The sequence below is a fragment of the Theobroma cacao genome, chromosome 10 (genome assembly GCF_053813885.1).
Source record: "Theobroma cacao isolate CCN51 chromosome 10, ASM5381388v1, whole genome shotgun sequence".
Classification (NCBI taxonomy): domain Eukaryota; kingdom Viridiplantae; phylum Streptophyta; class Magnoliopsida; order Malvales; family Malvaceae; genus Theobroma; species Theobroma cacao.
In genome coordinates, this window is record NC_142648.1 from 345,551 (window position 1) to 618,567 (window position 273,017).

Here is a 273,017-nt window from a genome sequence, read left to right on the forward strand (position 1 = left end):
AATATGTACCAACCAATGAGTTAAATGTTCGGGTGTAAAGAATGCTTATTGGTTGAGGTTATGCACTTAGAAAAGTTGTAATTAAAGCTAGGAAGATTTTGCGAAAGGATGAATGTTAACCCAACTCTTAAATGATTACACATGAAAGATGAAATAAATGAAAACAGAAATCTTTGGAATGAGCTATAGCTTGTGCATGAGCTTGTTTCAAATTATGTGACCATCAATTGTTAGCGTATCAATGACTATATTCCCTCTAATTGGAGACAAATCTGACCTAAACTTGTAGATATTATACCACTTCCATAATCTTGATTTAAGTTTGATATAATCTGACTGATGTTGAAGTAATCTTTGCTTTAAGCAAATCCAAAGCATTTTCTGTGAACCATCTATACTTTCATATCACCTATTAACCTTAGCTTGAACAGTCAGCCATGTTACTCTGCATGTACATTCATCAGCTAAGATGCTAGCAATGATCCTCCCTAAATCTTCATTACGAATTTCTGACTTGTATTCCAATGTACAAGTCTTGCGATCGTTTTGAAGTAAATAACAAAACAAATACTTTATACAAAAAGAAACAATGATTGGTGCTATACATTTATACTAGCAAGAGGAGCTCCTAGTCATCAAGAGATTGTTATGCTTAGGTTTTTTTGTTCTAACTGCCGGAAACCGAATGAAAGCTCCGCAAAATTTCCGCGATGTATCAGCATTGCAAGCAGTTAGTACCCACATGTGTTGACACTTCCGGTTGACAGCCATAAATCCCCTTGGGGTATAGGCTGGTCCGATTGTTAAATTTATGGCCCAAGAAAGCCCACATTGATTAAGCCCCAAAAGGAAGGGAAAGGTGAAACTTTTTAGTTTTAAAAAGAAAAATCAGAACTTTCTTTCATTTAGGAAAATTACCGGCAAATTCTAAATGTTTCTGTACTCTTTCAGTTCAGTTGGGATTCTGGAGCTCTGCAACTAGAAGGAACAGAAGAACGAGGAGGTAATTTATGAGGTCAGCTTCAGAGATTCTTTTTTTTTATATAAAGAAATTTTATGTTGGAATTTGAAGGCTCCTGTGAGACGATTCTTGTTTTAGCTTTGGATTAGCAAAAAGAAGAGATTTTTATTTTTAGCTTTTACTATTTGGACTCAAAGATCAAAACTTTGAACAAAATCCATTGGCTGCTTGCAACTTGGAAGGTGTTTGATGTATTTCCAAGGTATTTGTTTCTTCCTTTTTCCTTTTACAGAGACATGGATAATAGTTTAGCTGAGGAGCTCTATTCAGAAAGTTTGCAGCTATCCAAGTTACACTTAGGCCATTCTTCAACTGCCAATGGTAATTAGTGAATACTTGCAATTCCTCAGGGGATTCGAAAGTTGCAATTTTTAGCACTGATACTTCTCTTTCTTTTTTTTTTTTCAGGTTTCAGTGAGGCTAACGATCAGGCAGGAGATGGATCTTTATGGGGTGATTCTGATGAGGAATTGGATAAATTATCTGATTTAGACCGGGAATGGCAGAGGAGGCATGACCAATTCCACACGGTATTTGACAATTTAGATTTCCTTGTCATTGTATGTAAAGATATGGTGGTTGTTTAGTTTTTTTATATCAGTTTCAATGTTGGGAATTTTCAGATTGGATATCGTGATGGCCTGATAGCGGGGAAAGAAGCTTCTGCACAAGAAGGTTTTAATATTGGCTTTAAGCAATCAGTTTTTGCCGGGTGCAACTGGGGCCTTGCTAGAGGTGTTACCAGGTGAGATTGAAAAGTGGAGGAAATTTCTTATTAGTTGTTGATGTCTAGATTGCTTATGTATTTGATGCACGGCATTGCTCTAAATCTTGGTTTCAAATTGTGTGAAAGTGCGCTCGCTTGTCTTCCGGATACGTTGAGGGAGAAGTTGATTGAAACACAAGAAAAGAGAGATAAATTCCGGGGGTTATGTGATTCCGTGAATTCTCTGTCGACTATAGATGCACTTAAGTTGTTTCATGATGATATTATGTCAAAGAAAGTTGTGGAACAGAGTGAGCCTGTCGAGGCTGGTGTTAGTGCAGGTGGCTTGCGAGAACAAAGCTCAACTTCTGGTAGTTTGGGGAAATATACTGCAGAGCTTCAATCACTTCTTCATGAATCACCCAAAATCAAAATACAATTCTTCCATCAGGAAGTTTCAACTCCTGATGTTTGTTGAAAACTTAATGCACATTCTTGTTTCTGTCCATGAAGCACAAACATAGAACTAGTCATGGCATCTTAATTTGTTAATAAGTGTTTAGCACTTTGTTATTTATACATGAATATACTTGTGAGGTTGACAGTGTTTACCACATGCAGTTACTAATCAACTTGTACAAATATAAGGAATTTTCTTTCTGAGATAAATGTACTAACCAAACTCAGTTTTTCCCCCCTAAAATATCTGATTCTGATGAACAATAGTTTGTCTAAATTCTGTTGCCTATTCATTTTATATGGGCATATTTTAACAGTCGATAATGCTTGACAGTCACGAGTTGTGTATAGCCTTTTGCAATGCTATTCTGCACTTAGATTTATCAGAATCAGAATGATCTACTCTTCCTCATTATCAATATTTTACCTCAACTTTGTACTAATTAGTATCTTTTAATATGTTGATAATGCTGGAACTCAGGAGAATGATATAGTTGACAATGATTATATTAGGGAACTCTCCTGGTTCCTGCAAGACTGAATACCAATGTTCCTACTCTGATACGTGAATGCGAGTAATAGTTAAATTCTTGTTTGACAATCGTAGCTCAACGTGGTTAGAAACAATGCATGAAAAGCAGTTGATGATTGATGTATCACTGGAGATGATAATAGTAGTAATTATTTGAACATAAACTTAGTGCCATTATTATCAGTACATAACATTAGACATAATAGACCTCCAAACGGTAGATATGATCCAGTTGAAAACACTTCACAAATTCTATTAGTTTGAACTTGAATTAGGTGTTCTTCACTCGCACTTCACCCACATAATTCAGGAGAATCTGCATCTGCATCCTTGCACAGATCAACTCACTCCATGTTTCAAGTTGCTGCGTCTACAGTTCTCAACAGTTGACAACTTGGTCGTTGCTCTATTGGAACTGTGGTTTAAAAGCATTTGCCTTCGCTTGCAATGATGATGATGCTTTCTACCCTTGGACTGATTGCAGCTATAATTTGTCGAAGTTACTTTCATTTGATCATATCCTGGGAAGTGATAAGAAGGAGCAGCTTGTCTGTTAGATGTTCATGAATTTATATTTTGTTATTCAAATGAAGTATTTTACTACTAAAACCAAGATAATTAGATAAACTAAGCAATAACAAGGAATGAACTTGGAATAGAGAGAATTAATTACCTTGGTAAACACTATCAGTTACAAGCCTGAATGGGTCGTCCATGGCCAAAGCCTGTCGAAGTATGCCTCAAACGAGATTCACATTTTGTTATCGGCAGGACTGTTTCAAAGGCTTCAACAAGTAATGCCACCTTCCTCTTTCTAGCAGGAGCAAGTTTGGTGACAGCTTGTTGGAGTGCATGATCGAGCATCCATTCCTCTGCATTTTTCCTTTCATCCATCATCTGATGCCTGAGATCAACCTTTTCTGCATCTGGTTCTGGAACAACAGGCAGGAAGTTTGGTTCTCGTGGGTTGAACTTCCTTGATTCCTCATAATCCTCTTCATGTCTTTTGCGTCCAACTGTCCATTTTCTGTTGTTATGGTTGTCCGGTTCTTCTTCCTTAGCATTGCTTCTAGTGAAGGAGAACCTGTTCCTTGGATTGTGGCCATTTTTATCACTTGTTGTGGGGAACGTTTCTGCCTCCAACCCAGTACTAGCACTGTCCAAATCTGTTTTACCAACTTCACTGCCCTCGGCTAAACTAGTTTTGTGCATCCTTGAACTGTTCTGCTCCTCTGAGTCCATGGAAGTAGGGACTTTGAACTTAGCTTCATCTTGATCTTCCTCTAGGATGCTCTTACCGTCTACAACATTTGTGTTCTCATGTTGGCTATCTGACGGATGATCTTGACTCTCAGCAAAAAGGCTTTCATCAACAGTATCTTGAGTTGAGAAACTCTCATCAATAGCATTGTTGACTTCACAAAGTTGGTTGTTTTGGATGTCTCCTATCTCCTCATCATCTTCATCAGCCCCAGATAAAACATGAGATGAATCAGAGATTTGAATTCCAATCAACAATTCAGCATCAGCTATTTTCCCTGCTTCCATTCCATCTCCAGCTTCGCCACTTGGAAGTTCCTTCTCTGGACTGAAATCACTGACGGTGACTGTCTGATTTGCTTCTGAATCCCCTGTCTCCTGGGTTACGTTGTAATCTTCACTTGCTTCGTCCTGCTCTAACTTATCAAATGAGCGAAGCTGAAATTGCTCTGTTGATTCCAAAGCTTCTTCTTTCACATCAATGGTGCAGCTGTTTTCAGGAACTTCTAGCCGAGGATCTGCTTCAGAAACCTCATTAACTGTTCCAGGAAATCCATTCTCCAGAATTTTCTCCTTGCCTCCCTCATGTAGCTCCTCTGTTGCAGATGGAGTTGCAACAATGCCTGTCAAATCTACTTCAGCGTTTTCTTTTTTCTCTTCTTCTTCCATGGTTACTAATACCTCAAACATCTCCTCAGCGGAGGAAACTTGGTCGTAACATAAGGTTTCAGATACTTGGCTACATGTATCAATGCGTGCGGTATCTTCTTCAAAGACTTGCTGTTCTGCTCCATCAGCCAGAATTTCTTCGGTGATGTTGCTGTCTTTTTCATCTAAACTGATCACAAGTTCGTCATGCAAATTATTCCTATCTCTTTCTGACGAATCCCCAGTGTTTGGATCAGATTTATAATCAGTTTCCATTGAACAAAGGGCTTCATCATCAGGCTCTGAAGCAGAAAATAGGCACTCTTCCCACTCCATATCAATAACTTCAAACATAGTATGGTCTATATCAATAGTTGCAAGGCATTCCTGTTCATCACCATCATTAAAGTTCCATGGTAATGATTTTTCTTTAACCAAAATTCCTCTGAAATCTTCATCCACGTCATCGTGTTTTAGCTCTTCATAGAGGGTTTCTTTGGTATTTACTTCGGAAAAAGTTTCACTGCAACGTTCAAGATTTTCATCAAAGTCAATCTCAGCGTGTGGTGAACCTTCATATAAACTCTCCGAAACTGGCTTCTCCGTGTTATGCTCTGGGGCTGTTTCATTGCCACATCCAGAATCATCCATTCTCTTGGCGTTCATTTGTGTGCTTCCTACGTCTGCTTCAGCATCATTCCCTTTGCTTTTTGCATAGATTTCAATGAAAAAATCCATGCCCCCTTCTTGCATCAATGGAGACCTAGGGGAGTTATCCAAATCCACTCCATTGTTTGCAGGGTCGTTACCAAAAACCACCTGCGCTGCATTGAATTCTTCTGTTCCATCAGCAGAAGGCTTGAGTCTACGAGGGCTCAATGCTTCCATCTTCATGCTTCTCTGGGTTTTCATTGAACGTCTCCTTGCTTTTAAGAAACATTTCAATGGAGGCAAAGGAGTGTGGTGATGACCGTTAAGAGAACAGTAAGTATACGGGCAGACCTTTATAATTGAAGTTCCTTCAGACTCAGTACCCCCAGGATTAAGAATAAGATAAGCGGGAAACTTTGAGTCCTTCAAAGTTGAAGAACAGGTAGCTCTCTGCATATCCATATCTGCACATAGAGCAACCCTGGAACATTTTTTTGATGAAGCTCTAACCGGTTTGAAACTAGGAGATTTTGTTAAAGTCCTCACCATCTTCAAACTAGATGTCCTTGTTAAAGTTCTAGCAGGTTTATTACAAGAACCAGAGCTACTTTTTGAACCAGTTGAACTTCTTCTACGCAGATTCTTGCTATCAGAACCAGTTTGAGTATTCCGGGAACTCACCTGAGAAACCTCCTTTTTGGCCTCTGAACTGCTGGTGGACTTCATGTAGTTTGGTGATCCATCCACAGCTTTGATCACAGACTTCTTCTGTGGGGTTGCTGCAGCAGCTGCTGGAACATTGAGAGGAGGTGGTTTTCCAGGTTGAGCAATCGTTTTCCTCACAGGTGATGATCTTAGGCCCTCAATATCCGAGAGCTTAATTGATCTTGACTTCTTCATTTTTTTCTTCAAGTCAGTTCCTTTGTTCTTGCCATCCTGGTGCTGACAAGATGATGGTTTGAGGCTCCCCAACCGCTTCTCTGGTTTAGTATGATCAGCTTGGATACCAAGCTTGTTGGGTACCTTTCTTTGAACCATCCTTCAAAGGAAAACCTGAAGCATGGCTAAGAGATGAGAAACAAAGGTGGGTTTTCCTTCCCGTGGATATTGGGGGAGTTGAGCCCTGGAAGAAAAGTAGTTTTCTTGAGCTGTGCCGGGTTTGGGATGGAAAATCACATCAGAAGGAAAAAGGCAAATTCCTGAAAGCCAAACAATATAAGATTCCTTTTTGGGTCTAGCTTATTCTGGTTTCCTGTGGGTGACCCTTTGTTTAAACAGGATTTGGCAGATCAAATTTGAATAAAAGGCTGAGATAAGAGTTTGATGCTGACTTGCACTATAACAGGTTTTGTGTTTTGGGTCCTTTTTGTTTGATTCCATTTCCTAAACTGAATTATTGCCTATAAAAAAAAATAAAAAATATTGCATATACCACCAATTTATTATCATTTTACTATTAAATAAAATAACTCTATCAGGGTTTTAGATAAGGATTTAGGCAAGCAAAAAATGATGGAAATTTAAACGGACAAAGAGTAGGAAACAAGTGATTGACTAGGAACCCTCCGCCCTGGCCTCCGGTGGGAAAAAGGCTTGGGCGGTGGCACTTCAGAAAAGACTAAAAGCAATGGTCGGCGGAAATGGGCTGCTTGTGGGGCCAAACTAAGGGCTTGCGGCACAGACGCTCCTCCGCACTGCAGCGGCTCCACGTCCAATAAAAAAAGAACAAATGGGCCCACCTTGGACCTCATAAATCAGACTCCTTCAGTTAATTTTCCCACCCCCCACCGGCCCATGCCTCTTTGAATTGGCCTAATCAAACTCATTGCACCACAGCATAAATAGAATTTTAATTTAAATCAAAATGAAAAATTGCCAAAATTTATTGTATTTATTGCAAAAATACATATTTGTTTGTCTGATCATTTGCTCTTGACACAGGTTTTTTTTAAAAAAATTTTTGGCTCATGTCACGAGAAAGAAATTTTAGATATCTCCGTCACACACATCATCAAACTAAAGTTATTTATTAATAATTTTATTAAATAGAGTTTATACTTTTTTTAATTGAGTGATGAGAAATGGTTTTGGATTACATAAATATGGTTTGAAAAAGATAGCACCCTGTTTGAATTTGTAGGCATATTCTATTTGGACATGGCAGGTTTAAAATAATCAGTTTGACTCTATGTATGTTACCATTCAATATGTACAAATTAAGTCTGCCCTTTAGGTGCATTCGACCCAATTAAAATAGCAAGAAGGTATAACTGAAATTCATGGAATAAGTGTTAGATAAATTTTGAAAATTCAGTCTTACCTAACTAAAAATCATGGTCCCTTTTGGTCATAAAGTCTGATTAAGTACTTTTCTTTTCATCTGTGTATATAAATTCCCATGGCAATTATCAACATTTCATTTATCTCTAGGTAATGGAGACCCTGTAGATTCTTTTTGATGTTTCCAAAGCTTAATGACTAGGAAAACCAAAATCATTTTAGACATTAACTCTGGCAATTCAGAGCTTTATTTCTATGATTGAGAGATAATGGGAGATGTAGTTTCCCTATGGTTTCAACTCAGGAAGACAGGAAAGATGTCCAAACTTAAAAGCAGCCGACCTTTACCGGTCATGTTTATCAAAGGCTAAGAATGAAATTGCCCATTGTTGAATATCTTGGTCTTACCCGAGCAAACGTTTTTGCTTATGAATGAATTAGTGTATGTTTCTATCAACATTTTCTGCAACCTGATTCTCCATTTTTTTTTTTGATATATTATGGTAATGATCTTAATTCTGCTTCTGTCAAAAGAGAAAAGAAAAGAGAGGTCGTCCTTTTCTCCCATGGGGGGAAGCCTTAGTGGGTACCATCAGGACCAAATAATACTGAGTCACAACAATTTTCCATTACGGAGAGAGAAAATCCAGGATTGTGGAGCAACATCCCATGCAGGGTTTGAAGACAGTGATGGAAATGAATCTGTCTGTCTGCTTTAGTTATCCTGACCCAACTTGAGTAACACAGAACAAGACAGATCCCCCCCATTCCTCCTGTCTGCTACAAAACACACATTTTGTGCTGCCCAATTCTCCCCTGGGAGAATCCCATGTTTTCTTGTTTCCTCTCTCCTTTTCAATTTCAATGCTCAATAGCCAAAATTATCAGATAAGAAATGTGTCTCATAATTTTACATTAAATTAAAGCATAGAACGAACAATTTAAAATTTTCTTGCTAGTTGTATATATAGTTGCAACCCTATATCTATATGTAGCTTGGACTTACTCTGGTTACTTGATCTACCATTGATTTGTAAATGTATCTGATCAGTCCCACAGTTTAATCTTTTAAGCAAGAAGTATCTGAAGTTAAATTATGAACCCATAATTAGAAAATAATGGCTGGTTAGCTGTTCTAAATCATACTATAATATATGGTCCTAATTAAGATGGCACCTAATTAGTGATCAATCATCTGTGATGATCAAGATCCTAATCGTTGACAGATGGATTGTATAATTATGATGATCATATAGAGATTAGTGTCATGAAACCATCTTTATTATAAAGTAAAAGTAGATGTACCCAAAACAAAAACAATATAAAGTCAAGGGACAGGATGAAGAGCTTTTAGTGGCACAAAATCCATAGTGGGCAGGAAACTTTTTTTACCCAAAATAATACTCTTACCAAGCATACCTAACTAAGCATGGGTGTTTTCTTTGGAGGAAATTGTAACTTGCAAGCACCATCAAGTTACCAAACAAATAAACAAAGAAGAAAAGAGTTTCCCTTTGTATAATTGGATCAAGTTCCAGATATATATCAGTTTACTCCATATGGCCGGATGGAGTAGGAGTATTTGGTTTGTGCTGAGACTTCCACTTAAAGAAAAGATTGAGGGTTGCACCAACCTGGAAAATCTCTGTAATATGGCCAAAAACCATGATGACAAGAGATTAACTGACCAATAAGATTAAAGAAAAATTAGAGCCATACATCCAAGTTGCTTTACCTGAAAGAAAAGAAGGGCGGTGAGTAGCTTTCAGAAATACAGTGTGCCATCTTTAATTTGGTACAGTTGTCTCACATTGAGGCTATTCGAAAGGTTATTGGGTATCTGCTTTTTGTTTCATGCATAAGAAATCCAGGATGACCAAAGAAACTTTTTCAATGTGAACAGTGATACGTGGTAAGCATGGGATACTTTTGAGAAATTTAATCAGCACTGTAGAGTAAGCATCCGGAAAAGATCACAGGTTGCTTTCTGGAATACCAATACACCAGAGAAGCAAACGAAAATGGGAATGGTTGACTACTTTATTGAATTATAATTAAGGTTAGTGGTTTATTTCTATAAGAATTTCTGGAAAAGAAATCATAGAACTTGAATTTTTTCTGTCAGAAATGTTTGATCTCAAGGGATGGTGATATAATTTTGATATTCTACTCATGAAAAGTATACTAATTCCTTCCTTGAGTCACCGACAGTGCAAAAGGAGCTTTAAATTAAGCTTTAAAAATGTCAACACCATTGCTTTATTTTATAACATATCCAAAGGGCAAATGTGGCCAAGACTATGACCCCAAAACCACATTCACAGCACAAAAAAAAAAAAAAACCCTAAAAATGAAAAAGAAATCAGGAGATCAACTGCTTTTGTTCTCTATTGCATCCCAAATCCCCAAAAATCTTAATTCCTACTTCTGTGATTTACTATTATTAATAGTTTAATGCAGGCAGAACCTAAAAGTAATTGAACCATTTTCTATATTGTTTTTATATTACACATAGTGTTGAATCAATCAATCTACTCAATGTACTCAGAAATTTTGAAATAGAAAGGTTAACAACTCGTGAAGTTGAAGACACTAAAGTCATTGAAGATCAGAGCCATTTTCCACTTGTCAAAATACTGGCTGAAGCATCAGAGATCCTGTGGGAAGTGCACACGACCATTGCTTTTCTTTATAACTTGCTGTTTGTCTTAGAGAAGCATGCCCTCTTACTGGTTTCACACCTCTTTCTTTTCAGGTTGAAATGGTGAGGAGTACTTTAGGAGGGGGAAAAGATAGAGAAAGATATGAAGCAGATCATAGAAACATTTCGGTTTGGTAATCACACCTTAACATGACATTCTTGGTTCCCTTCCCAAACTTGGGCCTAAGCCTAAACTGCAAGAGAGCACCCTTGTCTATGCACATAACCTCCAATCGTTTATTAATCAACCAATAACCATTATTTGTTGCCATGATTAAGCACTCATGACATAATATTCATACTGCAGTTATCAGAAAGATCCCAGTTTATGCATCATATAGACGAAAAATCTATATATTCACGAAATCTTTGAATATAGTTTTGAAAGATATGATGAAACATGTACAGTGTGAGTTCTACCTTGCATACTAATTTGCATACCCTTTCTGTACAGCAATGAATAATACAGCAATAATGGGAGAAAGAAGGAATATCACATATGGGAGGGCTTGGTTCAGTGCACCTTCTGTGACTTCGGCCCCTTCCAGAGAGTTGTAGGCTTTATCTTCAATAAATGCCTCAAAATAATTCTGGTAGCCTGTGTTCTTTAGCGAGGGGTTTGAGCCTGTGACCTTCATCATTTCCATGGCCTACCATACGTGAAAATTGTTATTATTTGTAAAGATGTACAAATACGAAGCAGACAAGAATATGAGATAATGATTTTCTGATTACACATCAAGCTTACTCTGCCTAAAGCTGACCAGCAACACTTGACTTCATCACAAGAGATCCCAATATAGTGTTTCTACCTCATTTTGTTCCCAGACTATCAATCATTTAGATGATATCTAGTATACTCAAATGTCAACTAATGATGGAGAAGCACATATTCAGTTTATCTTTCATATTTTGGATATGTAACGAACAACATGAAGTTCTTTCGCTAAATGTACATCCAGCATTGGAATGTGTAGCAACCGATCAGTTCACTATCAAATACCTTGAAACTGAATGTAAACTGCCTTGCTTTCTTGCTTACTTTGGCATTTGGATGAGACTGGAGCTTCTCATACATAATCCGAGCCTCACTTGGTCTGTGAACAATTGCAACTAGCTATAATCCATCTTGTAAGCAAATTAGATGTAATATAGTAACTCTTCACATATGGTTACGAGCAGAAGAATGACAATTGCTATAAAAGATTCCAACAGTATTTCAGATGACATTTTAGATCCATATATTGTTATAAAAAACCATCAGTGTTCCAACAGATTAAAATAATTGATAATGTACCTACGAAGTGAATCTTGACAGATAGACCATTGCAAAGCAGCAAATCCATGAAGTTCACTCTGCACAATCAGTAAAGAGAAATAACTACATGGAAAAGAACACCATATTACAGTTTACTGCTTTGCTGTAATGAATTTAGATTGTATTGGCATAAGTTTGATTTTCGACAACAAAAAGGCTTGATCTGGATCTAATTACAGTAAACAATAGCGACTTATGTTGTCTATCAAATCCTTGTTCATCATCGATCAAAAGAGGCAGAACAGAAAATCAAATTTCGTTGAGAAAAGGTTGTGAGCAACTCTAAGAAAAACTTTCCAACATGTTTAAATTTTTGTTCAAAATTTAGGAAGATGCCCTATTGTATGCATGCAAGTCAAATTATTCAAGCTGTGGTTCATTCAGAAGAATTACCTGATAAGGCATCTTCTCCATTACTCTTTCATAGCAGGATAAAGCTTCCTTAAGCTTCCCAGAATCCATTAATGAGTCACCATCTTTCAATGCCTGTAGTTACAAACACCGATTCAGGAGAAGGATGGCTTGATTCAGAAATTGTGAATGAAAATTTAGAATTATTGTTCTCAATTTCCTTTGATGCATTTTCTTTTACTTTGAACAGACCATTAACAGTAGCAAGAATTTTAATTTAAGTACCTTCTCACACTCGGATCTTAGCTTTGGGTCAACATTCAATCCAATTTTCTTCTTGTAAGCAGTAAGCAACTGCCTTGTGCGCTCATTTTTAGCAGCTTTATCTTCTTCTGATTCAAGCACTTCCCCAGGTCGAATAGTCCTTCCACCACCAAACTAACACCAAGAACCATGTCAGGTATAGTTGGATTTTAAAAAGTTTGAGGGAACATGATAGGGGCATCTTGTAATTGTACAGTCATGAGAACTGAAGCTTATTGCAATTCTGAACATTTTTATTGGTTCTTTTTCCATATACATTATTACTTGAAAAATAAATATGCACTCCCCAGCTGCTAAGCAGCTACAGTCAAACCATTTGTTATCCAACCAAATAAACGGATTTCCTTCAGCCACACAAGAGACCATTGAAAGGCACAAGATTATCAACAAAGACACATTATTGGCTCTTCTATAAAACCCGTAACATGACAATATCATACCGTCTTGGAGATGTTGCCAGGCCTAGGAAAGACTCCCCATGTTGAGACCTTCGGCTTATAAATTTCTGAGCTATCTTCTGTAGTTTGCTTTTCCTCTGATGTTGTTGCCTCCCCAAACTTGCTGGTGTCCCCAACAATAATCTCCACATCAGGCAAATCGCCTTCTGGAAACGGGTCTGAAACTGGAGCCAGGCCAGCTGGTAGTCCTCTGCTCTTTTTCTTATCAGCAAACTCAAGCCCTACGAAATCAATGCTTGAGATTAACAATTTTTCCTCCTTCTGAACCTTCTTCTCCGCAGTCTTGCCTAGCTGGGAGGTACCCCCACTCTCAGTGTTCTTGCCTAAAACATCAATTCCTACCAATTAGCAATTTATAACAAGACCATTTAGATTCCAGAAGATGTTCATTGGAATTTAAAATGGGAAAGCATTCCAAAATTGTTGGATTTCACAGCAATCAGTTTGGGAGAATCAGAAACGACAGATAAGGCATGCAATCACATTCTTAAAACAATTTTGGCTTCCCTCCCAGGCTATTTCTTAGACACAAATAGTACTGTGACTATATAGTGCGAATCCTCATTCTATTTTGAAATCTACCTTCTCCTAATTCTAATCAGGGAGGGAAAAAAGAAAATATAGAATTCATGTTCTCACCTTTTCTTTTTTAAATTCTTAGTTTTCTTGGCAACCAGAGAACAATTGTCAACAAAATCGAGGAAAATAAAAAACTATATACTCTCTCATTAAACACAAGAATTCCAGAACATTACCTGAAGCAATTCTGCTCTCACTGGCATTGTCCACACCACCAAGAACCCCTGTATTCTCCTTGTACTCTCTTGCTTTTCGCAATGCAACCTTAACTGAAGCAGAAATTTCCTTACTTCCGTCAGTCTTTTTCCTATCTCTGCCAGAATCCTCTCCTGGGTTCGGCTCAGTTTTTGAATCTGGGTTCACTTTCATTTTCTTATACGCTTTAGCCCTCTCAAAAGGAAGCTTAACAGGGTCCACAGGACCCTCTGCGGATTCAGGACTTGTTTCTTCCGAGTTTGGTTTTTGAGAGAAGGATAGTTTGAAAGGAGAGTTCTTCTGACGGTTAGAGGAAGAGAAGAAAGCAGTAGTGTTGAGAGTAGACAGCCATGAATGTTGAGATGAATTTGCTTAGTGGTCGTTGAAGAGTGAGTGAGCTTTTTGTCAACCGATAATTCATATATACTTTTAACTAACTTTTAAACCGAGGTAACTTCATGCAAAAGCAGTATAAGGATATTTTATTATTTTAACATTAATATTTGTTTGAAACAATAACAAATATATATAATTAAAAATTTTATTAAAAAATCTATTCATTGTTATAAAAAAAAAAATTAGAGCCATATGTAATAATATATAGACAACATTTACTAAAATTTAAACTCTAAAGAGATAGAGTTACCGAAGGAATGGAGGCCTTGGCTTGGGTATATATCTTGTTCACTTGAAGGAATGGAGGCCTGTTACCGAATGGGGCTGAAATAATAAATACATTGCATTATAAAGACATTCATGATAAAAATAAAAAATCAAAGATCTCGGTGAGAAGAATTGAGGTCTTTACGCAAGCGTCTCATCTCTAAGAGCCTGTTTAGTCTAATTTTTTTTAATTTAAAAGTTATTATAAAATTTTTATAAAAAATTATAATTTTTAAAATTAGACTAAATCTGTTTGGTAAATTTACTTTTATAAGTTTTTTTTATAAATAAGTTGTTTGGTAAAATAATTTATATAAGTTTTAATTTTGATTAACATTACCATAAGAGTATTTAATAAATAATTTTCTATTAATCACAAATTCTTTTGTTCATAATAAAAAAAAGTTAATTTTATTTTTTCATGTATAAAAGTATAAAAAGTATTTTTATATAACATAAAATTTATAATTAATAATAAATCATATAAAATTAAAAATAAATAATGTTGAAATTATTTTAATAGATAAAGACATTTTTAAAATAAAAAGAAAAATTTTCTTAAAAAAGAGACATGTTTTAAAAAAAGAAAAGGGTAAGGCTCTCCTCTAAAACTTTTTTTAAATTTTATTTTTTAAAAAAACTATTGATTTTTTTTAAAAAAATGTTCTAAATTTTCATTTGACTTTGACTTTTACTTTTACGAGTGCCAGCCGCAAAAATGAATGCCATCAACTAGGGCGCTATTGGCCACTAATCACTCGCTCGCCAGCTGCTCAAGCTCCGCGTTTCAAGTTCGTTATCCTAACCGTCCCGATCCCTTTTTCTATCTTATCTACTGCTCCTTGGCTCCCTACAGCTCCAGCCCTCTCTAGAATAGCTCGCACCTCGGGTGGTGCTTTAAACGACAAATTTTTCCGGGCGCACTCTGGCTCCAGCCCTCTCTAGAATAGCCAGCCCACTCTGGCTCAGTAGTCGGCCTATGTTTCCGGGCGCACGCTTAAAGGCATGATTAGTTCCACAAATTTCACTGCACTGGCCATAGTCAACTCCTTCTCGTTGTATGGAAATAGAGATCTGATTTAAACGACCAAGTACAACATCACATTTGAGACTTGAGATGTTAATAATAAATAGATGAGTTTTGGCTAGTACAACCACTCTGTTGTCCATTTCTAATAAACGTGATTGATCCAATTCTATATCATCTTCTGAAATTTTATAACACGAGTGATTGTCCATCGGAACTTTAATAGTCTGAATGTCCGATACCATTAATGTCCAATAGTTTTGATAGTAATGGTTGGATCTACTACTGCCTCGTCCATTGAGTATAAGAGAGCAAATGATGGTATAGCAATGAACATCGGGATGATACTAGAAAATATGGTCTGAAGAATCTCGATAGTAATTCCATGAACAATCTTTTGCGCAGTTGGATTTTTGTGATAGTGGAAATGCCATAAAGCACGAACCAAGATTCGTAACACAAAAACCAAAATCAGAATGAGGAAGAAAAAGATATCGTGATGTAAATCTATTATTCCTTGCATCATAAGTGTTGTTGCGTCTTGAAATCCTAATTGCCATGGTTCTGCTGCATCACAAGGAGTAATTGTGAGGAATAACCATTCTAGAACAATCATTTGCTTTGTTTCAGGAATCAATGGAAGAACGGAAAATTGCTTAAGTGGATGATCGGGCATGGGAGCGGGCATTGGTAAGATCTCCAAGTTAGGAGCCGGTTGAGGCGGAGTAACAATTGGCACGAAAAGCGGCACCACACTATTAAATGTATAAAGTGCAAGAACAAATGATCTTACAATTGTGAAACCTAGACTTAGACCATGAAAAACTGTTTCCATAATTCCCTTCATTCTTTAACTGCTCTGCTCCCACCAAAAAAAAGAGAGACTGATTCTGACTATCCCAATTCATGAAATCACTGGTTGAGTTGGTCTAACCAAGAAAGACATGGGAAGTTTTGGGCGTAAAAGTTACTGTCTTCTCTTATGAGATTTCTAGTTGGGTGGAAACTACGCTCCGAAATGAAGCCCCCCTTACAATTCAAAAGTTTAGAAAGGCCCTTCTTTTTTTTTAGAATATAGGAGGGGGATCTGACTTCTTAGAAGGGGAAGGGCCTACCTAGATCGGGTCTTGATAATTGAAGAGAGAATAGAAGAAAGAGACATAAGAGTACACAAAAGAAAAAAGGGAGAGTCTTGACAGACATGGTTCAAGGTGACAGGATAAAGCTAATCTAAACGATGAGAATAAAATCATTTGAGCTTTTGTCCCTGTACATTGAGAGCAAAGAAGATTTGGCGTGTGAAAGGATTGATGAAAACTTTTACCGCTTCGCTAGTGAGCTACCCACCAAGCCTTTAGTCCTAGACGAGAATAAAGCTAATCTAAACGATGAGGCTCTAGGAGCCCATCGGAGCAGGAAGAAAAGAGGCAACACGTGATGGAGAAAGGAGCTTCTTCGCTTGACCCTTAACTACCGCTAACACCCCTTGTGCTATACCTGACTGACTAAGATATAAGAAGGATGGAACCTAGAAAATGTACATTGATATTCGAACCATCAAGAAAATAAAAAGAAAGATTGCCGCTTGGACAACATGGAGAAAATCTTGGCTGATGTTAGTCTCTTTTCGTTTATTGAATTGGGAAGGGCTTACCACCAGATCCCGAGACAGGAGATGATTTACTGCTTCAAAGATGCGAGAGGGCTTATGGGAATGGCTCGAGATGACTTTATGGTTGGCAAAACCCACAAAGAAAAGAGGATGATGAAGAGGACAGGACCTAGAGCATCCTCCTTCTGTGCATGAGATTATTATAAGAATTCCCGTATTATTTTTCTAATAGAAGTGAGCATACCAAGAACCTCTCTTCCTCATCCATTATAGGTTAATGACCAGTCAACAGATTTCATATTTATCAATTAGAGTAAGCTCCTATTGACTTACAAAAGTAGATAGGGAGAGAAAGCCCAAAATAGATTTGGATTCCACTTAAGATTGTGAAATCACCCTTATTGGCATCGATTTACTTTCTTTGTGAGCAATTAGCAGGGAAACTTTAGGCAACTTTCCTTGATATTATTATGGTTTTAAATTTAAGTGCAGCCATAAAAAGAAGAAGAGAAGATATAAAAGAAACTAGGCTCTTAGCAGCCAATGAATTGGCATCTGGCTTGACTGTTGGAATTTCCTTGGCTGCCATTGTTTATTAATTTAATTAAAGTAGCTTTCTCCCATGAACTAAAGCACTTAAAAAAAAAAAAGAGAAAAATCGATAGTTTAAATAATATCCCAACTAGAAGAGGATGTAGGAGCTACTAGGGAATTAGGGAGTAGGTTGTTATAGAATCCAATCTAGTCTTTGACTTTGGGCATTAGGAGTAAGGCCTGGCCTAGGGAAAGGCTTCTTTCTCGCTACTATAGAACGATTGATTGCTTGCAGTAAAAGGAGAATATCCCATGCAATTAGCTTTCCAGGGGGGAGTGATTCCCATGAGTTTGGTGTTTCTTCTTTCCTTACTGATTTTTGTGCTAGCGTAATTAAATAAGCAGTTGAACTATTGAATCAAAAATCAACGATCTTGTTGAATTATTGAATTACTATATCAAAAATAAAAAATCATCTATTCATGAATCAAAAGCTTTCACCATGGTTTGTAAATGAATCAAAAAGAAGAAAAAAAAACTAGCCGTGCAACTTTCACCAAGAACTGCCCTGCTAACCCAAATGAATCAAAAAGAAGAAAAAAAAACTGACCACACTCCTTAAAGAGGAATCAAGTTTTCACCAAGAATTGTCTTGTGAATCCTGCTAATTAAGAAGTGTGGGAATCATGTGAATCCTGCTAACCTGAGAAGTGCGGGAATCATAGTCTAGAAAGAAAGAATGGCCTGAGAATCCTGCTAACTTGAGAAGCACGGGAAGAAAAGCTACCAAGAATTGGCTCTAGAAAGAAAGAAGAAGAAGGCAAAGAAAGAAGAAGAAGGCATAAGAGAAGAAAGCATAGGAATGAAGGAAAAAAAAAAAGAGTAAGGAGAGGAGAAGAAAGCATAGGAATGAAGGAAAAAGAAAGAGTAAGTAGAGGAGAAGAAGGCTTAGGAATAAGAGAGGCGCACTCAGAAAGTACCTTTAACCCCATAACCTCCTAAGAGAGATTTTAGAATGAGATAAACAATTATGTAAAATAACATTCTCACAATCTCTTTTGGGATCCAGCTCGCCTAGTCGACTCTGTGGAAGTGATTCACGGGCCTAAGCCCGATTTCGCTGGCATCCTCTTCCGGAAGATTATTACTACCAACACTGCTTTCTATTGGAGCAGAACCGAACCATGAAAGCAAGGAGAACAAAGAAAGCGAGAAATAACCAAGAAAGGTGCCTTGCCAAGGTTGAGAAACCGTGAAAAAAGGGTGTGGTGGTGGTGGAATCAGGAAAGGATGTTGGAAATCAAATGGCACAGAAGAAGAACAATTGGATGGGAAGCAGAACCAGGAAAGCAAGGAGAACCAAGAAAGGTGCCTTGCCAAGGTTGAGAAATCGTGAAGAAAGGGTGTTGGGGTAGTGGAATCAAAAAAGGATGTTGGAATTCAAATGGTACAGAAGAAGAACAGTTGGATGGGAAGCGAGGGTAATATTTATAGTATTTGTTGTTGGCGGGAAAGTAAGTCTTAAACAAGCTAGAAAACAGCTTCCTAGACTTATTTAAATACCTTCTCACACTCAGATCTTAGCTTTGGGTCAATATTCAATCCAATTTTCTTTCTGTAAGCAGCAAGCAATTGACTTATGCGCTATTTTTAGCAACTTTACCTTGTTTCGTTTCAAGCACTCGAATAGTCCTTCCACCACCAAACTAACACCAAGAAACCATGTCAGGTATATCTATAGAGCAGTTTGAACATGAAAGAGGCATCCTGTAATTCTACAATCATGAGAACTGAAGCTTATTGCAGTTTTGAACATTTTCCTTGGTTCTTTTCCCAGTTACTTCATTACTTGAAAATTGAAAATGCATTTCCGAGCTGCTAGATAGGGTCTCAAACAATTGTTAAAGTGGGTCACCTTGGCTCACTCATTGCATACATAGAAGCAGGTAAATCTCTGCTGTTCTGAGTACAGTATGGAAATCAGTGACTAGTATGCAGTACAAAACATGTTTCAGGCTTTCAGATGCATTATGAATCCCAGAGCCAATCTTGGAAAGGAATTTTATAGATTTAGGTACTTGCCAAGTCATTAACTTAACTTAGTCTACTGCAGCAATGGTTGAAGGATAAGAAAGAAATACTCTACTGCAGCAATGGTTGAAGGATAAGAAAGAAATACAATCTCCAAGAAATTTAAATGAAAATGAAGATAAAATAAGGACAGAAATAAAGTTGCTGTACGAAGCAACTATTAACAAACGAGACAAGGAATTTAAAGAAGAACAAAAATTGTTCTGATGAAAGGCACATTTTATTCACATGAGACACCCTTATTTATACACAAAAAAAGTAGTTACACGCATAACACTTGTCAAGACATGGATTCAAGTGTTAAGACATGGATTATAAGTGTTAAAGGAAGTTTAAAAACAGTTTACATGTAATAACTACAAGTAACTGCATGTCTTAATTCAAATAATCAGCAAGGCACACATACACAAACAGCAAGCTATGCAAGCATTATTCTCAACAGAAAAAGCTAAGGCCTAGGCCAGCTAAACTAATGAAACTGTAGAATTCATATTTGAATTTCAGTATTGTTCATCGAAAGACACGCATTGAGTGGTTCACACATGTAAAGCCACCATCTACCATCAGATTGTCTCCACTTATGTATCCAGCTTCATCACTAGCTAAGAAGAGAACAGCATTCGCCACATGGTCAGCAGTCAAGTCCACCCCATTCAAGTTAGCAGATTTGGCAACAAAAGCACGAAAACCGACTAGGGCATCTTCGGTTCTTTCATCCTCAGGCAAGTGACGTAAAGACAAGCCCGTTGGAACTCCATACGGTGAAACGCAATTCACACGTATCCCATATTTTCCTAGCTCAGCTGCAACATTCCTGTTAAGGCCTAAAACAGCATGTTTGGACCCTGTATATGCATGTGGTCCTAGACCCCCAATCACACCAGCAACACTACAGACAGAAACGATGGAACCCTTTTCATGAGGGATCATAATCCTAGCAGCATGCTTCATTCCCAGGAAAACACCCTTCACATTCACATCCATCACCTTCTGGAAATCTGATAAATCATAGTTACGGATATCATGATATGGTGGACCTGATAATCCAGCGTTGTTGACCATAATATCGAGCGTCCCAAACTTTTCGACTGCAAAGTCAACTGCAGAGCGAACTTCTTCTTCTATTGTCACATCACAATGGAAAAAGCAAACATTTGGGGCATCACCAAGGGATTCACAGACTTTCTGGCCAAGATTGTCTTGCACATCGACTATACAGACTTTGGCACCATGCTTGTGAAATAGTCGCACAATGCTCTCACCAATGCCAGATGCTCCACCAGTAACCAACGCCACTTTCCCTACTAATCTGTCAAAGGGAATGAAAACATATGCTTAACTAATTAACCAAGCATATGCATATGCAAGCATAAAACGGATGCAGAATGTATTAATACAAATGGAGTCACCGTTTTATGCTTGAACTCCACTCGATTCAGCAATTAGGCAAACTAGCTACCAATTCAGCAAGAAATCTCAACAAACTGATATATACTTTGAAATTAAAGCGATCAAATCACAACAGGCCAGATCAGATAATCAGATATATGTGGACATCATAAAACAGTTCACCACCTGATTTATTGTCTTTCATATGAACCCAGCTATAATTGAACACCAAAAGCCATGATTGCATGAATGAATTGCCACCACGGAATTCATTACCTAATCATCCTCAAACTTACCCAAAGACCCACAAAAACAAACACCAATCCAAGAGAGACAAAAGGAGAAAACAATTCATAGCAGGAAAACCAAATCACACAATCAGTGAGGCATGCATGTTAAAAGGAACAAAAAAAACATCAATAAGAACTGAATCTGTAAAAGAAGTGCAAAAAAAGAAAAAAAAAAGAAAGTAAAAGGTTTGCCTTTGGCTGGGCAGTGATGAATCACTGGAGTCAAGGGTGCTGCTAGTAGCCATGGCAGGAGCTTCACTGCTTGATGCTTTCTCCCTCACCTTATCTCCCAAGACTTCTAACTATACTATTGAAGCACTGTCTTTCTTCCTCTCTACTTTCCTAGGTTTGCTTTTGAAATTTTGGAACATATGTTTGAGATTAGCAGAAAATAATGAATTTACGTTACTGAGGCTTAACTAGCTAACAAACAAAATGTGGAAAACGAAAACTGAAGTACCATTTTTATTAGTAATTGGTAAGAATGACCCAATGAGAGAATGAGAGAGAGCCCGAACAAACTGGTTTACTTGTGTTAGTGAAGGGGAAAATGACAGGGCGGGCAAGGTGGTCGACATGTTGCCAAAACTCCAAGGAAAACGTTATCAACAACTTTATCTTTTTTGCGGTATTTCACTCATTGCCATGCATGCCAAAGTTTGGAATCATAACTGAGTGGAATCTGCATTGTACCGAAATTAGAAACAACCTTTCCAGCCAATCGAGTAAATGGCAATTATTACTTTAAGGAAGATGGAAACATAGCTTTTGCAAACATATGGTAGCATTGTCCTTACTTTAATGGTGATATTCCTTAAAAAAATTGTACACTTTCTAAAGTGCCATGATAATGTACTTGAAAAGAAAACTTAGCATTTGAAAATGGTAGCATGAGAAAATGACAGATGACCATGGTTATATTCTTGGTGCACTTATAGCAATAGCTTCATTATTTCCTCTTTATCAGCATCCCTCCCATAAACTTCAGATTCATATACTAAAGAAGTTGTGGGCAATCTTATTGATGATTGCCTTCCAACACTGGTTCTTAAGCCTATGACATCTTTTTGTTCTGCTATATATTCTAGCCTATCGATGATCTTTTCCAATTTTGATTCTATCTCTTTCTCAAATAGCCCAAGAGAAGTTGAGATCAACTGCTGTACCTGACTTATGCTGCTTGTTGACTTTGCTTCAACTCTGCATTTGAGTGCTTGAGTAGCTATCTCATCCATCACATCTTCTGTATCATAAACTGCATCTTTAAGCTCATCAACCCACTTCTTCACTGTCAAACCGGTAATTTGCTTCTCCTCAGCATCATTGAGAACTGTATCAACAGAAATCAAAAGTATCTTCAACTTCTTCAATAAGTCATCAGTGAGTTTCTTTCCCCGGATGAAGTCAATAACCTCACGGGAAGCCATCCTATCAAACAACACCTGGAGGAAAGCAGAAAGAAAAGCCCCACCCACAAACCCATCCATCTTGTTTTCTTCTTAGTAGAGAAGGAAAATGAAGTGAAACTTAGCTATGTTTCTTCTGTTGATATTGGTAGATAGCTTTTCTGATTTTGATTAAGGGCATGAACACGTTTTGTATGTCATTCCGGAACCTGTTGACAAAACTTGCTTACATTGCTTTTAATCCTATAAAATATCAAAATAAAATACTTCAGTTCTGTTGAAAAAATTACATAGGTTAAGCTTACACAAATATATTTTATTTGCAGATAGATGTTCAACTTAACAAATTCTTACAAGTGTCAGGTCAATCAATACTAAACTATTCAGAATAGCAGCTGAGTACCCCCAAAAACAATCATGACAGCAGATGAGATAGGAAGAAATCTTAATATTTGGTAAACCAACAAGACAAATTATAACATCATTCACCGTTTTGTTCTTTTCCTTTTCTTTCTCTTTTTTCTCATTTTCTGGCATAAATTAACAGATCAGAGAAAGGGTAACTGAGCAAGGATTTGACAGCTTCTTTACTTCTTTGCAATCAAGAAATCAAATGGGTTGATTCATTTATACATTTTGGCAGTTGGCATCAGTATGTTGACTTGATACACAATTTAAGAAGATAAAAATGGGAAATAGCTTTGCAATACAATCATTTTACACAAGAGAATAAAGAATTTAAAAAAAATTAAGACCAAGTGAGAATCTCAAACTACAATATGAAACTGCAAAGTTGAGATTTGCATCATGAGTCAGTGGTTTTACAAAAAAGGCATAGTTCATTACTGGGGTACATCCTGAGAGCTAGATGGCTGCCAAATTTGTACATAAAATAATAATCACCAAAGGTGCCTTGTTTGAGGATGAAATCATGCAGCAACCATGAACTAAAGATGACAAAAGAACATGGTTGGGGCTTGAATGGAATTCTATGATCAACACTAAGGCCAGACTAGGTCAACAGAGACCCTTAGCTCTTGCGGATCTTCCTTTACAATCTCTGACTCATACTTGTTGGCATCATTTCTCAACCGTTTCTTGGCAGCAAAAGACATCGAAGCACCACAAGAAGCAGGAGGAGGTGGAGAAGAAAAGCAAGAGGAGGAAGGAGGTGGTGTTTCAAAAGCAAAGTTTGGTTCATGGTGGCGAAGAAGTTCAGACAATAAAAGTACAAGAGAAGCCATGGAAAGAGAAAACCAAGATTTATCTTATCAATCAACTGATCTTTTTTCTCTGAAAGAAAACTGGATTGCTGAACCACTATTTATACTGCAAACATGAAAAGAAAACGGTTAGAGACATGAAGTTGCAATAGCTCATTGTTTCTATCGCTAACTGTTTGGGTTGGCTGCATTTATTAGGCTACCAGGAAGAGGAAAAACCAGGGCCAGAGTCATGCAAGCCCCTTGATTTCCTGAGGGTGAAAATGATTCTGCTGGTTTTTGGTGGCTTTAATGGGCCTTTTTCAGGCTCTTGGATTTGCCGCCATTGTATTTTATGGCTTCAAAAGTAAGTCAGCTTCCGCTTTTTATGGTTCTTGCGTAGTTGTCCACTTTCTACCCCACATGTTCCGTCTACAAAACCATGAGTCGCGCCAGTTGGCCTGCTGATGCTTGTAAATATGGCGGTTTGTCGGTAAACTACGTGGACATTTGTGCTACCAATATTTCATTTTTTAATTAAAAAACTTATGCTATTCATAACTTAAAGAGGACAAGTCATTGTTGTCGTTTTCTTCATTCCAATTTTATCAACTTTGATTCAAGTTTTGCAATCTGACTTTTTCTTTTACCAAATATGAATATGCATTGGTGGTCCATAGGAAACTATACCAGGAAGAACTGACTAAAGGGGAGTTGTGAACATGATTTATCAGATAAAAAGTAGGCTGTGGACTTGGGATTGAATCCGTTTGCATTAAAATTAGAATGCATAGTTATGTTCAAAGCATCCTTTTGACTACAAAGATGTTTCAGTCTCCAACTAAGCAAATTGTTGCTTTAATCCTTCACAATGTCACTATTTCAGTAAATAAATTCTGGTATGAAATGTTGATAATTCAAACGACTTTTCTTTGTAAGAAAAAAGAAAGGTCTAAATAGAACAACATGATCATTCTTGGACTAAAATCCTAAGAATATGATAGAAACAAAAGGAACAAAGCTCAATGTTTTCTTTGATCATCCTTTTGGTCAACTCCAATGAAGTTGCGTTTCTTGGTTGTATTCATGTAAGGCCTAATAACCCATTCGATCTGAGCCTCACTCTGGTCCATTGTTCCTAATTTTATCTGCAACACATGCAAAGCAAAAAGAAACAAATATAGTCAGTTGAATTTGCACTTCAATATAGAGCACCTCCAATAATAGCTACGACTAGAAGTTTATTGAAATGGCATGATAGCTACCTGATAAAGCCGCAATTCGAACCTAGGACCAATCTCCTTCAGCTCAACTGATTTAGGACCTCCATGCTTCTCATAAATGTGATGCCTGTATGTTTACATGCTATCAATGAGTGAGAGTGAACTTTTGACAACATTGAAACTTGAGACAAAGCAATCTAAAGGGTGTGTATCTACATCTAAAACACTAATTTATATGTAAGTAGAATGTGATCCAGTTGCATTTAACGACTAAGCTTCACTTAAGCAGTCCATAGTCCAATGAAGTGGATCGTCATTAGTAGATGGCCACTGTAAAAGACCATGATGTCAAAGAACCCACGACTGACAAGTTGACTCCTTCCAACCTTTTAACGAGCAATTGACCATAAGTTCTCAAGTCTTAGCTATGCATGACAAAATTCAGTGGTTCCTTACTTTACATCCAACATTGACATAAAGTATCCCCTTCAATGCCAAAGAATCCATCAAAATCTATAGAAGAGAACCAACCTGAATGAAATATAGTCAGACTGATTAGCAAAAGTCACAATACGTTTTGTATCAGGCTTTGGGACAGGGAACAGATGCTTTAGAATATTTGCTGTCCTCTCACCCAGCTGCCAAAATAAATTAAAAAAGACTGTCAGCAACACAAAAGATAACTCCTGTAAAAGGATTATTATTAAACACTAAAATGGGGAAACATACAACACATACATGAAACTCCTTTAAGGAAATTTCAGTAAACAGTCTTTACCATACCATCTATTAGACAAACAAGGCATTTATGTAAAACCATGAAAAACACAACATAAAAAGTTTCAAGAATGCACATATATAAATTGGACCTAGCTGCATTGTATGCTTCAGAAAAATATACAATTAATAGGCAATAAGAATACCTTGGTTCCAAAATTGTCAAGAATCAAATGTGGATAGGCCTCAGGCATTTTTCCAATGGCTTTCTTGTCCTTAATGTCATGTCTTGTAACCTAAAGGTAAACATCAGATTAAGAAGACAAGCATGGAGAAGGAGGATAAAATAAAGCTCTGTGCAGACTAGAGGACTCATCAAATACTTGCCACATTGAGCAATCCAAAGTATGCTGTGGGACCGAAAGGAAGATGACTTATAATCAAACCATCTGGCACACCACGATGTTCATGAACTAAAATAACATCTGTAAAATCGTGTGCCCTGCAACTTTCAATAATTTCAGATATAACCTGCAAATAAGAAAAAAGGACTCAAAAATCAATTTCTAGTGTTCGCTAGAAAACCAATTTGATGCCAAATGAATCATTTAAGAAATAAGGTTGTGGGCCTTCATTATAATGATCATAACTAGCAGAACCGAGGAAAGAGGCTTAGCAGATGGCATCTTATTAGCCATTTAGGAGAGCTCACATGCATCAGAACAAAAAAACAACTAATAGCAACTTAAGTAAGATTGCATAAGGGTAAACAATGGACCAACCTGGTTACCACGATTCATTCGCTCTGCATTAGGAAAGACAAACTTCAATTCCTGCAAGCAACATGCCATATGAATTAGAATTGGTGATCAAATTGACATGCATAATAATGGGGAAAAAGAATGTTATTTATCACCAAAATGGACAAACCAACCTTAACAAACTGTACAAGAGGAGCACTTGGATCCCGAGACGTCGTCAGCAAAATCTTAGGATCTCGTTCCGTTGCATTTGCATACTCATCATCAATATGACTTTTGGGAACTAAACAAAGCAGCAATTTAAGCAGTCATACATATATTAGCACCAATTCCCAATAATGCAAAACAAATAAAAATGTTTTCTTAGACTCAGAACATAACCAAAAAAACCAAATTTCAACAAAATAAAAAAACAAACATACTGGCAGTGTAGTCATCTTCAAGGTCAATTTCTTGGCGAAGCGTGGCCTCCTCATTTCGAAGCTCAGTTGGAATTGGTTTTCCCTCTACACCCAAACAGAATCAATAACAAAAAAATTGAAAATTGAAATTAAATGATCATAAAAAGGAAGATTTGATAGTACCCTCAAGAGCTTCTCTGATCTTCCGTTTCTTCTCATAAAGCAACCGCTCTTTGCCTTCCAAGCTCTTCCTGTACAAATACTCTCTTCTCAATCTTATGTTTCTTCTCAACATCTTTATCTAATTTAATTTCTAAGATGGTAAAAAGAGCAACCACCACCCAGATTTTGCAGGGGTTTTTCCTTTTCTAGGGTTTAAGGTTTAGGAAGATTGTTGAAGAACAGAAATACACAAAAACGACGACGTCTGGTGCTTGTAGCTGCATTTTGGGCTGAGCCATGTTTATTGGGCTAAATGTGGGCCAAGAGAGATCCAACGTTGATACGAACCCGACGTCGTTTTAAGAGAAAAAAACACATTACAAAACCCTTCTGTTTTTTCTGTTTCCCCTTCCTTCGACACTCGACAGCCGCGAAGCAGCAAAAAAGAGGAGAAGCACAGGAAAAAAGAGATGGGAAAGAAAGCGAAGACATCAAGGAAAGGGAAAAAAGCATGGAGAGCCAACATAAGCACGGAAGACATAGATGATTACTTCGAGAAATCCACGAAGGATGCTCTGTCTGGGGGATCTCTTACTTCTGCACCTACTGAATCTCTCTTCTTCATCGACAAGTCCAAAGGTCTTCTTTTGCACCGCCACTTCTTTGTATCTCTCTTGTTTTTTAATCTGAAATTGGTTTTGTGAAGTGGGGTTTTCGTCTTTTTTAAAATTTTGATATGCTTTTACCAGATCTTTCTGTGAAGAGGAAGATTGAGAAAAAAAGAGAAAAGGTGTTGCGAGTCGATAGTGTGTTGCAGAAGAACCCTTTTGTTCAAGCAGTGCTATCTTCAAAGCAGAAGGATTCTAAGAAGAAAAAGAAGGAGGCTTTGAAAGCTAAAGATGTTGTACTTCAAGATGTTACCAGGGTGAGAAGGTGTTGAAGTGAAGCTAAACTTTGTTAATTTGTTAGTTAAAGGGACTGCTTTTTGTTTTAACTTGATTTTCATTTGTTTTGGTATAGGATAATTCTGCCCCTGATTCTAGCATGGTTCCCATATGGGGAAATGAAGGTATTTTAAGTTTAATGTTTTGATTTTTCTTTTTCATGGGGCTTTTACATTTGGATTACATATGAAATGTGATTTTCTGTATGCTCTTTCAGGTCAACATAGTGGTAAAGCTAGACAGGTGTCCAAAAATTCGATTATTCCTGCTGTAGAAGTTGAGCCTCCAGGGTGTTCATACAATCCCTCATTTGAAAGTCATCAGGTGAATTTTGAAACACATAACTGTATATTGTCTGTTTCATTCTTTACTCTACTCTTTATGAGGTGACATGTTGTACTTTTCTGTAATCTCAAACCAGGATTCTCTGGCTGAAGCTGTTGCAGAAGAAATGCAAAAAGCCTACAAGATTGAGTTGGGACCTCAACCAGTTCCATTAACTGTTGTGGGGGAAGTGATTGATGAAGACAACGTGAGTTTCTATTGTTCTATTCATCTATAATTTATTCTTCTTACTTGCAACGTTTGACACAAATAAATGATGGTTATGAATTCTTATTACATTTAGTTTAAACTTCATTAGTAGAAATATTGACAAAACCATCTTTTTTTATTTTTGGTTAGAAATACTTTATTGAGGCAGATGATGGAAGTGACGAGGAAATGAATGAGGAGAATTTGAGTGAGAATAAGGATCCTGCAACTGAGAAAAGGTTAGTTAACTTTAATATATTGTTGCTTTTCAAAAAAAAAAAAAAACTTTAATATGTTGTCCATTGCCATTATTGAATTGCTTATCTATTTGTTATATTATTTTGCCTTCCGGGGAAAATATTTGGTTTTTGAGGGTTATGTGGGGAACTGGTAAATTTGAATGTCTGTGTGTAGAAAAATTGAACTTGAATCTGTAGGTTCATAATTAAGTTTAGATTTGTTCTTTTGTTTTATAATGAGAACCAAAATGCTATAACCTCAAACCAGCTTTGCTGTATGTGGATGGCCAACTTCTATGGAATGAAACTTCCTTTTTTTTTCTGTTATCATGAACTCTTGATCTATTTGTTAATTCTGCTTCTATCATGCTGCAGGCCTTCCAAAACAAAGAGGGTGACTCGAGTTGAGTTGAATAAGAGAGCTAGAAGGAAAGAACTGCAAAGAAAAGAAGCAGAAGCTAAAAAGGCAGAGGAATTTTCCAAGGACATTGACAGGTATATTAACATTGTTCTCTACTATCTTTTATTTTAGTAACGAGTATATTCTTATTATCTGTTGGTCCTTCTGGATGCAGCTTGCCAGATATATTACAAGAAATAGCCAAAGAGGATGAGGAGAAGCAAAAGAAACATCTTCGAAAGGTCATAGCTAAGCAAGAAAGACTAAAGGCTTGTCCGCCACGCTTGGGAAAATACAAGTATGCAAGTGCTTTAAGAAGATGTTCTCATTGTCATCTATTTTCCAATTGGTTATGGGCATAATTAATAGTATCTGTATAGATTCTTATCTTAATGGCAATGACCAAATTTCACAATTTATGTGTGTATCTAAAAGAAAATTTTTATAATGTCTTCGAAATATATGCCATCTTAATGTTCTGTTTCACTTCTTGCATTGAGTGATCTGACAGATGATGCTATGCTTGCAAACATTTAAAGGAATTAGAAATAGACATCTGATTGATCTGAATTCTTCATAACCTAGATTCCAGCCTGCTCCTCCTCAAGTCCTGTTATCTGAAGAACTTACTGGATCTCTCCGCAAGCTTAAGGTTCATATTTTTCAATATCCTGTTTAATTTTAAAATTTACTTTTAGATAATAGTATAAATTAACTGTCTCCCTGTTATTTTGGATATTGTGTGAAGGGTTGTTCAACACTTGCAAGAGATAGATTTAAAAGCTTAGAAAAGAGAGGCCTGATTCCCCCATCAGCGAAGAGTGGAAGGTCAGTTGAATTTGATGATCTCTAGTTTGTGGTTGACAGAGACATGAAACCAATGTGTCATGGTTTTTATTAGAAGCTCTTTTATACTGTTTCTCAACTGCTCATAAATTTATCATTTGCCTTGGTAGCGTCAACCTTTTGTTTTTGCAAATATCCGGACATGGTGATCATGTTCAACTGCACCATTGACAGTGACTTGTTTTGCCTGTGGACAGGAAATAGAGGTTCTACTTCCAAGGGTCGTGACAGTTCAATTAATTTGGTGAGGGAAATCGGAAGACTTTTCACCTGATGCCCCTAAAGTTTGAGGAAATTGCCATTAAAGGGGACCAAGCCAGACCCGACTGCAATCTCGGAATGCTTTCCTATGTTGCATGATAGTTAAATTCACACATGGTTGTTTTGTGACCAAAGAAAGTGTTATGTGATGTAATAAACCCGGAGGATAATTTGATGATGAATCTAAAGTCAGATTTTTGAAACACTACTGTCGTGTATATGCTGATTTCTGTTAGTTTGAATGAGCTAAATTGTCAGAAAAAGATATTTTTGGATTCTATGCCTCGGGTGAAATCCACCATCTCTGGTGTTTAGCATGGTCTCTGCTTCCCAAGAAAACTCCATGACCCAATTCTTATTCGTTTCGTTTCATTGAATGCCCAAAGAGCTGGCAAAACATTCAAAAACCATCCAATCAGGAGTAAGCGTAATTGCCCGAAAAGGAAAGAGAAGAAGATTAATAAAACCAGGGTGAAATCCATTCTAAAGCCCCCTTTAGCCCATTAACAAAATGCTCCCCTCCCCTGCTCTTTTTCCCCAATAGGACAAGGGAAAAGTTCTAAGCAAAAAACACTGCCTAGTTTTTTAGCAGCAGCGTGTCATCTTTCATTGAAAGCAACGCACTTTCACACTGTGAAACGGCGGAACACCTGATCATTGCTCTCGAACACCGAACATCCCAACAAAAGAAAGTACGCGACTTTCTGTTTGAGGCTTCAGCAGTTGAGTTCGAAAGATGCGCGCCTTAGCAGCTCAGCTCAACACTGTAAACTGCTCGATTTCGTGATCCCTTTTTTGTTCAGTTTCCAAATCCAATTTTCATTTTCACCCTTTTTTTTTTTTTATTTCTTATGCTCTGTAGTTCTTGTTCAAAAGAAAGCCTTGGAATGTGCAGTCTCGAAATTTCTCATCATATAACGGAAAAGGTTACTCTTTTCTCTTCATATCTTTTGAAAAGGTTTTGCTTTCAATGCTTGGTCAATTAAACACTTTAATTCTTCTGGCTACAGATGAGGCCTATCTTGAACAGGAAGCTGAGAGGAAGATAGGATGGTTGCTGAAACTGATTTTTGCTGGCACTGCAAGTTTTGTTGCTTATCAATTCTTTCCCTACATGGGTAACTTCTTTTATTTTTGAAAAAAATCTTAAGTTTTTCAAAGTTGCTGCTTTACTGGGTATGAAGCCTACATCGTATCTCAATTCTGGTTTATGAATGAATCATTCTTTCTGTATTAAGCTTTTGTGGGTTTTTTTGGATATGTAAAATTCGGTTTATGAAGCAATATATGTTATGAAATAAACTGCCTACTGTGATTATTTGTTTGACAAATAGAAAATGCTTATACTTTTGCTTCTACAGGAGATAATTTGATGCACCAATCTGTGTCACTTTTGCATGTTAAGGATCCCTTGTTTAAGAGAATGGGAGCATCTAGATTAGCCCGTTTTGCAATTGATGGTATATTTTTTCCCCTCATTAATTTTGTGACAAGTTTGGCAAATGTATATTGTACTTTTTTTATGTGAGTTATGCCCTTAAAGTTTCATGCATTAAGCCTAAACAACAAAGCAGTTATCAAATGAAAGTTATTCTTTCTCTTATTTGGTATGCTAGCTGATCCCATTTCTTTTCTCAAATGAAACATGTTTGTTAAATTGTGTCTGATGAAACCAATCTAGGATGAGATTTGGAGGGAATACTAGTGGTTTGGAGAGCATGAAGATTCCATGCATAATCAGATGATTGTTTTGCTGAGTTATTGACTTATCATGGCTTTCTGTTAGATGTTACTCTGATATTTTCCTCCTCAAGTCTTATCTTGTTCTATCACATTTAGTTTCTGTTGTTTTGATGGGATTGTAGTTTTTACTGTGTTTTCGCTGTCCTGGTGGTAGTGCACCTATCTGGCTTTAGCTGATATGCTTGCAACTGCCTGTCAAAGTTTGAAACCTTACCACTTTTCTTGCAGATAAAACTTTTAGTAGTCATTAATTTAGAGATTTACATAAGTAATTGTGATGAGAGTTTGCAGTTCCCTGTTTTACTCCTACGTTAAAGTGGAACCTACCTTCAAAATTGCAGTAGTTGGAAGTAATCCTATAATTTTTCTTATTAACTCTAAATTAGAGTAGTTAATGTTAATGGTGCATGACCCTGCAGCAAGGCTGCTAAGTAAAGATGGTTTGCTGACATCATTAATGCTATTAACTCTTTGCTTCCGTATTTTATAATAGATGAAAGAAGGATGAAAATAGTGGAGATTGGTGGGGCTCAAGAGCTCTTAAATATGCTGGGATCTGCTAAAGATGAACGTACACTGAAAGAGGCTCTGAAAGCTCTTAGTGCACTGTCAAAGTCAGGTAAAAGTATATCTGCATTGTTATACTTATGAATACTATACTGGTTCTATTCTAATCGTATTTTCGTTTGAAGCATGTTTGCAAGCATCAAATCTATTTATTAACAGAGCTCAAGTAGAACTGCCTATTTGTTGTGGCTTGTCCTATTAATGACATTAGAAATGCAAGATGCTTGAGGTGATGTCAAGAAGTTTGATGAGGTCATTGGCCGTTTACTATATCCTAAAAGTACAATGTGAATAACACAAAAAGGAGAAAGACAGAAAAAAGCTTGTAATTGAAAAAAATGTATATGATTTGTGTATGCAAAACTTGTTCTCTGACTGATGGTCAATCATTAATAATTTGTCTATGTTGAATTTTACTTTCTGTTGTTGCAGATCAAGCAGTCGGAGCTTTACACCATGCAGGGGCAATCTCAGTTATAAAGTCTACCCGAGACACCTTTGAAGATATCGAAATTGGGATATATAAATCAAACTTACTGAAGAGATTTCAAGATCTGAGATACGATATTTCGTCTTGAGAGAAGTTTTAGCTCTATGAATTTGGGGTTGAAGAACAGTTAGATTGAATTCATAGGAGCAAATGAAAATTTGAGTGTATCCTTTTGCTGATTGTAGAGTTGAAGAATTCACAGTTTGTGCCTTTGGCTTTGCTCCCCATGTGCCAGTTTTTACATTTACTTCACTGTAGACTGTGTAGTGTGGTCTTTTTCTCTTAATCCCAGAATTCAGAGGTTTAACCTAAGGAAATAAAGAAATTTATTCCTGCCTTACAAACTTGGTTCATTACCTTAATTACTTGCCATGTGGTTGATCACCTGTTCTGGTCCTGCATTTGCCTGAGTGCCATTATTCATGTAAATATTGAAGTTGATCACCTGGAGCAAGTGAATAGTTTGTTTTTTCTTCTTTTTCCTGCATGATTGAAGCTGTAACCTTCTTACTTAGAATACAGTTAATTTATCTCCCTTTGTCCAATCAATCAATCACTCATTAGAAATCTCGACTCTGACCAGTTGATATCTTTATTACCAATACTATGTAACTTGAACAACTAGATTATTCTGGTAAGACTAACAATGATATTAAATATGAGATGAGAATTTATTAGGACAGATTCAATTATAAAGAGCTGGTAGTATAGTACGTATAAGGTTTGAGTATCTCTGCTAATATAATTAAACTAACTAGAATTATTGTTTTCTTCTGTCCGTCCTTGGCACTGAGGTTGATTCAAAAAATAGTTTTATGAATTGTCTGACCTTGCCGAGGAGCTCTCTTTCCAGGAAATGTTGCAAGAGCCCTAGTTTTTAATTTAGGATACATATATTAGCCTGTAAAAGGGAATTATCAAAGACTTCAAGCTTGCTGAAATAAAAGTGATCATTGTCATCTGATATTGTACAAAAATCAAGCGTTCAATTCCTGTTTTCCAGGAGGCATTAATGACAGCTTCGCAAATGGCATGTGGGGTTCCTATGATCAGTTTTGCAGGGGATGGATTCCGTGTGCCTAACTCTGTGGAGTTCATTCTCGAGAAGAAGCAACATGGTTTCTCTGATGTACACTATGAAGTGTCAGATGTCAATAAAATAATTTTCCTCCAAGCAGACAGCTCCTACATGACCCTTTACAGGAAAATTGTCATGCGTAACTCCGCTGGCTTTCCCATCCTCACAATTCGTGAAAAGGTATAAGTCCTCTCTTCCTCTACCTGATATTAAAGAATGACTCTACTCTATAACTCTCTTTAGTCTCTTGTGCTGCTGTGTATATGTGTGTCTTTTCACTTCTGCATTAATGAATGATTGATCAGACTGTTAAAGAACACATGAAACCTGTGAACATCAATATTTAGGTGAAACTACTTTGATTTCTGATTTCTCTCTTATCCATGCTGAAACTTGACAAGGCGATCACTGGTCAAAAATGGTTAGTTCTTGGAGGTGAAAGTTCAGAGAAAAGTCAACCTCTTTGCACCGTGCAGCGATCACGCTTTGCCCCAATGAAAACAAGGCTTGATGTGTTCTTAGCAGGCAAAATCGATGAAGATATCAGTGAGTTCCAGGTTGTTGGTTCTAATCACCCATCCCAGTCTTATAGAGTCTATAAAGGAGATACCATTATTGCAGAGGTAACAGGCCTTATTTTCCTTCTGCTCCTGTTCTATGAATTAAACAGAAACTTAAGGAAGATTTAAAATCCGAATACCAAATTCAGTTACTGGTAATAGTATGTTTATACAGGTTATTTTCTTGCACTTCTATCTGTGCAGGTGAATCACAACTCAACAAGGAGAAGCTTCTGTCAGGGTAGAAAAGAGAACTTCGGGGTCAAAGTTCGTTCAGGAGTGGATTATGCATTCATTCTAGCATTGATCATTACCGTTTTGGAGTGTGAGTGACTTGATGTTATCATTTCTTTAAGCAGTTTCTGCTATCCTTGAAGCAGTATCAGATTTGTTACCATTACCTAAAATTAAGTACTTTTGATTGGATCAGTCTTGGGTTTGAATTCTGCTGAGTTCGGATCATTTTGAACTCAGGTTTCTCCAAATTCAGGTCTTTGAGTTCTTGATCAATTCGGGGCTGGTTGGTTTTGAATTCGGATTCTTTTGGCAGGTTTTTGTGCTCGGGTTCATTTTGCCACCTCTAAGCAAGAGCGTAAATCCATAAAACATAATGTTCAGCATGAGCTTAAATAGATAAAAACATAATGCTCACTTTGTTCTTTTACTCAATTGTAAAGTGTATATATCTCATGCTCAAAGAGTTTTGAGCTAACCCCAAAAATCATATCTTATCACAAAAAATAAAGCATAGATAAATCCATATAACATAGAGCAGTCCTCCACTATACATGAACTACAGACATGTGAAGCAACAGCAGCAAGAGGTTTGCTTGCAGGGACCCAATAGTTGATCAAAAGCTATCTGCAAAAGAGATGCATTAGATGATTAGGAAGTTCATCAACAGCTGCATTAGATGATAGGGGAAAAAAATGCTATCAGACTTAAATATGCCTCAGGGAATGGAACAATGCCTGAGAAAAAGAAAGAACTGGATTTGTTTATCAACATGTGAGATGTTTATTGCTGACAAAATGAGGGAGAAAAAACAATTGCTGGTTTGAGGGGGACTTGATTTGAAGCTGCTATATTCTAATCAATGAAACAAAAGCGAAAAGAAAGGGTTATACTAGAATACAAGCACCTCTACAAAGGATCAGGAAGTAAGTCATTGCCTGTTTCAGGTGAAAAAGCTGTATATGTTGGTGGAAATGGCTATAATACTTGTTGCAGCAGCCAAAATGATCATTACTGCAGACATAATCCTATCTCTTGATGTCGATATGCCATGAACATCCCTGTAATTGAAAAGGAAAAAGAGACAGACTTTTTAGCTGGAATGTCTTTAAGCTATATAGACAAGATGCTTCCAAGTTATTTCCAATAGAGAGGATACCTAAGAGCAATAGCACCGGGGAAGATGAAGGCAAGGCTGACTGCAGAGGTTGATCCCATGAACTGAAAGAAGTACCATATGTTAGGGATGGTTATTGCTGCCAAGTAACAGATGGCTAGCAGGATAAGAGTGAGGGACATGTATCTTGTGTTATCTTTTGCCAGAATAGGCCTATTTGGGAAAAGGAATTCATCAATGTTTGCCCTTAATGAGAAGTTTAAGAGAGGAAACACCAATATGAGGTGAAGGGCATAGCTTAAGCGAACTATGTCATTGAGCGCAGAACCAAGTGCTGGACCAGAATTTTGGTCAAAATTAACAAGTATATCAGGCATTATGGAATCGCCAAAAAGAAGGTATCCAAAGATCCCAACTGTGAAGTAGATCGCACCACATAGTATAAGTGAGATTCGGACTGCAGACATCATATCAGAAGGTTTGTCCATCTCAAAACCTATTGGATGAACTGCATTCATTCATGAAACACAATTATGAGAATGTTTGGGACAAGAGCTACGTACTTTAGATAATATGTCATGAATGAACATCATGGAACCATGCACTTATAGGAATGCCACAGCGCCCTTACCATTGAAATGAAATGTGAAAGCTGTTACAATGACTGGGACAGCAGTAAAGAGATCAAAAAAGGAGGTTTTGTTGTCCAAGTGGGGCAGCAGTCTTGGGCTTTCTGTTTTCCCTTGGAAGAGTGCTGAAATTGCCATCACCGAACTGATGGCAACAAACAGCACAGCTAGAAAAACCGCTATTGCTGAGCTGAACCTTAATGATTCTGCACATTCAGGCCAATTTGACAGAGAAGATTCTTCAGATCATGCTTGATATCATAACATAAACAGTTACTTGGTTCTCTATATATTATTAAAAATCATATTCCTATGGATTATCAAAGTTAAAGGAAACCTTGTACTTGATCATTACCGGAACTGATTAGCAAGAAAAACAATAACACAAATAAGTTTCAGGTTTTATCTTTTTATGCTTTATTTTGCTGTTGAGAAAAATATAGAAACAAGGAATGTCTTTGGAGAAAAACTGACCTACACGCCTAAACAAAACCAACGGAAGCATGATGACAACAACAATGAAGAGGAGTGCAAAAGCTCGGGTATTCCACCAGTGAATGCCAAACCATTCTTGTAAAACGCCCAAGTGCACTGATCCTTCAGGTTGATTTCCTGAAAGAACATCCCCTGAAAAGACAGTTCTAAAAGATCAGAACATCTATAATGACAGCCAAGATATCACAGAAAGGATGAAGTCTCCATCTGAAGCTTTGACCAATCACAATCTAAATTCAGGAAATTCCAGATTTGTAGTTGAATGCCCTTTTCAGTCAAGGTAAAATCTAGCTATCATATTTAAGTTTCAACAACCCATATCAGGAATTTGGTCTGCCAGTTAAGGTAAAGAAGGAATTGAAAAATATTTTGGCGACTTGAACCATCAAATAGTTTTAGACACTTATCCATAATCTGCAGAGCTAACTTGGACCATTCAAATAGCTTATGACACTTAATCCAGAATCTCTAGAGCTTACTAGCTGCAAAATCTGATGGCGGTGCGATGATGCAAAAGAATTCTACAGGTGAAAACAATCCATTCTCAGAATTCACAGCTATTCCTCAATAAAATTAGCTTAAGCTCACACATGCTTCGACACCATGAACCATCCATTTTCTGCCTACAAAAACATAATTTATTGATGAAGTTCTCTCAAACTGAACTTACCTATAATAATCAAATAAATGATCAAGCAACCAAGATTATTCATCAGAACACATATTTGCACCAGGACTGATCCCACCCGCCCAAACGACTCCTTCATGACACCAGCATAAGTGGTTGATTTCCCAGCATGTGTGTATCTCATCAGGAATTCAACCGAGACATCTGCAAGCCAAGCTATAACCACTATCATAAAAAAAGCTGGGACTACACCTAGTACCTTGAGAGTTGCCGGAATTGACATAATTCCAGCACCAATAATGCTAGTGGACACATTGAACACAGCACCGGATACCGATGTATGCTTTGCTGTTGATCTGTTCTCCTGAAGCAGTGGTGAATTTACTCCGGTGGTGGCTGAAGACATATCCGATGATGGGTTTTCCCGGCTAGAGGAATTATTAGAGTTTGTTGTCTTGCTATGCATAATTACACATTTAATGGGAGAAGAGCTTAGATGGTAGGGTAGTGTGATGACCAAACTGTCATGAGAAGAAAGGACATGACATCTGATAAAGGATAACGCAATGAAGGGTAAGATGGAATTAGATTTACGATCAGTGAGAATCATAGATGACTAGAGGACAGGTTGGCTGTGGGTTTTGTTGCCTTGTCCTATTCCATGAATATGTAGCGAACCGAATTTCAAGCTAGCTCGAGATAGAAATTTCTTCTGACTATAGTGGGAAAGAGGTCTTTCTGTTTCGCATGGGACAATAACTAGTAAAGTACATAGAGGTTATACAATGAGTTTTGCCCCTGCACGAGTAAAACGAGAGAATTTTTTATATTTTCTTCAGCAATGATCCCATCTAATAATTTATTCCATTCTGATAGTCATCATTTTCATGGTAGTGGTTAACGTCACTTTCTCCTTTTTGTTTTCAATGAAAAGAATTCGAAGCCACCTTGGTCCTACAGCTGCAGTTATGTATGAACTAAAATTGGTTCAGCAAAGTGTTATGATATGAATATGGAATTAGATGAGTATCAATGATCTAAGACAAATTATACATGTATTAATTTTGTATACCCTTTTTGGCTAGGTGAACCTGCATTTTTTTTCAACTTGGAAGGAGATAATATTGTTTATTCAATGAAATCAATAATTCAGAGCAACAAGAGTTTGCCTAATAAGTATAAAGATACACAAGGATGGCAGCAAACCGAAAAACAAAGACTTTGGCTGGAAAAAGATGTGTAGGCATCATGATCTGATCAAAGAGGTTGATGATTTTGTTTACAGGTTCCAAATCAAAGCAGGAAAAGATTACGGTATTTGCTGGCCAAGTACTATATATATGCAGAAAGATAATCAACTTCTCTGACCTTTACATGCCTTTGAATTTGGAACAGTACATAAGCTGATGATTAAACCAACATCTAGGTGAATTGTCTGATCGGCCACTGACATAGCCATAACCTTATCTTTTCTTGTCCATAATGTATTCATGGCTATCCTTACATATTTTGTTTAATTTGTCATCATCAATCTTCCCATAAGTAATATGTTGTATGTTACTTCAAAGACTAGATCATTCTGCTATACTGTTAATTACTTTGACAACTATCATGCAAACACCCTTAAGCACATGCTTAGTTATTAATTAATCAGATACTGAACGTAAGACTTGACCATTAGTGCAAATATAAACATAGTTAATTGTATTCCATCCTGACCATGGCACTAATCTAGATTCAAACAATGTTTATACTTGACAAGGTAAAAGTAACTTGTCTGACCATGCAACCGTGTTTCTTTGATGCTTGTTGATTCCAGGAGCTTGTCCTTCCAGGAAATGTTGCAAGACTCCTAACTGTGCTTATATATAAGGCACACACCAAACTGCAAACAATAAAGACATCAAGATTTCTGACATAAAACAAACTACCATACTTAATCAGAATTCAAATTATATTGTGAACTTTTATGTTGTGCCTTATCCAGTGAAGTTAGTGTAATGACCCAAGTCCAATCACTGACCCAACAGTTTCTTGAGCCTAAACCACATAGCCTGCAAAAGTATAAACTCAAATTGCTAGTAGTGGTGGATTTGAACTGTTATATAGGTCTTAACAATCACATTCACATTAGATGTAGCATGTTGGATATCACAGTTAGTTGCCAAGAAGAAGCATCATGGCCTTTTTGATGTGCACCACGAAGTGTTAGATGTCAATGGAAATTTGTTCCTCCAAGTTGATGGCTCCTACAAGGCACTCCATAGGAAACGGATCATGCGTGATCCTGCTGGTTTTCCTATCCTCACAATGCGAGAAAAGGTACAAGTTTTCTCTTCCTCCCTGAAGAATAAACCGAAGCGACAAGAGCCCTAATCTAGTTCTATATACAGGTAAATCTTGACCTGGTGTAAGGGCGTAACTTTTATTTCTTTTCTTATTCTTATGATGTTTTATAAGGCAATCATCCGTCAACAATGAACTGTTCATAGAGGTGAAAGTTCAGACAAAAGTCAGCTTCTCTTAAATGTGCGGCGATCACACTCTATCCATATGAAAACAAGGCTTGATGTGTTCTTGCCAAGTAACATCAATGAAGATATCAGCAATTTCCTGGTTGTTGATTCTTACCCCTCTCAGTCCTCCAGAGTTTACAAAGGGGATACTGTTATTACTGAGGTAACTTGTTTAACAGTTCCATCCTGTTTTTCATTTTCTTTCCAAAAAATCCCAACAGTAAAATTAATCCAGGGTATTAATATGTTTGCGCAGGTGAATTACAACTTATCATGGAAAAGCTTCTGCCAGGGTACAAAAGAGGATTTCAGGATTAAGGTTTGTCCTGGTGTGGATTATGCCTTCATTGTTGCATTGGTTATGATCCTTGTGGAGAGTAACATGATGTTACGTGCTATCTGAAGTTTCTTCTTTCTTTTCTACCAAAATTCCTGGTTGTTTTTTTACTTTGTCCAATATGTTGTGCTTGTTAATGCAGACCTTATTATATATAATTGCATTGTATTTTAAGTTAATCTCTTAATTTAAGATATTATCGTATATTTATGGAAACATCTTCCCTCCCTTTAATCCTTATTTTCAAAGATCAAAAGTAAACAAGTCTTAATAACTTAATCTTCCCCTGAACTTTCAATATAAAAGGCTATACAGTGCAGCTAATTGATACTTATCTGTCAAACAAATCCAAAACAGTATCTGTATCAGAAAGCAAAAGACTGAACTCTTGCAAGACTGATTTCGCTGAGATTCTTATCTGAAATTCATTCATCAACAAATAAATATAATGTAATTGACTGTTTTGGGGACACCAAGAGTTTAAGCTGCTCAATTTTTAATGAAACAAACAACAAAACAAATGACACACTACAATACAAGTACCTCTGCCAAAAAAGAATCGGGAAAGAAGTCATGACTCATTTTCTGCAAAAAAGCTGTATATGTTGGCAGAAATGGCGATTGTGCTTGTTATTACAGCCAGAGTTATCATGACTGCTGCCAAAATCCTATCCCTCGTCGTTGATATGCCATGAGCATCCCTGTAAAGGAAAAGAAACAAAAAACAGACTATGAAGAGAACTGTATGTGTAACTATAGATTGGATGATTTCAAGTGCTCAGATAGCAAGAATACCTGAGAACAATAGCGCCAGGGAAGATGAAGGCGAGGCAGATTACAGAGGTTGATCCCACGAATTGGAAGAAGTACCATATGTTAGGGATGGCTATTGCTGCCAAGTAACTGAAGGCTAGCAGGACAAGAGTGAGGGACACAAATCTGGTGTTATCTTTGGCCAGAAGAGTTTTATTTGGAAAAAGGAATTCATCAATGTTGGACCTCAATGAGAAGTTCAAAAGGGGAAACACCAGCATGAGGTGAAATGCATAGCTCAATCGAACTATGTCATTGAGTAAATAGCCGACTGCTGAACCAGAATTTTGATCAAAATTGACAAGTATGTCCGGCATGATTGAATCACCAAATAGAAGGTATCCAAAGACCCCAGTGGTGAAGTATATGGCAGCACATAGAACCAATGAAATTCGGACTGCTGATATCATATCAGAAGGTTTGTCCATCTCAAAGCCAATTGGATGAACTGCGAACATTCATTAAAAGAATGAATGAGAATGTTTGGAACAAGAATTGACTTAGTTTTTAGCAAATGTGTCACAATATTAACTCCCATAAAAGTATACAACTACTTATAAGAAGGCCAAAGTGCACTCACCATTGAAATGGAATGTGAAAGCTGTTACAATTACTGGGACAGCAGTGAAGAGGTCAAAGAAGGAAGTTTTGTTGTCCAATTCGGGCAGCAGTCTCGGGCTCTTCGTTTTCCCTTCCAAGAGTGCCAAAATTGCCATCACTGAACTTATGGCAACAAACAGCACAGCAAGAAAAACTGATATTGCAGAACTGTACCTCAATGATTCTGCAAATTAAGTCCAATTTGTCAAGGTATGCTTTATTTGGCTGGTAGAAAGAGTACAAGAGATAATATGTCTTTTGGAGCATACTGACCTACGCGCCTGAACAAAACCAATGGAAGCAGAATGAAGACAAGGGTGACGAGGAGAGCGAAAGCACGCGAGTTCCACCAGTGAATGCCAAACCATTGTTGCAAAACACCCAAGTGAACTGATCCTTCTGGTTGGTTTCCCGATAGAACATCCCCTGACAGAAAAATGTTGTCAAGATCAGAAAAATGAGGAAAGCCAAGCATCATGCGGAAAGCATGGAGCTAGTCTCTATCAAGGAGAGGGGATCTTCCAGTGTTCCTGCTAACGATGATGAGAGTTCATAGTTCATTGGAAACCTAATCATATAAGTTACAACTGTTCTATATCAGTCAAGATTATCACCAAAACAAAATCCAGGACGTACCTATAATAATCAAATAAATGATCAAGCATCCAAGATTGGTCATCATGACACATATTTGCACCAGGACCGATCCCACCCTCCCAAATGACTCCCTCATGACACCAGCATACGTAGTCGAGTCCCCGGCATGTGTGTACCTCATCAAAAATTCAACTGAGATATCTGCCAGCCAAGCTATAACCACAATCAATAGAAATGCTGGAACCACACCTAACACCTTGAGTGTTGCCGGGATTGACATAATTCCGGCACCAATAATGCTGGTGGACACGTTAAACACAGCACCAGGCACAGATGCATGCTTTGCTGGCTGCTTACTCTCCGGAAGCAGCGGTACATTTACTCCGGACACGGGCGACATATTAGACGATGAGACTTTTCCGGATAGAGGAAGTATTATAATCTGTTGTCTTGTTGTTAATAATTACACATCGGATTTGTCTATATACATATGATGGGGTCCGTGGTAGGTTAGTCCAAATGACAAAAATGTCATCAGGTGACAGTCCATGTGATTAATTCAGGACAATCTAATGAAGGGTAAGTATGGAATTAGATTACTCATCAGATTATGGAGAATTCTGCTGAGATTAGAGGACAGGTTGGAGTGGGGTGAAGCTGTCGTGCGAAACTGATGAATGTACATAGACAGAAGATGCGTTGAACGTACAGGAAAATGTATGTGGACGCAAAAGCAGGAGATGGGATGTGATGTGGTCCCCTGGGAAGCCAAAATGCTACTGGTTGAGGACCAAGGTCTTATCTGGCTGGCTATGTGGCTCCGCCAATCAACAGGCTTGTTAATTCTAAAAAACTCAGCAAAATTGTCTGAAACATGTCAATTCATCTGATTAATTCACCTTAACTACTCCAAGCTCATCAACATAACATTAAGTTAGTGTGGCATATTATATGGATTTGTGGACACTGACAATTTTTCAAGCAAGCTGAAACTGATATTACTTTTGACTAAAATAGAAATCTGTGCAGAAAGATACATTTATTGTCACATGGAGATGAAATGCAAGTGGGTGGGATTTCTAATGGTTTGGCTTTTGCATGAGTAAAATGTGCCGTTTCATAGAGGTTGAAGATCGGAACATCTAGCAGCCCACTAGGAAAAGGGTTTTCATCTTTAATTCTTTGGAGTCATTCAAGCAATCATCACTCTAAACAACAACAAAAAGTACAGATTGTTCATCTGGTTTTTTTCTTGTTATTTATACTTTTTTTTAACTTCTTTTATTGATCTAGGGCAACCTTTATGAATTTCAGTAATATTGGTTTTTGTAAATTAGTGGGAAACCTACTTTCAATAGGAAAATAAACTTATAAAGTTCTCCTTTAGGGATATATAATTAGAAATAGTAACAGTCAATTCAATTATGGGGGTTGTGATTAATCATGAGTTCATCATCTTTTTCCCTATTCCCCTCCTTTGTAACTGCATTTTTAGCCTTAAGAGAAAGGAAAAACATTCAGTAAATCTGTGGTGGGTGAGCCTGTGTTTTATTCAGAAGGAAGAAGGAATATCTAAATGTCCAAAGATGTATAATTGGCATCATCAACTGATCAAAGACATTGATATCTTTTCTTATTTTATGCTGCAATCAAATCAGGAAGAGATCATGGTGTGAGCTGGCCAAGTATGATATCCATTTCCCCAAAAGATATTCTGCTTCTCTGGCCTTTACTTCCCCTTCAATTCTGTAACATTGCAGATCTGCTCTCAATGCAACAACTATTTATGATTTTGTTTTCTGTTTTAACTACTCCACAAGTTGGTCGTAATGGCTATCATGCTTGTCACAATAGCCAGGATGATCACCAAAATTGCCATGATCTTATCTTTTCTTGTCGATATGCCATGAACATCCCTGTCAAGATATTGATTTTTTTTAGTTTAGTGTTGACTTTATTGAAGAAGCTAGTAATTTGCAGTTATTCAAAATGATTTGAAAATGATACCTGAGAACTATGGCTCCTGGAAAAATGAATGAGAGGGAAACAACGGTTGTTGATCCTAAGAACTGAAAGAAGTACCAAATATTTGGTATGGCTATGGCGAATATGTATGTAACAGCAAGCAATGCACAGGTGAGAATTGCGAATCTAGGGGTGTCTCTGGCCAGAACAGGCTTCTTTGCAAAGAGGAGCTCATCTATGTTAGCTCTCAGGGAGAAATTCATTACAGGAAAGACGAGCTAGGTGCATTGCATAGCTTAATCGAACAATATCATTCACTACCTGACCAACTGCAGAATCAGAATTTTGATCAAAGTTCACTAGCATATCCGCCATGATGGAGTCCCCAAAGAGCAGGTACCCAAAGAAACCGATTGAGAAGTAAATAGCTATGCAGACTGCTAAAGAAATCCTGACAGCAGAGCTCATATCAGAAGGTCTACCAAGTTCTCCTCTTATTGGATGAACTGCATTCATTCATCCAAAGTCTTTCCATCAGGACACAAGGCAATTCAACTAATTCTCAAATGTATCTAGCATTTTATTTTAATTCTTAGCCAAAACTCTTAACATTTTCAAGATTTTAAGTTCCAACTTCCAGGATTTTGATTCCATGCTACATAGCATATCAGTGCATAGTAAAATAGAGTTGCAATGCTGGTTGCTGAAGCTAGCCAGTTAGCAAATGAGCATGCTTTTGTGAAAAGAAAATTGAGAATTGCAGTTCTAAGAGAGAGTGTATTTACTGTTGACATGGAATCCGAACCCGGTTACAAGGACTGGAACAGTTGTGAACAGATCAAAGATGGACACTTGATTGGCAAAGTCCGGTAGCAATCTCAATTTTTGAGTTTTTCCTTTCCACAGCGCGTAAATTGCCATCGCTGAGCTTATAGCTATAAACAGTACAGCAAGGAGAATGGATATCGCTGAAGTGTGCCTCAATGATTCTGTCATAAAAGTGAAAAAAATGAAGGGAAAAGAGAAAGGAAATGGATGCCAATTGTATAAAAAATCCAGGAAAATCTGCTGACTGACTCATATGTGGCAACAAGACCAATGGAAGCACAACAAAGAGCACAACAAACAGTATCACATAAGCTCGGGAGTTCCACCATTGGATGCCAAACCATTCCTGTAAAAGGCCCAGGTGCAAGGTTCCTCCAGTCTGAATGCCACAGAGGACATCCCCTAGGAGAAAAGTACAGCATCTGATTGCATCAGTTTTCAATTTTCATTGCTTTATCAGCCATTGAATAGATTCATCATAATGAAAAAAATTGAATAACAGGTGAAAATTTGCTTCAAATAACTGAAGAAAACAAATAACCAGATGCCCAGAAAAGGGAAAAGAAGAAGCTACCAGAATCTAGAAAACCAGGAAAACTAGAGGCCAAGAAAATCCCAACAAAATAAAAGGCTTACCAATGATAATCAGATAGATGATGAGACAACCAAGGTTAGTGACCATAACACAGATTTGCACTGAAAGGGATCCGAATGACCCAAAGGACTCTGCCATTAAGCCAGCATAGGTAGTCGCTTTGCCAGATTGAGTATACCTCAGCAAGAACTCGACTGTGACCTCAACCAAGAATGCAATCATGAAGATAACAACAAAGCCCGGAATGATTCCTAGGACCTTAACAGAGGCTGGAATCGACATGATTCCAGCTCCGACCATGGTTGTGCAGATGTTAAAAACTGCACCAGAAACTGATGCACCCCTTGAAGATTGACATTCCAAAGAATCGACATCTGGTAGAAGTGGAATGAGCTCACTGGCTCCAGTTTCAGTTTGCTTCATGCTGTATTTTGGAGGGCTAGTTAGTTTTCTGAATAGTTTCTTTGTTCCTTGCAGAACTGCTATAGGTGAAATTGCATTTGAATCATGCACTTCATGTTTTCATTATTTCATAAACATTAGAAGGAAAATAGGAATACTGAATAATTCTCGGAAGCAATAAAATAATGAATAAATCTGGTTCGTCAGGTTCTGAAAGGATAAGATTTGCTGACCAGAAATCAGCTAGTGCCATTTTCCATTTCAAGTGCTTTTTTAGAGCTAATATTTTTTATTCATGAAGTAGGAGGAAAAAGGAAATTATGTTTCCACTATGGACATCTCCAAGATTTTTTTTCTTTCTACTGTGAATTGTTGATTTTGTGGACTTTATTACATATCTTGTTCATCTCCTGCAATGGCTTGAACCTGTTCAATATCCAAAATAACATTGCTGGCTTTGTTATCTGCTGATTGTAATCAGTTATCTCCCACTTGAATGATCTTTACTTCTTAATTTATTTGGACAAGTAAATGAAGTTGGCAACACCCTTTGCCTTGCCAACCACCGTTGAATCTTCCTTTCCCCAAATTTCAAGGGGTTGTTCGAAATTTGTCCACCTGACAAGGTCTACCACAGCCACAGGACAACTTGACTCTAAAATTTAATGTCGATTAGATTAGTCAATTAACTGGTTCCAAGAAGGAAAAAAGGTGATGTGTAAACAATTTTACTAACAATCTAACATCTAAATTTATGTTAATTGCAACTTGATTTGAACTATAATGGTTAGAACCCAAATCTGATATAAGCAAATAAATGCAAACAAGTTTGTTCTTTGGTACAAAATGAAAGCAAATTTGATTCAATCAACCTGAATTTCAACTTTTTTCCATCCATTTTTCATAAAGAGGACTAATACCTAAACCAAATGTACATGAAAGTGGAAATGATTATGGTAAGATTTGACTAAGCTCTACCCAAAGTACTAAATTGTTCAAAGCTCTCCCCTTTGAAACGGTAAAAATCACGGTGCAATGTAAATGGAAAGTTCTTACCCTACATGATCCAACACTCTAAACGACTTCGTTTCAACTTTTATTAACTTTTCTCCTCCCAATTCAAGGCCACTTGTTCACAAAGCAAGGGATACGGAATGACTTTTGGATTGATGCAGAAGCTGTTCACTGTAAGTTGTGTCATGTTTGAAAGTACATCTGTACATCATGTTGCTGCTGCTAAAGCAAAAGGGAATGTTTTGACCTTTTTAAGGGCGATTTCAAAAAATATCAGAAACAAACAGGGTGTCTCATGAATTCCTTTTTCAGTTTTCCATATGCAAGCCTAAGTATCAGCTTGTAGTTTTCTTCTGGATCAGGTCAGTTTCCAGATACGTTAACGTTTGACTTCATGTTTTCTGTTTCCCTTTCTTTTGGTTGGGTAATTTTTGTTCTTTTTTTTTTCTGTTTATTTATGCTATTTTCCCATTAAATGAAAGAAACTGTACAAATTCCTGGGTGTTTTTCTTTCACCTGGTAACCCTTCTGATGATAAAGAACAAATTTTGATGCAAAAATAGATACTGTGCAAGTTAAAGATCTGAGATTTAGGTTGTAGGGTAGATTTTATGATTTGGGTCAATTCCGTTTATCAAAATATTTTTACTTTTGGTGATTTTTGATCTTTGCATAACTTCCTGGTACTCATAGAAGTCTTTTGTTTTAGTTGCTTTAGCTTTGCAGATTCCTTGCTTCCCTCCTTTTTTGCTACAATATTGGTAGTGACTGCAAAATCTTAGATCGTCTGTCATCTGGTTTTCTGTTTTAGAATTACACTGTAAGAGTTCGTGCATAGGAGCTTCTCTCTGTGAAGCACAGTGCTGGGATTGATTGAGAGTTCAAATTGGATATTAGAATGGCTTCAAGTGATAATGGGAATCAAAAAGAGCAAGGTGAGGAATCCTATGTCACTAATACAAATGGACAAGTTCCTCTTCACATTTCAACATCACAAAGGATGCTTCTAAACGATGAAAACACTCAAAGAAGGTCCCTTAGAAGCTTTATGTCTCCAGCAAATAGAATAAAGTTTTTCAAATTTGGTTCTGCATCTGCCAAATTCAAGCGTATAGCTGAAGAGAGAGATGAGGTTTCTCGGTTGGTGGCTTCCTCAAGTGGTCATCGTTTTCGAGAACGCCTGACCGGGGTTTTTGCAAAAAAAATTGATTGGGTTTCTCTCATGAAAATGTCTAAGCAATGGATTAAGGATCCAATGAATATGGCCCTCTTTGTATGGATTATGTGTGTTGCTATCTCGGGTGCTATTCTGTTCCTTGTCATGACTGGAATGTTGAATGCAGTGCTTCCTAAGAAGTCCCAGAGAGATGCATGGTTTGAAGTCAACAATCAAATTCTCAATGCGCTATTTACTCTTATGTGTCTATACCAACACCCTAAACGATTTTACCATCTTGTACTTCTTTGTAGATGGAAACCAGAAGACATTTCCCGACTCAGAAAGATATACTGTAAGAATGGGACCTATAAGCCCCATGAGTGGGCACACATGATGGTGGTTATTGTGCTACTCCATATTAACTGTTTTGCTCAGTATGCCCTTTGTGGTCTGAACTTAGGATACAGAAGATCTGAGCGACCTGCCATTGGAGTTGGAATATGTGTATCAGTTGCAATAGCTGCACCAGCAATGGCTGGTGTTTACACCATTGTTAGCCCTCTTGGGAAGGATTATGATTCTGAAATTGATGAGGAAGCACAGAGGCAGATTGACACCGGTGAAAGTGAGAGGCCAGAGCAGTTAAGGCGACAATCATTGGAGAAGAGATATTCATTTGCATCTGGAGGTGAAGAGAGAATTGTTGAGAGTAGACCACTCTGGAGTGGAGGGATATTTGACTTTTGGGATGATATTTCTCTGGCATATCTTTCTCTTTTTTGTAGCTTTTGTGTCTTTGGGTGGAACATGGAGAGACTTGGGTTTGGGAACATGTATGTACATATTGCAACTTTTCTCCTGTTTTGTATGGCTCCATTCTGGATTTTCAACCTGGCTGCTGTGAATATTGATAATGAGACTGTCAGAGAGGCTCTTAGTGTTACCGGAATTGTTCTTTGTATGTTTGGTTTGCTATATGGTGGCTTCTGGAGGATTCAAATGAGAAAGAGATTCAATTTGCCAGCTTATGACTTCTGTTGTGGTCAACCAGCAGTTAGTGATTGCACACTGTGGCTATTCTGTTGTTGGTGTGCTCTTGCTCAGGAAGCACGCACTGGGAATTCTTATGATATTGTAGAAGATAAGTTTATGAAAAAGCAAATGGACAATGGTAACCAGCAGCTGATATCACCTTTACCTCGTGAAGATGGGATCGGGCAATTTAGTCCATGGCCTAGTTCTTCACCTGGATACAATTCTAGCCCATCCACGAGATTTGCAGCCAATTCTTCAAGTTCTAGAATAGTTTCAAAGGAATATTATAGTCCAGACCGGCAGCTCTCTGTGGTGAAAGAAGAGTCGTCTTTAAGTGGTAAAGATGAAACTATGATTCCACCCACTCCATCATTGGTACAAAGAGAGGCAACATAATTGGCAAAAATTTTCAAGCACCATTGTCGTTGTATGATGAATTGAACACAGATGTTTTTGAGAGCATTGAAAATGTATTATATAATTTCACAGTTTCTCGTACCTTCTCATTTCTTTTCCTCTTTGTATGAACATAATTTACGATCGGGAGAATGACACTGTTATTCTGGAGCTATCTCTTTCTTCGCAGCACTAGTTTTCAAATGATATTGCAATTTCTGTTCATAATTCAGATTGTAACTTAATCTCTATCCTGAGCCTTAGCTTTATGAAGCAATCTATCTTAAAGGACAGTGTTCAAATTCTATGAAACTTTATATAGATCTGTGCATCTTACTGTTCTTTTTCTTTTTAATTATTCGTCATCATATTGTTCTGTTCAGTACCACCCTTTTAGTTGGTAAAAATTGTCCATGATGAGTTCCCAAATGAAACTCAAGTTGAGTGGCCTAGAGAAATGTCTGATGATTTTGATGATCCTTTGCTATCTTCAGACACAGAATATGCAAAACATTTTCTTTGAAGTATTAACACACAACAGGAAGAAGTTAGGAATATGACTGAAAAAGCTATCTAGTCTTAATTTTCATTATCTGAACCTGATTGTTGTTAGGAGGAAAAGATGGTTGAATGTGATGCCCATGGAAACATGGTAGGACTTTGCTGTTTCTGTGGTTTAGTTCCATATTGTATGCTAATTGTTCTTTGCATTTGATCTGACCAAATGACCCTACATGAAGCTAAACAGAAAAGGATTTGAGTAGCTGACTTCAAATTCTTGGGACAAACACCTTGACCTTACAGATTAATTGATTTTAACAGGGAAAAATAGGAAATTTGTGCAAACCTGCTACTTGAGTTCCACCTCAATATTCTGTCCAAAAATGAAAGAACCTTCTGCAATACAATATTAAATATGAAGGGGTGTTGAATTGATATCGAAAATAAATATTGCAGGCTTTGTTCTATGGTGATTGTCACGAGTCATCTCCCAATCGGACAAGTAGTTGAAGTTGGCAGCAACCTTTGCCCTGCCATCCGCCATTAAATCTTCCTTTCCCCAAATTTGAAGGCGTTGTTGGAAAAACATTGCAGCTACTATCCAAGGCCTCCATGGTCTAACAGGGCAGAATGCACCTTTTTTGTTTTTTTGGTAGAAATCTGACATTTAAAAAGAATTACAAACTCCCCCACTTAAAAAGAATTTGATCCCAAAATTCGAATTCCATTAGCTTCAAGTATTGCCCAACTTTTAAGCAAAGATTACATACGTTCCTCGTCTAATAGAATTTGCATCCGTAATCTAAAAATATTCCATCAAAACTTCACATGATCTTACATCCAGTAACCAATTCAACATAATTATAAAATATATAGCCAACTAATTAGACATTCCAAAACTTGAAATCTTAATTCTTGTCCAAAGCAAGATGCAATTACAAAAGTACAAAACTTTTTTAAAACTCCTTAAACTCCAAATATGCAAATTCGAAAATCTCAATCTTGTCTTGACAACATAACTTTAATGCAATTCCACTTTATACAATCAATCTTCCTTACTAACGGGATCAGCACAACAAAACGCCATAATTTTCATAACTTATTTTCGTTCTCCAAATAACTTTAGTATCAAAATCAATAATCATACACCATTAATACACCAATTACCCAATCAATATCCATTTGTTTTATAGACCCATCACTTGCTAAGTTATTAATAATCCTTGTCTTAACCAAATCATACTTTCATTGCGCACTTTGATATTTCATTCAATAAAACCTTAGAATAGCATATACACCTTCATAACATTATCTTACACAACTATAGTCACAAGTCCAAGAACCTCTTCATAAAGGAATTCTCAATTCACATCAAGTACTTAGAACCACATACTACCTCAAATTTGAATAATAACATTAAGAAATCCTCTAATAACCTCAAATATATCACATACTAATTTTAATTTTTTTTAATTAGCGGTCATAGTACTTTTCAACTATATTACCATCATTAAATTGTGATAAAATCATGCCAACGTAATACATAACATCCATAATTTTTTTTTCATCAGAATACTCCTCGTTATGAAATTACAACAAAATCAAACTAATGCAATAGATCATATCAATATGTTTACACCATAAATTTCAAATATTAATCCTTCACTATCCAAATCATCTCCAAAATTCAAATATTATTTTTTTCCAATTTCATAGACTGACTATCATATAACTACTGAACACTCCACAAAGCTTACAAGTATCAAACTATCCAAACTTTTCTTATATCAAATATACCATTATCAACTCCCAAAATCAAAATCCAAAAGTCTATGTACTCAATTTATGTATCATAAGAAAAATTCTTATATATAGATTTTTAACCACTATTAACTCCAACTAACTAAATTCATGTCAAAAGCAAACTTAGCCACCAATCAAAAGCATCACCTAATCTCACAAGTTTTCTTATATTCTTTAAAATTGAGATCATATTCAAGATTTCAATATAAAATATATATAATTATTAATTGGTCTTACCACAATACGAAATCATATTCAATGCATTTATAACACATCAGGCTTTCTTAACAACACATATTTCAGTAGTTCAAAACACCCAATCAAAAATCAACTTCTATAATACAAACTGTCCATGATCATGATAAATGATGTTCTCCAATAAACATAATTTACATGAATCTCATATTGTACTTCAAGTTGCACTACAATCACAATTCACAAATTAATCACATTAACCACTAACAAATTCTAGTACTCCAAAAGAGATCTAATGATCGAACCCCAAATTTTACACCATATCGATTCTTAATATCAAGCTTATATACTTTTCAATTGAACAAATCATGACATAGAGCAAATATCCTCTTTTAATCATCACAATTTCACTTCTTTACAAGTACAAGATTGGAAACAAAATTCACTAAGGCAATTCACGACATTGATACCAATAAATATCTCAAGATTTTAAAATATTGTCACATCAGCTTGATATTTCATATTTAAAATCCAATGAAGTACACATTAAATCATGATCAAAGATTCACTTAACATCCATCAGAATACTCCAAAAATCTCAATAGGTCAAAAATCTAATTTCTATTCTATAATGCCTCCAAACATCAATTTTTTTTTCTTCACAATAACCTTGAGCTTAAAATATCTAACGATTCACACTAAAATCACTTCAAATTATAGACATTGCATAACTGTTTATCGATTTAACCAATCTTTTTCCTCACCACCGATTTCTTTATCCTCACCATAGATTTCCAAAATCATTTATCTTATCAAAGTTCATACTAAAATCACTTCAACCTATACATTTAGCATTACTGTTCAACAATCAATCAATCTTTTCTTTACCACTAATCTCTTTTTCCTCACTACTTATTTCTAAAGCCATTGTCTACGCATCAATTAAACTAAAGACTCCAAATCCATAGAATCATTAACCTGACTTTGTTACCGCTAAATCTGTCTGCCTTGAACCCAAGGTTTTGAGACCTAACAAACGCCACATACTTATGAGACAAATTCCATAAGCATGTAAGGCAATAATATCATAGTAACCTAAATGTAATAACTTTAAAGCCTCTGCAAATTTTACACTTTACAAAATCTTAAATCTCCAAATAATACAATATATATAATCCTTCGAAAGATACAATTTTCTCATCTAGCTATCATCTCTTTATAAACTAAAATCCAAATACTTACATCAAAACTTATAAATGTCAAAGGACATGTACTCATCCTGCTAACAAAAGCTATTCCCTAACAAGTCTAATCCCCAAACATGAAAATGTGTTGAAATCTGTAAAAATGATAAAGATTATAGGGATAAGTACAATCACTCAGTTAATAATTGACATCTCTTCAGCTGGGTTAAGCCTACTCAAAATATTTAGACCAAACTTACTAATACACATATAGGTATCAAAAAAGAATTTTGGGTAATCACATTCAAGAACATATGTTTCAAATTTTCATTTTCAAATTACAGAAGTCAATATAATTTCGCTTCAGAAAATAAAGTTAACAAATTTTGAAACTTTCAAATAACAGAACAATATATAATTTCACGTTGATTTCAAAATTTTAATTGTCTCATGTAACATGCTATGACCATACTTAACCCCAGTAGCATAGATTAGAAATGAAACTACAATTAACCTCGATGATATGGGTAAGAATCAAAATCACAATTGATCCCAATGACAAGGGTCAGAAGTATATTAGAAGCAACCATTAGTTGCACTAAACATATATTACAAATACTACTATTCTGTAATCGATGGTGCGGTTGAGAGATCGATCTCTAATCATATAATACATGTCGACATAGTCAACATTTAACCTCCATTTGCAGAGTCAAAGCACAACCATACTAAGATGCAAAACAAAACATATTTTTATATTACCCAATTTTCATGAAACAATATATCCACTTTCTCAAAACAAATCTCATGCATATCAAAAGCATGTTCATTTTAGACTAAATATTTTATGTTTGTATTCACAAAAACATAAAAATCACAGTCTAAAAACAAAATTGAAATGATATTTCAAAAATCAACATGGAGACCATATTTATTTATATATATTAACATGCTCACCCGATTTAACAAACCATAAGACAAAATATCAAAATTTGTTATCTATCGATGGGGGGAGTCTGATCTTCAATCGCGGTAACTCTACATTCTGCTAATGTTTTGAGTCGTTTCTTTTAAGGCTTTTGTAGTATGAAATGTGCAGTTTAATTTGGTGTCAATGACTCGGTTAGGGGCATTCTGTGTTAAGAGAATCGAAGTCTCAAAGTCTGCTCATTGTATATGAAAATCCAGAAATCTAGGTATTTTAGTGATGATTTTGTAATTTTTGGCTTCTGAACATTGCGTTTCCAACAATATTTATTTCTAAAACGAATTTGGGTTTTAAAATATGTTATGTAAGGTTCAATTTAATACTTATTACACCTTGCGTTTCAACTTAGGTTGTAAGCTGTAAGTGCTTGAAATAAACCAAATGGTCATGAAAATATGTAGTTTCAGAATTTATGAAAATTTATTTTTAATTATTTTGAAATAATTCTTGACCTATATTCAACTTATTTTGATAGAAACTTAAAAAATTTAAGCTATTTGAATTTTAGTTAATTTTTTTATGAATAAATATTTATTTGAAAATTATTTTTAAATTGATAGATTTCGAAAAATTCGTTAACAATATTCAAGAGTCAAATTTTAATTGCCATTTGAAGTTTTTCCATCAAACTTTATATTTGTTACTGATTTTGTATTTTAAGCTATGAGTTTCTAAGTTTTGAATGTTTTATATATTTATAGATTATTAAAGAAAATCGAATTTAATTTTGAATCAAAATTAGTTTGGTTAGCTAAAGAAGTGCTACACCATAATTGCCTTAGAATGACCAACCGGAAGTCATGATTCGTTTTGATAAGTTAGAAGTATTGGTTTCTAATTTTGAGTATTTTGAATTAATAGGCTTCAAAAGGATTCGAATTCTTTGTGCTTTGGTTTTGGTTTTAGGGAATCAGGTAAGTGACTGATATTCTTTCGATGTTTTCATACCCTAAAATTAGCCTCAATATGATTTTTGTACTTGTATATGATATTTTGTCATATTGTTTGTGTTAGTTAAAATTCTACTACCCAAGTATATGTATCAAATTGATAATATATAAGCAAGTAGAGTATCAATCCCACAGAAAATTGATCTAAAATTTTACTAAGTAAAAAAAATTAGAAACAATTTAGTTTTATTTAAATAATTAAAATTCGAATTCTAATTAAACTAAAAATTACTCAACCAAAACTAATTTAATTAAAAATTAAAGCAACAAGATAATTGGGTAAACAACAAATCAAACAAGCCTAGGATTACGATATCATTCACACTTCATCTAAATCTTACCTCTCTTTCTTAACTTATTTCAATAGGTTAAATTGCTAACTTAAAGTCCTCAATTATTTATAAGGGTCTCTTGACTCGTCTTATAAAAATATTTATTTTAATCAAAACACTATATCCTTATGTAAATTGAAATTAAAACAAACTCATTAAGTTCAAGCTCTAATTCTAACTACATATGATCTATAGGTATATCCCTATCCTATACGCAAATCAATTATTATGATCATATGTTATCCCAATTTTAGTTTACACTAAACTCCCTTTCTGAAGTTTTTTAGATTCTTAAATCAATTTAATTGGTGATCAGGCAATTAAAAGTATTAAGAACAAATTGAAATAAACAATTCAAATCCCATTAAAGATAAGTAAGAAATAAATTAAAAATTTAGATTATATATGAGTTCAATTACAATCCTGAAATATAAAATTAGCTATCCATAATTGCCAAGACAAATAATATTATATAAAATTCAATCATTGAAAGTAACAAGAAAAATAAAAGCTAAGAAATAAAACAAAACGATTGATTATAGCTTATTCCCCAAGTTTCTGCCTCAACTTTCAACCTTTTGAATCTTCAATAGCTCCCTCTCCTAATTTCTCTTAAAAATATCCTATTTATACTAACAATCTTAACCTAAAATCTTCTAAGTTAACCTACTGATTCTAATTGGGTTTAAAAGTGTAATAAGAGGCTTAAAAATCAAATATCATCTTTCAAAATTTCTATTCCCATAACAGTATGCCTTATCATTTTCTAATGCGATTTTCTTTATCCTCAAAGCAGAAATGGGCAAAGTAATCTGCATGAAAGTTGTAGTTCTATCTCTTAGCTTTCCTATGATATAAGAATTGCATCATTTGGAATTTTGTAGCGAGAGTTATGGATAAAATACCAAAACATATGCAAGGAGAATTTTGGGTCCTTCAAACATCTTACTTTCCAAAATTAAGTCTAATTTCCTTAAAACCTAAAAAAGCATAAAAACTAATAAATCATGGCCAATTTAAAATAAATAAACATAAAATTAAAATAACTCACTAAAATTAAACTAATTATAAAAGCAACTAAAAATAACTAAATTATAATTAAAAATGAAGGACTTAGCTAATATTTAATAACAAAATTAGACTAAAATAATTCTATAAAATAGAATTATCAGTTTGTTATATTGGGTAAGCATGCTAATATATATATAAGTAAATATGATCCCTATGTTGATTTTTGAAATATGATTTCAATTTTGTTTTTAGAATGTGATTTTTGATCAATGCATATATGTTTTCATGAATACAAATATAAAATATTTAGTTTGAAATGAATATGTTTTTGACGTGCATAAGATATGTTTTGAGAAAGTGGATATAGCGTTTTGTAAAAATTGAGTTATCTATAAATATGTTTTGTCCTGTCTCCTAGTATAGCTATGCTCTGACCCTACTAATAAGGGTTAAATATTGGCCATGTTGACATGCATTTTATTATTAGAGATCAATCTCCTAACCACATCACTAGTTATAGAATAGTGGTATTTGTGATATATGTTCAATGTAACTAATTATTGTTTCTGATATACTTCTGATTCATGCCACTAAGGTTAATTGTGGTTTTGATTTTGACTCATGCCACCAAGGTTAATTGTGGTTTCATTTTTGACTTATGCCACAGGGGTTAAGTGTGGCTGTAACATGTTATAGGAGACAATTAAAAATTTGAAATCAGTGTGAAATTATATATTGTTCTGTTTTCTGAAAGTTTCAAAATTTTGTTAGTTTTGTTTTCTGAAACGAAATTATATTGACTTTTGTAATTTGAAAATGAAATTTTGAAATATATGTTTTTAAATGAGATTACTCAAAATTCTATTTTGATACCTATCTATGTATTAGTAATTTTGATCTAAATGTTTTCAGCATACTTAACCCGACTAAAAAGATATCAGTTACTTATTGGGCGATTATACTCATCTCTATAATCTTTATCATTTTTACAGATTTTAATACGTTTGCATATTTAGGAATTAGACTTATTCGATAAGAGCTTTTGTTAGCAAGATTAGCATATGTCCTCTGACATTTATAAGTTTTGATATAAATATTTAGATTTTAGTTTGCAAAGAGATGATAACTAAATGAGAAAATTGTATTTTTTAAAAGATTATATATATATATATATATATTGTATCATTTAGATATTTAAGGTTTTGTAAAGTATAAAATTTGTAAAGGTTTTAAAATTATTACATATAATTTAATATGATATTATCGTGGGATTAGTCTCGTTAAATATGTGGTATGTATTAAATCCCGAAACCCTAGGTTTGGGAGGTGACATCATGCGCTCCGACGGAAGCAAAAGTCAATAACGACTTCGTTAAAGATCATAGACAAAGACTGTGTCATGAATTTCATTTTCAGTTGTCCATAGGTAAGCCTAAGTTTCAGCTTATAGTTTTCTTCTATGTCAGGTCAGTCTCATATACGTTAACAGTTTTTTTTGCTCAATGGTATAAATTAACATTTGACTTCGTTTTTTCTGTTTCCCTTTCTTTCCATTGGGTGAATTTTTGTTTTTTTTTTCAGTGTATTTATGCTAGTTTTCCCTTCAAATAAAAGAAATTGTAATAATTTCAGGGTGTCTTTTTCATCATCTGGTAACCCTTCTAATGATGATAAAGAACAAATTTTGATACAAAAATAGATACTGTGCAAGTCAAAGGTCAGAGATATAGATTGTAGGATAGATATTATGCTCCGGGGTCAACTTCTATATGTCAAAATATTTATAGCTTCGGTGATCTCTGATCTTTGCATAGCTTCGTGGTACTCATAAAAGTGTCTTTTGTTTTAGTTGTTTTAGCTTTGCAGATTCCTTGCTTTCCCCTTTGTGTACCTACAATTTTAGTGGTGGTAACTGCAGAATCATAGATCGTGTGTCATCTTGTTTTCTATGTTAGAATTATACTTGGAGTTTCACAGGAGCTTCTTACTGTGCAGCACAGTTCTGGGATTGATTGGGAGTTCAACTTTGATATTAGAATGGCTTCAAGTGATAATGGGTGTCAAAAAGAGCAAGTTGAGGAATCCAATGTCACTGAAACAAAGGGACAAGTTCCTCTTCACATTCCAACATCGCAAGGGGTGCTTCTAAACGATGAAAACCCTCTAAGAAAGTCCCCTAGCAGCTCTATGTCTCCCCCAAATAGAATAAAGTTTTTAAAATTTGGTTCTGCATCTGCCAAATTCAAGCGTATAGCTGAAGAGAGAGATGAGGTTTCTCGGTTGGTGGCTTCCTCAAGTGGTGATCGTCTTCGAGAACGCCTGACTGGGGTTTTTGCAAAAAAAATTGATTGGGTTTCTCTCATGAAAATGTCTAAGCAATGGATTAATAGGGACCCAATGAATATGGCCCTCATTGTATGGATCATAGGTGTTGCTATCTCGGGTAGTATCCTGTTCCTTGTCATGACTGGAATGTTGAATGCAGTGCTTCCTAAGAAGTCCCAGAGAAATGCATGGGCTGAAGTCAACAGTCAAATACTCAATGCGCTGTCTACTCTTATGTCTCTGTACCAACTCCCTCTGCGATTTTACCATCTTGTACTTCTGTGTAGATGGAAACCAGAAGACATTTGCCGACTCAGAAAGAAATACTGTGAGGGCGGGACCTATAAGCCCCATGAGTGGAAACACATGATGGTAATTGTTGTGCTACTCCACATTAACTGTTTTGCTCAGTATGCCCTTTGTGGTCTCAACGTGGGATATAGGAGATCTGAGCGACCTGCCATTGGAGTTGGAATATGTAATGCAATTTCAATAGCTGCAGCGATAATGGCTATGGTTTACTCCAATGTTAGCCCTCTTGGGAGGAATTATGATATTGAATTGGATGAAGAAGCAGAGTGCTGGACTGACGCTGGTGAAAGTAAGAGGCCAGAGCAGTCAAGGCTACAATCATTGGAGAAGAGATATTCATTTGCATTTCGAGATGAAGAGAGAATTGTTGAGAGCAGGCCACTCTGGTCTGGAAGGATACATGACTTTTGGCGTGATATTTCTCTAGCATTTCTTTCACTTTTTTGTAGCATTTGTGTGTTTGGGTGGAACATGGAGAGGTTCGGGTTTGGGAACATGTATGTACATATTGCAACTTTTCTCCTGTTATGTACGGCTCCTCTCTTGATTTTCAGCTTGGCTGCTGTGAATATTGATAATGAGATTGTCAGAGACGCTCTTGGTGTTACTGGAATTGCTCTTTGCTGGTTTGGTTTGCTATATGGTGGCTTCTGGAGGAATAAAATGAGAAAGAGATTCAATTTGCCAACTTATAACTTCTGTTTCGGTCAACCAGCAGCTAGTGATTGCACACTGTGGCTATGCTGTTGTTGTTGTTCTCTTGCTCAGGAAGTACGCACTGGGAATTCTTATGATATTATAGAAGATAGGTTTATAAAAAAGCAAATGGACAATGGTAACCAGCAGCTGATATCACCTTTACCTCGTGAAGATGGGATCGGGCAATTTAGTCCGGGGCCTAGTTCTTCACCTGGATACAATTCTAGCCCATCCACGAGATTTACAGCCAATTCTTCAAGTCCTAGAATAGTTTCAAAGGAATATTATAGTCCAGACCGGCAGCTCTCTGTGGTGACAGAAGAGTCGTCCATAAGTGGTAAAGATGAAACTATGATTCCACCCACTCCGTCATTGATACACAGAGATGAAGCAACGTAATTGGCAAAAATTTTCAAGCATCATTGTGGTTATGTTATGAATTTGTTGAAATTAGTAGTTTAAGATGATTTGTCTTTTGGTTTTTTTTTAAGTTAATTGTGAGCAGGTACGTACTTTGCATATGTTTCCCTACATATTTTGAATTAGTATACTTCACGTATGTCTTATTAATTATAAGTCATGTAACTAGACTTGAAGAGTCGATTATTGTACCTATAAGTACACTTTGCACTTGGCAATTTGGATGTGAGTGAAACAAGTTCTTATCGAGGATTACCTCTTCCTCCGACAAAGTAGTATTAGAGCCAATAACCTTAATTTGAGAGATGGCAGGCAAGGAACTATATTGTTGACACAAATAAGAAAAAAGGATCAACAAGCGATCGTCCTCACCCACCAAAGCTGAGTCCGGATGACTCTGTGTTTGAAGGTGGTCAATGCAACCTCTACGAACGAAGCTTGGGAGGTTTTGCAAAATTCTTCCCAAGGAGTTGACAAAGTGAAGAAGATGTGAATGGCAGAGGAAGAGGACATGGTCGTGGCCAAAAAGAAAGAGAAAGAGGTTATTCTTTTGTTCTCAGTCAAGATAAGAATTTTATTAATCATCCACATGGGAAAATATGGAATAGTCCAAAGAGAACAAAGGAGCAATCCAGAATTTGTCTGCTTGCGCAGGACATAAGACATCTTGACAGCATATACAAAAAACTTACTGGCAGTACAAGACTTGAGTCGAAAACATAGAGAGCATAAACTTAAGGGCAGCAAATCTAAACTTGCAGTTCAGACAACCTATGACAATTTTTTTTTTTTTTTTGAAGATTAAGATGGATTTATTCAAGAAGGAAAAATCCTTTAAAATTACAAAAGAAAGGCAGAACTCAACTGCACGGGGAGCAGCCGAGTTACTGCTTAGCATGGCTTACAAAAAGGTAGCCAACAGCAGAACCTAAGAAGAAACCAGGATTCATAACAACCTGCAGCCTCAAAATCTATACAATTGTAAGTTACCAAGTGACACCGTAATCATGCACTAAGCTATTCACACGATCATTTCACATCAAGAAAATCAAGAAAGACAAAAGCCCAAGTTCCAGAGTGCAATGATTTGAAATATCAAATGTCGAAGTCTCCAAGGGGCAGCCTCCGGTTTGTTGATCCAAGTGATGGCGTTTCTAGAGTCGCTCTCAATGATAAGGTTCAATGAATTTGCTCATAAGGAAGCTGCAAAGATGGTCGCGGCCTCCCTTATCGCCAAAACTTCCACAAGATTGGCATCCCCCACCCAGCTTTCTTGGAAAACATCAATTTAACCTCCCCTGATCGTTACGAAACAGAATTTAAAGGGCAGCAAGGAAAATTCAATCACACTTGCTTCAGTCTTCCAAGTTTGAATGGAAAATCAACTCACAATAATAGTTTGGTTGTAAGATTAGGAAAGGCTTAAAAGATGCAGAGATTGAATTCATCTAACACCATAACCAAGCATGCTGCATCCTTTCCTTTCTTCACCGTTCCTGACAACAAATGAGAGAATGTATGATAAATCTAATTTTAAGTGCTATAATTGTCAACAATTTGCTATTATTCTTGGGAGTGTCGTATCACTGGTAATGAGGTCGCAGACAGCTAATTTTGTTGGAGACAAAGACAAATTAATAGAGCTAAGCTTATTGCTATACTCAAGGATGATGAGAGAGATGACCATTTACACTACCTAGACAATTGTTCAGTACCACCTTTTTAGTTTGTAAAGATTTGTCCATGATGAGTTTCCAAATGAAACTCAAGCTGAGTGGCTTAGAGAAATATCAGATAATTTTGATGACCCTTTGCTATCTTCAGACAGAGAATATGGAAAAGATTTTCTTTGAAGTATTAACACACTACGGGGAGAAGTTAAAAATTTGATTGAGAAAGCTATCTAGACTAACTTTTCATCATCTGAACCTGATTGTCATTAGGAGGATGTAATACCCAACCCAAAAATACGATTACATTAGTATGTTTGCAAAATCCTATGTTTGAAAAATATATTTTATTGAAATTACTTATAAAATATTTAAGTTTATAATAAAATAGTTGTATATTAAGGACTTTTTAGAAAATAGAGTAGTTTTATTTTAATTGGAGTCAAATTACTTTATCACGTTAAAAAAAAAAAACTTATATCTTATTAAATTTTAATATGGAGTGCTACTCCATATTAACTGTTTTGCTCAGTATGCCCTTTGTGGTCTGAACTTAGGATTCAGGAGATCTGAGCGACCTGCCATTGGAGTTGGAATATGTGTATCAGTTGCAATAGCTGCACGGGCGATGGCTGGTGTTTACACCATTGTTAGCCCTCTTGGGAAGGATTATGGTTCTGAAATGAATGAGGAAGCAAAGAAGCAGATTGATACTGGTGAAATTAGGAGGCCAGAGCAGTAAAGGCGACAATCATTGGAGAAGAGATATTCATTTGCGTCTGGAGGTGAAGAAAGAATTGTTTAGAGTAGACCACTCTGGAATGGAGGGATACTTGACTTTTGGGATGATATTTCTCTAGCTTATCTTTCTTCTTTTTGTAGCTTTTGTGTCTTTGGGTGGAATATGGAGAGACTTGGGATTGGGAACATGTATGTACAAATTGCAACTTTTCTCCTGTTTTGTATGGCTCCTTTCTGGGTTTTCAACTTGGCTGCTGTGAATATTGATAATGAGACTGTCAGAGAGGCTCTTAGTGTTACTGGAATTGTTCTTTGTATGTTTGGTTTGCTATATGGTGGCTTCTGGAGGATTCAAATGAGAAAGAGATTAAATTTGCCAGCTTGTAGCTTCTGCTTTGGTCAACCAGCAGTTAATGATTGCACACTCTGGCTATTCTGTTGTTGGTGTGCTCTTGCTTAGGCAGCACGCACTTGGAATTCTTATGATATTGTAGAAGATTAGTTTATAGAAAAGCAAATGGACAATGGTAGCCAGCAGCTGATATCACCTTCACCTCGTGAAGATGGGATTGGGCAATTTAGTCCTAGCCCTAGTTCTTCACCTGGATACAATTCTAGCCCATCCAGGAGATTTTCAGCCAGTTCTTCAAGTTCTAGAATAGTTTCAAAGGAATATTATAGTCCAGAACGGCAGCTTTCTATGGTGAAAGAAGAGTCGTTTGTAAGTGGTAAAGATGAAACTATGATTCCACCCGGTCTATCATTGATACAGAGAGAGGCAACATAATTTGCAGAAGTTTTCATGCATCATTGTCATTGTATGATGAATTGATGTTCATGTAGACGGATGTTTTTGAGAGCATTGAAAATGGATTATATAATTTCACATTTTCTCATACTTTCTCATTTCTTTTCCTTTTTGGATGAACCTATGTAAAATTTACATTCAGGAGTACAACACCGTTATTCTGGAGTTATCTCTTTCTCAGCAGCATTAGTTTTCAGATGATATTGCAATTTTTGTTCACAATTCAGACTGCAACTTAATGTCTACCCTCAGCATTAGCTTTTTGAAGCAATCTATCTTAAAGGGCAATGTTCAAATTCTATGAAACTTTATACAGATCTGTGCATCTTATTGTTCTTTTGTTTTATTCATCCTCATATTGATCTGTTCAGTACCACCTTTTTAGTGTGTGAAGATTTTGTGCATGATGAGTTCCCAAACGAAACTCAAGCTGAGTAGCCTAGAGAAATATCAGATAATTTTGATGATCCTTTGCTATCTTCAGACACAGAATATTCAATAGATTTTCTCTGAAGCACTAACACACAACAGGAAGAAGTTGGGATTTGACTGAAAGCTATCTAGGCCTACTTTTCATTATCTGAACCTGATTGTTACTAGGTGGAAAAGATGGTTGAATGTGAAGGCCATGGAAATATAGTATGGTTTACTGTTTCTGTGGTTTAGTTCCATCATATCTGCTGATTGTTCTTTACTGTCGATCTGTCCAAAACGACCCTATATGAAGCTAAGCAGATAAGGATTTGAGTAGGCGACTTCAAATTCTTAGGGACATACCTGCTCCTTCGTTGTTTTGGCCGGAACAAACCTGCTACTTCCAACAATGAAAATATACTCAAGAATACAAAATTAACTACGAGGTTTTGTGTGTGTGTCTTGTGTCAGCAAAAGCAATTGTTATTGTCTAGTGAAGCACCATGCCGCTGACATATAAACATTTCCATTTTCATATTAAACAATTGCTTCGTTTGATTAGTTTAATGCCTTAATCATTAATTAGATATTATAAGGAGACATTTCACATCAAATTTATATTGGTTTACGCGTAGAGAAACCGGCACCCACACGCACATATGCATCAGTGCGGTCATGGAAACACATGATACTGTGCTGAGAGAGAAAGAGAGAACGATCAATTTTCTTCTGGCGATGGAGTGGTTAGCTGGTCAGATGGTGACAAGGGCGCCATTAGCAGAGGCGTAGGGGAGGGGTGGGGGGAGGGGGGGCAGTGGGCCCCCCTCAATAATTTTTAAATTTTTATAATTTATTTGTAATTTTAAAGAATTTAATAAATTCACCCCTCTAATAATTTTTAAATTTTTATAACTTGTCTTTGTCTTCTGTAAATTTTATAATTTCGTCTCTACAAAAAGTTTAAATTTTTTATATATATATATATTTTTATGAAGTGTATAATTTTACTCCCGTATTAATTTTTTGTTTAGTGAAATATCACATAATAATTAATCAATAATTAATTTTAAATAGGGCTAAAATAAAATTAATTATATTTTTTTAAAAAAATAATAATAAAACCAAGTACAATAGAATTATTTTCAAAATCTGTTTATCCAAAACCTCACAACCATTACTTGCTCTTAGAAGTGAGCAAAACCAATCTAGATCAATTTTCCACCCAAATTAAATGTGATTTGAGTAAAACAATTAGGTTTAATTGGTCCATTGAATCAATTGGTCCAAAATGTTAGGTCTAATTTGTTTTTTTGTCGGTTCTCAATTTTAAAATTTTTTAACCAATTCACCTAAAAAATCAATTAGTTTTTTTATATATTTATACATTTATATATATATATTTTTTAATATATGTAATATTTTTTATATATATTAAGAAGAATTGATAGTAAACTTAATTAATAATATACTTAAAATATATTAAAATATTATATGTACATATACAAATCATAATCATAACAATTTAATATTAGTTATATATATTTATTTACAAATCTATATTAATATGAAATTATGAGTTATATATTTTAAATAATATAACTTATGCTAATATTATAATATATGATAGTAAACATCTTACATATTAATATGTTATAATTATTTTATTTTAGTTATGTTTCGTAATATAAAATTTTATAAATATATATCTATAATATATATAAAAGTAGGATGTTTCAATTTTTTTCAATTGAGTCTTCAATTGAATGACAAGTGTTATTCAATTAGAACTCCTTTTTATTTTTTTGACCTTTAGGTTTCTATTGAATTAATTTTTTTACACATTATGTCAAAGATAAGTTGTTTTTGACATTTGAAGGGTTTTTTTTATGTTTTTTATTTTTATTTATTTTAATAAAAAATACTTAAAAATAATAATTTTTAACTTTTAATTCTTAGAATATAGATTTATTTAATATTTCTTAATTATAATTTAATATTATTTTTATCTATATTCTCTTATTCTTCATGAACCTGAATTTATAGTATATAGATATCTCTTTTATACTTAAATGTTTAAATTTTAATAAATATCCATCCAATTCATTATATAAAAGTAGGATAATTGATTGGATCAATTGATTGACATTTGTCATTTTGAATTAAATTAATTTTTTTTACACCTTATGTCAAAACTACATTGTTTTTTACATTTGAAGGTTTTTTTTCTTTTTTATTTTTATTTATTTTAGTAAAAAATATTTGAAAACAATAATTTCTAACTTTTAATGCTTATAAGATATATTCATTTAATATTTATCAATTGCAATTTAATATTATTTTTCGTCTATATTCTCTTATTCTACATCAACCTGAATCTATAATATATAGATATCTCTTTTGTACATAAATGTTTAAATTCTAATAAACATCCATCCAATTCATTTAACAAAATAAAAGAGTTAAAAAAGTCTACTCATTTCGCAATATACATGGCATACAATCATCATTGAATAAATAAATCAATTGAATTTAATAACCCTTAGTAATTCATTTTATATATAAAAAACATATAATATTAGAAATTACTAACTATTTTATATTGATAGAATCTTTATATTATACTATTGCCTTATATTCTACAATTGTTTATTTTAATCTGCTAATAGTATAGATTATATGCTTTCTCATTTCTTAATAGTTTATTATACATCTAATAATCTTTGATAGGATTATCGTATTTTTTGGATAAATTTTATTTTAAATAGAATAACTAATTGAGTCAATTGGTTGTCATTTTCAATTGAATTAATTTTTTTTACGTCTTATGTCTAATCTGCGTTGTTTTTTTTACATTTGAAGGGTTTTTTTTATTTCAGTAAAAAAATACTTGAAAACAATAATTTTTAATTTTTAATGTTTAGAATATAGATTCATTTAATATTTATTAATTACAATTTAATATTATTTTCTGTTTATATCCTCTTATTCTGCATGAACCTGAATCCATAATATTTACACATCTCTTTTGTATACGAATGTTTAAATTCTAATAAATATTCATCAAAATCATTGAACAAAATAAAAAACTTAAGAAGATTTATTCATTTCTTAATGTACATAGCACATAGTCATCATTAAACAAATAAATCAACTAAATTTGACAACCTTTAGTCATTCATTTTACATATAAAAGATATATTATTAAAAATTAGTAACTATTTTATATTGATAGGATCTTTATATTATACGGTTACCTTATATTGTACAAGTGTTTATCTTAATCTGTCAATAGTACATGTTATATACTCTCTCATTTCTTAATATTTTACTGTTTTATAATTATATGTTCGATCCATTGGTCCAAAACCGAACCAACCAAATTAATTTTATGTTTGATCAGTTTGGTCTTCTTTTATATTTTGTTGGTTTTAGTTGATTTTTTTAAAAATAATTGGTCCATTTGATCCTTAGGTATAGTGGACCAAATTACTCAATCCACCCATTGCTCACCCCTACTTTCTCTCTTTTCTATTTACCAAATATTGTAGAAACAAAAAAAAAAAAAAATTTACACTTTTTTGCTTGTCAGCGTTTTTTGCGTAGAAAACTTTTAGTTAATAGCTTAATTTTCATGTCATGATAATTGATAATTGGTAAGATTGGTTTATTTACTTATTCTATTTTTAACATTTTCAACTTTAAATTTTTTTATTTAATAATTTTTACTTGATGATTTTGATTTAGGATTTACCGTCTTAGCTATATTTTGTTAAAAGCAATTCGATTAAACTCCTAAGGTTAGTTATTTCTTATTTATTTAAGGATTATTTGATTGTTTTCCAACAAATTAGTTATGCATTTTTTTTGCTTATATTATTGTGAACAATTAAGTTTTTCATTCAGGAATTGCTTCCTCATTGAATTGTTTATTAATATTGTATTTAATTTTTGTGATTAATTTTAAAGAATTGCTTCTTAATTGAATTATTTATTGATAGTTTTTAATATTTTTTAAGGGATTGCTTCCCATTGAGATTTTTTTTATTATATTTGTTAATATTTGCTTGTTGTCAAGTTTATTTAGAAACTGAAATTATTGTCATTATTAAATTATTTATGATTGCACTAGTTAATTCTTTTAAGTAAATTACTAAGATTGATTCCTTTGAATAATTTCAAGATTTATTTATATAATTTTCATATGAATTTTTTTTTGTCTAAGCTATATTATATTATTATCAAACATTGAGTTTCTAATATGATTATTTAATTTATAAACATTGTTTTCAATTTTTCATTTCCCCTAAATGTAAAATCTTGATCCCGTCACTGGTCATAAAGTGTTCATGACAGTAGTTCTGTTTATATCAAATGCTTACGAGGTAGGTCTTCTTGTCATTTTGGTACTGATAGATTAGTTTCTCGGACAGGTCATAGTCATGGCCAGCATATTAAAGCTGTCTATATGCCAAGCAAAGCAGTGCCAGCTTGTTGCACCACCAGTTTTTGTTCCACCACCATGTTCTCTTGGCCAGAAAAAGAATTTATATTCTGAAATATAGTACCGAATGAGGCAGAGGTTACAATCGAAAGCGCATACTTATTCTGCACTCAAAACTTTATAAAAAAGTCTGCTTCCTGATTCAATAAAAGAAAGAATTGATCTAATGATCTAACCGTGACATGATGCAACTTTCTCCTTCGGGAAAGATTTTGGTTTTATCTTGAGTTTGGGCACCATGGTGGGGTGGTTGAAAAGATAAAAAAAAAAGGATGCAATTTTACTTACGTAATGCATCCAGGGAACTGAGTGGGAGGAAGGAAAAGGGAAAAGGGAAAAAGAAAAATCAGCTCCAAAAGAATTCTTGTAGCTGACACAACTCAGTTGTATTCTACCAGACCTGTTTATCAAAGAATTCAAGACTGAAGTCACAAACAGTTTCATATTGGAAATCAGCGCCATGTCGTGTAGGAGGCCCCATTCTTTATGAAACAACCATATCTTTTCTCGTCAGTGACCTTAGTGGGACAATATTATGATTACATCATATATTATATTAACCCTGTTCCTTGATCACTGACAGACAATTTAGGTTGAGTCATTTGCATTTGCCTTTCGGTTTCTTTCTGCTCTGTCTTTCCAAAGGAAAGCGACATTCTACAAAGGTTTGTGTAAGAAACGGACGGTGGAAAAGGAGAAGTTGGTTTGCTATGTGGCACAATTTGGCAAGACAGACTGATGAAGATTATATCAGCCGAGTTAAAAGATTTATGAGTTGGTAATGGCAGATGCAGAAAGATGGCCTCAGGCCCCAAAGCATCCCCGAAAAGCCATTACCCCTAAGGCTTTTTTGCCCTTTTAAGGAAAGAAAGATGGCCTCGGACTTGCATACGATTGTCAAATCTGGGGATTCAACATAAATTCCTTTTCTGGCCATGACTTAGTAGCCTCTGCAAAGGGTTTGTGGGGACTATTTTATTAAGATCATTTCAAAAAGCTTAGGTTGATGCAATAGTTTATCAATGTCAATGTTCATTGGTTTGAATGGTAGGACGGTTGGAAGCTGATAAAAAGGGTTTAACTGATCTATTGATGATACTTAGTGCTTAACCATCATTAATGGTTGGAAGCAGGTCCAGTTTCCTAAGTGGGAAGTGGGGAAACTTTATCACGACAAGGGGATCAGCTTATCCAAAAAGCTTTCAATGCAGATTGAATTTCAAAATCATTTACTTGTGTGCAAGCATTGTTTTTGCCAATATGTAAAGTAGAATCCTATGTGTAAATCATTTTTGATGAGTGAATAAAACTATGGACAAAGCGATTCAACTATTCAGATTGAAATTGACTTCTGTTCTGGAAAGTTGGTTTGATAGATTTCTGCCTAACTTTTACATCATAGGATGGGATTAATTGAGTGGTTGAAATCTTTATGAGTTGACAATTTTTTCTCACTAGCTGGGTACTGAACTACTGATACAATAAATGGGGCAGCAGCAGTCTATGGTACCTACCTGATTTAGGTAGTTCAGGGTACTACTGAAACTTGAGTTAATACCATAGCATCCTCATGGCTCTCCATCAAAATCAAGGGAAAAAGAATGAAAAAGCTGTTGAGGGTACTGGATTGGATTTTATCCAAAATTAACCCTTTGCCAGCTCAAAAACACACATCTTTTCCCTTAGCTGACACCAATTCTGTAAACATGATTCGTTACAGGCAAGAGCCCACTGATTTGATTTCCATGGGAAGTGTAGCTCCTTGAAATTGAAGTATCTATATCCAGCTAGCCCTCCGTGATCCTGACATAACATGGTAACTTAATTGTGGCATACTGATCACTTCCTTTAATGTTCTATCTTTTTCTCCAACAACAGCTAGCTATAAGGGAAATTGACAAAATTGGTATCCTGATCCACTTCCACTGCTCAACTTGGAAGCCCGTCATTTCAATTTTTTAACTTCCAAAAACATTACCATCGTTTCCACTCTAGCTAGTGTTTTTCTGCAAAGCTGTTGGAGCCTGGCCTGCACTTTTTCCAAGTTTTCAACCTTAATCCTGTTCCTGCGGATGTGATTGGCGTAAGGGACAACTTAGGACCATGTCGAACTTGACAACTTGTGGACTGTGAGAGGCGTTTGATCTTTGATCAAATGGCCAAAGGAGAGGGGACCCTTTTTAGTACAATGATGATAGATGAGGATGGCCTGTCTCCAAACCAGCACCAACTATTATTTACCAAGGGCCTGGTTTACCCTCCATTGTTCTTTTATTGTACAAGACAAAACTCACTTTGTCCTGGTCTTCGTAGGACTGGGGCCTAATGTTTGATTTCTAGATGTGACATTCAAATGTGACCTGCACTGTAAACAGCCATTGAATAGTAACTGATGGTCTTCAATTTCTATTCTTCCCCGGTTGCTAATAAATGAAAAGAAATTGTTTCAGATAAGATGACCACCATGAACAAAAAATCTTTTCACCTGTTACAAATGGTTTAAGAGAAGAGGTAGGATGATGAAGTGAGAAAAGAAAAGAAAAAAGGACTGGTTGAATCCTGATGGAAAACCAGTTGATGTGAAATGAAAGGAACTTCCCTATGTTATAAGTTATTTCACTGATCCTTTAGATGCAAGAAAAACAAAGCAATGCTTTCAAGTGAAACAATGGAATCATTCTTTGCCATTGTTCTCTCTCATCTGCTGTAAAGTTCAACCACCGCCCCCCCACCCCCCCCCCCCCTTTTCACTTTCAACTTTGATCTACAAAAGCACAGCATATGAATATCTTCACTAGGAGGCATATGACTAATTTTCTGTGTCATAAGATCAAAGGAAGGAAAATCCAATTGGGTTTGTAAGAGTTTTCCAAAAGTAGACATAACATTAATGAAAAGAACAAACCAATAAATTCCATTGAGTTTGAGCATGGCAGCTGCTTATCACCCCAACGTTGATAACTTAAGAGATTAGAACAAACTTTCACCCTTTTGTTAGCCCAAATCCATAACTTAACAAAGGGTAATTAGGAAATTAAAAGTTCTTTAATCGAGCAATTAACTACTATTTAACTGGGGTCAAAAGAGTTGGCTTGACCAGAATTCCTGACTGCTCACCTGTCCTCACCCCCACCTAGCCTGGTAGGAAAGAAACTGATATGCATCCTCAATTGGGCCCCACTCATCCATATGGGCACTGAAATCCTGCCACGTAGCCCAACACCTACACTTCATCTACTTTCTCACTTCCAAATACCCCTAAAATTTTATCAGAACGACTGAAAAGCCCATACCTTCATCAACAGGATTGGCTTAAAGTTGACACTGAGAGATAGAATTGGATGTAGAGAATCAAAGCCAGGTTGATGACTTCCTCTATAAAGCCGCGTCTCATCCTCACATAAGGCCTTCACCAGTTCCTTCTGGTTTTTCCCTCTCCAATTTCTGCCTCAAGAAACCTCTCTCTCAGAAACCATCGTTTCTTGTTCTTTCCTTGCTTTCTTTGCTTTCTAGCTTTCCAGGCGTTCTCTTTCAAGAACTGGCTAACACACAGGAAAAAATTCTGGAGGAAACCAACAAGAACCAAGAGGTGGTTCTTGCCTTCTATGAGGCCTTAAAGACTCGAGACGTCGAGACTGTTCACCAAATCCTTGCTCCTGACCTTGAGTGGTGGTTCCATGGCCCTCCCACCCACCAGTTTATGATGCGCCTTCTCACTGGAGCTTCATCAGACGACTCTTTCCATTTCGAGGTTGATCCTCTTTCTGTCACCACCTTTGGGTCCACCGTCATCGTTGAAGGCTGTGATCACAGCCGCTCAATCTCCTGGGTTCACGCCTGGACTGTTACTGATGGGATAATCACCCAAGTGAGGGAGTACTTCAACACTTCTCTCACTGTCACCCGCCTTGGAAACTCACACCAATCTCCACCGTCACCATCATCACCATCCTCTCCTTCTGCTCCTTCATCAACGGCCGAGATAACCCCTGTGCATTGCCCTTCCGTCTGGGAGAGCAGCTTTTCCAACCGGGTTGGAAAGTCTGTGCCGGGTCTCGTCCTGGCAATTTAGTCATTTCCAATACCCTCCCTCTGTGATCAGGCGCAGCCCTGAGTAGGGCACATACAATTATACAATAAATAAAAGAAACAGGAGGGTGCGTGCGTGTCAGGTCCTTACTGGTGTCCTACTTGCGGATGGGCTGAAGTACTGTTCAGACACAGAGATGTGAGTTCCTTAAGGTGTCCCGTCTGTTTCCACATTCCACCAAGTTTTACTTTAGTCGTGTTATCTGTTCCTTTATTTGTTTTGTTGTTGGAGAGTGTGAATTTGTATTTTGTTCTCTCTTTTTTTTTTTTCCGAATGTATTTGCCAGAGTGTTTGGAGATCTGTGGATCCCACATGGGAAGACCTAGTTGTTCCCATCCTACTCTCTTTGTTGTAAGGTGTACCAGTTGTGGAATAAAAGTGTGCTACTCTCATTTTCTTACTTTTCCCCTTACTTACTTGCATACTTTGAGGAAAAAGAAAATTCAACAATGGTGACTGTTAAAGCACATGATTTGCATGATATCAAAATTAAGTTTGACCTATTCATAAATTAGGTTAATCACATCACTTAACATGCAGTCAGGATTAAATTTGGTAACGGTTAATTTATTGATGTATAAATCAACAACAGTAACTATTTAAAAGCATGGATAGACTTTAAATGTAATAAGATCATAGTCTTATTAGTAATTTATGACAAAATTAAACTTGACCCTACTTGACTGAACTCAGAGTTTTCCAACAAGAAGCAACAAATTCAACGAATTCATAAGGGATAAGGTGGGACTTGGAGTTCTAGACTCTTCTGTTGCTGGCCTATTTTGCATAGGGTTTTGGCCTTTTAAGAGGCTATTATTGTAAACAAGCTGTAAAAAAGTCTAAATCTTTGACTCTACATTTCCTACCTACCAGATAAACCTCTACATTTCCTCTCTAGCAGAATCCAATTTGCTCATATTGTTGACAAAAACCAGTTAACTATTTGATGTGAAAGACCAATTTGGCAGCAATAACTACCTACTATAGTGCAAGCAATAAATACGGCCTAGTGATATCAACATGGGTAAAGAAAAGAGTTCTTGCTTATTAATTACATGTAGTAACCATTTTCATCTGATCAATCAAAGGGGCATGTTATCAGATATTGAAATGAGATTGCTTATTTGCATGTAATTATGCATTGACAAAAGTGTTTTTTGCTATAAAGGTCATCACTGCATTTCAACCATAGGCTTTTCCATCTTGTAGTTAAGTTTTGACTTCCGAGCCACCCCAACCCCCACCGCCCACCGCACTCCCCGGCCTCAGCTACCTCCCCTCCCACAAAGAAAAGGGTTTCCAGTGAGGAAAACCCAAAGCAAAACGCACGTGGGAAAGAGAGAGAATTTACTTTACTTCGAGATAGATGGATCATTCTCCCCAAGGAAACAGGGGGCAGAGAGCAGTCGGCACTTTTGTCTGTCTTGGCATTTTCTAATCATGTGGTGCTGGTGGAGATGATGTAAAGACACGTGTACGATGATGCATATCTCTAACAGCTCATCGTTGCATGCATTGGCTTTGATGGCAAAGGAGCTGAACCTTGCGATCTAATCATGCAACTTTGGACTGTTGTCTGAATTTTTTTTCAGACTAATTTGTGATAACATGAAAATGAGTGGCCATGGTGACATATAGCAGCTCGATACTCTGCTCTCTGTCTGATTGCATGAACCTCAGAGAATCTCTTGAAACAATTGCAGAATGTCTCCCACGAATTCAACATTTCTTTACTTATATAAATCAATTTTTAATGACTTATAATTAAAACCCAACATTTCTTGATACATTTCTCAACCTTCTTCACCAAATAAAAGTTAAATTTCTCAACAATTTGTACATTGACTAACCTATTTTAACTAAAAGCATTAGATTTTATTATCATATATATATGTAAAGAAAATTAATTTTTTTATTTGATTTAAAATTTTATAATTATTAGTTTATACAACAAAAAGAAATAGTTAATGTCACATGATAGGCAACAAAACAGATCAGATAAGATCAATGAGAGCTATCTAAGAACTTGATGTGATAATATCCCATGAATAATATTCAATACCACAAGCATATGCCGAAAGGAATGAAATATGAATATATCCCATTCTATCATCAAGAACTTCAACTCTCAATTTTTTAAATGGCACATCCAATTTTCAATTTGATATTGGCAATGGAGATTGAGATGTCCAATTTTCTTTTCTCTTCCCGTTGTTTAAAGAAACCCAAAACCCCATATGCTTAAAAAATTATTTATTATAATAGTATACTCAAAAAAAAAAATCTAATCTTAATCGAGTCGTATAATGTAAAATATTTAATTATAAAGTACTCATTACCGTCTCATTTTAAGTTTTTTTTGTTTTTTCGGGTTTAATTATTGCATTCTTTTGTTGTTGTTATTTTCAATTGATGGGTACCTGACTGAGGTTGAGAAGAATAATGATCAAGTTGTGGTATATTGTTGACCTTTTCTTGGCTTAGTTGTATTTAATTTAATTCAAGAGAGGAAAACAAGGAAACAATGAAGCTCGATTGGGAAAGCCGGCTAATCAACAATTCAATGGTTTTCCAGGATCTAAATTTGGAACTTATTCTATTATCAGTGAAAGATTCCTTGAACTTGTTGTGTCCCAAATTTCACATGTCTATATCAACCAAAGCAAAAAGAAACAGGAAATGAAAACTCTGCAGAAGAAGGTGGGGAATGCTGGCCCAAGCTGATGGTTGTCCCCAGGAACAAACCATGCATAAAGAAATAATATAAAATAAAGCATATGATTCCCCCATATATGCTGTATCTGCATTTCCTAAAGTTTATACCCCAAATATGCCTTGTCTTTCCCCCTCATCACCTACTATTGATTTCTTTCTTAAATTTAAGGATTAATTAAAACCTTTGTCATGTAAAAGAAGACAGAAAACAAGTAGGTACAAAAGGAAGAATCATCTGTGTTTTAATTAAATTTAATATAATACACTCCTTTTGTCTCATTTTCTTTATCTATTTTTTCTTTGTTAAAAAACATCGAACATTTGTATTATAAAAATATTAACAAATTTTAATATAAAATATATCAAAATCAAAGTTTTTATCTTCATTTTTGTGAAAAATAAAGAAAAAAATATATATTCAAAGACGAACGGAATATATATTTTATATAATTGTTTTGATAGGAGTGAAATGAAGAGCTTGAAGACTAGTATGGAAGGGAATATATAAGTGGTGAGGATCACTAAATGCTCATATACCCGATCAAGAATATAAAATTTTGTAGCAATTAGACTATGATTTGAGATTTTTTGAGGACCTGTTCAATCACTTCATATTTGGGTTCCTTCCTTCCACTTTTGTTGAACAAATTAATGGGGAAATTATGGACTATCGTAAGAACAAGGACAGGCACAAAAATGGTGTATTGTTAGAATAAAAGGAGGATATTTTGTTGTTTCTTTGCATCTAATTTCCATCCTAATCTTATCATGTCATTTTCTACGAATCATCTGCCATATTTAATCTGTCATTTTCTATGGAATTAGCTATAAAATTTTCTTGATTAGTTATTCTCTTACATCTACACGGAAATTGATTAAACCTTATACCGTGGTTGGATTAATTTTGGAACATGTTGCAAATCCTTGTCATTCATGGCTGTAATGTTAAGAAGTTAGCATTTACTTACAAGACAGGTTAAGGGAAAAGTTGGAGCAAATATTGGAAATAGTTTTTTTATATCGACTACTTGTCTTCGAAATTATGTATGAGAGTTGAAGTAGTCCAACTTGAGGTTGAGTGTTTGAATGACTAAACCTTAAAAAATGGGGAAGAACAGAACCCGAATTCCTCGTATTTTTTTTTAATTGACAAATTGTACATGTTTTGACAGTAGTGAAGACAACGTGTTGGAAATGTTTTCAATATCATATTCCTGAAACCCTGAAACAAGTTACAACCATTGGAAAAGTTCAGACATTTTCCATGAGTTGCACAGCATGAAGCCATAGACCAGGAAGAGAGACAGAGAGAAAGTGGGAACAAAAAGGGTTCAATACGACAGTAGCTTGATTGAATCCAAGTGCATGGAAAAGAATCTGACAAAAGCCCAAGTTGAGAATGTTCATATTAAGCACCAAACTGAGAACTTGTTCTCTGGTGCCAAACCAGAAATTGCAAATGCTGTTTTGTGCCCACTGAAAAGTATATATCCTTCCATTTTCACTGTTCCATTGGCCCCCAAGGAATGCGTCTGCCATTTTTTGCTTGCTGATTTCAAAGGGAACACAGTAGCCCGAAAGAGGTTAAAATCCAATCCATATTGTATATATTGCTTGTGGTCAGAACTGTTGCTGCTGGAAAGTCTAGAACTAATCAAACGGTAGAAAGAAAGATTCTTTAGCCAATCGCTTTCATTTATGGGTCCTGGTTTAGATTGATTGATTGAAAATGGCAACCTCAGTGCACCCGGTAAATGGGTTAATCTTGACAAGGCAATTGCCTAATGGACCAAGGCCCATGTATATGTTCTGTAGATATCAGTATCATGGTGGATAGGATTTTGTTTATGAACTTTGGTAATGGGAGTATCAGATATTGTGATGCTGGTCCCTGATGCTTCTGCATCAAAGTTATACTGCATACATGTTTAGAATTTTGATTCGTTTAATTAATCTTGTCCTTTTCATATTTTTTTACATGATACGAATTGTTAGGTTTACAAGTTACCCTTGCACTTTATTGATGGAATTTGATAAAAAGGTATCAGATATTGTAATCCTGGTCCCTGTATGCTTATTCTGCATCAAAGTGTTGCTTCCATATGTGGACACGAGCTGGACGGGATTGGCAAGAATGCATAGTTCAAGAAAGTCGAGATGAATCAGTTCCATCCATGTTTCTAAGCAAGGTTTTCAATGGGAAAGCCAACCTGTTTTAAGATGTTTTGCATAGGCCGATTGAACATCCAGCCCAAATTGCTAAGTCCTAGGTGTTAGCCTGTTGAGACTTTCCAGACATCAAATGAGTCACAGTTCATGAGTAAAACAAAAGATCCAACCCAAATGACTGACATTAGGGCAAATGACAAACAAAGAAGCAAAAAAATTGAATCCTAGATTTGTGTAACAGGTCAGGAATATTATACACTTCAATCTAAGTTTGATCTCCCTTGTGGGGGTGTGCATGTGCAAGGGAAGTGTGCTGCTCTGGGATTCATTACAGCAGAAGATAATTCATACAAGCCTTGGAGGAAAAAAACCAAAGGCTTTAGACTGAAGTATTATGCATTGTCATTCTCGTGCATAATTACCACCAAAGCTACAATGAAGGCATAGTCCACCTCTGGATACACTTTCACCTTGAAACTTTCTTTGCCCTTGCAGCTCCCCCATGTGAAATTGTGGCTAACCTGTATATTCATATGACATTGGATCAAAGAAATTAAGAAAAAGGAAACAAAAGAAGAAATATCACATTGGTTTATATTTGTCCAACATTGTCAGGAAATCTAAAGAAATTCTGCTGCTAATCCCAAATCAAACACATGGAAAGAGCTTGGTATACCTCTGCAATGATTGAATTGCCTCTCCGAACTTTGAAAGAAAGGGAAGCAAAACTTCCAGTTACACGAAAATCGCGGCCATCGTCCTTATAGCTGCTTGCTAAGCAAACATCAAGCTTGTTTTTGATCTGGAGAGCATTGGATCGTTGCACGCAGCAGATAAAATGGTCCTTTTCCGAGCTTTCACCTTGATGAACTACCCATTGCTGTTTCCAGGATAATGCCTGCTGGATTTCCAGAAACTGCTATCAGTTTTACCATCCAGGATAATGGTTCCTTTCTGAGGGCAAAATGTTTGCATACCTTTTCGCGCATGGTAATGACAGGCAAACCAGCAGGATCCTTCATGACCCTTTTCCTCTGGAAGTTCCAGACACCGCCATCGACTTGAAGGAGAACGTTCCCGGTTGCATCAAACACATCGTAGTGTGCATTTGAAAACGATTGTATTTTCCTCTTGACAAGGAGCTCCATCGTGTAAGGGACACAGAATCGATCCCCGACAACCTTGATGATCTGATCATCACTTGCCATTCTGAAATCAAATTCAGACTATTGATCGATGCTGATATACTCTTGAAAACCAGATCTCGGGTGCTTGGCCTTCTGCTTTATCAAGCAGACAAAAAAGAAGATTCAAACAGGGACCCCCTTGGAGGCTGGCAGCCCTTTTTGCATTTCCTGGAAATGAAGCTCTTTGAATATGGGAAACGCGGCAGCAATGTCAAGACAGATTTTTACTTTATTTTAATACTAGCAAAAGGGGTCAAACTAGAAAACTTATCCTTTAAGTAATACTATAATTGAATCCTTTTGGAAGAACAAGAAGAAGCAAAGCAGATGGAAACAGAATTTCAGAAAGTATGAAAAAAGATGTCTAATATGCTAAACATCTGTACAAAGACATCTTTCAAAACTTTTGACCTTAGAATTTAAAATCAATGAAATGTCATCATCCAATAGACCCCATTAATTTGAAAATTGACAAATTGATAGCTCATAAAAATTATGTACAAACCAAAAGAGAGAGCTCCATTGAGCTGTTTTCTTTCATAAATTGACACCCTTTAATGTGGAAAACAAGGGGTTTGTGTTTAATTGACAAAGCTGAAGGGAGATACAAACTAAAACAATGACATACCTTTAACAGAGAACAGGGGTTTTAAGGGTCAAACAGCACCATGAATGCAGGCTAATTTGACCTTCAGTTGTTGAATAAAACTCAAGGAAAAAAAGGACAAAGATGGGGGGAAGGGGAGGATTGGGAGAAGTATTATTTTTGTACAAGAAACAAAATTTTGGTGCCTGTTTTGTCCTGAATTTTGAAGGACAAATTGTTCTTAATGACAGCTAAAGATTCTAATTTTGAGTATCTAAAAATGCTTAATTTTTTTTGTTTTTCCTAACGAACATTGCTTGTTTTTTGAGGAAATAAGTTGTTCTCTTAATTGATTTGTCATGATTTACACTAAATCCATACCATAAACAGATTAACCATTGTAACCTGAAACCCCAAATTTGCTTAACATCTAAAATTGCTTAGACAAAATGTTTTGAACCACTTGATCACATTCATATGTTCATAACTTAAAATTGGAATGTCTTTTTTGTAATTTAATATCGTAAAATAGAAAAATAAACTAAAATATTGAAAAAAAAAGGCTAATTTGCAAAAATGAATAAATCTAAATGCATTTGGTACTTTCACTGTAAGATCTAAGGCCTATCCAAAAAGGAAACCGTCGACATGAAAACAAGATAAAATAATAAGAAGCATCAAATAATCCAAACAAATGCACTAAAAAATGTAAACCCATTTCTCTGCCTTTTTCCTTTCTTAATTCATCAAAAAGAATTTTAAAAAATAGTTCTGAATTGAAAGAAGGAAAATAAAAGGGAACTCTGTCTCTGTTTTATGGGAAGATCAATTCTTTGTACAACCAAAGGTCAAGACTTTGCGAAAGCGGTCCCATCAGACAAACTTCACAGGCCAAAACACGTAAAACCCACATCGAGAAACCGAGTGGCTTGCCAAGAAAAGGCGAGTTTGCCTGGGGTACGAGTCGACTCGGAGCGAGTCAAGCAGAAGGAGATGGATAGCTGGGGTGACCGGGATCGAATTCCGCTGGCTCAGGTGGTTTCTGACTTGGTAAAAGGATGGTTTCAAGACGCTCTCAAGGAGGCCAAGGCTGGTGATACCAATATGCAAGTCCTTGTTGGACAGATGTATTGCAGTGGCTTTGGTGTTCCTAAAGATGTCCAAAAGGTACCCTTTTTTTTCTTCTTTTATCCACGTAAATTTTAATTATGGAATCAATTATTTTTTATTGGTATTGTAGATGCTTGAAAAGGGCTAATCTGATTCATTTTTGTAGCTTTTCATGTTGGTATAACTCTGTCTTGCTGTTCTTTGTTTTGTTGGGACTTTTATTTGATTTCATTTCCGTTTGTGGTGTGGTTATAATCATAAAGATGGTTTAAAAGGGGCTAATTTGATTCATTTTGGTTGATTCTCATGTCGGAATAATTTATCCCGTTTTCTGTACTTTCTAGGGACTCTTCAGTTTTATGATGTGTGTTTATCATCAGAATCCTTGCATGTTTTACTCATTTTGCTTTTCATTTAATTGTTGAGAAGAGTGGGCGTTTGGATTTCAGATCCCTTTCTCTTTTTTGGTATTTCTACTGCGGGAAAAGCTACTTCACTTATTGGAATATTCATTGAAATCTGAACTTTACAAGCCCCACATGTTGTTTTTATCTCTTGCACTTCTCTCCAAAGAATACGTGCTTGATGTTTCAGGGCAATTCCTGTGTTGGTGGATGATACCTGAGAGGTCTCCATCCTTTTTTCAATTCTTTTTTTGAACCACAATGCCAGAGATTTCAGCTTAAATTTTTGGAAAATCAGTTACAACACAATCTAATGGCCAAAAATATGGCAACCATTGTTTGCTTGAAATACTGGTTAACCTTGAAATGACATCTCTTCGAGGTACATATTAATGTTCCTTCAACTCATAAACTACAGAATATTTCAATAAGTTTACTATTGATACTAGAGAAACTCAGTGACTTTGTTACAATCTAAGTTAGCACAAACCCATTGCCCCTATTGGGCGAATTGGGAGGATTTTAAATTTCAATTCTTAATTTGCTACTAGATTACTCTTCCTTGTTGCCAGTTATTGTTACTTATTTCTTGGTTGTATCATGTATATATGATACCCTTTGTGAACTTCAGAATCCTGACTGTATTAGTTAATCATTTCTTCGGAAATCAGGGGCTTGCTTGGATTGGTAAAGCTTCAAGGAGCCGTTCTTCAGTTTGGAAAGTTAGTGATAAGCATCCAGGTACAGACTCTGTCTCTCTTAGACTAGGCTCATTAACTGATTTCGGAATTGATCTTTCTTGGCTTTCCTTCAGGTTACAACGCAAGTGACTCAGACTCTGATGAATTGAAGGGTGATGCAAAATAAGGTCAAACTGGTGTTCCTTTCAAAATTATCAATGAATATGCAAGTCGTTTCCAGTCATTGGACAACTAACAAATTGTTAGTTGTTTCTCTGTTTATTGTTACTTACCTCATTGATGGTATTATCAGCTATAATTATGATAGTTATCTTGATTATGATCCCTGTTATGGATCCTTAAATTACCCCATCTTTGTGCCTCACTCGATTATTTTTAGGTTACTTTTGAGATTTCTGATTACAGGTCTATCACTTGTATTTGTGTAACTTGCATATAAAGTCCTGTGGCCTGCCTTTTGATGTATTAAATTGGCCAGTGATCTTTGGTAATGACTTGTCAAGATCTTCCTTTTTCTCCACTGAAAAGAAGGTAAAATGATTAGAATTTCAAGTTGAGTGCTGTATGTGGGGAATACTGTTGATTGATTGTTAATATGCTTCTTTGCTTCCTCATTTGGAATTAGTAGTTTTCCCAAATAGCATGCCATTCTGGATGAATTAGTTTCTAAAATTTATTAAGCATAAAATAGTAGTTAATTGTTGTTTGCTATACATATCCAGAAGTGGTTGATATTTTTCTTTGGTTTTTCTTTTTTCTTTTTTTATAAGCCATTGGAATTTTATTGGATGGAGAGGTTGCCATCTAAGTGTAAGCCTCAAAACCCACAGTTTATTGCAAATATCTAAAGAATCGCTGAAAAAAAAAATATTAGGAGACAGAATTGCTAAAAACCTGTATCTAACAAACTCTATATATCACATGCTACTGGACTTCTAAGTCTATCTATCCTCTCGGCTGTCTTTCCTCCAATCACATGGTTTTCTGGATTTGGTGATGACCTATTTGGTTAGCTCAAGCTTCCTTTTTCGACTGTTAGTACATGTATCAGTTAGATTTATGAATTCTTAACTGAACTATGAAAATGAAAAAAAGTTACTTGTCTATTTACAATTGCAAGTTCAAGGCGATCATCATACACAACATAATGCCATGTAAGTGTTTTCATTAGCATTAGTTCTTACACAAAAATGTCACCACAGTACACGTTTGTCTCGTAATGTCTGCAACGATCTATATCATACATGAGTACTCTCAAGTGCTTCCCATGCAAGCTTGATCAATTTCCCTTTTGTTTCTTTTCCATAGGACATTGCATTTTCTGGTATGTCGAGACCTCTATTCAATTTCAATAACATCAGCTTATATGTTCAAGAAATAGGAAAATTAAACTCGTATAAGCAGATAATAAACAAATAAGATTATCTCAATCAGAGTTTATACTTTCGAATCAAGATTTCCTTTTACGAACTTGATGAAAAATAACTATTAGAAATCGTTGGTCGATGATTATTGTTTGCAAGTTAACCCAACACATAAACCCAAATTAGAGAAACACATCAACATCATAAGTACAATGTCCAAAGTTAATTTCCCAATTTCCAATAACATTATTTTTGTTTTTTTTTGCGTTCACTAAGATGGAAGCAATCGAGAATTATAAGAAATAAATTAACCTGTGAGGAAGGCAATGTATGAGGCAGTAGAGAAGTTAAGCCTAATGTTTGAAGAGAACAAAGAGTTGCTAGTTATGGAATTTCCCAAGCTTGACCAAGTGATGAAGGAGAAGGCACTAGTTGAGGTAGTGCTCAGGTATGGTCTCTATGGGTTTTCCGTTATTTTCTTATGAAGCTACTAACATGGAATGTCAGAGGCCTTGGTAGAATTGAGAAATGTAGGGCTGTGAAAAAATTGGTGAATAGTTTAAAACCAGTTGTGGTTATGTTGCAAGAGTTGAAGTTGAAAAAGGTTAACAGTAGAACCTTCAACGCATTAAGAGGAAGAGGCAGATATAAAAGATTTGCAGTCGAGTTGGATGGCGCATCTGGGAGTATTATTACAATGTGGCAAGAAAACTTTTTTAAGTTTGAAAATAGTGTTGTCTATTGCAGGAGTTACATCTTAATTAATGGTAGAATAAATGAAGGGGATGTGGAATGTGGTTTTGGCAATGTTTGTGCTCTCGTTGAGGAAAGGTAGAAGGCAAAATTATGGGTGCAATTGACAGAGGGGTTAAGGGGAACTGAGAGGCTGTGGTGTTTCGGGGGAGATTTTAATGCAGTATTGATTGAAGAAGAGAGATGAGGAGCTATTGATTGGGAACTGAGAGGCCGTGGTGTTTGGTTGAGAGAAAATGATATTGATTGGGAACCAAAACCGTTTCGATTCTTTAGCTATTGGAATGATGAAGATGGTTTTAAAGAGATTTTCTCAAAGGCTTGGGATGCGAGTCATAGTAAACATGGGAGCAAGGGTGACTTATGGTGGAGGCCAAGATTGATCAAACCAGCCATTAAGGAATGGCAGTCAGTAAATGGGGAAATCGTCAGTAGAATATTAAGGAGCTTGAAGGGGATATTCAGAGGAAAATGCAAGAGTGGCAGAATAATGCAGAAAATGGAGCAGTTAGAGAAGAGATCATTAAAATGAGAGCTAATCTTTGGACATTTTATAGAGTTGAGGAAAGATTATGGCACCAAAAATCGAGGGTGAAGTGGTTCCTTAGAGGGGGATAGAAATACCAAATCCTTTCATGCTGTTGCTTCTGGTAAGAGGAGGAGGAGCTACATTGATCGAATAATGGTGAATATTTCTGTGGTTGTTGAACCCATAGATATTAAAGAGGAAGTAGTTCGGTACTTTAAGAACCTTTACAGGAGTAGATTGGTGGCCAAACTTAGATATTGGCATGTGGATGTCACCTCTTTATTTGAGCATTTCGCACTGTTGTTAAAGGATTTATGTTTAGAGGAAGAGGTGAAGGAAGCTATATTTAATTGTGATGGAAACAAGGCTCCAAGGCCAGACGGGTTTAACTTCAATTTTTTCAAAGCACAGTGGCTGATGATTAAAGGGGAGGTGATGGCTTTCTTGGAGAAACTCTATGAGACGGGTTCTTTTTATAATAGAATTAACTCTTCGTTCGTTACCTTTATTCCTAAATGTAAAAATCTCACAGCTCTTAATAAATACAGACCCATTAGTTTGGTAAGGATTTTTTGTAAGGTGGTTGCTAAAGTCTTGGCAAATGGACTTAGATTGGTGATAGGAAAAATGGTGGGTCCAAACCAATTTGCTTTCATTAAAGGTCGGTAAGTCACAGATTGCGCACTCATTGTGGACAATCTCCAAAGGAGTAGAGAGAGAGAGAGGTGTGTTTTTTAAAGTGGACTTTGAAAAGGTTTATGATAGTGTGGATTGAAATTTCTTTAAGTTTGTGATGAGGAAGGTGGGGTTTCAAGAGAGGTGGAGAAAATGGATTATGTCATGTATCACTTCAATTGCTGTTTCAGTTTTAGTGAATGGGTCACCCACTAAACAAGTTATATTGAGATGTGGCCTAAGACAAGGCTGTTCGCTATCCTTGTTTCTCTTTAACATGGTAACAAAAGCTTTTAGTACCCTCATCAATAAGGCAATTGCACTATGGATGTGTAAAGAGGTTGAAGTGAGAAATAGTGATCTTGTTATCTGTCATCTCCAATTTGAAGATGATACTATGATTTTCAGAAAATCGTTGTTTGACAGTGTCCTTAATATCTAAAATTTGAAAAGTTTCCAAGTTATTTCCAAACTTAAAATTAATTTTTCAAAAGAGTAGTTTATACGAAATCAAAGTTGGGGATTTAATGGAGACTTGGTTTACTAGAATTTCGTGCCTTGTTGGTTCTTTACCATCGACTTATTTAGACCTCCCGTTGAGGGCTAGGCACCTTTTTAAGGGTGTTTGGCGGCTTGATGATTGAAAGATTTGAAGCTAGACTTGCCAGTTTGAGTTCTAATCTGTTGTTAGGGGGGAGAATTACTTTGATTAATTCTGTTCTTGTCAACATATAGGTGTACTTCATGTCACTATTTGAGATGCCTAAAGGAGTCAAGGAGGAATTGGATAGGATCCAAAGGTGGTTCTTGTGGGGATGCTCGAAGGAGATTGGGATACAGTTTGCAAACCTAGAGACTGTAGGGGACTTGGTTTCGTTGATCTCTGGATGAAGAATAGAGCTCTATTGAATAAATGGATTTGAAGGTATAGTGAGGAAAGAGATAGTCTATGGAAGTCAGTCATCATTGCCAAAAACGGGGGAGATAATATAAGTTTGATTCCGTATGAATATTATGTATTAGTCCATCTACCATTTGGAAAAATATTATTTGTTCATTAACCCCATTAGAAAGTCTTTATTTTTTTTGTATCTACAGGAATTGGCTACTTAGTTGAGAATGGGGCTTGTGCACACTTTTGGGAGGACGATCGGATAGAGGGCATCATCTTTAAAACTGCCTTCCCCGTATTTTCACTTTAGCCGTAAATAAAATCGACAAAGTTAGTGAGTTTCGATCTTAGGTAAATAATGAATGGCAATGGAGTGTGAAGCTTAGGCAAAGAGTCTTTGATTGGAAAACTATGGTGTGGGAGCAATTTAATGGTTGTTTGAAAGATTTTTCTCTTGCTCATAACATTGACGACAAATTAATATGGAAACATACTCCAAGTGGGCAGTACAATCCAAGCTCTTTCTATGAAGTGGTGCTAAGCAACAATAAGGCGAATGGTGCCCTTTGGAAGAATGTTTGGGCGAGGTTGACCCCTCAAAGGTTGAGGCCCTTGTGTGGCAAATCATTAATGGTCGAGTGGCAGTTAAAGAGGAACTAGTTAAACAGAATCTTATATGCAAGGAAGCGGCCATATGTGTTTCATGCAACAAGGAAATAGAGTCAGTTAACCACCTTTTCGTTACTTGTATGGAGGGTGTGGAGTAGGTCGTGTGGAGAATGGGAAATTATAGGCTGTATCCTCGGGGATGTGAAGTCTTTTTTTGTGGCATGGAACTCGTATAGTGTGGAAATGACTAAAAGAAAAGTGTGGAGACTGTCTTTCTTCACAATAGCTTGGTCTATTTGGCTTTTTAGAAATGAAGTGGTCTTCCATGGGAAAATTTGGGATGCTGCCAAGATTTTTGACATTATTAAAATGAGATTAGCTTGATGGGTCAAATCCAAGTGGCCAAGTGAAAAGGGATCTATTTCGGACATTGCCAATGCTTCACAAGTGGCTTGTGTGACAACCATTAAAAAGTCGATCAAGAGTGCTATTTTGTGCGAGAATCCGCCTAAGGGATGGCTCAAATTCAACATGGATAGGTCTGCATGAGGCTGCTCAGGTCAACTAGGGATTGGAGGTGTGCTATGGAATGATTTAGGATAGGTGAAGCTTATTTTCTCTAAGAAGGTAAGTTGGGGTGCTGCGAACCTTGCTAAAGTTATGGCTATAAGAGAGGCCATGATCATCTTCGCAGCTTCTTCTTGGACTAACCTTGCTGGTATTATTCTTGAAATTGACTCTTGGAATACAGTTACTTGGATAACCAAAATAGAGGCTACTCCATAAAGGTCGCGGCATCTTATCTTCCAGATCTTCTCCCTTAAAACCAAAGTGGGTGACTGGCAGATCCAACATATTCCAAGGGTAGGTAACGAGTTGGCGGATAACCTTGGTAAATTGGGTGTTGCTAGAATGAATGACCTGCTCCAATTTTCTTCCTAGTCAGTGGTTGGTTGTGTTGGGAGGCCTACAACACCATGGTCAATAGGCTCAATACTGCGAGCAGCATAATGCATATGGATTTGATTTGAGGATCTTGAATGCAAGGATTTGGAGGAAAAAGAAACAAGCAAATGGTACTGTTTCTTTTTCTTGCTTGTTTTAGTTAGAATCATTTGAGAGGATTTGGATGTATAGCTGTGAATATGCAGGATTGAGTTATGAATGTGTATAGTTTTTAGTTTTTCTGTTGACTATATTTTTGTAAGCCAACTTGATTACAAAGTACCAAGACTGATATAGTCACATTACTTTGTTTTTTTGTAAAGGGTTTACCTTGTTCTAATTATGAAATGATCCTAATTATTTTTTTTAAAAACAAGTAGCCACCTATTTCTAAACTCAAGGTTTTAAATTCAGATTTAAAATCTTCTTTCTATTTAATGACCATTGGGTGTAATTACTTTGGTAATTTTAACAGAGGTTTTTGATATTATGTTAAGAAAATCGAGGCAATGCTTAATGCATCATACAGATATTTTGACAAGGTAGTGTTGAGCTTGTAAAACCATCCAGGTGTCATACTGGTATTTGCCATGAGCTCAAATGTGCCAAATCGATACAATGAAGGTGGAAGTAGTTATCAGTTGAACAATGGCGCTTTAGATTTTGATTTCTTTATAAGTTTAGGATTTGCAATGTAAATGTAATCGCAGCTTAATTAAGGATCAGTTTGTTTTGCAATAAAATATTTTTCGAAAAACGTTTTTAAGATTTATGTTTATTTGAAAGACGACAAATTAATTTCAGATGTAAAATATTTTACAAGTCAATAGAGTTAATTACAAAAAATGTCTTACACCTTGGAAGAGCGTAAAACATTTTTTAGAAAACAACAAAAATACTTTTATATTAAGTTTATAAGTATCAGTTTGATGAATATTAATATTTAACTTAAAATATTAAAAAAAATTTAATAATTGACTTAAAAAAATTAATTTAAAATATTAATATTTAAATTATACAATACTATTAAAATTTTAAAAAAATATTTTTTAATGAAACCATTCAATACAATCAAATTTTTTATTTATAAATGGAATAAATCTTACTAATAGTTATAATAAAAAATATTTCAACGATCTTCATTTGGTAAATACATATCTATAATAGGTTCAAATCTTACTAATAATTATAATAAAAAATATTTCAATAATCATTATTTAATGAATACATATTTATAAGTATAGGTTTTGGATATTTTACATAATTGATAAATATTTATATTTTTATAATTATGATAAAAAAAGTGATAAGACGAAATTTTTTTAAAAAAATTATATTTATTTTCATTACAGATATGTGGTTAAATGTTTTGGGAAGTATCATTATTGATTTTGTCCATTTTCATTTCTATTCTTAATTTTGATTCAAAATTAGTGAAAATCAAATATCAATATTATTTTGTAATCAACCTCTATTTATTATTTTAACACCTAAATAAATCCACCATGATAAAAAATATTTTTCATAAAATAATCCAACTAATAGAAAATATTTTCAACAGTTTATCCAAATAACAGAAAATATTAAAAAAAAATTTCCTTCAACAAGTCATTTTTCGATTACTATACTGGACTGTAAGTTTATTTGTTCTATCAAGACAATGTCATCTACCTTCTCGTTTGTCCTTTCTCCATTCCCATGGTTTCTCAGGATTTGATGAAGCCCACAAACCAACTCGTTTTGCTCGAGCCTCTTTTTCCCACTAGTATTAAACAGGTAAAGAGTATTAGAATTGCCAGTTTGATATTTTAACAGAAAGAATTGTAAGAGCTATTGGTTATTACTCACAGTTGCAAGTTCTATGCGTTGGTCATAGGCTGAGTAATGCCATGCAAGTCCTTTTTTTAGCATTATTTCCTGTTTGACAGAGAGATTAGAGAAACTAGTTGGTTCTTATGAGGTTAAGCCAGGAGATGATACTTCATGAACTAATACCTGTACAAATTTGCCATTACAGTATATATCACCAACACAACGGCCATAACGATCTTCTCCATAAACAAGAACTCGTAAACATTTCCCTTGAACAAGTTTAACCAACTCTTCTTTTGCTTCTTTGCCATAAGGCATTGAACTCTCCGGCGCATCTATACCCCTATATACATTCCACAATCAATTACAATCATTATCCACTGTCATCATAGATGAGATTTGGCTGATGGAACCTTCAAATTCAAGAAACAAATAATGTTACCTTAGCCTGATGCGATACTTTCGAGCAAGGATCTCCTGATTCTGAAGATTCAAGACCCTGGTGTAAGAATCTAGACTATTAGAAACCATTGGTCCTGGTGGAAGACTTCAACAAAATGAAATTGATCAGGGGATTAGATAGCTAAACCTGTATCCTGCATCAGTAATCTTCTTGTGAAGTGCATCTGCTTCTGTATAATTCTTCTCAGCTCGTGCTTCTGATCTTTGAACTGCTGCCAATTGCACATCTCTAGGTACATTTGCTGACTCCCTGGGATCTGTAGTACTTACATACACTGTAATGGTATCTCCATCTGGTATTGCTTTCACATCCACCTAATTTAATCAGCGTATGTTTTCAGTTTCAAATTCTCTATCCAAGTTACTTCATTGAATGATAATTTGAAGTTTCAAGAAAGACAATCCTTACAGGTAGAGTCTGCAATTCAAACTTGACTCCCTGAGGCAATGATGTTGGGGCGCTAGCAGATGGCTGGACAAGCGCATGAGGAAGAGGAAGACCATAGAATGCCAATAATCCCTACAAACATTCAAATAAAGAGCAATCCCACCAAGCATTAATTTCCTGTTCTCTCTTATGCTAAGCAATTTGTAACAATCTCAAAATGTTATAAGATTAATGCTGCTGCTTCTTATTACCTCGACATCTGCCTTTTGATGTCTCTTCAAGGTCTGAATGACAAACCTTGAAGCCTCCTCAGGTGTATTTGGTGGGGGTTTTGCTTCTCTCCAAGCCTCGAGTAACTTTCTATACCTTCATTAGTTGTCAAACTTCAGACAGACCAGAAAATCAAGCAAAGAAAGTATATATATGCAAATTAACTGAACACATTATCTGCTCATAATCACATCATCATTGTTCATGGTTCAGGAAATTAATTAAATTACCAGTTAGCCTGAGCCTTCCTGGATGAAACCACATGCTTACTTAGCCCTTCAGGAACCTAAAACAAGTTGGCAATTCAATTAAACCAAACCCAGATTTTCTTTTTAGCTCAAATAGCTGATAATATACTCGAAAATAATTGTATCTCATCAAAATTTGCTGTAAGCTAACAGAAGAAGGTAAACAAAACGTAACATAACAGAATTAGAGAAACCGGGCTTGAATTACAGCAGCAATATTCATGAAATAAACCTGGGAGGTGATTTCAAACTGAAAGATATCATGGGCAAGAGCTGAAACCCCAACGTTGGCTGTCGAGACGCCTTGGGGGCCATGTGATCCGGCGTCTCCACCGGTGGCTGGCTTGCAGCAATAGCTGTACAGGAACCTCAGTGCATTCCCCATATCTCCAAAATCCTCTCAAATCTAAAATTTCGTTTGAAGGGTAGCAGAGATTTAAACCCGAAGGAGGAAAACTAAAGCTCAAACAAGAAAAGGAAAAACGTAGTAGGCAAAGGAGCGAACGATAGCTTTGAAGGGAGGATAACAAAGAGACACGTGGTGAGTTCTGGTTGGTGCGTAATGATTAACTGCGTGTCATTTTACGATAAAGATCTCTGCATTGTACGCAGTTAAACTTAAAGTCAACGGTTTTTTCCCGTTTCTGCCGTATGCTGTAAGAATAGTATAGGACATTGCTTGGAGGAATGCCCGGAATGGGATCATGGGCTGGTTTTGCTAAATGTTTATTTAATTGAAAAGTTTAAACCAGGCTAAGCCACAGCATCAATCTGGTACAATCCTAGCTTCCTTTCCTAAAGCTGGAACCGCGTGGCTCAAATCTCTCACTGCCTCAATCCCTTACTCTTCAGATCGAAACTGTTGGCAAAATCCTACTCCAAAGGGTCTTCAACGCTAACCTTGCCTTCCTCATTCCTGCCTGATCAGATCAGGTCCTCAGGCTGCAGCATTTGTTTACACCTCTCGCCATCCAGCTGACACCTTTGGCACCTCCATGCCAAGAAGTTTGGCACGGATATCACCATAGAAGAATCCTTTTCGATGAATTCTGTGTGAAGGGTTTGTGCCTTCAGGTCATACTTGTCTACCTTTCGGTTCTTAATCATTTGTATAATGCAGCCTAGTACAACGTTATTGGAATATTAACACATGTGAATTAAATTAATAATCACTCATATATATATATATATATATATATATCATCATAAATAAGTATTGATCCTTTTATATTTTTTATTATTATTTTATTTGAGATTAGAATTTATGAGACGAAGGAAAATTACTTGTTAAATCCAATAGATTTTCATGTAAGGAAACACTAATATTTTATAAGAATATTAGATGTTTAAAAAGCTATTTATCATTAATATATGTGTTCTTAAATCTAAATATGGTTAGGTTCAGGTGATACCACAAAGAAAAAAAGAAAAGATAATTTAAGGCCCCCTCTTCCCCAAAAGTCTCAAAGGCATATAGTTCTTTAATGGAACAAACGGTTCATATTTGAGGATTCAAGTTTTGCACTTGATATGGGGTACAACTGTGTAACACCCTTTAATATAAGTAAAAAGCTTTCACTAAAACTAAAGACTTTGTTAACATTCCTATTACAATATTAATCTAATAAAATATATGATTACCATAATGCTACAAAGAATTGATAATTTAAATGAAAATCTTGAATGTCGAAATTAACAAGAAAAAAAGGAAAAATCAATGGCTTTTCCCCCCATCTCTTGGCTTTTCACTCATAAGTCAACAACTTGTTGGGAATAAAGGCAGCTTTTTTTAACAAAAGCAAACAAAATTCCCCATCACTCACGTAAGGAATCCAATACCTTTCTTAGCATTGTGTGTAAATATATATTTCTAAGCTCTATGGCACCCCTTTGCCACCAAACATAAAATCTCTTGCTTCCTTCCTCCTTCCCTCTTTCCTTTATTTCATTTAACAGCCAATGGCCAATGTAAGTAACTCTTTTTACAGCAATTTTCCATAGTACTAATGGGTTTTCTTTCTTTTTTCTGCTCTATTTTCTCTTCTGGGGCTCAATTCAGGTTTTGATTCTGAAATAGGTAGTGGAGCTGAAAGTGGGTTTGCACTGTGAGGAATGCATCAAGAAAATCTTGAAGGCCATCAAGAAGATAGAGGGTAATCAAATATCTGAAACAACACTTGCTTTCTTTTTCTTTCTTCTTTGATTTGAATCTTAAGATTATAAGCTTGGGAGATTTGTTTATGGGGGTGGCAGATATTGAAACGTACAACGTGGATACAAAGCTGAACAAGGTCGTGGTGACGGGCAATGTCACCAGGGATGAAGTCATCAGAGTTCTTCAAAAGATAGGCAAACAAGCAAACACTTGGGGTAGTGCTGATGATTGATCAATTCACCCTGGTAGCCATGGATGATCACCAAGAAGAACTGAGTATGAACGTGTTGCTGTAGAGAAAAGCAATTTTGATCTTTTCACTACTTTTTCTACTGCAATATTTAGAATAAGCAAATCATATGGAATAAAAATATAAATATGAAAATAATTTTAATATTTCTTAAAAGGCAATGATCTAAGGGAGGTTCATTTCTTTTATTCCCCAAAATGGAAAGTTACTACAACAAGTTACAAACTAACTACGATCTAAAAGGAGAGATCTCTGTACACGAAACATTACAAATTGAGGTAAATAAAGAAAAACACTAACAGCAGTTACAACTTAGAAGTGACCCTTGTCTTGTCGGCCGGCGAAACCTCCCAATCTTCAATCTTCAGAACGACTTCGATCTGATCTACCTGGGTTGGTGAATCGTCCTTGGACTCACTTTCACATTCACAATCTTGGGCGCTTTCTCAAGAAACCTTGGCGACTCAGCTGCCACTCGGCCCTTCCGCCACTTCAACGCCCCGATGGGTACCAATTCCTTGTCACCATCTCCCTCCTTTTCCTGCTCTGTAAAAAGAAAAAGAAAAAAAGAAGTGTCAGATCCGAGTTATATTAATTGACTCGGCGGGGGTAATGAGTCACTTACGTCTGGAATAGGCCGAAAAGTCGTCATATTCGTCGAAGATGGCATCGAGGTCGTCGGGGAAGAAGAGAGAGTCATCGTCATTTTGGGGATCGTGGAAGCGTTCACGGAGCCAGTAGTCACGGAAACAAGGGGAGGATTGGACGAGTGCCCACCATTGATCGGAGAAATCCTCGACCGTCCGATACGCCAACGGGACGAACAACGGAGCGTTGGGATTCAATGTTGAGGACGATGATCGCTGAGAAAAAACCTCCATTTTCGCCACTCGAAGCTTTGTCGGGAAAGGAGAACAGTAAAGCAGAGAGCTTTAAAAAAGACTTCTGATGGATAAGGATAAGATCGGTACAGACGACATTCATCTCATATATAGTGGATAGCCTTACTAAAAGGACATGCATTTCTCTATTATTACATCCATGACACTAGTTTTTTTCATTATTTTAATTAGTGTAAATTATTATAAAAAAAAACTTTTATTTGTGAAACTTAAATTTTTCATCCATAATTTTTAGATTTTTTCAAAGAAATTAAAGGCTTGAAAATATATATTTTTTAATAATTAATAAATTAATTAGTGGACTCCAGGGAGGGTAATATGTGGGAATTGTGAAGGGCAATGCTGGAATTAACCACGATCACGGCATATTCTCCTGCCGTGTGAATTTAGCTGACTGTGCCCAAACTTCTTAGCCTTTGCTTCAGCTTTCGAAAGAGAAACCAACGGCTATGGTCGGTGTAATGGAAAATTCTGAACCCGGCAGCAGCAGCATCTGCACATGGTTTTTCCTTTCTGTCTCCATTACCAATTTCCTTCCAAGCTTAAACAGAAACATGGCAAGTTCCACGTGTCCATGATGCTATCTTTGGCATTCATATATGTTACCTTGAAAACACAAACATGTTGCTACTGCCATGTAAGAGACAGGCCACGTAGTTGTTCTCATCCTTTATCCCCTAGAAATTACCAAAACAAATTTAATATGAAATATAAGCTTTTGTTTTTCTTTTGTTGCCACCTTGGGGTTCCAAGTTTTGAAGAGTTGGTCAATGCATAACGAGAGATCAAAGAGGGTTCCTCTCCGTATTGTCCGTTATCCTCCAGGGGCTTCAATTCTTTTACATTCTGGGTTTTTTTCCATATCCACCCTCATTTTCATTATTCATGGTATATGAGCATACAAGGATATATCATCAAGGGTGTTGGAAGCCATGGAGGCAGCAAATTCATCATTTTCCAACGATTTGGAGCCTAGATACAGGGTAGATGGATCATGTTGGAGATTCATTCGGGTTGCTTCAGATGGATTGTTTAGCGAACCCGGTGATCATATGTTCAGACATACCTTGGTTGTTTTACAATTGCAATTAGCTATCATTTTCATCCTCGCCACCATCATACACCTCCTCCTCAGACGCTTCCATTTGCCTCGTCTCGTATCTGAATTGCTGGTACATTTTTGCTTTGTTGTATCCCTTGATCGATCATGGTGTTGTTACAAAATTTTGTATTCATATATCAGAAGTGTTGACTAAATTGTTCTTTCTTTAAGTTCATTAAGGTGCATTGCTGGGTAGTTATTTTACTAATTAATTGAAGGATGTTTAAATTGATCTTGTGCAAATGCCAGGCAGGTCTGATTCTTGGGCCAACTGTCCTTGGACGGTTCTTTCCTAAAATATCAGACATTTTGTTCTCCCAGCAATCCCTAAAAATCCTGTCTGAATTGACACGGTTCGGGTACTTGTTTTTTATGTTTTTGATCGGGGTGAAGATGGATGTGAGTCTGATCACCAAATCAGGAAAAAGGGCATGGACCATAGGCTCTATAGTCATTGTATTCCCCATGCTAACCATTGTTCTCATTGCCAAATACATAGGCAGAACAGTGGACAACATGGATATATACAACCTGGAATGGGTTGGACTCTTCTCAGGAACACTAATGCTAACCTCATTTCCAGTGGTGGCCTGCTTGTTAATGCATCTCAAGATCATTAACTCCGAGCTGGGATACCTTGCTTTGTCATCAGCATTGATTAGTGACTTGACAAGTGTAGTAATAGTAAATTTGAACAGCTATTGGCAGTTAATCAAATTGGCATCGATCCGTGTAGCGTTGAAGTCGATGTTTCTCTGTATCGCTCTTGTTGTGTTTATCATAGCAGTTCTGCGTCCAATGATGTACTGGATGATCAGAAGAACGCCTGAAGGAAAGCCGGTCAGAGATGCTTACGTTTTCCTTCTTGTGATAGCACTACTACTTGTAGCAATAGTCGGTGATAATGTTGGACTTCAGTACATGTACGGGCCTTTTATACTAGGCTTGGCAGTGCCAACAGGACCTCCCTTGGCATCCATTCTGATAGAAAAATTAGACACCATAGTCACAGGCTGGATGCTGCCACTTATGTCAACTTCTTGTGGATACAAATCAAATCTCTGGGAATTGAACAGGCCGCTACCTGCTTCTGAAATTTTTGTAATTACTGTAGGTTTCTTGCTGAAAACAACCTGTGGGTTTATTCCTGCAATTTGTTTCAAAATGCCTTGCAAGGATGCTACTGCACTTGCTCTGATGTTGACTGCCAAAGGCATTGTTGAATTAGGCACGTTTGCAACCAATGCTGACAAGCAGGTATTCAGAATCCCTTCAAGGCCCTGCTTTATAACTTGTTTTTTCTTTTGGTCAGAAGACAAGACTACTAAATCTCTCTCTCTCTTTCTTTCAGTCCATTGTTACTCAACAATTCACCTTGGCTGTAGTAGTTGTATTCATTTTAGCAGCAGCCGTGCCAATTCTTACCAGAAAGCTTTATGACCCATCAAAGACATATACAGGTTACCAGAAAAGAACCATTTTGAACTCTTCTACACATGAGGGTCTTCGAGTGCTGGTTTGTGCACATAGGCAAGATGATGCATTGTCAGCAATCAAGCTACTTGAACTTTCAAATCCTACTAAAGAAAGTCCCTTGTCTGTTTACGGGCTTTACTTGGAAGAACTTATCGGTGGATCCACTCCTCTCCTCCTTAATCACCAATTAGGCCAGAAGAGTTCTGATGGATCTCGCTGGCAGCCCGTCATTAATGTTTTCAATTACTTCAAGTCGCAAAATAAGAAGCAAAACCAAGTCCACGTCTTCACAGCAATATCACCTCCCAAATTAATGCATGAAGACATTTGTTGGGTTGCCTTTGACAATTCAGTAGCACTAATAATACTTCCATTTCATAGGAAGTGGAATAGCAAAGGGAAGATGATTTCCGATAGCAAAGATTTGAGGGCCTTGAATTGTAAAGTTTTGAACAAGGCCCCTTGCTCTGTAGGAGTTCTAATTGACCGCAGCAGAACTCGTGGTCCATCAATCTTAGCAAACTCATCCGCGTATCATGTATGTGTGATTTTCCTGGGAGGCAAGGATGATCGAGAAGCGCTAGCTCTTGCACAAAGGATGAGGGGATGGCCTTCTGTTTTCTTAACTGTTGTAAGGTTCATTGCATCAAATGATTGTTACCAACAAGGATGGGAGATTATGCTAGATGATGAATGTTTGAGAGACGTAAAGCACCAAAGTAAAAATAACGGTAATGTATTGTATAAGGAGGAGAAGGTTACAGATGGTGCGGATACATCTCGGCTGGTTGGATCACTATTGGAGGAAAACTATGATCTTTTCTTGGTTGGGCGACACTCAAGAACTAACTCACCAGTCATATCAGGTCTATCAGAATGGATTGAGTTGCCGGAGCTAGGGCCAATTGGAGACCTACTAGCTTCTTCAGAAATCACTAACCCAATTTCTGCCTTTGTGGTTCAACATCAGATCATTGAGGGGGAGTGTGAAAGTACTCTCACAGGTTTTGAAATTTAAGGGCTGCATTCTTTCAGGTAAGAAAATTGCATTTACTAAATATTTCGGATGCCTTTCACTCTGAATGTTTCGCTTCTCCCCTGCTAGATATATAACTGTTTTTTTTGCTTACAGGTCCTAATGCATCGTCCTTTGATCCCTGTTCTCGCAGCAAGACCAAAAAACAAGAAGATAAATGTGCAACTCCTGATATAACTTCCACAAGGAAAAGGACAAGGATTCTGATTGCAACATTAGCATCATCATGCAGAGATTGCTTTATGGGACAAAAAAAAAAAAGATTTTCCCATGCTTTCTGCGTATTCCATAAACCGCCAATCAGAAATCAGAAAGACCGTTTATGTCCATCAATTGACCAATTGGTCCATTAGGAAACTGTTCTTAGGGGAAGACTTGTTACAATTGTACTCAGGCAGGATGCTGGGACATGCTTGCTCTTGTTTCCTTCGTGCTTGGTTCTCTTAATCAGATAATGAAGCCTAGACTGCTTCTAAATTATATATACCATAGATTCAAAAGTAGTTCTAATTTTCTGTATCATCATATTCGCCCTTTTTGTTGGCTTGCTTTCTAATAGGCTATAAATTTCCCAACCAGTAAAGAAAATGATGTATTTTGATCTGTATCTGCTTTGGAACTAATCTCTAGTCATGGTTTGAGTGATAAAGAATACCGTCTTTGCCCTTTTTAGTCTTTTGAACCTTTCCCCTCGATATCCACACCCTTTTATCTGGATTCATGGATTTGCCATGTTAAGCTTGGAGTTGTACAGGATATGCTCATCTAAGCTTGATAATGTGTTGTTCAAACTATAGCTCCTTGAACCTAAAGAAACGCCTGTCTAAGGTCAAGAAGAAACCATTTTTCTTCAAAGGAAAAAAACAAATGTGGATACAAGGAGATTGAAGAATAAAATCCAGACATATAATTTATATATAAAAGTACGAATTGAATGAAAATAACTGATAGGATAAATTTTGCTAAGATGGTTGGCTGCAGAACACATGCATGGTGAAATAGCTGATATCATGGTTTCTGTCTTACTGGCATGGCACCTACTTAATCTAAAAGGTCCGAAATTCTGAAGAAAATGAAATTGCTTCAAAGAATTCTTTATGTGGTCGAGCAATTATACTTGAATAAGAATTAAGAAAAAAAATAATACATTAATTAATCACAAAATTCTTTATAAAATCTAAACCTGTGCTTATAAGCACCCTACTAACATTTTCCATTTGCTAAATAAGGAAGTTTGGAGAGAGAGAGAGAGAGAGAGAGTCGGAGAGAAAGAGGTGAATCAAAAGGCTTATTTTTCACTTATATTTGCAAGGAATTATGTACGCAAAGAGAAAATCTTGAGATATTGTCAGAAACATGAGATTGGTGATAGATTACGCTTTACTTTTAACTACCTTACTTGAAGGAGAACCTCCAAATATGGAGGAATCCAAAATATGAGGTTGACCCCTCATTCTCTCTCTCTCTCTCTCTCTCTCTCTCTCTTCTATCTCTCCCCGACGTACTCTTACCTTTGGTTGTTGCTTCATGCTATCCATTGTCCTTTTTCATTTTGTTTTGGGGTTTCTTTGTTTGTCTTTTTTATTGATTTCTTGATCAAAAAGCAATTGCTTTAACAGGCAATAACCATGGCAACCGGGTTGCAACAAGATTCAGTCATAGCTGGAGGAAACAAGACTATTCTTTGCATCGATACCTCCAAAATCAACGTTGAATCGAGGAGTATCTGGCTACATGGTAGCCCTCTCAACAGTGCTACGTCTCTTCTCTTATTTCAGCTCTCTGGCATTTCCGCGGTCTCACTGCTCTTCGATGTTTGCCTCAGGCCTTTAGGACAATCAACCTTAGTTTCGCAGATTTTCGTATGTTTTATAATCCTTTCTGATTCTCATCTTCATTTTCAATCAATAACATTGGATCATAATCGCGGAACATTAAAAGGATAATCACCTTTAAAATCCATAACAGGGTGGAATGATATTTGGCCCGTCCTTTCTTGGCTACAACAGAGATGTAAGAGAGATCCTTTTCCCGATGAGAAGCACCATGATAATGAGCACATTTGCAGGATTTGGCATAATGTTCTACCTCTTCGCAATCGGAGTAAAGACGGATCCTATCCTCATGGTGCGGCCAGGACGAAAGGCTGCGGTCATAGGTGCTGCAAGCCTCTTTGTTACCCTGGTTTTTTCCGTTGCCCTTGGTTTGGTCTTGAAGAATTTTATCACTCTGAGCACCAGCCTCCAGAACTCGATAATGCTCATTGCATCATCACAGGCTTTAACAGGTTTCCCTGTAATTGCTGCCCTGCTGGATGAACTCAAGATTCTCAACACTGATCTTGGCCGGCTAGCCGTCACTTCGGCAATGTTTTGCGATTTAATTGGCATGTCTATGGTTGGAATTATTTTCTCAATGCAACAAAGTACCTCCAGCGATATCTTTGGTTGTGTTCCATCAATATTGTCTATAGTTGCATTAGTAGCCTCCATTTTTGTTATTCTTAGACCAAGATTAGTAAAGATGTATTACCAAACACTGGAAACAAAATCTGTTGATGAGAACAGCATAGCATTCATTTTCCTTTTAGTCATGGCAGCTGCATTTCTGAGTGAGGTGATTGGCCAGCATTACATCTTCGGACCATTAGTTTTAGGTCTGGCTGTGCCTGATGGACCGCCCTTGGGATCAGCTCTATCATCAAGGCTAGATACTCTTTCGAAAGCATTTCTCTATCCTGCTTACTGCGCGCTCAGCGGGATGCAAACCGACATCTTCACCATCGACTTTCAATCTTTTTATGTTGTGGGGATCATCGTTGCCTTTGCTTTCGTGATCAAGCTAATAGCAGTGATGCTGTCGGCTCTCTTTTTCGGTCTGTCCCTCAGAGAAGCTTTTGTGCTTGGACTCATTCTAAATGCAAGGGGCATTGTTGAACTCACTTCGTACAACCTCTGGAAGGAGAGCGAGGTTAGTTTTTTTCATTTTCCTGATCTCTATATATATATATATATATATATAAATTACAGCTAGAAGCAAGAGAACGTGAGAAACAACAATAGAGCATTGCTAATGTCAAGACATGATACAATTAACTCCATGCTGAGAACATAGAATCTCTGTCAACTCCATATTTGGCTAGTTTTATTAGTCTCCGGTGCTTTCTTTCCAGGATTTGCAGGACTAACCAATGGCATAATGACTTGTAACAATTGCTTTAAAACCAATTTCTGAGAATTAAAAGTTGTGGACAAGTTTTCTTGCCTAGTCTGCAACATTTTAAGCATGCAGCTTCTTTTCAGGATTTCTCTCTCTTTTTCCAAATTGGATTGATTAAAGCTGAAAAAATATGTGTGCTATTTTAGAGATGAGAAGAACCATGTTTTGAAAACCATAGCTTTTGTTTAGAGGTGAAAACTTTTGGGGTCAAAGTTGTTTCTAGCCCCAATAAGTTAATTTAACTATTGAATTTCTGTTACTTATGTTTTGTGTCTAAATTTTCTGAATTTTTGCTGAAGCTATTTTCCAATTGCAGCTGATCGAGGACCAAGAATTTGCCTTAGTCATGATGTCAGTAGTGATCGTGACGGCAGTCATAACCCCATTGATAAGAAAGTTGTATGATCCGTCAAAGCAATACGCTTCAGTAAAGAGAAGTACCATCCATCATGCGAAGCGTGATTCAGAGTTTCGAATCGTTGTTTGCCTCCACAGCCATGAAAGTGTCCCGACAATTATGAACCTTCTTGAAGTATCCCATGCCAGCAGAGAGAGCCCCATCGCCGTCACAGCTATGGTCCTTGTTGAACTTGTGGGGAGATCCATCCCTATCCTTGTACCAAACCATAGCCGAAGGTTGGTACCAACAAACTCATCCACAGCAGGCCGAGTATGCAATGCCTTTAGTCAGTACGAGGAGTACAATCAAGGCTGCGCCAGCGTTCAATCATACACCTCAATCTCACACTTTCAGACAATGCACGATGACATCTGTCGTATAGCGTTTGAGAAGCGTGCCCACATTGTCATTGTGCCTTTTCACAAGCAATGGGCTATTGATGGCAAGATTGGGTCCATGAGCCGTCCCATACAAAACCTGAACATTAATGTCCTGGAAAAGGCACCATGTTCAGTTGGAATCCTTATTGACAGGGGAGTCTTAAATGGGTTCGTTTCAGCTCGAACTTCATCAAAATTCCAGGTCGCTGTTCTCTTCATTGGTGGCCCTGATGACATGGAGTCACTAGCTTATGGCTGTCGAATGGTGAAACATGAAAGTGTTAATCTAACTGTCATTCGTTTCCTTCTCTTTGGAGGCGAAAACTCCAAAGACAGGAAGAATGACAGCCATTTGATCAATGAACATCGCCAAGATAACATGGGAAATGAACGTTTCTTGTATGTAGAAGAGGTATTAAGAGATGCGGAAGGGCTATCTTCATACATCCGTGGAGCCATAGCACATTTTCATTTGATCCTAGTAGGGAGATACCATCCGCAATCACCACTTCTCGAAGGACTTGGGGAGTGGAGCGAGTGCCCAGAGCTTGGGATCGTCGGTGATATGCTTGCTTCACCAGATTATAAAACCACCGCGACGGTGTTAGTGATTCAACAACAAAGACTAGGAGGAAAGTTGTTCAACCATAATCTGCCATTTGTGGTGCGGAACAGGGATTCATCAGTTGTCCCTGATGATTTGCCAAAGAAATTGCTTCATCATGGCCCCGGGGATGATTCACTTTCCATATCATTAGACGACTTTGATACATATTAGATAGGTTCTTTCACATGGAAAACATTGACTTGCTCTTTCCTCCCCTTGTCTTGATGTAGGGCACCTTGGTTGGAAACCAACTTCAAGCCATAGCTAAGTAGGACAGTTTAGCATTTCATATATTCTTCAAGTTGACAGATAGTTTATTGAAAAATGTTCAATTAAATGCAATGTAACACTGAAATAAATAATTCATTTTGACCAACTGTAAATTGAAAGGCAAGATTCAGTAAATTCAATGAAATTTTAGTGCTTGGAAACAAACACAGTTTGATTGAATGAAGGGCGTATTAATGATGTAAGCGCTGACTTGGGGAGGGGTGAGAAGCAGACACTTTTTGTTTTCAGACAAATGGGTGTTGAAAACAGGTATGAGTCATGGTGTTTGATGTTACAGCTTTTTGTACATCATCCCACGAGTACAAAGGATGTTGCTATCAACCAGACAATTCCTTGGCATTAAGTCTAGAAGGATTCAAGGCATTCCCATCTCTTCAAGTTTGACAAAAGAAGCAATAATTTCTGCTTAAACCATTTCTTGAGCAAACAAGAGCCAACTAGCTAGATTTAGTAAACACTTTTAATGATTGTATCAAAAACCCTTTTCTCTTCTTTGTCTTTCTTTTTTGTTGGTTTTGGAAGCTTTAGTAAACACTTTTAATGATTGTATAAAAAACCATTTTCTCTTCTTTTTCTTTCTTTTTTGTTGGTTTTGGAAGCCATTGAAACTAGCCTATGTATGTTTCTTGGTTAGCTAATTACCTTGAATCCATCTCTCAAATTAATACTAATGATGTTCTAGCGCATAGAAATTAATTTCTGCATGCATATCATGTTTAATGGCTTGAACATGCATGAAATGGAATGGTTTTCAATTGCAAAAAGTAAAAAGAAAACAATTTTCCCATATTAAAAACTTAAATCTAATGCCATGAAGTCACATTTTGCATGATATATACCTTTAATTCTATTTAATTATAATACTATTACTCCTTTTTTCCCCCTCAATGGGTTTATTAGATATGACCCAAAGAAGCAACTAGAAATAATGAATTTCCTTTTTGAGACTTCCACCTCACCCATACGAGAGCTTTAAGTTTTCCTTTTTGGGCAATCCCAAAGCAGAGTTTGATTTCCATGGGTGATTTAGCAGTGATGATGGGTTCCCAAATATTTTAGTTTCCCAACAACGAAAGTTGTTAGCTTTCAAGATTCTTCCTGGGAGATGCCGTTGCTGTCGCAGTTCACTTTTGAAGGACAAAGTGTCCTACGACACTTATCCCTTAACCCTTTTCAGCTACTTCCCTCTACTTTCCCCTGATCGGGCCTATCCTTATGAACTCAATGAAACTTCTACCCAACTTTCCCTTTTCCCATGATGTTTTTCCTCCCAAAATTCTATATGTAGTGAAATAGTATCCTAAAATGTTCTCTTCGGGATTTCAACCGCGTAAATTTCTTATCAAACTAAATCATCCTGAAAAGTCAAGTCACCGTCAAAGCCACCGCGTTCAGATTTGCAGACACCCACACGCTTCCTTAACTCGCTGACTCTCCTCCACTTTTTCTCCTTTGATTCTGTTTATAAAGGACTAATTGCAATACCCTTCACTTCCCATCTCCAAATTTGAAACCATTAGCATAAGCTTTTCACATTTGGTAGTTTCCAACGTTTACTGAATCAGTCTGGTCTAGAAACAGAGTATGGAAATCAACTCTTTCACATTTCTTAATCCGGAAGATTATTATAATACCGGCAGCTCCTGGTTCCAAGAGCTTGACAACGGATTCAACAAGAAGCGTAAAAAGGAAGACGAATCGGGGGACGGGGGTGGCAATGGGTTCTTCCAGGAAGGAGAGCTGAACAAGAGGGGATATGGAGATATCCTTGCCTCGTTATTGTTATTAGAAGAAGAAGCAAAGCAGGAGCAAGATCAGTGGACAACTGAATCCCAACAAGACAAGGCTTTGTTTGAATTCAATCACAAGAGAAAAGTTCAAGCAATGAATGAGTATTACAATCAGCTTCAACAGCATTACTCTGAGGCTGATCATTTGGATGGTTTAACTGCAAAACGAGCTAGGAAATCAGCGTCTGCCATGGCAGCTACCGTTGCTGCAACATCAACAGCAGCAGGGAATGACAATGTCAATGTGAGCAATGAAACGGGAAGCGGGTCGGGTCAGCAAAGGAGGTTATGGGTGAAGGATCGATCGAAGGACTGGTGGGACCGTTGTAACCATCCGGATTTTCCAGAGGAAGAGTTCCGGAAGGCGTTTCGGATGAGTAAAGCCACGTTTGAAATGATATGCCAGGAGTTGGAACCGGCGGTGACGAAAAAGAACACCATGTTGAGGGATGCGATCCCGGTCCGACAGCGAGTGGCTGTCTGTATCTGGAGGTTGGCTACAGGGGAGCCGCTTAGGCTGGTTTCGAAACGATTCGGGTTGGGAATTTCAACCTGTCACAAGCTGGTACTGGAGGTATGTTCAGCTATAAAATCTGTCATGATGCCCAAGCATATTCAATGGCCTGATGACAGGAAAATGAAAGAAATCAAGCAAGAATTCGAGTCGACATCAGGGATTCCTAACATAGGTGGTTCAATATACACAACTCATGTGCCAATTATAGCACCCAAGGTCAACGTGGCAGCCTATTTTAACAGAAGGCACACAGAAAGAAACCAAAAAACTTCTTACTCGATTACAGTCCAAGGTGTAGTCGATCAGAAAGGGATTTTCACTGATGTTTGTATCGGATGGCCTGGTTCAATGCCTGATGATAAGGTGCTGGAGAATTCTGCTTTATACCAGAGGGCTAACAAGGGGGTCTTGAAGGATGTTTGGATCGTTGGGAATTCTGGGTACCCTTTGATGGACTGGGTTCTGGTTCCTTACACGCATCAGAATCTGACGTGGGCTCAGCACGGTTTCAATGAAAAGATTGGTGAGATTCAAAAAGTTGCTAAGCAGGCGTTTGCGAGGTTGAAAGGGAGGTGGTCTTGCTTACAAAAGAGAACCGAGGTGAAGCTCCAAGAATTGCCTATGGTGCTTGGGGCTTGCTGTGTTTTGCACAATATTTGCGAGATGAGCAATGAGGAGATGGAGCCTGAACTACAGTTCGAGCTTTTTGATGATGAGATGATACCTGAAAATAATTTGAGGTCTGCGAAGGCTGTGCATGCCCGGGATCAAATTGCTCACAATCTGTTACACCATGGCCTTGGAGGCACTGGTTTTCTATAGTCTTTTACATGAAAGATCATGATCGACTACAGCACACATTGCAACCATTCATCACCAACAGTTTTGACAAATTTGACTGACTGAGAATTTTTGTCGCACATTATACCCTTGATGTATTATTACAATAATTCTTGTAAACATCTGTTTGAGTTTCTAGACTTTTTCTATGTTGTCCCTCTTAAAATACGAAACATATACTCTCTATTGAGGTGTATAAAGCTAGAAACTTTTCTTTACTGTCACATAAGGCACAAAGATGCGTGCAAACGACAACCTTGGATTATGTTCTTGACTCGACAATGATTTGTCTCTGAGCAACAATCGTCTGAAGGCTTAGTATACAAAAAAAATTTAACTGACACAAATGATAAGCCTCTCCTAAATCTGTAATGCTTAAAACAATTATTCAGTGGCTTCCAGGGAATTGTAAATCATTAGCAACATTGAGTACAGATCCCCAGCTACACATGCATTTCGTGATTGTGCCCAGGCGCATGAATCAAAAGACGGAACGAATGAAAGGATGTGAGAAAACAAAATGAAAAACCTTAGTATTTTGGGTCATTTGTCTCTGCAAAAATACGGTAGTTACAAGAGAGCGCTCACTCGATGCCATGAAATGATGGCAAGACTGCAATAAGGGGGTCTCCGTAGCCAACGGCATCTGTCCAACACAGTTGAAACAAAGGCAAGAGTTTGTGTATCAGACATGTAGAATCATCTAGAATGTTTCAAAAACTCAACAATCTTGATAACTAAAAGGTGTAACTTGATCAGGTTCTATTAACCAAGGAAAGATGGACTCTCAAACATCCATCACCCTCCTAGTACCAAACATAACAAATAGGAAAATTCACGCAATTCATCCTGTCAGACTTTTGCTTTAACAGGGAATTGAATGACATCATTGAACCAGTAGCTCATGCTGACTGTTAAGGTTATGAATAAATATATGCAATTGTAATAACAGCCCAGGTTTAGGTTTATGCATCTCTGGCAGCACCCATTGTTTGCCGTAATGCAATCAATCCTAGCACCAGCAACTATGCATGTGATATTGCATCAAATGAAAAGCCGATTGAACTTACCCATTATAAAGACACTTTAGATATTAAGGTATAAAAATAAATATGAAATGTGGATCGACATTATACCTCCATCATCAAAGAGGAGCTTTAAGACTTCTCCAGCAACATCTGACTGTTCAACAAAACAATAACATACACCATTAGACACCTACTTTTTAAAGAAAAACTATAACTAACAAATGGAAAAAATTTGAACTCACCTTAACAGGAAGTTCAGTACCAAATTGATCCAAGAATCCTATCACTTGTCCTTCTTTGATCAAATCACCCTGCAAGTATTTTTTTCACTGCAACTTTTGAGGATCAAGAAAAGCCAGTTGAAGTTACGAGGCCATGATAATAAGAAATCAACAGCATCGACAGGTAGAGCCATCAGATTTCAGTTCAAAGAAAACTTGTGGGCAAAGGCATAACTAGGGTGGATAGCAATAACTCAGTTAAAAGTACAAAGTTAGCAGGTACAGAGTTTGCTACCAAAAGATGCTGTACCATAGATAGAAAATATATCCAAAGACCTTTGTTTTTGACTTTAGTATCTCTAGAAACAACCTGCCCAAATTCATTTCCCCAAAAAAAAACCTGCCCAAAATTGGCATCTTCGCTCACTTACATGGCTATACATTAATCCTTTTGGGGAAAGGCCATTAGTATCTCCTATAATTTAGCCCCAGCATAAACAAACTCAAGCTTTTGCACAGGTAACAAATATTTGACACTTGACAAATACAAGAACTCGAAATACATGGAAATACGAAGATTTAGAACAGATAGGCTAATTAACAATTTGACAAATCTCCATTATTCGTTATCAAAGAATGTGTTAGCTTATAATGCAAATATTCAGACAGGAACTAATACCTCTTTACAGATGGGAGGTTGCTTCTTTCCTTTCACTGTTCTACCCCTTCGGAATGTACCAACCTGCAGTTACATGATGGCTTTATAAAGATAGTGTTCCAAAGAAATAAAAAGAAAACATAGTCCTTGCTCTTGATAAACAGCACATACTATAGGAGAAGGCACTAGAACATAGTTACTGGATCCAGAAGCTTCCAAGGCAGCTAACTTGGATGACTTCCCAAAGGCAGCATTTTTAAATGGAGTAGGCTTCTCTGGGGAGGGTTTTGGTGGTGATGGAGGTGGGGCAACAGCAGCTGATTCATTCATTGGTTTAGTTGGGATGGGTGGGGCTGTTGTAGGTGAAATGTTGGACAAGGGAGTTTTTGTGGCACCAACATTCCGCTTCAGATGCATTTCAAAGTCTCCAATCTGTCACAAAGCAACAGACAATTGATCAGAAAACATATTATAGGGAAATGCAACAACATTCATATAAAAAACTTAAATCCTGCAGATGGCCAGCTGCATTACATTCATTCAATGATCAAATGATCAACATGGAAGGTTTCACCCCTCATGATTTTCAAATAAGCACTGAGACATATCCTTACAGAAAATTTTCAGGTCAATCAATGAGTCATAAGAAAAAGTTTAGAAGAAGCATGCAAGTATATCACATGACAAGAGAATAAGAAATAACCTTCATTTTCAGCTCAGCCACCTCAGTCTCATCACATACCTCCAGCACCAATGCCTGACAATTTGAGCAATTATATGTTAATTATCTAGCAAATTAGAATCACAAGAAAGAAAATCTTATTAGATCAATACGAAAGGAGCAAAAGGTACAGTGAATAAATGATAACCATAAGAAAAAGTCAATAGAAGACTCATCAAAGAAGAAAATTGCAATAGACATGGTAGAAACTACACAACAGCAACATAAAGACAGAAAGTGAGTAATTTTGTTAGCATTCAAAACATAGAATACTCAATATTAGCATTGCTGTCACAAATTTTGTTAAACTCCGCCACATAGGAATTACTAAAGAGAATAAAGCTCAACACAAACTAGCACTATTAGTAATTCTTTGCTCCAAATGGGGCAGATACCAATATTAAGCTAAAAAACAACAACAATCAAGTTGTTTAAATTTAAGAAACAATGATGACCCAACTTGAAAACGTAAAAGCAATCACAAAAAAGAAAAACATTATGAATCATTTTTGTAGCACCAATAAACTCTTCTTAAAAAGAAGTGAGCAACAACAAGCAAGAGTAGAAAAGAAAGTCAATTTGAAGATTTAATTATTACCTCAAACCCATTTGGAAAAGTTGCATTCCGTGAAGTTTTCTTCTCCATTGAGCCTTGTGCGGTGCTATCTAATGGAACTGTGGCAACCATAATTAACAACTTTTAACATGCAAAACCAGACACAATGCACAAGCTACAATGTAATTACATAATAAGTGACTTAAAAACTATTTTGCTTTCAGTAATTAAGGAAAAAAAAATTGATTTTGCTTTCCAAAACCGGTATAAATCTGTAACAAGTGAAGTGCCATGTCTGAACAGAAGAAGGGCCCAAATGCAACAGATATTGGTATATTTTAGCACAATGCCATGGTTCAATTGCAGTTAAACCATAATTAACAAATTTATGCAAACAAGGGCCATAAAAATCTTTAATCTGAAGTCAATATAAACTCACCATTTGACTTGGCTGTTACAGAAGCTTCAGGTGTCTTCATGCATGATATTAGAGTTACATTTCGTTTTGTAGCAGAATTATTCTTCCCGCCAAACATCAAGCCTGGGACACATGATTTTCTTGAAGTGGCCAAGCCACAAGAATACATATGAACAGTACTTGGCCTTTCAAGTGAGCAATGTGCTTGTGAAACAGCACCTACAGAATCTGAAATTTTAATAACAGAATATGAGCTTTCAGTGGCAAATAAAGTCATATATGCAAAATTTAAATTTCATGAAATCAAGTCCTCACAACCATACTTTGCTAAGGTCAAGATTTCAAAAACTATATAATAAGAAATGGATGCCAACAAAGTACTTGATAAGCCAAGAAGAAACATGATCTTACAAAGAATCTCAACTAAAAAACAAAAAAAAAAAGCAATTCATAATGCTGAAACTGTTCAAAACCCATTGATTCTGTCACATGATGGTTAGAGGAATACAAATTTAATTGGCATTTTAAGAACCAATAAGCCTTCTAAGTACCTTCTTTGTCTCTCAGTTTCTCCTTTCTTTGTTGAAGGAGGGCATTCGCAAATTGAAAAGCCTAAATTAGCTTCCACTACAAACTCCCAAAGACATCTTCCCTTTTTCTTTTTTCTTTTGAGTATTGATTATTGAAGATTGAACTTAGCAGAGGGGTAGGCGCCCCCCCCCACCCCACCCTAAAATTTTAAAATTTAATAATTATTCTTTCTTTTTCTTTTTCAAATTTTATAATTTTGTTTCCTATTTTTAAAAAAATTTATAATTTCATCCCTATAAACATTGAATTTCTTATTTTCACTCCCTCAAATATGAAATTCTGGCTCCGTCACTGACACTTAGCATGATCTCTAATAATAGAAACTTATATATAAATATCGATAATATCAACAGTAAAAACTCTATTCTTATGGAAATTAGATTCACATACTTAGCTAGCTTAAAGATATTGCTTAATATTCAACATTCTCAATGGATATTCACAGCGAATAAGAAAGAATTGAAGGCAGATCTCAGCATTTTTTAGGTAAATTTCAAATATCTCTACGCCAAAGCTCTATAACTTACACTAAATCGTCAAAATTTACTACAACCAAAAAAAAGAAGAAACAAAGACAATTATTAGATCCAAAACAGATATAAAACACTCAAAAAGGATTCCGAAATGTCACCGCTTCTTCACCGACTGAAAACAGTTATCCTTTCTTTTCTCTCTTCGTTTCCAATGTAACCAAACAAAAACTCAATCAAACAAAGAGAAATAAACATAACAAGAGAAAACGAGAGAGAGAGAGAGTTACAGTGAAAGGATCGGAGAGCAGCGGAGGACTCCATTGGAATCGACAATGAGGAGGGCGAGAGAGAGAGAGAGAGAGAGAGAGAGAGAGGGGATATAGAGGAAAAAGCGGGGGCAAAATCGAGAAGATTGAAATGAATATAAAAGAGAGCGGGGGTTGGTTAGCTGAACAGTTGGTGAAAGAGATAGCAGCTTCGAAATGTCCGCCTCTGTCCTCAGTTGCTCCACCTGACGTCATCGCCTTCTCTTTCTCAGCTTTAAAGCTCCGTACCTCTCCAACTTACGCCCCAGGTATTGCCCGCCTCCAGTTTGCGTGACGCACGCCCTTTTGAGAGCCCATTGAGTCCAGACTGGCCCAATTCTACTTTATTGTGGGCTGTGGCCTAAAAATAACTGGCTTTATTAGCCCAAAGTGAGCAATATTCTATTAAAATCGAATTAATTAAAATAAATTCAGTTAATTCTGAAATGAACATGATTAAATCGATTAATTCTTTCAGTTTTGGTTTTGAAATATTTTAATATTTTTAACCATATTTGTTGAAATATTCTAATGTTATTGAAGAATTCATAACTTAATTTTGTTTACTTTATAATTACCATAGAAAGAAATAAAACTTTAAAAATTGTGTTTGAATCTGAAAATTTCGATTAATTGGATTACTAATCAAATTAATTCGATTAATCGGTTAATAATTACTTTAAGAGAGAACTTGGTTTTTACAAAGTGAATATACAAGAAGAATTTGATCAGCTTCTAGTTTACATGGTGATGGGAAAACAAGCTTGGCTAAGCAATGTTGAGATGGAGGATTTCTCTGAACTCCAGCCTCCTAGTCTCGTTGTAAAATGTTCTATGTTTATTAGGCCAATATGTTAGCCAAATCCAACCTCTGATTTCCCACTCCATGGTTTTCCCCATGGCACTCTTATCAACCTTCCACCAGACTTTTTCTCCGTATTCATCCCCAGCAAAGATCACCCCTCCCTGCCTGGTGAAAGGCCGGTGAACGTTGGAGTACCGGTCTTTGAAGCAAGCCTTGGGGTTGATCAAAGCAAGTTTCGAAGGTTTCGAGGAGACCACCTCCCTTCCATCCACGCTGTCGTGAAGGAACCAATTCAAGGTCCCACTGTAGCCATTGACAGATTGCTCGAACTTCCATGGCTTCATGCTCATCGTCGTGGTCTCTCCCACGGAAACCTTGAGTCCCAAGAAAGAGTTTGGAGGATCAAACGAGGTCTCTATGCTTTTCTCTATCTCTATCTCTCTTGCCGGGTTCTCTGTCGATTTGCTTACCGAAACGCTTAATATGTTGGACTGAAGAGTTGGGGTTACTTGCAATGATACTCTCGAAGGGAAATGTTTGTCGTCTGCCCCAACTCCTCGTTCGTTCATCAGAGTCTCGTTTACAAGCCGGATTATGTTACATCTGTTAACACGTAGGATGATACAACCACATCAGGACAGTTTTATGATTATGTTTTTTGTGATGAAAAGATGTGTTTACCTTATGTTATCGATGTTCAGCATCACATCGATCCATTTCTCTTGCACAATGACCTTGTAATTGACTTGGATAACCCCTTCAAGCTGGTGGTAATGAAGGGAGAAAAGCAGCCTCTGGTCATCAACAGAAGCATTGCTTGAACTTTCTATATCCATGGCTATGACAGGACAGTATAGTTGAACTTTCCACAAACCGAACGTTGAAATTGCATATGAGAACAGCGGGGATGGCGTCTTCATCAGGGTGCGGTGTGTAGCTTGAAGCTCCACGATCCAATTGGTGATGGCGAGGTTTATGGACCGCATCCATTGCTCCTCTAAGTTCGATCCCAGGAGTCTCATCAGCGATTTCGAAGCTTCTCTCAGCTGCGAGCATGCCAGCTGATGCTTGAGAGTATTGAGACATGCTGAACGGAGATCAACAGGGGCTTCGTAGATGCAAATAAGAAATGCAAGAGTGAGAAATGAGAGATTGAAGATGCCTTTGAGACCAGACACGGATTCGAGTTTCGGGAATCTGATCAAGAAGCTGTTCTTGTTTGAGCCATAGCTAAGGACATCTTGTATGAAGTTGAGCACGAGACAGGAAATGGCTTCTTCATCCAACAGTTTTGAGGACTTGGGGTTGATGGCTAAGGGCTTTGAGGCCCAAAGAGGAATGGAGACACTGAAATCAGCAACTATGGAGATGGAGAGAGTTGAAGAATGAGGGTTTTTGGCCACAGAGAGTTTGAGGGATGGATGGGATGAACTTGATGAAGAACATATGCATACAGACATGGAACTTGTTTTCCATTGAGTGATTGGAGGAAGGTTTTGAATCCAGGTAAACATATCAGGATTGCAGCAGGAAGCCATTGTTAAAGCTTGATTATTATCAACTTTTTTCTTCTCTATCTGTGAAACAAAATTCATATGGATGATCTTTTTCATTTAAAGACACCCATCAATGGGTACAAAACTAAAGATTCTTGTGGGGAAGCAAAGTCAAAAATGATGGGAATCAATGCATGGAAAAGATAGAAGAACAAAACATCTCTACTTTTGTATTGAGAAAGCAAACTCTTTCAGTTGGATAATCTTACAAGGAAATTTCTCACTTCAAGATTCCTTTAGGACATCCTACAAAGATAATACTCATAAACAAAAAACCAATCCCATCATTATTGGCTCAATGATGAGAAAAAGAAACAAAAAAGTCTTTCTTTGGATTACAATTACAATAATTATATTAATATTAAAAACGGTCCAAATATTCCCAATTTATCTTTGCAAGTAAAGTTGTTTCTTATGAACATAGAATTTACTTATAAAACATGATCTTATATAAATTAAGTAACAAAACACTATGGAAAAGGGCAGCCAGCAATTTACTCCAATAATGATAATTTATGAGCAAACTACATATATTATTTAAAAAAAAGGGACTATGCTCGACGGAATAATCAAGTTTAAGATATGATAAAGTTTAAACAAATTGCATGCATAGAAGATTTTAAACTTTTTCTGACAAAATGATTAGGTTTAAGACACGATAAGATTTAAATGAATATGCTTGCTTTTAGGAATTCAAAACGTTTAGAAAGAATGTATACTCTTTTTTCTAAATCAAAAGTCTAATCATCAATAAGGTTGCGTTTAGTACGTTATTGGGAATGTGATTGCTGGGTATATGATTGCTAGAAATGTGATTGTTGGGTATATGATTGTTAAGAATATGATTGCTGGAAATTTGATTGCTAAGAATATGATTGCTGGAAATTTGATTGCTAGGAATATAATTTTGTAACATTTGATATAACAATGAGAAAGTGATGATTATAGAGAATGTGATTGTTTAGAGCATTACATTAGTCTAATAATCAATAAGTTGTTTTGACCAACTATTTATTTCAAAGAAGTAAATGATTAAAGTGATAATGGATAAAGATGTAAAGCTAATTAAACGTTGACACTTCTATTTTGTATTTAGTATGAATAAATAAATAAAATAAAGTTGTATATGTAAATATTTTTTCTTAATCTAGAACCAAGGTTTTTATTTCATTTAATTCAATCGGTTTTGATTTGAAATTTTTTCGATTAATCAAATTAATTTATCTAATTCAATTAAATGGTGAAAAATTTTATTTCGAGTGGTTCGATTAATTATGTTAAAAGAAAATTTTTAATTGAATTAATTGTTTGAAACCTTTATTATAATACTTTAATATATTAATAGAAACATTTTCAATCATATATATTAAATTATATATTTATGCAATATACACCTTCTTAATCTAACATGAACCTTAATTGTAATCAAGTCTAATATAATTCATCCCTATGCTAATTAGATACATTATCCTTAGATACATTAATCAAAGTGTAATGTATATTAATAAAAGCCTAAAGTAATCCTTATGTTAATGAAATAATCACAATGCATCTATTCCATTCCGATTTTATTTCCATCTAATTCTAAATGTAAGATTATTTCATTGTGAGGATTAAATGTATCATCTACGTCTAAATATAATCCTAATTATGCTAATAAGATATTAACCTAAGCCTAATGACTAATTTAATCCTTATGCATTTCTAAATTTGCAAATTTAATCCTAAGATTAGTCATGTAATTATCACCTCTTAGTTTTTATTTTCATCATAAAAAATAAGAAAATGAGTTTCTGTCCCCTGCAAACGATCACATCCAAAACTCTTCATCAATACCGTTTATTTGCAATCAATAACCAATAAACCGTCTATTGTAATACATGGAAGCGTAACCCAAAATAAAAACTAACACCGGTAAGTCGGTACCTACGACCTCTCTCCCCTCTTACCTTTGCGATACTTAAAAGCCGATTGCAAAGCAACCGCTATAACGTCGAAAGAACCGCACGCGCCACCAGCATTTCCTATCTCACCTGCCACCGATGGCGAACCCCCCGACCATCCCGATGACGAGCTCTCAATCCACGGCGGGTAGCGGGGCCCAGTCACAACCCCCGATAGCTACGCCCGCGTTCCGTGCGTTCCTCTCGCGCCTCACGTCCTCGATCCGTCAGGGACTCTCCCAACGCCGTCCATGGTACGAACTCATCGATCGTTCTGCCATGGCCCGTCCCGATAATCTAACGGATGCCTATTCCCGGGTCCGCAAAAACCTCTCCTACTTCAAAGTTAATTACATAACTCTGCTCGTGGTTGTTCTCGCTTTCTCTCTCCTCTCTCATCCCCTCTCCCTCCTTGTCCTCCTTGGTCTCCTCGCTGCGTGGGTTTTCCTATACCTCTTCCGACCGTCGGATCAACCTCTCGTGCTCTTCGGCCGCACGTTCTCCGATCGCGAGACGCTTGGCGCGCTGGTGGTGTTGACCGTCTTCGTTGTGTTCTTGACCAGCGTTGGATCGCTCTTGATCTCCGCGCTCTTGATCGGAGTCGCCATCGTTTGCCTACATGGTGCATTCAGGGTTCCAGAGGACTTGTTTTTAGACGATCAGGAGCCTGCGAACACCGGATTCCTCTCCTTCCTTGGCGGCGCCGCCTCCTCCGCTGCTGCTGCGGCGGCCCCAGCAGTTGCCTCACGCGTTTGAACAACAGATCTTTGAAGCTGAACGTGCGTATGATTTTTTTACCTTCGTTTATGGTAAATCAAAAATGATTTACTGTTTTCATGATAGATTAAAAGATTCAATTGTAGCTTTGTTGTCTTGTTTGTATTTAGATTTGGATCTGAACTTGGATTAAGAGTTAGATCTTATTGTGTCTTCATTTGGATGTTGTAGTATTTACCACTTGAAATTTTGATTTTGATGAGATTTAGATTTGGTTTTAGCTCATTAACTATATCATTGTTTTATGTATTCTTTATCTGTTTATTTTGGAGCTTTTATGCTGTTGTTTTTTCATATCAGTGGTAAGAATTTAGGAGGTTTTGGAGGTAATTGTCGGTTACATCATTATTAGGGATATGAAGTTACTAATTGTATGTATTTTACGAAAGTTGTTTTGTTTTGATTTGTTCAATTTTCTTACGTTGGCAAATTAGAAAGAATTTGATATGGTTTACAGGGAGGTTTATGCTAGCTAACTGTTGTAGTTGGTATGGAGAAAGCTGAAGGTTTTGGTTCTTACTTGTTAGTGAAAGTGACGGTTTAGGGTCAAAAGAGCTCTAATTGGGTGCTTTAAGGGAGTTTTTGAGTTTCATTTGGTTCGAGTGAGTTCATTAAGGTTCTAGCTAGTTAACTGGCTTGGCCTATAGCTGTGGTTTTTGCTCAAATATTGAATATTGATTCTAGTTGACAAGATGTTGGGCATTTAATAGCTTGCTTGGTTGGTATCATGTAGAAACTAGGAATATTTTTGGCTTGAATGATTAGGTGATTCTGTTTGGTTAGCTGCTGTAGTTTATGCTATTTTGATAGAGGGGAATCGTCAACCTTCTCGTGCAAGGGATGAAATTTCTGAGGAATTGGAGTTAAAACTGTTCCATCTTTGCTTTGCCAAAAGTTGCCCTAGATTATTTGTAGTGTTATTTGTGAGATATGTGGACCCTTGTTGTTTAAGTTTGTGTTATTATATAATATAGCTGTTACTAATTCAAATTTCTGTTGGCTTCCTCTTGGTTGTTGAGGTTCTGCTTGGAAGTTTATGGTGTAGGATTAAGAGTAACAGTTTGCTTACCAAGAGCTTTATGAACTCTAATAATAGCTCTCACATGTCATTTCCAAATGGTATGGAACTCCTAGCTTCTTAGAAAAGTGCAATTGCAATCCTTGCTTGTGCTAAAACCCTAGCTTTTTATTTGTTTTTTGTTCCAAGTCACTAAAATGCAAAGTAGCATCCATCTTCCCAAGAGTGATTTATGTACATATAATCATTTTTGGTGATCGTGGTTTTGGGCTTTTTTACATAGATGACTGGCGTAAGATAACCCTTATGGGATTCACCATGAGACTATTGTCATTGTAGTGTGTAAGAAAGTGTAGATGGATCACGACGGATCATGACTTGGGGTAAATCATATAGAGTAGTCCTTATAACACCTAATATGAGAGCATGTAGTAGTGACTGGGTATTTGACAGTTAGACTGAAATTCTTTGGCTAGATGCAAATTATTAACAAATAGTTTTATTGCCGATAATATATATGTCATTATTTGCCAAAAGTTATTCATGTCATCCGTGTCCAAAGTGTTCTACTATTTACGCATAACAGTGCCATTTTAACAAAGTAATGCAGCCTCCATGCCTCCCATAAACCATTATGTGCTGCTGGCTCAGCAAAGTTTTAGCTAAATAAGCATTTTCAGTTCTGGTAATCTGTTCTGCATCAAGTGCTGGCTCTTGTCCGTGTATTGGATAGGCCAGGCTTGGAGTTGATGTATGGTAAAGCAAAGATAGAGATGGCGCTCTTCTAATTATTCTATGTTTAAACCCAAATTATCCGGGAAGGGACACTGGAGTAGATTTCCCGGGTTCCTAGTGGAGTAGCTTTGAGTTAGGTTTCATATTCTGTCACATTCAAATCAGGTTCTCTATGTCTTTGGATACGAGTCATGTTGTCTGCTACAGTGTACTAACTTGAGAATTTTCTTTGTACTCGTAACACATAAACATTCTATTGACTACAGGATATGTACGGATTGAAAAATACATTTTGTTGCAGCACCCCAAGTACATGACTAATAAAATAATTTGCATTGTTGCTATAAAAATGGAGATGAGTGCCAGGAATCCTCAATGGCCGGGAAAGTGGAAATATGCATTCATTCTCTGATTCTGAGTCGAAACCATGGATAATCATTCCATCTCTAACTCGGTGGCCTGATGCTTAGAAGAGGCCTCCAGTCAAGCAGGGAGGTAGCGGAAGTCCAGGATCGGGCCTGGCTAACGTATGGTCTTCTAAGAGCCAGGTCCAAACCTAATGATGATGATGACGACGAAGCTTTTCGGATTATCAATCCGGACAGGTTAGCTCGACAAAACTCGAACCTTTCCAAACTGGGTACTCATCATTAACTGTAAAAAGCTTCCTTTCGTGTGTCGTTATTCTCACCGTACGAGGGTGAAAACTCTGGAAACAGCATCTAATCCAACGACGTACATAGACGAAGGATCCCTTTCCTACTTTATCGTTTTTGTCAGGAAATTCAAAGTTGAGAGATAGTGACCTGTCATCTTAACTTCGTATCATTAAACTATAATCCCCCCAACCACCTTGGGAAACCTCATGGCTACTATGGTCATTCCGATTATTAAGGTTAGCCATTTCTTTTTTGAAACTTTGTGACCTCTTTTATTGTCCATTTGATGATTTATTTTTTTCATAATTTTACACCATGTGATAGTAAAAATAAATAATTTAATATAAAAGTGATATTACGACAATAAATCTTAATTATTATAAATATTCTTTTGATATAAATTTTAAATATCAATAACTAAATAAATAGATAATGAATGAATTAAGTATTGTAAGAATATACAATAATTCAATTAATTAATTATGTCTTAACTGGATTTTAGATAAATTTTAAATTCATATCTTAGCAATACCAACATGTTCAATAAATGAAAGACAATTAATCTAAATTCAAATTTGTTTAAATTCGTATTATGTTGTATTATCATATTGTATACAAATTTATCATCTAATACAAGGTATATTTTCGTACTACCCGAATATAATCTCCTGCAGGTGTTTGTTGGTAGGACCCAATTGAGAAAGATAGCCGTTAGAGGAGCGGCAAGGGCAATAAAAGACCACATATTCAATCCATGAACTGGTCAAAAAAAACAAATGTATAGGAAAATCATGGAGCTTTGAGAATAGAGAAAAAAGAAATGTTAATGTTTTGGGTGTGATCAGAAAGAAACTAGCCGTTAGGCTTGTGAGTGGTGCAAGAGGGGATGAAGAGCCTCTGCTCCCTTATTGCATCCACCTGACAATTTGTCTCCTTTTTTCTTTTTTTTTTTTTATCTCTCCCAATACAAAAAGATTCTTCTCTCTCCCTCTAAGGTCTTCACGTGCTCTTTCACAGTAAAACCGCACCTCTCTCTGGGCTCTTCCTCTCTTACTACAAAACCCTCCCACAACTCCCATTTCCCCTGTTTCATTCCTCCATGCCATTAGGGAAAGCAGAATCAAACTTGAGAGAAAGGAAGAGAGGGAAAACAAAAACGAATATATTATATATATATAACTACTGTTTCTTTTTCTTCTTCTTTGACTTTTAGCTTTTTTCCTTCGTTGCCACTCCTTAATGGCAATAGAGAAGCAAGATTTTGAGTTTTTGATTTGTAGAGATGTAGATTGGCGTTGCATTTCGAATAAGAAGAAGGAGAAATGGAAGGACGTTTCCCTTTTTTCTTACATTTTCTTGCTTCTGCAGCTGCTCGGGTGCTTCTTCATTCAACCAGTTTCAAGTCAGGCCTGGGATGGCGTCATTGTCACAGCAGCTGATTTTCAAGCACTTCAAGCGTTTAAGCAAGAGTTAATTGACCCAAAAGGGTTCTTAAAGAGCTGGAACGACAGTGGCTATGGTGCTTGTTCTGGTGGTTGGGTTGGAATCAAGTGTGCTCAAGGGCAAGTCATAGTTATCCAACTCCCATGGAAAGGACTAGGTGGCAGAATCACTGAGAAAATTGGGCAATTCCAAGCACTTCGAAAGCTTAGCCTTCATGATAATCTCATTGGCGGCTCCATCCCTCGAGCATTAGGCATTCTCCCTGATCTTAGAGGTGTTCAGCTATTCAATAACAGGCTTTCAGGCTCAATTCCTGCTTCATTAGGTTCATGTCCTTTGCTTCAAACTCTTGACCTTAGTAATAATTCACTCACTGGGACAATCCCTGAGAGTCTTGCGAACTCTACTAAGCTTTTCAGGCTCAACGTTAGCTTCAATTCTTTGTCAGGATCAATCCCAGTTTCTTTCACTCATTCTACTTCTCTTATTTTTCTTGCACTTCAACACAACAACCTTTCTGGTTCTATCCCAGATTCTTGGGGTGCAACACAAAAGAATAGCTTTTATCAACTTCAGTACTTAACCCTTGACCATAACTTCCTTTCTGGAAGCATACCTGCCTCTTTAGGAAAGTTAAGTGAGCTCCAAGAGGTTTCTCTTAGTCATAATCTGATTACTGGACCCATACCAAGTGATATGGGAAGTCTTTCTGTGCTCAGGAATCTAGATCTTTCTAATAATGCAATTAATGGAAGCTTGCCTGCTACTCTCTCCAAACTTTCCTCTCTTGTTCTGTTAAACCTGGAAAGCAATGATCTTGAAAATCAAATCCCAGAATCCATTGACAGTTTACATAACCTTTCTGTTCTAGTTTTGAAGAGCAACAAATTTAGTGGTCCAATTCCAGCAACTTTAGGGAACATTTCCAGTTTAACTCAACTTGATTTGTCAGAGAATACGCTCAATGGAGAAATCCCATTTTCTCTTGCTGATCTCAAAGGTCTTAATTCTTTAAATGTTTCATATAACAACCTCTCTGGCCCTGTTCCAACTCCACTCTCCCAAAAGTTCAACTCAAGCTCTTTTGTGGGAAATATTCAGTTATGTGGTTATCCTGGATCAACTCCATGCCCTGCTCCAGCACCTTCTCAAAATGTCCCTTCTTCACCATCCGAGAAATCGAAACATAAACATAGAAAATTGAATACCAAAGATATAATCCTAATTGCTGCAGGAGCCCTACTTATAGTTCTGCTTGTTCTTTGTTTCGTTTTGCTGTGTTGCTTGATCAAAAGAAGGGCAACATCGAAGGCAAAAAATGGTCAAACAACTGGAGCTGCTGCTGCAGCAAGAGGTGAAAAGGGAACTCCAGCAGCTGGTGGTGAAGTTGAAGCAGGAGGAGAGGCTGGTGGGAAACTAGTCCATTTTGATGGGCCCATGGTTTTTACTGCTGATGATCTTTTGTGTGCAACTGCGGAAATTATGGGGAAGAGCACCTATGGGACAGTCTATAAGGCCACATTAGAGGATGGAAACCAGGTGGCAGTGAAGAGACTTAGAGAAAAGATTACCAAAGGTGAGAGAGAATTTGAAAATGAGGTCAATGTGCTAGGCAAAATCCGTCATCTGAATCTTCTGGCTTTGAGGGCTTATTACTTAGGACCCAAGGGAGAGAAGCTTCTTGTTTTTGATTACATGCCTAAAGGGAGTCTTGCAACTTTCCTTCATGGTAAGTAAAATGCAATCTATAACTATTTTGATTTCTAAAATATTGCAGTATTAGTCCAGCTAATAATATGTTCTATCCTGCTGCAGCTCGAGGGCCAGACACACCCATTGATTGGCCAACAAGGATGAGAATAGCAAAGGGTGTTACTCGAGGCCTGCTGTACCTTCACACTCAAGAGAACATAATTCATGGGAACCTTACATCAAGCAATGTGTTACTTGATGAGGATACAACTGCTAAAATAGCAGATTTTGGCCTTTCTCGTCTAATGACGGATGCTGCAAATGCTAATGTAATTGCAACAGCTGGAGCATTAGGCTACAGAGCGCCGGAGCTTTCAAAGCTCAAGAAAGCCAACACAAAGACTGATGTGTACAGCCTTGGGGTTATCATATTAGAACTCCTAACGGGGAAATCTCCTGGAGAGGCAATGAATGGTGTGGATTTGCCACAATGGGTTGCCTCTATAGTGAAAGAAGAGTGGACAAATGAAGTCTTTGATCTGGAGTTGATGAGGGATGCACCTTCCATTGGTGATGAGTTACTAAACACTTTGAAACTGGCTTTGCATTGTGTTGATCCATCACCATCTGCACGACCAGAAGTTCAACACGTTCTCCAGCAGCTAGAAGAGATTAGGCTAGAGACACCTGCTAGTTCTGGACCCTCTGGTGATGATGGAGCAGCAGGTCCTTCAACAAGCGAGTGAGAAAAGGGTTTTAGGAGTTGGGTTTATGTATGTAGGCAATAGAGTATAATTCTTTTATTCTTACAAGGTATCTTAAGATATTAATTTTGTGTGCCAATCTATGAGTCTGTAAATATCAGTATCTTTCAATTGCTCGAGGATGTTGTCATCAATTGTCATGATTTAGTTTAATAGTTGGTTTCCTTCCATCCCCTGGAAAGACTAGGCAATTTTGAAATTGTTTGCAATTGATTCACTGCAGAAAAGATTATTTTTCAGTTAAAATTTTTTGGCCAGTTAGAGTAAGTTTGAATTCGAGTTCCTTTTGATGGCTTATTAGAGAATTATAGTTCCAACTTAATCAAGCATCTGCCATAAAATCAAACTCAGAAAAAATGAAAAGTTTATCAAAGGTTTGATGAGTATGTATTAAGTATATGATTCAAGAGAAGAGCTCAATAAAGAATGGACCTCAAGTAGGCTAGTGCCTCCAGTAATGATTGGAAATCCTGCATAAGATTATGACCTTTAGATTGAGATGATTGATCCATCTTCCATAGTTAAACTATAAGCATTATTCACAAATGTCATGGCTCTTGTAGTTTCAGTTCAGACAATGACAAGTTACAGCATGCCAGTCTCTAGCTTCTGGCCAATAAGCTTCAGTCCATGTGGGTGCAGGAATTGCTGAAATTGATGTTAAGCCTAGCCATTATGTTGCACTAATGAGATTTCTGGTGCAATCTTCAGAAGTTTACATTATTTTTGCATATATGGAATTGCTGATGCTGGCTCTTCAATGAATTTCCCGGTGTGGACTGCATCAACTACAGCCTCTGGTGGGCCAAACTGTTCATGCAACCCATTGTCGAAAGACTCAACCTTCTAAAAAAAAAGTGCCTTTCTGACTACCATTAAGAGCCTATCAATCCTTTTAAAGGTACTTAAAAATGGGATTTCATTACTGCCTTTAAATTATTTGTTTGGTGAAACTTCGTTTTTTGTCCAGGTAATTCAGAAAAAAAAAAAAAGAAACCCCATCAATTAGTGGTTCCATTTTGTGAGATTCAATCAGAAAGTGGTTGGGGGGCTGCATTTCCATGTTATTCTGTCAGCCATTTGGATTTTTTGGCCTCTTGCACTTTTATTTCATTTCCCTTCAATTTCCCTTTATCAATGCTAGTATAGCTTGGCAACCAAGTTGTTCGTGAAGAGATCAATCAATCTGTACCAAAAGAGAGAAAAAAGGGGACCAATTGTTTCACTTTAACAACTTTTTCCGCAATGCTAAAATGATGCTGATCAGTATAGCCCTTGATGCTTAATGGTATAGAATTTCAGGATTCAAACCAGGACAGAAACTGAAAACTACCATGGATATTGACACATTCCATGGTAATCTGAATGATCAACACCCAGATAAGCAAATTCCTTTAACTATCCATCACTGTCCGCATAAATTTATCAGACAGGAAAATTTCTAACTCTAGCTGACATTCCACAGAGCAGAATGCTGCAGTCTTTTTTTATCAGAGTAAATGACTGAAATTGATGGAATTAAACATTCCATGAGTTCTTCACACCAACCTATAACTACCAGTGAAAATGATAAGCTAAGAAAGCAAGTGGGGGAAAATATATATAAAACAGAGAGAAAAGTTTTATGGAAAGACAAAGCAGAAGTAAACTTTGACAAGGAAACTTCTGCTCTTCCATCAATTTTTTCATTTTCCTCCATTACTTTTAACGACCTCCTTTTGTACTTTTTATTTTCTTCTCAAGATTCTGAAAAGTCAATAACAAACTTTACCAACTTTGTTAATTGTTCATTCAATTTTGTTCACCTATCTAATCCTAATCCTCTCTTTCTCTCTCTGGTAATTGACATGCTTCTCTTAAAAGAGACTAACCGTTGTCACTCAAACTTGTTTGGTCTTTGCTGTTGTTTCTGAGTAGTAGCCATTGATGCCACTGAACAAATTAATTAACTAGTCCTTAAGGATGAATCATTTTTCCTTGTTTTTTAAGATATATATATATATTTTTACAATTTCTTATAGCCATAATCTCTCATCGCCATAGTATAGGGATTGATCTTCATTAATTTACAGCATACACCAGTAGATTCTTACAAACCAGACCAAAATCATGACATTAGCCCAAAACTTGGTTTCTTTTAAATGCAATCTACCGGAGTAGCTTTCATCACTAATTTTAATTCTTTCCCATTGTTTTGTAACTCTAAAATGTTGTAGTATATCAGCTTGTTTCTTCCTACCCTATTCTGACGGTGACAGTTTCCTGCATTTGCTGTCTTTTTGACAGATGTTCCTGAATAACTAGCCAATGTCATCTCCGGCAATTTCAAACAAAACTCTGTTATGTTGTTTCCATTACAAACTTGGGGAAGAGGGTATTTTTATTTTTGGGTACTTAAGGATAAAACAATCAAATTTGCTCATTTTTTCACTGCAAAAATTGTTTGCTGAAAGCAAAAGTTCTTTATCTTTCCAGGAGACATTTTTCCTTTGGTGGTTACCAACTAAACAGGAAAAGAAAATGAACCAGGTCTTCCCTTGCCATTCAGTGGTTCCTTATTTTGCAACATTCCCCATTCTTTTTTTCAAAGTTAATTGCATCATTTAAGGTTTTTTCAAATGTAAGAAAACGATTTGCATTACAAATTACATGGGGTTGGATACTGGCACAAGCCATGCATATCTTTGTGGGAAAAAGATTATCTTGCCAATAGAAATTTTAAGATCAAATTTTAATCAAAACACAAGCAACACGTGAGCAAATAAAATATACAGCGACTAGGTTCTATTGGGTTCATCCAACATGCCAACATGCAAGAAAAAAGAACATACAGTTTCCTACTCAAGATGTTGTTTCCAATATCTGTTTACTGTTTCATGACAACCTACCTAATTCTGCATACAATGAAACTCCAAAAATGACCGGTTGAAGTATCCACCAGACTTCTTGTTAAGAAAAATTAGTAGTTAGATTCAATCAAAATCTCTATTTTACTATCATAGTCATAAATAACAAATAATACTCCCCACCAAATAAAAGTGGACTTTTACACACGATTTTGTTTACTTTGAAAGGAGACTAGCTTAGATTCAATCGGTGGGGTTTTGAGTCCATATTCAACCTAAACTAATCGATTCAAACCTTTGGTATCAGGCCACGTCTGTGTGAGTAAACAGATCAAAAATCGTCCCTGACTCAGCCATGGGGCTGATCTTAAATGACTCTGACAGATTAAATAAATTTTTCTTTGCTGAGTTAGTCATTTCAGGAAATTTATTAAACACAGCGTGTAAGCTTTTAAGTCTTCCAGGCTCTTTTGATGAAAAGAAGGAAACAATTTTCAAATGAAAAGATTACAGTAACCCAACAATTGTTTTTTTGTTTTTGAGTGGGCCATTAGACATTTTCTTAATGGGAAACCATGGACTTTCCAGGATGTAATCTTTTCATTTTTCACTACTCTGAGGAAAATGTCACGTTGGGTTAATGTAAATAGCAATGCCCTCAATCTGTTTCTTTCAATGGCTTAGCCAACATCAAATTGATCCCTGTCTAATTAGAAAGTTGAGTTCAAAGAAAGTGATATGTTTCCTGTTTGCAATGTTGAAGCTTAGTTTTCCAATGGTAATGCAGGCCTCTTTTCGATAAGGATAAATTTGCTCCCACGGATTAATGCATTTTACGCGTTTTCTATGTAATAGAACAAATTTAAAAAGAAAAACAATGGGTTTGCAAAAAACCCATAAAAGAATAATCTCTATTGAGTATATGTATGTAGCTACTTGGGAAATGTTTTTGGAGCAGAGTGTTACTTTCTTGGTTTGGCTGGAAAATAATGGTTTTGACTTTCGATCTTTAATTTGATGTGTGTACATCAAGGATACATGTAAATCATTTGATATCAGAATCAGCAAATTTAACTAATTAATTAAAATATTTACAGGGACAAGACAGTTTGTTGCCCTACAAAATCTGGTGATAATGATGATTTGCTGAAAATGAAACCCCTCCCCAATGAAATCCTTGTGAAGCAAGCATTCAAGAAATTAGTCACTTTTAATAGGCTAGTGGGTGCAACAACTCCTACAGGGTTGAACTAAGTTTTGCCCGGAATACGGCCATTTTGCTGAATCAAAACCTAATCCGCCAACCTCAAACAACCTTCTAATCTTCCTATAAAGAGGCTCTCCTCTCTCACTGCCTCTCACTCGCATTCTCTCATTGATCAGCTTTCACACTCAGAAGAAAAAAGAAAGCTATAGCTAGCTTCAGGATGGAGACTTTCAAGGACTTTTCCATCATTTTCGTAGGCCTTTTCCTTCTCATTTGTTCTGCATTGTGCTTAGCAAATGCAGAAGTTCAACAGCATCAATTTGTCGTATGTCTTTCTTCTTTACTTCCTTCATTGATCCTTTCTGATTTCGTTATCAATTTAGTCTTAGTTGCTTTGTTGTTTCTTTATTCTCTTAAGCTTCTTGTTTCTTTTAGTACATTTAGCCAAATCAAACACTTTGATCTAATGAAACAGATCCAAGCAACGCCAGTGAAGAGGCTGTGCAAGACTCACAGCAGCATCACTGTCAACGGCATGTTCCCGGGGCCGACCCTGGAGGTCAAGGATGGAGACACCCTTGAAGTTAAAGTTATCAACAAAGCTAGATATAATGTCACCATTCACTGGTAATTATTAATTGCAACCTCGTGCATGCACGCATGAGATTCAGCTTTCTACATAAACATGGTTTTGTTCATGCTGATATCAACATCTACTCTTGACAACAAAGATATCTAACTTCTTAATTATCATAAATGTTTCTGTATCTCACAGGTAATAAATATCTTAAAACCGAAATAATTTGTATTATTTATTACAACTTTACTATGAACATAATTATTAGCGCATAGGACATTAAAGAAATAATTATTGTTCTCTTCAATTACCATAAGGCTAGATAATAAAGAATTTTAATTTTACAGGCATGGCATTAGGCAAATGAGAACCGGATGGGCAGATGGACCGGAATTCGTGACTCAGTGCCCAATCAGACCAGGAGGAAGTTACACCTACAGGTTCACAATCCAAGGACAAGTAGGAACATTGTGGTGGCATGCTCACAGCTCATGGCTTAGAGCCACTGTTTATGGAGCTCTGATCATCCGTCCGAAAGAAGGAGAATCCTACCCTTTCCCAAAACCCAAGCGTGAAACACCCATCCTACTAGGTAATTCAATGAATGATTCTTCAGTTTAAACAAAATCAGTTCTGATTTGGAGAGATGATTGTTATTTTGAGGATTATATCATGAATCTTATGTGATGATTATCATTCAGGTGAATGGTGGGATGCAAACCCCATTGATGTTGTGAGGGAAGCAACAAGGACAGGAGCATCTCCAAATATCTCTGATGCGTATACCATCAATGGTCAACCTGGTGACCTCTACATATGCTCCAGCAAAGGTTTGCTTTCTTAAAGCTCCTTTATTTCACGTTCTCGAGAATTCGGATGGTTCTAGTTTGTCCACTTCACTGTTAGGTACAGCGACTAAATCAAATGGAAATCATAGCCAACGGTATATAATTTAATTCTATCTGTTTACAAGCATCAGGGCCCCCATTGTTGTTTGGAAATTACACATGGAAACTCCTGGAGACAAATCTTAGGTATTAGATTAGACACGTTTAATTATCAGAACCAACACAGTTTTTTATTAACGAAAACAGAACACAGATGCTTAGATGTCAGATATCAGTTTATAGCATCTTAAAGACAACCAACCGACGGTTGCATGATGAATATTTTAACAGCAAAAAGGAGTGTGACCTACCCATGGATGGTCGAGGCCTACCAGTCTCAGTCTGATTCCTACTCAGGATAATAACCATAATAACTGAAATGTCCTGGAGATTGACATGGTTGAAAATTTTCTTTTCTTTTTTTTTTTTTTTTTTTTTTTTTTTGCAGACACTACGATTGTTCCCATAGATTCTGGCGAGACAAACCTACTAAGAGTCATCAACGCCGCCCTGAACCAACCGCTTTTCTTCACAGTGGCCAACCATAAGCTAACAGTTGTTGGTGCCGATGCCTCCTATCTTAAACCCTTCACCACTTCAGTCATCATGTTAGGCCCTGGGCAAACCACTGACGTTCTGATCAGAGGCGACCAGGCACCGGCTCAATACTACATGGCAGCCCGCGCCTACCAAAGCGCCCAAAACGCTCCCTTCGACAACACTACCACCACAGCCATTCTTGAATACAAGTCTGCCCCTTGCCCTGCCAAAAAAGGCCTCGCACCCAAACCAATTATGCCTTCTCTGCCCGCCTACAATGACACAAACACTGTCACAGCCTTCAGCCGAAGCTTTAGGAGTCCCCAAAAGGTTGAAGTCCCAACTGATATTGATGAAAGCCTCTTCTTCACAGTTGGTCTAGGACTCAACAACTGCCCACCAAATTTCCACAAGAGTCGTTGTCAAGGACCAAACGGTACACGTTTCACTGCCAGCATGAACAATGTCTCATTCGTGCTCCCGGGAAACTTCTCCCTGTTGCAAGCTCACCAACAAGGCATTCCAGGAGTATTCACCACAGATTTTCCAGGAACCCCACCAATGAAATTTGATTACACTGGAAACGTGAGCCAATCTCTCTTCCAACCTGTTACAGGAACTAAGTTGTACAAATTGAAGTATGGTTCAAGGGTACAAATCGTGATTCAAGACACAAGCATTGTCACCCCTGAGAACCACCCAATTCATCTTCACGGATACGATTTCTACATCATCGCAGAAGGCTTTGGAAACTTCAATCCTCAAAAAGACACTTCTAAATTCAATCTTGTTGATCCACCTCTCAGGAACACAGTTGCAGTGCCTGTGAATGGATGGGCAGTCATTAGATTCGTTGCGGATAATCCAGGTAACGATAGTACTTAAAGGCCATCAGATTATTTCAGATCGTCTTTCAATGGTATCCTGCATTTGATGCTCAAATTTCAACTCTTTTCTTAACAGGTGTCTGGCTAATGCACTGTCACTTGGATGTTCACATTACTTGGGGTCTGGCCATGGCTTTCTTGGTTGAGAATGGATTTGGAGAATTGCAGACTCTCCAAGCACCACCACCAGATTTGCCTATATGTTAGGATTCATCAGTTCTCCAGAAACACTACAATTAATTGAAATTCATAAGCTCAATAAGAAGGGTTAATTACCTTCTTTCTTCTTATTGTTTTTTTCCTTGTCATATTCTTAGTATACAAATTCAGGGATATTTTCCCTGAAGCTGGGGAGTAGTTTATCCTCTGTTTCATTGTTTCCTTTGAGTTAGATAAAGCGGGTGTTAAGTAGGAGATGGTGCTGTGGTTGAAACTTTCGAGTACCAGCTGAATTTAGCTTGGAACCCCGCCATGTTTTCCTGATTCCTAGTTGTATTCTTTTCCCTACAGTTGATACTAAAGATAAATTTGAAGCTTTTTTTTGAAATTTATGCCTTGTTCTTTCTTTTCATCATGATGTTATAGAATTGCAGGAGCATTGAAAGAACGACAAAATAAGAAAATTGAAAGGATTAGTCAATGTGGGTATAACAACATTGACAAGTAAGAATCTAGATTTGGTTGAAGATATGGCAACTGAACTAAGGAAAGTGTCATCCTTTATCAGAGCATGATTGAAGAAACTGGCTTTCTTTGGTCGAACAAATAAAGAAAAAAAAAGAACACCAAAGTAAAACTGTTGTGTGCAATATCTAAAATTCAATGTGATTCTAAATCTTCCAATCTAATGTTCTGAGTTTGTGACATCTTCTCAAGAAAAGAAGAAGCAACTCTTTTCTGAAAAGGTAAGACTAATGATACAAATGAAGTAGATTAGCAATCAAAGGAAGTAAATCTGGTGGAATTCTGGTTTCTTTCACCAAAATGCTGCAAAACCAGCACGGACATCATTCCCCCACAAAAATCCGGCGCAGCCATGGCATCACCAATGACCCCGAGCTCTGGATACTGTGTCCAAGCGATCAATCCTTCTTCAAACTGTGAGTTGCATCCTTGCCGCTTTCCCACAATCACAAGGTTATAGCAATTTGCTAAAGATCCAAGTGCAATCATTACTTCCTCACTGTTATCCGCCACCATCTCATGACAAACAACACAAGCATTGCCAACGTTCATAGCCTTGAAGTCTCTGAACAAAGAGTCATCCAGCTCCCTCTCATCCTCAAATCCCCTTGCACAATTTCCTCTCAAGTGAATCCTCAATACGGTGATTGCAATGTTAGGATGACTAGACATGCGTGCTGCAAAGGCTAACACCTCGCGATCGTCAGCTCCGCCAAGAAAGATCACCGCCACATTATAAGAGAAGCTATTTACACTAATATGGGTGCGCAACCCTCTGTCAACTAGGATCCCAACCGTGCACCTTGAAAATTGTTGGATGTTAGTGTTGAAAATCCGCAAGCTGCCTTCGATGCTATGGACTTCTTGGCTCTTGAAAAAGGGAACTAGAACTAGAGGCGTACGTATCGCTTCAGCAAGCCTGCAAATGGGTTCATGCATGTACTTAAATGGAGAAATCATTCTGAAGGGTTGAATATGAACTGGACCCTGTGAGTTTTGTGAGTAGTTTAGAAAAGCTCGCATGATGCTATCAGAGCCATTGGGCGTGCTAAACCTTCTTTTATGACTCTTGTAAGGGACTAGAAGTGGAACAGTTTGGGTAGAAAGTGGAACAAGATGGATCACGTAGGCACAGATTGGGTTCACTTCCGTGGGGTTCAACGCTTCAAGGAGGCTAGTGAAGCTTGGGACGTTGTCTTCATCTTCAACGCAGGAAATGATCCGTAACTCTCCGACGCTTGAAGTCATTCCAAGCGACCTACTGTGTAGTTTGACAGAGCTAGGATCAAAAGTTTTCACCTCAGGCTTGTAGAAGATTTCTATTATGGGTGTTATAATGCCATTCAGGATGACGATGCTCAACACGAAAGTTGCAAAATTCTGCTCATCTAATAGCTGCAAGATACCAGTCAGAATTAGATTAGTCCTAATTCAGAAATGCAGCTTCTTGTCGAGCTAAACATGTGGATAAAAGGGTATAGAACAAAATCTGACCTTTTGGTGTTTCCATCGAACGCCATTAAGTAGTTCATTCACACCCTGTAAACTCAAAATAAGGCTAAGCAAGATGGCAGTACTTTTTCTCATGTTGATAGATGATGAAACCAAGCAACTTCCTACTAGCTTTCCTAAATACCCCACAAGGATGAGTGCTCCAAAGATGACAAGCTCCGTCCAATCCTGTATCGCTGACAAATTGGTGAAATAACCGATGCGAACAAAGAACAAAGGCAGAAAAAACTCTGAGATCAGAAGTTCAGATTTTTGTATGATTGTTGCACCGAGAGGCGGTCCGTCTGGTATGATTAAGCCCATGATCATAGCTGCAGGGCTGAAGGATCCACCTAAAGCATCAGTGGTCACTCCCAATAACAAAGTCCAAAGTAAAATTGCTATGACATAACCCTCATTCACCGGACTCCCCCTTGGTGTTCTCTTGATAATCCAATGTAGTACTGGTCGTATAACAAAGATAGCGAATGCTATCAATCCACACAGAGAAAGGAAGGAATACATCATATGTATTGTATCTTTCTGCCCTAAAGTAATTCCGAGCATTACAATCATGCATGAAACAAGTTCGTTGAGCAATGTGATGGATGTGGAAAGTTGTCCCAACTCAGAACTTAAAAGATCAAGTTCATCCAGGGCATGGACAATAACAATGAAATAACTTAGCGACGAAACAACACTGAATTGGATGGGAAAGAATTGGCTGTCCCTAAATCCAGGAAGGAAATGGCGTAGCAATTCAGTGAGGATCATAGTGAAGAAAAAAGGGATGATCGTGCAAGACAGGCCGAATCTCCAAGTCTTCTTGGATGTTCTGGAGAGCATGGTTGCATCCATTTTGATACATATAATGAATATGTACAAGGTGGTGGCCATGTTTGACATGGTGCCGAGCACCATCATCTCTTTTGGTGCAAACATTCTTTCCATGTATGATTTGTTGCGCCCGAGGACAGAAGGTCCTAGGATAATTCCAGCCTGCAAAAGAAATCCATCAGGCGCATTCATTCAAAACAGATGAAAATTGTGATACAAACTGGTATGATCAAGCTATATATCTTTTCAAATTACTTGTTTTAAGCTGTAGATGTTCAAAACTCCATAACATTCAAAAACATCCAAAACTGATAGAAGAAATTAAAGAACCCATAAGAGTGATGAGCCTAAGAACAACATACCAAGATATTGCATACAAGTTTTGGTTGCTTTAATGGCCTGAGAACAATGTAGATCACCCGGGATATCACGACAGACAAGATGACTTGAAGCATGAAGACAGGAACGATGTAGTCTAAAGGATTACCGCTAGCAAATACGCCCTGGTAATGCATGTTCTTATTGTATAAAACGCAAACCTGAGGGTAGAGTACTGTTTTATTTACCGAGCCTGAAGCCATCCTGCTACCCTGGAAAAGCTTCAGGTCAGGCAATAAGACAGAATCTGCAGCACCACTCTATATCTTACACCTTCCTAGGAACCATATATGTTTCTGATGAGCAAATACGAGGAAAACCCACATTTAAGAAGAAAAGAAACAAATCCTAATTAGTTAGAAAACCAAATGACAAATTAAGAAATTTAAGGAACAGTTAGTCAGGTAGTTTTGGTTGTTTACTAGGAAGTCTTGTCTAAATGTTGATCGAGTTGGTTTTGCAGTTTCCATGTCTGAATTACCAGGAAGACAATTTTTTTCGGGTTAGGATCCCATTTCAATTAAACGGTTGAGATTTACAATTCTAACTATCAGATTAACTGATATTTGATTCTTTGATCTTTTTATGAATTTTGTCGTCAATAATGGTAATGAAAGTTGGAGTACTTAATTAAATCGAGCTATATATTCAGTTTTGGTGGCTTAAGTAGAAAAAAAACCAATGGCATGACAGCTTTTGGTTGTAGACAATTAGTTAACCCCCCATTAGATAGCAAGAGACAGTATTTAGAAACCGATTTACCTGTAATTAATAACCTTTCAATTTGTCTCCAAAACCAATGCAAGAACAGATGTAAAATATAGGACTGATCTTTTTTTAAATAAAAAATTTTGCTGGAGGGAGTTGTTCTAATTTGGGTTTTCTTTTTTTCAACTTATTGCTAGATTGCAATAGATAAAAATAGATGAAAATGAGTAATCAATTGAACCCTTAAATAAGAAGATATCATAAGTTCAAATAAATTTATACTATGTCCAACCTTTAAACTATAGATAATAATATTACCTTACTCCTAAATTTTGATTTATAATGGACAAAAAAGATAAGGGCTTTTTATTATGTAGAAAAATGATACTAAATTACTGGATAAAAAGTATATTTTTTAAGTTTTATTTAGTATCCAATAGCGATTTTTATTTAGAATCTAACAAGAAAAGGTAAGAGTATTAGTCTATTAGATATTCAAAAAAGAAAAAAAAAAAAACAACTGATAACTGTGCTCTTTCTCCTGAATGTTTGAATTGATTAATTAATGATGTTTCCATGTGATGATAGGCAATCTGGTATTGTTTAATCATCTGTGTTTCCATAGTTGTTACTGAATATTGGCTTGTTTTTTATTTCTTTTAACCAGTAGATTAATTAATTCTTCAATCTGGAGGAGACAATAAGCATTTGATATGTATCCCTCTTTTTGAATTGACAGCAAAATTGATGTGTTTCACTATCTCTCTATCTGAACAAGAATATACTACTTCAGCAATGCTGAAAAGGAACCAATACTATATCTCCTACGTTGGGAACTGGATCGATTTTTGGAAGTTTCACCGACCATACAATGTTGCAGGACCAGCACAGACACCGTGCCTCTACGGAAATCCTCCGAGGCAACCATGTCTCCGAGCACCCCAAGCTCTGGATGCTCAATCCAAGTTGCCATGTCTCCCTCAAGCTCTAGATTGCTCCCTTGACGTTTCCCTACCATGACAAGGTCATACTTGTTCTCTAGAGATCTGATCCAACTCAAAATTTCAACGCTGTTGTTTACTTGGACCTCCAAACATTGTACAAAATTATAGTTTTCGGTTTTTGCCTTGAATTCTGTTAACAACTTGTCGTCAAGCTGCTGCTCTAATTCACTTTGATGTACATTTTCTCTCACGATGATCCTCATTACCGTGATTTGGACACGAGGATGGCCTGACATTCGAGCTGCTAATGCCAAGGCCTCGCGGTCGTCAGGTCCACCTACAAACAGCACAGCAATGTTGCAGGAGAATTCAGCACAGGTCACGCAGCTCAACCCCCTTTGTACCAGGATTCCAACCGTGCAAGGTGCGTAGGCTTGCGTTTGCACGTTGAAACAGCGGAAGCTGGCATTGATTTCACCGACTTGGCTTTTGTGGAATGGGACGATGATGAGAGGAACATGCTTTGCTTGAGCTAGCCTGCAGACGTTTTCGTACATGGTCTTATATGGAGCAATCGAGGTGTAGGGCTGAACCGTGACGGATTGTTCCGAAGTTTTTGAATAATTAGTGAAGGCTCGCATAATTCGGTCTGTGCGGTTGCGCCCCACCTTTTTGTAAGGGGCTAGAAGCGGTGTTGCTCGACCAACAAGCTCCACAAGATGGACCACGTAGGCGCATATGGTGCTCACCGGCGTCGGATTAGATGCTTCTAGGAGAGTGATAATGCCATGGACGTCATCTTCATTGTGAATACAAAGAAGAATCCTTAATTCCCCAAAGCTTGAGGTCGAATGCAGTGACATTGTACTTAGTTTTGCGGACAACGAGGTTTCGAGTCTAAGATGAGGCTTGTAAAAGTATTCTATCAGGGGCATTGCAATGGCAGTGACGGTGAGATTGGACAGGATTAGTAGAACAAAGGATTGCTCGTCTATACGCTGAAGCAAAATTAGACTATGGTAAGAAAACATGATTGTGACGGTATAGATATGGATAATCACTCTGAATTTAATAGGATAAAACTAGTAGGAAGCAAAAGAACATTTGTGGACTAACCCGTTTTGTGAGAAATCTGATGAAATAAATAAACTTGAGTACACCCTTCACATTCAACATCGAGCTGAGCAAAAGAACATATCTGACCCTCATTTTGCAGAAACATGAATGCAAACAGACTGACAGGAGTTTCGCTAGAAATCCTGTGATGATGATCAATAGCAGTGCATTGAACTCTTTCCAATCCCGTATTTCAACTATGTTCGCGAGACGACCCAATCGAAGATAGAAAAAGGGCATAAAAAATTCATTGATGATCAGTTCAGATTTCTCTACTATTGCTGCACCTAGAGGCGGTCCATTTGGTACGATCAGTCCCATAGCAATAATCCCTGGTAGGAAGCTCAGGCCTATAGCGTCGCTGATTGCTCCCATTGCGAAAGCCCCAAGTAGAGTTGCAACAACATATAATTGATCTACTTGTTTTCCCTCTGGTGTTGTCCTGATAATCCATGATATTGTTGGCCGTACGGCATACAATGCGAAGATTGGGAATGCAGCAAACGAAAGCATAGCTTCAATCGATAATGATTTTGTTTGGCTTGACATAATCAACGTCGCCAAGATTGCCCATCCAACCAAATCATTGATCATTGCAGAAGACATGGCAAGTTGGCCTAGCTCCGATGTTAAGAGCTTGAGCTCATCCATACCATAGGCAACATCAGATAAAAAACTTGTTGACAGGATACCGCATACTGTAAAAGCGGCGATTCCTCCTTGAAATCCTGGCAGGAAATCCCTTAGCAAGTTAAAGAGAGCATAACTGATTCCAAGAGGAACTAATATGGATAATAGGCCAAGACTCCAGTCGTCCCTTGCTGTTCTAAAGATCATCCTGGTATCCGTTTTCACTGTAATCAAGAATATAAAGGAGATATTGGAAAATAAGCAGAGGGTATTGACAGCCAACATCTCCTTAGCTGGATATAAATTATCCATTAATGTTGTGTACCGCCCTAGCACCGAAGGTCCTAACAGGAGTCCAGTCTGAAATTAACAAAAACAGTTTCAAAATTCAACTTCTTTATCATCGATCCTGAAGTAAATTTCAGCACCATGAGACAAACCACACGTTAAAAGGATCATACCAACAAAACAAAAATGAAGAGACATATGCAACCAAACCATACCAGTACATTGCAGACAACTTTAGGCTGTTTCAAGGGCCTTAGAAGGAAGTATACTGCCCGAGAGAGTATGAAAAACAAGATTATTTGAAACATGGCAAGAGGGATGAAATAATCCAAAGGGTTCTCTCCATACCAAATGCCTTTCGAGTACATATTGCGTTCATACAATATGCATAACTTGGGGTAAATGGTCTCGTTTATTGCCATTTTGCTCTACCCCCCTGTGAAAGTTTTCTGGTCAGGCAGATCCAAGAATTTCTTCTTGTCTCCTGACCAGTTTTTGTCAATGCCCTGAAATGCTTTGACCATCAAAAAAAAGTCTCCTGCCAGTGCCATATATATATATATATATATTCAAGGAATCCTGAGTGTAAAAATAGCTTCCACAAGCAATAACGACCTGGCCAAGGTAAAATTGAGGGAATTGAAGGGCTTGGTAGTTTCTGGTCGGCTCATTGATTCTGAATCTTTTCTGTTTTGCCTCAAATAAGGTGCTAACAACTTGTTCTTTATAAGGTCTAATGCCTTCTTTTTTTTTTTCTTTTTCTCTCTTTTAAAGCATGAGTCGTGAGGAGTAACATGAGGGAAAATGTTCTATTATTAGCATATATAGGCTCAGCGTTTGATGAAAAATACAGGGCCTGTTAATATTAGCAAAACAACTTTGAGGAATTTGGCAGCTAGCTTAACATATATAGGGCGTACAATTAAGTAACTAGATTGCTCGGTTACAAATTATCCAAATAATTAATTTCTAAATCAAAACATCGACAAATTTATACGTAATTTGAAAATCTTTTAAAAGTTAATACTAATCCAAAATATTTACTATTTCACTGTTCATTATACAATAATTATGTGATTAGAGGCAGTATTCTTCGTTTATGGGAAATCTTAATGTTAAGAATCATAAAATTGATATACTTAAAACACTCAAAACAACATCATGCTCATGCTTTCTTGTCATGCTATGGTTAATTAAGACAAACTTTCCTTGCATGTTTTATTGATATGCATGGGAAGCATGCATTGAAACAAAACTTGAACTTCAAAGCCAAAAACAAAAAGAAAGTTATATTTTCCCACTTGCATTCTAGATAAAAGCAGCTGAATCCACTGGTAAATTACCATCAGGATGAATTTTTGGGCCAAGACCAAATCCCATTTGGTATTTGTATATGACCCTAATAAGGTTGTGAACTATGGGCTTAGCTTGAAAGTACTGTTGGAAAAGTATAAAAGCCCATTCCAAAAACAGGCTAAAAGAAGAAAAGTGAAGTGATCTTCTTTATCTGAGAATCAGCACTGGCTCTAAACACAAGGAGGGGTGGGAAGAGTGAGTGACCCATCCCACAAGCAGAAAGCTTGACATTTTGGTAATGAAGAAAAAAGAAGGAAAAAACATAAAAAAACACTAACTTGCAGTCCCCTCCTCCCCCTGCCTCTGATATTACACGTGCTGCTAACCTAACTTCGAAATCATCATTTCATCAGCAAAACCAAGTCCAGCAGTTTCGGTGGTTCCCACACCTGCAAACTCAACTCTCAATGATCAATCACTGCCGCCCATTCACAAACGCTCCTTCCCATTTCACCCTCCTCTTCCTTCCGTATTCATCCGACTTGCCATTGAAAGCAAAAAAGTTTCCATGGCCAGGGGCGGGCCCTTCACTTTAAGTCATGCAAGCGCAAGCACAAACCCCAAGATTCTCAGACATATAAATAGAATTCTTCGCCCCGCTGTCCTTTTCTATCCCTTCCTTTTTGTTTTGTCCTTTTTTTTTACTCTGCTATCACTCACACTCACTCGTTTCTTCACTTGGTTGTTCCGCTTCTCCAAGTTTGTTCATTTCAGGCTATATAATCTATCAGGAGTCTGATTATTTTTAAGACCCAGATGCTGTTTTCAGGTGAGTGTAGCTAGAACTGACCCTTTCTTAGATAATAATCATGATCGTGTCAATGATCTCCATATTTTAAGAACACAGACACTCTAGTAGATACTCAGCTATCTGCTAATCGTTTTTCTACACTATTTATGTGAAAGATGGTTTCTTTTTGTGCTACTTTTTGAGTTTTGTTCACACCTTTTGCGTTCTATACAAATCTCCATAGCTGTGTAAGCACTGTGGATTGAAAATTTTGTTAATGGATTCAAAAGCAGCCGTCTTTGTAATCAATCCCCACAAAATTTAGTTAAGTTGGATTGTGTCATGCTTTATTTTCTTCTGAAGGCAAAAAATTTGCTCTTGTTTTGCTCTTCTGGTGGTTGCATGAAATGGATGCTTGTATTCAGTCAACTGTATATCTGCTTTTTATGGTAAAGTCTCATCTTTCTTTTGCATTTTCTCCATTCCCTTTTCTTCTGTATGATAATCTATGGAATTTTCTTTTATCGGGTAATAAACGAGTGATCCTGCCATTGTTCAGGTAAAATAGGCTGTTTTCTGGCTTTACTGTCATAGTTTTATTGAAGTTTGACTGTTATAAAGGAGTGATCCTTCTTAACCTTGACGAACCTGTGTGTTAGATTACATTTTCTACTAATGTATATTTACCCTTCTTTTCAGTTTATCTTAAGTTTAATTTGCCAAAATGATCTTGAAAGGCTGTTTGTTTCAAGCTCATTTTTGCAGATATCTGTGATTCTATAACCTGATTCCTTTATTTCATTGCAGAGCCTTGTTAACTGATAACAATGAGAAAAAGGCAGTTATATCAATCCAAGCATCCATTTAATACATATCGTAAGCATTACCTCCTATCGACCTGTACTTTTATTGTATTTCTTTCTTTATTGATTTTCTTCATTTGAATTGGACTCAAACAGATTTCAATGCACGTGTAGTTTTTGAGTAGTTTATCATGTAACTGGGCCATTATATTTGTGACATTTTACTTGTAATGAAAGGAGAAAACTGCCAAACTTTGTTTAATCAGCCAGAAAAATGCAAATGTAACTGAATCAGAGTTTCTTCTTGTTGTAATTGAACAATAAAAGTATTTGGACAGAGTCACCGAATTGTTAGTGTAGTTATGGCCTTGCTGGGATCGCTATACTGGATGTTTTGCATCGTGAGCATCTATATGCGGAGGATTTGTAACTAACTTCATAAAGTTCCTTTGAATCATTACATCAAATTCATCACAAACAGATAAAACCTCCCAATAGCTGGCAGTTCCTTGAAGTTAATTTTGCAACTAGTTATCTTTAAATGGTTGAAGTTTATATTTCATTTAAAAGATTATCCACTTCCATCTTTTCTTTTTAAATGTGAATTTTATTTTTTGTTGTATTGTTATTTCTCACTGTTCTTTGATTTTGCATCACTCCACTGATTTTATGTTTGACAGCTTTTGAGGTCCTCTTCTGCGGTTCATGGCAAGCTGTGGAACTCATAAGAATTAAGAATGGGGTCATGACTATGCATCTGATAGATGATCAATATCTGATTGAGAAACAACCATTCTCTGATTTTCGTGTTAAGTCTAGGCAGGCAACTTTATCTGACTGCACCTGCTTTTTGAGGCCTGGTATTGACGTATGCATTCTTTCAGCCTCTCCGCTGACAGGGATTAATGAAGAGAATCCAGAGCCTGTAAGTTATGCTTTCTTCAGGCAGAGCACTCCAGGCTTCATAATTTGAAATTTATTACCATTTGGGGACTTAATATGTTATAAGGTGGATTTATGCAGCTTGCATTTATACATTGCAGCTTTTGCTGACTTCTGTCATTTGGAATTAGCCTTCTTTCTTTATTTCTCATACCTTGCAATGCTTAAATGGAATAATGTCTGACAATGAAGTAAATTAATTTCCCTTCACAAATTGACCATAAGAATGGCTCATAGGGGGCATAAATTAAATGCTGATATTCTTGTCGTGTGTGGATATCTATTTATGCTAATCTTTAAATACTTGGTTAAATAGTTTATCATTTCTTTGATGCTACTGAGTGACATATTTACCATCTTGCTAAAACTCTGTTTCCAACGTTTACTTAGCTTTTTTAGATGTTGGAAAGTTGTACTTGCTGCTTTCAGTTTTGATCTTCTGATTCTTGCTCTGGTTAGGTTTGGGTTGATGCTAAAATAAGTTCGATCGAGAGGAAGCCCCACAACTCTCAATGCTCCTGCCAGTTTTATGTTAACTTGTATGTTAATCAAGGTCCTCTTGGTTCTGAGAAAGTAATTTTGAGCAAAGAGACTGAAGTAGTAGGAATCGATCAGATTTCTGTCCTCCAAAGGCTTGAAAAGCATGCATGTGATGATCAGCACTATGGATGGAATTTCTCTGAGGACTGCTCTGAATTGAGACGAACTAAGATATTTTTGGGGAAATTCTTATCTGATATATCATGGTTGCTTGTTACATCTGTTTTGAAGCGAATTGCATTTGATGTGAGATCTGTGCAGAACAAGATTGTCTATCAAATTCTGGGAGAAGATGATAGCAGTCCCTTAAATTCTCATAATTATCTCCATGCTGTAAATTTCAAGGTAGACAATGGTATTTCCGTATCCGATGTGGTCCGACTTGACCCCCACCAAAATAATGAAGCTGGTGCTGCTTGTAGTGCACATGAGATCAGACAATGGCCAGTTTATGATGCTATGAACTTGCGACGCTCTAAACGCAGGAATGTACAACCTGAGCGTTTCCTTGGTTGCGATAGTTCTCTGGAGACAGATATTAGCTGGGTTCGAACAGCTCCATTGAGAACCGGCAACTGGAGAGAAGAGGAAGAAGAACAAGAACTAGAGGAAGATATGAACTTACCACTATCATACTTGTTTGGCATGAATGCAAGTACTTCAAAAGAGCTTACCCAGTGCGAAACAAGTGATGTGTGCAAAAGTAAGAATATATCAAGGGAGTTCAAATCAGATGTGGCTGGCCCAAGGAAATCAAGTGTGAATTATCCAAGGAGATCAGGTGCGACTAATCCAAGGAAGCATCAAAATAGTCTTGCTATTGTTCCTGTGTCTTCTGAAAGTGATCCTCTTGCCTCTGGACACTGTCATGCCCCAAAATTTCCAAGAAGTCATGCAGAAGAGGTTGAAAAAGTATCTTTGAATTATTATAGTGTGAAACGCTCTCGTACAACTCATAGGAAGAAAATTCCTGCTTTAGAATATATGGATTATGAAAGTACATGGAAGGGAAGATCTTTCTCAAAGAAAGGACAGAATAAAAGTCATCGTTCTGTTCATACAAGAAAGGAAGATTATGATGAGCCAATAACTTACAAAAGAACAACAATAAGTGCAGGTGCATACAATAAACTGATTAATTCATATATGAAGAACATTGATTCTACATTCACAAAAGAAGAGCCGCACATTATTGATCAGTGGAATCAGTTTAAGGAAGCAGCATCCTCAGAAATGAGTAGAAAAACAGAACCAGAACAACCCTCTGTTGAGGATGAGGGAGATATGTCAGATACTGAAATATTGTGGAGAGAAATGGAACTATGTATGGCATCAGCTTACTTTGAGGAAGATGAGGTAGAGCTTTTGAAATTTTTTTCTGGATCAAAATTCTTATATGTGATAATCTGTTGATATAAACACCTTCACCCCACCCCCACCCCCCAACTATGCAGGTTTCTTTGTGGTTAATGTATTTATACTGGCAAATTTGTGTCTCAGTTAAACTTCTCTTCTTGATGGTTAATTCAGTTTAATTATTCTCAGGCTAGAGTATCTGCTGAGTCTCTGCGGAAATCTAGTGGAAATTGTCAGCATGATTTCAAACTGGATGAAGAAATTGGGGTTCTATGTCGTATCTGTGGCTTTGTGAGAACTGAAATAAAATATGTTTCTGCACCATTTGTAAGTTTGAAACTCATGCTTCTTTTCTTTTTGTTGTCTGTCTCCAAAAGGACATCATTTTATGTTGCATTGCCACATTTTATAGCAAGGAAGAAAGGAAGCTTTATAACTACTAATTGTGAAATATTTGGTACAATGATCTCCAATTCGAGAACGGGATGTCTCAGTTCCTTTCTGGGCTTTCTGTTCTACATATATGCAGGTATCATTGTTGGCTGCATGGATGCTTGCATGCATTGCCAGCATTTGGATGTGTCTTCTTGTTGGTATTTTTATGGGTTAATTACGTATTTAGTACTTCATTTATAGCAAAACTGTCAATTTGGTACCTGAAGAAAAAAATTCGCATTTAGATACTCCCAACTTTTGTTTTAACAAGCAGATTACATGATGCATTAACTCCGTTAGTCAAATTAGTGACATGTCCAAAAACACCTTACCACTTGTCTAAAAGGTCATGCCTTTTATTCTTTTTTATTTTCAATTTTTTTAATTTTCTTTTTTTTTTTCTAGCTGGAACATAAAAGCTGGATAGCAGATGGTAAAGTTTGCAGTGAAGAGGAGCCAGAGCATAAAACAGATGGAGATGAGGCCTTGAATCTTTTCTGCAATTACACTTCTATAGATACTCCATTATCAGAAGAAAATGACAATGTGTGGGCCCTAATCCCTGAACTTAAGAAGAAATTACACTTCCACCAGAAAAGGGCCTTTGAATTCTTATGGCAAAACGTTGCGGGTTCTTTGACACCTGCACTTATGGAAACAGCATCTAAAAAAACAGGTGGTTGTGTAGTTTCTCATTCACCAGGAGCTGGAAAGACTCTTCTCATTATTGCATTCCTTACTAGCTACTTGAAGTTATTCCCAGGAAAGAGGCCATTGGTCCTTGCTCCGAAGACAACTCTATACACCTGGTATAAGGAATTTATCAAGTGGGAAATTCCTATACCTGTTCATTTGATTCATGGACGTAGAACTTATAGAGTCTTCAAGAAGCAGTCAGTAAGGCTGCATGGAGCTCCGAAACCTAGTCAAGATGTTATGCATGTTTTGGATTGTCTAGAGAAAATACAGAAGTGGCATGCACAACCAAGTGTTCTTGTTATGGGTTACACCTCATTCCTGACATTAATGCGAGAAGATTCAAAGTTTGAGCACAGAAAGTTTATGGCTAAAGTGCTTCGTGAAAGTCCAGGGCTCTTGGTATTGGATGAAGGGCACAACCCCAGAAGTACTAAATCAAGGTTGAGAAAGGTTTTGATGAAAGTTGAAACGGATCTGAGGATATTGCTTTCGGGCACATTGTTTCAGAACAACTTCTGTGAATATTTCAACACCTTGTGCCTAGCAAGACCAAAATTTGTGTATGAAGTGTTGAGGGAATTGGACCCTAAATCCAAAAAGAAGAAGAGTCAGTTTGACAAGGCACGCAATTTGTTAGAGAACAGAGCAAGAAAATTCTTCATAGACAAAATTGCCAGGAAGATTGATTCTAGCGAAGGAGAAGAGAGGTTGCATGGTCTTAACATGTTGAGAAACATCACAAATGGATTTATCGATGTGTATGAAGGTGGGAATTCAGACAGCCTCCCTGGTTTACAAATTTACACCTTAATGATGAACTCAACGGACGTACAACATGAGATTTTGGTGAAACTTCACAAAATAATGGCTGGATATAGTGGCTATCCGTTGGAACTGGAACTTTTGATAACTCTTGCATCGATACATCCTAGTTTGGTCAGGACTTCAAACTGTGTTAATAAGTTTTTCAGTCCAGAAGAGTTGATGGCACTTGAGAAGATCAAGTTTGATTTTAAGAAAGGGTCCAAGGTGATGTTTGTTTTGAACCTTGTTTATCGAGTCATCAAGAAGGAAAAGGTTCTCATTTTTTGCCACAATATTGCCCCCATTAATTTGTTTATCGAATTATTTGAGATAGTTTTTCGATGGCGGAAGGGTAGAGAAATATTGGTCCTTACAGGAGACTTGGAGCTATTTGAAAGAGGACGAGTGATGGACAAGTTTGAGGAACCAGGTGGCGCTTCAAGGATACTACTTGCTTCAATTACAGCGTGTGCTGAAGGCATTAGTTTGACAGCTGCATCGCGGGTGATTTTATTGGATTCAGAATGGAATCCTTCCAAGACAAAGCAGGCTATTGCACGGGCTTTTCGGCCTGGTCAGCAAAAGGTTGTTTTTGTCTATCAGCTCTTGGCAACAGGCACACTTGAAGAAGATAAGTACCGTAGGACCACATGGAAGGAATGGGTATCAAGTATGATTTTTAGTGAGGCATTTGTGGAGGACCCGTCTCGCTGGCAAGCAGAAAAGATCGAAGATGATGTATTGAGGGAGATAGTGGCAGAGGACAAAGTTAAGTCGTTCCATATGATTATGAAAAATGAAAAGGCTTCTACTGGTTGATCAGAGACTAGCTTCCTATGACAGTAAAAACGTAAGAAATTGTCTCATTTTTGTTACAGATAAATGATCCTTACATGCATGCATGTGTGTATATCTATTTTTGTGTATGATTATGCGGTTGAGTCTCCTTCACTTCCTGCTATAATCAGTGGAGAAAGAGATGGGATTGAAATATTCGACTTAGTCAACTTAATGAAAAGCAAGATAAATGTTGGTCTGTATCATAAGTCCCAGATACTAAATTTGGAATATAAGTGACCAGATGATATGTTTGAACACATCACAACTGCATCCTCCTCCTAGGAACATACTTTGAATTGTACAAAAGTGAGTAGTGACCATTACAGATCAGTACTTCAGCCCCTTAATATAGAAGTCTGTGGGCATCTACGAAACCAACCCACCCACAAATAGAAAGAAGGAAAGCATATGACTAAATAAAAAATGCTGAATGGTTAATCTGTTGATCTTTCTCTTCAGTCATTCTGCATTCATGTAATATTGTTGCTTTTGCATCGACTTTACATGTATTTTCTTTCTCCTTGACTTGCAATGTGGTTTATACTTGTGCTATGACTAAACCTGTTCTGCAGCTTTATATTTTGTCTTTGTTTTTGTTGTTTTGGTAGATAGGAAGTCTAAGGAAGAGGGGGATTCGAACCTTGAACATTGAATCTCGTCAAGGAGAGATAACAACCGCTAGGCCAATCTTGGATTGTTTCTCTTCAGCTTGCTTTATAATATGTTTCTAGCAATAGACCATTATCATTATGCTTTTCACAGCAAACAATTTCAACTTGTCAAATGACATGGATCTTCCTGGCTGTTCAGAGTTTTTTTTTTTTTTTTTTTATCATATTGATTTCATTTAAACATTATATATGATGCTTGTATGTTTATCAAACCGCAACTGGAGCCTGCACACGAGAGTAGTATGTTCTTATAGGGATATAATCTGCGATCATATAAGCACTAATGAATTAGATCCTAGCAGAACTGTTCTAAACTTCTATACCTTTGGAAAACTTTTGGGGCAGGGAGCTACTAGCACTGGTAAATCCTACAAGCAGATTTTGGTGTCGGCAGGGTTAAAAAAAATGTGCATCACAAGTAGAATTCTCACCCCATTTTGTCAAACAAAGGGGTTTTAACTGTTGATCATGCCACAGTGAAAAGTTCTCTCTCTTTTACACCAAATCAGGGAGAAAGAGAGGGAGAGGGAGAGATTAAGAATTGTTAAATGTCAAAAACCATGGGTGGGAATAGAGGGGTTTGGGAGAGCCTGAAACCAGGAATGTTGAAAACCCTGCTCTTTTTTCTCTATTAACTTGTAGTCATGACATCAACAATGAACAATTAGCCATACAATAATATATACACAAGAGTTGTTTTGGATTAAGTTCTTGGGAAATGATTCGTCCTGTGGAAAGTTCCATGAACCAAACGCTCACGACAAGTTGGCAACCTTAAAAAAACATTCCAACTTGGAAATTAAAATAAAAAAAAAAAAACTTTCACCTTTTCTATTCTTCCACACATCAAAGGCCCTACCAGATTCATTTCCTTGACCAGGTAGTTTGACTTTTTTTTTATGTTAGGCCTCATGAGTCAACTTGGCTACTAGCGTTTGATTATTAGGATTTCTACGAAGACATTATGAACACTACAAATACTATCTTCTTAGTTTTTTTTTTTCTTTTTCTATCTTTTTTTTTTTAAATGTTCAAAAATGAATTTTGTTTTACTATTTTGTATTAAAATGTATTGAACATTTATATTATAAAAAAATTTAAACTTTAATATAAAATGCATCAAAGTCAAAGTTATTATTTTAATCTCAGTAAGAATTTAAAAAAAGAATAAAGAAAAAGAGACGGAAAGAGTAATATTTTTCATAACATTATTTCAATACTAGCTACCTACAGCAATTATTTTTTCCTTTCTTGGGTTAGGTTAGTTATGCTCTTTTTCCTATTCTACACCAATATTTCTCATTTCTTTTTTGTTCTTTTCTTTCTATTTTGGGTAAAATACAATATCTCTTTTAAACCTTCATTTAGGATGAAGACAACCCTCAAAATAGGTTTTTTATTTTATATTAATATATACATTAGAATTTGTCATAATTACACAATTGTTTCCAAAGTTTGAACCCTCCAAGTTTGGTCTTACAGTCAAACTATTGACAAATTATTAGATAAACTCTTAAAGACTCTTAATTCAGAGCTAGGGTATAATTTTAATTGCATAAAAACTTGGATTAAACATAAAAAAAAAAAAGAAAATTGATGATTCTCTTTATAATAGGAGCACCAAGGTAAGAAGATTGGGATAAAACTTTCAAAGTAAGTAAAGGAACAAGTTGGTGGAAGTTGGTTGGAATAGGGAAAGCAAGAAAAAAATGGGAGAATGAGGACAAAAAAGAAGAGATCAAACCAAAGGGAATCATGTCAAAAAAAAAAAAAAAGGTTGCATAGAGTAAATTAAAGGAGAAGATAGAGATGATTAAAGTTGAATGTGGGTAATAAAATAGAACCAACTTGTAACATTCAAGTTATTCAACTAACCCTCTTTTTCTTTTATGGCCCTTTTTTATTTTTTTTCGGTTTTTTTTTTCTATTGTTCATTTTAAAGAAATTAATTATCTTGACAAAGAAATGAATATATTACATATATTTATCATAATTTGGTGATGAATAGATGGCTTGCCTACCTTTTGTATTATGTTCCAAGTTGCATGGATTGTGCTTATCTAGCTTAAGAGCTGAGATTAAAGCTTTCATATTATATTATATATATATTATTATTATTATTATAAGGGTTATAAGAAGGGAGAAGGTACAATGTTTCTTATTAAACTATTGAACAATATATAAATACTTAAATTATATATAATTATAAAATCTTCAATTTTTTTTGAAATCAAAGAGATTTTATTAAGATTTCAAAAGAAATACAAAATTTATAAGTTAACGATTAGACTAATATTAACAAAGAACTGAAAAGTTCCGTCACACGTGAACAAAACTATTTAATATATATTACACCTGAAATAAAAATAAAAGATCGAATAGATTGTAAGACTCCTTATAAAAAAAATAAAATTCCTAATAATTTGGATGATTTGAGTTAATCCCAGCTCGCCAAGTGACATGGAGTTATTAGACAAGTTGCTGCTATTGCCAAAAAAGAAAAACCCAATCAAGCTAACTTAATATGATGCCGACATTTTTTGTTGAAATTAGTGCTATTTTGTTTGTTTTGTACCTCAAGTGGGAACTGCTTACTGTATTCCAGCAACGAAATTAAAAATATATATTATTCTCAAAATTAATACATCTTCTACCACAATAAAGACATCAATTACTTAAATTAGCATTTTTTAATTTAGTTAATTAATTAACAAAAAAAAATAGTGAGGAGGGAAATGCCAGAGTATTCCCAAAGTATTTTGCACACAAAAAGCTATTAAAATTCTACAAACTAACTATGAATTTGTCTTACATAAATTGCTCCAATAACACTATATTTTGATCATTTGTTTAAATTATAGTTTTTGCTAAAGTAAAAATCATGGACCATAAACCATTATTAATTAAAGTATTTTTTTTAAAAAATAAAATGAAGAATATTATTAGTTTTTTTTAGGCTAGTTGATAATGATGACAACAACATTGATAATATTATGAAACAAGTTGCACCTGATCAATTTAGCCTAGTGGGACAATTGTGATCTTTTTCTCCTTATTCTAGGTAGAATTTTTCCACATGAATTTATCACAAGTCAGCCATTAATAATCTTTGGAAAAAAAAGCCGACAAAGTCTTATTTCAACGATAAGAAAGCAAGCTCCGGAATCTTTAGATTCAAAGTTTGAATCTTATTATGTGTGAATTTAATTTAATTTTATGTTGATTTTGTTTGATTCGGTTAATTATTAATTTCTTTTGTAAAGATAGTATTGAAATGATATTGAACCAAGTAATCATTTACTAATTATTTTCACCCAAAGAGATCTTTATTTGATTAGAAAATCAAGACGTAATCATGATTAACATATCTTGGTTATTTCCTTTTGATTTGAAACATATTTATTCATTTGCATTTCAATATTTGCAACTTTGGATCCCTAATCCCACTAAGTAATGAATTCCAGCCTACCAATGTTAAAAATCATGATTTATGCATTCAATTAATATTGGATTTGATAATTTCACAAAGATTATATGAGCTGGAAGCATCAACCAAGCTTTGCACTGTGAATCTTCTTTACCAAGGTTGATATTTCGCTACCTAGTCAAGCTTGGGAAAATTCAAAATTTCATGATAAGGAGTTTACGTCACATTGAGGACAGATACACGTGTCAGTCGCGACTCTTCCATTTTTAATATTATTATTATTATTATTATATAATTTGATATATATAGTTTCATTATCTCTATTCAGAACAAGTAATTTGCTTTGAAATAATATTACATCACTTTTTATATAAATTTTTAAGTGACCGATCGTGTTATAAATCTCTGTGGAGGACCAAATTCACTTTCATTGTTTTTCTATGATTTAGGGGATTAAAATTTAAGATTAATTAAATTGAGCAGATTCGAGATGCGTGATACACGATGAAGGAAGCAATTAATGAAGCATTTGTGGCTTACTAAACAAGTCTTAATCTTTGTACTGTATGTATTAATTTCTGCTGATTATGAAAGGAGGTGGAAAAAACAATGTTAATCTTAACTTTTATGTTGCAAAAATCAAGCCCTTCTTTAGCATAACTAATTATTTTATTTAATAACTTAAATATTATCAATAATTGATAGACTTAGAAAAAAAAAGAACCCCACCAAAAAGGAAGAGAAAAATTAAAAAAATTATCTATTGGAAATACTCCTTAAATTCCTTTTTATTTACCTTTTTTTAATTTTCGTGAAAATTAATATAGAAGTTTTGATTTTAATGTAATTAATATTAAATTTTGAATTTTTATAATATAGATGATCAATAATTTAAAATATGAAAAATTAAAAAATATAAAATATAATTTTATAATGTAGAAAAAGTAAGAATATTAAGCATAAAAAAGAAAAATTATTTATTTTGAAATGTCTCAAAAAAATGAAAAAAAAAAAGAAGTGGATGAAGTATAAATCAGTTATGGCTTACCTAGACTAAAATAATAATAAATAAGAATTAGAGGAAATAAAAATAGAGTTTTATAAAAATAAAATAAATTTATTTTACATATTGAAACTCTATAATCATAATTAGGCAAATGACAAATCCAACACATTTCTCATACTATTAACGAGTTAACATATGATCTTACAAAATTTGATATTTTAAAGTCATATTTTTGTTTGAAGATTTTATTTATGAAATAAATCTCTTTCTTACTTTTCGAAAAAAAAAAAAGGATCTTATAACATAATTTTAAAAAAAAATTAATAAAAAAGAAAATTAATTAAGAAAGTGGCAGTTTTGTAGTTTGAATAAAATAATAGGATAATCTACCTAAAACAAAGTCCAAAGGATCTGCAACTTGGCGATCCACTTGCAGTGTCCGGCGTAAGCTAAAGCTGTTTTCGCTTCTCTCTTTTCTCTCTTTCTTCCCCCTTAAAACTCCTCCTCCAAGAAATCCTCAAACAATTCCAAGTGGTCCTCTTTCTTTTTCCCTTTTTTTTTTTTTTATTTGAACCCTCCCCTTTTGATCTTTCACGTATATATTTCAACCCCTCCCACGCGGTTTTAAGCTTACCATGACCTCCAACACAAACCCACACTGACCCAAAACCGGCAGAACAACCACAATGCCTTCCTCGCTGCAGCTCCACCGAGCCGTCTCCGCCACCACCACCATCGGTTGCCACCAAAAACAAGTTCAACCCACCACCGCTTGCACCCTCACGAGGATTCTCCCTCTTCCTTGCGGTTTCTCGGTGCCTGACACGGTGGCGACGTACCACATCCACACGGTGGGGCCTAACCAGTGTTGCTCAGCAGTCGTTCAAGCCATCGAAGCCCCTGTCGAGACGGTTTGGTCAGTGGTTCGTCGCTTCGATAACCCTCAAGCTTACAAGCACTTCCTCAAGAGCTGCCATGTCATCGTTGGTGACGGCAACGTCGGGACCCTCCGCGAGGTCCACGTCGTGTCCGGCCTCCCCGCCGCTTCCAGCACGGAGAGGCTCGAGATCCTCGACGACGAACGTCACGTGCTTAGCTTCAGCGTGGTTGGAGGCGATCATCGGTTGACCAATTACAAGTCCGTCACGACTCTCCACGCTTCTCCGAATGGTAAAGGTACAGTTGTCGTCGAATCGTTCGTCGTCGATATACCGCCCGGTAACACTAGTGACGATACTTGGATTTTCGTCGACACCATTGTACGTTGCAACCTTCAATCTTTGGCTCAGATGGCGGAAAACATGGCTAGAAGAGCAAAACCATCATCCCCATAATCCAAAAAAAAAAAAGAAAAAGAAAAGGTTCTAAATCTCTTAATTCTTTTCTCTTTTTTTTTTTTTTTTTTTGTTTCCGAGATGGGTTCCATTGGCTCAACGATGGAAGATCAGCTAACAGGACTCATACCGGGAATTCCCATAGATCAAATAGAAGCCTTGAAGTTGAAGGTGATCATACAGAACTAGTACCATGACGATGATCTAATGTTATAAAACTTGTTTTTGCTCCTTCTTCACCATTTTCCTTTTGTGAAGATTTTGCTCTGATCACAGTCAATTTTTCTGTTCATTGTCTATGTAATTATATGAATGTCCTGCTTTGTCTCAATGTAGAAGGGGTGTTATTTTCTTCTTTCTTTCTTTACGTACGAATCAGTCAAAAAGTTTGTAGTAATCCCTGTGAATTCCCATTTCCCATTAGATTTCCTTCTTCTTTTACCCCTTTGTATGTAATTTTTTGAATATATCATAAAAGCATTAGGTAATTTAAGTCAACCCTAGCTATATATATATATATATATATATATATATATCTTCCATGGAACAAATTCTTCAAGCTTGATCAATGTTTATAATCAGCAGAGGATCAATTTGATTATTTGTTTATTATTCTTTTCTATATGAGAAATCATTATTTTTTCGAAATACAGTCAAATTCGTTGATAAAATTAATCAAATCAATAATTTTTATAATAAAGTGCACAACCTATATTTATTTATAACATGTTGCCAAATATTCGCCGGATTAATGAAATAAATTTTCGTTGTAAAGTTCAAAAAAAAAATGTTACAATCCTTTGCTGTAAAGTGTTAAGAGATTCCAATTTTGTAATGCACTAATGATCATTAAGGGTGTTTTATTATATAAATATGCAAAAACCATGCATTGAACATGGTTTCCAATGTGATAAGTTTTCTTAATAATGTGCTTTTCTCCATGGCAAAACAGTGGTTTCAAACTAGATTTATCCAATAATTATGTGTCGTACTATGCTATATACTTACATTATTCCATTACATTTCCCTAAACTTTGAGAGAATATCGTAATAATGATTTAAAAATAAAAATACATTAATAATTAATCGGAATTGAAAAGCCGGTGCCTAACATGTGAGAGACTCAACATGTATTAATATATTAATATATGTAAAAAAATTAAAAAAAAAACTCAAACTTTAGAATTTTCTGTATAAGCTCATGCACAGAGAAAATTCGAAATACCTACAAAAAAAAATATATATATATATATATATATATATATATATATATATATATATACACGCACACTAGAGGAAGGAATCAACTAGGTTGCTTTTGCAAATTGCCACTTGACTTTTAATAACTCCAACTTGATGTAGAAACAAAATGCAAGTTGATGTTAATTACTATTTTTATTTTCTAATTATATTCTTTTTCCCCTGTAATTTTCTCTTGTTATTGTTATTATATTTTGTGTTGTGCAAGGGGGCGGGGAGATTTTGCAACTTGGGTATGCAAGTGGGCACGGAGGCTATTAATGTTCCACGTTGTTTACATAAAGAAAAGAGAAAACAAAATGAAACGAAAGCCACCCGTTTTTGTTTCTGTGCTAGGCAGCTGATTTGACTGCTCATGCTTTCTATTTGTAAAATGCTTTCCATTGAATTGATGAATCAATGCCCATGTTTATCATAAGCCTAAATATAGATCTCAGGGTCAGGGTCTAGGATTTCTGGAAGGAATTTTTGGTTTTCTGTTTGTTCGGTACGGGTTACTGTGGTGTATACTGACAATCAGGGCATCTTATCTCTTTGGTCATTGTAGTTTTTGGCTTGTTTGCTTTCTAGGAAAGTTTTCAGTACGCAGGCAACAGAAAATGGAAGTTGCTTGAACAAATTGGCTCAATCTCTAGATTCTCTACATTTCCTTCACACCCTGCTCAGCTTTCAGGTTTTTTCCCCTCACGAAATCTGCAGCAGCCATATCCTTGCTGGATAGCTTTACTGTGGTCTAAAGAAAACTGTTGTATATCATTGTGAATTTCAATTAGATTTTCGAATTAAGCATAAACTGAGAATTTGAGCCCTTTTAAGCTTTAATTACACTATAAACCAGACTTTTGTGAAACAACCTATCGTTACATAGTAAGTAAATTATTACACGTCAGTTGACACTTACGTTATTTGTAAATTTGGAAAATATATATATATATATATATATATATATATAGAGAGAGAGAGAGAGAGAGAGAAAATTATTAATGAATTATAGCTGATCCATCTAATTGAATCTTCAGCTTCTTCACAAGAGTAGTTTTGGCCACTTGCTTAAATGTCATGCTGATTTTTTCACAGTTGAAACAGCTGGAATTTGCTCAGAAAACCAGGTGGTGGCACCCCCTACACGTGGTTCTTGTCTGCAACTAGATAAAGATAAAAAGAAAGACAGAAAGTATTTCCAAGCTAGCAAAGCTTTTCGAAGGATGTTATTATTGATATTCAAAGGCTGAAAGCTTTGCAAGTTGCTGCTGGGAGAGAGAGCAGCAACAGCAGCAGCTGCACCTACAGCTACCTTGGACATGCAGACTTCCAGTATAGATATGCGAAAGTTGACATGTGCAGCAACAGGTTTAGACAAGTTGTTTTGTTCAGAAAAAAGAAGCCTGTCTTCTTAGACCCAATTGATTCTTGAATTAGCATCAAGCAAGCAAACAAAGGGTTCCATCTTTTTTATTTTTGGGAGATATAAAGAAAAAAGAAAAGCTCCAATCCTTTAAATTGAGTAAGACCTTACATACATATATAGGAGAATTGAAATTAAAACTTCAAGAAATGTTTTTGAATTGATTAAAGAGGTTGTTCAAAGAATATTTTTCAAGGATCATCCACATGGAAATCATCAGGTTCATAGCATACTCTGAAACATTGATTGGTTTAGGATAGTGTTAGAGAGTCGAAATTCTGAGCTCTGATCAAGGTGATTTCTTGCGGAAGGGTGAGGAGAGGCTCTTGGAAATTCAAAGGAAGACGAGAGGATTCCTTTCCATGTTTTCTAATTTTTAACAATATAATGTTGAAATTTATGGAGCTTAAATTTAATTTATTTTTTAAAAAAATTTTAAGATTAAAATGTAATTATCCCTTTTAAATTAAGCAAGTTTAGGATGCAATCCTAGCTAAAGAATGGCTAAATAAAGTAAAAAAAGATGATAAAGTTAACCTCTTCCTCTTTTACCACATGAAAAGGGTGATATACAACACAAGTATAAAGTAATGAAAGCTCAAACAACCAATTTTTTTGGCATAGGTCTATAATCCTAACCCAAGATCAGAGCCCTTTACATATCCATTTGAAAACCCAATTGAATTTATCTTATAAAAAGGAAAGCCCAATTGAATTTGGATCATAGTTTCTCCATAGCCCCAAAGGCATATAAGCATGATACAAACTAGAATATTATGGTATGATGAAGCCAAAATATATGTGCAAATATTGTCTAAATTAGCTAAGAAAGTAATATTTTCATTCTGATAATTTAAGTTAAGAGGAAAAAAAATCAATCAATTCAATCACTTTGTGAAATTTCCTTTCCAACAAGCTCTATTATTTTACAAAGCTCCTGTTTTCATTTTTTTCTTCTCCCTTTGCCTGTCCAACATGTTGACACCAATGCCCACCCCAAGCCCCCAAAACTATTAATGGAAAAAAGAATTAGTCGCCACTCGATCGTATTGCTGGCCATGACCAAACCAATTAGAAAGAAGATTTGACAGATATATTTATATATATTCACCACTGAAGAATTATATTCAAGGATAGAATAGCTTGGCAAAGAGAAGCTCATTCCAAGTATCTTGAAGGCCTGGCAAGCACCAATGCACGCAGTCAGCATAGCTGACAGGGTTCGCTAGCTGCTCAGGCGTCAACGGATTCCATTGCTTCTTGTAAATCGATGTGTGAGCGTCTTTGCGGTAACTAGAGAGTTGAGTGATGTTGAGAAATGTAATGGGAAACTTTGATTTGCTGAATACTTCTCCGATTACCTTCATTATGCTCTTTCTGCTATCTGAACCCCAGTAACTAGGATCTTCGATCAATGTCGTTTGATTGTAACAATTCTCACCAGGTTCACCTGCCCAGTCGATGCTCCTGCCAATTGTGAAATTATATCACTGATGTAACCAAAAAATAGTAGTAGTAGTAATAATAAATCTACAGAGTAAGTGTTGGATATGGATACAAATACGTGTATGATGTCTATACTCGTATTCGTCAAATGTGTTGGACATGAGTACATCAAAAAGTATTACTGCTAGCAATAAATCAAGGTGACCGCGAGATACGATATATGTCCGACACAGGTATGTTCAATTTCTTAAAATTTTTTTAATATATTTGAAAGGTCGAATTTCTATATTCATATCTGTCGTATATGTATCAAATATGAATACATGTGTTCATCAAAAAATTGAAGAGTGGGAATAATATAATAATAAATTATAACAGATTTTAAACTGATATATATAAGAGAAAAAACAGAGGGAGTTTAATTTCTACGCACTTTGCATGAGTAGGTGACATGCTAGTGAAGAAGACCCTCGTCTTCTTGCGATCCATATTTTTCCTCACCCATCTCAACAAGGTTCTCATTGCCATTCGATAGGCATCCTCAGTTGACACCACCATTATTTCTTTCTCCTCATCCTCAAAGGACCCTTTCCTGTCGAAATTAACATAATATTAAGGAATCAGACCTTTCCCTAACCAAGAAAAGAATTGATGAAATCTATCTAGGGAGAATGAGACATACAAGATCTTCATCTCCAGGCCGGTCATCCACCAAAGATAGGAGTTGAAAACCAAAATGTCGACGCCTTTCCAATGCTTGCCATGCTTGTTGATCGAACCTTTCCTCACAATCCTATCAGATATCCTGTGAACAATAGCATTGTCCGAGTTCGACTCTAGGAGGAATGGAGCCCAGTAGAATTCAATGGTGGCATTGTAATCCTAGACAAGAGAATAGAAAGATTGTAAAGGATTAGCTGCACGATTAAACAAGCAATCAATGGGAATTTAAACAAATTTGATCTTAATTTACCTTGGCTCGAAACACTGTCAGGGCATCATTGTTGTAAGTTTTCATGGATTTTCCATCTTTAGGGAGGAGTCTATGGAGAAGGCAGATCATTGATACGTATTGACCACGATTCAGTGAGTCTCCCACAAACATCATTCTCTTCCCTCGGAGGGTCTCCAGCATCAATGTGGCATTGAAGCTGTTAAAGTCAGGACAGCATTACCTCAATCTATTATCATGAATTTAGGCAAAAATTGTTCAAGTATTTGACTCAAGGGACCAAAATGTAGCTTTGCACGTGCTCCCAATGCGGTCCCTGATTCTCTCCACGTCGCAGAATGTCGAGAGGAAAGCCCCACATCGACTGAGACATGGAAATATTACCAGGTAATGAGTCCCACCTCCTTTATATTTCGATACTTACCCAACACCGACAATTTTTGATCCCTGTGACCAGGAATCCACATTGGCTTGGCACGTGTACAACGATGCAACGTGGGCAGCCGCCTCTAGCCGGAATCACCGGCCGGAGACATAATGGCCCCCCCAAGGAAAAAGGTAACAGCTTTCTAATTTGCCAATTCAAGATAACATACAGCTAAAATTATGATTATTCTAAACGCGTTACGCTTTATACCATGAAACAATAAGAACAAAGGAGAACAAGACAAAATTTGCGTAAGATTTTTGGCATGTTCTTCAAAGGAAAAGTTGAAACAATATGAAGAAAAGGAATCAAATTTAGAATTATGACAGGATAGAAAGAGAAAAAAGGAATGATGATCAAAAGGTATCTGTTTCTACCTAGGAAGATCGCAGGCATGGGGTTGCCATCTCCATTTCTGATACTCCCTGTCAGGTCTTCCATGTTCTTGACACGTCAACTGAGGTTGGATGTAGGGGCACTCCGATTCATCATAGTGAGGCCGAGTCAGCTCGTCCCGAACCCACCTCCCACTGAACATGTCACACCCTTCCTCGGTCTTCCCCACAGCGAATGGCAACTTCTCTCTTTTCTTCACTAACCCCAAAACCAGACCCCAACTCAGTCAAACGAAAACAGTAGTCTTTCAACAGAAAAATAAAAAATCTGCTAATTGTCAGAAACCAACAAAAGAGCTTGAACTGACTGATCAGGTAAACTCACCTGGTCTAGAGATTGGTCGGCCTGGGATTGGTTCAAGCTGTCCGAAAATGCACATGAAGTCTTCCCCATAGAGGATAGCAACGAAAACAATGAAAGCCAACAGGGTGAAGAGGTAAGGAGAGAGACGAGCCTTTCTAAGAACAGCAGAGGATGAAGAAGGAAGGGGAGGCTTCATTTTTCTTCCAAAAAAAAAGGAAAAAAACAAATTTGCTTTTTATCTTTTGGATTATCGTATGGTAACTAATAACTATGGGTATCTGGGAAATATAGAAATGTTGAGATTGGATTGAATAAATATAGGAAACTATGGCAAAGGGTTGCAATCCTCTGGAGCAAAGCTTTGAGATTTGTGAGATGATGGAAAAAGTCTTTAACAGGTTTGCAGATGGTCACCAGGTCATGTCTTAACTGTTTAATTGTCACGTTCTAAGGGTTGAATTTTCAGCCAACTTTTTAGAATTTTTGTTTAATTTAGATTAGATATGAACATAATTGAATAAATTAATGATTATTTAACTAATACTTATAATTACTTGGAACGTAATTAGGTGGGGGGTAGAGTAGGACCAGAGTTCATGGGGGGAAAAGTGGTCCATTGTTGAAATTTTAGAGCATTTACTCCAACGGCATATAAAACAACTTGTCATTGCCTCAATGAATATGGGTTATAACTAGATTTAATTAATTGAATTTTTATTCACATTATATATATAAATAGGATAAATCTCACTTATAATATTTCCTATAATTCTCACATACTACCCTTTGTCTTTTTCCTCAACTAGTTTCTTATGGATAAAATCATATTCTCAAAATGAATTATACCATTAATTTCGTCTAATAAAATTATCAAAATTTGTTCACATTCAAAAATATTTGAGTAAATTATTAAGATGTAAAAATAAAATGATTTTACAAATTTCTTTTATATAATCTTTATTTTGAAAGGATCCAATTGTTTTACTTAAAACATTACTTCGAATTTGGTGATATTTATTTAGATTGCTCTCATGTACTGCAAGTCATGTGCAACTGAAATCGAGTATTGAATGTTATAATAATTAAAACCCACAATTTAACTTAACTTTCACTTAAATTTGAATATGATTTCTTTCTTCATCTTAGATATTGGGGGAAAACATAGAAAATTGGTATCTATTTATATTAATTTCATTTACTTTCAAATGAAAATTAAGGACAATTTAGTTCCCCATCTTTCTCTAACAGGCTTTAATATTCAATGGTTAGTTGTTCTTTGACCCTTTGCTCATTACAATCAAGTAGCAATATACTAAATATTTATATTTCATTTCCAATTTTGCATAAACAGAAGGACAATTAAGGACAATTTAGTTCCCCATCTTTCTCTAACAGGCTTTTAATATTCAATGATTAGTTGTTCTTTGACCCTTTGCTCATTACAATCAAGCAGCAATATACTAAATATTTATATTTCATTTCCAATTTTGCATAGAAAGAATGGTTGTTCGGTTGTTCCTTTCATCCTGAGGGTCATTTTCTACCTACAAAACCTACGAATTTTTGAATTAAGAAATCAATGAGTGAATGTAAGAGTAGTGGGTAGTGAATAATTGTCAATGAACATTATAATTTCCCTTGGCTTTCAAGCTAAGGGTCTCCCAAAAGATGGCATATCATTATCCAACTTTTATACGCCCATTATTACAATGACTTGTGGGGGGGGGGGGGGGGGGGGGTGGAACAAATATGGGGTGATGATGAACTAAAACTCGATAGGGTTGCTTTCTTTTTCTTTTTCTTTTTTTTTTTTTTTGAAGAGCGGGTTGCTTTCTTTTAAGGGATTTAGGTGAGGATTTGGTGGCATTTCACCTTCTATTTTGTTGGTTTTTCTATATTTTTCTTACTCTAATTCTCAACAAGAAGCAGTTGTTTAAGTGCTATCCAGCTGATAGGGTCAGCAGCCCAATAGGGATGGATCAACTAAACAAATTTCCATATCACCTAATGTTCATAATTAAGTTTGTATATTTGGATTTTTTTTAATCCCTTTTTGCCAAAGTTACTACTAGTATTAGTTTTCTAGTTCTGGTAATTGTCTTTTAACCCACTCTAATGGCACCATTGTTTTAGTTGGATTTTGTAGTTTTTTTTTTTAACATTATTACATTATCTATTTTTTGTTTTTTTTTCTATTACCTTGGCTCAAATGTAATAGTGGATAGTGAAAATATTCTTAAGAGTATATGTGATATAGTACAAAAGTAAACAACTAATGGTCATCCATTCACTTTGATATATATATATATAAGGTCAGCATGAAGTAATATTTCACCATTAATTAGTGTAATATAATCCTTGTAAAGGGTCATTTGCCCTTTTCAAAGCAAAAGGTTTTGGAAATTTTCTTTCCTCTATAATTGGCTGGTTGCTTACGGAGTTTCCAACAAAGCTAAATCATGTGGTCTCAAAATCGCAAAAAGCCATCCTCAAGGAAAGTAGGAAACTTCACTTTCAAATTATATATACTTTTGTCAAAAGTGCAGTCTCCTCCAAAAGTTCCAATAATGCTGGCATTTCCATTTGTATAGCATTCAAGAGATTCAACAGAATTGTGAGGCCCATTCTCGTGGAGATCCCAAGCATTATAATCTCAGGTAATCTCTTCAATTATATCCATTGTTAATTAGCATTTACTTGTGATAACTTACAGCAGAAGGTTAATTTGTAGTCCTAGATTATGCCATTCCTTGGAAATTTCAATTTGTTTTCCAATCTGAAACCTCAATCTACAGCTTTCAGAATGATGCCATGCATTCCTTTGAACTGCTGCAATTTATTTTACCATAGAAGCTAGTAAACAATGGCTCAAATAACTGATTCTGATGGTTTCGATTTCAAGCCTGTAAAACCAAGTTCTTTAGCAAAACTGAGGTCCATATTTCCGATTGTCTTTTTCTTTTTGTTATGCCTTTTGCATTTTATATTGAAGCCAGATAAATGCTGGCATGCTTCCATGAGCATCAGAGACAAAAATCTTAAAGATAAGCAAGCAGACGGTATGTTTGAAACACTGATCAGATTGTATGACCCTCCTAGGACCCTGCTTTGGATGGTACATAACTGGTCAGTGACCCATTAGAGGTTGGTCTTGGCTTTAGATCTTACCGGTCCTTTTTCGATATTAATTTGGAATGTACAAAATTTGAGAAATATGTCATATATCTTGCATTGACAATAATTTTAAATATGTAAATTTTGAAAGATACAAAACATTTTGTATTGATATTAATTTCGAATGCACGACTTTTATAAGATACAACACATTTTATCATAATACGAGAGATTAAATAATTTATTTATTTTTGAATTTTATATATTAAAAAATGATAATTTCAAAGTTTAAGTTTAATTTTTTTCTCTTAGTAATTTTAATTCATACATGGTGTTGATATTGCATTGTTATTCTTATCAACATATGCCAGTGCTTTCTATATACGGGAAATGTAAAGTCTTCATTTCAACTTTACAAAATAATCAATTCAATCATTAAGTGACCATTTTCTTTGTAGCGATCACTATTATTTTACAAAAAAAATCCACTTCTTTTTCTCCCTCTTTCCCCTTCTGACTCCATCCCAAGAACCCAAACGTGTAATGGAAAAAAGAGTTATGTGCCGCTTGCGTGTTGGCAATGCCCGAACCATTTACAAAGAGGATTTTGATTTCACATTTTTCATCATCCAATATTGTACTCAGGGGTAAAATAGCTTGGCGAATAGAAGCTCATTCCAGGTATCCTGAAGGCCAGGCAAACACCAATGCACACAATCAGCATAGCTGACAGGGTTTGCTAGCTGCTCGGGAGTCAGTGGACTCCATTGCTTCTTGTAAATCGAGGTGTGTGCATCCTTGCGATAGTTTGAGAGTTGAGTGATGTTGAGGAACGTAATGGGGTACTTGGATTTGCTGAACTCTTCTCCAATCACCTGCATAACGCTTTTGCTTTCTGATCCCCAGTAATTAGGATCTTCAATTAGAGTTGTTTCATTGTAACAGTTGCCACCAGGTTCACCTCCCCATTCAGTGCTCCTACCAAATATAAAAATTCAAATCGTCAGAGTGGTTTTAATCAAGCTAATTGGGCATTCAAGCACTTGACTCGATACTGCATAATGTTTGTCTTTTTCCATTAAGCTTCTTTCTTTTGTTTGCATGCAACCCCAGGATCACAATCTTGTGAATATTTATTATATTAGATTAAATTGAGAGAGAGAGAGAGAGAGAGAGTTTGACTCGCTTTATATGCAATGGTGACATGCTAGTGAAGAACACCCTTGTCTTGTTTCGATCCATATTCTTCCTCACCCATTTCAGCATGCTTTTCATGGCCACCCGATAAGCTTCCTCAGTTGTTAGCTCCTCAATATCCTTCTTTTCATCATCAAATGACCCTTTCCTGTGGAAAACATAAGCCACCATCCCATCAGCTCACAAGAGGTAATAAAGCAACAAAATTGGCATAAAAGGGGCTGATGAATCAATCCAGGGAGACGCAAACAGTACAAGAATTTCATCTTCTGGCCGGTCATCCACCACAGATAGGTGTTGAATACCAAAACATCAACTCCTTTCCAATTCTTCCCATGCTTGTTGATGGAGCCTTTCTTAACCATCCTCTCAGCCACCCTGTGAACAATAGCATTATCGGAATTCGATTCTAGAAGAAATGGTGCCCAGTTGAATTCAATGGTGGCATTATAATCCTAATTAAACAAAGACCAAAAAAATTAAGAAACAAAATGAATTCTAAATCAGACCAATCCCAAAGTAGTCATGATGAGAAGCTTAAAATTAATTTAACAAATTCCAACATGAATTTACCTTGGCTCTGAAGACAACTAGTGACTGATCCGGGGAGGTTTCCATGGATTTTGCATTCTCAGGGAGAATTCTATGGAGGAGGCAGACCATTGAAACATACTGACCCCGGTTCAATGAGTCACCCACAAACATCATCCTCTTCCCTCTCAAGGCCTCCAGCATCAATGTGGCATTGAAACTGTGACAAAGATTATTTGACAAGCATCATCATACATACTAAATCAAAGTAAATAATATAAGTTTTATTTCATATGAATAGAAATGAAAAACAATGCTTTTTCTCGAGATGTTACACACAAATTGAAACCAAATGGTTTTAAATTAAAGAAAGAAAAATAATATATTCCCTTTTCATTTTTAAATGTTTATCACTCTTCGAGTTTTACAGAAATTAATATAAAAATTAAGATAACAAACTTTTAATTTTGATATATTTATATTAAAATTTAAAAAATAAAATCAACTTCAGGGCATAGAACTAACTTCGTGGTTGTATTACTTTTTTTTATTATTACTTCAAAATTTTCAACTAGTTTGACTCTAAGCAGTCCAACCAATAACCCCAATATCCATTTTTTTCCCACCAATTTAGTTGTAGAAACAATCATCATTAACCTAATATACGATCCATGTGGCAAAAACATAACGCGGTGCAGGTCCAGATCAAAGTGGGCCCAAATACACCAGATACTTGGACTAGATGCAAGTAATGGGTCCCAACTCCGAATAGTTTATACTTAGACAGGCCCCAACGTGCGACCCACCACAACACTGGCGAGGTCAACCATGAGAAGAAAAGGGGCCGCTCCACCGGCCGGTCGATCGTGATAAATACATCTTAATATTTAATTTAACGATAAACATTAAAGAGAAATATTTTTTTCATAATGTAGTAATTTTTGATCATTTAGTCAATATTTGAATTATATATTACAAATTCATTTTTGATTATATATTACAAATTCATTTTTCATGAACACCAAACTACAACAATACAAATAGTAGCTTTTAAATTATATTTATATATAATACAATACGTTCCTAACTCAATTTCCTACAAATTAAGATATGGCATCAAATCAAAGTAAAAAAAAAATTAATTATTGGATATGCTAATTAATTAATGTTCCAAATTTAATGATATTGCATGTAAATAACGTAAAATTTAAAAACTATTTTACTTGTCTTATAATCTTTATTCACACTTTCACACCATTAAATGCTTTGGATTTTTTTTAAAATAATTTTCCTATAATTCTTCACGTCAAACTCCGAAAAAGGCTCACGTTTTTAAGAACTTGAAGGCATGCATTACTATTTCCTATGCTGAAACCTGAAACAACCAGAACATGGCAGTTGGCAAACAAGAATCGGAAAAGAAAGTGTTTCTTTAAGATCCCAGCATTAACAGAAGAAGAGGAAGAAGGAAAGAAAGAAAGAGATGTGAATGTGGTTTCTAGTTGTTTGATTTTGGTTTGGTTTTAATTACCTGGGAAGGTCACAGCCATGGGGTTGCCATCTCCATTTCTGATACTCCTTGTCAGGTCTTCCATGTTCTTGGCACGTCAACTGCGGTTGAATGTACGGACACTCCGATTCCTCATAGTGAGGGCGAACCAACTCGTCCCTCACCCACCTCCCACTGAACACGTCGCACCCTTCCTCAGTTCTCACTATCGCGAATGGCATCGACGTCGTCTCTTGTTTCTTCTCTAAACCCAACAAAAACCCCTGCATCAGTCAGACGACCCTCGAACCAACCAATATCTCTCCAAAGAACAAAAAACAACTTGAGTACTTAGTTTACGTGTTAACTCACCTGTTTGAGAGATGGGTGGTTGCGTTGGGACGAGCTCGCCTTGGCCAAAGATGCAGAGGAAGTCCTCAGAGTAAAGAATGACAACGAAGAGAATGAAAGCTAACAAGGTGTAGAAGTAAGGTGAGAGACGTGCCTTCCTAAGAACAGAAGAGGAGGAAGGCGAGAGAAGAGGCTTCATTTCTTTTATTTTTTATTTTCTTTCCTTTCGGGTTTGGCCAGCTATATATGAAAATGGGGTTTGATTTTCGAAAGCTTATAGTATTGCTTTAAAGGATCATTTGCATTAATGTACAAATATATAAAAGTTAATTTCAATGGTTCACTAGGTTTAAATATGTTAATTTTGTATATATATAATTAGCATATGTTGGACATATATGATTAACTAATATGAATAATTAAACAACTAATTAAAAGATAATACGGAGTATTAATTTTTTAGGATTTTGCAAAAAAAATTACTTTTTTCTTTGTCCGTCTTTTCTTTTTCAGGATATTCTGAAATGAAATTTCCTTTTTCCTAGCTGTTGGCTGTTATGTTAATGTTTTCCTACTGGAATCCCCATTGTCATATGGTCAGCAACCTAATAGTGATGGATCAACTAAAAGGGTTTACATATATATATATATATATATATATATATTTTATTTATATATGTACCTAATTAATAATTGTGGTTAGTTGTCTATATGGATTTTAATTGGTTTTTTTAAATTGAAATTAGTTTAATTTTCCTGTTTTGGTTGTTTGCATTGAATTAAGAACTTACAACAAAATTTTTATAATATATAATAGTTAGGTGAATTTCATTATTTGTTATATCAACAATAACCTTCTATGTCTTGATTCTCCATGCATGTATTATTATATGGTTGGTGCATAATATAAAATTGCATCGATTCCCAAAATATTATTATAAATTTTAAGACAAATTGGGCTGATCAAACATAAATATCACTAACAAACGACACAATCATTGCTTAATTATTTAGTATTTTCTTCCTAACACGATTTAGGTTCTATCGTCACTGAAATCTTTGTTTTCTTTCTTTCCTTTTTTGTTCTTCTCCGGGCAGCAAAAGTTTAAGAATTTCGCTGAAGAATTGGACGTCTTCACTAGATTTGGTTAGAGTAAAGGCCCAAACCAATCTCGAAGGTTTAATGCAGCTTAGCCCAAGTTATTTTGAGCCCAAAGCCCATTTAAGTATCCATCAAACAGTCTCCATTTGGGATGGAGGAAGCCAGGTAGAAGGGCCTGAGTTTAACTACCAACTTGACCAAGACTTTTCCAGTCTCCTGTGGTAGGCGGCCGTTAGACCCATTCGGCAGAGCGAAGACAAAGTTTATTTGACGCTTACATAAACTTTGCTACTCGGGAGTCAAATTCCAAAGCCCTAGGATCGCATCTAGATCACTTGTTTTCTTGCTTACAGAAACGAGAAGAAAGGAGAGATGGAGCCGCTTCAGCATTTTAGCCATGAACATCCACTGATTTTCAGTGAAGAGCAAAGCCATGAAAGTGAGGAGCAGGCTTATTGCTCAGGATGTGGGGAGCTGGTGTCGGGTCCAAGCTTCAGCTGTGTGGAGTGTGGGTTTTACCTCGACAAGAAGTGCGCCGAGGCACCTTCACAGCTGAATCACCCCTTTCATCGTAACCACAGCCTTAATCTTCTAGCAAGCTCGCCATATGATGCAAGTCTGTCTATTATTTGTGATTTCTGTGGCGAAATATGTGACAGGTTTGTTTATCATTGTTCTTGTGAATTAGACCTTCATATCAAATGTGCTTTGTTTTCATATAACATTGCTGAAAAAAGAATTGGAGAGATTCAACAAATTTCCACCATGGATCCATTGATCTCTAAGGAAAATGGTGATGAAGAACTCGAAGGAGCTGAGTGCTTTGCATGTTGGAAGCCATTACTAGATTCTGTGTATTTATCTCCTGATTGTGGATTTTACCTACATGCCAAATGTTTAGATCCATGTGCAGTCAATCACCTTCCCCTCCATGAACATCCTCTTATTTTACAGTTTAATAGTGAACGTCTCTCTTGCAAGATATGCCAAGAAACCCAACGTAGGGGATTTGTTTATTGTTGTTCAATTTGCAAGTTTGCTCTTCACATTGAATGCGGGTCACCACCACCAATTATTGAAGATATAAGTCATCAACACCCTTTCATCCTATTTTGGAGACGAGTCCCATTCATTTGTGATGCATGTGGCTCCGAAGGGAATTATGTATCCTACATTTGTTCTACATGTGGCATTATAGTCCATAGGAAATGCATTTCATTGTCACGCACCCTCAATCACCCATGGCATTTTGAGCACCCCATTTCCCACACCTATTTCCTTGGGCAAGATAAGTTTAAATCGTGGGAATGCGGAATTTGCCATCTAGAGGATGTGAATTCAAAGCATGGAAGCTATTATTGTTCTTATTGTGATTATATTGTCCATGTGAATTGTGCAATAGAAGAATATAATTGGTACAATTTTGATGAGTCAGGAATAACAGAAGAGAGTCTTGAAGAAAATTCAGCATTGCTACCATATTCAATCATTAAGGAGATCAAAGATGGCGAAAATGTGATAGTCACTGAGATAAAACATTTTAGCCATCAACACAACTTAATTTTAAGTAATGACATCAAGGGTGACAAATGTTGTGACGGTTGCGTGTTATCCATCTTTACTTCTTATTACTATTGTTCACAGTGTAATTTCTTTCTTCACAAATCCTGTGCTGAATTACCAATGAAGAAGCGCTTGTGGCAAAACTCACACATGAAGCCTCATCAACTTATTACTTCTGACGGCATTTTCACATGTAATATTTGTGAGAATGAAACTAGTGGTTTTGCCTACACCTGTACTGAATTCAACTGTTGTTACTGCCTTCGATGTGCTTTAACATCCGTTACTCTCAAATGTCAAGGACATGAACATCCCCTCTCCTATCAAAAGTATCAAGGGTTGTGTAAAGCTTGTGGTCAGCCTTTCTACTATGGATATGCATTCAGATGTAAGAGTTGCGATTTCTCTTTGCATAGTAAATGTATCGATCTACCACTGAAAGCTCGACACAAATCAGATGTGCATCATTTCTCACTCACTTATCGTGATAATAATAATTATTCAGAATCTCATTATTGTGACATATGTGAAGAAGAAAGAAATCCAAACTATTGGTTTTATCATTGTGCAATATGTGACAATTCAGCTCATCCTAAGTGTGTTCTTCCAAAATACTCATTTATCAAGCTCGGAAGCATCTACACAAAAGGAGATCATCCACATCCTCTCACTTTTGTCCAAAAGGTTCATTATTATCCAGAATGCTATAGCTGTGGTGAGCCTTGCCTTGATCTAGCTCTTGAATGTAAAACAATTGGATGTAACTACATTGTCCATTGGGAGTGTATAAAACCTTGATTTTAATTTCTTTTTTTTCACCATAGTTATTGTTGTTGAAACAGTGATGAGACAAATAAGCAGTTTGATGATGGGACTCAAAAATACTGCTTTGCTTGGTTGTTTCTAAACTATTTGCAATTGTTCTGTGTTAGTATTTGTCTCCTTGTTTGGGTTATTATCATTTGAGAATTTTCAAAATTCTGGCTTCATAGAGGTAATGTAACTGGAATTAGTTTATGATATTTGTATTTCATATTTGAACACTGGAAGATCACTTGGTATCTGTAAGGTTCTCTACTTTTCAACTCAGTCAAATGATTTGCTATCACTCAAAGACTTTATTAAATATTTTATCAGATGTTATGTGCTATTTCAAAAATGCTGAATTGCCTCTTGATTATATCGATTTTTATAGCAGTCTTGCACATAAATTTCCTCTTAATAACATTCATTATGTCCTTTTGTTGGTTCTTTATAATATTGTATTCATTATGGATGAATCTGAAAGTAATAGAGAGAGAGTACAATCCATTTCCTAATCTTTGCTTGAACTTTTCAAGAAATTTTGCTTAAACTCCAATTTATGTCAAATTCTCTTTTGAAGAAATTTCCATGGTTAAACTATGAACTTTGAGAAGAAGCTTTGATTAATGTAACAAGTGATAATTCTATTTTATAAAATTATTTTACTTCAATTTTGTTATTAAATATTAGTTAAGTCTTCAATTTTCAATTATAATTTAATTATTTTTAGTTGTTTTTATAATTAAGTTACTTTTTAGTGAGTTATTTTAATTTTATATTATTTTTTATTTTAGTTATTATTTATTAGTTTTTATATTTTTTTTGTAGGATTAAAAGTGATTGGGCTTAATTTTGGAAAGTAAGGTGTTGAAAGACTCAAAATCTGCTTGTATATGTTTCAGTATTTTGGCCATATCTCGAGCTATAGAACTCCAAATGATACGATTCTTAGACCATTAGAAATCTAAGAGACATGGCTACAACTTTTATGAAGATCACTTTGCTCAGTTCTGCTTCGAAGATAGAGAAAATCATGTCGGAAAATGACTGAATGTACTGTACCGAGAATGAAAAATTGTAAAGATTGATAATTGATTTTTGGGCCTTTTAGTATACTTTTAAGCCCAATTAAACCCTAGGTCAACTTAAAGAACTTTAGGTTAAGCTCATTAGTATAAATAGGATATGTTTAACAGCATTAGGAGACAACTTTTAAGAGACTCGAGAAGTTACAAGTTGAGGTTGATACTTGGAGATCAAGGTGAAAAATATTGTTTTGTTTTCTTCCTTAGCTTTTATCGTTCTTGATACTTTCAATGGTTGAATTTTATACAATGTTATTTGTTTTTGCAATCATAAGTAGCTAAATTTCTTTTTCTATGATTGCAATTGAACTCACATGTAGTCTAAGTTTTTAATCTTTGTCTTACTTATTTTTAATGAGATTTGAATTGTTTATTCCAATTTGTTCTTAATACTTTTAATTGCTTGGCCACCAATTAAATTGATCTAGGAACTTAAACAAACTTGGGAAATGGAGTTTAGAGTAGACTAAAATTGGGATAGCATATGATCATATAAATTGATTTGCGTATAGGATAAGGATATACCTATAGGCCATATGTAGCCAAATTAGAGCCTGAACTTAATGAGTCTGTTTTAATTTCAATTCACATAGGGATATAGTATTTTGATTAAAATAGATATTTTTATAGGACGAGTTGGGAGACCCTTATAAATAATTGAGAACTCTAGGTTAGCAATTCAACCCGTAAGAGAGGTAAAATTTAAATGAAATGTGAGGGATATTGTAATCCTAGGCTTGTTTGATTTGATATTTTCTAAAGTTATTATTATTTTGATTTTTCTTATTGGTTTTAATTTTAGTTAATTAGTTTTAGCTAATTAATTAATTTTGATTATTTGGACAAGATTAAATTGTTCTAATTTTAGTACTTAGTAAAGTTTTAGATCAATTCCCTATGAGATCGATATTCTACTTGTTAATATACTATCTATTCGATACGTATACTTATATAGTAAAATTTTAACTAACAACAAGAAAGATTTATCATTATCTGCTGCATTAAATCATTCTATATTATTATCAAAGATGATAACTATACACCTAAAGTTGCCTAAGAAACAAGTACAAGATCAATGTCTATAAAGGAATGAAGATTTTTACTAAAGATATTACAACAATTGAATGTCACTGACATCTTCATTTGACAGTTATTAAGAGACAACTCTAGTGCCTTCCGTTCTCTCCTCCAAACAATCTCCCCGGTAAAAGAAACATATTTTATAACCAAAAAGAAAATGTAAAAGAAACAGGAAAATTAACTAAAAGGTTAACTCTTGATAATACAACAACTAATTAATTTTGCTTGTGTTTAACGTTTCATTAATTATAAATTGCTCTTCTTGATTCAATGTTCTGTGATTGAGGGTTAGGCCATGTTTAAAATTTTAGGTTCATTCTTTGTTAAATCTGCAGGGTAGATTCCAGAGGTTAAAGATTTTATACTTGCTAGTAACATAATTGATTAGAATTAAACGAAACAATTCAAACTTTTTTTTTTTTGAAAAGCCAAAACAATTCAAACATAATAAACTAAAGTTTAAAATTTGAGTGATCTCCCTCTCTATTCCTATCTCTCACCCTCTCTCCTCACTCAAACTTAAAACTTTGTTTGATCATATTTGAAATGTTTAGTTTAATAAGGTTTCAAAGTGAATACCAGAGAAGAGAGGAGTTGGATGTAATGGAAACCTTGAAGATAAAGGCCTCGCTGTCTATAAGAATGAGATTGACAACATCAAAGCCAAATACACCTAACGATACCTAGCTGCCTTGCTAAGCCTTCCAAGCATCAGAAACATGTCTATTGCCTGTTGCAAGCAAGATATAGCTGCAATATAATTAAATAGGAAAAAGATGAAGAAACCTTCTGGAGAGTGACTTTCGTTAAAGTTAAATCTACACTTAACCTTAATGATGTTTTCTTCCGGCATTCACAAGCATCAGCCTAGGCTTCACCTTTCCTCTCTAACTAACCAATAGCTCTCCAAAGAACAAAAAACAATTTGAGTTCTGAGTTTCCTCATTAGCTCACCTGTTTGAGAGATGGGTGGTTGGGTTGGGACGACTTAGCCTTGGCCAAAGATGCAGAGGAAGTCCTCAGAGTAAAGAATGACAACGAAGAGAATGAAAGCTAACAAGGTGTGGAAGTAAGGAGAGAGATGTGCCTTCCTAAGAACAGAAGAGGAGGAAGGAGAGAGAAGAGGCTTCATTTCTTTTCTTTTTCCTTTTTTTCCTTTCGGGTATGGCCAACTATATATGAAAATGGGGTTTGATTTTCGAAAGCTTATAGTATTGCTTTAAATTAAGGATCATTTGCATTAATGAACAAATATATAAAAGTTTCAATGTTTCATTAGGTTTAAATATGTTAATTTTTTATATATATACAGTTAGCTTATGTTGGATATATATGATTAACTAATATGAAAATTAATTAAATAACTAATTGAAAAATAACACAGAGTATTAATTTATTAGGTTTTTGTAAAAAAATTACTCATTTTGTTCTTTTTTCTTTGTCCTTTCTTTTTCGAGATATTTTAAAATGGAATTTCTTTTTTCCTAATTGTTGGCTGTTATGTTAATGTTTTTTAACTGGAATCCCCATTGTCATATGGTCAGCTAGCTAATAGTGATGGATCAATTAAAAGAGTTTACATATATATATATATATATTATATTTATGTACCTAATTAATGATTGTAGTTAGTTGTCTATATATGGATTTTAATTGGTTTGTTTAATTTCCTTGTTTTGATTGTCTTTTAACCCATTGCATTGAATTAAGAACTTGCAACATATTTTTTTTGTAATATATAATTTTTAGGTGAATTTCATTTTTTTTATAAACAATAACCTCCTGTCTTGATTCTCCATGCATGTATAAATATTCTATGGTTGGTACTTATTATAAAATGCATTGACTCCCAAAATTTTATTATAAATTTTAAGACAAATGGGGCTAATCAAACATAAATATAGCTAACAAACTACACAATCATTGCTTAATTATTTAGTATTTTCTTCCTAACATGATTCATGTTCCATTTCTCACTAAAATCTTTGTTTTCCTTTTTTTTCTTCACCGGGCAGCCCAAGTTTTAGAATTTTGCTGAAGAATTGGACGTCTTCACTAGGTTTGGTTGGAGTTAAGGCCCAAATCAATCTAGAAAGGTTCATTCAGCCTGGGCCTAAAGCCCATGTAAATACATCAAACATTCTTCATATGGGCTGAAGGAAGCCCTATAGAAGGATCCGAGTTTCAACAACCAACCAGCCACTCGAAGCTTGACCAATGTCATTTCACATAAATTTCCTCTTAAAAACATCCATTATGTTCTTCAATCTAAAGATGGATGAATCTGAAGGTAATAGAAAGGATTCAATCTATTTCCCAATCTTTGCTTTGAACTTTCCAAGGAATTTTGCTTAAACTCCATTAGATCAAGCAAAGAAAAAGCAAACAAAAAATTCAGAATCAAACTATTCACAAGTTAAATCTTTACTCATAAGCAAAACTTAACTAAACTGTAAACTCTGGACCAAATTCTGTTTTGAAGAACTTTCCATGGTTAAACTATGAACCTTGAGAAGAAGCTATGACTAGTGTCATTGACTTCTTCATTTGGCTTGGAAAACGGTTCACATTGTCGAAAAAATCATGAGCAATGAGAAGATGAAGAAAAAGATTAAGAGGCCGAAGAAAGGCAGAGTCATGTTGTGGATAAATTGGAAACAAGAGTGGTAGGTGGCCAAAAAAAAAATTTCTTGGATTTAATTAATGATAGTAGTTGGTGGACTTTATATTTAATTAATTCATTTCTTGAATTACGATTAATTTTTTTTTGGTCCTCTAACTTGTCCTGTAATCTTATGTATTAAATTATTTTACGCAATTTTACACATTTTATATGAGAGTTAGGTGATAATTTATTTTGTAAAGAGTTAACCTCTTGTCTTGATTGATCTCCATATAAATAAAATATTTAATGCTTGGTCCATGGACTATTTTATTCCCAACATAAAATAGTATAAATGTAAGACAAGTTGTGCTAATTAAACATGAATGTTGCTGTCTAGACCAAACACTACTATTAATTACATAATCATTACTAGGCTGTTAAGGCTTTAATTATTTATTTTCTTTCTAACAGGATTTATGTTCTAAGTTAGGACCGCCTCTAGATCACTTGTTTTCTTGTTTACGGAAACGAGAAGAAATGAGAGATGGAGCTGCTTCAGCATTTTAGCCATGAACATCCGCTGATTTTCAATGAAGAGCAAAGCCATGAAAGTGAGGAGCAGGCTTATTGCTCAGGATGTGGGGAGCTGGTGTCGGGTCCAAGCTTCAGCTGTGTGGAGTGTGGGTTTTACCTCGACAAGAAGTGCGCCGAGGCACCTTCACAGCTGAATCACCCCTTTCATCGTAACCACAGCCTTAATCTTCTAGCAAGCTCGCCATATGATGCAAGTCTGTCTGTTATTTGTGATTTCTGTGACGAAATATGTGACAGGTTTGTTTATCATTGTTCTTGTGAATTAGACCTTCATATCAAATGTGCTTTGTTTTCATATAACATTGCTGAAAAAAGAATTGGAGAGATTCAACAAATTTCCACCATGGATCCATTGATCTCTAAGGAAAATGGTGATGAAGAACTCGAAGGAGCTGAGTGCTTTGCATGTTGGAAGCCATTACTAGATTCTGTGTATTTATCTCCTGATTGTGGATTTTACCTACATGCCAAATGTTTAGATCCATGTGCAGTCAATCACCTTCCCCTCCATGAACATCCTCTTATTTTACAGTTTAATAGTGAACGTCTCTCTTGCAAGATATGCCAAGAAACCCAACGTAGGGGATTTGTTTATTGTTGTTCAATTTGCAAGTTTGCTCTTCACATTGAATGCGGGTCACCACCACCAATTATTGAAGATAAAAGTCACCAACACCCTTTTGTCTTATTTTGTAGACGTGTCTCATTTATTTGTGATGCATGTGGCACTGAAGGGAATTATGTATCCTACATTTGTTCTACATGTGGCATTATAGTTCATAGAAAATGTATTTCATTGCCACGCACCCTCAAACACCCAAGGCATTTTGAGCACCCTATTTCCCACACCTATTTCCTTGGGCAAGATAAGTTTAAATTGTCGGAATGCAGAATTTGCCATATAGAGGATGTGAATTCAAAGCATGGAAGCTACTCTTGTTTAGATTGCGATTATATTGTCCATGTGAATTGTGCAATAGAAGATTATAAGTGGTACAAATTTGACGAGTTAGATGAGAATGTTGAAGAAAATTCAGAATTGCAACCATATGTTGTTGTTGAGGAGACTAAAGATGGAGAAAATGTGATAGCTATCGAGATAAAACATTTTAGCCATCAACACAACTTAATCTTTAGCAATGAGATCAAGGATGATAAATGTTGTGACGGTTGCGTGCTATCCATCTCTACTTCTTATTATTATTGTTCACTGTGTAATTTCTTTCTCCACAAATCCTGTGCTGAATTACCAAGAAAGAAGCATCTCTGGTTTCACGATCACCCAAAGCTTCATCCACTTACTTCAGGCTACATTTTCCGATGTGTAATTTGTGAGTGTGAAACTAGTGGTTTTGCCTACACTTGTGCTAAATGCAAGGACTACTTTTGCCTTCGATGTGCTGTATTTTCTGATAGCCACAAGTGTCAAGGACATGAACACGTCCTCCCTTTTTATGAAGATTATCAAGGGTTGTGTAATGCCTGTGGTGAGTCTACAACATGTGCATACAGATGCAAGAAATGTGATTTCTCTTTGCATGATACATGTATCAAATTACCACTTAAAGCTCAACACAAATCTGATGTGCATCACTTCACACTCACTTATCATGATGGTAATAATTATTCAGAATCTCATTATTGTGATATTTGTGAAGAAGAAAGAAATCCAAACCATTGGTTTTATTATTGTGCAAAATGTGACAATTCAGCTCATCCCAACTGCCTTCTTGAAAAATACTCATTTATCAAGCTTGGGAGCATCTACACAAAAGGAGATCATCCACACCCTCTCACTTTTGTCCAGAAGGTTCATTATTATCCAAAATGCCATGATTGTGGTGAGCCCTGCCTTGATTTAGCTCTTGAATGCAGAACAATTGGATGCAACTATATTGTTCATTGGGAATGTATAAAATATCAAAAAGTTGGAAGACAAAAATATTATTGTTTGCCAAAATAATTATTATTGTTCAAGCAACGATGAGACAAATAGGCAGTTTGATGATGGCACTGAAATATGCTGCTTTCCATGGTTGTTCCTAAACTATTTGTAATTATTCTGTGTTAAGTATTTGTGTCCTTATTTGGTTATCGTCATATGAGAATTTCCAAAATTCTGACTTGATAGAGGTAATGTAATTAGAATTAGTTTATGATATTTCTATTACATATTTGAGCATTGGAAGATTGCTTGGTATCTATAAAGTTCTCTATTTTTCAACTCAATCAATTGATTTGCTATTACTTTGATGTGTTTATTATAGTTTATTAGATGTTATGCACTATTACATGCTTCAAAAATGCTAAACTTCCTCTTTGATTATATTAATTTGTACAGTAGTTTTGCACATAAATTTCCTCTTTAAAAACATCCATTGTGTTCTTTTGTTGATTCTTCAATAATATTGTATACATGCTCGTTTTCTCATGATGGATGAATCTAAGAGTAATAGAAAGAGTCCAATCCATTTCCTAATCTTTCCTTGAACTTTCCAAAGAATCTTGCTTAAACTCCATTTGGTCGTGCAAAGACAAAAAAGCAAACCAAAAATTCATAACTCTTTTCAAAAGTCGAAAGATTTGCAAGTTTCATCTTCACTCATAAGCAAAACTTGACTAAACTCTAAATCAAATTTTATTTTGAAGAATTTTCCATGCTTAAACTATGAATCTTTAGAAGAAGCTTTGCTTTATTAAAGAGATTGCATTAAATCATTCTATATTATTATCAAAGATGATAACAATGCACAGAAATTTGCCTAAGAAACAACTACAAGATCAATGTATAAAGGAATGAAATTTAGCAACAAGCAGACAACTTGAGAGGAAAAACTTACTTCTATACCACGAGCTCCCAAGGGAAAAAATTTATATTTTTGCTAATCTTTATGACTGCAAATATAAAGAATTTTCCTTTCCTGATTCTACATTAATGTTCAATTTCCTTCTTCAACTCTTAAGAATCATGTTACATTCTTAGATGTGATATAAAATGTCCATGAATAAGGCAATATGTTTGATGTTTAGATGGACTTAAACACTTTAAAATGATAAGAGATGGAGAGATTTGGTGAGTTTATAATAATAAGATTTTGCTAACCTTGTCCTAAAAACACTTTTTAAGATTACGAAATTAAATAAAATTTTTAATCTCAATGTATTAAAATTATTACATTAACTATCAATTAGATTCAATGTATGGTTTTTTAGATTGTAGATTTTTTTTTCTTTTTGTGCAGCTTATACTTTGGATGTGCTGCTTCTTGATTAGCTACGCTTTGAGAATGGTTCTACTTGCTAATAACCATGGCTTCCATTGGTTGCTTACCTTTTTAAAAAAAATAGCACAATTGATTAGAATATAAATGAAACAATCTAAAGTTTAAAGTTTGAGTGATCTCTTTCTTCACCTTTCTGTCTCACTCTCCCTCCCACTCAAACTTAAAATGAAATGTTGAGTTTAATAAGGTTCCAAAGTAGCTATTTAGTCTCAATTTAATCAAAACAACTAAACTAATCAAAATTCTAAACTATTTTAGCCTCTGCCTTTAAGACAAAAGCAACAAAATCAGTACCATTGAACATTTTAATAAAATAACAAAGACAATGTGAATACAAGATAAGAGAGGGAGGGATGGGATGTAATGGAAATCTTAAAGATAAAAGCACTCCTGTCTATAAGAAAGAGATTGACAGCATCAAAGATGAATATACCTTATGATACCTAGCTTTCTTGTTAAGCTTTACAAGCATCAAAAACATATCATTTGTAATCCAAAATCTCATGTAAAAAAAAAAAAACCATTCTAAAATTTTGAAAGTAATTACTAATTCTCCCTCCAATTGTACGCCAAGAAGATAAGCAAGAAGGAAAAGAGAATGAGAATACTCTTTTGATTAAAAGGACAGAGAATGAGAATGCTTCTTCCAATTCAGCTTCGATATGTGATTGAGATTGATGTTCCTTCGTTTTGCATTTTGTTTTCTTTTGTTTATCCTTTGGTTTTGTTTTTTTACTTAGTACTATTGATTATTTCATCTAATGCTTCAACTTAGAAGTCGAAATAATTGGTCTTTATATAATAATTCCTGTGGGATTTATATGTTTTCTTTCTTTTTTGTTTTTTAAACATTTAAAAGCGGGCATTTTTTTCTAGGTTCGAAGGAAGAGTCATAGCTTCTGTTTTTGGCATGTTATTTGGTTGTTAATGCTCTGTTTCATGAAGTTTATAAGATCATAGGTTCTCTAGTTTGGAACAGGTTTCATTACTCTGAAATTTATGTACATTGCTCTTAGAAATAAATGGTTTTCATGGATGGCTTTATTTGGCCTTTATATCTTTCAGGTTACTTGAGTATGTTAATGCTTTATCTAGTATTATTACACATTTGCATCCAATTCATTTTTGGTATTTTTTGGGCATCGTGCCCCTTCTGCTGTTTTTGTTGTAGAATTTGTATATGTCTGCCTCATTTGGGTTTAAGGATAAGAGGACTCTGAGAATATTTGGGTTCAAAAGCTGTACGATTGTTATCCCATAACATTTTTTATTTCTGTTGATTTCTTTATTCCAGGTAGACATGTTCTATCCACCCTTTGGTGTTCCTTGAAAAAGAAGGCTTGGTTGCTTGGTTCCCTATTGTTAATCACATGAAGTTGTCTTACTTTTCAGAAAAAAAAAAAAGGAAAAGACTAAAGAGAAAGAAAAAGAGAATATTGAAGCCATTCCAAGAGAAAAGGAGCAAGAAAGGGACAAAGAACTGCTAATTGAACACGAAAAACAAAAGAAAAAAAAAGTACAACGTCTAGTGCCCAATTTAGTTTCGTGGATCAATTTAATTTGGTTATAGAAACTAAATAAGTTTAAGAAAAAAAACATTCTAAAGTTTTGAAAGTAATTACTAATGTTCCCTTAAACAAGAAGAAATGAAAGAAAAGAGAATGAGAATACTCTTTTGGTTAAAGGAAAAGACTAAAGAGAAAGAGAATATTGATGATACCATTCCAAAGAGATGAAGGAGCAAGAAAGGGATAAAGAGCTGATAATTAAACAGGATAAACAAAAGAAAAAAAGTCTATATCTATCGTGCAATTTAGTTTCATGGATTTATTTAATTTATCTAACTTGTAAAAATTGCAAGGAATAATTGTATATCTGTTGCAAGCTTAGAACCTTACAACTAGGGCCTTGTTATTTCTTTGAACTAAGAATCTAATTAGCATGCTGTTTATTTACTTTAGCGGGAAATTAAATAGCTTCAATTACACAGGAATTAAAGGCATTTCTCAATTCAATAGAATATCTTTGATTATTGCTTATTTTAGATAACTTTCTAAAAATTGTTTCCATTAGATAATTAACTAAAATTTAAGATTTTGAAAAGAGAATGATTAAATCAACCATTTAGACCAACAATCAATAACATGTTATCCTCTTCATAAGAATCACCCTTCCAAAATTTAAAAGAATATATCTATTTCTTAATTTATACCGATCTTGTCATGAGTAAAGAGAAAGCAATGTTTGTATCGACTGGAACTTGCTTCATCGAATCTGGGCAATGATTTACTGCTATTGTAGACTATGAACCTTTTGTAAATCATTCTCTGTTTTTGCATATTAATGAATATAACTTTGCTTTTCAAAAAAAAAAAAAAGAAAAAAAAAGCAATGAATATAAGAGATTACTTTCAATAAAGATAAATTATGAGTGCATATATATATATATATATATATATATATTTTTTTTTTTCTTTTACTTTTAAAGAGTAACCTTTAGATGCTCGACCTTTACTCTCCCTCGAAGTTATGCCATTCTAATTTGATAGTTCTCATAGATTTTTTGAGATAAAATAGAAAGAAATAAGTATTTTTTAATGTTTTTCAAAAAAGATAAATTGTTTCATTTCGAAATGTAATTATATATGTATGTATAATATTTTAAATTGAACTTGAGATGTTGATGTCTCATATTAAGAGAAAGCTTGGGTTCCTATTGATTGGTGATACCATACACACTTATACAATAGAAAAAAACAGTGCATAAATTCTTGGTTTTAATTACAAATATTGTTTAATTAATTAAAAAAATAAAGATGAATTTGCTGAGAATAAAGAAAGAAAACAACAGTAAGAATTCCTTTCATTCTAAACAAGTTGCCACTCTCATATAAATATTTGAACCATGGACTTAAGCTTCCATAAATAACCATAAACACATTTTGCTGCTAATCAACCCACAAACTTACAAAGAAACAAACAGAAAGGAGAGATGGAGCTGCTTCGTCATTTTAGCCATGAACATCCACTGATTTTCAATGAAGAGCAAAGCCATGAAAGTGAGAAGCAGGCTTATTGCTTAGGATGTGGGGAGATGGTTTCGGGTCCAAGCTTTAGCTGTGCAGAGTGCGGGTTTTACCTTGACAAGAAGTGCACTGAGGCACCTTCACAGCTGAATCACCCCTTTCACTGCAACCACAGCCTTAATCTTCTAGCAAGCTCACCATATGATGCAAGTCCGTGTATTTGTGATTTCTGTGGTGAAATATGTGACAAGTTTGTTTATCATTGTTCTTGTCATTTAAACCTTCATATCAAATGTGCATTGTTTTCATATAACATTGCTGAAAAAAGAATTGGAGAGCTTCAACAAATTACTCGTATAGATCCATCGATCTCTATGGAAATTGGTAATGAAGAACTCGAAAGAGCTGAGTGCTTTGCATGTTGGAAGCCGTTACTAGATTCTGTGTACTTATCTCCTGATTGTGGATTTTACCTACATGCCAAATGTGTTGATCTACCTGCAGTCAATCACCTTCCCCTCCATGAACATCCTCTTATTTTACAGTTTAACAGTGAACTTCTCTTTTGCAAGATATGCCAAGAAACCCAACTTAGGGGATTTGTTTATTGTTGTTCAATTTGCAAGTTTGCTCTTCACATTGAATGCGGGTCACCACCACCAATCATTGAAGATAAAAGTCATCAACACCCTTTCATCCTATTTTGGAGACGTGTCCCATTCATTTGTGATGCATGTGGCACTGAAGGGAATTATGTATCCTACATTTGTTCTACCTGCGGCATTATAGTCCATAGGAAATGCATTTCATTGCCGCGCACCCTTAAACACCCATGGCATTTTGAGCACCCCATTTCCCACACCTATTTCCTTGGGCAAGATAAGTTTAAATCATGGGAATGCGGAATTTGCCATCTAAAGGATGTGAATTCAAAGCATGGAAGCTACTCTTGTTCTATTTGCGATTATATTGTCCATGTGAATTGTGCAATAGAACAATATAACTGGTACGATTTTGATGAGTCTGGAATAATAGATGAGAGTCTTGAAGAAAATTCAGCGTTGCAACCATATTCTATCATTAAGGAGACCAAAGATGGAGAAAATGTGATAGTCACCGAGATAAAACATTTTGGCCATGAACACAATTTAATTTTAAGCAATGATGTCAAGGATGACAAATGTTGTGACGGTTGCGTGTTATCCATCTTTACTTCTTATTACTATTGTTCACAATGTAATTTCTTTTTTCACAAATCTTGTGCTGAATCACCGAGGAAGAAGCGCCTTTGGCGACACAGACACATGAAGCCTCATCAACTTATTACTTCAGACGGCATTCGCATATGTGATTATTGTAGGAATAAAACTAGTGGTTTTGCCTACACCTGTGTTGAATGCAACGAATGTTGTTGCCTTCGATGTGCTTTAATTTCCTTTTCTCTCAAACATCAAGGGCATGAACACCCCCTCTCCATTCAAAAGTATCAAGGGTTGTGTAATGCTTGTGGTAGGTCTTTCAAGTTTGCATATACATACAGATGTAAGAGTTGCAATTTCTCTTTGCACCTTAAATGTATGGATCTATCACATAAAGCTCGACACAAATCTGATGTGCATCATTTCATACTCACTTATCGTGATGATAATGATTATTCAGAATCTCATTATTGTGACATATGTGAAGAAGAAAGAAATCCAAACCATTGGTTTTATTATTGTGCAATATGTGACACATCAGCTCATCCCCGTTGTATTATTGGAGAATATCCATTTATCAAGCTTGGGAGCATCTACACAAAAGAAGATCATCCACACCCTCTCACTTTTGTTCAGATGGTTTATTATTATCCAGAATGCCATGCTTGTGGTGAGCTCTGCCTTGATCTAGCTCTTGAATGTAAAACAATTGGATGCAACTACATTGTTCATTGGAGATGTGAAGAATTTTCTTTGTGCAGTAGTGATGAGACAGATGAGACAAATGAGTAGTTTAATGGTGGCACTCAAAACTGCTGCTTTGTCTTGTTGTTTCTAAACCATTCTGCCTAAGTATTTGTGTTCTTGTTGGATTGTTATCATTTGAGAATTTCCAAAATTCTGACTTAATAGAAATAATGTAATTGGAATTATTTTATGATATTTCTATTACATATTTGAATATTGGAAAATCGTTTGGTATCTATAAGAATCTCTGTTTTTCAACTCAATCAATTGATTTGCTATCACTCGAAGAGTTTATTACATAGTTTATCAAATATTATGCGTTGTTATGTGTTTCAGAAATGCTGAATTTCTTCTTTGATTATATTAATTTTTTAGTAGTCTTGCACATAAATATCCTTTTAAAAAAATCTATTTTGTTCTTTTGTTGATTCTGCAATAATTGTAAACTTTATCGTTTTCTAATAATGATGGATGAATCAGAAAGTAATAGAAAGAGTCCAATCCATTTCCTAATCTTTGCTTTAAACTTGTCAAGGAATTTTGCTAAAACTCCATTTGGTCGAGCAAAGATTTATCACTGTCTTTTGCATTAAATCATTCTATAATTTATCAAACATCATAACAATACCTGCAAAATTGCCTAAGAAACAAGTACCATAATGTCAATAAAGGAATGAAGAATTGTACAAAAGATTCTTTTTCCAGGTATAACTTTGACAGATATTACAATCAATAATAGAATGTCATTGACTTCTTCATTTAACAGATAATAAGAACAACCCAAGTGCCTTCAATTCTTTCCTCCAAACAATCTCCCCTGTAAAAGAAACATATTTTCTACCAAAAAGAAAATGTAAAAAAAAAGGAAAACTAAAAGTTTAATATTACCTCTTGATAATACAACAACTAATTAAATTTGCTTGTGTTAACGTTTCATTAATTGTAAATGATTTAATGTTATGTAATTGAGGGTGAGCCCATGTTTAAATTTTCTCATAGGTTCATCCCCTTAAACTCGTTAAATTTGCCGGGAAGATTCCAGAGGTTAAAGATTTTATACTTGCTAGTAACATAATTGATTAGAATATAAACGAAACAATTCCAAAATAATCAACTAAGGTTTAAAATTTGAGTGATCACCGTCTCTGCTCCTCTTTCTCTCCCTCCCACTCTCCCTCCACACTCAAACTTAGAACTTTGTTTGATCATATTTGAAATGTTTAGTTTAATAAGGTTTCAAAGTGAATACAAGACAAGCGAGGGCTGAGATGTAATGGAAACCTTAAGGCACCACTGTCTATAAGAAAGAGATTGACAACACCAAAGATAAATATTTTTTTTTTCTAATTTTCAAAAAAAAAAATCAAAGACTAATATACCTTATGATACCTAGCTTCCTTTCTAAGCTTTTCAAGAATCAGAAACATGTCATTTATAATCCAAAATCACATGTAAACAAAAGCCATTCTAAAGTTTTGAAAGTAATTACTAATGCTCCCTCCCATTGTACGCCAAGAAGAAAAGTAAGAAGGAAAAGATAATGAGAATACTCTTTTGGTTAAAGGAAAAGACTAAAGAGAAAGAGAAAGAAAATATTGATACCATTTCAAGAGTAAAAGAGCAAGAAAGGGATAAAGAACTGCTAATTGCAAGGAATAACTGTAAATCTATTGCAAGCTTAGAACCTTACAACTATGGCCTTGGTATTTTTTTGAGCAAAGAATCTAATTAACATGCCGTTTATTTACTTTAGTGGGAAATTAAATAGCTTCAATTACATAGGAATCAAAGGCATTTCTGAATTCAATAGAATATCTTTGATTATTGCTTATTTTAGATAACTTTCTAAAAATTGTTTCCGTTAGATAATTAACTATAATCTAAGATTTTGAAAAGAGAATGATTAAATTAACCATTTAGATCAACAATTGATAATGTGTTATCCTCTTTATAAGGATCACTCTTCCAAGATTTAAAAGAATATGTCTCTTTTTTAATTTATACCAATCTTGTCATGCGTAAAAAGAAAGTAATAAATATGAGAGATAACTTTTAATAAAAATAAATTCTGAGAACATAATTTTTTGTTTTGTTTTAGTTTTCAAGAGTAATCTTTAGATGTTCTGCCTTTGCTCCCCTTCAAAGTTATGTCAGACTTTTGATAGTGTTTATATATTTTTAAAGATAAGGCAATAATAGTCATTTTCTAATTCTTTTTGGAGGAGATAAATTGTTTAATTCCAAAACGTAATTATATATTATTATATAATTAAGTTGAGATGCTGATGTATTCTCCTTCAGACAAAGCTTGGGTTTTCTATAGATTGGTGTTACCATGTACCCTTATATAATATGAAACGAATGTGCATAATTCTTAGTTTTAATTAGAAATATTGTCTTTCTTTACAATAATCAAAATATTTCATTATCATATGTACCAAAAAGTTATTAATATGATATTTTATTATCATACAATGCTAAGTTGGCCTAGAACACTGTAAATTGTGTGCCTTTTATCAAACAGGTTTAAGGGAAGCTAGGAAATGATAAAACAGAAGATCTCGCTTGGCAAACAAACTAATGTAATCAAGCTCATGTGCTTTCTCCAACTACCCAAATTTCTATTAGAAAGTTGGATTAAGTCCAAATGAATTAGATTAAATATGATCAATTTGACAAGAAAATATTGGCAATTACTTACTTTTGTAGAAATGTGCATTATTTTTCGTATGAAAATATAAGCTTAAATATGTTGCTTGCGTACATCCATTTATCTTTATTATTGAAAAACATTATAATGAACTCTAAAGCTATGATGGCTTCTAGTTTCCAAAACAAATGTATGGTTGTTTAGATTGTAGATTTTTTTTTCTTTTTTGTGTAGCCAATATTTTGGCTATGCTACCACTTAATTAACTGCCAATCTGGTTTAACTGAAAATTCTAACCATTTGTACTCTTGTGATTTGGGCTACAAATGGCGATTTGGTCATACATATTTTGTTTTGACAATGAGAAATGACAATTTTTTAAAATTTTCCTTGAGGGAACACCTTATCAATTAGAACTTCATACTTTTACTTGGAAGTCTCATGTTTGAATTTTCATATAAATAAGATGAGATTTATAAAATGATAGAAGGTTAGTTTTTATTATGTAGTCCAAAATCAAATGGAAAAAAAAAAAAACCATTCTTAAGTTTTAATTTGGTTATGGAAACTAACTACAAAAAATTGAAAGGAATTTGTAAATCTCTTGCAAGCTTTAGAACCTTACAATTTTTTAAAATTTTTTTCCATTTGATAATTAACTATATATAATCCAAGATTTTGAAAGCAAATATCCAGGGTATTATAGAGAAAGAGTGGATAGATGTTAATAATAATGAAAAAAAGAAGAAGAAAGAATAGGTGAAAAAGAAAAAAAGAAAAAAGGGAAATAAAGAGAATTTTACTTTATTCTTTTCAAGTTTATTTTGTGATTAAATTAACCATTTAGATCAACAATCAATAACGTGTTATCCTCTCTATAAGAATTACTTTTTCAAGATTTAAAATAATATATCCTTTCTCATAAGTGAAGAGAAAACAAGGAATATGAGAGATAACTTTTAATAAAAAAATAAATTCTGAAAGCATAATTTTTTTTTTCTTTTACATTTTAAGAGTAACCGTTAGATGCTCCACCTTTGCCTCCCTTCAAAGTCATGCCATTATTTTGATAGTGTTTATAGATTTTTCGAGATAAGGTAGAAATAGCCATTTTCTAATACTTTTCAAAAGAGATAAATTGCTCCATTCTAAAATGTAATTACATATACATATATATATATATATATATATATATATTTCAAATTTAAGTCGAAATGCTGATGTGTCCTCTTTCAAATAAAGCTTGGGGTTCCTATTGATTGATAATACCATATACACTTATACAATATGAAATATATGTGCATAAATTCTTGATTTTGATTAGAAATAATTTTTCTTACAATAATCAAAATATTTCATTATCATATGTCTAAAAAATATTAATATGTTTTTTATTCACAACATATTTATTTTGCTTTGGCTACCATGGGAAACAGTGGAAAGTAATTAGAAAAAATTAAAGATGAATTTGCAGATAAACATTGAAAGAGATGGAAAATGAATCTTCCATTTAAAAACTAGATTGTTATTCGAAACAGAAAGAGATATATTAGAAAGAAAGAAAGAAAAGAGGGGTAAAAATTCCTTTCTTTTTAAACAAGTTGCCATTCTCATCACCGAAACAATATAAATATTTGAGTCATAGGCTTAAGCTTCCATAAGTAACCATAAACACATTTAGCTGCTACTCAAACCAAAAACTTACATAGAACAAAAAAAAAAAAAGAGAGATGAAGCTGCTTCATCAATTTAGCCATCAACATCCACTGATTTTCAATGAAGAACAAAGCCATGAAAGTGAGAAGCAGGCTTATTGCTCAGCATGTGGGGAGTTGCTGTCGGGTCCAAGCTTCAGCTGTGTGGAGTGTGGGTTTTACCTTGACATGAGGTGCGCCGAGGCACCTTCACAGCTAAATCACCCCTTTCACCGCAACCACAGTCTTGATCTTCTAACAAGCTCGCCATATAGGACAGGTTCGTGTACTTGTCATTTCTGCAACAAAAAGTGTGAGAAGTTTGTTTATGATTGTTCTTGTAATTTAAACCTTCATATCAAATGTGCTTTGTTTTCGTATAACATGGCTGAAAAAAGAATTGGAGAGCTTCAACAAATTGCCCGTATAGATCCATTGATCTGTACGGAAAATGGTAATGAAGAACTCAAAAGAGCTAAGTGCGTTGCATGTTGGAAGCCGTTACTAGATTCTGCGTACTTATCTCCTGATTGTGGGTTTTACCTACATGTGGAATGCACTGATCTACCTGTGGAAATCAATCACTTTTTTCATCATGAACATCCTCTTATTTTATGGTTTTGCGGTGAATATTTTAACAACATTCGCCAGCGTCTCTCTTGCAACATTTGCAACATAACCCCACGTAAGGGAATTTTTTTATTGTTGTTCAATTTGCAAGTTTGCTCTTCACATTGAATGTGCATCACCAACCCCACCAATTATTGAAGATAAAAATCATCAACACCCTTTCACCCGACTTCGGAGACGTGTCCCATTTGTTTGTGATGCATGTGGCTCTTCAGGAAATCATGTATCCTACATTTGTTCTATATGTGACATTATGGTCCACAGGAGTTGCATTTCATTACCACACATCCTCAAACACCCAGGGCATTTTGAGCACCCCATTTCCCACACCTATTTCTTAGGGCAAGATAAGTTTAAATTGTGGGAATGCAGAATTTGCAATCTAGAGGATGTGAATTCAAATTATGGAAGCTACTATTGTTCTGATTGCGAATATGTTGTCCATGTGATTTGTGCAATAGAAGAATATAATTGGTATGATTTTGATGAGTCAGGAATAATTGATGAGAGTCTTGAAGAAAATTCAGCATTGCAACCATATTCTATTATTAAGGAGATCAAAGATGGAGAAAATGTAGTAGCAATCGAGATAAAACATTTTAGCCATCCACACAACTTAGTTTTAAACAATGACGTCAAGGATGATAAATGTTGTGACGCTTGCGTGCTACCCATCTCTACTTCTTATCATTATTGTTCACAGTGTAATTTCTTTCTCCACAAATCCTGCGCTGAATTACCAAGGAAAAAACATCTTTCGCTTCATAGTCACACGAAGCCTCATCAACTTACTTCAAACCGCATTTTCAAATGTGCACTATGTTGGAACGAAACTAATGGTTTTGCCTACACCTGTGCTGAATGCAACATTTGTTACTGCCTTCGATGTGCTTCAATTTCTGATTCTCTCAAATATGAAGGACATGAACACCTCGTCTCCTATCAAAAGTATGAAGGGTTATGTAATGCTTGTGGTCAATCTTTAAATTATGCATTCAGATGTAAGCGTTGCAATTTCTCTTTGGATAAGGGTTGTCTCATACTACCACTTAAAGCTCGACACAAATCTGATGTGCATCATTTCACACTTGCTTACGATGATAATGATTATCCAAAATCTCATTATTGTGACATTTGTGAAGAAGAAAGAAATCAAAACTATTGGTTTTATCATTGTGCAATATGTGACAATTCAGCTCATCCCAGATGTGTTCTTGAAGAATACTCATTTATTAAGATTGGGAGCATCTACACAAAAGGAGATCATCCACACGCTCTTACTTTTGTCCAGAAGGTTCATTATTATCCAGAATGTCATGACTGTGGTGAGCCCTGCCTTGATCTAGCTCTTGAATGTAAAATGATTGGATGCAACTACATTGTTCACTGGGAGTGTATAAAACCTCGATTTTAATTTCTTTTTTCTTTTCAACCATAATTATTGTTGTTCAATTCGTGATGAGACAAATAAGCAGTGTGATAATGAGACTCAAGATTGCTACTTTCCCTGGTTGTTTGTAAACTGTTTGTAATTATTCTGTGTAAGTATTTGTGTCCTTGTTTGGATTATTATCATTTAAGAATTTCCAAAATTCTAGCTTGATAGAAGTAATGTAATTGGATTTAATTTAAGATATTTCTGTTACATATTTAAACATTGGAAGATCGCTCGGTTTGTATAAAGTTTTATACTTTTCAACTCAATCAATTGATTTGCTCTCACTCGAAGAGTTTATTATACAGTTATCAAATATTATGCGTTATTACATGCTTAAAAATGCTGAATTTCTTCTTCGATTTTATTAATTTTTTCAGTTGTCTTGCACATAAATTTCCTCTTAAAAACATCCATTTTGTTTTTTTCTTGATTCTTCAATAATTGTAAATTTTCTCGTTTTCTAATAATGATGGATGAATCTGAAAGTAATAGAAATAGTCCAATCCATTTCCTAATCTTTGCTTTGAACTTTTCAAGGAATTTTGCTAAAACCCCATTTGGTCGAGCAAAGATTTACCATTGTCTGTTGCATTAAATCATTCTATATTATTATCAAAGATAATAACAATACATCCAAAATTACCTAAGAAACAAGTACAATAATGTCAATAAAGGAATGATGAATTTGTACAAAAGATTCTTGTTCCAGTTATAACCTAGACAGATAATACAATCAATAGAATGTCACTGACTAAATGAAGATATTAAGAACAATCCTGGTGCCTTCTATTATCTCTTCTAAACAATCTCCCCTGTAAAAGAAACATATTTTCTACCAATAAGAAAATGTAAAAGAAACAGGAAAATTAACTAAAAGGTCATTAAGTCTTGAAAATACAACAACTAATTGATTTTGCTTGTGTTTAACCTTTCATTAATTATAAATTGCTCTTCTTGATTTAATGTTTTGTGATTGTAGGTGAGCAGGTTCATCCCCTTAAACTTGTTAAATCTGCAGGGTAGATTCCTGAGGTTAAAGATTTTATACTTACTAATAACATAATTGAATAGAATATAAATGAAACAATTCAAACATAATCAACTAAAGTTCAAAATTTGAGTGATCTCCTTTTCGGCTCCTATCTCTCTCACCCTCCCTCCCACTCTCCCACCACCTCCCCTCCTCATTCAAACTTAAAATTTTGTTTGATCTATTTCAAAGTGAAGACAAGACAAGAGAGTGTGGGATGTAACGGAAACCTTAAAGGCAAAAGCACCACTGTCTGTAAGAAAAAGATTGACAACATCAGAGATGAATATACCTTATGGTATCTAGCTTCGTTGCTAACCCTTCCAAGCATCTGAAACATGTCATTTGTAATCCAAAATCACATGTAAAGAAGAAAAAAGGGGAAGTCATTCTAAAGTTGTGAAAGTAATTACTAATGCTTTCTCCAATTGTACGCCAAGAAGAAAAAAGAAGAAGGAAAAGAGAATGACAATACTCTTTTCGTTAAAGGAAAGACTAAAGAGAGAGAGAGAGAGAATATTGATACCATTCCAAGAGTAAAAGAGCAAGAAAGCGTACAATATCATCCGTGCAATTTAGTTTCATGGATTTATCTAATTTATCTAACTTGTAAAAATTGCAAGGAATAATTGTAAATCTATTGCAAGCTTAGAACCTTACAACTATGGCCTTGGTATTTTTTCGAACAAAGAATCTAATTAACATGCCGTTTAGTTACTTTAGCAGGATATTAAATAGCTTCAATTACACAAGAGTTAAAGGCATTTTTCAATTCAATAGAATATCTTCGATTATTGCTTATTATAGATAATTTTTTAAAAATTATTTTCATTAGATAATTAACTATAATCTAAGATTTTGAAAAGAGAATGATTAAATTAACCATTTAGATCAACAATCAATATATAACATGTTATTCTCTCCTTAAGAATCACCTTTCCAAGATTTAGAAGAATAAGTCTTTTTTTTAATTTACACCGATCTTGTTACGAGTAAAGAAGAGAAAGCAACGAATTTGAGAGATAACTTTTAATAAAAATAAATTCTAAGTGCTCATTTTTTTTTCTTTTACTTTGAAAAGAAACCTTTAGATGCTTCACCTTTGCTCCCTTTGAAAGTTATGCCATTCTAAATTGATAGTTCTGAAACTTTTTTTGAGATAAGATAGAAAGAAATAAGTATTTTTTAATATTTTTCGAAAGAGATAAATTATTTTATTTTGAAATGTAATTATATATATATGTACAATATTTCAAATTTAAGTTGAGATGTTGATGTGTCATCTTCAGACAAAGCTTGGGGTTCCTATTGATTGGTGATACCATATACACATGCGATATGAAAAAAATGTGCATAAACTCTTGGTTTTAATTAGAAATATTGTTTTAATTAAATAGAAAAAAAATAAAGATGAATTTGCTTAAAAGAAAGAAAGAAAACAACAGTAAAAATTCCTTTCTTTCTAAACAAGTTGCCACTCTCATATAAATATTTAAACTATGGACTTAAGCTTCCATAAGTAACCATAAACACATTTTGCTGCTGCTCAACCCACAAACTTAGAGAGAAACAAAAAGAAATGAGAGATGGAGTTGCTTCAACATTTTAGCCATCAACATCCACTGATTTTCATTGAGCAAAGCCATGAAAGTGAGAAGCAGGCTTATTGCTCAGGATGTGGGGAGCTGGTGTCTGGTCCAAGCTTCAGCTGTGTGGAGTGTGAGTTTCACCTTGACAAGAAGTGCGCCGAGGCACCTTCACTGCTGAATCACCCCTTTCACCGCAACCACAGCCTTAATCTTTTAGCAAGTCCACCATATTATGAAGGTTGGTGTTTTTGTCATTTCTGCAACAAAAAATGTGAGAAGTTTGTTTATCATTGTTCTTGTGAGTTACACCTTCATATCAAATGTGCTTTGTTGTCATATAACATTGCTGAAAAAAGAATTGGAGAGCTTCAACAAATTGCCCGTATAGATCCATTGATCTCTACTGAAAATGGTAATGAAGAACTCAAAAAAGCTAAGTGCTTTGCTTGTTGGAAGCCATTACTAGACTATGTGTACTTATCTCCTGATTGTGGATTTTACCTACATGCCAAATGTGTTCATCTACCTGTAGTCAATCGCCATCCCCTCCATGACCTTGAACATCCTCTTATTTTACAGTTTAACAGTAAACGTCTCTCATGCAAGATATGCCAAGAAACCCAACATAGAGGATTTGTATATTGTTGTTCAATTTGCAAGTTTACTCTTCACATTGAATGTGCGTCACCACCACCAATTATTGAAGATAAAAACCATCAACACCTTTCATCCTATTTTGGAAACGTGTCCCATTCATTTGTGATGCATGTGGCACTGAAGGGAATTATGGATCCTACATTTGTTCTCCTTGTAGCATTATAGTCCATAAGAAATGCATTTCATTGCCATGCACCTTCAGACACCCAAGGCATTTTGAACACCCCATTTCCCACACTTATTTCCTTGGGCATGATGAGATTAAATCGTGGGAATGCAGGATTTGCCATCTAGAGGATGTGAATTCAAAGCATGGAAGTTACTATTGTTCTGGATGCGATTATATTGTCCATGTGAATTGTGCAATAGAAGATTATAATTGGTACATTTTTATGAGTCAGGAGTAGAAGAGAATCTTGAAGAAAATTCAGCATTGCTACCATATTCTATTATTAAGGAGACCAAAGATGGAGAAAATATGGTAGCCACCGAGATACAACATTTTAGCCATCAACACAGCTTAGTTTTAAGCAATGACATCGTGGATGATAAATGTTGTGACAATTGCATGATATCCATCTTTACTTCTTATTACTATTGTTCACAATGTAATTTCTTTCTTCACAAACTCTGTGCTGAATTACCAAGGAAGAAGCGTATTTGGTTTCACCGTCATCAGAAGCCTCTTTCACTTACTTATCAGTTAATTTTTCGTTGTCTAATTTGTGAGCGTGAAACTAGTGGTTTTGCCTACAATTGTGCTAAATGCGAGAAATATCTCTGCCTTCGATGTGCCTTAGTTTCTGATAACCCCAAATGTCATGGACATGAACATTTCCTCCCCTTTTATGAAGATTATGAAGGGTTGTGTAATGCTTGTGGTCGTTCTACAAGACAGGCATACAGATGTAAGAGATGCAATTTCTCTTTGCATCGAAAATGTCTCACACCACCACTTACAGCATAACACAAATCTGATGAATATCAGTTCACACTCACTTATGGCGATGATAACAGTTATTCAAAATCTCATTATTGCGACATTTGTGAAAAAGAAAGGAATCCAAAGCATTGGTTTTATTATTGTGCAAGATGTGACAATTCAGCTCATCCTCAATGTGTTCTCGGATAATACTCATTTATCAAGCTCGGGAGCATATACACAGAAAGAAATCATCCACACCCTCTCACTTTGCTTAAGAAGGTTCTTTATTATCCAAAATGCCATAAATGTAGTAAGCTCTGTCTTGATTTGGCTCTTGAATGTAAAACGATTAGATGCAATTATATTGTCCATTGGAAATGTATAAAACCTTATAAACTTTTGGAAAAATTTAGACTGTGGTCTGATCGACGTCGTTTGTTCAAGCAGCGATGAGGCAAATAAGAAGCTTGATGATGGCACTCAAAAATGGTACTTTGCCCGGTTGTTTCTAAACTATTTGCAATTATTCTGTGTAAGTGTGTGTGTCCTTATTTGGATAATTATCATTTGATAATTTCCAAAATTCTGGCTTGATAGAAGTAATGTAATTGAAATAAATTTATGATATTTTTATTACATATTTGAACTTTGAAAGATCGCTTGGTATCTATGAGGTTTTTTATTTTTCAGCTCAATCAATTGATTTGCTATTACTTGAAGAGTTTATTATGTAGTTTATTAATCTTATGTGCTAAAAATGCTGTATTGGCGTTGATTTTAAATTTCCTCGTAAAAACATCCAGTATGTTCTTTTGTTGATTCCTCAATAGTGGAAAGAGTCCAATCCATTTCCTAGTCTTTACTTGAACTTTCCAAATAATTTTGCTTAAACTCCATTTGGTCAATCAAAGACAAAGCAAACCAAAAATTCAGAACTCTTTAGATCAAATTCTCTTTTGAAGAAATTTCCACGGTTAAACTATGAACCTTTAAAACAAGCTTTGATTTATGTAAAGAGAAAGATTTATCATTGTCTGTTGCATTAAATCATTCTATATTATTATCAAAGATGATAACAATACACCAAAATTGCCTAAGAAACAAGTACAAGAATGTCAATAAACTTTGACAGATAATACAGTCAATAGAATGTCACTGACTTCTTCATTTGACAGATATTAAGAACAACCCTTGTGCCTTCCATTCTCTCCTCCAAACAATCTCCCCTGTAAAAGAAACATATTTTGTACCAAGAAGAAAATGTAAAAGAAACATGTTGCCTGGTAACCCCCTTTTATCTTTATTATTGAAAAACATTGTAATGAGCTGTAAAGCTTCGATGGCTCCTAGTATCCAAAACAAATGTATGGTTGATATCCAATATTTTGGCTATGTTACCACTTAATTAACAGGAAATCTATTTTAACTGAGAATTCTAACCATTTGTTCTCTTGTGATTTGGGTTATTAATTAATGGCGATTTGTTTCATACATATTTTGTTTTGACAATGAGAAATGACAATTTTAAATTTTTCTCCAGGGAACACCTTATCAATTAGAACTTCATATTTTAACTTGGAAGCCTCATGTTTGAATCTTCATATAAATAAGATGTCTACATATAAAAAAGATGAGATTTATAAAATGAGATAATGCTACTTCTGATTATGTAGTCCAAAATCAAAAGTAAAAAAAAAAAACACCAGTCCTAAGTTTTAATTTGGATGTGGAAACTAACTAGTAAAAATTGCAAGGAATTAGTAAATCTTTTAGAACCTTACAATTTTCTAAATTTGTTTCCATTAGATAATTAACTATATATAATCCAAGATTTTGAAAGTAAATATGTAGGGTATTCTAGAGAAAGAATGGATAGATATTAATAATAATGAAAAAAAAAAAAAGAATAGGTGAAAAAGAGAAAAAAAAAAGAAAAGGAAATAAAGAGAATTTTATGTTATTCTTTTCAAGTTTATCTTGTGATTAAATTAATCATTTAGATCAACAATCAATAGCGTGTTATCCTTATTGTAAGAATCACTTGTCCAAGATTCAAAAGAATATATCTCTTTCTCTTGAGTGAAGTGAAAACAAGGCATATGAGAAATAACTTTTAATTAAAATAAATTCTGAAAGCATTTTTTTTTTCTTTTCCATTTTAAGAGTAACCTTTAGATGCTCCACTTTTGCCTCCCTTCAAAGTTATGCCATTATTTTGACAGTGTTTATAGATTTTTTGAGATAAGGCAGAAATAGCCATTTTCTAATACTTTTCGAAAGAGATAAATTGTTCCATTCTAAAATGTAATTACATATATATATTTCAAATTGAAGTCAAAATGCTGATATGTCCTCTTTCAAATAAAGCTTGGGGTTTCTATTGATTGATAATACCATATACACTTATACAATATTAAATATATGTGCATAAAGTCTTGATTTTGATTAGAAATAATTTTTCTTACAATAATCAAAATATTTCATTATCATATGTCAAAAAAATATCAATATGTTTTTTATTCACAACATATTTATTTTGCTGTGTCTTCCATGGGAAACAGTGGAAATTAATTAGAAAAAATTAAAGATGAATTTGCAGATAAACATTGAAAGTGACGGGAAATGAATCTTCCATTTAAAAACTATATTGTTATTCGAAACAGAAAGAGATATATTGGAAAGATAGAAAGAAAAGAGGGGTAAAAATTCCTTTCTTTTTAAACAAGTTGCCATTCTCATCACCGGAACAATATAAATATTTGAATCATAGGCTTAATTTTCCATAAGTAACCATAAACACATTTTGCTACTACTCAACCCACAAACTTACAAAGAAACCAAAAAAAAAGGAGAGATGGAGCCACTTCATCATTTTAGCCATCAACATCCACTGATTTTCAATGAAGAGCAAAGCCATGAAAGTGAGAAGCAGGCTTATTGCTCAACATGTGGGGATCTGGTGTCGGGTCCAAGCTTCGGTTGTGAAGAGTGCGGGTTTTACCTTGACAAGAAGTGCGCTGAGGCACCTTCACAGCTGAATCACCCCTTTCATCGTAAACACAGTCTTGAACTTCGAGTAAGTCCGCTACAAAGTAATTTATGTGATTTCTGCTACAAAGCTTGTGAGAAGTTTGTTTATCGTTGTTCTTATTGTGATTTAGACCTCCATATCAAATGTGCTTTGTTTTCATATAACATTGCTGAAAAAGGAATTGGAGAGCTTCGACAAATTGCTCGTATAGATCCATCGATCTCTACGAAAAGTAGTAATGAAAAACTAAAAAAAGCTAAGTGCTTTGCATGTTGGAAGCCGTTACTAGATTCTGTGTACTTATCTCCTGATTGTGGATTTTACCTACATGTGGAATGCGCTGATCTACCTACGGAAATCAATCACCTTTTTCATCATGAACATCCTCTTCTTTTACGGTTTTGTGGTGAATATTTTAACATTGACCAGTGTCTTCCTTGCAACATTTGCAACATAACCCCACGTAAGGGAATTTTTTATTGTTGCTCAATTTGCAAGTTTGCTCTTCACATTGAATGTGCATCACCACCACCACCAATTATTGAAAATAAAAATCATCAACACCCTTTCATCCGATTTCGGAGACGTGTCCCATTCATTTGTGATGCATGTGGCTCCGAAGGGAATCATGTATCCTACATTTGTTCTACATGTGACATTATGGTCCATAGGAGATGCATTTCATTGCCACGCATCCTCAAACACCCAAGGCATTTTGAGCACTCCATTTCCCACACCTATTTCCTTACGCAAGATAAGTTTAAATCGTGGGAATGCAGAATTTGCCATTCAGAGGATGTGAATTCAAAGTATGGGAGCTACTATTGTTCTGATTGCGATTATATTGTTCATGTGAATTGTGCAATAGAAGAATATAATTGGTACAAATTTGATGAGTCAGGAATAATTGATGAGAATCTTGAAGAAAATTCAGCATTACAACCATATTCTATTATTAACGAAATCAAAGATGGAGAAAATGCGGTAGCAATCGAGATAAAACACTTTAGCCATCCACATAACTTAGTTTTAAGCGATGACATCAAGGGTGATGAATGTTGTGATTGTTGCGTCCTATCCATCTCTACTTCTTATTATTATTGTTCACAGTGTAATTTCTTTCTCCACAAATCCTGCACTGAATTACCAAGGAAGAAGCAACTTTGGCTTCACAGTCACACGAAGCCTCATCAACTTACTTCAAACCGCATTTTCAGCTGCGCATGTTGTTGGAACGAAAGTAGTGGTTTTGCCTACACCTGTGATGAATGCAACATTTGTTACTGCCTTCGATGTGCTTTAATTTCTGATACTCTCAAATGTCAAGGACATGAACACCCCCTCTCCTTTCAAAAGTATGAAGGGTTGTGTAATGCTTGTGGTCAATCGTTAAATTATGCACAAAGATGTAAGAGTTGCAATTTCTCTTTGGATTGGAATTGTCTCACACTACCACTTAAAGCTCGACACAAATCTGATGTGCATCATTTCACACTCACTTATCATGATAATGATTATCCAAAATCTCATTATTGTGACATTTGTGAAGAAAAAAGAAATCCAAACTATTGGTTTTATCATTGTGTAATATGTGACAATTCAGCTCATCCCAAATGTGTTCTTGAAAAATACCCATTTATCAAGCTTGGGAACATCTACACAGAAGAAGGTCATCCACACCCTCTCACTTTTGTCCAGAAGGTTCATTATTATCCAGAATGCCAAAGATGTGGTAAGCCCTGCCTTGATATGGCTCTTGAATGTAAAACAATTGGATGCAGCTACATTGTTCACTGGGAGTGTATAAAACCTCGGTTTTAATTTCTTTTTTGTTTTCAACCATAATTATTGCTGTTCAAGTCGTGATGAGACAAATAAGCAGTATGATAATGAAACTCAAGATTGCTGCTTTCCCTGGTTGTTTGTAAACTGTTTGTAATTATTCTATGTAAGTATTTGTGTCCTTGTTTGGATTATTATCATTTAAGAATTTTCAAAATTCTAGCTTGATAGAAGTAATGTAATTGGAATTAATTTAAGATATTTCTGTTACATATTAAACATTGGAAAATCACTTGGTATGTATAAAGTTCTCTACTTTTCAACTCAATCAATTGATTTGCTATCACTCGAAGAGTTTATTAAACAGTTATTAGTTATCATGCACTATTACATGCTTAAAAATGCTGAATTTCTGCATTGATTATATTAATTTTTCAGTGGTCTTGCACATAAATTTCCTTTTAAAAATGTCCCTTTTGTTCTTTTCTTGATTATTCAATAATTGTAAATTTTCTCGTTTTCTAATAACGATGGATGAATCTGAAAGTAATGGAAAGAGTCCAATCCATTTCCTAATCTTTGCTTTGAACTTTTCAAGGAATTTTGCTAAAACTCCATTTGGTCGAGCAAAGATTTACCATTGTCTGTTGCATTAAATCATTGTATATTATTATCAAAGATAATAACAATACATCTAAAATTACCTAAGAAACAAGTACAATAATGTCAATAAAGGAATAAAGAATTTGTACAAAAGATTCTTGTTCTAGTTATAACTTAGACAGATAATACAATCAATAGAATGTCACTGACTAAATGAAGATATTGAGAACAATCCTGATGCCTTCTATTATCTCTTCCAAACAATCTTCCCCGTAAAAGAAACATATTTTCTACCAATAAGAAAATGTACAAGAAACAGGAAAATTAACTAAAAAGGTCATTAAGTCTTGAAAATACAACAACTTATTAATTTTGCTTGTGTTTAATCTTTCATTAATTACAAATTGCTCTTCTTGATTTAATGTTCTGTGATTGTAGGTGAGCAGGTTCATCCTTTTAAACTTGTTAAATCTGCACGGTAGATTCCTGAGGTTAAAGATTTTATACTTACTAATAACATAATTGATTAGAATATAAATGAAACAATTCAAACATAATCAACTAAAGTTTAAAATTTGAGTGATCTCCCTCTCGGCTCCTATCTCTCTCACCCTCCCTACCACTCTCCCACCACCTCCCCTCCTCACTCAAACTTAAAATTTTGTTTGATCTATTTCAAAGTGAACACAAGACGAGAGTGTGGGATGTAATGGAAACCATAAAGACAAAAGCACCACTGTTTATAAGAAAAAGATTGACAACATCAGAGATGAATATACCTTATGGTACCTAACTTCGTTGCTAAGCCTTCCAAGCATCTTTATTCAACGTCGTTTGTTCAAGCAGCGATGAGGCAAATAAGAAGTTTGATGATGGCACTCAAAAATGCTGCTTTGCCCGGTTGTTTCTATACTATTTGCAATTATTCTCTGTAAGTGTGTGTGTCCTTATTTGGATTATTATCATTTGATAATTTCCAAAATTCTGGCTTGATAGAAGTAATGTAATTGAAATTAATTTATGATATTTTTATTACATATTTGAACTTTGGAAGATCGCTTGGTATCTATACGGTTTTTTATTTTTCAGCTCAATCAATTGATTTGCTATTACTTGAAGAGTTTATTATATAATTTATTAAATGTTAATGTGCTAAAAATGCTGAATTTGCATTGATTATAAATTTCCTCGTAAAAACATCCAGTATGTTCTTTTGTTGATTCCTCAATAGTGGAAAGAGTCCAATCCAGTTCCTAGTCTTTGCTTGAACTTTCCAAATAATTTTGCTTAAACTCCATTTGCTCAATCAAAGACAAAGCAAACCAAAAATTCAGAACTCTTTAGATCAAATTCTCTTTTGAAGAAATTTCCATGGTTAAACTATGAACCTTTAAAACAAGCTTTGATTTATGTAAAGAGAAAGATTTATCATTGTCTGTTGCATTAAATCATTCTATATTACTATCAAAGATGATAACAATACACCAAAATTGCCTAAGAAACAAGTACAAGAATGTCAATAAACTTTGACAGATAATACAGTCAATAGAATGTCACTGACTTCTTCATGTGACAGGTATTAAGAACAACCCTTGTGCCTTCCATTCTGTCGAAACGTGCGGGTCCGGGAACCCGACCGCTAGACGTGAATGTGAAAACTCACTAAAAATTAAACTAGGAGTCGCCACCAATCTTTTTTTTTTACTAGGTGCGATTGGCCACCTATTGACTCGATTCTAATCGATGAAAACTTAAATTAATTTTAAGCCCACCGAAAAGAACCTTAAACCGGTCTACAATTTTCTGGATCTAGGTTCGGGAGTACGGTTACGCCCGGGGAAGGATTAGCACCCCTCGGACGCCCGTTCCATGAACGGTACCGTTTTTAGATTATCATATTGGGCTTTAATTTCACTAGATTTCCTTAATTATTATTTTTTATTTTATCTCCTATTTAACCTAAAATGGAATGCAAATGGGTGGCGAGATGCATGGCGTGAGATAAAAATGCCGGACAAATAACCTTTTATCGAGGATATTTTCCGAATCCGCCCATCATACTGGTGGGACTCGGGATATTCTCTCACTTAGGGAATTATCCGAGAAACTCGCCTTCGCAAATTCGACGAATAATTCCCGTCATCGGGGTCATCGTACGCTTGCTTTTTTTTAAAAAAAAAATATTTTTGTGCATGATGAACCCAATTCGGGCAAAAGCCTTTTATTAAAGATGGTTCTCGAGCCCTCCCATCATACTGGTGGGACTCGGGGACATCTTTTCACCTAAGGAACTTTTCGAGAAATACCCGCCTTCGCAGGATCCCCGAAAGATCCCATCATCGGGGCTTAAACTCGAAAACAGAAATATTTATATGCAATGATATGTATGATGCAATACATACATGCTATGCTGATGCAATTATCTATTTTTTGTTATTATTAATTATTTTTATTTTATTATATATTTTATTATCATATTTTCTATTCTTATTTCTTATTATTATATTTTTTTTATACTTTACATTTTTTGTTTTAAATTCTTATGTTTTCCATTTATACTTAGACAAATTGCTTATAATTCTATGTTATTTTAGTGAACCAAAATTATATATTTTTTATTATAAAATTTTTATTTTATATATATTCTTATATTTTTATTATTATATATTTCATAAGCAATCTTTTATTCAAACCTAATGTCTAATATCTTATTATATATATATATATATATTACTATTTTTATTTTTAATTTTTTTACATTTTTTATGCCATTTAATATTCGATGCTTAATTTTAAATTAGTTGTTTTTTATTATTATTTATTTATTTATTCTTTTTTACTTAATGTCATGTATATTGTATTTTCACAAATCAATTATTTATTATATGTTTGAATTGTTATTATTTTATCATTTTTTTATCATTTATTATTTATTTATTATTTTTATCAAGTAATTTTTTGCATAATCAAACTCTTTATTTATTAAGAATTTCGGAATCTTGAAATCGAGGCCCTCCCATCGTACTGGTGGAGCCTTGATTCGAATTCCGAACCTAGGGAATAGAAGCCCGAGATTGTGACTTTTCGCGTCTCGACCGATCATCCCATCATCGGCATCAAATTGAGCAGTTATCTTATTTATATTAATTAGTTCTTTATCTTATCCTATTTTCATTCTCTCTCCATTTATATAGAACTACCCTTTTCACCTAATTTGATTTTTCCATATTTTGTTTCATCGTATTTTAATTCTAGTTCTTCCTAATTTATTTTCACTCTTATTATCTCTACATAAATTTTCATGACTATGTATCTCGTAAATATGTTCCACATTTCATCTTCTCCCACCTTTATATATTTTTTACACAAACAATCTGCTAAATATCATATGTATTTTAACTAAAATAATGCTCTAATGAAACTAATTAGCTTTTTTTATAAATTTTATGTCAAACTCAGCACCACAAAATCAGGACAATATATCTATAACAATAAAAAATGAAGAATTTACCTTGCTAAGAACAGCCACTCCCTCCAGCACCGAGACGACGTCGCTTTGTAGTCGAAAGGAGGTCTTGGGTAAGTCAAAACGGTGCCATTTTTTGACTTTTGAACCTCCCTTCTTCTTCACTTTTCCTCTATTTTCTCTCTCTAATGGCCGGCTACTCAATCTCTCTAAACTTCTATTTTATTTTTTTGCTTTTGCTCTCTCTTACTCAAGATCTCCCTTCACTTACCATTCCTCTCCTTTCCGTCCTCTCACCCGATCTTTACCGTCGCGGACACGGCACCGTTACCAGATCTGATGCCGCGGCTCTACCTCTCTCTCTTTCTCTCTATCTCCTCTTTCTTCTCGTCGACTACCCAGATCGGGCTCTCCCCTTTTCCGTCGGCTCCAACCAAGCTTCGACCTACCGACGGTGTAAAAACCCAAAGCTTTCTTACTTTGACCGGCGACAATAAAATCGGACCCAAAAAAGAACCTTAACTCTCACTCTTTCTCTACCGCCGACGCCTCTATCTCTCTATCTCCTACCGGCGATGGCTTCCTCCTTCTCCTCTCTCACCTAAAAAACCCAAGATCTCTCCAAACGGTAGCATGAAATTCCCCTAAATCTCTCTAAAAAAAACAAACCAAAAAAGAATCCCCCCAAAAAAAAGACACAGCCGCCTGCTTTATCCCATTGTGATTTTTCTATCCCTTTTTTTATTTTTTGATTCTTTCTAGTATATTTCTTTTTATGGTGGATTGTGGTTTTTTGTTGCTAGAGTCTAAGGTTTTTTTTTGTTGTGTTTTTCTTCCCCCGGATGCTACAATGCCCCCTCTCCTTTATACCCGATTTCCTGGTTCTGGAGGGGGCACGCTCCATTGCCTTGTCCCTGGGCACCCGGGGGCAAGTTCCACTATCCTGCCAGACGCGAATTTTTCGCGTCTGGCAGGTGAGAGAGGTGCCTGGCAAGGTGCGGACGTACCTCTCTCCTTTCTTTTTTCATCACATTTTTTTTTATATATATATATATTTTTAATTTTTCTTGTTTATAATTTAGTGTCTACACATTCTCTCCTCCAAATAATCTCCCCTGTAAAAGAAACATGTTGCCTGGTAACCCCCTTTTATCTTTATTATTGAAAAACATTATAATGAGCTGTAAAGCTTCGATGGCTCCTAGTATCCAAAACAAATGTATGGTTGATATCCAATATTTTGGCTATGTTACCACTTAATTAACTGGAAATCTAGTTTAACTGAAAATTCTAACCATTTGTACTCTTGTGATTTGGGTTATAAATGGCGATTTGTTTCATACATATTTTGTTTTGACAATGAGAAATGACAATTTTAAATTTTTCTCCAGGGAACACCTTATCAATTAGAACTTCATATTTTAACTTGGAAGCCTCGTGTTTGAATCTTCATATAAATAAGATGTCTTCATATAAAAAAGATGAGATTTATAAAATGAGAGAAGGTCACTTCTGATTATGTAGTCCAAAATCAAAAGTAAAAAAAAAAAAACCATTCGTAAGTTTTAATTTGGTTGTGGAAACTAACTAGTAAAAATTACAAGGAATTTGTAAATCTTTTAGAACCTTACAATTTTCTAAAATTTGTTTCCATTAGATAATTAACTATATATAATCCAAGATTTTGAAAGTAAATATGTAGGGTTTTCTAAAGAAAGAGCGGATAGATATTAATAATAAGTAAAAAAAAAAAAGAAGAAGAAAGAAAGAATAGGTGAAAAAGAGAAAAAAAAAAGAAACGGAAATAAAGAGAATTTTACATTATTCTTTTCAAGTTTATCTTGTGGTTAAATTAATCATTTATATCAACAATCAATAGCATGCTATCCTTTCTATAAGAATCACTTGTCCAAGATTTAAAAGAATATATCTCTTTCTCGTGAGTGAAGTGAAAACAAGGAATATGAGAAATAACTTTTAATAAAAATAAATTCTGAAAGCATATTTTTTTTTTCTTTTCCATTTTAAGAGTAACCTTTAGATGCTCCACCTTTGCCTCCCTTTAAAGTTATGCCATTATTTTGATAGTGTTTATAGATTTTTTGAGCTCAGGCAAAAATAGCCATTTTCTAATACTTTTCGAAAGAGATAATTGTTCCATTCTAAAATGTAATCACATATATATTTCAAATTTAAGTCGAAATGCTAATGTGTCCTCTTTCAAATAAAGCTTGGGGTTCCTATTGATTGATAATACCATATACATTTATACAATATGAAATATATGTGCGTAATTTAATTCTTGCTTTAATTAGAAATATTTTTTTGATAATAATCAAAATATTTCATTATCATATGTACCAAAAGAAAATATTATTATGTTTTTTGTTCACAACGTAATTATTTTACTTTGGCTACCATGGGAAACAGTGGTAATCAAATAGAAAAAATTAAAGATGAATTTGCAGATAAACAGTGAAAGAGATGGGAAATGAATCTTCCATTGAAAAACTAGATTGTTATTTGAAACAGAAAGAGATATCTTGGAAAGAAAGGAAGAAAACAAGGGTAAAAATTCTTTTCTTTTTTAAACAAGTTGCCATTCTCATCACCTGAACAATATAAATATTTGAATCATACGCTTAAGCTTCCATAAGTAACCACAAACACATTTTTTAAACAAGCTACTCAACCCACAAACTTACAGAGAAACAAAAAAAAAGGAGAGATGGAGCTGCTTCAACATTTTAGCCATGAACATCCACTGATTTTCAATGAGGAGCAAAGCCATGAAAGTGAGAAGCAGGCTGATTGCTCAGCATGTGGGGATCTGGTGTCGGGTCCAAGTTTCAGTTGTGAAGAGTGCAGGTTTTACCTTGATAAGAAGTGTGCCGAGGCACCTTCACAGCTGAATCACCCCTTACATCGCAAACACTACCTTGATCTTCAAGCAGGACCTCCATATGAAGGTGCATTCTTCTTTTGTCAATTCTGCTTCAAAAAATGTGAAAAGTTTTTGTATGATTGTTCTTGTGGATTACTCTTTCACATCAAATGTGCTTTGTTTTCATATAACATTGCTGAAAAAAGAATTGGAGAGCTTCAACAAATTGCCCGTATAAATCCATTGATCTCTACGGAAAATGGTAATGAAGAACTCAAAAAAGCTAAGTGCTTTGCATGTTGGAAGCCATTACTAGATTCTGCATACCTATCTCCTGATTGTGGATTTTACCTACATGCCAAATGCGCTGATCTACCTGCAGAAATCAATCACCCTTTTCATCGTGAACATTCTCTTATTTTACAGTTTTGCGGTGAATATTTTGACGACTTTAGCCAGCATCTCCCTTGCAACGTTTGCCAAGTAACCCAACGTAAGGGATTTGTTTATTGTTGTTCAATTTGCAAGTTTGCTCTTCATATTGAATGCGCATCACCACCACCACCAATTATTAAAGATAAAAACCATCAACACCCTTTCATCCGATTTCGGATACGTTTTCCATTCATTTGTGATGCATGTGGCTCTTCAGGGAATCATGTATCCTACATTTGTTCTACTTGTGAGACTATAGTCCATAAGAGCTGCATTTCATTGCCACGCATCCTCAGACACCCATGGCATTTTGAGCACCCCATTTCCCACACCTATTCCGTTGGGCAAGATAAGTTTAAATCGTGGGAATGCAGAATTTGTCATCTAGAGGGTGTGAATTCAAAGTATGGAAGCTACTCTTGTTCTGATTGCGATTATATTGTCCATGTGAATTGTGCAATAGAAGAATATAATTGGTACGATTTTGATGAGTCAGGAATGATAGATGAGAGTCTTGAAGAAAATTCAGCATTGCAACCGTATGCTTTTGTTAAGGAGATCAAAGATGGAGAAAATGTGGTAGCAATTGAGATAAAACATTTTAGCCATCAACACAACTTAATTTTAAGCAATAACATCAAGGATGATAAATGTTGTGATGGTTGCGTGCTATCCATCTCCACCTCTTATTATTATTGTTCACAATGTAATTTCTTTCTCCACAAATCTTGTGCTGAATTACCAAGGAAGAAGCATCTTTGGGATCACCGTCATCATGGTAAGCCTCTTTCACTTACTTCAGGGTTCATTTTCCAATGTGTAATTTGTGAGTATGAAACTAGTGGTTTTGCGTACACTTGTGCTATATGTGAGGAATATCTGTGCCTTCGATGTGCTTTAGTTTCTGATAACCCCAGATGTCATGGACATGAGCACCCCCTCTCACTTTCTCGTGTTGATCAAGGGTGGTGCAATGCTTGTGGTGATTCTTCAAAACCTGCATTCAGATGTAACAGCTGCAATTTTTATTTGCATGGGAATTGTCTCAAACTACAGTATAAAGCTCGACACAAATCTGATGTGCATCATTTTACACTCACTTATCATGATAATGATTATTCAGAATCTCATTATTGTGATATTTGTGAAGAGAAAAGAAATCCAAATCATTGGTTTTATTATTGTGCCATATGTAACAACTCAGCTCATCCCCAATGTGTGCTTGAAAAATACCCATTTATCAAGCTCGGAAGCATCTACATAAAAGAAGATCATCATCCACACCCTCTCACTTTTGTCCAAAAGGTTTATTATCCAAAATGCCATAGCTGTGGTGAGCCTTGCCTTGATCTATCTCTTGAATGTAAAACAATTGGATGCAGCTACATTGTCCATTGGGAGTGTGTAAATGCTTGATTTTAATTTCTTCTCTTTTTCACCATATATAATTATTGTTGTTCAGGTAGTGATGAGACAAATAAGTAGTTTGATAATGGGACTCAAAATTGTTGCTTTGCCTGGTTGTTTGTAAACTATTTGTAATTATTTTGTGTAAGAATTTGTGTCCTTGTTTGGATTATTATCATCTGAGAATTTCCAAAGTTCTAGCTTGATACAAGTAATGTAATTGGAATTAAATTATGATATTTCTATTTCATATTTGAACATTGAAAGATTGCTTGGCATCTTTTAGGTTCTCTATTTTTCAACTCAATCAATTGATTTGCTATCACTCAAAGAGTTTATTAATGTAAATTCTCTTTTGGAGAAACTTCAATGGTTAATCTTGAGAAGATGCTTCAATGGAGAAACTTATAATTGTCTAAAACACAAGTACAAGAATGTCAACAAAGGAATGAAGAATTATAGTAAAGATTTTTTTCTAGTTATAACTTTGGCATGTCAATTAAACTCTTATCTTTTTATTGCATTCAATTAAGTCTCTTTATTTTCAATCAAGTAAGCCTCTTTCGTTAACATTGACTAACTTCTATTTTAAATACTTGAGCCAATCATTTTTGAACATATAGATGGATAAAAAAGTAAAAACATAATTCTTAATTAGCAATATTTAATGTCATGTCATATACTAGTAAAATGATAAGAATGACATGTCAATTTGTCACGTGCTAGATTACATAGTATAAAAGTACCAACTGTACTATTTACTAATATAAGTTAGGTAATTGTTAGTGAAAGAAATTTATTTGACTCAATAAAAGTTTAAGAAGTTAATTGAACACAATAAAAGGATATCGGCTTAATTGATTTTTTTTTTTGTATAATTCAGAGGTTTATTTGAGTATTTAACCTTTATTCTTTTATATATTACATGTAATTGATCTCAACCATAATTCTGCTTTCTTCATTATTTTCAGTTTCTTGAAGATATTGAAGAACAATAAGACCTGTTTCTGGACCGGTTCATGTAACAGATAAGCTTCTTCTACTTTCTAGAAATGCTACAAAACCATCCTGAAACTTTTTTCCTCATCTCTGTTTTGTTCAGTTATCCTTATTTTTTGTTTTGTTTGGTTAATTTTCTTGTGATACCATTCCTTTCTTTTAAAATTTAGCTCAGCTCATGCATGTTTAAATAATTGAATTTGATTGTTGTTATTTGTCACTTAGCTACTTAGTTTGACATTTCAAATGCAATTAAACAATATTTGAATTGGAATGAGAGCGAGAAGAGAGGAGAGATGATTCCAATTTTAAACTTTTTTATTATGTTTGAAATGTCACCAATCTACTCTAGTTGCTTGGGTCTTATATACTTAACAATTATCCAGATAGCTTATAGCTACATCAATGTCTCTACTGTTTCTTAATCCCTTAATCCTTTATGTTTATTTCACAAGAGAATAGAAAGGTGAAGCTGGCCAAGCCTGCTTGTCAATGCTGAAAGAAAATATCTACAAATAACAAACTTATTTCCCGTTATCCTCAACATAATGAATCAAAATTATTTCAAATTTTTAATTCCATGCGAAGTGTAAATTAATTTTTAATTTCGTGCGAAGTGTAATATTTTTAATTCCTTGCAAAGTGATATTAATGCATTTTCCATTTTTTGCCACAGTAGGAAACAAATATAAAAAAAAATTATTAGTAAATATTAGAAACGCATAAAAACCATAAACTACACGACAATAATTTCCAAATCAACATCCGACATACCTTTAACATATATGAAGATCGACCAACACCTCATTTAGATTAAACAAAGTTTGTTGTCAATGCTCAATAATTAATCAATGTTCACCTTCAAACATAGAAACTAAACATAACAATGTAAATCAACCCGTATATACTGATCCTTAAAAGAAATAGCAACAAGTTTCAAAGATAAGCAGAACAACTAGAAGCTTCCACATATAAAAAAAAGCAATACAAATATTTCAGTATGTTAACCGAAAGCCAAGTAATCATGCAATTTAGATAATTATTATGGTACTTTACTCAAAAAATTAACATCAATTCACATTTGTAGAAGAAAAGGTTAGAGAGATTAGACGAATAATTCTAAAAAACAAACACTTATAAAAAGGATTTCTTCAGGGTTTGTGTGGGAGAAGCCATGGTTAATCACCTTATTTTTATTTTATTTTTATTTTTTAAATGTTAATAATTTGTAATTTAAATATTATATTTTATTATTATTATTAATTTATTTATAATTTAAAAATTATTATGATTAAAATATTAGTATTTTAATTAATTTTAAAATTTAAAATATTGATTTTTATAATATAATTAAAATTTTAAACCTTTCATTTTAATTTTTTTTCTTGTCTTGTTCTTTGATTGATCACTAGGGATGTGGTCGATGTAATAGAACGTTGACCTAGCATTCCTTGTGGTCAAATTGGCCACTAAGGCATCAAATTGGCACTTTTCTTGACTAATCTAGTCGTGGAATGCCAGATCCAGCCACAGGAGTTGTCCGATTGCTCATATTTGGTCCTAAAGCCACCAACACTAATGTCCTCCTTCAGTGGTGGATAGAGGAAATTTATAGAGAAGAGAATATAGGAACCAAAAGAGAGAAAGAAAAATGATAATGATAAAGAAAAAAACTTTTTATAGATTTTTAATTGTAATTTTTTAAAATGAGTAAGAGCATTTTAGTTTTATAACTTTTATAGCATGTTTGGTTGGGTCTATTCTCAAAAATTTTCCCCTTGGTCTTGGGAGGAAGCTATTCCTCAAAATCTTGCAAAACCTTAGAATAGCTAATACCATTTCCCCCATGGTATTAGCTATTTTACACCTATGGAAATAGAATCCAAAACATTTTGGATTAAAATGTTCTTACCTACTTTCAAAAATTACAAACCTAAACTTAAAAATTAATATTTTAAATTATTAATTTTAAAATTATTAAGTAAAAATATAAATTAAAAAATACAAATACAAATAGAAAAAAAATAAAAATTATACTAATACTTAATAATAAATTATTAAATTATTAAAAATTTAAAGTTTTAATAAAATTAAAAAGTAAATGATTAAAAAAGAAAAAATTTTCTTAATTTTTCTTTTGGCATAAATTTTAGTAAATTATATGAAAAGTATTTTTGTTTTTGATGAGAATAAATCTTATTATAATAAAGAATTTAAGTTCTCAATTATATATTAAAAAATATTTTGTACTTCAAAATTAATTAAAAGTATTAATATTTTAATCATAATTATATTTAAATTATAAATAAAATACTAATATTTTAAAATTCTACTGATTAAATTATTAATAAAATATTAATATTTAAATTATCAAATATTAATATTTGAAATAAATTATAAAGTATTAATATTTTAAAAAATAAAATAAAATAAAAATAAATAATCATAATAACATTTAAATTATAAATAATATATCAATATTTTATAATGTTAATGATTAAATTATAAATAAAATATTTATATTTAAAAAATAAAATTAAAATAAATAATATATATAATAAGGAATATTTTTATCTTTTTATCTTTTTTTTTAATTATTTTTACTAGTCAAACATTATAATAAGTTATAATAACTATTTCTATTCTATTCTATTTGTTGTAAAAAACTAAATAATAACTATTATATTGTATTTCTACTTTATTCTATTGTTACAAAATAATTATTCTATTTCTTTTTTATTTATTCTGTAAATCAATCGTGCAGTTAGATGTTATTTCATCATGCATAGAATAGCTAATATCACAAGAGTGAGGAATGGTTAAGCCATTATTGAGGGATGGCTATTCCCCACCCAAAATGCAACCGAACAAATCAAAAAAGGAATACGGAGGGAATAAGTCATTCCCCTACCGAACCTGCTGTAAATCTCTCAACTAAAACGATGTAGTTTTTTGACAGAAGAGGGAAAGAAAGAAAATGGAGTGGGCTGGGCCAGGCCGTTTGTGGTGGGATAAATGCTTTGGGCCAGTCACAAAAGGACAGAATTGAAATAAAAATTTGAAATTTGATTTATATATTAATAGCACATAAACTAAATTGTTGAATTACCTATTGATTATATTGATTTTTATAGTAGTCTTGCACATAAATTTCCTCTTAATAACATCCATTATCTTTTTTTGTTGACTCTTCTATAATATTGTGTACTACAAGAATGTCAATAAAGGAATGAAGAATTGTACTAAAGATATTACAATCAATTGAATGTCACTGACTTCTTCATTTGACATGAGAAAGGTTTAACATTGATGAAATAATCATTTGCAAAAGAGAAAGAAGAGGAACAATGAAACAATCATTGCAAACAAGCGTGGTAGTTCAGATTTGATTCTGCAAATCTATTTTCCAACACTTCATGCCATAACAGATCAGAAACCACTCTCCGGCATGATCGTTTGCACTTGCTTGCCGAAGGCTCATGACCGAGATGTCTCAAAACTGGTGTACTTCCTATCATCTGAACAAAATTGCAACTGCTCAAAAATTGACTCGAGAATAGGAGCTTCTATGACCGGCTGAAGGTCCACTAAACTTCCGCACTAAAGAGGAGAAAAAACTCTGCAAGAATGGCAGCATGTAATTGTAAAATTAACAACTTTTCTGTCATGTGATTACCTGTGTAGAAGAAACTGGCTGAATATACCAACTAACAAGGGGTACCTGTGTTCTATGCTGTAAGCTGGCCCAGAATTCCAAGTTTGGAATTACCTGAAGAAGGCGGAGCAAGGACATAACATAGTTAGAAGAATGGTCAACGGACCAAGATTGCCAAAGTCCTCAACTTTCATGCAGAATCTGAATTTTAGCAGCAAGCAGATAACTTCAGAGGAAAAACTTACTTCTACACCACGAACTCCGAGGAAAAAAAATCGATAAACTGTCCCAGCAAGCAGATAGGCTCCAAAGAGGCATAAGATACTAGAGACAAAACATTCAGTCAATCAATATAGACTCCTTTAGAACTACAACAGTTATCTAGATTGCTATTGATAAACTGAGGAAGAAGTAAATACCCTTACATGGTCATTAAGGTACAGAACCAGCCAAATCCTTTCTCATGAAAAGATATGATTGTTGCACAACCAGAAGGATGCCGCAGCACTGTGGCCTGTCAAAAATAAGGAAACAAACTTGAAACACCAAAGATGACAACTAATCCAACTACCAAATGTTAAAAAACAGAAAAGTTATCAACATAATAGATATTGTGCTTTATATTGAAAGTCTTTCCCACAGAGAATTTTGCAATCTGATAAGTCTTCCTCTGAACTCAAAAAAATTTAGCATCCTCATCTTTCTCGAATGGCAACTATCCCGTTCTTACTATAACCGCTATGTACACTGACAGCGCAAGCATGGGGAGACTTGAGAGAGTAATCTTAATTCTTACTACAAAAAGTTTTTGTTTCTCCAGATTGGTTAATAAAAAACACCTTAATTAAACTCAACCTCAATTATTCCCTGGCTACTTGAGCTTAGGCACAAATAATCATCCCCTAACAGGATAAAAGAGACCTAGTGTTCCCATCATGATCTCAAAACCACACCATTGAGACAGTTGATCGGTTTGATGGATGAAAGCCACATTATCTGCTAAAAGCTAGAACCCTCAGCACAAACATCAGAAAATCCACTGGAACTCACTCGCTGTTCCTTTACTCTCTCTTCCCCAGCTCTATTTCTTGAGTAGTGATCAGTCAATGCTGGGAAAAAATAATCAATTCCATGCTATGCCCCACACATTTTATAGATCTATCACCAAACAACATGGAAATCAAATGAAATGGGGAATAGCCAGAAGAGTAATTCTGTATAAGGCAATGTTTGCAAAAGCATTTACATGATTGTAGTTATTGAAGATATATATATCAGAAAAGTGCAATTCTTTAACATCATGCATGTATATTCAAGTATGAGCATCCTTACCACAACCACACAATGATGCTTGGTTCAAAAAATTTCAAGTATATGCAATATTAGAAACCTAAGTGGCAAAGCTAAGTTTTCTAGACTCACATAATCACAAGTCCCCAGTTTCTCCATTGAATTTGGCCCCTGTCAAACAAAGTGATAAGTAAGGTATATGTCATACATACATGTATATCCAACTCCAGGGAATTTTTATTTGATCAAATTTAGCATAAACATTAAGGAAAAAGATCTTACTTGAACTCCAGTTGAATCACAAATGATTGATACAGAGAGTGAACAATTTCGCCCTTTGCCACTGCTTGACATTCTAACAATGACACCCTTGTAAGGATTCTGCTCATCTGTCATTTGTGAAGTAGTAGAACCATCAATACTACCAAACTGCATTCATACACAGAAGCATGAAAGAAACTGTCTTCCCATAGCACAGCACCATGGAAGGAGAAAGCATGCAAACCCACAAAAGCAAAGTGCCACTAGAAGCTATGTCTTTTAAATGTGGAGCATCTAAGGCTTAACCACAGCAAGAGTTTCCACTTTGAGAGGAAACATTAAAGTGTTACTCTTATTCCTTTTAGGTCTGGAAGACAGTGAAAAGGCAATTAGAAGTAAAGGTAAAATCAACTTACCAATGACGCTAACATTTGTACTTGAGACATGTCCAATAGTAGTGCATACTTGGTAACCTGCATAAACCACAGAAATTCAATTAGAATTTAATACTTTAACAAGCTGCACTTATTTTTTTCCAAAAAAGGGAAGAAGCAAGACAGGAAAATTTCTAGTGTCCTACAGGCATATGATAGTCTGTACTATGTTGACAATAATGGACATGTAAAAAAGTATTATAATCACTTCCATTATTGAGGAAAACTTATACTTCAAAATTTCAAGTAATGCAAATGTGAAGTAGCAATGCACTCCAAAAAGAAAGAAAATCATATATTTTAAACACTTTTTTTGTCAGACCCTGATACACTACAAAATAGAAAAGATAATCAGTTACTATAAAAGAATGCTAAAACACACAAATTAGAAAGAAAATTGAGCAATAAAGAAGAATAGCTTTGTTAAGCAACTTAATAATAGCAATTCAATTACATCTGATAATTGATTGAATCATTGATTCTCATTAACCAGTACTTGATGTAAGAAAATTATCATATTCAAAAATAGCACTCAGCAAAAACTAGTCAACAATGGAAGAACTAACTAAATGCATACAATTCTGTGAAATTATTTACCGAGAGCATTTTTAGCCACTAGTGCACTACATTCCATTCCACAGCGTGATGGGCCTCCACAGTCCTAAAGTATCATAAGACAATCAAATAAAAGAGGAGAAAAAGTTTCAATCATGTCCTGCACTCTTATTCTGGCCCCTTACATAGTCAACATGTAAAACAATACAACTCAGATAAAGTTCAAGAAGCATTTACCAAGCACTCAACACATCTAGGTGGATCATGGTTAAAAAGCATTCCATCGCAAAGCTGCTCCATTGAGTCATCGAAAAAAAAAGCCAACAAGAAAATAAGCTGAATTTATATGGCAAGAGATTATATCCTTGCTTGTAAAAGACTCTTGTATAAAAATTTAATAACAATTTATAGCTTATGCTCAAAGGTTACAAGTACTCTAAACACACAATTTTCCTTTGTTTACACAAGCATCAAAAGAGAAATCAAAAGAAGAAGAAAGAAAACAATGCTACATTAACAAAGAAATAAAGTGTGACCTGATGGAGCCAACCTGAAACCAGAGCACACTCTCATTCATCACCACCTTATAAAACCTGGCAAAGTAACATGAAATAAATCGTATTTCCATAAAAATAGAAGCTGACCCAATTCAGATATGAAAGTTTGCCACCAAACTAACATACGGTACACAAGCAAGCTGGTTCTCAATTGCGAAAACAACACAGTTTCCATACTCCAAACATGTCTAAAGTTCATCTAAACCACGGGCAGGGCTTCGTTGTATCTTAACTAATCAAAACAAGTGTCCTAGCTAAAAATACCTTATCAACTATGACTTGATTCAACTCTAGCAAGCACCATTTTCTCTTTATCCAAAGTCAACACAACATTCTTCAATAAAAAAAAGAAAACTTTTTTATAAGTAATCAAATTGTGGACCACAGGAATTTCTCTCCTTGATTAGTTAATTATACCTAGTTGCACCAAGCATTAAACTGGACAATTTAAAATTAGTATAATATACACATAAAAGGAAAAAAAATTACCAAAATTTTCAACATCGTACCACTAAAAATGACCAATATATTAATACAAATACAATATTTTATACCATAATTAAATTAAAAATAGGTAATTTAAATGACAATGAGAGACATTTAGATCAGAAAAAAACACTAAAGCTAACAGAAAGAGGGAGTTAGTGAGTTACCCATCTTCGCTGAGGACGCCATAAGGGAATCTAGGCAGAGGAGAAGCCAAGCTAAAGTTGTAGAGCTTGTTGCGTTCAACGAAGCTGAGTTCGCAGAGACCAGTGACTGAGTTAACTCGGAGTTGAATCGTCAAGAGAAGATTTACGAGAAGAAGAAGCAATCTCCGAGGTTCATTTCGGATTACCATTTTTTCTTCCTTTAACTAAATTAGAGAAGAGTTTTCTCTGATTTCCTTTCAATTTAGTTGTTTTATCGTCAATTGAAGCAGAGCTGGACCGAGGGAGACAAACAAGGAACTAGCTCTTGCATTAAGAGGAAATTTAAACTTTAAGTTAATTGCTTAATTTCACCACAATTTTAGCTTAATTTCAATTGACCCCCTTTTACTTTTGAGAATTGTAATTTAAGTGGTAGAGAGCTGACCCTGAGCCCACCGGCCTGCCCAACCTCGTCAGCCTATTCCATTTCAACCCGGCTCGCTAGTAGTAAATTTAGAAACGACAGCGTTTTGCAAGTTTGATTGGAGCACTTCTTTTTCCCCCAACATCAGTAAGTTCGTTACTGAGAAATTCAAAGCCGCGGCAAGTTAAACTACGAAGCCTCTATATGGACTCACCGAATCCAAGCGGCGCGTTAACCGGCACGCGCTTTTCCGACCTGAAACCTCCTCTCTCCGAGCCGGTTATCGAAGCCTTGTCTCAATCCGGCTTTACATTCTGCACCCCAGTTCAAGCCGCCACAATCCCGCTGCTATGTAGCTTCAAGGACGTAGCCGTCGACGCCGCCACCGGCTCCGGGAAAACCCTCGCTTTCCTTATCCCTGTTGTAGAGATTCTGCGTCGGTCCTCCACCTCTCCTCCCAAACGTCACCAGGTTCTTTTTTCTTTTCCTTTTATTAAAAAAAAAAGTACTTACTTTTGTGCTGCTTTGTTGTTCATCTTGATATTATTTTCTCCTCTGTTTGGATGCTGAGAAAAACACAGGAAAAGTAGAAGAACAGTAGTGGAAAGTTTCTCTTTTCTTTTTTCAGCTTTGAAAAGATGAAACAATTGCTTTTATATAGATACTTAAATTTAACTTCTTTAAAGGCCACTTATTTAATCATTAAGCTTTGAATTGTCCGCAGGTGATGGGGTTAATTATATCTCCTACAAGGGAGCTTTCGTCGCAAATCTATAACGTAGCACAGCCTCTAATTTCAACCTTGTCTAATGTAAAGTCTATGCTTCTTGTTGGAGGTGTTGAGGTGAAAGCAGACATGAAAAAAATCGAGGAGGAAGGAGCAAATTTATTGATTGGAACACCAGGTAGACTATATGACATAATGGACCGGATGGATGTCTTGGATTTTCGTAACCTCGAGGTAGTTATCCAAATTGTTGTTTTCTATTAACTTGTATGGAAAGTAGAAGTTTTTTTGATTGAAAAAGTGTTTAATTGTCATGTCAATGCTATTGATAGTTTAATTAATCTTCACTATTTAATGTCAAAGGCAAATTAAAAGAAATGTCTTCATATGTTATGATCAAATGGTAATCACCTAGGTTGGTAGAAAGTCAATCACATGCATGTAATAATGTGATTTTTGGTAGTAACTAGCGAGACCGCTGTGTATGATGCTATCTTTTCATGAACATACACTCTATTGAATTATCTGTTGCCCCATTTGGTTGGTACAGATTTTGATTTTAGATGAGGCTGATAGGCTTCTGGATATGGGATTCCAGAAGCAGATAAATTATATTATATCTCGCTTGCCAAAGCTCCGGAGAACTGGTCTTTTTTCCGCTACTCAAACAGAGGCAGTTGAAGAGCTATCTAAAGCAGGACTGAGGAATCCAGTGAGGGTTGAAGTTAAAGCTGAGATGAAGTCACTGAATAATTCAGCTTCATCCGAGCAATTGGCCTCATCAAAAACACCTTCAAGCCTCCACCTTGAGGTATATTATACTTCGATCTATTTCAATTTACACATAAAATTTTGTTCTTTAATTGCCTTTCTCCTTTTAAAATTAGAACAACCATCTCATGTGCAGCTTTGTCTTCTTTCCTTATACCTGTTAAGGGTGGAGGTGAATAAAAGATAACTGATTCAATATTTGGCTTTGCTGTCATGTCATTAGACATTATCCCTTATTCACCACTTGTATAGCATGTTGTCATGTTCTAAGAGCAATTTGCTTTAATCAGTATGGATTTATCTGAATTTTCATTTATTTATCAATTATTTTTTTATTATGCAGTATTTGGAATGTGAAGCAGATAAGAAACCATCACAGCTTGTTGATCTCCTCATAAAGAACAAATCTAAAAAAATTATAATGTAAGTTATACGCGGAGAATATTCTCTAAGTCTGGTTAATTCAATTTCATTTTACCTAAAAGACAATGAGTTATTGTTGGTTATTAAATGATTTCATTACTTATGCAGATATTTCATGACTTGTGCTTGTGTTGACTATTGGGGAGTTGTTCTTCCGCGTCTTACTGCTTTGAAGGGTTTCTCTTTAATCTCTCTACATGGAAAGATGAAGCAGGTAAAATTACAGATATCAGTATAGATGGTCAGTTAATAAGTTTGGAAATTCATGAATTGATTGTTGAATGTTCTGATGTATTTATTCTTTTGCTGCTCTATAGACTGCAAGGGAGAAAGCATTGGCTGCATTTACCTCTCTTTCAAGTGGCATTCTTCTATGTACTGATGTTGCAGCACGTGGGCTTGACATTCCCGGTGTTGATTGTATAGTGCAGGTAGCTTAATAACCACAAGCCATTTAATTTTTACTAATAAATAACTATTTGGAAATTTCCTTTGGTGAAGGTTAATAGCTTTAACTTGTTGCTTCAGTTTCTGAAAGGTGATTGATGACTATGGCTTATGTGCTCGGTTCTTTTGCAGTATGATCCCCCTCAAGATCCAAATGTATTCATTCACAGAGTTGGTCGAACTGCTCGTTTGGGTAGACAAGGAAGTGCCATTGTTTTCCTTTTACCTAAGGTGCAGTTCTTTCTTCTATGTTTGTGTTAGATAATTCCCTGTTTAATCAAGTGTTTTTACAGTTTTGCTTTCTGATTAGGATTTTATGTTCTCTCCTTTACTAATTTCCACCATTTGTAATAAAGTTGATCAATTTTGTTGGACTTTTGTAGGAGGAAGCTTATGTAGAATTTTTGCGCATAAGAAGGGTTCCTCTTCAAGAGAGGAAATGCATTGATGATGCTTCTGATGTTGTTCCTCAGGTAAACAAAATTTGCATTATACATTCTTGCCTCATATACCAAATTGTTCTTTCTTCATTAGTTTTCTTTTCTCAAACTTGTTTCAGATACGGTCTGCCGCAATGAAAGACCGTGATGTCATGGAGAAAGGGCTTAGAGCATATGTTTCTTATATCCGTGCATACAAAGAGCATCACTGCTCTTACATTTTCAGGTTATAACTTTGCTTTGCCTTTTTAATTAGTTGCTGCTTGTCTTTCACTTTTTTGTCTATATTAATTTTTGTTGTCTGACAGATGGAAAGAACTTGAAGTTGGAAAGTTAGGCATGGGATACGGTCTATTGCAGCTCCCTTCTATGCCTGAGGTAAAGCACCATTCGCTATCCGCTGAGGGTTTCACTCCAGTTGAGAACGTCAATAGGGATGATATCAAGTATAAGTAAGTAGAATCTACAAGTATGCCTCGTTAAATAGAAACTTAATCGTTTGACTGGACATATATATTGAATGATATTTCTTAAGTATCTTGACTTCATTAGCAGATCTCTTTTTTGGTTAGAAGTTCCAAAACATTGTTCATGTTAGAACTCATTCAGCTGTTAACTTTCCTACCTGTGGCCTTTAGAGTCTTACCTTTTATCTTCACCAATTGTTTGCCCATCTAAAGTCTATCTGACCTATTCTGGTTGCTAATGATGTTGATTATTTAGGGACAAATCTCGTGAGAAACAGAGGAAGAAAAATTTGCAAGCGAAGAAAGAACGAAAGCAACAAGAATCAAAACCCCAGAAGCCCAAAAAAGACTCAAATGCTGCAGCCCCCGTTATGAAGAAGAAAACAGCCAAACAGAGACGTGCTGCCCAAACTATTGAAGATGAAGAGGAATTGACCAGGGAATACCGTCTACTGAAGAAACTGAAAAAAGGGGCTATTGATGAGAGCGAATTTGCCAAGTTGACAGGAACTGAAGATCTACTATGAAGAATGTGATCTGCACATTTTGACTTTGCCCTGATATAGGCGGATGAATGTCATAACCCAATCTTCAGAAAGAGTTTGAGACGTATTGACGGTTTCCTTACGAGGTACAGTTTTGCTGGTGACAGAGAGAGCTCTGTTGGAGACTGACTAGTAAGTTTTAGGATTGAAGATTTCATCGTTCACGTAATTGGTTTTGTTCAATCAGTGATCAATCTGTTGTAAGAAAGGGGCAGCAACCCAAAACAGAGGATCTGTATACTACTTGGAACTTTAGTGTGTTAGTCCTTCAAAGAAATAAGAACATTTACCTTGCCAAATTACTGCTGTGCTGTGTGTAAAAGGTTATCTAAGTCGAGTCTGTTTAAGTCTTCTTCCACGCGGATGCTATTAACATCACTGTCAAGCTGTTAGAGATTAACCGAAGACCTTAACGACAAGAAATTTACAAATGAGAAAATTATTAAATTAGAAAAAGAACAATTGTTGCAGCGAAGAACATGCTGAACTTGGAGAATTGAAATAACATTTAATTTTCAATAAAGAAAAAGCTGAACTTGGCTAAACAAACATCAATCAGATGGGCTAAAAGAGCCCATGTTCATACGGTAACAAAAGAGAAGAAAAATCCGAAAGGAACAAAGAAAGTTACCATTTTTCACATATCTGCAGGTCCAGGAAGTTACTGTTTTCACGTTTAAAGAGTCACTTTTCCGACCAAGGTTTTAACTGACAGAAATCCGAAGGCTTAAATGACTCTTCGCACCTTCGAGGAAGATTCCAAAATTGAGATGTCAGATGCCTCTAAAATCAGTGCTCCTCCTTGTACTTCGGTTTCTCCATCCCTTTGTAACCCGCAAAACTCTCAAAGCTCTCCGCAACTGCCTCAACTCAATCCTCAGAAACGTCAAAACACTCCTAAAGAAGATGTCCGTCGACCAATCCGAGGATCAGAAACTCGACCCAATACCACCACACTTTGATCCATCGAAGCCGTCCATTCCCATTTCTTACCCGATCAAGACCCTCGAAGACCTTGACTCTGGCTCTTACTTCACTTCTTTTCACTACCCTTTTAACAAATCCAGTGTTCCTTTCCCACCCAATTCAGGTTTGGCTCAAAGGCCCAGGATTTTGGTCTGCCATGACATGCAAGGTAATTACCTGGATGATAAGTGGGTCCAGGGTGGCGATAATTCCGGTGCTTATGCCATCTGGCACTGGTATTTGATCGATGTTTTTGTTTATTTTTCTCATTATTTGGTCTCCTTGCCTCCTCCTTGTTGGACCAATACTGCTCATAGGCATGGAGTTAAGGTGAGTTGCTAATCGAAAAGCGGAGAATGATGATTTATTTGATTGAAAAGTGTATTCTTTGGTGAAAGTCAAGTAGAACAATGGTCGTTTCAGCTAACTCAAGTTATCAAGCCAGGGTGCTTTTTGAAATTATGATTATTTATAGATATATTGATATATGCTCATATCATTTTAGTAGAGAAATGGGTTAATGATTTCAAGATGAACACAATCTATTCTTTCTGCTAAATCAAGAAATGACCTCTGTTCCTTTTCTATTGTACAAGGGGTATCATGGCAATCCAATGTGTGTGAAAGTCTGTTTCATTTTCTTTGGATTTTGGTGTGTTAGAGACTTAAGGAAGCTGTGTATATGTTTTTTTGTCTGTGGCTGTGGAATCTAAGGTATTAGGGACATTCATCACAGAATTGGATGAAGGGAAAGCTATTTGCCGGAAACTGCTCTCGACGAAGGAGTCTGCTCAGAAGTATGCTGAGCGCTTGGCAGAGCTTGCTGTTGCTTTGGGCTTTGATGGATGGCTGGTAATACGCCATTACTGAAATATCCAGCTCAGCCCTTACACACATACACAATGTTACATAAAAACATGTTGAATTTGTGGACAAGAATATCAAATAAATGTTCTTCCTTCTGTCACTATAATCTGTAAAAGTTCCATATATCGGCACTCCATTTTCCACAATTGACCTATGAATGCTTACTTGCAGCTCAATGTGGAGGTTGAACTGGAAGTTGGGCAAATCCCTTATCTGAAAGAATTCATTAGTCATTTAACTCAGACCATGCACTCCTCGCTTCCTGGATCTTTGGTTATATGGTTTGTAACAGAAGAAGCCACACTCGAATTATGCAATATATAGAAGCATATTAGATTTTCTTCTGATTAATCTTGTTGTTACACAGGTATGATAGTGTTACAGTTGATGGAGATCTTACCTGGCAAAACCAACTGAATGAAAAGAATAAACCTTTCTTTGATATTTGTGATGGAATCTTTATGAACTATACATGGAAGGTATTGCCTTCAATTTTATCATCCATCTCAAACCTAATTTCATATTCTGTTGCACATAAAAACTTGTGTACTGTGCAGGAGGACTATCCAAAGCTTTCAGGAACAGTCGCTGGTGACAGAAAGTTTGATGTCTACATGGGGATAGATGTATTCGGAAGGGGCACATATGGTGGCGGGCAATGGACTGTACGTTTCATACTGATCTTATGATGATGTTTCTGTGATAGAGATATATGTTTAATTTGGCTTTATAGGTTGGTTTCAAAGGTCGATGTGGAGTTTAACAGTGTGGAAGTTATCTCAATGCTTTGATCTCTATTCTTTTTCTTGAGATACAGGATAAGTAATCAAGTTCTGATCTAGATTACTAGATATTCTACTTTACATAAGGAACTAAAGTTTGTTTCGTTTTCTTTGTAGTATTATTGTTGTCTTTTGAATTTTGATGATATCTGATCTCGTAATGATATTGATCTCATATCGACCTTTGAAAACCTACATGTTCACTACTATCCCTCACGATTGGGGGAATTCACTTTAAATAAAACTGAGAGCATTGTGGTGTTATAAGAATCCTCAGGGTACATGTTTGATTAGGGTAATATCTTTGGAAATTGAAAGCTGACAATGTTCACCATTATGCTTTGGTTTTGACTGATGAAACTATTGCAATTCTTTACATAACAGACAAATGCTGCACTTGATGTGATAAAGAAGGATGATGTCTCAGCTGCCATATTTGCTCCTGGATGGGTTTATGAAAAAAAACAAGCCCCTGATTTTCAGACTGCTCAAAATCGGTAATGCACTTGTCTTTTTGCTGATTACTGTTGTTGTAGAGTGCTTGTTTATTTTGGTTAAGTAACTCTTGCCTTTACACGATGCTTTGATCCTATACGTTTTTATTTCAAGACTTTCTTGTTGATTTTCTGCTCCATGCATGAAATCAATGTAAACCTTTTCAATGAGCTTCACCACAAATACTTTGGCTTTTACAGTTGGTGGGATCTTGTTGAGAAATCATGGGGAATTGTGCAACATTATCCTAAAGACTTACCATTCTATTCAAATTTTGATCAGGTTGCAATTATGTCAAATTCTTTGTTCTTTTCTTTGTCATTCAAAATTAGAGGGCATGTAAAGCTTGCTGTAATAACCATATTATTAACTAATAGAATTCCTTGGGCACATATGCATCTATTGTCTACATGTTGACTGCCTTTGATATTGTTCAGGGCCGTGGCTATCATGTTTCAATCAAGGGGGAACAAGTATTAAGCAGTCAATGGAATAATATTTCTTCACAAACCTTTCAGGTAGGGACTACATGGATATAGTTTGCTTCTCTGTTGTGTCAATTTTACTGTAGTTGCATATTTCTGAAGAAAAAGCATATGCTTCTATGTTGTTTTACCTTCTTGTTTCAGCCTTTCCTTGAGTACGCTGATGATCCTACTTCGAACACTATCGAAGTCCATGTTGAGTAAGTTTTCATGAGTCGTTCTACTTGACATGATTCAGTCATATATATAATGTTCCACAGGTCTAAGAACTGGTTGATAAATGATAGCTTTAAGGAAGCATCGTTCAGCGGAGGAGGAAACCTCACATTTAAAGGAACTCTTGGAGCCAAAGCCTCCATCTCAACAAGACTCTTTGTAGGAGAGCTTCTTATGGGTGACTTACCTGTCCACTTCACATATTCTGTAAGCTATCTCGAAGAAGTGTTTTCCATGCAACCATCTATTTCAAAAATATAATAATGTTGAGTCAGGTTGGGACTTAGAAATCAAATCATAGGACATTTTGCACATTCACTAGAATGTGACTGCTAACAATAGCATGTGATATGTGCCGATCTATGTTTCTTTTGGTATTAGCTGGGTTAACTTGAATGCCAAAACTTGCTGCAGGTAAAATCAGAAGGAAACTCTCAACTGGGCCTTTGTCTTGAATTCTCTTCTGAAATGAAAGGAAAAAAGAAGTTGCTTCTTGCGTCCGGGGGAACGAACCAATTTTCAAGCAAATTCAGTGAAGTGATTGTGCCACATCAACCAAGAAAACCAGACATGGCTTCAGGATGGGTTTTACAAGAGAGTAGCATTGCAATGAATAAATACACATTAACAGAAATTCATGCAGTATGCTACAGGAAACAGCCTGAAAGATCAGAATCTAGATCAAATACCCAGGATCCAGCAGAATATTTTGCCGTGCTTGGACATATTAGAATTTCAACTTCTAACCAGAATACAGAATTTCCCCCATCTACTTCCTGGATCGTTGAGGGTCAAGATGTTGAATGGGGAGGTTCTCAAGGTTCCAAAACCCTTAGTCTGAGGATCAGCTGGAAATTGAAAGATGGAAAGAATTCTCCTTTCCCTAGGTACAATATCTATGTTGAGAAACTAACAAAACAATCAGTCCGAACTCTGGGAGGAAAACTAGGAGGCGTACAGGAGTATGTAGGAGTAGCACAAGTGGAAGCCTTCTATGTATCTGACCTTGTCATCCCTTCTGGGACTTCTGGCCTCAAATTTATTATTCAAGTATGTAGTGCTGATGGTGCTAGCCAAAAGCTTGATGAGGCCCCATTTTTTCAACTCAATGTAGAAGGTCAGTGAACATATATCACTTTTCCTTTATTTTCCCTTTGAAATTGGTCCTTGGCAAGGACAACATTGCTAGCTTGTAAACAAAAGCCAGTGTATCCTGACAATAAACTCGAAATAAACTCTCTAATAAATTTGAACCTTCAGTACAATTTACTTGGCACAGATGTTTTTCTGGTGATTAAGCTGCTCCTACATCACATATATTAGGCTGTTTGGCCAGTTTGCTTGCATTACAAGGATCTTGTCATATTGCCTGTAATTACTTTCCCTCCATGGCTGTGTCTAGCTAAATTCAGACCTTTTTGTTCATTAGCCTAGCTAAATAATGAAAACATGACAACAGAAAAGAAAAACGAAATGGAAGAAAGAATGGAGCGGAGCTTCGTGCTAGCCGAAACGTTATCTCCGTTAAGCCCAGCTTTTGAGCCTCTGGGCCAAGCCCAATGTCAAGAACGTTTCGCCCAGATTTAAAAATAATGGGCCAACCTACCTCTTTCTATTTAAAATAGTAAGCTTTACCAAATTTGATAAAGGTTATTGCATTGCACCCACAAAAAGGTCCATTACCCATAGTAGAAGTTCCTCGTATTAAGAAATAGGGTAAAATACACCACCTTAACATTTTTAATTTGTAATTATAATTATACATGATCAATTAGTTTTTAAAATAAAAATTTCATCTCAAAAAAATATTTCACTAGACACATAATTGATCCTACCGTTAATCAACTGTCAATGTTTTTTTTAATTTAATGACATGACAATACTTTCAAAAAAATTTTGTCTTTCATTAAATTTAAAAATTATCACTATATAAATTGTAATTTTTTATTTTTAAAATTTTTTTCTTTTTCAAAAGAAAAATCTTTCCGACCACTCGCGGCCAATGACACTCCCTAAGAGAGCAAGTGCTTCCCAAGGAAGTCCAAGGAAATGGGTGGTGGATCGGTGTGAAGTAACACAGTCAGCTTGCCTAAGAGAAAGAAAAAAGGTAGAAAAAAAGCAATTTAGATATTTTAAGCGTTTAATGTTTAGATGTTGACATGTTTAGGTGGAATATTTATTTTGAAAATTAGTGAATTCACGTGTAATTATAGTTAAAAGTTGAAAGATGTTGGTGAATTTTAATTAAGAAATACTAAGAACATTACCCCACATGATTTACTTACTAAATGTACCAACTAGCATTTCATTTTCCTTGAACTTTCCTAATCAAAGACTTAGATATTTTAAGTGTTGAAAAAAAAGATTAACCATTTTTTACCTTTACTATTTATTTTTTTTCCATTTTTCCATTGTTTTCTTTCTAGTTTGTCATGGTACGGAGTAATAGTGAGTTTTTTAGTTATAAAATAAGTGTGTACACGTTTACGCGTCATATTTTTTTCAAAAATGGCGGTGGGGGTGCCCTTGAACGAATCTCCACCTCTAGAAACAAAGTTTGGAGGTCTACAGCAGCATGTCCTGTGGGTTTCCACTCTCCACGTCTTTGACGGATACAAAGACTTACTGTGCACAGGCAAGTTGATGGCTCCTTGAATCAAATTTGTACAGAAAGTTTTCCATTTCCTCAATCATCACTTTTCTTCCATTGAAGACTAAGTATGAAGTTGTTCGAGATTTCATCAACTTTTCGTTTTCTAGCCTCCCTAGCCCTGGTAGTCCTTCAAGTTGGTTCCCAAGATTTACCCCAAGACTTCTTAAACGCTCACAATGCTGCTCGTAAAGAGGTTGGTGTTCCGTACATGACTTGGGACAACGTGTTGGAGGCCTATGCACTGAATTACTCTCAAGGAAAGATTGACGATTGCGAACTAGTGCATTCCGTTGGCCCTTCGGGTGAGAATCTTGCTTGGAGCAGCAGTGATCTTTCAGGAATTGATGCTGTCGGACTTTGGGTTGAGGAGAAGGCGGATTATGACTTGGAATCTGGTGTTTGTGCTACAGGCGGGGTATGCGGTCATTACACTCAGGTGATTTGGATTAATTCAACTCAACTTGGTTGTGCTAAAGTTAGATGCAGAAATAATGGAACTTTTATTGCTTGTTACTATTACCCTCCTGGAAATGTTGTTGGTAAGCGTCCCACTGAAGGGATTGAATCTGTTATTGGAGTAGTTGCTCCGAGCCCTCAGAATCAGTCCCCCAATATTGATCCTCCAAAAGAAAGCAAAAACAGGACAGGGTTAGTGAAAAACAGGACAGGGTTAGTGATAGTGTTTAGCATAGGGGCGTCTGCGTTGATTTTTAGCCTATGTTTCACGACATGGTTCATTTCAAGACGGAAAAGGAAGAGAGAAAACGAATTTGATGATACTGTTTTCGATATGTTCTTTGGCGATGAGTTTGGAAATGGAATGGGACCAAGGAAGTTTTCATTGAATGAACTGGCTAAAGTGACAAGTAACTTCAACGCTGAAAATAAGTTGGGAGAGGGAGGGTTTGGCTCAGTTTATAGAGGGTTCCTGAGGGATTCGGATACCTACATCGCTGTTAAAAAGGTTTCAAGGGCATCTAAGCAAGGGATTAAGGAATACGCATCCGAAGTGAAGATAATCAGCCGATTAAGACACAAGAATTTGGTGAAGCTCATCGGTTGGTGCCATGAAAGAGGGGAACTAATGCTTGTTTATGAGTTCATGGCCAATGGCAGCTTAGATTCCCATATTTTCAAAGGAAAAAGCTTGTTGACTTGGGAGGTGAGATATAGAATTGTGAAAGACCTGGCATCAGCATTGCTATATTTACATGAAGAAGGAGATCATTGTGTGCTACACAGGGACATCAAAACTAGCAACATCATGTTGGATTCCAGCTTCAATGCTAAACTTGGAGACTTCGGGTTAGCTAGGCTAGTTGATCATGCAAAAGGGTTGAAGAAGACTCTTTTGGCAGGAACTGTGGGCTACATGGCTCCCGAATGTCTCTCTTCAGGGAAGGCCAGCAAGGAATCAGATGTCTACAGTTTTGGAGTTGTGGCACTGGAAATTGCAAGTGGTAGAAGGTCAATCGAACCCAAATTTGAGGAGTCTGAGGCTTTATTATTAGTACCTTGGGTGTGGGAATCATATGGAAATGAAAGGATTCTTGATATAGCAGACAGGAAATTGGGTATGGCATTCGATCCTAAACAATTGGAATGCTTGGTGATGGTCGGATTATGGTGTGCGCATCCAAGTCACAATCTAAGACCATCAATAAGGCAAGTCATTCAAGTTCTTAATTTCGAGGCACCATTGCCAAATCTTCCAGGTAGCATGCCTATTCCCAATTATAATGATGTACCTATTACTCCTGGAATTGGATCAAGCGAGCCACTTATATCTAATATTACTATCACGATCCCACGTTAGATTGATCGATCTGCTAGTTTTTGCAATCAAATTTACATCTCACAAACACTAAGAAAGTTTGTGGTTCAATTTCTTTTATTTGCAATGATATTGGTGTATAGATTGACTATTCCTTGTTCTCTTCTCGAAAAATTTGTCCTGCACAAGAGACAAGGGACCTTTGTGAATCAGTTTTTTTGGTTAGCTTCCATTGACAGAGGCCACAAACAGGTTAAAAGCTTGAGCTTGGCGCAACTTGATCTTGTTTTTTGAGCTCAAGCCCGTTAGAAAAAGAATGGTCGAAGCTTGAACTTTCCTGGCCAGGAACATTCATGTTTAATTATTCAAGATCTTTTTGGTCAGGGAACTGTTTTTTATGGCTTGAATCGTCATTAAAAGTATGTTAATATTAATAGTAACAGGAGAAAAAGAAGGAAAAATAAGGAAACGAGTGAAACAAAAGAAGGTACCTGCGACTAGGCCAGACCAAGTGCTAAAGCAGCTAGGCTTTAGCCTAGGCTTTCAATCGGCCGGCCTGTAACAGCCAGCCTCTCGTCCTAAGGCAAGCTTAAACATTGCCGAGGTTGAAACTCTGGGCCAGCCTCTCTCCATGTAATTAAAAGAAGTCCTGATTAAAGTCCAAACTCTGGGCCGACCTCTCTCTGTGGCAGCATCTGAGCCAGCCTGTAAAAGGTCATAACTCGAACCCAATATAGCCAGTTTGGCTGGATCCGACCAGCACTCATGCATGTAAAGTGATGACAAAATCAACAGGAGCATCTTATACACTAGGAATTCTTGGGTGAAGGAGATTATGGCATCCCAATTAATAGTAAATTTCTTCAAAGTTTCCGTCGAGTCCTTCTAGTTTTCAGAAAAATGCCGTTTTGAGTGAAAAACAACCAGGACCGGAATACTTTCCTGATTGTTTCTGTATTAGAAATTGCAAGATTCAGGCTGCAGCAGCTGCCAGCTATTGGCAGTTTGATCAATGGTAATGGAAACACAGTCACACGAAAAGAAAAAAGCTTCTTTTGAGATTCTTGCCTAAGCCAATGCCAGATTAAATCAAAGTTGAGCTAAGTAATAAGTAGTGGGGCAGTTGGTCTTAGACTTTTACCACTGTGCTTGGGTAATATTTAATGCTTTTGTTGATTGGGGCACTAGGTGAAAAGTCATTTTAAATTGCTCACTGCTGCAATCTGCTTTTCAACATCCCTGTAGATTAGCTACCAAGAGAGTTCACTGCTCAACCTTTATCTTCAGTTCCCATCTTCCAATGCACTGGCCTAGACATTCCTTAAGTTTGGTACTTTCCCAAGTCTCAAAATTCATTATTCTAGTCTATGGTGCTGAAGGAGCTTGCCAGAAGCTAAATGATTCATCATTTTTCTTCAACTAGACTTATTAATCATGGAAAGGAAATCCCAATGATAGAACAATGATGATTCACATCATCTATACGACTACACTTAAATTCCAGGATTATGGGCTATCTACATACACCTGTGACACAATAGAAAAAACTGTTGCAGAACCATGTAAAATGTGAAAGCTCTGTTTGTGATTAATTCTTACCTAAAACAACATATCTCCTTTCTCACCCACCGACACACATCACCTAAAAATTCAAGCATGGTTTCCTTGAAGAAATGATCATTACCCTTCATAGTTAAAAGAAGTTCAATGCTGAGGCAAAGGTTTCCATGTTAAAAATCACACCAGAAATATTGTTGCTAGCTATTCCTCATCTTAATTTTGTCCTGGAAGTAGCATTGAGAAAACAATCTTACAAGAATAACATTGTCAATTGTTTGGAAGTTTTTGTCACTTTATGTAGGCTCAGCCTGGCAGTCAATCAGGCCAACTAGGAAATTTAGAAGGTTTCCCTCATGTGTTCCTATAGGTTTCCAAATGAATCTTCCCCCTCTTCCTTGTTTTAGGCTACTAAAAAGTACAACAAACAACAAATATTTGATTTCACCATGGATGGAAGAATGAAGACTACCCTTTTTCCCCCCTTTTCCTGCTTCCTGAGGAAAAGAGAAAGATAGGTAAAACATGAGTAAACCTTAGACTGAAAATGGAGAGAGTAAATAGATATTGAAGTCAAACAAAAGAATACCACATCAGACTGAAAATGGTGAATCAAAATACCCTTCTGTGATTTAAGAGATAGCAGACAAAGTTGGAAGGGAACAGAACCAAACATCATCAGCCAGCATTAGAGTCAAGGGGCAATTTTGTTTTGCATCTTCCAACACTTTAAACTTGAAATTCAGTCAGGACTGTACATGCTTGAAAGCCTGCTGCAATTTCCATAATCATTCAATCATTACAATTTTTGAAACTGAGATGGATGGTCCAAAAAGAAAGTTACATCCACATATCTTTCACCGAAAAACAGGTTCATTTCAGGTTTATTGGAAAATGTTGTCTGTCTTTCCACCTGTGGTGTGATAGGTTAAGTGATGTAAACATGATAAGCAACATTGGAAAGAGCTGGCCAGCCTTCCTAGCTAGAATCTTTTTTTTTATTAACAGTCAGGTGATGATTGTCTCCCATCTCAATCACTTTGGCATTTTGTCTATTGAAGCAAAGTGCCTGAAAAAATATTCTAATTCAATGACTTAGACAAGAGAAAGAGGGGGAAGAAAAGAAGAAAGGAAAGAGAAAAAGAGAGAAGATAGAACTGAAAAGAGGGAGTGTAATTTGAAAAATCAAACAAACTTTCTTTGGAAGTATTATCCTCGAGCCCTCAAAAGATATACCAGGTTCTTCCCACTATCTCATCCCTGTCCCCATAAAGAAGTGGAAATCGAGGTTGATAGATCAAAAGTGAGATTATGTTTGTCTTCTTATATATACATCTCACTCTAATTAACTCCCATTTCTTTCTCATTGTTTTCAACTTAGAATTTGACTCTCCCAGCCATACATGATCATAATTATAAGTAATTGTACAGATTATAAACTAAATCAATCTTATATTACGAATATAATTATAATATTGTTATCTCTCCTAAATTATTGAAAATCCTTTTTATATGTATATATGTTATTCTTCCTATGAGTACATAATTTCGAATATAAGATTTCTCTTCTGGACCAAAAGTAGAAAGTTACATGTATGAAGCTAAATTCAATCAAGTTTTACAGCTAAATTCAGCTTATTGGCTGTCACTTTCAATGATTAAATTCTTCATTAGGCCGCCGCATGCATGACCTTTTCTTTTATATTATTATTAATCTTTGTAAAGTTTAGCCACATTATATGTATGAGCATGTGACCTGTTTGCACATGTAAACTAATTACCATGATGAACATCAGATTTGTTCTGGCAGGAAAATAAAATAAAAAAGGTATCACCATCATAATTAATTAGATTTTTGTCATTATAAGGGGAGTTGTCAATTGTTTCTCGAGTATGGCTGTGAAATTTTGATCATCTTTCATCATATTTATTTTGAAAAAAGACAAAGTACAATGGTAAACTAATTATTAGCAAATTGATAATCCCTTTTTGTCTTTTTACATCTTTAATTACTTTCTAAAAGTTAAAATTAATAAAGACTCGTCTGGGTATAAATTTGTCTAAACCGAGATTCAAATACATTTGTATTTTTCATGTTTACGATATTAATATTTTATATAATTTTCTCAATAAGAATGAAATTAAGCTTTTGTTCATGTTTATGGATATATGAAAACCCAATTCAAAATTATACAAAGAAATTGTCATATATATATATAAATAAATTCAAAAAAAATTCACCAAAGAAAGAGCTGGATTTTGATAGGGATATAAACAGAAGAAAACTTGGCAAAGGTTGACTTGGGAAATTAATGCTTTCCAAATTAAATAAAGGCAAAGAGATGAGGAATCTTGAAGTCAGTTGTTGTTGCCTTTGTCTTTTCTTCATCATCTAAAAAATAGATGGATTTTAATTACAAAATCATAAGCAGTTGTATTGAAATTATTTAAAAAAAAAAGAAACCAAAAAAAAATTATTATATTTCTTTGTTGTACTTTGCCATGAACAAATGAAGAGCTTCCTTGCAATTCCCCCTCCTCTCCCCCACGTGAAGAAGCTAAGATGAAGTGAGATCTAGTGGCACGTGGAGCTACATCAAGTTTATTTATTTATTTATGATTGATAATACGGATTATTACTAATTTAATTAGCTTAAGTATATTATTTTTTAAAATAAGTCATAGGAATTTTATTTAATTAGCTTAAGTACATTACCGATGGAATGGAAGCCAAGGTAACAAGAGCGTCTATTTAAAAAATATTGAAAGCATAGAGATTAAAAAATAAAGTATAAAAACAACTGTCGCAAACAAATCAGTCGATCAAATTTTTTCGTATTAATTTTAAAAAGAATTATGATAAAAAAATCCAAGATCTAACAAATGCTTTTTTAATTAAGCTTTTTCTTCTTCAATAAACTTAGGGTATAGTTCCCTTTCAAGAGAAAATTTTCAAGTTTCAAATCATAGATGAAAAAATTTATGTTGAAATTGGTTTTCAATGGATGAAATGGTAATTTTGAAGAGGATTAAGTCAAAAATTTTTATAACTTTTATATAATTACATTATATTAAGACGATCAAACGACAAAATAATCGATTCTATTAATTAAGACAGATTTTTAATTTATATTATTTTTTCCATATTTACTAAACTTTGTACTATAAATTTTTTTTCGTAGAAAATATTATTCTTTTAAAAAAAAAAAAAGAATAAACAACAATAACAATACAACAACAGGACAAGACACATGAAATGAAAGAAAGCATAAGAGAAATGAAAGAAAGCGTAAGAAAGATGGAAAATATGGTCCGAGATTCTCATGACTTTCTGCTTTTGGCCGCCAACGAAATGGAAGCTGTCCTCTATATTGTGAGAAGCAAAATCCAATTCTTCCATACTTAATTATATTAGAAATTTAATTAGGATGGCAAAATGAAAGCAAAATTCCTTTTACACCACAAATTCTGTCTCCCTCCCCCCTATCTTTTGTCAATGCAGCAATAGATATACACCGTAAATTGCTGTAAAATCATGCTCCTAAAGCAAACTATAGGAACCCTTTTCTTCTTTCTTTGTTCATAACTATATAGGAATTTATGTCTGTTTGTTTGATGGAAAAGAGCACCGACCCCACCTCCCATGGCAACTTATTTTATTGATCAAAGGGTTAAATTAATATTTTTGGTTTATCAAAATCATGTAAGGAAAAGGGTAGAAAACTCTAGCTTACTTCACTTCCTCACATGCTAGAGTTGACCTTAATCAACTTACTCTTGTCTTAGCACACACTCTATATTCTGTCTCTGTTTATCATTTACATTAAAATATACTAGCAAAGACTTGGGACAAAAAATAAATAACTTAGAAACTACTCTTTCTCTGCCAGAAAATCAACCAAAAAGAAGAAGAAAAGGGGATTGATTTAAGAGCAAAAGAGAGAGAGAGATATATATATATTTTTTATTAAGAAACCATGTCTCCAAAGATGCTCTCTCTCTTGAGAGAGTCTTGAATTACATTGCTGGAAGAGTTAGCAAAATTGAGGTACTGGTGGTGATGAGGGAGGACGACGTTGTTGTGGAGGAGGAAGGATTTGTCGTCTTGCTCTAGCTGTGGGGTTGGTGCCATTGGCTCTTGCTGCATCTGGATGCACAGTATTTCTGCTTGAGCCACGGCTAGCTGCATTTGGAGCTGGGACACCTGGTTCTGTAGGTAAGATATGGCCCCTACGCACCCATAGACCGGGTCCCTGACTCTTGCGTTTGCTTCATAAACCAAGCTGCTCACTGCATCTGCCCTTTGCTGAACGGGAAGCTCCTGCTTTCGAAGAAAAACCAACCTCAATCATTAGTAAAACCAAAGAAACCCCATCATCATACACATATAAGGTAGTGATAATGACCAAGTAAACATGAATGGAAAAGGGTAGAGAGGCAGTAAGGAGGGAGGGGAAATGAACCTGCAACATTTTGCTGACATTGCTAGCACCAAAAACCTTGTGAACTATGGCAAACTTGTGGGGATCATCAGAAGGGAAGTAAGGAGCAAAGATGCAGTCCTTGGCACAGCGGCGACGAAGCAACTTGCAGGAAGCACACGGCGAATTTCCCCCCATATTGGTTTGGAAATCAGAAGAAAAGTTGCTGGTAATTTGATGAAGGAAAGAAAGGGATCAGACGAGAAAGAAAAGCTGAGGAGAGAAGTGATTTCTACTAGCTAGCTACAGGAAGGGATGTGAGTCAAGCACAAGCTTAATTTTCAAGACTTGGAGAGAATGAGCTGAGAGGGCATGCATATTTATAATAGCCCAATAACGTGTGTGCCCAAGGGTGTGCCATAGATCAACAAGGTTACCTATGTAAAATTTTTTATAATAATAATTCAATACAAATAAATAATTAAATTAATTGGCTTGATTAAATAATTTAGTTAGTACTTTCACATAATGTCTAAGATACGGGAGAAATTCTTCGACCGGATACGAGAGATTAAACAATCAAGAAACTACAAAATTAGGCGACTAGCTAAGAAATTAAAGAATAAATATATAAATTCAAAATCAAATTGATAAAAATGGCTTAAAGGTAATCCTACGGGCTAATTTAGTAATATGGTTGGCATCTCAAGACCTGACAGTATTTCTTCAAAACTTTTTCCTTGATTAGGATTAGACTTCCTTGAGGTTCATATGGGTCCAAAATAGAACCATTGGATGAATAAACTGATTTCAATAAAAATTGAATTTGGACCTATGCACTTTAAGAAAGGGACAAATAAAAGTTTGGAGCATTGAGGCAACCAGAGTACCAGAGCTAAGATCCCCAAAAATAAATAAATAAATTTAAAAATATGTTCGAGATTGTGCTAAAAAAAGTTCAATTTTTACTTTTTTTTTATAGTAAAAGTCATTGATTTGGTGGTGTGTAATATAATATACATTTGTTAATATTCTAGCTTCTTCAGTCCTATAGTTGTTTACTAAATGAAATTAGTGATATATATGATAATATATATATATATATATGAATTCAAATTGTTATCTAATTGACAACCGAATTAACCTCTTGTGTCAAGTAATTGCATCAAGATGAGAAGGGTAAAGGAATAATTATTATAATGTAAAATTGAAAATTACGATACATAAATTAATTCTATATTTTTTTGGAAAAAAATTCAAACCCGAATTTTTAAATCGAGAGATTTAGTACAAACAATCGAACAAAATGATTTCTTAAAAAGTAATAAAAAATAAAATAGAAATACTTCTCATTTAAAGTTAAAAATCTCTCTTCAAAACAAAGAAATGTAGTAACTATCATTATCATATGTACAGACTCGAGCAAAATATCTATATTTTGCTTCCATAATGTTCCAAAAGGATGATACCAGAGGCAACCTCATCGTGGCCAAAACTGAGTAAGACGCAACGGTTACGGTTGACCGCCGCCAAAGCGTGTGATAGTTGGCCCCTATATCACTCTCTATATTTTGTGTTCTATAGACCACACCTAGGGTATTGCCTTCCACGTTCTTCTTTCATTGTCTAGAGTTCTTTATTTTCTTTTCCCTCATTTTGCTTCCTTAATATTTTATTAGAATTATTATTTTCTCAGTTAAATAAAGCAATTTTTCTTAGAATGGTCAGAAATTTTCTTTATATTATAAAAATAATGAGAAGTTCGAAAATTTACGAACAAAAACAAGAAACCCCAAAATCAAACCATTACAATATAACATAGAAATTTCTAATACGATAAATTTCAACTTTTGTTAATCCCAATCAAATAAAGTAATTTTATTAATATCACAATCTTAATATAATATAACTGTTGACATCTCAATAAAATTAAAACATGCGTACAGTTATAATTATTATTTTTTCAATCAATTAAATTATTTTTTGAAATGTAAGATTTTTTTTTAGATTATAAGATGAATGAGAAGTTTGAAAATTTACAAATAAAAATAAGAAGCCCGAAAATCAGACTATGCAAGACAACATAAAAATCCCTAATACGATAAATTCATAATTACTGGTAGCTTAATAAAATTGAAACACGTGTATAATTAAAGAGAAAAGAGTGCATTTATATTAGAATATAAAATTTTATTTATTGGGTGAAGGCTTCAACGTGCGTGCATGGCATTAGGGTTAGGTGATAGGGGTAGGGGTAGGGGGGAGGTTAGGGTTGGAATAAGGGGGAGAAGGGGAAGAAGAGGGAAGAATTGGTTGATTTTGAGGGGTCACACACACAAAACCAAGTTGCAAAACAATGGAAAAATATAAAACCTAAGCCAAGATCCCATGATGAGAGAGGAGGCGAGGTGAGGGGAGGTTCAACGTGAATGTTTGTTAGCCACACAAACATTCACGTGAACACAAAACAAAAAAAAAGAAAAACAAACAAACAAAACCCAAAGCTCCCTCTCTAGATGTGTGTGGTTTGACCCAAAATCAATTAACTCTTAGCTCAACCAACAGTCAACCAAGAGCAAGTGTCTATACAATATGCTTTACCTTATATTTCATCATTTAATATTAATATAACCTTATCGAATGCCATTTATAAACTTATTATTCAACATAAAGTTAGATTATCATAACTTTTTTATTTGTCTTTCACAATTCTATGTCCATGTTCATATAATTTTTCTGTTTCTAAATGTTTTGATTTTAATGTATTTTATATATATATATATATACAAAAAAAATATTATTACAATTAAATAGAGTGCGTTCAGATAAATAATTAGAATTAATTAATAAATTTTGTTAAACTAAGGGTGCACTTATTTAAAAACATATATAAGATAATTTTCCTTAAACCGTAATTGATATTACATGATGAGACATTAATTTTTCCTTAATCTATAGTTTATCTCAAAATACGTATGATCCATCCACGAGTGCAAACAAGTAAGACACATGCACACTTTTTTGCTATGATCAAAAGTTTCACGACTTTGAACCAATTAAATAAGCTAAGATATCATTATATAGTGCAAAGCATAATTTTGTAGCATAATTTTGTTTCGTCTTGATACTCTTAATCAAGAATCCGAGCTCTCGAATTAAAAAATTTCCAAAAAAAATATAATTTTTTGTCAATTTTCTCCCTATATGTATATATATATATTAATTTTTTTGGATTTTGGTTTAATTTTTCAATCGATGGTGGCTGGAGAGCAGTCCCGTGAGCTAGTCAACTTCAATCGTTTTCACTTGGATTGGTCGTAGCCTATTTTGATTTTGATATATCCGACGATCCATTTAAGAGACAGATTCAATATTTTGGATTAGGTCATATATAGGGCTCGTGGTATGGTTTTAGTCTTGACGAAGTCTTTGAGCCTGTGACAAATTGCTTTGCAAAAGTACAAAATGATTAATCCTATCATTAATTGAATTGGTCATTATCATCATTGGAATATTATTGCAGCCCATTGTTTTCTCTAACTTGGACAGAAAACTGGGATTTAAGCTATACCATAAGATTCAAATTAGTCAGCTAATTAATTAGTTAAGCAAGTAGGTATACCTCTTTATTTTATTTATCCAATAATGAATGCGAATCGAGGTAAAGATTTATCCACATAGAGTAGGATTTTTGTCAAAAAATAAAAAAATCAAATATCTATCGCCGAAAAAAATTTATCCACGTAAGTAAGATTTTTATCAAAATAATAATAATAAATTTTAAATATCTACCGCCATTGGAGTTAAATATTATAGCTGAAATTTTTGGACTTAATTCAATTTCGTAGTCCTCGATCACTAAATTGAATTTGCCCTTTGCATGTTTTGCTCTTGATAATTAGCTGTCAATTCACATGAAATCATGTGAAAACAATAAATATTTGAGTGAAGTCGGGAAGTAATTCTTTTTCATTTCATAAATTTTATTCTGTTTATCTTAAAATTCAAATTTTGAACCTTCAAAATTCGAGCTCGATACCTCCGAAATGAAATTTTAAACTCAAACGGGGTGTCTCCATGAGAACATGTATGGATGATTAGTTGGTTCATGGCATATACTTTCATCAATGGATTGAAAGAATAATAAACTATTAGATACTCTTTTCTGTGAATCAAATCTGATCATCAGCAGAAATTTAATATAGTGAAGGCCATAGACATCAAACAGATCACACGACCCTACAATGAAATTAATGACATCCTGACATGAAAAAATATTACATATATAAGGGAGGAGGGGGGGGATTTTGTTTTTCTTTAAAATATGGAAGCCTGTTTCGAGGGAGATTAATATTGAAATTTGTAGTAGTTTTTAGGAACCCTAAGTCTTATCAGTACTTTGCATTTAATGGCCCCATCCACATGATTCCAAGCTTCCTTTCCTGTCTTCAAAAACAAAGCACAAGCTCTCTTTTCATTGTGTGTTGGTCTCTCAATGGAATCATGAAAAATCTTTTGCTTTTTTTTTAAATAAAAATTAATTATGATGAAGTTGATGAACATTGGTTTAGGTAGGCAGTGAAATTTTTGCCAATTCGGGCACCCCTTTCGTCCTACATATATTTCTAGGTCGAGGTGTGTCACCTCAATGAAACGACTGGCTTGTCCCCTTACCGACAATCCATGGCCCATCCCACCTCTTCTCTTTCCAACTAAATTCGGAAAATTAAGAACTTTGGTCATTTCTCTAATCCTTTTTTATTAAGTTGACAAGTGAATATACATTTCGTATTAGTTCTTTTGATGTTCGAATTAAAACCGGCTTATCAAATTAATTCAAAATGTTAATTATAAGGTGCCAGTTTGAGAAAGGTGCCCGAAACCCCGTCTGCCACTGGTTTTTACATGTTGTGGCTGTCCATAGAAAGAAAGGCTTTATGGCTGAGTGCTCCCAACCTGGTGCATAGCCTTCTATAATGATAAAATCAACACAGTTTTTTTTTTTTTTCTTTTCAAAAACCTAAGCTCTAGGGAGGTGAGACCAAGTAAATTAACAAAGGGCAAAGAAACCTTTGTTGTTGTGTTTGGATTCTGTGAAAATTAAAAAAAAAAAAAGATTTGAAGTCAGTAATTTAGGAAGAAAAAAACAGACATCTTCACCACCTTAGAAGGAAAAACATGAGACCCCCAATGCATGTGCATTAAATGAGCTTCGATGGCAATGAATTAGGTTCATTTTCGAGATGCATGGTTCTGTCATGATGCGGTCGTAATTAATGCTTAATTGTTTGTTTTTCCTTTTAACATTGGTAATCTCACTGTTGGAGTTGGGGTATTCTGCAAATGGTTTCATCTCTTTCCAACCTTGCCCCCCTCCCCTTTGTAATTTTTCTCTTTCTATATTCTTTTTGCCTTTAAGCTGTTTTTTTAGATTTCATCTTACATTCAGCATTTAAAAATGTTTAAGATACGATCCACATCATTTTTGCAAATCATAGAAATATTAGAATATTTATCTTCTACACTAACCTTGGGCTTGGGGCTTCAAGCCCTTTGCATAATGCCTAAAATTAAGAGTAGTATCAACCCAAAATCAAAATCAAGGAGCTAGCCCAAAGAAGTAAATGCCACTCGTTTTTCATTTTTGGTCTTCTTCACAATCTTTGGGATTTGCAAAGCCTATCAAAGGTAGGCTAGCCCAATCTTATAGTAATTAATCAGCATTATGCCCATTTACCCCAACTACAAAAATAGACCATTCCAATGTCCAAGTTTTAAAATTTTGAACATGAAAATTGGGTCACAAAAGGAACAAAAGAAGATTCTATGACCCATGTTTGGCCCAACTATAAAAAGTCCAAAATATATTCCCCACACATAATAGTAAATTATTAATGAATTTGATCTTAACTTGTTAATAGCATCATTTTGAGATTAAAATAAATCTGACACATGCATTCCGATCTTGTAGTGAATTAAAAATTTATATCTTTTTCTATCATATAATAGTATTTCCTCCGTCTTTCTTTTTTTAGAATATTTCAAAATGAAGTTTTTTTTAGATATTTCGTACTTATATATATACAAGTGTTGAACATTTATATTATAAAAAATTCAAATTTTAATATATAATATCAAAATCAAAATTTTTATCTTAATTTTTATGAATTTTTTTTAAAAAAAGACAAACATATAAAGACGAAAAGAGTAATAATCTAAGAATTAGATACCCCACTTAAGTCATAAACTCATAATCAATGTGGAATACTTTGATAAAGTGGAACTTCTTAAGGTTCTTTCCACACATTCATCAACTTTAGCCAAGTAATCACACAATTTTACTGAAAAAAAAAGTGAAAGGCCTCCACTTATTCTATGAGATCAATTAGTACTTGTTTACTAAAGCCACACACACATCTGTCTAATTCCACCTTTAAACCATTATTGTTCCTTTCTTTGATGCTTTTCTTTTCCAAGACATCTCATCCAATTTCTTTTTGTTCTATCTTTTTTTTCCTTAAAGGTGAATTATAAGCAACTATTGTATCCATTGAAACAGTTAAAAGAAACAGACAATGTTAGAGAATTTACTACTTTGATCAAAAATAGCCTTCAAACTTCAAAGATGTGCAAATTTGAAAAAAAAAGAAAAAGAAAAGAAAAACCCTTCAAAAGCGTGGTCAATCTCTAATATAAATCTTTATCCTTTCATTACTTGTTTAGTAACATTTCTGTATAATTCCATTTACATATAGGTATTTTGTATGCATTTTTTATTATTTTAGTTTCAAAGTTGTTAGATAAATTTAATCACAAGTTATTGCTAACTTGAATTTTTATATTAACCATTCTATTTATTACTATAAGACTATTACAAAAGAAAATATGTATGAATATTGTTGGATTTTTTTCTTCTTGTTTTATGTATTTGACATTGATTTACATTGTCGACGTTTAAAAAAGAAAACTCAAATTACAATAAAATAAAAATCTTTGCATTAATTTTATATATATATATATGTTACCACTTACCACATATGCATTAATTTATTTTTTTATGTCTTATTTGGGTTAAGATTGTTGTATTTGACTATATATTAAAAAGGTAATCAAGAAAAATGATAACTAATAAAAATTAGGCTAAATATTCAAACCCTGAACTATGTCAAAAAAGTTAATTCAACCCCTATTCTTTAATTATGTTTAAATAAGTCCTTAAATTTTTATTTCAAGTCAAATAAGACATTCTCTTTATTAGTCAACAATACATGTGATACTTTTATATCATATAATCTACTACGTGGCATTAAATATTATTAATTAAAACTTCTGTGCTTACTTTTTTACTCATTTACTCAATCATAATTAATAATATTTAATATCATATCATCTATCACGTGTAAATGACATGGTATAAAAGTATCACATGTATTATTAACTAATAAAAGTTAGTCAACAGTTGAAAAGGGAAATTTATTTGACTCAATATAAAAATTTAAAAACTTATTAAAATGTAATAAAAAAAAGACTGAATTAATTTTTTTGACATAGTTCGAGAGCTTATTTAGATATTCAACTTAAAAATGAATGATACAACTAGCCTTATCTATATTTTACAATTATTCCATAAAAATAAGAAATAAGAATAATAATAAATAAGATATCTACTAATTTTGAAATATTCATATATGATTATACAATTTATTATTTGTATTTTATCTTAACTCCACTAACAATCCTTTAATAGAAACATGATTAAAATATAAACTTCTTTATTCGGTTAAAATTGATGTAAGCATCTGTTACTAAACATGACCCGACACAAATTCGTACATTATTCGAACTTGTTCACAAAATATTTTAATTTTATTTAAATGAATCGAATAATACCGTATATCCATTTATTTGCTACCATCCTTTATTAGAAAAATAAAAAAAAATAACAATATAAAAATTGGTATCCAACTCAAAAGATCACAAGCTTTAAATAAAAAACTACAAAAAAAGAGAAGAGAAAATAGGACACAATATTCCATCTTGTTTGTCTTCTCTTTTGCCACACAACTGGAAGGACAAAGAACTGCCATAGTACTTATCTTTTTGGTACCGACAAATTATTTATGATAAAGTGATTACAGAAAAGAAAGAAAGGCCTTTGGCTTCTGCTGTGACCTTTGAGGATCACAAATTGCTACAAAAGGTTGCCAAGACACTGGATATTTCGAAAATCAACCACGAGCCTGCCACGCTCCCCAACCTCCACCAGCCCATCTTACCGTCCACGTGTCATCCATCTAATGGCATCAACCCCCATCCCCAAGCTTACTTTTTATCGCCCTGCCTGCTTGCTCCCTTCCCGATCTTCATTCACAACACAGTAAGCGTTACTTCAAAACCCTCGTCAATTCTTCTTCCCTTGTTTGCAAGAAGTCTATCTTTTGCCTTTGCGTTGAAGAGTCTGTTTACCGTTTTTGAGCCATGTTGCTGAAAGCTGCTCCAGCTTTTTCTTTGTTGAATCCTCAAGTGGAAAATCAGGGATCCCTGTTTTCCTCTGTTTCTTCATCTCAAAGCTCTCTTTTCAGTTCTTTTTCTTCTCCGACTCTTCGGGTTTCCACGCCGAGAAATAGAACTGGGGCTGTTATTGTTTGTGCTGCCAAAGGAGCCAACAACAAGCCACTAACTGGTGTCGTTTTTGAGCCCTTCGAGGAGGTTAAGAAGGAGCTCGATCTTGTCCCAAAAGTGCCTCAGGTTTCTTTGGCTCGTCAAAAGTATACTGATGAGTGTGAAGCTGCTGTCAATGAACAAATCAAGTGAGTTTTCTTTTCCTTCAAGATTTTGAGTCAACTCTATATATAAAAAAGGTTTCTTTCTTTATAGTATATCTTTGGGTGGCGTCAGTTTCTAGATTCTTGAAAAAGATGGCTCTTTTATGGTTTGATCTGCTTATCTATTTGAGAAAAAGATTTAGCTTTTCTTGCTTTGTTCTTTAGTTCTTTATAAAGCCAATTCAATTTTATGATTTATTGCCAGTGAAAACCAGGAATTACCCCCAGACTTTTTCTCTTTTCTTTAAAGAAAAAGAATTTTCTAATCTATTTTCAGATGTGTTGAAGTGTTGAAGTTCTGATTTTGCTGTGTTGTTTTTATGTGTAAATGCTTCTGTTCTAATGTCTTCTTGCATATCTTTTGGAATGACAGTGTCGAATACAATGTCTCCTATGTGTACCATGCTATATTTGCCTACTTCGACAGAGACAACATTGCGCTCAAGGGTCTTGCCAAGTAATTCTTCATGAAAATTCTCGATCTTGCACAGCCTTTTGGTGTACCCTTTTTCCTTTTGAGCTAACTTCTGGCTTCCTGGTGAACAGGTTCTTCAAGGAATCGAGCTTAGAAGAGAGAGAGCATGCTGAGAAACTGATGAAATACCAGGTTTCTTTTTATCTATGCTACCTGTTGCTAGCTTAATGTTTGGTTGTTCTTTTTGTCCCTGTGATTTGTTTTCCTGATTCACATGCGTCTATTGTTCGCAGAACAAACGAGGTGGAAAAGTGAAGCTGCAGTCCATCGTGATGCCTCTCTCTGAGTTTGACCATGCAGAGAAAGGAGATGCATTGTATGGTGAGTTGGAATTATTACGGCTAAATGTATGGTTGGTTTGGTAAAACGTGTTTCATTTCTTATTTTCACTCCCTTGTTGTACATGAACAAAACAATGAGATAAAAATTCATGTTGCTACTGTGGAAGAATGTTTGTAAATTTGTATGGGTGGTGCTTTTATATATTAGAAATCTGGACGAGGAAGAGATACTTCTTGAACATTCACTTCTGTTAACTCCATGTAGCATTTTGGATTTTGTACTATATATAATCCCATTGTCTTTCTGGATTCCGGATTGGACTGCATGATCATGTCAAATAAGTCAAAAATAGTAAAATGTGCTTCAGCTGTTAGCATTATCATATGTATGTGGTTGAAACTGATTGTAGTTGATTCCTTGGTTCAGCGATGGAGCTTACCTTGTCCCTGGAGAAACTAACAAACGCAAAGCTCCTGAACTTGCACAGTGTAAGACTTTCTTCTTTCGTTTTGCTTTCCTGTTTCTGTTTGAATTAACATGTTAATAAGGTCTAAGGTGTCATTGATTTGGTTTATGAATTCATAGGATAACACCATCTTCAACAGCCATGTTATTTTACATTGTGGATGTTTCTAAGATGATAGCAAATGGTTTTTGTTGAATTAATCTTCTCAAGGCTTTGCCAAACAGGTTGCTGAACGGAACCACGATGTGCAGTTGACAGAATTTATTGAAGCTGAATACTTATCTGAGCAGGTAAAATTCAATTGTGGTGTCTGTACTCTTAAGAACTTAGCTTTTCCAACATGTGTGTGCTGAAATTATAACAGAAACAATTTCTCATGCTTTTGATCTTGGCTTGCTTTCTCTATAGGTGGAGGCCATCAAGAAAATAGCAGAATATGTGGCTCAGTTAAGAAGAGTTGGAAAGGGACATGGTATGAATCTAAAGTCTCTTTAATTGTCATCTTTTTGCAAAAACTTTCATGTTAGCCAACTGTATGGTACCGTGATTTCATCTTGTTCATATACTTTTATGCTTAGTATGTACCTTGTTCCGTGAACTTATTTATCTTCGGTGGATATTCCAGGGGTGTGGCACTTTGATCAGATGCTTCTCCATGAGGGAGAGGAAGCTATTGCATGATACCGAAACTTGCTGATCGGTTCCATGTCTGAGGTTGTTCTATAAGGTCTTGTGTCAGTAGTTCCTTGTCAAGAGATTTTGGTTGTAATCTGTATAATTAGTGCAGACAGAAACTTTTGTGTTGATGATCAGAGCTCATATGGGATATTTTTAAGTCCTCTTAATCGAAGTAGTTATAGATTCATGGATTTGCTATCTTGGGTCTTTCTCCAATGAATTTTTTCTCATTTTCATGCTGCCCCAGCAACATGTTTAACTGTTTTCCATTGCTTAAATCCTGCATAGCTGGCATAGAATAGCTTAAAGTTAGTTTCCTTTTGTTCTTTGTGACTGGGAAAATGAACCCAAAAAGGTCAATCCACGAAAAGTCTTTCCAATAGAAAAATTGATCTCTGCCTAGCTGCTCAGACCAATCATTTTGCTGCTAAGCAACAAAGTTAATGCCAGTCAACTAAGCGTCTGAGATATGCGAACCATGGCAAACCAAGTGCTCTTTCAGACCCGACATTGACTTCATTTTCATTGACGGTTCAACCCGTTCAGGCCACAAAATCCCATCTAAGAATTTTCCTTTTGTTTCACTTTCTTCTTGATTGTCGTGGGACCATAGCAGAGGTCGGCCTCTGTACGAGGGTATGGGCTTTCATTGTCCCTCTCATCACAAACCTAAGCTTACGTGATGCTTGTGTAGTATGTTGGTTTGTTACAATGATGTATATTGATTCGATATGATACATAGTATTCGATACTTCATTCTCTATATTAACATTACAGTGACATATTGATTAATAATAGTTAATAAATTTTTATTTGATTGATTATTAATTAATTAATTTTTAATTATAAAAATTGATTTAATTCAAAATAAAAATATAAAAATTTGAATGAATGGAATAAAAAAATAATGATTTATTTAAAATTTTTTTAACTAGTTAAGATATTTTTAAAATTTTATATCAAGAATAATATAAATATTTTAATTTTTAATTATTTTAAATTAAATTAAAGAATATAATAATAAATTACACATTAAAAATGGAGGAAAAATTTGATCCAACATAAATTTGGACCTTCCCATAAATCCATGATAAATTGATAAATCCAAAAAGAAGCCCAATAATGGCCCATAATCCAAACCCACATCCCTAAGAAAGATATTGTCAAACTGCCACGTGGAGTGCTTTGACCGTTTTTACCGACCAAGGAGAACGAAAGGCTTGTCATCTGGCGGTCCTTGAAGAACGTGGAGAAAAGCAGAAACCCAGAAAACCTCTCCGAATGTATTTGTATTAAATTTTACACTGTAGCGGAATTACTTTTAATATATTACACTTTGGCGGCCTTTGAAAAATTATTCTCACTTTTTCAATTTTTTCAATTTATATATTCCATTTCTCCAGTTCTTTCTTCTAACGCGGCTGCCGGAGAAGATGGCTATGGCTGCTATTTTGTTGCTCATCTTAGCGTTGTTTTCAAATTCAAAAGCTGATCAAGATTTCGATGTGCGTCAACACCTATCTACTGTAACAAGGTCTCTCTCTCTCTCTCTCTCTCTCTCTCTCCGTTTAATCGAAATTTGATTATGATCTTTGTTATAGTTTAAATGAGACAATTCTGGATCAGGTTTATCTTTCTATTTTAATTATTTCTTGTTGTTTCTTGTTTTTTTCGAGCAGATATAGTGCAGTGAAAGATATTGTCGACGATTCCTTTCTACCTTCTGATATTCCTGATGGATGTACTCCTATCCACTTGAATCTCGTGGTACCTTTAAATTCTTTTTATAAATTTCGAATTCTTATTGCTCTGTGATAGCTAGGAATACTGTTGAATTGGGGGAAAAAAAAAAACAAAGAACAGAATGATATGCATGGATGATAATTCGTAAATTAGGTGTCCGAATCTTTGTGAAATTATGAAGGCATTTTTGAATTCATTTTGAGTTAGATTTACTGCAAAGTTTGTTTGTTGATGCATGGAAAAAGTTGGATACGTTTCGTGCAATGTTTTCTTAGTCTTAGCTTTATTGGATATATTTTTAAGATTTGCTCCTGAATGTGTTACTCTTTGGAAAATGTATTGTTGAAGTTATAGCAGCAAGTGATTAGGTTGCATGTTACTTATTGAATTGTTTAAAAACCTCTTTTTATTTTGCAACTTTTTTTTATTTTCCGTGTGGTTATGTGTTACTTGTTGAATGTCCAAAATTGGTTGTTACAAGATTAAAATTAAAAGGGAGATTGATCTCAATTCAAATATTTAGGCAAGACATGGAACTCGTACTCCTACTAAGAAGCGGATGAGAGAGTTGGAAAAGTTGGCTGCTCATGTACAAGAACTTCTAAAAGACGCCAAAGAAAAGAATTTGTCCCTGCAGAAAGTTCCTGCCTGGTTGCAGAAATGGGAATCTCCTTGGAAAGGAAAATTGACGGGTGGAGAATTGGATATCAAAGGAGAAGAGGAAATGTATCAGCTTGGAATCAGGGTTAGGGAAAGATTTCCTGATATATTTAATGAGGAATACCACCCCGATGTGTATCCCATAAAGACTACACAGGTGAGTTCTATGTTTGAAATTTTATGTTCTTCTACTATATAAATGCTTTATTCAGAGATATTCCGTCAACTTGATTTTACAGGTTGTTTTATTCGTTTGGGAATTTCTGGCGTAATAGATGGATGATACTTAACTACTTCCTGCCTGAGCACTCAACACCCTTTTTTCTTAATCCCTATATTCACTTTTGGATTATGCCAGTTTTGATTACTTTGATTTTATGACTCCAGCTCTGAAGCTGGCCGAGTTGTGTATATGTTTTTCTTGATTTAGTTAAAACTCATGTGCATTTCTTTCTTATTCTATGGGAAAGGTTCCTCGGGCTTCTGCTAGTGCTGTTGCTTTTGGCATGGGGCTATTTAGTGGCAAAGGAAGTCTAGGACCAGGGCGTCATCGAGCTTTTGCTGTTACAAGTGAAAGTCGTGCAAGTGATTTAGTTCTGAGGTTTTTTGATTGTTGTCAAACCTACAAGGTACAAATGATGTTTCTCCCTTATTATTCAAGCAACAACACAAGTATATGTGTTTCCAGTTTTTCATACATTGAACTTTTTTCTTTCTTAATGCAAACATTGGTTTTTAGACATTGTGCTCTAATTTAATAGGTTTGTTTTTTCATTCGCTTATTTCATCTGGATATATAAATACAGGACTTTAGGAAAAACCATGGGCCTGCTGTTGACAACCTGAAAGAACCAATCCTCACCGAAATTACCTCTGCATTAGCAAGACGATATGAGTTCAATTTCACAAGACAGGATATATCTTCTCTCTGGTTTCTGTGTAAACAGGTTGTCATCTTCTTTTCATGCAAATCTTATGGTTCATATCCTGTTAAAAATCAGAAATTGCATTCACAGTTCAATTTTTTACTTATAATTTGGGCTCCTTTGGATTTTCAATATGGAAGGAAACATCCTTGTTGGATATAACCAATCAAGCTTGCAGTCTTTTCAGTCCCACTGAGGTATTTTCATCCTACATTACTCTTTATGAAGAAAACAGGCATAAACATTTTGTTGGAGTTAGGATCTGTTCATTTGAAGGATCGGAGATAGTTTTCCTATGTGTATCTCATTATTTATCATATTGAAAATACTCTTAGTATGTAGGGCCTTAACTATTTTTCTGGAATTTAGGTATTTTCTCAAAACATTGATGTTACTATTGCTTGCTAAAAAATATATAAATCATCTTTAATTGTAGACGATATAAGTTTGCAGCTGAAATCTTTTATAATTTTCACGTTTGAATATTAATCTTATATATATGCATTTACTGATCTTCACATGTATAAATATATAGGAGAAAGGCCTTTATTTTGATAAATGCCTGTTAGTTTAGGTTATTTTATCGCTGTTCCTTAAATAAAAAATGAAAAAAGGTCTTTAATTTGAGTAATACGCTTCCCATGATTTATTCCTTTTATCTGTCAAACTAATTCAGCTATACATTTTTATTGAATCATGTTGTCTTCTATGCTTTATGGTTTTCACCTGCAAAAGCTGTCTGAATATTTAGGTTGCTTTGCTGGAGTGGACGGATGATTTGGAGGTGTTTATATTGAAGGGCTACGGTAAATCCTTAAATTATCGAATGGGAGTGCCTTTACTTAAAGATGTTGTTCAATCCATGGAGGAAGCTATCAAGGCTAAAGAAGGTAGTATTATGATGAGGTTTTGGTTGTGTAGTCTTTATATGTCAAGAAGTGAGGAGCCTATTGAAATGATTATCCTTGAATTGCCTATCAAGTGTTCTCTAACTATATCTGGTAGTGATTCTGTTCTGTCTTGTTATTAGTAACTACAGACTAGGGTTGGCAATGGCAGAATAATTCGCATTTGCAACTATTATGTCGTATCATCTGAGCATATGCATTACATAATTGACTTCTTCTGTTTATAACTTTTCTTCTTACAAGTTATTATTCTAGTGAATAAAGTTAGGAAAAAATCAGAGTATTGTTTTTTTTTTTGCTCAAGAAATCACAAGTATCGTTATTGTTGCTATTGTTGCCATTCATTATTTATGCTTTATATGGCCCAACATAGCACAGTTTCTTGAGAGCTGAACCTAAAATAGATCAGATATATTTTCTTGTGATTATGGATTACTGATGTACATTGCAAAATGATGTTTGATAATGGCTTGTTCCCAACTTTGACTTCTGATTTTTTCCCTTCTTATGTGTAGATAACCAAGCTCCTGGCAGTTACGAGAAGGCTAGACTGCGGTTTGCACATGCAGAAACTGTGGTTCCTTTTTCATGCTTGCTTGGGCTTTTCCTTGAAGGATCTGGTCAGTGCTTTCTGGCCTTTTATCATTTCATGATTTTTTTTTTATACTACAAGTATAAGCACGATTATCTGCAAATGTATAAACTTTTTGTTATATGCTGATATTTTGGTGTTTATTTAAACATTGTAGATTTCCAACGAATACAAAAGGAGGAGCCTTTGGGTCTCCCTCCAAAGCCTCCCCAGAATAGAAATTGGAGAGGCAGCACCGTGGCGCCTTTTGCTGGGAATAATATGCTGGTTTTATACAGTTGTCCTGCTAATTCTTCAAGCAAATACTTTGTGCAAGTCCTACACAATGAGCATCCCACCCGAATGCCAGTAAGCTATTTTTGACTGCATAGTTTCTTCTCTTAGTCTTTAAGTAATTCACTGGTTATACCAGCAAAAGGCAAGAGTTATTTTTATCTTTTCTAGTTAGGACAATGTGGAGTTTTACCTTATTCCTTGTTTCGTAGTGCTTGGAAAGTTATGGAACATGCTACTTTTGGATGCACCTTTTCTTATTTGTGATTATGTCGATATCTTCTAATATCAATTTGATGCTAATGTTCCTTTTTTTATGAATAGGGTTGTGGTGGTACTGATTTCTGTCCATTTGAAGTTTTCGAGGTACTATAATCATCCATCATCTATGTTTATGAAAATAATGACAAAATATTGACTTTATTTCTTAAAACTTTCATGACATTCTCAGGAGAGAATTGTACGGCCTCATTTAAAGCATGATTACAATACCCTTTGCAATGTGAATCTTGATCAGCCTAAGCAGAAGCCTGAAACCAGTAAGTTATCGCAACTGTTTCGTTGGTTCTTTGGGTTGGGGAACGATGATATTCCGTCCCACAGAGTTGAATTGTAGTTTGCTTCTCAAGATACGAATAAGAAGGTATAAATTCTTACTCATTTTCCTTGTTGCCACTCCTTTCTTGGTGTGATTTTCAGCCACGGGCACCACTACATTCTAGCAGAGTTTCATTCTGGATTGACTCCAATGCTAACACAAAACAAAATTTTTCTACAACAAGAATTCTTGGTACGATAGGTTTTTCTGATTGAAGGGTTCATGTCGGAGTCAGATTCTCAACATTATAGTATCGATTCTTTTTCTTCTTCGTTTTACTATTTTTTTGGAAAAAACAAATAGTAGAGACTAGCATATGGGAATCTACTGTTTGCAACAAAGGAAACTACATCAAACAGGCTGATCAAACTGTTAAAATAATGGAAATTACATAGCTATGTAGCATGTTGCTAATGAAGTGTATTATATATATTTCATGCGTATTTGATAGTTATATGAGAGATTATCTGAGCGTAAACTTGTGATACATTTTTCAATAGATATCTATATCATGTAAACATTTTGCAGTCAATTTATGTCGGTATATCGAGGGATATTAAGGCTTCATGTACTGGTATGGTGGAGGAATCATCTCTCTCCCTTCACATCCTGCAATAAGTTGAATGTTTAGGTTAAATTCGGCACTGATCATGAGTCAGCTATGAATGCTCAGGAAATTTTTAGTTCTTAACACTGAAAGAAATGCTTAGCAGGAACTTGTTTTAGTAGCATTATCAGTCATTTTTAACAAAGTTTCACGGTTATGAATGAGGAGAAATCTTTATGTAGTTTTACCTTCAAAGCCTCTGGCCTCCAGCTCGCGCCACTCCTGAACCATCGCGCAGCAGCAGCAAATGAGATGGGTTAGATAGTCATCGCCTGAACCTCCCTGGAAAGATGGGAATTGGTATCAGAATCAAACTCAAAGCTTTTAAAGCAAAATTTCTGGTCCAACCAGTGAATAGCTTTATGTTGAAAAGTTCTCAGTGTTTCTTCCGTATGCAACAAGAGTAACAACGGCAGCCACAGATCAGGGAGTATGCCATTAGATCACTGATGGCTTGTTCTCGAGCTGTGTAAAAACACAACAATCAGACTTGGGATAACAAATTAACCAGGCTTAAGCGGGAGGATCTAACATGTTTTTCCCTTGGAGACAACATTTGTTATGCTTGAGAAAACTCCACAAGGATAGAAGCAGGTCTTCAAGCCTGGAAAATGAAAGAATAATGTTTAGAGTTATGGGAAAAACAAAAGTTTTCCATATCAAATAAGCTAAAGTTTATGAAGAATTTTGTTGCAACTCACTTAAACAAGGTTCACTGCAACAATCGAAAAGATCAACCTGCCATTCGGATTGACATCGTTCTTCAGTCTTCAACCCAAGTTCTCTGCCTCTAGGTTTTTCATTGGTCATGTACCTGTTCTAGGTAATCAACAACCGATTAATTCAATAATAAGTGTATATATCTTGATATTCAAAAAATTGGGTTCGAATCTCTTTTATGAGAAAATGTAGAATTTTCTGAATGAGGTTTCTTACAAAAATTATTTACCCCGCTAAGACATAAGCTGGCTCATTCACAAGAAGCTTATGAACCTCCTTCCCAGGAAGCACATTAACAACATTTTCAGTTACATCGATGAGATGTTCAATCACACGGCACTGCTTAGAATCATCAATGGTTCGTGATCGCTGCAGCTCAACGTGCATCTTCTCTTTTTCTTCTTGCAAAGCTTCCTGGAATCTCAGGTCGGGGTACCTGCGAGACAGGGATTTCTCCAATATGTTTGCATCTTTCTTTGTTCTGTCAGGTTTTAGTATAACCCTCTGGGCTTCTACATCCTCTTCGTCCAGACTGTATTCCCTCTGATCCTGTTCGATTGCCTGCAAGCATTCCTCCAAGTTCTGGTTTAATCATTCCAAGACAAAACTCCTTTTAGTTGTTCTGTTCATCCATGAAACCTTGCATTGAACAGTGAAGTAAAATTGCACCGACGAACAGTTGATGAAGTGGAGGATTTTTAGAGAATCTGAGGTGTTCATGTCATCTAGGGCCCCAGTTCTGACAATTGGGACCCGAAAAATCTACATGCAAGGTCCAATGCCTGTCTCCTGATTGAACTTGAATCCATTTTTTGCAACAACATAACAGTTTATCCACGAGCTTTTCAAGAAAATGGGGAAAAAGAAGATCATCGAATAGAAGCATGGCAGCCTTTTTCAACTTTCAAAAGAAAAACTGCTAATATTTGATCTTGCCGTAAATTAAAAACAAAAAAGAAAATGAGTATGTACAGTAACAGTATAGCTTACTTGCATTTGAAATTCATGAACAAGTGAAATCAAAGGCACGAGATGAAGGTATCGATCAGTCTCAGCTTGGACTCGGCGAAACTGGTAGACGATGCTCCATCCCAGGGCAAGCATGTAAAGCCAGCTTTTGTCCCTGCAACTCTCCACCAAGTCCAAAGCTTTCTTCAGGGCCTCGTCCAGGCCATCCAATGGTTCTTTTACCGCTGGCAGAGTTACCAGGTTCGTCGATTTCAGCTTCTCTAACAGGTTTCCTATCAGCTTCACATGCTCAGCCAGCTGCTCGCAGTTGTTCCGGTGCATCGAGGCGTTTCTTGCTGATGATAGGATCAGGGTCGTCAGCCCCAAAGAGTTCAATCCTGGAGCCATGCTTGTTAACCAACTTGGATCAGTAGTTTTAAGTAGTACTTTAGGAAGAAGAGAAAGAGACAGAGAGAGTTTTTGTTTGAAAAGTTGCGTGACCTTGTGCTTAGCTCCTGTGATTATACACTAAAAAAACACAAAAAGAGAGCTTGTGCTCTTATTGAAAAGGACAAAGAATCACAATTCTTCAATCACTTCAAGTCTGGCTTGTGGTTCTTCATTACGCCTAATCTGATCCTCCTAGCTTTTTATGGTTGATTTGTTCTAAAGAGAGTTGCTGGTTGAGTCCTTCTTGGGGTTTTATTGCTTTTCTCCTGCTTTGTAACGTGTTGTTAATAGCATGCTTTCACTTTTTCTTTCTTGGTACTGTATTTTCTTTTTGATGTCACACACTTGTAATTAAGTTGTTGCTTAGTTCCTCCTTTCTTTTCCCTATTTTTCTACCAATATTTCTTGGCTGTTTTGTTACTTTCCTCCTATCTTTCTTCTTCTTTAAGCATTTAAAGAACATTCTTCTAGTAGGTTCAATACTTAAACAAGTCATTATCTTTTGATTTATACTCATATAAACCCTTAATTATAATAAAAAGTTAATTACAATCAAATATAGTATAAATTGACATTTTCTATCCACGTGACATATGATGTGATCACATGATAACTGTATAGAATAAGTCATATAAACAGAAAATACTAACTGATATTGAATCTAAAGGTGATTACTTTTTTATTAAAATTAAATATTTGTGTAGACATAAATAGAATGATAAAGACTTTTTCCAATGCATTGAAACTTTTTTTTATCGTCTCGAAAAAATTTATGATATTACAAATCCAAGAAACCGTAGCCCGTCTAGCTCAGTCGGTAGAGCGCAAGGCTCTTAACCTTGTGGTCGTGGGTTCGAGCCCCACGGTGGGCGTTTTTGAGCCAAAAAATAGTTTAATTTAAAATACAAAAAGCCCAGATGAGCCCAAACCGACTTTTAGTGTTGAAATTATCCTTACTTTTCCGGTGTCCAGCGGTTGGGAGTTCTATTCCCATTTGTTTTCAGTTCTGTTAAACAAAACAACCAGCAAAGAGTCAGCGACCGTGAGCAGAGAATTAAAACAACTGGCACAGTTAAATAAAAAGCAAACGACATTTCGAATTCCTTCTCTCTTTTAACCGCGTCTGCTTCCCTTCCTCAGATATTCCTTCCTCAGCTAAGATTTTTCCATCGCTCTCCTCTCATTTTCTCTCCATCCAAACAAAGAGAAAACAAAAAGAGAGAAAATGCCGATTTCCGTTCCCAACCTCTTCAAAGAACGGAAATATCCTTTCCTTTTCGCTCTTTCGATCCTTCTCATTTCCTTCGCAATCCTCTTCTTAACCAACTCCTTCTCCCCTTTCCCTTCCCTCCCTCTCTCCTCCGAACTCCACGTCTCCCAATCTCAACCTCCTACTCCTCCTCCGCCGCCGTCTTCTTTACGATCACGATCTCCCAACGACACCGTTCGGTTCCCGCCAGAATCGCGGTCCAGAAACGACGCGGCGTCTGAGGTGGACTTGAGTGTGAGCTTGGACGTGCAATGGGGGAACTGTAAACTAGGGGCGGCGGCCGTGGATTACATACCGTGTTTGGATAACTGGAAAGCGATAAAAGAACTGAAATCGAGGAAGCATATGGAGCACAGGGAAAGGCATTGTCCGAGTCCGAGTCCGAGATGTTTGGTGCCCTTGCCGAGTGGTTATAAGGCTCCTGTTCAATGGCCTAAGAGCAGGGACATGGTGAGCTTGAGCTTGTTTGATACTACTACTACTACTACTTTTTATTTTTGGTAAGATATTTATTTTATTTTATTCTGGTTTATTGGTTTTTCTTAGGTTTTCTGTTAGTTGGATTAGTCACTGAAAATTTTTGAAATAATGTTTAATTTATAGATTTTTTTTATATTTTAATTTAGAAATTATAGTTCTGGTGATGTGAGCTTGAAAGTGATTTATAGAATAATAGAACTGAAAAATGAAAGTTTTGTGATAAAATTTGGTAACATCACTGGGTAGCTTTTGACTAATGGACTCGTTAGGATAAGTTTTGAAGAGCTAAATGACTTGAAAAATTGGATTTTAATAATACTGCTCTTAAAATATTTCGTTTCTCTGACGCATAGTTTGAATTAAGTGAATATAAGGCTGCTGAAGTACTTCTTTTATATATGTGACTGAGGAGTGAAATTCAAAGAATTGAAGTCTGATATTAAGGAACAGATTTTGGGAAGGTGGAAGCTGGGTGCTAAAACTTATAATATGAAAGACCTTTGTCATGCCTAAACATTTCTAATGCTGTTCTACTTGCTAAAAATGTGCATGATATGACCTATTCTTGCTTGTCCCCAGATATGGTATGACAATGTTCCTCATCCTAAGCTTGTGGAATACAAGAAAGAGCAGAATTGGGTGCGTAAATCTGGTGATTATTTCGTTTTCCCTGGAGGTGGTACACAATTTAAGAATGGGGTTACTAGCTATATTGATTTCATAAAAAAGGTATGCACTGGATTTTCCAATATTTCTGCAAATTGACACTTGAGCGCTGATTTGTTCATCAAATTTGGTCTGCACTTGGTTGAAGAGTAGACCCCCAAAAAACTTGTGTTACTTTCTGCTGAGCCTCTTTGCCTTCGTTTCCCTTCTTTTTTTTCTATAGACTTTACCGGCTATTCAATGGGGGAAGCACATTAGGGTCATTTTGGATGTTGGCTGCGGTGTTGCCAGCTTTGGTGGTTTTTTGCTGGACAAAGGTGTAATTACCATGTCATTTGCCCCAAAGGATGAACACGAAGCTCAGATACAGTTTGCTCTAGAGCGGGGAATTCCTGCTATACTTTCTGTCATTGGTACACAAAAGCTGACATTTCCAGACAATGCATATGATTTGATACATTGTGCACGATGCAGAGTTCATTGGGATGGGGATGGTATGATATCTTTTATTAACACCTTTCAGCATATGATTGACCATGTTGTTAATTTTATTTTTATTGTTTCAGTTTTCTTTTTTTAGCATATCATGGAATCATTGAGACTTTTTTGATACTTTTGAATGCAAAATGCAGGTGGGAAACCATTATTGGAGCTGAACAGGATTCTTAGGCCAGGAGGATACTTTATATGGTCTGCTACACCGGTTTATCGAGACGATGAGAGAGATCGTAATGTTTGGAAGTGTGAGGATAAATCTCTCTCTCTCTCCCGACCCAAAAAAGGGGGGGGGGGGGGGTACAAAAATGTCTTCTTTAAATTTTCCTTGTTAACTTGTTTTATCCTTGCTATCATTAGCCACCTACACTTATGTTTTCATTGTTTAATTAGTATAATCTGAATGTGCTAAGTTGATCTGATATTCTGGACTTATTTCAGCTATGGTGGCTTTGACGACGTCCATGTGCTGGAAAGTTGTGGCTAAAACTGTTGATTCAACTGGAATTGGGCTTGTAATATATCAAAAGCCTGCCTCGTATTCCTGTTACGAGCAACGCAAAGAAAAAAGTCCGCCCTTGTGTGATCAGAAAAATAACCAGAACATCTCATGGTAATTATTTAGGATTTATATCTACATCTTACATTGCACACTCAAAGACAAGCTTCAGCATATGCACAGATGTGCTATGTTATCTTCCACTTCTTATTTCTTGGCAAAGGTGATATAAATACTAAAATAATGTTGGCATATCTGGTGTTACCCTCTATTTATGTTGAAAATGCTTCTGATGATGTCAATTTGTTGTTACAGGTATGAGCCTCTTAGCTATTGTCTTTCCCGACTTCCAGCTGATAACATGGGTAACTTGCTCAGCTGGCCCAAACCATGGCCCCGAAGGCTTAGCAGTAAGCCTCCAAGCCTTCCATCTGAACCAGATGCTAAAGATATTTTCAATGAGGATTCGAAACATTGGGCAGCACTTGTATCAGATGTGTATCTTGATGGTCTGGCTATAAACTGGGCAAGCATAAGAAACGTGATGGATATGAATGCTGGTTATGGAGGGTAAGAAATATTTTCTTTATAAAAAAAAAGGTTGCTTGTTTCATTCTTGCATGTCTGCTAGTTTTAGACTTCTCTGTTGTTTTTTTTTTGTTGACTTTGTAATCTCAAATGTATTAATATTTAAATTTAAAAAATTATAGTAACAAATTATTTTGAACTTTCTCAGGTAAAGAATTCTCACAACTACTTTTGGAATTTGTGGTTTGCAGATTTGCTGCGGCACTTATTGAGCAACCACTCTGGGTGATGAATGTTGTACCTATTGATGCACAAGATACTTTGCCCATTATTTTTGACAGGGGGTTGATTGGAGTCTATCATGACTGGTGTGAGTCTTTTAATACTTACCCTCGAACGTATGATATACTGCATTCCAGTTTTCTCTTCGGAAACCTTAAAGAGAGGTATGCTGTTTTGATACCATAAAGTAATGATCTAACTATTTTTATGCTTTATCGCTAATTTATACTTCGAGCATTGAATAAATTACTAATAGATGACTAAAGCCAGTTACTAGGATTTATCCTTGAATCTGATCTAAGATTCTGCATCTATGTCAGATGTGACATTATAGATGTAGCTGTGGAAATGGATCGCATACTGAGACCCGGTGGATATCTCTTGGTCCAGGACACCATAGAAATGATTAAGAAGCTCAATCCGGTGCTGCGTTCACTTCACTGGTCAACAAGCCTTTATCAAGGCCAATTTCTTGTTGGTAAGAAGGGTTCTTGGCGTCCAAGTGATGACTAAACAAAAAAAACATGAACAGCTACCTAGGTTCGTCCACTCCAACTTTATTCTGAATTAGCATTACACCTTAACCAGTTGCAAGGAAAAAGGATGATCTCTTGGCTTCTGCAGCAAATTTCGAGTCACAACACTCCTATTTTACCTTTCTTTTGCCCCTAATTTCTTTCAGGAATATATTTTTTTCCCCTTCCGTTGCCATTTTGTTGTACAATCCTATAGAAAAGGATGAGAGCTTATAGCATGACATACAACAATCAGTCAATTCAAATATCTGAGTTTTGCTTGGCCATAAAAAAACAGGTCCAGTAGTGGTTTTGCACAGTTTGCTCAACTGCTCGAAAGGAAAAGCTACAGCATACGGTCGTGCCAAGTCCACATTATTTTTTCCTGAATTAAAATCCTGAAGCCCATAGATCCTGACAATTTCTGTGAATTCAATGAAGTTTCCAATGAAAGCTAGTACATCTCTTCGAATTATCCAGTACGTACGTTTCTGTCTTTGCTTTGATTATTTGATTCACTATATCAGTATTTGCCCATCTTTCTCTCTAGAAGTTTAGAGAAGCTTAGTATTAATAGGAATGTCGATGATATTTTATCATGGGATATCCTGCATTACTCAAACCGAATAGATAAAGATTAAAGAACCCTATAATTGGGTTCGGACAGGATTCGAGTATTAAAATTGTTACTCATCATGGGTTTGGATAGTGATTTTAAAAAACTCACTAGCCAAATTCAATTATAAGCAATAAATTTTAATATAAATTTTTGTTTTCTATATGTATATATTTTTTGTATAAATTTTTTATAATTAATGTAATATTTACTAAAATTCTTTAATTATCTTAATAATACTTTTAAATTATAATCTTTTTTATGAATTAACTTGAATTTATTAATTTATTTTTCATTAACAATATACATAAAAATTAATTTGAAATTTATTTTAATTGACGGATAGGAATATTTAATAAGTAATGTTTAAAATATTCGAATACAAATTCGGATAGTAATTAAAAAAATTAATCAAGTATTTATAGATATCCAGTTAGAATTCCTCAAAAAAATGCATTAAAATAATAAAAATTTGAATTGAAATATTTCAAAATTAACAAATACTTTATTGGTTTACATCCATGTTAGTAAATAAAATTTCAACGTTCATTTAGTAAAAAGGAGGAGAAATCTGGAATGCATAGAAAATTACTAGTGGAAAATACATAAGATGCTATTCACCATAACATTATAGAAGCATCGAAGCACAGAAGCTGAAGCTGACACAAATTCATACAGAAGAAATGTAATTTTGGAATGTTCGAAACAAATTTTGGTAATGCACAGAGACACTGGAAACAACTGAAACTACGTAGAAGCTGCACAAGAAAACGTTGTATTGTCACCGATAAGCTTGCCGTTGAATGCCAAAACAGTCCGGGAATAGCAACCGAACTCATCCCTGAAATTATATCTCTGCCAAGTGGTCGCTTCGCCGGACAGAACAGAATGATCCCTGACCTTCATCCACCCTTCCGAATCCTGCCTGTTGTAAACGATACGCTTGTAAACCCCATTGATTCGCCTCTCACTCAAAGCATGAGAAACGTTCGTGAACAGCAAATACTCATCCGCCTTGTGCGCCAATGGAACAGTGGAAGTAATCACAGTGAGAGGATACCTCCTTCGAGTAACAGCACGACCGATCAAATTACCGGAATCTGCTCTAATCCTTGAATCCCTCTTTGCCTTAACCCTCTGTTTCACAACCTTGTACGTTCCGTTGAAGTCGAACCTTATCAAATTTGTCACCCTGAACTCTTGCGAAACAATGGTGGTGAAGTTGCCAGCTTTGGACTTAACCCAACCGGCGAACTCACTTTTCCGCTTGGCTTTAATCCGAAATGACCCATCAAGCAATCTGAAAGCCTCCTGACGTTCGATGGTAAGAGCTGGGCTGTTATAAACAATGGATTTAGCTTTGACTCTGGAAGTTCCATGGTCCAACCAGATATGCAGATTCGCATTGACGAGCCAAAACGATATCGCATCGTCGACGCCTATACGAATCTCGTGAGATTTCCCATCTAATAACCATCCCAAAAATGGGGTCAAATCCAAGTCATAGCTAGGCAGTTTAAAATCCCCGATAGCCACGACCGGTTCCCAAAATAAAGGGTTGATCCCACCGGTGAAAACAACCGGAAAAACCACCTCCGACCCCACGAATTTACTGTCGATCGTCACGAAAACTTCCCTGAATGCGCCGTTCCCGCGCTCCGTAGTCAAGTTGTTTAACCGGATGTAAGAATTTGGCGGGTTCGAATACCAAAACTCATCGTTGCCATGAAACGACGCGTATAATTCCAAAACGACCTGAAGGGTATTCTTGGGAAATCGAACTTTCTTCATGTGAACGTCCGATTCACTCTTCACCCTGAACCAATGCCCTCTTTGTCCATCGTCGCAAATCGGGATTATCAAATCCGACGGCGTTTGGAATAACCCCATATCAGCAGTGCCGAGATTATAATTATTTTTATTCGGAGAAATAATCGACGGAATCCCAACTTCGTCAGGTGTAACGTTTTCTTTGTAAAATAGGAAGGAAACATGAACGTGGTAAACGCCGGTGTAAATGTCATTAACGACGTTTTCAAGCATCATGGTGGCGTTAATTTGGGATTTCGAGAGAAGAGAAGAGTACCTAGTGATATCCTTTCGAACTCTCCAGAAGATTCCGGTTTCCGTCGGCTCAGCCGTGCTGGTACGGAGGATCTCAGCGCCATCGAGCCAGATGGCGGCGATGCGGTCGTACTGTTCACCGGAGGAGGCGACATGTAGTTCGAGGACGACGCGTGGCCAAGGGGGAGGGCAATCGGAGGGAGGGGAGTATCGGGTGGAGAAAGGAGGGGAGTTGATGGTGTTGGCGTATGAATGGTGGATGACGGTGACGGAGCATGAGGGAGTCAGGTGATCGGACGGTAGAGGATTGGTCAGCTCGAAAAATTCCTGGACTTCTGGTTTTGGGGGTTTTAAAAGTTTAAGGAAATGATCAGGTGCGGTGAAGGTAGGCACTGTTCTGGTGAGGGAGAGAAAGAAGAGAATGAAGGCTGAGTAGTAGTAGTAGTAGTAGTACATTTTTTTTCCTTTGAAAATTTCAGTTTCTTTTGCATGTGTTTATGCTTTTGGTAGGCTTCTTTGTCAAGGCTTGAAGATGGCAATTTGCAAGGCCCACCAGTTCATCACTCTTTGGGAATTTTCTTTTTAAGTTAAAATTAAATAAAAATGAGGTAAAAGTATTACTTTATTTAATTCAGATTTTATATAATAAATAAATAAATAACTATACATTTTAAATATTATATATAAAAATAAAAAATTAAAAACAGTCAGTACCTTCGATCTACCCTTACAAAAAAACTATGCTAATAGATAATATACATAGATAAAAAACTAGAATTAATATTAATGAAGCTAAAATATTAAAAAATATTTGATTGTGATTGTCAATATACATCTTTAAATGTTTTGGTTGAGCGAAGTCTTAAAAGAATAAATCTCTATTTATTACTAACACATATCCTTGCAAGCTTGTCCTATTAGTAAAAGAAGCCACATGTTTTCCATTTTTATGTGTTATCTTATCTCTATTTGCTTTCCATTTTTAACGTGAAAGTACATATAAATAACCTTTAACTCAAATATTCGTATTATTAAAATTTTCATTTACGTTAAAATCCAACATTCCCCATCACATGCATAATTCCTAAGGCTATATGTATACATATTATCTTGTCCCTACAAGATCACATGTAAGCTTTAATCCAAACAATTGTCAGAAGAGAATCCCATAAACTTTCAAATCATCCTTCAACAACAAAGGATTCATTGCAATCACAAAATTTTTTGTTTGCAAATGGAAAATTTGTTGGAAATTTCAGAGCCTGAAGTTCGTATAAACTTCATACTCAACAGCAAATGCCGTTACAACCTGATGCTAAGATCCCTTTGCCCTGCTTTTCCGGTTGCTTTCAAGGTCCAAACTTCTTCTCCTCACAAATTTTTGGTCAATCCGCCGAGTGGACTAGTTCCCCCATTATCTCAAGTTGCTCTGCAAATCGTTCTTAAACCTCAAGACCAGATCCCACCCACTTTTCCTCGCTCTCATTCCGACCGTTTCCTCATCAGGACGGCCCTGTTCGACCTTGACTCCGGCGGGACAGCTCACTCCGATTCGGTCGACTCGTGCCTTTCAGCTCGGCCAACTCACGATATCAAGCTCAAGGTCGCCTTCGTGGGGCCCTTTCTTCTCCATCATGCTGTTAGTTGTGGGAATTTGGAGATTGTGAAGAAGATGATCAAGAGGCAGAAGTCGGTTTTGTATGATTTATCGACAAGAGAAGCTGAGTCACTCCTCCGAGTCGCGACGCAGTTGGCTAACTCGGAGGACATGGTGAATTTGCTGCTCGAGGCCGGTTTAAGGACAGCCTCACGTGGGGAAGAAGAAGATGGCCACGATGCGGGTTTTTATCAGCTGGATCCACGGTGGGAATCGAAAGGATGGACTGAGCTACACGTGGCAGTGGCCTTTGATCGAACGGAAGAACTCGTGGAGTTGTTAAGAAAGGGGAGACGCGAGCCGTTCGATTGGAGAGACAAGGAAGGGAGAACACCGTTGCATTTGGCGGCGAGCAAGGGGAATATCGAGTGTGCTAAGATATTGGTTGAATCGGGCGTGGATAAGAATGCAAAGAGCAAGGATGGGAGGACAGCACTGTTTAGGGCTGCAGCCAATGGGAACCGTCGGATGGTGGAAATGTTGATCGAGTTGGACGCGGACCCCACGATTCCTGATGATCGTGGCCGTTCAGCTTTTGATATCGCTCGTGATAAGGGACACGTAAGTTTTTTTGAGGCGTTACAATTTTGGCATTCAATTATTGGTATATGGAATGTTTGGCCCTAAAATATCCAAGCCAAAGGCATAGTGTTAATGAAGTTGCTAATGAAATTGAGTTTATGCCTATCCCCAAATTAAACGTATAAAATCTTAGAATATTAGGTTATTAACCATTATGCCAATGAAGTAGATTAACAAATAAAATAATATTACTATTACAATTAAAAATTGTAATTAAAAGTGATCGTGATCATAATTGTAATTATAGATCTTGTGTTTGCGATTGAGAACAAATTTATTGTAATCAAGATTTTTGATCAGAATTTTATGTCTTACTTGATATTGCATTTATGATTACTTTTGACTATTGCAATCAAACGTAACTCAATTGTAGATTAACCATTATCTTAATCATATTATTTAGTTTGTTATTACAATTATGATTAAAAATTGTAATTCAAAATAATAATGATCATGATTGTAATTGCAGGCCTTTACTTATTTTTACGATTGAGAATAAATTTATTGCAATCAAGATTTTTAATCAGAATTCCATGTCTTACTTGACATTGCATTTATGATTAAATTTGGCCATTGCAATCAAACATAGCTCAATCCTAATGCTAATATTGCTAGATGAGTTCTTACTTTCTTGTGCATCTTGGAAGTTCTATACCAAAGTGATTATCGATTTCTATGTGTTCATTATTCACAAAAGCTATCTTGCTTTTGCAATGGCCAGCCAAAGATCTGTGCCAAGAATGAACTGACAAGAACATGGCATGATCATGTAGGAAGAAATGGTGGAGATCATGGAACGTGGAGAGGAAGTACTGATGGCAGCAAGACGGGGAGACGCGACGCGGCTACAATCACTCTTGCAAAAAGGAGCCGCCACGAATTTTCAGGACCAATATGGACTCACCGCCCTGCATGCAGCGGCCATAAAAGGTCACAAGGACGTGGTTTCGCTGCTCATAGAATCGGGGTCGGACTTGGAACATCGGGACAACGAAGGCCACACGGCGTTGCATCTGGCAGTGGAGTGTGGCCACTTGGAAACAGTGGAGGCGTTGATTGAGAAAGGAGCTAATGCCAAGGCCAAGAACAAAAGAGGGGTCTCTCCTCTCTACATGGCTAAAGCTATGGGTTATGATGTTATCTCTCAGGTCCTTGTGCAAAGGGGAAATTACTCTTCTCTGCCTTCTGCCTCCTCATCTTCTTCCTCCCTTCCATCCATGTTATGACATTCATATTTTATAAATTTTTATTCAGTGTATTTAATTTACAACTCAAGCTTCTCTGCGGGTCTTGCTCTTTTGGACGTACTCTGTAAGAGGTCACTAGCCATCGAAGAAATGGGCAAAGAAAACGCACCGTTTTAGGATCAGTTGCTTGCGCCGTTACAAACGTAGCATCGAAAGTTTTCATGCACCTGGTTGTAAGATTAAGATTCCCCGATTACACCCCGTCGCATCATTTGAATTCAATTGCGAGCCCGCGCAAATCGCTTCTTTATATTCAGCTACGCACTAATGAAAACCCCTCTCTCTCTCAAACGAAAACAATAAAGTAAAGAAAACTCTCTCGCCCTCTCCCTCTCTCAGAAACTCCATTAACGAAAGCTCTGTTTCTTTGTTTTCTCAGTTTTTGTTTTCATTTCAAGTTTCAAAAACCGGAAAAGAAAAAAGAAAAATAAAATGCTTTACTCCAGAGAGTTCGTTGCTCGCAAAGCTTCTCTTGGATGAACATGGTGATCTCTCTCTTTTTCTTTCTTTTTTTGAAATTTATCTAAAAAAGAAGTAACGGTTACATCAAGAAAAAGCTCTCTCTCTCTCTCTCGATGAGAGATCGCCTTTAACGAAGCTCTGTTTCTTCGTTTTCTCAGTTTTTAGAGAGATCCTTGCTGGCAAAGCTTCTCTTGGCCAAACATGTAAGCTTTCTCCTTTTCTTTTTCTTTTTGTTAATTTTTATCCATTTTTAACTTCGGTTTTTTTTTTTGTTTGCCTTCACGATCTCGTAATATTTGTATTGTTTTGTTGAAATTTATCTGGAAAAGAAGTATCTCTCACATAAGGAAAAAGCTCTCTCTCTCTCTCTCGATGACAGATCGCCATTAACGAAGCTCCGTTTCCTTCTTTTGTCTTTTAAGTTTCAAAAACCGAAAAAAAAATAACAAAAGAATGCTGATCTGCTTCTTTTTCTTGTTTTATTTTTCCATACTAGACATAGTTTTAATTTTGTTTATAATCAGGAACTCATTGGTTTTCATGCATGAGTTTGCTCTATTTCTTTGAATTCGTTGAAAGTTCTCTTTAGAAAAAAGTTTCTGATTACATATTTGTCTGGATGATAAGTATTCCTATTACGCTTCATTATTTATCTGTTAAATCTCTGTGAAACGTAAATATTTGAAAATGAACTTTCGATTAGTTCTACTTTGAGATTCATTTTCACCTTTATTCGACGCCATTTTTGCTTGATTTTTCTTTAAAAAAGTAGATCTAATCTGTCTTTCTCTTTCATGCTCTGTTTTACTTTCCATTTATAGTTTATTTTCTTTTAAATGAGTAATTAAACGTTCTATTTTTTTTGTGAAAATAAAAAGTCCCCGCGCAAATTGATTGTCGTTTTTAGTTAACTGAAGGTCCGCTTGGCTTTCTGATATATTAGCTGGAGTAAATAAGTATTCTCTGTTGTTTTTCTTATTTAAGGTTGCTTTCTACTGAGCAGTCGAAGCTCGACCGAAGGAAGGCTAGCAAGCTCGACGTAGCTCAACTCTGGTTTCTATTTTTCCTTTTCAGTCATGCGATCTCTTTTTGTTGCCTTATTTTAATTTGTATTTTAAACGAGCTCAGATTCTTTTCTTTTTCCTTTGGAGAATTATATGTAACAGTGAAGAGATCCTCAACCCTCACGTTCCTAATGCTCTTCGATTCTCCTGCATCCTCATGGGTAAATCAAAATAAATACCAGTAATAATTTCTATTTTTCCTTTTTTTTAAAAAAAAAAAAACTTTCTAATTTTCTTGTTACTCTCGCGAGGTGGAGTTGTGATTCTCTACAAGAAAAAAGTGATGCTCCTTCATGGTAAATAAATTTTAAATCCTTATTTTTAAAAATTTTACTATTTACCGTTTTATTTTTGCTCTGGTTTTGATGCTCTGGCTTTGTTTAAACAGATGATGCTAATCGGCTTCTGGTGCCAACTTGGAAAGCACTACATAATTTCCTTTTCGTCTTTCTTAAGGTAAGTAATGTTTGCTCATACATACTCTCTCAAGGTTCGAATTCGAATATAAGATGGAAAGAACAAAAACCAAAAAAAAAAAAAAAAGAAATCAGAATGCAGCTATCTATCATTATGAATTTGTCTTGCACATGGCTTTGAGTCAAACCTCTGCAATGATTTTTGTTTAATTATCTCTAAGTCTCATTTGATTTTCAGTTCTTCGGACTTTAGATTTAATAAAATTTAATTAATCTAAGCTTGAAAACAAGAAAGCCTATAGGGAAAGAATAGGCCAGAACTCTTTCTTAATTAAAGTATAGCTAAAAATCCCACGTTTTCGAAAACATAATGGAATATAGTTTTCCCTTTGTAACGTGTACTTGAGCAAAAGCCAGCCAGAAACTGCATTTAGTTTCAACAACCAGAGTGTGTAAACTAGGTATTGTCTTTGAGATTCCAATGGAAAGCCACGTGACATAGAATATATGTTAAGTACTCCTTACATGGCAACCTGGAAATTTATTGTTCTTGTCCTGCTTGACAGCATTAACTACCTAACATTCGTGCAGGTAAGATGCTACTATACTACTAAACTAGTTGGAAAACATATACATTGGGCGTTACTTTCAAATTTATCTCCATTTGTCAACAGAGCTAGTAAAGATTTTAGGTAATGCCCTTCAATATTTTAACAAATGAAACTAAAGTGTCTAATTTCTTGAAAGTGATTGATATTATTTTGATGTTTGATTAATTTATTTATTGATTTTTTTATAAATATCGAGAATTATTTGTTTGCGATTGTAAATTTTACTTGTCGTAACATAATCCGCTAAAAAAAACATTGTAGTACTAGATAGCCTTGCAGTATAAGTTACAAAATTTGGTAAGTTGGTACCTATTTCCATTTCTTCCTTCTAACCTTTTTAGCACATGAAATTTCGTGATTTCTCAATTTAAAGATTAAAAAAAAAATTGTGCTTGCTTGTTTGGAATAATAAAATATTAACAATAAATATTTTAGGTGATGCCCTTCATTATTATAACAAATTAATAGTTGTAGTTTGATTAGCTTGTTTACTAAACCTTTTATAACTAAGGAAATTTTTTAATTATAATTATAATTTTGGGTTGTCATGTCAATATAATTTGGTAAGTTGTTACTCATTTGCATTTTCTCCTTCAAACATTTTAACGCATGAAATTTCATAATTTCTCGATTTAAAAAAAAAACAAACAAAAGTTTGTGCTTGCATGTTTGGGATAATAAGAATATTAACAAATTATTTACACAAATCCCAAATTATACCAGTGAAATAAAAATTACTAACTAAATAAATAACATAAAACTGACTATTTTTTCTTTGTTTTATTACTGTGATTTTTTGTTTTCCTAAGCTAGGGAAAGGAGTAGGTGATTCGAGGTTGACCGGGGCTGCAAGACGGGCACCTAATCAGACCATTAACGTTGCAAGCGGTGCAACTCCGGAACCCGGATTTTTCAGAGTAGATCTTACGGCTACCATTGCATTGACAACAGAGGACAAATCTCAGCCCTTCACATAAATCACAGGCGCTGGAGCCCACCACCAAAGGTATCCCACCTATCAGCTTCTTCAGTTCTCCACACTCATGTAGCTGTTTGATTTCCTCGGCCCCGCCAACGTACTTCCCACCAACGAAAACCGACGGCAGGGTAACATTCTTACGCCCGAATATCCCCTGCAGCTCGTCTAAGAAATTGGAATCCAACGACAAATCCCGTTCGTCGATCGGGACGCGGAGCCCTCCGAGGATCGATCTGACGACCCTGCAGTCCTCGAAGGTCTTGCGGACGACGCGGAGGCTGGTGAGGTAGACGACGACGCGCTGGTCGGCGTCGGGGGGTACGGCGACGGACGGTTGGGACGAAGGGGGAGCATGGCGGTGGTTTGCCCAGGCGCGGAGGACTGAGGTGGAGAGCTTGACGCGGTGGAAAATGGAGGGTCGTTTGGGGGATTGGGGATAGAAACGGGAGTCTTCTTCCTCTTTAAGGATATCGTTAATGTCTTTGAATGAGGAGAAAGAGAAATGGGAGGGTGATTTGGGCGTGGAGTTTCCCCTGCTTGGTGATCTTAGCCACTGAGGAAACATTACAGAGAGAGAGGGGGGGGAGGAAAGGATTCTTTTTGGCAGGGAAGGTGAGAAATGGTTGGGTGGTTTAAGGATATAAATAGGGTAATAAAATAAAAAAGGGGGGGTGTGGGGTTCTGAGTTGGAGTTAAATGGAATTTGGGCTATTAAGGAAACCCTAGAAGAGGGAGGGAGAGAGAGGAGGTGAGGCTGAGATTAAGGGCAGGGATTCAGAGTTACGGCATTTGGGGTAATAATGACTTCGTTTCTTATATAGTGCAGTAGAAGAAAATGGGTGAGTGATGGGGTGAAATTTTTTATATACTGCATTAGTTGCTTATAGTTGGGATGGCTTGTGACAAAAGAAATGAAGATATGGATCTGCCAGCTGTAAGTGTTTTTTTTTTTAATCTTCTATACACTAAATGGGAGACCAAAACCAGTCCAAAAAAAAAAAAAAATAGAGGCAAAACCAGAGGAGTTTATTTTTTTGAAAATTAAATTTTAATTTTTTTTAAAAAAAAACTGGTTAGGTAATCAGGAAAATGACTTTGGAAAGTTAATTTTTGTTATTTTTTGGTTTTAAGAAACTTTGGAAACTGTCTACCAAATTTGAGGAAAGGACGACAATTTCCTCGAGCACATTTGCAGCTTATTTTACTTTTAATTAACTTTCACATCTATTTTTTTCCTCAATTTTAGAGAAAGTAATCTATTATACAAACATTTTAATACAAATTTTAAAAAAATTATATAGAATAATAAAAATAATAATAATAATAATTTTATAAAATTTTAAAGTACAATCAAATATAAAGAGTACTGTTTTTATTGTTACTATTTTAATAGTATTATTAATATTATTACATTTACCACACTCTTATTACTATTAATATAATAATTATTAGAAATATTAATTCATATTGCAAATATTTTAAAAAAATCGTAATTATATAAAATATAATAGATTAAATATTATTTCAAAGATTAATAGTAATAAGGAATATTATTATTATTATTATTATTATTATTACCGAACATGAATTTATTGTATTTATATCAATATTAATATAATACTAATTAATATTTTCTTGATAATAAAGACTAATCAATATTAATAATATGAAATAATAATTTGTAAGAATTATAGGAATATGACAATTAAATCTTATGTGGTAAATAATAATATTCATTCCATTACGTTTTGTATAATTAATATTTTATTTTAAATAATTATTTTTTGAATTAATAAATAAATAATAAAACTTAATTTATTATCTTTTGTAGTATTATTTTATTTTCAATATTTACAATAAGAAATGATATTTCGATTATAATAAAATATAATTTATTATATTTTAGATCATTATTAAGTTATTTTAGGCATTTATAATATGAAATAATATTTAAATTCCAATAATATCTAATTTATTATATTTTAGAAAATTATTAATTTGTTTTAAATATTTATAACATTAAATTATATTTCAATACTAATAAAATGTAATTATTAAATTTTAGATAATTATTAATTTATTTTGAATATTTATAATATGAAATAATATTTAAATTATAATAAAATATAATTTATATTATTTTATATAATTACTAATTTGCTTTAAATACTTATAACATGAAATAATATCTCAATTATAATAATATCTAATTTATTATATTTTAGAAAATTATTAATTTATTTTAAATATTTATAACATGAAATTATATTTCAATACTAATGAAATCTAATTATTATATTTTAGATAATTATTAATTTACTTGAAATATTTATAATATGAAATAATATTTCAATTATAATAAAATCAAATTTATATTTTTTTGGTAAATTATTAATTTATTTTTAATATTTATTATATTTTAAACAATTATTCGTTTATTTTAAATATTTATGATATGAAATAATATTTCAATTATAATAAAATCTCATTTATTATATTTTAAATAATTATTAATAAATATTTATACGATGAAATAATATTTCAATTAAAATGAAATCTATTTTATTTTATTTTAGATAATTATTAATTTATTTTAAATATATATGATATGAAATTATATTTCAATTATAATAAAATATAATTTATTATATTTTGGATAAATTATTAATTTATTTTAATTATTTATGATATGAAATAATATTTCAATAGTAATAAACTCTAATTTACTATAGTTAGATAATTATTAATTTATTTTAAATATTTATTATATGAAATAATATTTAAATTATATTAAAATCTAATTTATTATATTTTAAATAATTGTGAATTTATTTTAAATATTTGTAAGATGAAATAATATTTAATAAAATGTAATTTATTTAAATTTGGATAATTACTAATTTATTTTAAATATTTATAAGATGAAATAATGTTATTTATATTTTTAATATAAATAAACAAAGTTTAATTATAATTGAAATATTTTTTCATATCATAAATATAATTTTTAATTTATTTTAAATATTTATCATATGAAATAATATTTCAATTATAATAAAATCTATTTTATTATATTTTAATTATATTTTCTATAATTTTTAATTTATTTTATTGTCTATAAATTTTAATTTATTATTTTGCATATCTTAATATCAATTTATTATTTTTTATAATTTTAGGTTTATTTTAAATATTTATAAAATTAATTTAATATTTCAGTAATAACTGAATCTAATTTATTATATCTTCTTTGATGATTAATTTTATTTTAAATATTTTAATATTATTTTATTATTCATTATTATACTGTCAATAAAGATTAATTTTTATTAATAACACGGAACATTAATATCTGAAAATGATAACAATAATCATTTTAAATATGATAATAATTCATAGTATTATTATTATTATTATTATTATTATTATTAAACACATGAGATTCATTCTTCGTATTCCTATTATTCTTATATATTTTTATTTCTTATTATTAATATTAATTAATCTTTACTAACAGTAAAATAATAAATTAATACTATATTAGTATTAAATTATATTATATGAATATTTATATGTGAGTAATTATTTGAAGTATTAATTCATTTTATGAATATATAAAAATATAATAATTTAAATGTTATTATAATGGATTAATCTTCAGTGATAAAGTAATAATCAATATTAGGTTTGTACTAAAATATTTTATGTCAACACTAATTAATGTTGATATATTAATCATTATAAACAATTTTTATTACGAATAAATTACATTTAAAAGTAAAATCATATTATATATTGTGAAAATAAAAATAATTGTAAAAGTCCAAGAAATATTAATCTATAACAACAATATCCACATTATAACATTATATAATTTTTTTAATAGTAGTAATATTTTATCTATTATTATAGTCATCTTTAAATCTTAGATAACATCACATTATATTTTATTATATATACTATACAATATTTAATACATTATCATTTTATATATTTTTTTATATACAACGCAATAGTATTATATATTTAATTATAAATAATTTTATATAATGATAATGCATTTAATTATGAAGCTTTGAATGTTACAATTATAATTTTGAAAAAACTAAAATATAATTCAAAACAGTAGTCAGTAACAAAAAATGTATTTAAAATAAATAAACTATGAACATAAGTATATAAAAAAAGTGTTTATTTTTTTAGAATTTTTAATTTTCAAATTTATTTTTTAATAAAATAATAATACTTATTTAATTTAATTAGTAATATATAAAATCTAATATATTGACAGAAAATCAAATACAAACTCAAAATGTAAAAATGAGATCGAAAGAGAAATCAAACTTGTAGACTCAAGTTGTGAACTATTTACTAAGAAATTAACAACACAAGTAGGCATAATCTTGTTTCCTCCCCTTTATATATTCTTTAACAAAAGAGAAAAAAACAAGGAAAGAAGAAGGTTCTAAAGCCAATTAAAAGAAGAAAATTAACATTCAAAGCGATGTTTCACTGGAAAAGAAAAGAGAGGAGCAACTAACTAATTGATCTTTTTCCTTTTGAAACCAGCAGTTAACTTACCTTTTGTAGCGTCACATCTTTGGTCCTTTAGAGATGAGAATGTCTCCAAAAGGCTCCCTTTGTTTCACTTTTAAGAAACCTTGAGAAGTAAGAACTGCAAAGCAAAAACAATATTCAGATGCTTATATTTGACACTTTCAAAAACCAATAGATCACATCTTTTTGCATATATATACCACAAGTCTGATAGAAGAGCTGAGCTGCTCCTTTTCGATTCAGTCCAGCTGCTAAGTTGTTCAGGGATTCTACTTGAGGGGCTCCTGGAGTTTCAAAGTGTGCTTTCATATACCTGCAAAGCCAATTAAAGATTAGGCTGAATCAGACAAAGTCAAAGGTTAATTTTTAAAAACTTTAAAAAAGGGGATGGATGTTAAGAACAAATACTTCCTGATGTTCTCAGTCATTATGTCAGGAGGATCATTCGCTGGAGCTTCCATTGTAAGTTGGGTTTCCACCAATAATTCTGTAAAAAAGAAAAATAAATATAGAAAAAGGAAATTCCAGTACTGATTATAGATGTTATGGCAAAATGGAAGTTGATGAGTCCATTTACCTTGATCCGGTGTCAGGGCTTTTGGTCCTGGACTTGATAACTTGTAGTCAATGTCAGCTTCCTGAAACACTTCAACCACTGGGTCAAGGCTGCCAGTACTGTTCTTCGAAGTCGACGGCACAATATTCTTCTTGGACCCAACCCTTTAAGTTAATCACAAGCACATTGCTCATCTCCTGAATGGAAATTTTGTCTACCTTCTAATTTATTTTGGAACATGGATTTTTTACTTACCTTCCAATATTTACTTCTAAGTTATTTGTGGGGATTCCATCTCCGGATACCGAGCTCCCGGTGTATCTTGCTGCATCTCCTGCAAAATGCACATGAAGCTTAGCTAATACACTGTGTCTCCAAACAGAAGAAAAGAGAGATGATGTTTCATACCAGAATTTCCAGGGGTGACAAACTGATTGGTCTCCAATGGCGTCACCTTATTTACCACACTCGTTCGCTGTAACTCTATGGTAGCAGCAAGAGAAGGGGAACCAACTCCGCTGTGAAGATCTTCAAAAGGCTTCACATTCCAAATTGGATTAGGCCACAGGGGTACAAATGTATTTCAGGGAAGCAAACTAAAAGACCTGGTTCCGAGACTTACATAATCCATTGGTTTATCATACTGTACTCTATCCGGAGGAGATGATTGGGGTGCTCGTGGTTGTGAGGTCCTCACTGTGTACAGTATAAATATAGATTAACTTCCCTCCATTATATCCACAAGAACTTAAGAAGCAAGAAGCTGTGAGTTCTAACCAGTGGGTGAGTCATTGCGAGGTTGAGTGCCTTTCTTCCAGAGATCCAACAGTGGTGCTGGGTAAGGGATGTCTTGATCTCCTTTCGCAAACGTATCATCCATTAGTACAGTAGATGGGAGCTCCATGAGCTCAGCTATCTTCAAAGTAGACAGGATATTTGTGCGCCCCTGCATCATTTATAGCATAAAAACCTTACGTTACATAAGTGATTCTTGAAATGATTGTTTTCTTGGTATAAAACGCTTCTGATATGTGTGGTTCAGAATAATGTGTAACAAATATTTGCTCATGGGGCAAGTTTAGTGGCTAAGTGATCTTGGTATGCAACATAATTATGCACAACATGAATAGGATAAATTGCAAATATGCAGGGCATACCCTTTTCCTCCCTCGTCTTGATACAATATCTGAAGTGTCATGAAGCCAGGATAGGTACACATGGTTTGGAAGTGTAATTTGTTCCTCATCTATGGTAATTCCTTTGGCTTTTCTCGCTTTTCGTCTTACTGGCCCTGGCCTCTGTTGGTCCTGCTTTCTCAAGGAGAATAAAATTAGCGAAGACTGTATTTTCCATCTGATTCTTTGCAAAACTGTTGGTAAAAATCATTAATGTTTACTCTGGCTTCTTGGTTTTTATTAAGTTGTTGATCCAAGTGGTTCTCTGGATGCTGCTCTTGGGTTTCTTCATCTGCAGGAGATTAGCATGAATATCAAGCTCACTCTCATTCCTAGTTTTTCTAAAGTGGAAAATAACTGAAATGACACAAAAAGATCACTGATATTAGGAAAACTTTCAGTTATATATAAATTTATGCACAGGAAAGCTTTCAAAACTTGTTTGGTCAGAAAATTCATGTTGAACAGCAATTATTTATGACAATGTTTGCATACTTGGATCTAAAATCAATACGAATGGTTCATTTACAAATATTATTCGGCAGGACTGCGAAAATGGTTTAAAAATTAAGTGAAAGCTTCATATCTTTTTCCAGATTTCTTAAATCTTTCCCTTAAACGATCAAAAACTGCAGACATGGTTTAAGGTTGCACTATTCTTGACCATCTAAGGCATTACAGTACTCTTACCTCTTTGAGGCCCATCTTGCTGGGCTGGAGAAGGAATGGGAGTAGTTGGTATCTCTATATACTCTTCTAAATTGACGTTCAGTTGCGTCTCCCCAGGACCTTCTTCAAATCTGTCACAGCAGTTAGAAAAATTGAGAGAATTATTCAGTCCACAGACACCCTTGTGAATTCTTAACTAAAACCTCTGCCAGCTACAGATGCGCACCCCCATGGAACTAAGCTTTTAAAGTTACCTTTCAAATTGATCATGAATGTGTGTATTAGGATGAAATGAATCGAATAAGGTGATGTCGTTATCATCAGCTGTAAGAAAGAAAGCGAGAGTGGTCGAACATGCAGCATAACATTAAATATGATTCTCAGCTTGATGTACATGTTTGAAATGACCATCTA

At 35.2% G+C, this 273,017-nt stretch overlaps 48 protein-coding genes, 1 non-coding gene and 7 pseudogenes across 78 annotated transcripts in view; 32 read left to right on the forward strand and 24 right to left on the reverse strand.

Moving 5' to 3' along the window:
• Positions 1-857: 857 nt before the first annotated feature.
• LOC18585754 (uncharacterized) lies at positions 858-2,430 on the forward strand. Of its 2 annotated transcripts, none has more exons than XM_007008739.3 (5): positions 858-1,015; positions 1,254-1,342; positions 1,430-1,551; positions 1,645-1,766; positions 1,875-2,430. In XM_007008739.3, the coding sequence occupies exons 1-5, from the start codon at positions 1,011-1,013 to the stop codon at positions 2,203-2,205; spliced, it is 669 nt and encodes a 222-aa protein (XP_007008801.3). In that variant the 5' UTR covers positions 858-1,010; the 3' UTR covers positions 2,206-2,430. The 2 variants fall into 2 exon arrangements, with proteins under 2 accessions (XP_007008801.3, XP_088666796.1); XM_088810670.1 differs by having other exon boundaries at positions 889-1,003.
• Positions 2,431-2,846: 416 nt separating this feature from the next.
• Positions 2,847-6,550, reverse strand: LOC18585755 (Plant calmodulin-binding protein-like protein). The gene is made up of 2 exons (XM_018129283.2): positions 3,392-6,550; positions 2,847-3,239 (listed from the first exon to the last, which is right to left on the reverse strand). Exon 1 carries the CDS (start codon positions 6,313-6,315, stop codon positions 3,406-3,408), a length of 2,910 nt encoding a protein of 969 aa, XP_017984772.2. The 5' UTR covers positions 6,316-6,550; the 3' UTR covers positions 2,847-3,239; positions 3,392-3,405.
• A 4,046-nt stretch (positions 6,551-10,596) lies between these two features.
• LOC18585756 (cytochrome C oxidase subunit) lies at positions 10,597-13,876 on the reverse strand. 5 transcript variants are annotated; one of them, XM_088802788.1, is made up of 7 exons: positions 13,465-13,876; positions 12,692-13,047; positions 12,213-12,365; positions 11,970-12,062; positions 11,556-11,614; positions 11,301-11,355; positions 10,597-10,908 (listed from the first exon to the last, which is right to left on the reverse strand). In XM_088802788.1, exons 1-7 carry the CDS (start codon positions 13,655-13,657, stop codon positions 10,687-10,689), a joined length of 1,131 nt encoding a protein of 376 aa, XP_088658914.1. In that variant the 5' UTR covers positions 13,658-13,876; the 3' UTR covers positions 10,597-10,686. The 5 variants fall into 5 exon arrangements, with proteins under 5 accessions (XP_088658914.1, XP_017984072.2, XP_017984073.2 ...); XM_018128583.2 differs by having other exon boundaries at positions 11,262-11,355; positions 13,465-13,875; XM_018128584.2 differs by having other exon boundaries at positions 11,262-11,355; positions 12,692-13,032; positions 13,465-13,874.
• A 1,148-nt stretch (positions 13,877-15,024) lies between these two features.
• Positions 15,025-15,802, reverse strand: LOC148760207 (Cytochrome C oxidase subunit II-like, transmembrane domain-containing protein). The gene is given in 3 exon segments (XM_088802601.1): positions 15,025-15,368; positions 15,370-15,405; positions 15,407-15,802. Coding segments are annotated over 3 exon segments (744 nt in total). The 5' UTR covers positions 15,790-15,802; the 3' UTR covers positions 15,025-15,043.
• Positions 15,803-19,608: 3,806 nt separating this feature from the next.
• Positions 19,609-21,485, reverse strand: ABA2 (NAD(P)-binding Rossmann-fold superfamily protein). Its single transcript, XM_007008749.3, has 2 exons — positions 21,282-21,485; positions 19,609-20,719 (listed from the first exon to the last, which is right to left on the reverse strand). Exons 1-2 carry the CDS (start codon positions 21,332-21,334, stop codon positions 19,921-19,923), a joined length of 852 nt encoding a protein of 283 aa, XP_007008811.1. The 5' UTR covers positions 21,335-21,485; the 3' UTR covers positions 19,609-19,920.
• Positions 21,428-24,029, reverse strand: LOC18585759 (putative disease resistance RPP13-like protein 1). Its single transcript, XM_018129564.2, has 2 exons — positions 22,256-24,029; positions 21,428-21,771 (listed from the first exon to the last, which is right to left on the reverse strand). Exons 1-2 carry the CDS (start codon positions 22,574-22,576, stop codon positions 21,727-21,729), a joined length of 366 nt encoding a protein of 121 aa, XP_017985053.1. The 5' UTR covers positions 22,577-24,029; the 3' UTR covers positions 21,428-21,726.
• Positions 24,030-24,562: 533 nt separating this feature from the next.
• On the reverse strand, positions 24,563-27,179 carry IMP4 (Ribosomal RNA processing Brix domain protein). Its single transcript, XM_007008752.3, has 9 exons — positions 26,983-27,179; positions 26,821-26,904; positions 26,572-26,681; positions 26,420-26,470; positions 26,025-26,168; positions 25,844-25,933; positions 25,452-25,558; positions 24,963-25,047; positions 24,563-24,845 (listed from the first exon to the last, which is right to left on the reverse strand). The coding sequence occupies exons 1-9, from the start codon at positions 27,092-27,094 to the stop codon at positions 24,720-24,722; spliced, it is 909 nt and encodes a 302-aa protein (XP_007008814.3). The 5' UTR covers positions 27,095-27,179; the 3' UTR covers positions 24,563-24,719.
• A 188-nt stretch (positions 27,180-27,367) lies between these two features.
• Positions 27,368-30,390, forward strand: LOC18585762 (Nop53 protein). The gene is made up of 11 exons (XM_007008754.3): positions 27,368-27,600; positions 27,711-27,886; positions 27,982-28,030; positions 28,123-28,229; positions 28,327-28,437; positions 28,590-28,678; positions 29,054-29,173; positions 29,254-29,376; positions 29,664-29,730; positions 29,827-29,906; positions 30,122-30,390. Exons 1-11 carry the CDS (start codon positions 27,432-27,434, stop codon positions 30,126-30,128), a joined length of 1,098 nt encoding a protein of 365 aa, XP_007008816.2. The 5' UTR covers positions 27,368-27,431; the 3' UTR covers positions 30,129-30,390.
• Positions 30,391-30,648: 258 nt separating this feature from the next.
• Positions 30,649-33,329, forward strand: LOC18585763 (ARM repeat superfamily protein). Its single transcript, XM_007008755.3, has 6 exons — positions 30,649-30,951; positions 31,048-31,111; positions 31,196-31,303; positions 31,547-31,645; positions 32,422-32,547; positions 32,928-33,329. The coding sequence occupies exons 1-6, from the start codon at positions 30,922-30,924 to the stop codon at positions 33,071-33,073; spliced, it is 573 nt and encodes a 190-aa protein (XP_007008817.2). The 5' UTR covers positions 30,649-30,921; the 3' UTR covers positions 33,074-33,329.
• A 149-nt stretch (positions 33,330-33,478) lies between these two features.
• Positions 33,479-40,786, forward strand: LOC18585764 (protein LURP-one-related 14-like). 5 transcript variants are annotated; one of them, XM_088802785.1, is made up of 6 exons: positions 33,479-34,243; positions 34,465-34,686; positions 34,828-34,948; positions 39,862-40,049; positions 40,188-40,406; positions 40,500-40,786. In XM_088802785.1, the coding sequence occupies exons 1-5, from the start codon at positions 33,998-34,000 to the stop codon at positions 40,206-40,208; spliced, it is 798 nt and encodes a 265-aa protein (XP_088658911.1). In that variant the 5' UTR covers positions 33,479-33,997; the 3' UTR covers positions 40,209-40,406; positions 40,500-40,786. The 5 variants fall into 5 exon arrangements, with proteins under 5 accessions (XP_088658911.1, XP_088658912.1, XP_017984755.1 ...); XM_088802786.1 differs by having other exon boundaries at positions 34,465-34,620; positions 39,862-40,406; XM_018129266.2 differs by lacking the exons at positions 39,862-40,049; positions 40,188-40,406; positions 40,500-40,786 and adding an exon at positions 35,098-35,269.
• LOC18585765 (amino acid transporter AVT6C-like) lies at positions 35,225-38,417 on the reverse strand. 2 transcript variants are annotated; one of them, XM_007008759.3, is made up of 6 exons: positions 37,770-38,417; positions 37,079-37,231; positions 36,607-36,810; positions 36,018-36,483; positions 35,766-35,919; positions 35,225-35,485 (listed from the first exon to the last, which is right to left on the reverse strand). In XM_007008759.3, exons 1-5 carry the CDS (start codon positions 38,335-38,337, stop codon positions 35,802-35,804), a joined length of 1,509 nt encoding a protein of 502 aa, XP_007008821.3. In that variant the 5' UTR covers positions 38,338-38,417; the 3' UTR covers positions 35,225-35,485; positions 35,766-35,801. The 2 variants fall into 2 exon arrangements, with proteins under 2 accessions (XP_007008821.3, XP_007008822.3); XM_007008760.3 differs by having other exon boundaries at positions 35,797-35,919; positions 37,770-38,415.
• Positions 40,787-40,980: 194 nt separating the features above from the next.
• LOC18585767 (amino acid transporter AVT6C-like) lies at positions 40,981-43,058 on the reverse strand. Its single transcript, XM_007008762.3, has 5 exons — positions 42,630-43,058; positions 42,267-42,419; positions 41,974-42,177; positions 41,376-41,841; positions 40,981-41,281 (listed from the first exon to the last, which is right to left on the reverse strand). Exons 1-5 carry the CDS (start codon positions 42,988-42,990, stop codon positions 41,152-41,154), a joined length of 1,314 nt encoding a protein of 437 aa, XP_007008824.3. The 5' UTR covers positions 42,991-43,058; the 3' UTR covers positions 40,981-41,151.
• A 1,276-nt stretch (positions 43,059-44,334) lies between these two features.
• LOC18585768 (amino acid transporter AVT6C-like) lies at positions 44,335-46,650 on the reverse strand (annotated as a pseudogene). The gene is made up of 5 exons (XR_016023245.1): positions 46,020-46,650; positions 45,633-45,785; positions 45,341-45,544; positions 44,598-45,061; positions 44,335-44,506 (listed from the first exon to the last, which is right to left on the reverse strand). The product of XR_016023245.1 is annotated as an amino acid transporter AVT6C-like (transcript).
• An 868-nt stretch (positions 46,651-47,518) lies between these two features.
• Positions 47,519-50,315, forward strand: LOC18585769 (uncharacterized). Of its 3 annotated transcripts, none has more exons than XM_007008766.3 (2): positions 47,519-47,756; positions 48,104-50,315. In XM_007008766.3, exon 2 carries the CDS (start codon positions 48,293-48,295, stop codon positions 49,982-49,984), a length of 1,692 nt encoding a protein of 563 aa, XP_007008828.3. In that variant the 5' UTR covers positions 47,519-47,756; positions 48,104-48,292; the 3' UTR covers positions 49,985-50,315. The 3 variants fall into 3 exon arrangements, with proteins under 3 accessions (XP_007008828.3, XP_017984915.2, XP_088658821.1); XM_018129426.2 differs by having other exon boundaries at positions 48,113-50,315; XM_088802695.1 differs by having other exon boundaries at positions 48,206-50,315.
• Positions 50,316-58,245: 7,930 nt separating this feature from the next.
• Positions 58,246-60,925, forward strand: LOC18585770 (uncharacterized). Of its 2 annotated transcripts, none has more exons than XM_018129423.2 (2): positions 58,246-58,374; positions 58,949-60,925. In XM_018129423.2, the coding sequence occupies exon 2, from the start codon at positions 58,986-58,988 to the stop codon at positions 60,681-60,683; it is 1,698 nt and encodes a 565-aa protein (XP_017984912.2). In that variant the 5' UTR covers positions 58,246-58,374; positions 58,949-58,985; the 3' UTR covers positions 60,684-60,925. The 2 variants fall into 2 exon arrangements, with proteins under 2 accessions (XP_017984912.2, XP_017984914.2); XM_018129425.2 differs by lacking the exon at positions 58,246-58,374 and adding an exon at positions 58,377-58,414.
• Positions 60,926-61,803: 878 nt separating this feature from the next.
• LOC108663578 (uncharacterized) lies at positions 61,804-64,065 on the forward strand (annotated as a pseudogene).
• Positions 64,066-72,240: 8,175 nt separating this feature from the next.
• Positions 72,241-73,328, forward strand: SAG20 (senescence associated gene 20). The gene has a single exon (XM_018128585.2). It carries the CDS (start codon positions 72,539-72,541, stop codon positions 72,908-72,910), a length of 372 nt encoding a protein of 123 aa, XP_017984074.2. The 5' UTR covers positions 72,241-72,538; the 3' UTR covers positions 72,911-73,328.
• Positions 73,329-77,973: 4,645 nt separating this feature from the next.
• LOC18585772 (LURP-one-like protein (DUF567)) lies at positions 77,974-79,283 on the reverse strand. 2 transcript variants are annotated; one of them, XM_018128701.2, is made up of 3 exons: positions 78,790-79,283; positions 78,489-78,713; positions 77,974-78,333 (listed from the first exon to the last, which is right to left on the reverse strand). In XM_018128701.2, exons 1-3 carry the CDS (start codon positions 79,018-79,020, stop codon positions 78,205-78,207), a joined length of 585 nt encoding a protein of 194 aa, XP_017984190.1. In that variant the 5' UTR covers positions 79,021-79,283; the 3' UTR covers positions 77,974-78,204. The 2 variants fall into 2 exon arrangements, with proteins under 2 accessions (XP_017984190.1, XP_007008831.1); XM_007008769.3 differs by having other exon boundaries at positions 78,489-78,710; positions 78,790-79,273.
• A 988-nt stretch (positions 79,284-80,271) lies between these two features.
• On the forward strand, positions 80,272-82,352 carry LOC18585773 (uncharacterized). The gene is made up of 3 exons (XM_007008771.3): positions 80,272-80,752; positions 81,771-81,840; positions 81,914-82,352. The coding sequence occupies exons 1-3, from the start codon at positions 80,402-80,404 to the stop codon at positions 81,964-81,966; spliced, it is 474 nt and encodes a 157-aa protein (XP_007008833.3). The 5' UTR covers positions 80,272-80,401; the 3' UTR covers positions 81,967-82,352.
• A 6,721-nt stretch (positions 82,353-89,073) lies between these two features.
• Positions 89,074-91,238, reverse strand: LOC18585775 (staphylococcal-like nuclease CAN2). The gene is made up of 9 exons (XM_007008773.3): positions 90,980-91,238; positions 90,730-90,785; positions 90,481-90,595; positions 90,251-90,361; positions 89,969-90,156; positions 89,822-89,878; positions 89,563-89,722; positions 89,416-89,484; positions 89,074-89,329 (listed from the first exon to the last, which is right to left on the reverse strand). The coding sequence occupies exons 1-9, from the start codon at positions 91,130-91,132 to the stop codon at positions 89,231-89,233; spliced, it is 1,008 nt and encodes a 335-aa protein (XP_007008835.3). The 5' UTR covers positions 91,133-91,238; the 3' UTR covers positions 89,074-89,230.
• A 1,355-nt stretch (positions 91,239-92,593) lies between these two features.
• Positions 92,594-93,308, forward strand: LOC18585776 (Heavy metal transport/detoxification superfamily protein). The gene is made up of 3 exons (XM_007008777.3): positions 92,594-92,715; positions 92,825-92,900; positions 93,001-93,308. The coding sequence occupies exons 1-3, from the start codon at positions 92,707-92,709 to the stop codon at positions 93,132-93,134; spliced, it is 219 nt and encodes a 72-aa protein (XP_007008839.1). The 5' UTR covers positions 92,594-92,706; the 3' UTR covers positions 93,135-93,308.
• A 5-nt stretch (positions 93,309-93,313) lies between these two features.
• Positions 93,314-94,145, reverse strand: LOC18585777 (protein EARLY RESPONSIVE TO DEHYDRATION 15-like). Its single transcript, XM_007008778.3, has 2 exons — positions 93,778-94,145; positions 93,314-93,698 (listed from the first exon to the last, which is right to left on the reverse strand). The coding sequence occupies exons 1-2, from the start codon at positions 94,031-94,033 to the stop codon at positions 93,538-93,540; spliced, it is 417 nt and encodes a 138-aa protein (XP_007008840.3). The 5' UTR covers positions 94,034-94,145; the 3' UTR covers positions 93,314-93,537.
• Positions 94,146-95,216: 1,071 nt separating this feature from the next.
• Positions 95,217-98,190, forward strand: LOC18585778 (cation/H(+) antiporter 4 pseudogene; annotated as a pseudogene). The gene is made up of 4 exons (XR_016028845.1): positions 95,217-95,226; positions 95,855-96,413; positions 96,508-97,667; positions 97,765-98,190. The product of XR_016028845.1 is annotated as a cation/H(+) antiporter 4 pseudogene (transcript).
• A 1,106-nt stretch (positions 98,191-99,296) lies between these two features.
• On the forward strand, positions 99,297-102,445 carry LOC18585779 (cation/H(+) antiporter 15-like). The gene is made up of 3 exons (XM_018128721.2): positions 99,297-99,530; positions 99,637-100,638; positions 101,204-102,445. The coding sequence occupies exons 1-3, from the start codon at positions 99,297-99,299 to the stop codon at positions 102,443-102,445; spliced, it is 2,478 nt and encodes an 825-aa protein (XP_017984210.1).
• A 3,506-nt stretch (positions 102,446-105,951) lies between these two features.
• Positions 105,952-110,862, reverse strand: LOC18585781 (biotin/lipoyl attachment domain-containing protein). The gene is made up of 9 exons (XM_018129362.2): positions 110,666-110,862; positions 109,336-109,542; positions 108,939-109,015; positions 108,323-108,376; positions 107,791-108,051; positions 107,641-107,703; positions 106,983-107,051; positions 106,849-106,894; positions 105,952-106,358 (listed from the first exon to the last, which is right to left on the reverse strand). The coding sequence occupies exons 1-9, from the start codon at positions 110,697-110,699 to the stop codon at positions 106,297-106,299; spliced, it is 873 nt and encodes a 290-aa protein (XP_017984851.2). The 5' UTR covers positions 110,700-110,862; the 3' UTR covers positions 105,952-106,296.
• A 443-nt stretch (positions 110,863-111,305) lies between these two features.
• LOC18585782 (neuronal PAS domain protein) lies at positions 111,306-113,055 on the reverse strand. The gene is made up of 2 exons (XM_018128996.2): positions 112,170-113,055; positions 111,306-112,091 (listed from the first exon to the last, which is right to left on the reverse strand). Exons 1-2 carry the CDS (start codon positions 113,024-113,026, stop codon positions 111,452-111,454), a joined length of 1,497 nt encoding a protein of 498 aa, XP_017984485.2. The 5' UTR covers positions 113,027-113,055; the 3' UTR covers positions 111,306-111,451.
• Positions 113,056-114,944: 1,889 nt separating this feature from the next.
• Positions 114,945-115,996, forward strand: LOC18585783 (PRA1 family protein B1). The gene has a single exon (XM_007008785.3). The coding sequence runs from the start codon at positions 115,087-115,089 to the stop codon at positions 115,741-115,743; it is 657 nt and encodes a 218-aa protein (XP_007008847.3). The 5' UTR covers positions 114,945-115,086; the 3' UTR covers positions 115,744-115,996.
• Positions 115,997-116,144: 148 nt separating this feature from the next.
• MRLK (meristematic receptor-like kinase) lies at positions 116,145-122,248 on the forward strand. Of its 2 annotated transcripts, none has more exons than XM_088802468.1 (3): positions 116,145-118,412; positions 118,851-121,348; positions 121,435-122,248. In XM_088802468.1, exons 2-3 carry the CDS (start codon positions 119,416-119,418, stop codon positions 122,055-122,057), a joined length of 2,556 nt encoding a protein of 851 aa, XP_088658594.1. In that variant the 5' UTR covers positions 116,145-118,412; positions 118,851-119,415; the 3' UTR covers positions 122,058-122,248. The 2 variants fall into 2 exon arrangements, with proteins under 2 accessions (XP_088658594.1, XP_017984456.2); XM_018128967.2 differs by having other exon boundaries at positions 119,545-121,348.
• Positions 122,249-126,262: 4,014 nt separating this feature from the next.
• On the forward strand, positions 126,263-129,566 carry LOC18585785 (laccase-12-like). The gene is made up of 6 exons (XM_007008787.3): positions 126,263-126,453; positions 126,604-126,755; positions 127,053-127,297; positions 127,407-127,535; positions 128,041-129,000; positions 129,096-129,566. The coding sequence occupies exons 1-6, from the start codon at positions 126,349-126,351 to the stop codon at positions 129,224-129,226; spliced, it is 1,722 nt and encodes a 573-aa protein (XP_007008849.3). The 5' UTR covers positions 126,263-126,348; the 3' UTR covers positions 129,227-129,566.
• Positions 129,567-129,952: 386 nt separating this feature from the next.
• On the reverse strand, positions 129,953-132,546 carry LOC18585786 (cation/H(+) antiporter 15 pseudogene; annotated as a pseudogene).
• Positions 132,547-133,901: 1,355 nt separating this feature from the next.
• Positions 133,902-136,517, reverse strand: LOC18585787 (cation/H(+) antiporter 15-like). The gene is made up of 3 exons (XM_018128968.2): positions 136,311-136,517; positions 135,178-136,167; positions 133,902-135,059 (listed from the first exon to the last, which is right to left on the reverse strand). The coding sequence occupies exons 1-3, from the start codon at positions 136,515-136,517 to the stop codon at positions 133,902-133,904; spliced, it is 2,355 nt and encodes a 784-aa protein (XP_017984457.2).
• A 1,095-nt stretch (positions 136,518-137,612) lies between these two features.
• Positions 137,613-145,459, forward strand: LOC18585788 (SNF2 domain-containing protein CLASSY 1-like). Of its 2 annotated transcripts, none has more exons than XM_007008790.3 (7): positions 137,613-138,220; positions 138,989-139,057; positions 139,665-139,909; positions 140,386-141,822; positions 142,012-142,149; positions 142,663-144,610; positions 145,209-145,459. In XM_007008790.3, the coding sequence occupies exons 2-6, from the start codon at positions 139,009-139,011 to the stop codon at positions 144,577-144,579; spliced, it is 3,786 nt and encodes a 1,261-aa protein (XP_007008852.3). In that variant the 5' UTR covers positions 137,613-138,220; positions 138,989-139,008; the 3' UTR covers positions 144,580-144,610; positions 145,209-145,459. The 2 variants fall into 2 exon arrangements, with proteins under 2 accessions (XP_007008852.3, XP_007008853.3); XM_007008791.3 differs by having other exon boundaries at positions 145,213-145,459.
• A 4,669-nt stretch (positions 145,460-150,128) lies between these two features.
• On the forward strand, positions 150,129-151,536 carry LOC18585789 (abscisic acid receptor PYL4). The gene has a single exon (XM_007008792.3). The coding sequence runs from the start codon at positions 150,391-150,393 to the stop codon at positions 151,036-151,038; it is 648 nt and encodes a 215-aa protein (XP_007008854.3). The 5' UTR covers positions 150,129-150,390; the 3' UTR covers positions 151,039-151,536.
• A 3,025-nt stretch (positions 151,537-154,561) lies between these two features.
• Positions 154,562-157,613, reverse strand: TBL33 (TRICHOME BIREFRINGENCE-LIKE 33). Of its 2 annotated transcripts, none has more exons than XM_007008795.3 (6): positions 157,249-157,613; positions 156,906-157,117; positions 156,123-156,300; positions 155,832-156,031; positions 155,583-155,741; positions 154,562-155,170 (listed from the first exon to the last, which is right to left on the reverse strand). In XM_007008795.3, exons 1-6 carry the CDS (start codon positions 157,315-157,317, stop codon positions 154,831-154,833), a joined length of 1,158 nt encoding a protein of 385 aa, XP_007008857.2. In that variant the 5' UTR covers positions 157,318-157,613; the 3' UTR covers positions 154,562-154,830. The 2 variants fall into 2 exon arrangements, with proteins under 2 accessions (XP_007008857.2, XP_017984468.1); XM_018128979.2 differs by having other exon boundaries at positions 156,906-157,122; positions 157,249-157,612.
• Positions 157,614-159,752: 2,139 nt separating this feature from the next.
• On the reverse strand, positions 159,753-164,193 carry LOC18585792 (protein trichome birefringence-like 33). Of its 2 annotated transcripts, XM_018128978.2 has the most exons (7): positions 163,931-164,193; positions 163,601-163,823; positions 162,112-162,289; positions 161,794-161,993; positions 161,528-161,686; positions 160,971-161,319; positions 159,753-159,884 (listed from the first exon to the last, which is right to left on the reverse strand). In XM_018128978.2, exons 1-6 carry the CDS (start codon positions 164,106-164,108, stop codon positions 160,983-160,985), a joined length of 1,275 nt encoding a protein of 424 aa, XP_017984467.2. In that variant the 5' UTR covers positions 164,109-164,193; the 3' UTR covers positions 159,753-159,884; positions 160,971-160,982. The 2 variants fall into 2 exon arrangements, with proteins under 2 accessions (XP_017984467.2, XP_007008860.2); XM_007008798.3 differs by lacking the exon at positions 159,753-159,884 and having other exon boundaries at positions 160,844-161,319; positions 163,931-164,190.
• A 1,031-nt stretch (positions 164,194-165,224) lies between these two features.
• Positions 165,225-167,623, forward strand: LOC108663693 (uncharacterized). Its single transcript, XM_088802562.1, has one exon. It carries the CDS (start codon positions 165,384-165,386, stop codon positions 167,370-167,372), a length of 1,989 nt encoding a protein of 662 aa, XP_088658688.1. The 5' UTR covers positions 165,225-165,383; the 3' UTR covers positions 167,373-167,623.
• Positions 167,624-172,653: 5,030 nt separating this feature from the next.
• On the forward strand, positions 172,654-174,954 carry LOC108663694 (uncharacterized). Its single transcript, XM_018128973.2, has one exon. The coding sequence runs from the start codon at positions 172,693-172,695 to the stop codon at positions 174,703-174,705; it is 2,013 nt and encodes a 670-aa protein (XP_017984462.2). The 5' UTR covers positions 172,654-172,692; the 3' UTR covers positions 174,706-174,954.
• A 4,009-nt stretch (positions 174,955-178,963) lies between these two features.
• Positions 178,964-181,177, forward strand: LOC18585793 (uncharacterized). Its single transcript, XM_018128969.2, has one exon. It carries the CDS (start codon positions 179,019-179,021, stop codon positions 181,041-181,043), a length of 2,025 nt encoding a protein of 674 aa, XP_017984458.2. The 5' UTR covers positions 178,964-179,018; the 3' UTR covers positions 181,044-181,177.
• Positions 181,178-185,322: 4,145 nt separating this feature from the next.
• LOC18585794 (uncharacterized) lies at positions 185,323-187,506 on the forward strand (annotated as a pseudogene).
• Positions 187,507-189,961: 2,455 nt separating this feature from the next.
• On the forward strand, positions 189,962-192,196 carry LOC148760208 (uncharacterized; annotated as a pseudogene). The gene is made up of 2 exons (XR_016028811.1): positions 189,962-190,267; positions 191,088-192,196. The product of XR_016028811.1 is annotated as an uncharacterized LOC148760208 (transcript).
• Positions 192,197-194,411: 2,215 nt separating this feature from the next.
• On the forward strand, positions 194,412-196,595 carry LOC148760209 (protein VACUOLELESS GAMETOPHYTES-like). Its single transcript, XM_088810576.1, has 2 exons — positions 194,412-194,687; positions 195,753-196,595. The coding sequence occupies exons 1-2, from the start codon at positions 194,466-194,468 to the stop codon at positions 196,461-196,463; spliced, it is 933 nt and encodes a 310-aa protein (XP_088666702.1). The 5' UTR covers positions 194,412-194,465; the 3' UTR covers positions 196,464-196,595.
• Positions 196,596-203,221: 6,626 nt separating this feature from the next.
• On the forward strand, positions 203,222-205,370 carry LOC18585796 (uncharacterized). The gene has a single exon (XM_088802489.1). It carries the CDS (start codon positions 203,222-203,224, stop codon positions 205,226-205,228), a length of 2,007 nt encoding a protein of 668 aa, XP_088658615.1. The 3' UTR covers positions 205,229-205,370.
• Positions 205,371-209,440: 4,070 nt separating this feature from the next.
• On the reverse strand, positions 209,441-213,954 carry LOC18585797 (autophagy-like protein). The gene is made up of 11 exons (XM_007008803.3): positions 213,624-213,954; positions 212,964-213,006; positions 212,651-212,704; positions 212,456-212,519; positions 211,841-211,897; positions 211,446-211,552; positions 211,296-211,334; positions 210,299-210,387; positions 210,119-210,197; positions 209,940-209,987; positions 209,441-209,837 (listed from the first exon to the last, which is right to left on the reverse strand). Exons 1-11 carry the CDS (start codon positions 213,809-213,811, stop codon positions 209,757-209,759), a joined length of 849 nt encoding a protein of 282 aa, XP_007008865.3. The 5' UTR covers positions 213,812-213,954; the 3' UTR covers positions 209,441-209,756.
• A 212-nt stretch (positions 213,955-214,166) lies between these two features.
• On the forward strand, positions 214,167-218,145 carry LOC18585798 (P-loop containing nucleoside triphosphate hydrolases superfamily protein). Its single transcript, XM_007008809.3, has 11 exons — positions 214,167-214,497; positions 214,751-214,987; positions 215,304-215,564; positions 215,868-215,947; positions 216,056-216,161; positions 216,265-216,378; positions 216,527-216,625; positions 216,778-216,867; positions 216,954-217,060; positions 217,143-217,286; positions 217,558-218,145. Exons 1-11 carry the CDS (start codon positions 214,231-214,233, stop codon positions 217,826-217,828), a joined length of 1,776 nt encoding a protein of 591 aa, XP_007008871.3. The 5' UTR covers positions 214,167-214,230; the 3' UTR covers positions 217,829-218,145.
• Positions 218,146-218,489: 344 nt separating this feature from the next.
• ENGASE85A (Glycosyl hydrolase family 85) lies at positions 218,490-222,922 on the forward strand. Of its 2 annotated transcripts, none has more exons than XM_007008810.3 (11): positions 218,490-219,142; positions 219,527-219,664; positions 219,851-219,960; positions 220,047-220,158; positions 220,237-220,344; positions 220,846-220,958; positions 221,157-221,238; positions 221,394-221,474; positions 221,586-221,641; positions 221,729-221,864; positions 222,072-222,922. In XM_007008810.3, exons 1-11 carry the CDS (start codon positions 218,624-218,626, stop codon positions 222,780-222,782), a joined length of 2,166 nt encoding a protein of 721 aa, XP_007008872.3. In that variant the 5' UTR covers positions 218,490-218,623; the 3' UTR covers positions 222,783-222,922. The 2 variants fall into 2 exon arrangements, with proteins under 2 accessions (XP_007008872.3, XP_088666798.1); XM_088810672.1 differs by having other exon boundaries at positions 218,490-218,981; positions 219,549-219,664.
• Positions 222,923-224,175: 1,253 nt separating this feature from the next.
• LOC18585800 (L-type lectin-domain containing receptor kinase IX.1 pseudogene) lies at positions 224,176-226,467 on the forward strand (annotated as a pseudogene). Its single transcript, XR_016028856.1, has one exon. The product of XR_016028856.1 is annotated as an L-type lectin-domain containing receptor kinase IX.1 pseudogene (transcript).
• Positions 226,468-231,566: 5,099 nt separating this feature from the next.
• LOC18585801 (LOB domain-containing protein 12-like) lies at positions 231,567-232,419 on the reverse strand. The gene is made up of 2 exons (XM_007008812.3): positions 232,105-232,419; positions 231,567-231,962 (listed from the first exon to the last, which is right to left on the reverse strand). The coding sequence occupies exons 1-2, from the start codon at positions 232,258-232,260 to the stop codon at positions 231,609-231,611; spliced, it is 510 nt and encodes a 169-aa protein (XP_007008874.1). The 5' UTR covers positions 232,261-232,419; the 3' UTR covers positions 231,567-231,608.
• A 7,823-nt stretch (positions 232,420-240,242) lies between these two features.
• FER4 (ferritin 4) lies at positions 240,243-242,986 on the forward strand. The gene is made up of 8 exons (XM_007008813.3): positions 240,243-240,872; positions 241,261-241,344; positions 241,434-241,494; positions 241,596-241,683; positions 242,071-242,132; positions 242,335-242,400; positions 242,519-242,582; positions 242,736-242,986. Exons 1-8 carry the CDS (start codon positions 240,541-240,543, stop codon positions 242,789-242,791), a joined length of 813 nt encoding a protein of 270 aa, XP_007008875.3. The 5' UTR covers positions 240,243-240,540; the 3' UTR covers positions 242,792-242,986.
• Positions 242,987-243,999: 1,013 nt separating this feature from the next.
• Positions 244,000-249,020, forward strand: LOC18585803 (histidine acid phosphatase family protein). Of its 4 annotated transcripts, none has more exons than XM_018128975.2 (12): positions 244,000-244,071; positions 244,192-244,322; positions 244,468-244,555; positions 245,055-245,348; positions 245,662-245,820; positions 245,998-246,138; positions 246,258-246,314; positions 246,869-247,007; positions 247,541-247,645; positions 247,775-247,965; positions 248,215-248,256; positions 248,342-249,020. In XM_018128975.2, exons 2-12 carry the CDS (start codon positions 244,222-244,224, stop codon positions 248,504-248,506), a joined length of 1,482 nt encoding a protein of 493 aa, XP_017984464.2. In that variant the 5' UTR covers positions 244,000-244,071; positions 244,192-244,221; the 3' UTR covers positions 248,507-249,020. The 4 variants fall into 4 exon arrangements, with proteins under 4 accessions (XP_017984464.2, XP_017984466.2, XP_017984465.2 ...); XM_018128977.2 differs by having other exon boundaries at positions 244,059-244,077; XM_088802700.1 differs by lacking the exon at positions 244,000-244,071 and having other exon boundaries at positions 244,102-244,322; positions 248,342-248,429; positions 248,590-249,020.
• A 451-nt stretch (positions 249,021-249,471) lies between these two features.
• LOC18585804 (protein MID1-COMPLEMENTING ACTIVITY 1-like) lies at positions 249,472-251,503 on the reverse strand. Its single transcript, XM_007008821.3, has 5 exons — positions 250,806-251,503; positions 250,045-250,397; positions 249,797-249,909; positions 249,628-249,699; positions 249,472-249,560 (listed from the first exon to the last, which is right to left on the reverse strand). Exons 1-5 carry the CDS (start codon positions 251,169-251,171, stop codon positions 249,472-249,474), a joined length of 993 nt encoding a protein of 330 aa, XP_007008883.3. The 5' UTR covers positions 251,172-251,503.
• Positions 251,504-252,012: 509 nt separating this feature from the next.
• TRNAK-CUU (transfer RNA lysine (anticodon CUU)) lies at positions 252,013-252,085 on the forward strand. The gene has a single exon. It is a non-coding gene; the product is annotated as a tRNA-Lys (tRNA).
• A 105-nt stretch (positions 252,086-252,190) lies between these two features.
• Positions 252,191-256,430, forward strand: LOC18585805 (putative methyltransferase PMT23). Of its 3 annotated transcripts, none has more exons than XM_007008823.3 (9): positions 252,191-252,933; positions 253,543-253,692; positions 253,853-254,123; positions 254,262-254,372; positions 254,566-254,737; positions 254,939-255,193; positions 255,403-255,597; positions 255,754-255,973; positions 256,116-256,430. In XM_007008823.3, exons 1-8 carry the CDS (start codon positions 252,439-252,441, stop codon positions 255,944-255,946), a joined length of 1,842 nt encoding a protein of 613 aa, XP_007008885.3. In that variant the 5' UTR covers positions 252,191-252,438; the 3' UTR covers positions 255,947-255,973; positions 256,116-256,430. The 3 variants fall into 3 exon arrangements, with proteins under 3 accessions (XP_007008885.3, XP_007008886.3, XP_007008884.3); XM_007008824.3 differs by having other exon boundaries at positions 256,247-256,430; XM_007008822.3 differs by having other exon boundaries at positions 255,754-256,430.
• Positions 256,431-257,113: 683 nt separating this feature from the next.
• LOC18585806 (Peptide-N4-(N-acetyl-beta-glucosaminyl)asparagine amidase A protein) lies at positions 257,114-259,111 on the reverse strand. The gene has a single exon (XM_018128573.2). The coding sequence runs from the start codon at positions 259,082-259,084 to the stop codon at positions 257,312-257,314; it is 1,773 nt and encodes a 590-aa protein (XP_017984062.2). The 5' UTR covers positions 259,085-259,111; the 3' UTR covers positions 257,114-257,311.
• A 554-nt stretch (positions 259,112-259,665) lies between these two features.
• LOC18585807 (protein VAPYRIN-LIKE-like) lies at positions 259,666-262,137 on the forward strand. Of its 2 annotated transcripts, none has more exons than XM_007008827.3 (2): positions 259,666-260,846; positions 261,589-262,137. In XM_007008827.3, the coding sequence occupies exons 1-2, from the start codon at positions 259,863-259,865 to the stop codon at positions 261,925-261,927; spliced, it is 1,323 nt and encodes a 440-aa protein (XP_007008889.3). In that variant the 5' UTR covers positions 259,666-259,862; the 3' UTR covers positions 261,928-262,137. The 2 variants fall into 2 exon arrangements, with proteins under 2 accessions (XP_007008889.3, XP_007008888.3); XM_007008826.3 differs by having other exon boundaries at positions 259,668-260,846; positions 261,641-262,137.
• A 3,135-nt stretch (positions 262,138-265,272) lies between these two features.
• LOC108663814 (uncharacterized protein At5g39865-like) lies at positions 265,273-266,315 on the reverse strand. Its single transcript, XM_018129471.2, has one exon. It carries the CDS (start codon positions 266,209-266,211, stop codon positions 265,477-265,479), a length of 735 nt encoding a protein of 244 aa, XP_017984960.1. The 5' UTR covers positions 266,212-266,315; the 3' UTR covers positions 265,273-265,476.
• A 3,835-nt stretch (positions 266,316-270,150) lies between these two features.
• Positions 270,151-273,017, reverse strand: part of SYN1 (Rad21/Rec8-like family protein) — a 5,925-nt gene continuing 3,058 nt past the window's right edge. Inside the window, exons 9-19 of the mRNA XM_088802490.1 lie at positions 272,858-272,927; positions 272,625-272,734; positions 271,917-272,128; positions 271,534-271,705; positions 271,382-271,455; positions 271,168-271,297; positions 271,015-271,093; positions 270,781-270,923; positions 270,612-270,690; positions 270,404-270,516; positions 270,151-270,321 (exon numbers count right to left, since the gene is read on the reverse strand). Of these exons, the coding sequence (XP_088658616.1) occupies positions 270,239-270,321; positions 270,404-270,516; positions 270,612-270,690; positions 270,781-270,923; positions 271,015-271,093; positions 271,168-271,297; positions 271,382-271,455; positions 271,534-271,705; positions 271,917-272,128; positions 272,625-272,734; positions 272,858-272,927 (1,265 nt within the window). The 3' untranslated portion in view covers positions 270,151-270,238. The remainder of the gene's footprint in view (positions 270,322-270,403; positions 270,517-270,611; positions 270,691-270,780; positions 270,924-271,014; positions 271,094-271,167; positions 271,298-271,381; positions 271,456-271,533; positions 271,706-271,916; positions 272,129-272,624; positions 272,735-272,857; positions 272,928-273,017) is intronic.

Bases quoted from the DNA above. Each gene is read 5' to 3' on its own strand.
- LOC18585754 (XM_007008739.3), top strand. The intron at 1,343-1,429 runs GTAATTAGTGAA...TTTTTTTTTCAG, and splicing joins CCATTCTTCAACTGCCAATG to GTTTCAGTGAGGCTAACGAT. The intron at 1,552-1,644 runs GTATTTGACAAT...GGGAATTTTCAG, and splicing joins GGCATGACCAATTCCACACG to ATTGGATATCGTGATGGCCT.
- LOC18585755 (XM_018129283.2), bottom strand. From the start codon at position 6,315: ATGGTTCAAAGAAAGGTACCCAACAAGCTTGGTATCCAAGCTGATCAT.
- LOC18585756 (XM_018128583.2), bottom strand. From the start codon at position 13,657: ATGAAAGTGAACCCAGATTCAAAAACTGAGCCGAACCCAGGAGAGGAT. The intron at 12,366-12,691 runs GTATGATATTGT...TCTTGGTGTTAG, and splicing joins CTGGCAACATCTCCAAGACG to TTTGGTGGTGGAAGGACTAT. The intron at 11,356-11,555 runs GTACATTATCAA...AATTGTTCACAG, and splicing joins TGTCAAGATTCACTTCGTAG to ACCAAGTGAGGCTCGGATTA.
- ABA2 (XM_007008749.3), bottom strand. From the start codon at position 21,334: ATGGCTACTAGCAGCACCCTTGACTCCAGTGATTCATCACTGCCCAGC. The intron at 20,720-21,281 runs GCAAACCTTTTA...TCCCTTTGACAG, and splicing joins TCATCACTGCCCAGCCAAAG to ATTAGTAGGGAAAGTGGCGT.
- LOC18585759 (XM_018129564.2), bottom strand. From the start codon at position 22,576: ATGGATGGGTTTGTGGGTGGGGCTTTTCTTTCTGCTTTCCTCCAGGTG. The intron at 21,772-22,255 runs GTACAGCAGTTG...GGTACAATGCAG, and splicing joins CAACAAGCAGCATAAGTCAG to ATTCCACTCAGTTATGATTC.
- IMP4 (XM_007008752.3), bottom strand. From the start codon at position 27,094: ATGTTGAGAAGAAACATAAGATTGAGAAGAGAGTATTTGTACAGGAAG. The intron at 26,471-26,571 runs GTTGGTTTGTCC...TGTTGCTTGCAG, and splicing joins CTCTTGTACAGTTTGTTAAG to GAATTGAAGTTTGTCTTTCC. The intron at 25,559-25,843 runs GTATTCTTATTG...TTATTTTGGCAG, and splicing joins TTGACAATTTTGGAACCAAG to CTGGGTGAGAGGACAGCAAA.
- LOC18585762 (XM_007008754.3), top strand. From the start codon at position 27,432: ATGGGAAAGAAAGCGAAGACATCAAGGAAAGGGAAAAAAGCATGGAGA. The intron at 28,438-28,589 runs GTGAGTTTCTAT...ATTTTTGGTTAG, and splicing joins AAGTGATTGATGAAGACAAC to AAATACTTTATTGAGGCAGA. The intron at 29,174-29,253 runs GTATATTAACAT...TTCTGGATGCAG, and splicing joins TTTTCCAAGGACATTGACAG to CTTGCCAGATATATTACAAG.
- LOC18585763 (XM_007008755.3), top strand. From the start codon at position 30,922: ATGCGCGCCTTAGCAGCTCAGCTCAACACT. The intron at 31,304-31,546 runs GTAACTTCTTTT...TTGCTTCTACAG, and splicing joins TCAATTCTTTCCCTACATGG to GAGATAATTTGATGCACCAA. The intron at 32,548-32,927 runs GTAAAAGTATAT...CTGTTGTTGCAG, and splicing joins TAGTGCACTGTCAAAGTCAG to ATCAAGCAGTCGGAGCTTTA.
- LOC18585764 (XM_088802785.1), top strand. From the start codon at position 33,998: ATGACAGCTTCGCAAATGGCATGTGGGGTTCCTATGATCAGTTTTGCA. The intron at 34,244-34,464 runs GTATAAGTCCTC...AAACTTGACAAG, and splicing joins TCCTCACAATTCGTGAAAAG to GCGATCACTGGTCAAAAATG. The intron at 34,687-34,827 runs GTAACAGGCCTT...CTATCTGTGCAG, and splicing joins GAGATACCATTATTGCAGAG to GTGAATCACAACTCAACAAG.
- LOC18585765 (XM_007008759.3), bottom strand. From the start codon at position 38,337: ATGATTCTCACTGATCGTAAATCTAATTCCATCTTACCCTTCATTGCG. The intron at 37,232-37,769 runs GTAAGTTCAGTT...CTGTCTTTTCAG, and splicing joins CATTTATTTGATTATTATAG to GGGATGTTCTTTCAGGAAAT. The intron at 36,811-37,078 runs GTCAGTTTTTCT...CTGAATGTGCAG, and splicing joins GGTTTTGTTTAGGCGTGTAG to AATCATTAAGGTTCAGCTCA.
- LOC18585767 (XM_007008762.3), bottom strand. From the start codon at position 42,990: ATGTCGCCCGTGTCCGGAGTAAATGTACCGCTGCTTCCGGAGAGTAAG. The intron at 42,420-42,629 runs GTACGTCCTGGA...TTTTTCTGTCAG, and splicing joins CATTTATTTGATTATTATAG to GGGATGTTCTATCGGGAAAC. The intron at 41,842-41,973 runs GTGAGTGCACTT...GAATGTTCGCAG, and splicing joins TTTCACATTCCATTTCAATG to TTCATCCAATTGGCTTTGAG.
- LOC18585769 (XM_007008766.3), top strand. From the start codon at position 48,293: ATGGCTTCAAGTGATAATGGGAATCAAAAAGAGCAAGGTGAGGAATCC.
- LOC18585770 (XM_018129423.2), top strand. From the start codon at position 58,986: ATGGCTTCAAGTGATAATGGGTGTCAAAAAGAGCAAGTTGAGGAATCC.
- SAG20 (XM_018128585.2), top strand. From the start codon at position 72,539: ATGATGCGCCTTCTCACTGGAGCTTCATCAGACGACTCTTTCCATTTC.
- LOC18585772 (XM_018128701.2), bottom strand. From the start codon at position 79,020: ATGGCAAGTGATGATCAGATCATCAAGGTTGTCGGGGATCGATTCTGT. The intron at 78,714-78,789 runs GTATGCAAACAT...CTGGAAATCCAG, and splicing joins TCATTACCATGCGCGAAAAG to CAGGCATTATCCTGGAAACA. The intron at 78,334-78,488 runs GTATACCAAGCT...ATGAATATACAG, and splicing joins GCAATTCAATCATTGCAGAG to GTTAGCCACAATTTCACATG.
- LOC18585773 (XM_007008771.3), top strand. From the start codon at position 80,402: ATGGGAAGATCAATTCTTTGTACAACCAAAGGTCAAGACTTTGCGAAA. The intron at 80,753-81,770 runs GTACCCTTTTTT...TTCGGAAATCAG, and splicing joins TTCCTAAAGATGTCCAAAAG to GGGCTTGCTTGGATTGGTAA. The intron at 81,841-81,913 runs GTACAGACTCTG...GCTTTCCTTCAG, and splicing joins AGTTAGTGATAAGCATCCAG to GTTACAACGCAAGTGACTCA.
- LOC18585775 (XM_007008773.3), bottom strand. From the start codon at position 91,132: ATGGGGAATGCACTGAGGTTCCTGTACAGCTATTGCTGCAAGCCAGCC. The intron at 89,879-89,968 runs GTTTAGCTATCT...TTCTTACACCAG, and splicing joins ATTACTGATGCAGGATACAG to GGTCTTGAATCTTCAGAATC. The intron at 89,723-89,821 runs GTAACATTATTT...GAATGTATATAG, and splicing joins AAGTATCGCATCAGGCTAAG to GGGTATAGATGCGCCGGAGA.
- LOC18585776 (XM_007008777.3), top strand. The intron at 92,901-93,000 runs GTAATCAAATAT...TGGGGGTGGCAG, and splicing joins GGCCATCAAGAAGATAGAGG to ATATTGAAACGTACAACGTG.
- LOC18585777 (XM_007008778.3), bottom strand. From the start codon at position 94,033: ATGGAGGTTTTTTCTCAGCGATCATCGTCCTCAACATTGAATCCCAAC. The intron at 93,699-93,777 runs GTAAGTGACTCA...TTCTTTTTACAG, and splicing joins CTTTTCGGCCTATTCCAGAC to AGCAGGAAAAGGAGGGAGAT.
- LOC18585779 (XM_018128721.2), top strand. From the start codon at position 99,297: ATGGCAACCGGGTTGCAACAAGATTCAGTCATAGCTGGAGGAAACAAG. The intron at 99,531-99,636 runs GTATGTTTTATA...AATCCATAACAG, and splicing joins CCTTAGTTTCGCAGATTTTC to GGTGGAATGATATTTGGCCC. The intron at 100,639-101,203 runs GTTAGTTTTTTT...TTCCAATTGCAG, and splicing joins ACCTCTGGAAGGAGAGCGAG to CTGATCGAGGACCAAGAATT.
- LOC18585781 (XM_018129362.2), bottom strand. From the start codon at position 110,699: ATGGAGTCCTCCGCTGCTCTCCGATCCTTTCACT. The intron at 108,052-108,322 runs GTTATTTCTTAT...GCTTTGTGACAG, and splicing joins TGGCTGAGCTGAAAATGAAG to ATTGGAGACTTTGAAATGCA. The intron at 106,359-106,848 runs GTATAATGTCGA...TGTGTTGGACAG, and splicing joins GCTCCTCTTTGATGATGGAG to ATGCCGTTGGCTACGGAGAC.
- LOC18585782 (XM_018128996.2), bottom strand. From the start codon at position 113,026: ATGGCTTCCTGCTGCAATCCTGATATGTTTACCTGGATTCAAAACCTT. The intron at 112,092-112,169 runs GTAAACACATCT...ACGTGTTAACAG, and splicing joins CTGAACATCGATAACATAAG to ATGTAACATAATCCGGCTTG.
- LOC18585783 (XM_007008785.3), top strand. From the start codon at position 115,087: ATGGCGAACCCCCCGACCATCCCGATGACGAGCTCTCAATCCACGGCG.
- MRLK (XM_088802468.1), top strand. From the start codon at position 119,416: ATGGCAATAGAGAAGCAAGATTTTGAGTTTTTGATTTGTAGAGATGTA. The intron at 121,349-121,434 runs GTAAGTAAAATG...ATCCTGCTGCAG, and splicing joins TCTTGCAACTTTCCTTCATG to CTCGAGGGCCAGACACACCC.
- LOC18585785 (XM_007008787.3), top strand. From the start codon at position 126,349: ATGGAGACTTTCAAGGACTTTTCCATCATTTTCGTAGGCCTTTTCCTT. The intron at 126,756-127,052 runs GTAATTATTAAT...TTAATTTTACAG, and splicing joins TATAATGTCACCATTCACTG to GCATGGCATTAGGCAAATGA. The intron at 127,536-128,040 runs GTTTGCTTTCTT...TTTTTTTTGCAG, and splicing joins CTACATATGCTCCAGCAAAG to ACACTACGATTGTTCCCATA.
- LOC18585787 (XM_018128968.2), bottom strand. From the start codon at position 136,517: ATGGCAATAAACGAGACCATTTACCCCAAGTTATGCATATTGTATGAA. The intron at 136,168-136,310 runs GTATGGTTTGGT...TGTTAATTTCAG, and splicing joins AAGTTGTCTGCAATGTACTG to ACTGGACTCCTGTTAGGACC. The intron at 135,060-135,177 runs GTTAGTCCACAA...ATTTTGCTTCAG, and splicing joins TCAGATTTCTCACAAAACGG to CGTATAGACGAGCAATCCTT.
- LOC18585788 (XM_007008790.3), top strand. From the start codon at position 139,009: ATGAGAAAAAGGCAGTTATATCAATCCAAGCATCCATTTAATACATAT. The intron at 139,058-139,664 runs GTAAGCATTACC...TATGTTTGACAG, and splicing joins GCATCCATTTAATACATATC to CTTTTGAGGTCCTCTTCTGC. The intron at 139,910-140,385 runs GTAAGTTATGCT...TGCTCTGGTTAG, and splicing joins ATGAAGAGAATCCAGAGCCT to GTTTGGGTTGATGCTAAAAT.
- LOC18585789 (XM_007008792.3), top strand. From the start codon at position 150,391: ATGCCTTCCTCGCTGCAGCTCCACCGAGCCGTCTCCGCCACCACCACC.
- TBL33 (XM_018128979.2), bottom strand. From the start codon at position 157,423: ATGAAGCCTCCCCTTCCTTCTTCATCCTCTGCTGTTCTTAGAAAGGCT. The intron at 157,123-157,248 runs GTGAGTTTACCT...TTTTGGGGTTAG, and splicing joins CCGACCAATCTCTAGACCAG to TGAAGAAAAGAGAGAAGTTG. The intron at 155,742-155,831 runs GTATGTCTCATT...TAATTTCGACAG, and splicing joins GGCCTGGAGATGAAGATCTT to GAAAGGGTCCTTTGAGGATG.
- LOC18585792 (XM_018128978.2), bottom strand. From the start codon at position 164,108: ATGAAGCCTCTTCTCTCGCCTTCCTCCTCTTCTGTTCTTAGGAAGGCA. The intron at 162,290-163,600 runs GTAATTAAAACC...TCTTTGTCACAG, and splicing joins CATGGCTGTGACCTTCCCAG to TTTCAATGCCACATTGATGC. The intron at 161,994-162,111 runs GTAAATTCATGT...TTGTTTAATTAG, and splicing joins TAGTTGTCTTCAGAGCCAAG to GATTATAATGCCACCATTGA.
- LOC108663693 (XM_088802562.1), top strand. From the start codon at position 165,384: ATGGAGCCGCTTCAGCATTTTAGCCATGAACATCCACTGATTTTCAGT.
- LOC108663694 (XM_018128973.2), top strand. From the start codon at position 172,693: ATGGAGCTGCTTCAGCATTTTAGCCATGAACATCCGCTGATTTTCAAT.
- LOC18585793 (XM_018128969.2), top strand. From the start codon at position 179,019: ATGGAGCTGCTTCGTCATTTTAGCCATGAACATCCACTGATTTTCAAT.
- LOC148760209 (XM_088810576.1), top strand. From the start codon at position 194,466: ATGGAGCCACTTCATCATTTTAGCCATCAACATCCACTGATTTTCAAT. The intron at 194,688-195,752 runs GTAAGTCCGCTA...TATTGTTCACAG, and splicing joins AACACAGTCTTGAACTTCGA to TGTAATTTCTTTCTCCACAA.
- LOC18585796 (XM_088802489.1), top strand. From the start codon at position 203,222: ATGGAGCTGCTTCAACATTTTAGCCATGAACATCCACTGATTTTCAAT.
- LOC18585797 (XM_007008803.3), bottom strand. From the start codon at position 213,811: ATGGTAATCCGAAATGAACCTCGGAGATTGCTTCTTCTTCTCGTAAAT. The intron at 213,007-213,623 runs GTAACTCACTAA...TTACTTTGCCAG, and splicing joins GGCGTCCTCAGCGAAGATGG to GTTTTATAAGGTGGTGATGA. The intron at 212,705-212,963 runs GTTGGCTCCATC...TCAATGGAGCAG, and splicing joins AGAGTGTGCTCTGGTTTCAG to CTTTGCGATGGAATGCTTTT.
- LOC18585798 (XM_007008809.3), top strand. From the start codon at position 214,231: ATGGACTCACCGAATCCAAGCGGCGCGTTAACCGGCACGCGCTTTTCC. The intron at 216,626-216,777 runs GTGCAGTTCTTT...GGACTTTTGTAG, and splicing joins TTGTTTTCCTTTTACCTAAG to GAGGAAGCTTATGTAGAATT. The intron at 216,868-216,953 runs GTAAACAAAATT...AACTTGTTTCAG, and splicing joins CTTCTGATGTTGTTCCTCAG to ATACGGTCTGCCGCAATGAA.
- ENGASE85A (XM_007008810.3), top strand. From the start codon at position 218,624: ATGCCTCTAAAATCAGTGCTCCTCCTTGTACTTCGGTTTCTCCATCCC. The intron at 219,143-219,526 runs GTGAGTTGCTAA...GTGGAATCTAAG, and splicing joins CTCATAGGCATGGAGTTAAG to GTATTAGGGACATTCATCAC. The intron at 220,959-221,156 runs GTAATGCACTTG...TGGCTTTTACAG, and splicing joins TTTCAGACTGCTCAAAATCG to TTGGTGGGATCTTGTTGAGA.
- LOC18585801 (XM_007008812.3), bottom strand. From the start codon at position 232,260: ATGGGGGGAAATTCGCCGTGTGCTTCCTGCAAGTTGCTTCGTCGCCGC. The intron at 231,963-232,104 runs GTTCATTTCCCC...CTTCGAAAGCAG, and splicing joins ATGTCAGCAAAATGTTGCAG to GAGCTTCCCGTTCAGCAAAG.
- FER4 (XM_007008813.3), top strand. From the start codon at position 240,541: ATGTTGCTGAAAGCTGCTCCAGCTTTTTCTTTGTTGAATCCTCAAGTG. The intron at 241,495-241,595 runs GTTTCTTTTTAT...TATTGTTCGCAG, and splicing joins AGAAACTGATGAAATACCAG to AACAAACGAGGTGGAAAAGT. The intron at 242,401-242,518 runs GTAAAATTCAAT...CTTTCTCTATAG, and splicing joins CTGAATACTTATCTGAGCAG to GTGGAGGCCATCAAGAAAAT.
- LOC18585803 (XM_018128975.2), top strand. From the start codon at position 244,222: ATGGCTATGGCTGCTATTTTGTTGCTCATCTTAGCGTTGTTTTCAAAT. The intron at 244,556-245,054 runs GTACCTTTAAAT...TCAAATATTTAG, and splicing joins CTATCCACTTGAATCTCGTG to GCAAGACATGGAACTCGTAC. The intron at 245,349-245,661 runs GTGAGTTCTATG...TCTATGGGAAAG, and splicing joins ATCCCATAAAGACTACACAG to GTTCCTCGGGCTTCTGCTAG.
- LOC18585804 (XM_007008821.3), bottom strand. From the start codon at position 251,171: ATGGCTCCAGGATTGAACTCTTTGGGGCTGACGACCCTGATCCTATCA. The intron at 250,398-250,805 runs GTAAGCTATACT...TGATTAAACCAG, and splicing joins TTCATGAATTTCAAATGCAA to AACTTGGAGGAATGCTTGCA. The intron at 249,561-249,627 runs GTTAGATCCTCC...GTTTTTACACAG, and splicing joins TGTCTCCAAGGGAAAAACAT to CTCGAGAACAAGCCATCAGT.
- LOC18585805 (XM_007008822.3), top strand. From the start codon at position 252,439: ATGCCGATTTCCGTTCCCAACCTCTTCAAAGAACGGAAATATCCTTTC. The intron at 254,124-254,261 runs GTATGATATCTT...TGCAAAATGCAG, and splicing joins AGTTCATTGGGATGGGGATG to GTGGGAAACCATTATTGGAG. The intron at 255,194-255,402 runs GTAAGAAATATT...TGTGGTTTGCAG, and splicing joins ATGAATGCTGGTTATGGAGG to ATTTGCTGCGGCACTTATTG.
- LOC18585806 (XM_018128573.2), bottom strand. From the start codon at position 259,084: ATGTACTACTACTACTACTACTACTCAGCCTTCATTCTCTTCTTTCTC.
- LOC18585807 (XM_007008826.3), top strand. From the start codon at position 259,863: ATGGAAAATTTGTTGGAAATTTCAGAGCCTGAAGTTCGTATAAACTTC. The intron at 260,847-261,640 runs GTAAGTTTTTTT...ATGATCATGTAG, and splicing joins TCGCTCGTGATAAGGGACAC to GAAGAAATGGTGGAGATCAT.
- LOC108663814 (XM_018129471.2), bottom strand. From the start codon at position 266,211: ATGTTTCCTCAGTGGCTAAGATCACCAAGCAGGGGAAACTCCACGCCC.